This window comes from Antedon bifida, chromosome 10 (assembly GCF_963402885.1).
Source record: "Antedon bifida chromosome 10, ecAntBifi1.1, whole genome shotgun sequence".
In the NCBI taxonomy this organism is placed as follows: Eukaryota; Metazoa; Echinodermata; class Crinoidea; order Comatulida; family Antedonidae; genus Antedon; species Antedon bifida.
In genome coordinates, this window is record NC_136235.1 from 1,353,792 (window position 1) to 1,619,345 (window position 265,554).

General features: G+C 32.5%; 21 protein-coding genes and 1 non-coding gene across 45 annotated transcripts; 14 read left to right on the forward strand and 8 right to left on the reverse strand.

The window, feature by feature from the left end:
- Window positions 1–826: 826 nt before the first annotated feature.
- Window positions 827–7,258, forward strand: LOC144854541 (uncharacterized; the record flags this gene model as incomplete). The annotated part of the gene is made up of 3 exons (XM_078712488.1): window positions 827–871; window positions 1,508–1,643; window positions 2,103–7,258. Coding segments are annotated over exons 2-3 (5,292 nt in total), but the record flags the coding sequence as incomplete, so codon positions are not given.
- Window positions 7,237–8,936, forward strand: LOC144854418 (uncharacterized). The gene is made up of 2 exons (XM_078712374.1): window positions 7,237–7,676; window positions 8,098–8,936. The coding sequence occupies exons 1-2, from the start codon at window positions 7,265–7,267 to the stop codon at window positions 8,121–8,123; spliced, it is 438 nt and encodes a 145-aa protein (XP_078568500.1). The 5' UTR covers window positions 7,237–7,264; the 3' UTR covers window positions 8,124–8,936.
- Window positions 8,937–9,818: 882 nt separating this feature from the next.
- On the forward strand, window positions 9,819–32,731 carry LOC144854417 (nuclear receptor-binding protein-like). 2 transcript variants are annotated; one of them, XM_078712372.1, is made up of 15 exons: window positions 9,819–10,051; window positions 12,506–12,628; window positions 13,812–13,913; window positions 18,456–18,586; window positions 19,370–19,464; window positions 20,062–20,145; window positions 22,199–22,234; window positions 24,896–25,053; window positions 25,520–25,652; window positions 26,577–26,676; window positions 27,159–27,209; window positions 27,631–27,820; window positions 28,361–28,424; window positions 28,685–28,740; window positions 29,088–32,731. In XM_078712372.1, the coding sequence occupies exons 1-15, from the start codon at window positions 9,914–9,916 to the stop codon at window positions 29,169–29,171; spliced, it is 1,545 nt and encodes a 514-aa protein (XP_078568498.1). In that variant the 5' UTR covers window positions 9,819–9,913; the 3' UTR covers window positions 29,172–32,731. The 2 variants fall into 2 exon arrangements, with proteins under 2 accessions (XP_078568498.1, XP_078568499.1); XM_078712373.1 differs by lacking the exon at window positions 22,199–22,234.
- A 565-nt stretch (window positions 32,732–33,296) lies between these two features.
- On the reverse strand, window positions 33,297–33,368 carry Trnag-ucc (transfer RNA glycine (anticodon UCC)). Its single transcript has one exon. It is a non-coding gene; the product is annotated as a tRNA-Gly (tRNA).
- Window positions 33,369–33,654: 286 nt separating this feature from the next.
- LOC144854414 (uncharacterized) lies at window positions 33,655–45,140 on the forward strand. Of its 13 annotated transcripts, none has more exons than XM_078712359.1 (25): window positions 33,655–33,770; window positions 34,287–34,383; window positions 34,861–35,166; window positions 35,519–35,590; window positions 35,893–35,941; window positions 36,269–36,334; window positions 36,835–36,948; window positions 37,430–39,075; window positions 39,241–39,372; window positions 39,515–39,607; window positions 39,711–39,803; window positions 39,907–39,990; window positions 40,095–40,181; window positions 40,275–40,361; window positions 40,468–40,575; window positions 40,684–40,767; window positions 40,878–40,967; window positions 41,078–41,167; window positions 41,279–41,371; window positions 41,547–41,732; window positions 41,969–42,037; window positions 42,680–42,779; window positions 43,081–43,262; window positions 43,618–43,778; window positions 44,153–45,140. In XM_078712359.1, the coding sequence occupies exons 2-25, from the start codon at window positions 34,300–34,302 to the stop codon at window positions 44,211–44,213; spliced, it is 4,137 nt and encodes a 1,378-aa protein (XP_078568485.1). In that variant the 5' UTR covers window positions 33,655–33,770; window positions 34,287–34,299; the 3' UTR covers window positions 44,214–45,140. The 13 variants fall into 13 exon arrangements, with proteins under 13 accessions (XP_078568485.1, XP_078568486.1, XP_078568488.1 ...); XM_078712360.1 differs by having other exon boundaries at window positions 40,684–40,744; window positions 40,942–40,967; XM_078712362.1 differs by having other exon boundaries at window positions 40,468–40,510; window positions 40,724–40,767.
- Window positions 45,141–49,844: 4,704 nt separating this feature from the next.
- On the reverse strand, window positions 49,845–60,069 carry LOC144854542 (gamma-aminobutyric acid type B receptor subunit 1-like). The gene is made up of 18 exons (XM_078712489.1): window positions 59,880–60,069; window positions 58,316–58,453; window positions 57,392–57,562; window positions 57,177–57,278; window positions 57,007–57,072; window positions 56,379–56,573; window positions 55,881–56,025; window positions 55,503–55,603; window positions 55,063–55,126; window positions 54,609–54,692; window positions 53,792–53,942; window positions 53,304–53,436; window positions 52,731–52,841; window positions 52,152–52,274; window positions 51,740–51,854; window positions 51,083–51,300; window positions 50,589–50,705; window positions 49,845–50,319 (listed from the first exon to the last, which is right to left on the reverse strand). Exons 1-18 carry the CDS (start codon window positions 60,021–60,023, stop codon window positions 49,918–49,920), a joined length of 2,580 nt encoding a protein of 859 aa, XP_078568615.1. The 5' UTR covers window positions 60,024–60,069; the 3' UTR covers window positions 49,845–49,917.
- Window positions 60,070–63,773: 3,704 nt separating this feature from the next.
- Window positions 63,774–70,821, reverse strand: LOC144854004 (nuclear transcription factor Y subunit gamma-like). 4 transcript variants are annotated; one of them, XM_078711887.1, is made up of 11 exons: window positions 70,450–70,724; window positions 69,747–69,867; window positions 69,384–69,455; window positions 69,096–69,209; window positions 68,520–68,615; window positions 67,933–68,109; window positions 67,721–67,798; window positions 66,846–67,031; window positions 66,104–66,181; window positions 65,601–65,760; window positions 63,774–65,101 (listed from the first exon to the last, which is right to left on the reverse strand). In XM_078711887.1, the coding sequence occupies exons 1-10, from the start codon at window positions 70,629–70,631 to the stop codon at window positions 65,644–65,646; spliced, it is 1,221 nt and encodes a 406-aa protein (XP_078568013.1). In that variant the 5' UTR covers window positions 70,632–70,724; the 3' UTR covers window positions 63,774–65,101; window positions 65,601–65,643. The 4 variants fall into 4 exon arrangements, with proteins under 4 accessions (XP_078568013.1, XP_078568015.1, XP_078568014.1 ...); XM_078711889.1 differs by lacking the exon at window positions 70,450–70,724 and adding an exon at window positions 70,761–70,821 and having other exon boundaries at window positions 63,774–65,760; XM_078711888.1 differs by having other exon boundaries at window positions 63,774–65,760; window positions 66,870–67,031.
- Window positions 70,822–71,787: 966 nt separating this feature from the next.
- On the reverse strand, window positions 71,788–79,587 carry LOC144853639 (lysosomal-associated transmembrane protein 4B-like). 3 transcript variants are annotated; one of them, XR_013614403.1, is made up of 8 exons: window positions 79,328–79,587; window positions 78,783–78,888; window positions 77,672–77,748; window positions 74,933–75,049; window positions 74,255–74,383; window positions 73,474–73,566; window positions 72,545–73,103; window positions 71,788–72,494 (listed from the first exon to the last, which is right to left on the reverse strand). XR_013614403.1 is itself a non-coding variant. In XM_078711380.1 (7 exons), exons 1-7 carry the CDS (start codon window positions 79,409–79,411, stop codon window positions 73,023–73,025), a joined length of 687 nt encoding a protein of 228 aa, XP_078567506.1. In that variant the 5' UTR covers window positions 79,412–79,587; the 3' UTR covers window positions 71,788–73,022. The 3 variants fall into 3 exon arrangements, 2 of the variants coding, with proteins under 2 accessions (XP_078567506.1, XP_078567505.1); XM_078711380.1 differs by lacking the exon at window positions 77,672–77,748 and adding an exon at window positions 76,055–76,131 and having other exon boundaries at window positions 71,788–73,103; XM_078711379.1 differs by having other exon boundaries at window positions 71,788–73,103.
- Window positions 79,588–79,850: 263 nt separating this feature from the next.
- LOC144854696 (nucleoside diphosphate kinase 6-like) lies at window positions 79,851–81,407 on the forward strand. Its single transcript, XM_078712640.1, has 5 exons — window positions 79,851–80,009; window positions 80,292–80,394; window positions 80,559–80,682; window positions 80,828–80,904; window positions 81,076–81,407. The coding sequence occupies exons 1-5, from the start codon at window positions 79,917–79,919 to the stop codon at window positions 81,264–81,266; spliced, it is 588 nt and encodes a 195-aa protein (XP_078568766.1). The 5' UTR covers window positions 79,851–79,916; the 3' UTR covers window positions 81,267–81,407.
- A 194-nt stretch (window positions 81,408–81,601) lies between these two features.
- Window positions 81,602–112,698, reverse strand: LOC144854695 (nucleoprotein TPR-like). 2 transcript variants are annotated; one of them, XM_078712639.1, is made up of 57 exons: window positions 112,537–112,698; window positions 112,104–112,208; window positions 111,578–111,748; window positions 110,920–111,023; window positions 110,051–110,164; window positions 109,233–109,376; window positions 108,701–108,781; window positions 107,882–108,038; window positions 107,395–107,466; window positions 106,769–106,863; window positions 106,536–106,628; window positions 105,979–106,083; window positions 105,669–105,776; window positions 105,238–105,365; window positions 104,923–105,024; window positions 104,430–104,583; window positions 103,751–103,935; window positions 103,213–103,291; window positions 102,223–102,366; window positions 101,256–101,429; window positions 100,845–100,985; window positions 100,561–100,671; window positions 100,374–100,449; window positions 99,922–99,972; window positions 99,246–99,395; window positions 98,228–98,535; window positions 97,758–97,835; window positions 97,053–97,163; window positions 96,316–96,567; window positions 95,676–95,813; window positions 95,145–95,329; window positions 94,495–94,557; window positions 94,285–94,326; window positions 93,739–93,780; window positions 93,426–93,458; window positions 92,921–92,999; window positions 92,087–92,263; window positions 91,671–91,709; window positions 91,331–91,415; window positions 91,074–91,240; window positions 90,375–90,446; window positions 90,185–90,279; window positions 89,313–89,716; window positions 89,051–89,207; window positions 88,842–88,908; window positions 88,272–88,721; window positions 88,053–88,130; window positions 87,601–87,721; window positions 86,957–87,087; window positions 86,809–86,853; window positions 86,142–86,248; window positions 85,501–85,595; window positions 85,010–85,105; window positions 83,161–83,344; window positions 82,629–82,807; window positions 82,246–82,413; window positions 81,602–82,092 (listed from the first exon to the last, which is right to left on the reverse strand). In XM_078712639.1, the coding sequence occupies exons 1-57, from the start codon at window positions 112,676–112,678 to the stop codon at window positions 82,037–82,039; spliced, it is 7,290 nt and encodes a 2,429-aa protein (XP_078568765.1). In that variant the 5' UTR covers window positions 112,679–112,698; the 3' UTR covers window positions 81,602–82,036. The 2 variants fall into 2 exon arrangements, with proteins under 2 accessions (XP_078568765.1, XP_078568764.1); XM_078712638.1 differs by having other exon boundaries at window positions 88,050–88,130.
- A 5,221-nt stretch (window positions 112,699–117,919) lies between these two features.
- Window positions 117,920–119,914, forward strand: LOC144854267 (eukaryotic translation elongation factor 1 epsilon-1-like). The gene is made up of 5 exons (XM_078712194.1): window positions 117,920–118,022; window positions 118,247–118,432; window positions 118,716–118,811; window positions 118,908–118,967; window positions 119,472–119,914. Exons 1-5 carry the CDS (start codon window positions 117,936–117,938, stop codon window positions 119,547–119,549), a joined length of 507 nt encoding a protein of 168 aa, XP_078568320.1. The 5' UTR covers window positions 117,920–117,935; the 3' UTR covers window positions 119,550–119,914.
- A 1,246-nt stretch (window positions 119,915–121,160) lies between these two features.
- On the reverse strand, window positions 121,161–128,112 carry LOC144854120 (uncharacterized). The gene is made up of 4 exons (XM_078712009.1): window positions 127,955–128,112; window positions 123,984–124,124; window positions 123,676–123,760; window positions 121,161–123,254 (listed from the first exon to the last, which is right to left on the reverse strand). Exons 1-4 carry the CDS (start codon window positions 128,028–128,030, stop codon window positions 122,291–122,293), a joined length of 1,266 nt encoding a protein of 421 aa, XP_078568135.1. The 5' UTR covers window positions 128,031–128,112; the 3' UTR covers window positions 121,161–122,290.
- A 5,433-nt stretch (window positions 128,113–133,545) lies between these two features.
- LOC144854086 (uncharacterized) lies at window positions 133,546–144,213 on the forward strand. The gene is made up of 21 exons (XM_078711969.1): window positions 133,546–133,891; window positions 134,355–134,756; window positions 135,039–135,215; window positions 135,532–135,638; window positions 136,076–136,240; window positions 136,559–136,609; window positions 137,184–137,349; window positions 137,754–137,861; window positions 138,452–138,603; window positions 138,924–139,040; window positions 139,304–139,424; window positions 139,552–139,648; window positions 139,955–140,039; window positions 140,603–140,759; window positions 141,376–141,486; window positions 141,699–141,865; window positions 142,161–142,277; window positions 142,476–142,596; window positions 142,744–142,840; window positions 143,096–143,195; window positions 143,820–144,213. The coding sequence occupies exons 1-21, from the start codon at window positions 133,681–133,683 to the stop codon at window positions 143,886–143,888; spliced, it is 2,898 nt and encodes a 965-aa protein (XP_078568095.1). The 5' UTR covers window positions 133,546–133,680; the 3' UTR covers window positions 143,889–144,213.
- A 1,704-nt stretch (window positions 144,214–145,917) lies between these two features.
- Window positions 145,918–148,231, forward strand: LOC144854543 (uncharacterized). Its single transcript, XM_078712490.1, has 8 exons — window positions 145,918–145,990; window positions 146,389–146,532; window positions 146,643–146,727; window positions 147,119–147,205; window positions 147,346–147,453; window positions 147,553–147,660; window positions 147,768–147,869; window positions 147,990–148,231. Exons 1-8 carry the CDS (start codon window positions 145,918–145,920, stop codon window positions 148,096–148,098), a joined length of 816 nt encoding a protein of 271 aa, XP_078568616.1. The 3' UTR covers window positions 148,099–148,231.
- Window positions 148,232–148,302: 71 nt separating this feature from the next.
- LOC144854405 (uncharacterized) lies at window positions 148,303–158,656 on the reverse strand. 3 transcript variants are annotated; one of them, XM_078712352.1, is made up of 13 exons: window positions 158,466–158,656; window positions 156,908–157,042; window positions 155,848–156,030; window positions 155,259–155,540; window positions 154,605–154,934; window positions 153,876–154,208; window positions 152,779–153,258; window positions 151,842–152,060; window positions 151,547–151,579; window positions 150,940–151,024; window positions 149,956–150,101; window positions 149,717–149,919; window positions 148,303–149,005 (listed from the first exon to the last, which is right to left on the reverse strand). In XM_078712352.1, exons 1-13 carry the CDS (start codon window positions 158,641–158,643, stop codon window positions 148,988–148,990), a joined length of 2,625 nt encoding a protein of 874 aa, XP_078568478.1. In that variant the 5' UTR covers window positions 158,644–158,656; the 3' UTR covers window positions 148,303–148,987. The 3 variants fall into 3 exon arrangements, with proteins under 3 accessions (XP_078568478.1, XP_078568477.1, XP_078568479.1); XM_078712351.1 differs by having other exon boundaries at window positions 149,717–150,101; XM_078712353.1 differs by lacking the exon at window positions 152,779–153,258 and having other exon boundaries at window positions 149,717–150,101.
- Window positions 158,657–160,202: 1,546 nt separating this feature from the next.
- On the reverse strand, window positions 160,203–161,382 carry LOC144854419 (centromere protein W-like). The gene is made up of 3 exons (XM_078712375.1): window positions 161,168–161,382; window positions 160,466–160,579; window positions 160,203–160,266 (listed from the first exon to the last, which is right to left on the reverse strand). The coding sequence occupies exons 1-3, from the start codon at window positions 161,255–161,257 to the stop codon at window positions 160,240–160,242; spliced, it is 231 nt and encodes a 76-aa protein (XP_078568501.1). The 5' UTR covers window positions 161,258–161,382; the 3' UTR covers window positions 160,203–160,239.
- Window positions 161,383–161,558: 176 nt separating this feature from the next.
- Window positions 161,559–171,499, forward strand: LOC144853972 (sister chromatid cohesion protein DCC1-like). Its single transcript, XM_078711852.1, has 11 exons — window positions 161,559–161,656; window positions 162,408–162,572; window positions 162,808–162,970; window positions 163,617–163,842; window positions 164,127–164,265; window positions 165,082–165,146; window positions 166,180–166,256; window positions 167,188–167,265; window positions 169,257–169,342; window positions 169,752–169,814; window positions 171,350–171,499. Exons 1-11 carry the CDS (start codon window positions 161,640–161,642, stop codon window positions 171,462–171,464), a joined length of 1,194 nt encoding a protein of 397 aa, XP_078567978.1. The 5' UTR covers window positions 161,559–161,639; the 3' UTR covers window positions 171,465–171,499.
- A 1,046-nt stretch (window positions 171,500–172,545) lies between these two features.
- LOC144854123 (CMP-N-acetylneuraminate-poly-alpha-2,8-sialyltransferase-like) lies at window positions 172,546–179,254 on the forward strand. The gene is made up of 6 exons (XM_078712012.1): window positions 172,546–172,848; window positions 173,512–173,564; window positions 174,154–174,437; window positions 177,105–177,176; window positions 177,322–177,834; window positions 178,498–179,254. The coding sequence occupies exons 3-6, from the start codon at window positions 174,193–174,195 to the stop codon at window positions 178,757–178,759; spliced, it is 1,092 nt and encodes a 363-aa protein (XP_078568138.1). The 5' UTR covers window positions 172,546–172,848; window positions 173,512–173,564; window positions 174,154–174,192; the 3' UTR covers window positions 178,760–179,254.
- Window positions 179,255–180,070: 816 nt separating this feature from the next.
- On the forward strand, window positions 180,071–190,614 carry LOC144854121 (CMP-N-acetylneuraminate-poly-alpha-2,8-sialyltransferase-like). Of its 2 annotated transcripts, none has more exons than XM_078712010.1 (5): window positions 180,071–180,155; window positions 185,576–185,858; window positions 188,157–188,228; window positions 188,338–188,850; window positions 189,436–190,614. In XM_078712010.1, the coding sequence occupies exons 2-5, from the start codon at window positions 185,608–185,610 to the stop codon at window positions 189,695–189,697; spliced, it is 1,098 nt and encodes a 365-aa protein (XP_078568136.1). In that variant the 5' UTR covers window positions 180,071–180,155; window positions 185,576–185,607; the 3' UTR covers window positions 189,698–190,614. The 2 variants fall into 2 exon arrangements, with proteins under 2 accessions (XP_078568136.1, XP_078568137.1); XM_078712011.1 differs by lacking the exon at window positions 180,071–180,155 and adding an exon at window positions 183,029–183,381.
- An 853-nt stretch (window positions 190,615–191,467) lies between these two features.
- On the forward strand, window positions 191,468–195,599 carry LOC144854395 (CMP-N-acetylneuraminate-poly-alpha-2,8-sialyltransferase-like). Its single transcript, XM_078712342.1, has 5 exons — window positions 191,468–191,662; window positions 193,296–193,530; window positions 193,714–193,785; window positions 193,905–194,417; window positions 195,161–195,599. The coding sequence occupies exons 2-5, from the start codon at window positions 193,337–193,339 to the stop codon at window positions 195,420–195,422; spliced, it is 1,041 nt and encodes a 346-aa protein (XP_078568468.1). The 5' UTR covers window positions 191,468–191,662; window positions 193,296–193,336; the 3' UTR covers window positions 195,423–195,599.
- A 248-nt stretch (window positions 195,600–195,847) lies between these two features.
- Window positions 195,848–203,290, forward strand: LOC144854874 (adenosine 3'-phospho 5'-phosphosulfate transporter 2-like). Its single transcript, XM_078712875.1, has 9 exons — window positions 195,848–195,895; window positions 196,732–197,062; window positions 197,186–197,307; window positions 197,803–197,957; window positions 198,686–198,793; window positions 199,366–199,463; window positions 199,989–200,193; window positions 200,914–200,983; window positions 202,101–203,290. The coding sequence occupies exons 2-9, from the start codon at window positions 196,733–196,735 to the stop codon at window positions 202,258–202,260; spliced, it is 1,248 nt and encodes a 415-aa protein (XP_078569001.1). The 5' UTR covers window positions 195,848–195,895; window position 196,732; the 3' UTR covers window positions 202,261–203,290.
- An 11,376-nt stretch (window positions 203,291–214,666) lies between these two features.
- On the forward strand, window positions 214,667–264,898 carry LOC144854126 (paired mesoderm homeobox protein 2-like). Of its 2 annotated transcripts, none has more exons than XM_078712017.1 (6): window positions 214,667–214,915; window positions 228,884–229,001; window positions 260,659–260,780; window positions 262,044–262,178; window positions 262,607–262,845; window positions 264,015–264,898. In XM_078712017.1, the coding sequence occupies exons 3-6, from the start codon at window positions 260,676–260,678 to the stop codon at window positions 264,220–264,222; spliced, it is 687 nt and encodes a 228-aa protein (XP_078568143.1). In that variant the 5' UTR covers window positions 214,667–214,915; window positions 228,884–229,001; window positions 260,659–260,675; the 3' UTR covers window positions 264,223–264,898. The 2 variants fall into 2 exon arrangements, with proteins under 2 accessions (XP_078568143.1, XP_078568144.1); XM_078712018.1 differs by having other exon boundaries at window positions 260,659–260,762.
- The last annotated feature ends 656 nt before the right edge of the window (window positions 264,899–265,554 follow it).

The window sequence follows — 265,554 nt, forward strand, 5'->3', positions numbered from 1 at the left end:
GATGAACTATGTTCAAAAAATATAAAAATATATAATATATATGTACTTAAATACAAAAATGTAGCCTACAATACTATACAAAACGTTGAGTTTTTTCTTTTGGGATTAAATTTTTTTTTAGAGCAGACTTAAAAATATTTATTGTTACCACATTTCTTAGTTTGGTGGGTAGCAAATTCAGGTATGTTGGTGCTCTATAGATGAAGCTGTTCTTAAAAGTTTCAGTTTTAGGGAAAGGGACGACACATTTCCTCTCACTGACACTACTTCGGGTACATCGATGATTTGGAATTCTGGCAAGACGCAGGGCAAGGTATTCCGGAGAAGACCATTTGCAAACCTGTAGGCAAGGCAGCCCAATTGTAGATGCATGCGATCTTGGACTGTATGAAGATTTAAGGTGTTGTAAATGTTAGTTCGTGGTGTGAGAGGATGAGCTTTAAGGATAATGCGAAGTGCTCTATTTTGAATGGTCTGTATTCGGTCAATATTCGATCTGATTATTAATTAATGAAATGACCGAGCAGGCGATAAGATGGAGATGGAAAAGAAAAAGATAAATTTGAATCAATGTGAATGCCAAGATGTTTCTGTTTGTCAGTTTGTGATATGGGTATATACGAAACGATATTAAAAGTAGTGACTTTTATTTCTAGCTAGTTTATATCACTGCGGCTACCTGGTGCTAAATTGGGTCCACTTGAGCAGTTACCGTAGTACTATTTCTATTATTGAAGTTAATAAAGGCATAAATGGCGCTCCGTAGAGAATGCTCCAGTCGTCAGAATGACGCTCTGAATATACCTCCTTTTTTCATAAAAAATTATTCTCGTCGAAAGTCTATATTTCTGGTCTTGATGGCACAAAAGACGTAGTAGATTACTTTTAACTACCATCTTTCTTACGCAGGGTAAATATTACTAAAATAAAATGTGCATTATTACTCTACCTAGCTAAGCTAGTTAGTCCAGGCCCGCCGTAATTAACTAGCCTAGGCCTAGCTAGTAGTAGGCTAGAGGAGGGCCTATTAGTATAGGCTATAGGCTGGGCCTAGCTAGGACCTCTCTAGAGAGGCCCGGTTAGCTAGGCCTAGATTTTTTAGCTAGATAGTAGAGAGGCCTTGACCCGCCGCATAATATAATAAGAAGGTCTAGAATAGGGCTAAATCTAGTTAGACCTATCAATCAGGTTCAGGGGGTATAAAAATAAATTATTTATTAGTTTAGGTCAGGAGGATTTTTTAACAAACATCATGCATGGTCATGTGGTCTACTACAGAAAACGTTATGTTTTTTTTGTTGGCTACGTTTCACTGCACAGCATTGTTTGTCATTGATTGAAGATGTATGTGAGATGTCTTCCATCATGAAAAAGGCATATGCCTTTTTAATATTATTAATAATTAATAAATAATATATATTATTAAGCCTTATAAAAGCTAGATTACAGACTGTAGCTCACCAGACAAATTTATTTTTGTTTTAATATTTATAATCTGTTTTTATAGATGGCATTAGCTCCTGACACCAATGGAACTGAGTCATCTAGTCTTGTTATAACTTGTAAAGGCAATATCAATGACAGCGATTTGACAGAAAAACTCCAGAAAATTAGACTTCAACTGACTGAGCTCTCAGAAAGTGGTAAAGGTTTTTTTTATTTTATGATTTTGTATGCTCATGTCATCTATATTGAATTCCTTTCTATTTACACTTACTTACACTAAACATGTTATATAATAATGAATTGATTCACAACCTACCAAGTAGATATTTAAACAATTACTTAAACTAACTGAGTGATCAATGCCACAAAATGATCATAAAAAATGTACTGGAGCTGTAGCTTGGTGGTTAACATGTTTGCCTTCCAATCCTAAGGTCCAGGTTTTAAATGAGATTTAGTTTATAAGCACAATAAATTATAAAATAGTGTATCCCATCCTGTAATTGGCGAGTTATTCGCTGTTGGATGCGTATAAAAATTTAAAATCAGTTTACATATCATGTGAAAGACAGTGGCTGATGTTAAGTTTGATTGCTTAAAAATAAACATTATTTTGGAAAAATGTTTATATAACTGTCTGCATTTTTTTTTTCCAGATGATGATTCACTTTCTATTTCAAAGATAGAACCATGGAATAGTGTCAGAGTGACCTTTAACATCCCACCAGAATCAGCACAACGCCTTCAACAATTAGCACAGACTGACAGCCAAGTACTACAGAATTTAGGCATTTTATCAGTAAAAATTGAGAACAATGATCAGGTTAATATTCCACCACCTCAATTGCCGTCATCCATTTCTCATGCTCAACCTTTGACCTCAGTGGGACTGGGAAAATCTGTGATGTCATCAGCACCATCTACTTCATCTCAAATTAGAATGACAGTAGCCAATCAACAGCAACAGCAGATGAACACAATGAATTTTGGTGCCATGCGTCCTAATTTCCCATGGGGGCAAGTCCAGGTGCCAAGGATGCAAGGAAATCTTCCGGTTGGAATGCAAGGAAACATAACACAAGGAAATGTCCCTGCAGGAATGCAACCGGGCATCCAACCAGGTGTGCAGTTCAATGTACAACAAGGCATTCAACAGAACATGCAAGGACAAGGGATGCATGGTAACATACAGGCAGGTGGTAACATTCAACCGGGAATGTCATCGCCAAACATGCAAGGTGGGATTCCATCCAGCATTCAAACTACCATGCAGTCTGGCAGACAATCAGCAATGCAAACAAACATACAAACTAGTGTTCAACAGGGTATGCATCCTAATATGCAGGGAGGGCCTATGCCCCTGGGATTACAAGCAGCCATGCAGCCAGGAATGCAAGGAAACATGCCACCTGGATTACAAGGGAACATGCCACCTGGGATGCAAATGAACATGCAACCAGGAATGCAGCAAGGGATTCAAGGAGGGATTCCACCAGGAATGCAAGGAAACATGCCTCCAGGGTTGCAGGGTAATATGCAGCCGGGTATCCAGGGAGGTATGCAGCCAGGTATCCAGGGAGGTATGCAGCCAGGAATCCAAGGAGGTATGCAGCCAGGTATCCAGGGAGGTATGCAGCCAGGAATCCAGGGTGGCATGCAGCCAGGAATACAGGGAGGTATGCAGCCAGGTATCCAGGGTGGTATGCAGCCAGGAATCCAGGGAGGTATGCAGCCTAATATCCATGCAATGCAACAAGGAATGAATCCAAACGTACCACCTTTCAATCAAATGCCTCAGTTCTTTTATCCAGGTGAAATTCAAAGATTTGGCCTAAATATGAGCCCACCATCAGATATCAGACCAAAGAAAAAGAGAAGATCAAGACCAAAAGCTAAAAAGAAAGGTAGTGAGAAAGATAAGGATGAAACAGAAACTACTGATGTTCAGCCTAAAGATACAGACATTTCAAAAAGTGATATGAAATCTATTGCAACTCCACCAATCAATCAAATGATTCCTGCAACTAACTCCGGTCACTCAGTCGCAAACCAGAATCAGCCGGTAGCGACGTCTACGCAATTTGCTGACCCAACACAACCTACCACAACATCTAATCTGGCAGTTAAAAAGCCAGATGTGTCTATCACAAGCCCTTTGTTAGTAAATCTGTTACAACGTGAAATACCTGGTACTCAGTTTCCATTCTCAAATCGTGGTGGGATTCCTACATCATTAGCCAGTACACTCCAGCATGCTGCTATATTAAATTCTAAGAAGATGAATAATATGCCTCAATCTACATTATCTCAAGGCCTTCCACCAATGCCTCCAGCTAGTGAAATTACCAGAATGCTACCCGAGTCTATTGGTCTCCCTCCTCTACCTACAAGTCAAGTCGTTTCTTCTATCCCATCTCATATGTCATCACCCCAATCTAACGTATTAATGACTCCAGCTGTTCGTAGTCAAACACCAAACAGACAGCAAAACGTAAGCCAACCTGTTGCGACTCAACATTTTCAACAACCCTCTGATGAAAATCGAATTAATCAACCAGCTGGAGACGGAACTCATAATGTGTTCAGTGCACAACAGAATATCCCTGCTAGTAATGCTGCTGGGGTCATGTCATTGCAACAGCCCAGTTCAGTCTTGCAGCCTGGTTTAGGTGCATCATATGGACAAATAGAGCAATGCCGTCGTATGCCAACTCCTTTGAGTAACAACATGTCACCACCAGTAAGACTTTCAGGTATGCAATCTCCTGGACCAAATAAGTTACAGTTTTCAGCTCCTGGTATGACTAATGCAAACATACCTCATGGATTACCAACGTCATTACAACAAAGTCAGGTTCCGACATCAGCAGGTCCAACGGCTGTATATCAACAAGGATTAAATCCGATGATGCAACAAGGCCAAAGACAGTTCCTTACTCCAGCAACTCAAATTAGGAATCAACTACCATTTCCGCTTCAACTACAACAACAGCAGCAGCAGACACAACTTAATCAGTACTTTCCATCAAATATTACTCCAAGCCAAACACCTTCAAATCAAGGCATTGATTTTGCACATGGTGCAAATTTCAATCCAGGAAATATGTTTCCTCAAAGACAACAAGCTCCTGGAAACTTGCCATTTAACATGGTAAATATTCCAACCTCAAATCTTGCACAATTTAGAATGCCGTTACCAGCAGATGTATCTCATCCAGGTAATAAGGGAATGATGCCAGGAACCAGTGGAAATATGATGCAAAATCCACCAGTTGGTATGATGCCTGGAAAGTCACCGGTTCGTTACAGGGGAAATCAACAAATACCACATGCTACTCACTTGCCGCCAACAAATATTATGTTTCCTTCCATTCCAAGGTTTCCAGCAAAGCCACAAAACAATATGGTTATGCCATTTGATGAGACAACTTTAGATGGCATAAGTGATGCAGAAAAAGACTTGCTTGCAATGGCGGAGAAGGTGGCAAATGAAGCAGGAATGGAAACAAGCAACAGAATGGCAAATCTCTTCTCCAAAGACAACAAACAAACTGAAGTTGTGTCTAATGAAATGCTATTGAAGAAAGATCCAACCCAATTAAAAGAAATGGATTCTATTAAAGTTCCTCTTGGTGAAAGTGTTAAATCTGGTGATGTTAAACAGCAGAAATCACCAGTTATTCAGCTTACTAAACATGATATGTTTATGGCTGGAGATACTCAGAATATTGCATCATGGAGCTCAACCATTCTTCCAATACATGGTAAAGACCGATATTCGATACACACTCCCACCACTACAGGAAACGGAGATAAAAAGTTGAACTTAAAAGGGGATAAAAATAGCCAATTTAAAACTCAAGTGTTACCTGAAGGTGGTCCTTCAAGCAACTCATTGAACTCGCATCAACCATCTTCATTCTCTCTTCCTGTTGAAGCAGCTTCAAAAGCAGGCAGTTCTCAAGGTACAGTTGGATCGGATATGCCACCTTTTGAGACTGGAGCTCATTATGTATCGATGCCAAGTACAGAAGGACCATGTCAAAACACAAATTTTATATCACAATATAATACTGCAGGTGCTGTTACTGATAAGAAACTTAATAACCCACCTGTATCAGTTGATGAGTTGCATAGAAAGAATATATTTGGTATGAATGTCAATACACCAACTCAAATTAATCAAGGTGTTGTACAAGAACAAAAAGTTTCTGATAAATCTAGTATTTTAATGCAAATGATTCATATGGATTCGATGCGGAATAACTCTGGTATGATTAACCTAACAAGAAGTGTAAGCGAACCAGTTGGATCTCATGGAGTTCCGTTAGAGAACATAAGTGCTGATTCAATAAAGATGCCGACTCTTGAGAGAATGACGCATGATAACGAAAATAGTTCTTTACCTCAACAGCAGGAAATTAGCAAAGATGTTGCTGAATTAAATGCTGAGTACGTTCCCAAGACAACTGTTTCCAGTGCTTCTCAGCCTCTGATGCCACAGTTAGTTCCAAAACAGCCCCCTCAACAGCAAAAGATGTATTCACCAAAATCGTTATTATTACCTAGCTGCATGCCTCCTCCGGGTCACGGCTCAACTGGAAATTTAACAAATTCTGAAACTCAAAAATCGAGTAAGTTTGATAAGAGAGCAAGGTCTGTATCACCCGTAACACAGCAAGGAAGCGAGTTTCCAAGATTACCTTTAACTAGTGCGTCATTTATCAAGCAGACTCCATCTCCTACTACATCCAGTCCATCAGGCATGGGTATGAGTGCTAGTGCACTGTTAAGCTCAATTGCAAAGTCAGCATACAATGCAGGTATGACACCAAGAATGCAGAGCCCATCCGAAAACAGACCTCCAACATCACAGCCGATCGTAATACCTGCAGCAGCTACAACAGGTACACCCTCTCCAACTAATCTCCCTCTGTATGCAAACCCTTTAGGACCAGACGCTCATACCAAACCTATCACTGTTAAGGTTTCACCAGTTACTGCTCCAGAAGTTGTAAAATCAACACCTTTATTACCTTCAGTTTTACCAAATGTTAGTCTAGCCTCAACAGAATCTAATGTATCACCAACAGGTGATGAGAAGCCGAATTTAACAGAACCATCGGAAGTTGAACAGACACCTCAAACTCCTCAAACCACAGAAGTACCATCAGTACCGATGGAAGAAACAACACCTGAACAAATTGACCCACCTAAGTTAAGTGTTCTTGTAGAACAGCCAACACAAAATAAAGAGAGTGAGAGATCTACGTCGACTGTTGAGCATAGTATCGGTGAGGATGCAGTGAGAGAACAATTGACTGTAAAAGAAGAAATGTCTGAGCCTGATTTAACACAAAATTTGTCATCTTCTGTGCAATTAAAAAGAAAGTATGATGATAATCCTCTTTGCGATCCGCCTCCTAAGGTGTTGAAAATAGACAGCGAAACGAAACAAGAAGACTTAAAGAAATCTGCAAATGCTGATCTAACAGACTCTGATGATCACAGGCCTTTACCACTTCTTGTTAGAGAATCAACTATTGAAGTAGGAAAGATTTTATCTGAAAAAGGCCAGACTGCTGGAGACATGTCTTTGGAGTCTGAAGAAAGTTCAGTTGCAACTATGCCAACACTACTGCCATCAAAGGTAGAGCTCATGGACATTGCTAAATGCAAAGACACTCATCAATTTCCTTTTAAACTTGAAAGTGAAGCTCAGACTGCTGGTGAGGGTGCGAGTATATCTGAACCAATAACAAATCCTGCCCCTCCAAAAGATTTAACGCCACAAAACAGTGAAGTAAAACCTACAAATATGAAAGAAACAACAGAGGCAAAACAAGAAAGCGCACATATAGTTAAAAAAATTGAGATTCCAACGGTGAATACATCAAAAAGTCCTCCTGACACATCTCCTGCAAGTTCTAAAGACAGCACAAAATCATCACCGGTTGAAAGAAGAACTACACCTAAAAGAAGAGCTGCAGAAGAAGCCAGCCGTCCACTGTCTGAGAGATCAACACCAAGTCGCCAGTGTACCCTTCAAGTGGATGAACCACCGGCCACTCGAGCTAGAAGGGCAACACGAAACAAATCACCAGCTGATCACCCAGCACGACTCAGAGAAAGAGAGGATTCCGGGAGCAGTCGCGACCAGCATGTTGAACAAGGAGCAGATACTGATGGACGGATGACTAGGAAGAGAAGTACAAGAATAATAGGAAAAGGTCTGTTAAACCTATTTATTTAATGACATTTTTTTTATATATATATTTATCCAATCACTCTTAAGTGAGATATTTCCCTTAAATTGTGTATTCACTTAGAAAGGAGATTTTTTTTTTAATTGTAAGGGTAAGTGTTTCCCTGTGTGAATGGTGAATACAGCCCCTGGATATCAGCGGGCCTCACAGTTCAGCTGGAAAGGTTACTCTCTCTAAATTTACTTAAAAAACAGGACCATATGTAAAACAGGTGCAATATCTATACCTGATATGTTTTTGTCCTGTCTAAATATGTTTTAAATAAAATAAATAAATATTTCTCTATAAAAAAAAAATTGGATATTATTTATTATCCACAATATTTAAGATGATGTACCAATACAGGTTGTTCCTTATTTTAATGTTTTCTTATCTATTCTTACAGGATCAAAGGATACCAAGGACAAGTAGGGCCAGTACACCAATTCATCTGATGTAGTAGCAGTGATATTTATCCAGGGTTGTTTTAAGCCCTAACACATAATAAATAAATATCTATCCCATGCATATTTTTATGTTTAATAAGCTTACTTATATTTACTGCATATCAGTCTCCTTATTACTTTCTTTTTTACAAACTAATAAGGATTGTCATTTCATTATCAATGCTGCCAAATAAATGCACAAGCCCGTAGCCAGAGTTCAAACCCCCCCCCCCCCCCCCCCCACTTTTTTTTTTGTTCTGCCTGAAGAAATAGATACCAGTCGCGGAAGTAATGGTAAATAGGCATCCTTACTAGCCCAGCTTTTGATGATTTTTGCCCTTGTATACTGTTTTATGTATTGTCCCTAATATTTAATAACACACAACGTTATGTACACTAATGTTTCTTAATTACATTAATGTTGCTTAATCAACTACCATTTTTAGGATCTGTATAATTTCAAATACATATTTTTTTTTTACAATCTGCTGTCAGGATTATCACCTTAGTTATGTTCTCACCAAAAGATAATAACTATAATTAGTAATAGTTCTAACAGTTAACACTTTCCATTTCAATTGTATATATAAAAGTATTACATACAGAACTATGATATCACTTTTTACGTTTATCAAAATGGAGAAACTGTAACATTTTAATCTACTGTGTTTTAGGCATATTTTGTAAATAACTTTTGTACACAATGTGTAACCTCTGTAAATATTATTTTTAAAGAAATGTGAGTACTGTATAGTGATTGTTGTAAACCGCATGCAAACAATTAAATGAGGCAACTGTGTTTCTATCTAACTTGTTGGTTTGTTGTGTTAAAGCAAGGCAATTTAACAACAGAACACTGAGCTCTCCTTGCCAAGATAGGAACAAAGTCCTTTGATCCTATGTCTGGCTGCGACAAATATACCAACAGTGTACTGTGTACATATTTCCCGCAGTGTATGTTGGGCGTGGAACCGATCACAGCCACAGATAAACCCTTTGATCTCCGGCGCGTGCTGTTGTTAGATTGCCTTGGTTTAAGGACTGTGTTGTGTTTTCATATCATTTTCCTGAATTTATTGATTTATTTATTTCATAATCTCATTCAACAGCGGGAAACCCGCCCCTTACAGAATGGAATAAAATATATATATATCTTATTAAGACCTATACAATACAAAGTTATACAATCTTACTATACAGTCTATTTATACTGCTTCATATTACGTAATTCATCATTATGTCATATGCATATTAAACTTGTTAAAAACAAGATGACCGGTTAGCTCAAGGCCACTCAGACAGCGACTGAGCGTCACGCTGGTCGGTGGAATAGAGTTAAAACTATGCGAGCAACTGTGTTTTGGGGTTCATTTGGGGTTTTATACGTCCCCCTTTCTACCACACATCATGAGGCATCAACATCTGGTGATGTGGTGGAAACTACCTCAAAGGCTGTGGCAGGGCCTTAGTGCTGAGGCAGAGAGAGCACACTTTAAACCAAGGAGGTATACCTCCCTGCTTTAACATCTTTTTTTCTCTCTGTCCACCAGCTACTGCATGTTGTATTCGATCTCATAAATTTTATGTTTAGCGCCCTCAATTTATCATCACCGCGCTCGAGTAGTGTGTTGGTCTCGATATTGTCGTGTACGTGTATGTTACCAGCACACACACACGGCGGACGGGTTGGGCAAGTTCTCAATATTCAATGAATGAGTCCATGACGAGATGTATTGAAACTTGTATCTTAGCTAAAATACAATTTCTTGTTTAGAAATGGCCCAAACAAAACCTCCAACGGGCGGTAGTGAAGAAAAGAACCAGTCTCCTCATGATAGTGGGGATGATAGTGAAGATGAAAGTAAGGTTTTAGAAGAAAGTCCATGTGGAAGGTGGCAGAAGCTGCGAGTAGTGGTGAGTAATTGTGATTGTCTAACCTGGCTCGGTTCGGTTCGGAAGGTCACTCATTAGGCTTAGCTGTTTTTGGATAGGCCTACTACTACTAGGCCTAGGTTAGTGTAACCAGTCCCATATGATATGATCAGTAGATAGGCATAGATAGGCCTTAGTATATCAGTAACACCAATTGAGTGGTGGACATATTTTTAACAATATTATATTAAACAAAAAATTAGCCCTGCTGGCCTGGGTGGGTTGGGCGCGAATTTATTTTTTGTACATAAGTTGGGGATCCCTTATGTTATGTGAAAGATAGCCGAACTATTTCCTAAATATAACTAAACCTAACCCCCTAAATAATCTCTATCTCACTATAAAGTAAAAAGAAGTTGCTCATCATGGGATTCGAACCCCACACATCGGCATGTAAAGTCCAAGTCTAATCCACTCGACTACACAGATGGCTCGACAGAAAGCGTTTGCATTAGCGAATTGTAGTTAGCTCAATTCTTACGTCACACCTTTGGATATTACAAAATTGAAATAAATAATCATGTTTATTTTGTGACGTCTTATATTATGAGGGGTCCCCCAACAGCTTGAGTACAGCATCATACTAAATTGTTCCTGTACTTTAACTGTACAATCAATTAATTTAACGTTTCTCATAATTGACAGTAAGTATATGAACTCACTGTAGTTATGACTCATCTAAGTTTGCAAGTACTTATTAGGCACTTGCTTGTTGTAGTAACTAGTATGTCATACCTGTAATAGTACAGATTGATTGGAAACAACAATTAGTGAAATTTTTGCTATCAACATGGTGGTGGAATTGAGTAGTACCAACCTTTCGTTTTCAAAATGTGCCATGCAACTCTTCTGAGCATAATGAGCAGAATTACCTTTTTTCAAATTCAAATATAAATTCATCATCGATAAAATATAAAGAAAAAAATTAGAAAAACTTGATCGCTATGTGCGTACTGTAGTTTAGTGAAGTGGTGCATCATGAAAATAAAATGTGAACTAGGTATCTCAAAATAAAGTGTCACAAAACTGAACAATCATGTGGTTAGTACACTACAGTGTTAATAATAGATTAACATTAGGTTATTATAATTTATCCACTGATCATCAAACTTGATGAAACTTTAAAGTAATTTTTCTTTGATGTTAAAAAGTGAAGTGAAACGTTTTATATCACTGATCAAACAATGAGCAGAACTTTCCATAAAGTAACTAATTAACTCGGATATTATGATTGGGTCACCTTGGATAAGAGCATTAACTCTACTCTACCCTAGTGTGTGTAAACACTTGCTGTTTAAAATCATATTTAGAAATATGATATCAAAACTAGATTATCAAGGTCACATTCCATAGCAACAGGTATTTCAATTGAGGTCAAAATGTCAAACTCAAAACCTTATAAATTAATAGTATAGTTACATACTTTATATTAATTTTTGAGGGAATACCAGAAGAAATAAGAGATTCATTTATTTTAAATACAACTTCAAGTATTAAAAACTTTAATAAATAAGCTTAAAATTAATTTTTAATTAAAAAGTTATTTATTGGTGAACGTCTACTTTTAATGCTACTGTAATACTATTATTATATTTTAATTTTATTTTAAATGTATATAGAATTATATTCTAAATGTTTTTTTATCTCCTATCATTGCAATATGAGATCTTTTAGATAGTGTGGTGATTAAGTTCATATTTTAGGAATCCTGTTCTGTGTGTGTTGTTTTTTCTTGTCCACGTTTTGTATTATATTTTTATGGATAAATAAAATTTTATATTTAAACATTTTTTTAAAATAAGTGTTTGTAATATGGATGGCTCATGGTTTAGAAAACATGTATTTTTTTGTAAGTAATATCAATAATGAAATTTAACAGTTGTAGGCTGATAAAATTGTCTGATTCACTTTCTCATGAGACTATCCAATAAAAAAATTGTGCAAAAAAATGTTTGGAAAAGAATATTAAATTAAATATAGATATGAGTTATTGAAATGTCTAGACTATACAAGTACAATATTAAAATGCTATATATTGAAGGAACCATGACATTTTGAGACGAAAGGTAACCAACCATCAATATTTAATTATACTTTTAATTTAATTTAATTTTTTCATCTAACAAAAACAAATGCGATCATAATAGAAAACAGATTGAAAAGAACAAGTCGAGACAAGACACCCCAAATGTGATTTTAAAATAAACAGATTAAAAAAATTAGTGGGCATTGTTTCTATGAAACAAATGTTTGTTTTATGAATCTGTTTGAACAAATAACAGTTTCTGACATACCACCCTTTTGTTAATGTTAAACATAAAGTTTTAAACTAAAGTTTGTTATTTTGAATGTCCATTTAATTTTCGCAATTCTTTTTACGTCTGAATAATATTTGTGTTAACAACATTAAAATTTTTTTTTTTTATATTTTGAAAGGTAACGCAACGAGATGTGCCAGGCATTGATATTGCATACCTAGCAATGGACACAGAAGAGGGAAGGGAGGTTGTCTGGAATGAGGTAGAATTTTCTGAAAGGAAAAACTTCAAATCACAAGAGGTAAGTTTGTACTGTAAAGAAAAGTTTCCATATAAATATGAAAGATTTTGATACTAATATAGTAATCAGTTGAGGTGAGGTTCCCACCTGGACGCATCAAAAGTAATTTGACCAATCATGACATGACGACGTGTTTATACTATACTGTACAGTGACTGTACAGTACATTTTTCTGCATGATCAACATTTGCTGTGTTTAAATTCCCTGTATACATTCTAATCAGTTGGCTACCCATCATTTATTTGCCCACATTTACCCAATATTTTGGCAAGTTTAAGTACATTATGACTAGCATAACTGGACCACATTCAAACGCAATCGTCTGTAAATTAATTCTTAATATAACAGTTGCTTGGCCCTGTTCATTCATTTGCCCATTTCTACCCAATTTTATGCCAAGTTAAATGTAGCATTATGTTGTAATTTATCAATTGTAATTTATGGCAAAGCATGATAAACCTCGACCAAATCCAATCCACAGTAAATCAATCGTAATATCACGTTATAGCTGACTTGGCTTATAATACTTTATTCCATCCTTCAAACTCTTACTTAGATCAATTAAGTTTTCTCTCAAGCAATTCTAAGGTGATATTATAATCTGTGAGTCTTGGTCACATGATCTGATATGTATGCTGCACCGTGAGGCGTTCTGGTTTTGTGCATAGCATACAATATCAAAATACACTTCACACACAAATCTCTCCTAAAAACTCACCTATTTCAATAGTTATTCTTTACATGTTGCGTTGTGAGACTCCAGTAAAGGGTGCTTTATAAATGTTCGATATATTTATTATTATACAACACAACAACCTAGCTATCTATAATTTATCCACGGTAAGCAAATTCTGTGATACAAATGTGTTATGTCATGTAACACATGTGACGCTTGTAACATGGCAAAGCCAAATGATGCTGTACAGAATTTGCCTACATTATCATACTGCAAAATCTGCTATATGGAAGTAGAGAATAACTACTTCATTGAACTCTGACCGATGTGGTCAGGAGTGCAATTTCTTTATATGTCCGTTGAATTTCTTTATATTTCGGGTTCACCCTTGTTTACATGATAAGCCCACACAACACAAGGCTAGTCCGGTGACTGATTGAATTGGGAAATCTTTCATTTCATGAAATTATTTGCATTCATTATTTCTATAATATTTTGATTTCCAGGACCAAATTAAGCAAGTTTTTGATAACTTGACTCAGTTGGAACACTCAAACATTGTCAAATTTTATAAATACTGGATTGATTTGAAGACGGACAAACCTAGGGTAAGTACTGTATGTTATATTCCAACGTGTGGGTGGTGTTGGCATTAAACTCTCTATCAAAGTATAGAATGTATGCAACCTGTACACTACACATATATCAAAGCCTATGTGTGAATATATTCTGTAGATCAGAACATCATCATGATTTTATCCTACTGACTTTCAGCTACGACAACATTACAGATAGCTGTTTTTAGATCATAACAATGTTTCAATTACCTATATTTTTTATGAGACTTTATTTTTATTCTGGCAATTTCAAGACAAAACTCAAATCAAAACATATTTAAAAAAAACATATGATTCATGAAACACCTATTCACTAGTCACTAACACTTTTAAATAAATGGAAAGGCATAGTAGGATATTCTGTATAATTGATAGATTGAAATGGCAATATAATGCTTAGTGCTAGTGCCAAGCTATATAGCATAAAAGAGAATGATCTCAGCTAGCACTCAGTACAGTTGGATTTGAGCCAAAACACTACTCAAAATTGTATTGTAATGGAAAATATTTCACAGTTTAAATTTAAATAATTTTTAATTATACTGAATTATAATTATGTGTCCAGTTCTTTATAATGTACCTGTATGCTAGTGTGTATTATATTTATGCAATGAAATAAACTACAGCGCCTATTAATTAGGTTATATGCATGATATGCATATAACCTCTTGATTCTGTCAGGATCTTTATTTATTTATTTATTCTTTCCTTAGCACTATTTTGTCCGTGAATTATCTTGGCATCAGTTTCATCTAGCTAAGTCAATTTTTCAGAGTATATTCCTTATAGCCAGGAATCGATGTGGTTATGTTTTCACGGTGCGCAATCATAAATTACGCGGTTTACGCGCGATTTAATGAAATCACGTTTGTAATCATATCTTCACAAGCATGAATCACTTTTAAACAAAATTTGGTACTCATAAATTTCAGGTCATATTTCATCATATGGCAATATAATTACGTGCGTAGCGCATATAACGCATGCGTACGCGCGCTTAAAAGTTTTAAAATTGTCAAAATTTATTTTCGATGAAATTAGAGTACGTTTCAGGCAATTTTAAGCGTTTAAAAAATTGCCACGAATGCGCAGAATTTTGCACGCGCACTGCGCGTTAAACGTTAATGCGCACTCTTTTTGCCCGATTTCTGTTTTACAACCTTTCTTTAATAATATCATCATATTTGATTCACTTTTCAACTCGAAATTGCGTTATACAAGCACGTCAAAAGTGACAGGCTACGCACGTATAAGTTAACAAAATAGTGAAAATATGCTAATTTTTAAAATTAATATATATCGTCAGAATGCTGGGGAACACCTATTTTTTATTTCATTTTCTTGAAGTGTATGTATCATATGTATGATTTATTATCAAATTAAGAGAACAAAAGTTGATTAAGTCATCATTAATTGCATATTGAATTAAAAAAAATTAATTTCGACAATCAAACAAATTTTGACATTTTCTTAGGCCGAAATAACAAACTTAACATTAACTTTCTTTCTTAAGAAGTTCATATATTAAAGTTAAAAGTATATAGTTTGACAGTGCATCATTTTTTTAAATTTTTAAAGATGTCATCATAGTAAAAAATTATAATTCATTGCGGTATGTAATAATCTATCTGCACCAAAGTGGTTACTGCATAGTAAATACACGGGGGAATCTTTCTACATCTTTTAGTCAGTTGTGTATAGCTCGGTGGTCTGTGCTCGTGTCTATGTCTGTCAAGGTACCGAGTTCGAGTCTCACCTTGGGAAACGAAACGATATAAGATTTTTTTTATTATCCGTATTGTTTGTTCAATTTTATTTCTTAGTGTATAGATTATACACATGATTTATAATGAAATCAAGATAGAAAGTAACTTATGTCTTTATTATGTAACAAATGTGATTTATGGCATTATACGCAGAGGGATCTTTGATCTTATTGTGATACCGGCTATTGTATTTACATTAGCTAGATCCTATCATATATTATAAATAACTAAAGATTCTGAGAAAATCAATCAGTCAATATATCTTTTAAAAATCAATTATCTTTTAAATCAATGCATATAACCTATAATTCGTCATAGTGACGAATTAAATCTAGTTATGTATTAGTTTGTTGCTGATGTAGATAACATTCTGAAATCTAAAAATAGCAATAATTATTGATTATGCATTCATTTCACAGCCTTTGGGTGACCTGGTCAAGGTCAATTTTGTTTGGTTTCGTTCAGCCAGTGGTTTCCACACCTAAAGAGCTGTTAATCTGCCATAACCAAATAAACACACACATTGAGGTTGTGATATTAATATTAATAAACACACACATACAGTAGAGGTTATGATATTAATAAACACACATAGAGGTTGTGATAACTGATATTAATAAGGATTTCTGTGAAAATTACGCCATGTCTCTGGGGCATAGTATTATTTTTGTCAACCTATATGGTAAAGTGTTTTAAATGGGATATGCAAGGGTTCCAAATATCACTGAGTATACAGACGTTATTTACTTATTTGTAGTTGAAGTTATTTAAACATTCGTTAAAATCGATATGAAAGGGTTCCGGTGACTATATTGTTACTATATCACCATGTACAGTAGCTGGGTTTGTTTACGTTCTAAAATGGATTTGAAAGGTTTCCAAAAAAAAAGTAGATTAGTTTTGTCAATCAAGTTTATGACCTTTGCCCTAAATATCATGAATAACAGGTCGCCCCCCCCCCCCCCCCCCAGTAAACAGTAAAAATCCACACTTACTCAGACTGTATTTGGACTGACTGTACAATTAGCACACTGTGCTTTGCCAAACATACAGTAGCATTTCTTAAAAAGTCATTTTTGCAATTTTTTTTATTGACATTGAACACAACTTGCATACAATGATACAATACAAATTAGGTTCTTGGAGGACATGTCTGTATGGCTTGTGAGGAACTAAATAGTATACTATGCTAATAGTAATACCCTAGTTCCTTCCTTCCTATACATCTGACCTATCCTTTCCTTTTTTTTCTGCAACTCCCATCCATAAAATCTTTAGTCATTGAATTCCTTTTTATTCAATGTCATTCAATTATTAAAGTGCTATCTCTCCACTCAGGTGTATAAATGTGTACCCAGTTAGATCAAGACACAACTTTGCGCTGATTACTAGCTGCATTATGGGAGTATGTTTCCATACATGTTTAATAAAGATGTGAAGCACTTTGCATTGTGCAAAAGCGCTATATAAATAAACGAATAATATTATTATTAAACTAATATTGGGTTTCAATATATTTTGTGTTGAATACATTTCAATTGAGAGTCTGTTGGTCACATGACTGCAAATACTCGTCTTTGATTGGTTATTCTTATAACATCATGATAGCTGCAAATTGGTTGTTATGGTAATTCAAATCTAAACATAAGTCTAAACCAAAATTGACTTGTATGTAGAAATGAAAATAATATTTTCCCATTTACATTTTATATGATTACCCAGAAATGGTTGCTAAATAATTGCACAAACTTGTTTTTAAGAGTAAACAGAAAGTTACTGCAGTTTTTAATTTTGACATGGTCCCTAAAGCTCTGTCTACACTATCAAACTAGTTTGACAAGATGTGCCCAAATATGGTAGTGATATGCCCAAATATGGTAATGATATGACATCATCATTTCCATATATGGGCACATCACATTTGTTTGTCACATAAAGTGTGATAGTGTAGACAGAGCTTACATACATAACAGAATACAGTTAATAATAATATGTAAAAGAAAATTCAAAAGATTTTAACACTAACACTAACAGAAGTCTAGGTGTGACTTTCAATTGCAAATATGAATGCTTTCATGTCATTTAAGTACATGCCGCACATGCTCAGTAACATTCTGTTCATTGCGAACATTTTTAATGTTATTGAATGATTATCATTTCATGTGCAGAACATTGAGATACATTCTATACATTGAGGAGTCTCATTTGGTTTAATGTACTAAAGATATCCATGACATTTGGCCATATGAATGATCAATAAATGCTATACAGTTTGCCTGTAGGTACGTTCCCCTAATGAAAAAATCAATTTGTTATCATACAATTTAAAATTGAATGTCAAAATGTATCTATTACATTAAATAATATTTTTAAATATGTAATTCTTGATAATGTATTTTCATGAATTTTAAACTACGATGGAAAATTAATGAACTTTGTACATATTACAGAATGACACACATCTTTGTTTTAATGTTACTGTACATTAAATAACCGTCACACATAGAATATTCCAGTATCACATTTTATCTTTCTCTGTGTTTTAGGATATTTATTTTCGAGTACCGGAATTCAATTTATTTTTGCATACATTTATCTTTTAGAATTACAGCAAGTATCAAGGCCTGGCTATGAAATTTATAAAAATCGACAGTATTTATTTCCCAGTACTGTACTGGTACAGTGTTTAACTTCGCTTTTATTACTGCATGAATGTCATAACTTTTTTGTATTTGTTACTGCAACATGTTTATCTTTGTTTTTTTAGGTTATATTCATTACTGAGTATATCACATCAGGGTCTCTTAAACAGTTTTTAAAGAAGAGCAAAAAGAATAGGAAGGTAATCCAGTCCAAGTCTTGGAAAAGATGGTGCACACAAATATTATCAGCATTAAGGTAGGCATACTAAAATAATTGAAAGAGATACTAAAAAGATCTTTCATTTTGATTTAAAGGTTTTCTAATCAGTGGATTAGTTTGGTGTTAGAGCTTGTGGACTTTTTGATTTTTGTAAGGGCGTGTGGCGCAGTGTATTAGGTGTCGGGATCAGGATCAGGATTTCGAGATGCTTGTCACATTGCTTATGTCCTTAAACAAAGCACTTGACCTTTCCACCCAGGTGTAAATGGTTACCTGGATTACTAGTTGCATAATTATGACATCTTCCCATACATGTGTGATCCAATGACGGGCAATAATGTGAAGTGCTTACAAGTTTCAGGCATTAAGCGCTATATAAGATCGATTTTCAGTTTCATAATTAATTTAATTATATTTTTCCTGTCAATAATTTATTAAATTACAAAAAATAGATCTATATTTTAGAACTTAGAACACTATAGTACACACTTAAGATAAAACCATATGGAATTATAATTAATTGTTGGAGCTTATTATATTTCAATTGAAGCTATTGGCTATCTACCAACACACAATATGTTCATAAATGATTTTAATTGTCAAAAAATAATGGCTAAAAAATTCCACTTAAACACAATCATGAGCCCAACCAAATCTGAATCCCATATAAACATATTTTTTTAACTTTGGTTCTGAAATCTGAGAGTTTTCTAATATAGTACTGTTGTATTGCTTGTTGTTCATCTGACATTTATAGATTACTTTAATTTTGTAAGACATTAAGTAGTTTGAAATAATTATTTTGCTTTTTTCTTGTAGCTATCTGCACTCTTGTGAGCCTCCAATAACCCACGCAAACCTCACATGTGACGCCATCTTCATTCAGCATAATGGACTTATTAAATTTGGTTCAGGTATTACAGTGCAGAAGATAAATCAGATTGTCTTCTTCATTATTCTTATTTTCTTTGAAAAAAAAACCATTATGTTGAAAAAAAATTGTCATGTAGACCTTATTAAATCTTTGTTTGTTTTCCTGTGTCTTGTCATGATTTTATTTCGTAGAAAATGAAACATAACTAAAAATTCCAATAATTTTAATCTGATTATATCTTGGAAAATATTATATAATAATTTTATGTGTCAACAACTCATATCTATCTTGGAAAATATTATATAATAATTTTATGTGTCAACAACTCAAATGTCATCTATATGTCAGTTAAAAAAGTTTATTTTTTCTTATCCAGTTAAAATATATATTTAAAATGAAGCTGAAATTATTAAGAAAATGTAAATAGTTTATTCTTTATCTTGTGCAGTCTATTTCGTGCCTAACTTACCTGGATAAACCAACAATAGCCTTTCTCCTCGAAGAGCGAGATATAACTCGAAAAGTACAAGTTTTCATTGAATGCCCCTCTTCACAAATGGTATAGTCCATGAACTATTTTGATATGCAAAGCCATTGTACAACATTGTAGAACTTGTTATTTCATTGTTTGTTACAGTCGCTCCATATACAATACAAAAGCATGTGAAGACGTATAGAGAAGAACAAAAAAACATCTACTACATTGCCCCAGAATACGGAGGTTAGTGCCATAAACTATTGTTCTATTTTTATGTGATTAACTAACGTTATTTCATGTTAAAGTTCGTTTGTATTCCTTTATTTATTATCTATTTAATAGAAGTTGACATTTTCATTGATTTCTATGATCAATTTAACCTTTTTATGGCTTCTTTTATTGATCATTTTATTTCCTGTCCTGATATTGTATTTTATTGGTTTATTTTCAACATAGTGTCAGGTTTCAGAAGGTATAGAATGAAAAGGTTTATTGAAAGCTGAAAGGGAGAAGATTGTTTCTGCTGGATATTGCAAAATATGGCAGAATAATCTGTTGGTCCGTTACTATTGAAATTGCTTTGGATGTTAAGCCATCTGGTCCTGTGTTCATACATTGTACACATGCACAATAAAGAACTTACTCCATGGTAAAACCTTTAGTCCATGGTAAAACCTTTACTCCATGGTAAAACATTTACTCCATGGAAAAACCTTTAGTCCATGGTGTAAAACCTTTACTCCATAGTAAAACCTTTACTCCATGGTATAAAACTACTCGAAAAGATTGCCTACTGTGATGTTGTGTGTACTGTTTGTATTAAAAGTTCATTAACTTTTGTGGGTCATAAATGTGAATTTGACATGTTTTGTGAAAATGATAGGTTTCCTTGATAAACATTATAATATTATTTTACATAGTATTAGTTTCAGTTCTATTTCTATTGAATCAAACGTTACAACACAGTGTGCAGTATACCTCATTTAAGGAATGATTTATATGGCCTTTACAAGATTTCATTTTCATCATTTTCATATATATATTTAAAGGCAGCAGAAATGAGGTGAAATATATATCGTAGGTATATTGCAAAAAGTTAGTAACACAACTGAGACAGAGAGAAATATACAGTTATATATATTTATATGAATTTTGTCCAAGTACTCTCACTTGCTCTGCTGTTTTACTTTATCATTTTGATTTTCATAGCATTTTGCTTATTTTATTTTGTATCTCTATTGAGATCCAGCCACTGATACCCACAGCATTGTCATTTTTTCAGTGCTTATTTGATTTTGTATCTCCATTGAGATCCAGCCACTGATACCCACAGCATTGTCATTTTTTCATTGCTTATTCTATTTTGTATCTCCATTGAGATCCAGCCACTATAATACCCACAGCGTTGTCATTTTTTAAAGTAATTTTCCTTTGAATTTTTCTATAAATATATTTATAAATATAAAATATTTATTATGAGACCCACTTCTGTCAAAATATTGTACCATATAAAATAGCACTGTAAGTGTAAGGTATATAATTGATAGCAGAAAAATAAATTTAATGCCATGCTGGAAATAGTTTTGTGAAATAGTGGTACATAGCATTGTGTAATTACACTTCTCACTGACAATCCATCCTTGAAAACATGTTTTATTATCTAATTTGATATTTAATTGCAGAAAAGTTATCGTTGCATAGATTAGTTGACAATTAACAAACAGGTAGTTAGAATCTAGATCTGGAAAGGTTATAGGTTAAAGGTTATCTGCAAAGGTTAAAGTTTATAATGCCAATGCAGTATTGCTTATTAAATGATGATAGATCGTTTAGTTGAGATTGCAAATATTAATTACTGTATTCTAATGTGAACCTTGTAGTTTTGATTTTGTTAAATTCTGAAATGTAATGTTGATAAATGCGAAAGACAATAGTTGCATTAATGCTTCATTAGTGATTCACAGCGAAATTGATTACTTTGGGTTCATAGTATTATCCTCTGCCTATGCCATGGAGTTATATATAGCAGCATCCCTATACACACCACTATATACAATTTGTTACATCATTATTGTAACACTTTGTTTGTGATCTAAATAGTGTTATTTAAATTATCTCCCCCCCCCCCCCCCCCCAAAAAAAAAAATAAGCTTCACCAGATCTTGGGACAATTTGATTTCATAGTCTATATTAGTCAATTATAAGCATATTTCATCATGTTATTGCTGTTAAACTTTGATTTTAAGATAGGAATGCTTGCAAAATGATGAAATGTTGTTATTTTTTTGTTTATAAGAAACATGGGATAGTCACTGTGGCCTATGCTGCAACTGTAAGTAAACTTGGTAGTAGTAGTACATGATTGATTAACTTCTGTTTTTGATGATATCTTGTCTTTAAATCTGTTTTAATTTGTGAGGAACACATGGGGCAAACAAATTTAACAAAAGATTATCTTTTTACATTCACATTAAACAGATCTGGACATTGTAGCAAACTAAGCACTGTCTACACTATCAAACTTTATGTGGCAAAATAATGTTATGTGCCCATATATGGGCAAGATGATGTCATATCACTACCATATTTAAGCATATCACTACCATATTTGGGCACATTACACATTTTTTTGTCAAACTAGACAGAGCCTAAACAGACCAAGCAGTGGTTTTATGGCTTTAAGTTTGAGGTAGTTTTGGGAGCTATCACAATTCACATTCACTCCAATGATTATATTATTTGGTAATGTTCCTAAAACTCTGTCTACACCACATTTTTTTGTCACATAAAGTTTGATAGTGTAGACAGAGCTTAATAATTGTGACAGTAGACAGATATCTCTACACATTTACATGCGCTAGATTTGTTTGCTCCATCTGTGTATACCACCAGCCAATCCTCCTGTTGTGATGTCACAGTACAATTTGATGATTTGCATTTTTAACTAACTGCATGATCACAACTTACAATAACATTAATATTGATTTTACTTTACCAATATACAGTATATTGATATACATTTTGTTATGTGAATTTGACAATACCTTTGTTTATTAATGTATACATAACTTTCAAGATTATTTTATAAGTATTGTAGTATTGTTTCTACTTGTATTCACATCGTCTATTATGTGCTGGACAAGGTGTACAGTAACTAATAACTCCATCGTAGTCATTTTACGAGTGTTATTATTATTAATTTAAATGATTATCATTTAAAATTAGTAGCATTAATCGTTAGTTAATATTCAAAACACTGTCTACATTGGCCGATCCAAAATTGTGAAAGTTTAGGATTGTATAGTAAAAAATGAAGAATGATGATGAAAGTGATTTTGTTTTTCATGAGCTCTTTACAATTTAGTTTATCATGTACTTAGATATCCAAGGAGGATCTAGCTGCCCCACACCCCCCCCCCCCCCTCTTCCCCCTAAATTGTGAAAATTGCATTGTACAATATTCATACCATATTTCCTTGTGTTATATAATATTCTCTATGCATTTATTACTGTGTAACACACTTGGATATACCTTAGCTTTATACTGTTGAGATGAGATTTTTAACTGCTTGTGTATCATGTTATGTCTTGTTGTAAGCATGTTATTGATACTATACTCTTGAAATGTATATGTAATGATCTGAAATTATTCGAATGTTATTTGAATGTTAAAAAGCACATACAGTATAACAGTTTTGTAAAAATTTTCCCGGAAAATGTGACGTACCAAATCCTAGTTGATATAAAGATGTATGAAATCTAAATACCAATAGATATATCTTTTGATTTCTATTACTACTACTGGGAAAGTGTTATATTTATTGCGACAATTTTAATTCTGTATGCACATACAACAGACAGGATGTGATAGAATGTTGTATGTGTTTCTGTATAGTCAATGTGTGTATAAAAATAATAGTTATTGAATTTCTAAATTTGTAAAAGCATTTCTAAATCTTCTTCCTTGCATCGTTTTTATTAGCATGTTTTTTGTTTCTGTCATCTTTCTTTCAGTCCAATTTCAATATTAGAAACAATCTCAATATTTCCCTTGATCTTATGTTGACCTTTCAACTGACTAGTAGAGCAATAATTACTTTTCCAGATTTGTTTTTTTTAAAATAATATACAATAAAGTATTTATTAATGTTAAAGTTAGTTTCCTAAACTATTGTAAAAAAACATGATACTAGGTATTGACAATGAGTATGTTTGATTTGATGAAAAGAATTACCAAACGGCGGCGACTGGAAGAATGTTGCAGCGGCACCAACTAGTCTCCGCGATGACATCTGAATTTATCTTCAGTTTAATAGAAAGATTTTAGATGTATTATAACATCGCGGTTACAATGTGTTGAATTAATTGATGTTAGGAAAAGATTAAATAATTTGCTTGGTACAATACACTAGAGTTCATTAAAGAGGATTGCAATTACTGTATATATGTGTAATTAAACATAAAATTTTTCTTTTATGTAATAATATATTCATAATACTTAATTTAAAACATTTCTTTCCCAACTAGTTTATGGAACATAAATCGATGTACAGCGCTTTTGATAATGGTTTAATTCTAAGACCACTATATCAAATTTGTAATGTAATAATACTAGCCATGCAAATCAAAATGAACTAACTACCAAATACCACCCGGACCCAGGTTGGCTGTAATAATAAAATGTATATTTGTTCGTTTCATGGGAAAATGTCTCCTGAATAATGGTGTATCAGAGTTACAGATTAAAGATATTTATTTATTATAGAGTGGTTCTATTCTATATTTTTCATAGCTTTTTTAGTCTTTGTGATTAACAACTTATGCAAATGATTTTTGTTATTTTATCTAAATTGTAATTTTATCTAATGTATGATGATTGTGATGTTTTGTTTGTTTTATCATATTTCTTTCGAGGAAAACAATTTTTCCATGTACACATTTTTATATATGGAACAAATAAAGATTTGATTTGATTCTAATTTTATGATTTCAGATCCAACGCAGGTCACCACTGCTGTGGACATATATTCATTCGGTATTTGTGCTCTTGAAATGGCCGTGCTTGAGATCCAAGGCAATGGTGACTCTAATAGAATCTCAAAAGAAGCTATTGCAGCTGCACTTAATTCAATAGAAGATCCTTTACAAAAGGTACTTCAACACAAAACACTTTATTATCATGCTGAAGTATTTGATATGCTTTGTCCTTTTTATGATTTTTTTTACAAATTTTTATTGAATGTTGTGATGACCTTTAGGCTAGTTTATTGTATCTTATGGAATAAACAATTTAATTACAATAAATTTAATTATTATTATTATTTATTATTATACAGTAATTATATTTATTGTGTATTCTTGCCATTTAATTGGCTGATTTTGTATAACATATCATGCATTCTTCTATTTTAACCATTAATTTTAAGGAGTATTGCATGGTCAGCTTTTTGTAAATATAGAATTGCAATAATACTGTATGTATTTGCATGTAAATTGTTTGTATTCATTTTGTCTTGTAATCTTATGTTGAAACCGAATAAAATAAAATCAATATCATACTATTTATTTGAAAACTAAAAAAAAACTAAATTAATTCATTGAATTTGTTTATTTTAAGGATTTCATTGAGAAATGTCTAGAAGAAGATCCAAAGAAGAGGATAACAGCTAGAGAACTGTTACTGCATAAAGTGCTATTTGAAGTACACTCACTTAAACTATTGGCAGCTCATAGTGTTGTGCAATGTGAACGTAAGATATAGGTTTTATTGAATAATCGTGATGGACAAAGGTCCAGACATCCACCTGGACAAAGGTGGCTGCAGACATCCACCTGGACAAAGGTGGCTGCAGACAGAGACTTGGAGATCAAGCCATAATGATAGTATTATGTTGATACCTAACAGTAACAGTCTTGATGGCGTGGCATTATGATTTATACAAAGTCTAGCCAGAGCTCAAGATAATCATGTCATTATTATTCATGCATTCATTTCATCTTTACACACTTTATATACAATATTGATTATTGATTTTAACATTTATAAAAGAACAGTTCAATTCATTCAAAAGCCTTTCCTTTGATCACGCAAACTTTAAATGGCGACAAGTTGCGTCAAATCTAATTACAAAATGTGTATAAATCATATTTATCTTTTACCAGAATGACATCAACATGATTGCATGTCTGCGGCCATGTCATTACTTAGTTTAGTAGGATTTTAAGAATATTATTTCAAGTATCCTGTTTAATCATCTATTTATGACTTATCTACCACCAGTGGAAAAAAACACCAGTAAATTTAAACATTATTTGACGTACATAATTCTCTTTATCACTAAAGTTTAAATGGAGCTGTAGCTTGGTGGTTAACATGCTTGCCTTCCAATCCCAAGGTCCAAGGTTCAATCCTGACCTGGTGCTAGGGTTGTATACTCACGACTCTTTCAACTCCACTCCCTTGAAGTTAATTAGTCTCAAAAGAGACTTAGTTTAACAAGCATGATAAATTATTAAATAGTTTATCCATCCTGTAATTTGCGAATCTCTGCTCGCAGTTGGATGTGTATGAAATAAAAAAATAAATAAATTTTTATGCTTCTTCTTAATATTTGAATTTTCTACATGTACTGTACTTAATGCAGTATTTTAATTTTCTTGTTTTTTTTTTGTAGAAATACCAGAAAATTTGGAAGAACTAAATGCAAACCAGGACCCAGAAGCGGTGTTAGCGACGATATCCCATGCTGATGGCAGGGAACCTGTACATATAAGGTAAGCAATGATATCCCACACTGATGGCACGAAACCTGTACATATAAGGTAAGCAATGATATCCCATGCTGATGGCAGGGAACCTGTACATATAAGGTAAGCAATGATATCCCACGCTGATGGCAGGGATCCTGTACATATAAGGTAAGCAATGATATCCCACGCTGATGGCAGGGAACCTGTACATATAAGGTATCACTTGATTTTTCCCCAAAACATATTGTTAAAAATTAAAGAACTATTCAACAGCTCAATCAGCTTATTGCTCTTAAATTCTGTTCTAATAAGAACTGTGTTTTGTAGAGTTTGATATGCAAAGAAAACTACATTACAGTCGAAACTCTTTTATTTTTAAAACCTCATCTTTCTTTCAAAGTGAACTGTACTTTATCTTATACCTTAGAATATTGCAATAGTTATAAAACATGAGCAATGGTTGAAAGAAATTCTAGACTTATTGTCATAATTATTTTATTTTACAGAATATCTAATGTTCCATCTCTAGAATTGGAAAAGTTTCTTGAAGATGTCAAGTGAGTGTGTGTTTTGACATGATAATGTTTACTTATAAATAGAGACTTTTTTAAGCAAAGCTTATTTAACATTATTTTACGAGGGTGGTCCATCCAGCCTAAACTGATCATAATTAGAGACCCTCACAAAAATACAATATGACCAGATAAACATGCAACAATTAAAAATCAAGTTCAAATAAATATAATTTATAAAGATTAACAAAATCAAATAATGCACGAAATAACTACAATCAAAAGTGAAATCAATTAAATAAATTAAATTAAATTGGCCATCTCGGAGAGAACAGTCAAGAGATAGGAAGCATGAGCCCTTATATGGCCTTCATAGACTAACAGAAATCCAATTGTTTACCAATTTTCTTTTATCATCTTCTGTTTTTCAAAGTGTCTAACAAAATACTTTATGCTTGTATCTCAGAAATGGTATTTACCCATTGACGTCATTCAGAATGTCACACACGCAATTATCGCAACCTCGTCCCCAATCACCAGAGATGGCCGAGTCTGTGAAAAGCACGACCCCAGAACCTGTAGATATAGAAAGTCGACTCATTAGTTCCATGATTTGTACACTTAAACTGACAGAGACAGGAACTGGCAATTATCATGTAAGTTGTCCGAGACATTTTAAGAATTAAAAAATATCTTTTGTCCTTTCAAATTGCTTGTACATTGTCTGATGAAACAATTATAATTTTTTTTTTCTCCCAAATTGTCTTTCAAATCATCTCCTTTCACATAATTCAAAGGATTCCATTGGATAGAGTTAAAGAGGCATTTTTATCAAGGCATGCTTCAATAAAAAATATCTTAATAATGTGCGTCTTGTTCCCTGTAAAAAGTGATAAATCTTAAAACAGTACAGTAAATTCTCCAAACACCGGACTCCCTTAAAACCGGAAACTCTTTAGGTTCAAAAGGTCTCAAATTTGTTTTTGCCATTAAAAAAACACATTCTGAATACCAGACATATCGGGCTAGCCCAAAGGTGTCCGGTATTGGGAAAGTTGACTGTATTATCAATAAGAAGATAGATATATATTTTAGAAAACGAAATAGAAATATTTTTAAAATCTTTGTGATAGTCCAATTATAAATGACCTTATTGTTTGTATTTTTAAATAAAAAATAAATTTATATTGTTACAGATGGAGTTAGCTTTGAAGATGGATGATAAAATGAATAGAGAATTGAGTTGTGAGGTTCAAAGTGGTATGTAGTATTATTTCATCAATTTCTCTAAGATTATACTGATTAACTTGGTTGCTATGAAACCAATGGATAAAATTGTTCAATTTCTCTCATCTTAAAGTGCAGACCATTTACTGGCATTAAACACATTTCTAAGAGAATTCTAAACTACTCAGCTCTTTAAATTTTGATAAAACAGTAAAATGAAACGGTAAATTGATAGAGTGAAAAAATAATTTGCTTGACCTAGTAATTGAAAATGCTGTGCTTCTTTATTTCAGATGAAAGTCCTATTACTCTAGCAACAGAATTAGTGGACTTCGGCTTCATCAGTGTGGTAAGTTTAGATTTTTACAAATAATTATTAAAAATATTAGTATTGAAAATAGTTTAAATGTGAAGTAAAAAATTATAAAATATTCATTTATGTTGCGGGAAGGGATCGCAAAAGCTGAGACAAAAAAAAAAATTCAAACGAAACGAAATTAATTGTGTAATTTAATGTAAGGACAAAACGATTATAAATTTAACCAAATGGGGCAACCGTACTTATGACAATAAATTTAATAACATTTAATAACATTTTAAGCTTTACATGGAAGTGAGCATTAGACATCTAAACACTTGCACAAAAAAAATAAAAAAATAAGTAAATAAATAAAAAAAATTCTCTTTCATTTTCAGGATGACAAGGAAAAGGTAGCTAACAAAATTGAGATTGAAATCAACAAAATATCTACAAATTCTGCAGTCATGGTAACCACATAACAGAGGCTGTTACGATTCGCGGATGAAAACACAATGCACTCCAAATGTAACCAATCACCAAAGGCCAGCTAGCTAACTATAGATATACGAGCTGGAATCGTCTTCGTTAGGTGTTAAGCAACGCATTTTGAAGGGCGTTTTTTTAAATATTTAATACTGTAATTACCGTCTTAATGTTGGTATAAGCACACTCCAAAATATGTTGTTTTGTGAGTATAGGCCTCTTTACTACATTTTCGCTTTTGAGCCTCCATAACTTCAGTCCCAAAATTTGACCCACCTTCAGTTTGGTCCTAGGATGTAAGGTTTTCGGCTTAATATTCTACTATAGCCAATATAGTAAAAGTGAACTGTGATAAGAAAATGGAAATTTAATGTAGTAAATTAATTCAAGTGTTACGTTAATTAAGCACTTTTTTTGAAAACCAAACGAAAAGTGTGTATTCTTTAAAATGGCAGAAGTACAAGTATGTAAGGAACCATGTCAGGATTCTACTGTAGTTACTGCAGTAACTGCATATACTTTTACAAACTAGTTTGTGCAATTATTTATAAACATTTTCTAAGTTATCGCACACACTGATGCAGCATCTGCCTCATAAACTTTACAAACAAACAAATTAAAATCATATGTTACTGCAGTAAAACATGTAGTTACTGCAGTAACTGCTGTAGAACAATTTTGACATGATCCCTAAGTTTTCCAATATAACAAACGTTAATCAGTCGGTATATTTTTTTATTTGCGTAAAATATGTTTTTTTATATAAAACAAGGACCATAATTGAAATGTATTTCAATGCAATAGCTTATCACCAATGCATAATATTTGAAATCCGAAAATTTACTGCACGTTTATAACAATATATTATGATCTAGGCTTATAGTACATAAATCATTTTCAACAAGTAAACCCGGCCTGCATCAATGAGGCTAAAACTTTAAAATACAGTGATACTGGAACTGACGATACTGAAAACGTTGAGCCTAGCCAAACTAGGCCTGCCAAGTCCACCTCTTCATCATTTTATTCTTAAGTCGTGTCATAAGCCAGTATCGGAGCAACATCATTATCTTCTCGAGTTGTGTCATAAGCCAAGGTGGGATTATCTTCTCGGTCTGCTTATTCATCAGTTTCATCCGCATACCTCTGAGTGGCTGCTTCAGCCGCATGTTGAAGAGACTGATGAAGAGGGAGCAGTTCATCACAAATATAACCACCTCACTCTAACAATGGTAGAGTCCAAGTTTTTTAGGCAATCATTTTTCCCTGGTACTCTATACATTCATTCTGTAGTTTATTATTATGTATGTAATATGGAGAATGTATAATGGTGAATATTTTGAAGACAGCAACTTCAGCTAAGGTTGTATATAAAAATAAAATGGTTATTAAAGAAAGTGCTGCAGTAGTAGATAATGATTGACCTTATTAATTTTTGTCAATAATATTATTTTTTTAAGCCTTGTACAAAATTGGTTATGTTAACAAATTTAATGTTTGTCTAATAATATTAAAGATGTATTGTCCCCCTGAAAAAATATTTCTTAACAGTTGAATATTCCATTTTAATGCAACATAATAGTTATCCACTTTCACTAAAAATTGGATTGGAAAAAAAATGTATTTACCTGAATAAACTACAATTTAAAGCAAAAAAAATTGTCAAATTGGCTGCCAACCAATGGGTTTTTGGTTGAATTTAACCATTTAGTTTGTCATTTTATATGTGAAAACTTTATTAAAACTACAAAATAACATATTTAAAGTCTCATTTAATTAATCTTCATTTTTCATGTTTTTGGGGGACAATACATCTTTAACATAATGGTCACTATTGTCATATCAATATAGATATGTTTGATTTTGTATTATTGTATTTGAAGGCCACTATATCGACAATCTCACGATTAAGATACTTTATGTCACAATTTGTGGACATTCTAGATCGGTGCAAGTATGAGGTACTATCTAGATTATTGCATGGAGAATCAGACAAGTATATTGTCACTATTCTTGTAGATATTTGTTATGGTAGAGATACAAATGTGATACCGGTTGTTTTAAAACTGTGATACCTGTTATGCTTGGTTCCCACTAGAGACGTAATGCAAGGACGTAACGCAACATAAGTAACTTGACCAATCACAAGCGATGGATTATTCAAATCAAGCTTACGTTGCGTTCTAGTTGGAACCAAGCTGTGGTGTCAAATACAAACTACATATTACTTTATGTCTAAGTATGTCCAAATACAATTCACTATAAAGCTTACTTAAGAAAAAGGTTACACTGTGATTGGCTTAATGTTTGACTAACCTATTAATACACATTTAAATTTCTATATTAAAAGTTTTGTTGGAAAATTCAATTCACTTTAATCGTACAGACAATTTATCGTGTGTCTCTAGTACATAATTCCCCAGTTTCAATATGTTGAATGCACTTTACACTGATTGTTGAATATATTTTAGGTAATTCAAAGCTTCGTTGAAACTATGGAACTTAATGTCTGTACAATTTTGAACACTGACTGTATGTCTGTATGTCCCAAATTGTTGTACTGTGCGTTCTTTCTCCAAATAGAAATTGGTGTATTCAATTAGGTAAACTTTAGTGGTCAGCTACCTATTCCAGAGTCCTGGGCTCGAATCCTGTCATGTGATTTTTTTTCTCATGAAAAATTGTTTTTTCTGTAAAGATCTTGTATTTGTTTGTTGAAAAGGATAGTGAGAATTAACTTATGTTATCCTTTGGTAATTTGCCTAAAGGAAAATTCTTTGTTTAAATGGTAACTTTAGTTATACATAAAAACCTGTAAATTCAATGTAAATTTATTAATCTTTCAAACCAAATGACAAACTTTGTTTGTCCATTACTGATACATAAAATGATGAAATAAATAAATAATTCTTAAAATGATGAATGTTTTAATTTCACAAGAAGCCTACTTTGCTTTGGAACACCCCTATTAAGGGACATTTTCATATTTAACGAAGGAGGGAAAATAATATAGTAGTTTTGTAACACTATGGCCAACCAATATTCCTGGAGGCACACCCATTAAGGGGACACTTTGCTTGGTCCTAATGGTTTTCCTTATTGGGGTTACAGTAGTGTGTATGAGAATGGGTTAAATCATTATTATCCTCTTTTCACACTTCTTAAGTTCTGTCTACACTATCACTCTAGTTTGACAAAAAAAGTGTGCTGTGCACAAATATGGTAGTGATGCCCATATATGGTAGTGATATGACATCATCATGTCCATTTATGGGCACGTACAATGTATCGCATGTCGCATAAAGTTTGATAGTGTAGACAGGGCTTTATCACATTATTTAAAATGTTTACCAGCAACCTGTTCAGTTTGATAACACACTTTCTAAACACTTTCCAATAGTTTGTATGTAAAGAACTATTATTAGCAATATATCTGACAGCATACTACCGTATTAGTGTAAGTGATTATTATTTTATATTTCAATCTTCCATTCATTATTATGTTACCTCAATAAAATTAATAAACTAAAATCAGTTGGAATGCTGAAATATTTGATTAATTAGTATTTAGCAATTTTTGTAAATAGTTCATAAGAAATGAAAATAAGAAACAGTTTTGGAATGTCATCGTAAACGCAATATGTTTAGTATGATCATTTGGTGACCTACACTACTAGCCAGCTCAGCTCCTGACAAAGTAGTCACTTAACGGTATCCCATGATCTATGCTAATATCGGAGTAATATCACAGATTATCCCAGGTTCGGTCATGTCTTTTATAAGCAGATTTTATGAGAGAAATGATATATTGTTCTTTTATAATGTTATAATTAAGATTTGTTTAATTTCAAACCAAATTTCATTTAAAATAAAGTCTGTCCTGCAAATAACACAACGTTGCTTCTTTTTTTTTACTGCCTGAAATTCTACATAAAAGTGTCTATTAATAATATTAATTGATTGGAAACAGTGGCACACTTTGATGATACAGTTGCGTCCAAATAATAACTTATTAAAGGAAACAAAATAAATCTCTATTAAAATATTACAATGATATGAAAAACCTGTTCATTTGTAATTTCATTGACTAAAAAAAAATGTTATATAAAAAAAAAAATTGGTGCGTCGGCCGGGAATCGAACCCGGGACAATTGCTTGGAAGGCAACTATGTTAACCACTACACCACCGACGCCCTTGTTGAATCTGGTAAAAATAATCGTATTTAAAAGATATACCAAAGTTATGCATTTTAACATAATATTTTTAATAAATCTGTGGCATTTTAATTATTTTATTTCATTTATTTAGATCTTTTATGTTGTTTGCATTACATTTTAATGTTTTATTAGATTAACATTATTATGTGTGCCGCTGTTCAAAAATCGTTTTCCGAATAAATTCTTATTGTCATGCTGAGCTGTTGGTGGCGGGCTCCATTTGTACCTTTCTACCAAAAAATTAAGTCTACGCGCGAGTGACTAATCAAACATGTAGCATGTGTGGACTTGTTGTTTTTCAGCCGTGCTGGGGATGTATGGGATGTACTTGTCATTTTATTATTAATTAACCACTACTCTAGGCCTGTCGGTATACCGTAAGTTCAACATTTTTAGTAGGCATAGGCCTACACTAGCTTGCTGAGTGGGCCTCCTACATTTTATGATATTAATTATTATTGACTATGCTAGGCCTCCTACCTACTAGTTAGGGGCTAGTTAGTAGTAGGCCGGCCCTAGCCAGGCCTACTAGCCTAGTACTAAAGTAGGCTAGCCTACTAGGCCTACCACCATCTGGCTAGCGGGTGGGGTAAGCCTAGGCCTCGGCCCCTACCTAGTAGGTCCTAGTCTTGAAAGACAGGGTCTACCTAGGCTTAACCTAGGCAGGATCCAGTCAAGTCACGCCATATCGCAAAGAAGTCGCCCTATCACAAGTCGCCCCACCATCCTATCACAAAACCAAATAATTGATCGAATATAGGCCTATTAAATATTACGTAGGCCTAAGTCATATGTCCTTATTTTTAATGACATGGATGGAATATGAATTCCATCATTCATATTAATTATATATGTTGTATAAATATGGATGGCTAATAATGGTTATTTTTCAGATATGCAATCGGAATGGATTTTGACTTGACACAAGCAATTCCCCTGTCTGATGTTGAAAGTGACGGCACTGATGATCTTGAAGAAAGTAAACATCCAGTGAGTTTAAGCCCACGTGTAACCATGCCTATGTGTAGCCATGTCTGTAGCCATGCCTACGCGTGTAGCCATGCCTATGTGTAGCCATGTCTGTAGCCATGCCTACGTGTAGCCATGTCTGTAGCCATCCCTATTCTACTACATTCACCATCTCACTCACACATTCTCCTTGCTGTTACAATCCTGGCTAATTTTATTAGTTACTTAGTTAATTACTAGTATATAATACTGTACTATTAATATGTGTAATCATGAATTAACTCAGTATTGTATCACATTTAAATTTCAAGTTCTAAGTGACATTTTACATTTATACTGTACATATAAGGGACAAATTTGGTGGGTGTGTCACATAATTGTTTCCTACACATTTCTTAAAAACATCTATTATGTTTCAAATTAAATATATGTACTATTTCTTGGTAATCCAGACATGTGGATTCTCATGTCATTTACACTGTATCTTGTATTTTGCAGGTGGCATTTATTAAAGCTCTGAAGCAAAACGGCATTCCAGAAACATCATACCCAATTTATAACGGTGTAAATTTGATTGGAAGAGGTGAGACAGCAAACGTTTGTATCCCACTCAAGGCATTGTCTAAAGAGCATGCGTGTATTGAGGCTGATGGTGACAGTATAATGATATATGACAAAGCAAGTCGCAATAAAACAAGGAGAGGAAAGAAGTTTCTGAAACCTAATGTTCGATATGAATTAAAAGATAAGGACCAGTTAACATTTGGAGATGTCAAGTGTGAATTCCTCATAAACAACCAAAAGGTATTTGACATTCAGAAAACTCATGACCAAAGCCAAACACTGATCTTATAAAACGACCAGGTACAGTACAGGCAACAAGTTAGGGAGTCATGAGATCTGGAAACATCTGTATCAACTACCTAACTACTTAAAAAAAGTATCACTGGTTTTTATAGCAGTCACTGCAATTAACAGTGTTTATCATCATGATTTCTGTTGCACATTTCTAATTTATGTATATTTTTCCAAATGTTATATCTAAAAATCATGCTTGTACCTGAGCTTTAATATCAACTCATTTTTGGATGACACCTACCCCCACAACATATTGATTTACTTGTGTAGAATTGACTTTGATTTTATTTCTCTGTAGGATGGTGCTATTGAATCGGATTCAGACTCAGAACACTCTGAATGTCTTCTTCAGAACGCTAACTTAATACTAGTGAGAAATTCTTAAATATTACAATAAATGCATATCTATTATAAAAAAAACCCACTTTTCAAATACAGAACAACATGACCTTTGGCACAACAACTCATTTTAAATGTATATAAGGGAGAGGTTTGTCGTCAAATTTCAGCTACGACACAATAACTGATTTGGATCTCAGTTTTTGAAACATTTTTTAAACATTACACATTTCAACAATCTTGACTGCTTTTAGCCGAGTAATTTTTGGTAAAATTCTCAAAATCAACATTTACAAGCATGTAACTTATACTTATGAAAATTTAAATTTTTAGAATACTGGCCAACAATCGGATGTTGATGGCTCTGCCTCTAAAAAGAAAGGTTTGTACATTTATATTACCAACAAATTAGTCTCAACCCTAACGATTAAAGCTCTGTCTACACTATCAAACTTTATATGACAAAAAAATGTGATTTGCCCATAATATATGGACATGATAATGTCATATCACTACCATATTTAAGCATATCACTACCTTATTTGAGCAAATCACACTTTTTTTGTCAAACTAGTTTGATAGTGTAGACAAAGTTCAGGGTCAGTTGCAAGAGTATTTAGTGCATGTGTCTTCAGTGCAAGTGTACTCAGTTTGTCGTAAAATTTAATTGACTACATTGTTTCATCATCCTCGCTTTTTCTAAATTTAGTTACAGCTACGCTCGTTGAAGCTTCTGGTTCCGATACAGATGACGAAGCAGCCATGCCAATATTGGGTAAACATTTAGTTTTTAATAAAGTTTAGTTTCTGTTTAGTTTTATTTCACACAACATATTATATATACATTTGTAATGTAATAATACATTTGATTGTGTGTGGAGATAATATGGTGATGACTGAAATAAAAAGTATACGAATATAAGTTTATCTCTAAACATAAATTAAAGAATGTGTTATTCTGAGTATTTCGTGCCTAGCTTACCTTGATAAACCGTCAATGGCTCTTTCTCCTCAAAGAGCGAGATATAACTCGAAAAGTAGAAATTTTCATTAAACACCCCACTCGACAATGAACTATGCCCTCAGGTGGGAGCCTCCCCACAAACCACATCATTTCTTTTCGAGACATGAGAGAGTAAACATGTCTTCAAGAGAGCTTGTACAGTGGTTTGCTGTTGCTTTACTTTTTCTTGGTTACTATACTAGAGATTCATTGAACTTTGACATGGCAATAAAATGTGTATTCAGTAGTATTAAAGCTATGTTTGTGTTTAGACAACAGCAAGTGTGTTCCTGACAGCCAGCCGACATTCAATATCAGCTCTATTCACAATTCACCATTTTGCTCATTACATTTGAGTAAAATCGATGAAACAATAAATTCAGAAGGTACGTTGATTTGAACTCATTCTGTACAATAAGTACAAGCCAAATGAAAACTGAACTCTAATTGGATCATCCTTAATCTAGGGTTTATTGTATTTATGTTTATAGATTTATAAAACAACCATCGTATTACAAATACTGTATATTAAGATTCGTCTTGGCAACTTTATTTAACTTTAGGTTTAACTTTTATTTTTATTCAACCTTATAAATAGAGGGTGACCCTAAACAGCGTATGCTGACAATCAAGGGGCCCTCTTGATGAGTTATGCTAACTGATTGTGTGTGACAGTGGCTCATAGTATACTAGTACACCGGTGGTAACCCCCTACTCATCTCGAAAATGTACTAGTTTGGTTCTTTAAAGTGTACATGGGCTAGAAGTGTAGACTGGACCTACGGTTTATAGTCCTTATCCGAGAAGATGATGTTATGGCTACGTATTATAAGAATTAAAAGAAATGAAATGTTTTTCTTTTCCCAGCTGATGATACAGAAACACAGATGTTTGATGATCACAATAAAAATGAGGCCTGTATCAATGAGGCTAAAACTTTAAAATACAGTGATACTGGAACTGACGATACTGAAAATGTTGAGCCTAGCCAAACTTACACAATAACTGAAGCAGGCACTCAAAAAGAAACAGATAAAGACATAGCTACTGTACCAGATGAAGCAGCCACTCAACGGTATGGTGATGTTGAAGAGACTGATGAAGAGGTGGACTTGGCAGGCCTAGCTACAGCACCCACCCAGGCTTATGCGGCTGAAGCAGCCACTCAGAGGTATGGTGATGTTGAAGAGACTGATGAAGAGGTGGACTCGGCAGGCCTAGCTACAGCAGCCACCCAGGCTTATGCGGCTGAAGCAGCCACTCAGAGGTATGGTGATGTTGAAGAGACTGATGAAGAGGGAGACGTGGAAGGCCTAGCTACAGCAGCCACCCAGGCGTATGCGGCTGAAGCAGCCACTCAGAGGTATGGTGATGTTGAAGAGACTGATGAAGAGGGAGACGTGGAAGGCCTAGCTACAGCACCCACCCAGGCTTATGCGGCTGAAGCAGCCACTCAGAGGTATGGTGATGTTGAAGAGACTGATGAAGAGGTGGACTTGGCAGGCCTAGCTACAGCACCCACCCAGGCTTATGCAGATGAAGCAGCCACTCAGAGGTATGGTGATGTTGAAGAGACTGATGAAGAGGGAGATGTGGAAGGCCTAGCTACAGCACCCACCCAGGCTTATGCAGATGAAGCAGCCACTCAGAGGTATGCGGATGAAACTGATGAAAAAGCAGACAGAGAAGATAATCCCACCTTGGCTTATGACACAACTCAGGAAGAAAATGATGTTGCTCCGACACTGGCTTATGACACAACTCAAGAAGAAAATGATGTTGCTCCGACACTGGCTTATGACACAACTCAAGAAGAAAATGATGTTGCTCCGACACTGGCTTATGACACAACTCAAGAAGAAAATGATGTTGCTCCGACACTGGCTTATGACACAACTCAAGAAGATTATGATGTTGCTCCGACCTTTGCTCATGATGATGATGATGCTGCAAGTTATGGCGATAAAATACCAGTGCCGGAAACACAAGGTTTTTGTAAAGATGATGAAGTGGTAGAAACACAGGTTTTTGGAAAAGATGATGAAGTGGCGGAAACACAGGTTTTTGGTAAAGATGATGAAGTGGCAGAAACACAGGTTTTTGGTAAAGATGACAAAATGGCGGAAATACATGTTTTTGGTAAAGATGATGAAGTGGCAGAAACACAGGTTTTTGGTAAAGATGATGAAGTGGCAGAAACACAGGTTTTTGGTAAAGATGATGAAGTGGCGGCAACGCAGGTTTTTGGTAAAGATAATGAAGTGGCAGAAACACATGTTTTTGGTAAAGATGATGAAGTGGCGGCAACACAGGTTTTTGGTAAAGATGATGAAGTGGCAGAAACACATGTTTTTGGTAAAGATGATGAAGTGGCAGAAACACAGGTTTTTGGTAAAGATGATGAAGTGGCAGAAACACAGGTTTTTGGTAAAGATGATGAAGTGGCAGAAACACAGGTTTTTAGTAAAGATGAAAGCACTAATAGTACAGAAGTCATTGCAACTGGAGAGACGGTATGTACTAGTATTATACTAAATCCTTAAGACAATTCTGAAGATAGATATAGATTCTATACTAGCTCTCGTTTAGTTTACAGTCTCTATTTCTGTTAACATACACAGTTAATTATAGTTGTTGTTACTGTCTACTTTACCAATTATTTAATGATACAATTTCAGCAAGTTCCTGACAGCCAAGAAACTACTTTGGAAGCAGAGATGGAATCTCTACTTTTTAAAATTCCTGGTAAATCATCACTAGCAAGTCCACACAAGAAGGACGACCAACATAGAAAGAGTGTAGCATTTGCTGTAAGCCGCCATATTGTATCAATTACTATCTATTTATTTTAAGAATATTTTAGATTGGTCCATCTATCCAAAGCTGATCATTATTTTTGAGTCAATATCTTATTGTTATAATTTTTCATTGCTTGTTTGCTTTATTTTCCAGGTTCCTCAAAAGTCCTCTGTCAGGAGGAAATCCAAAAGAAAAGTACAGATTGAAGAGGAGGAATGTGGAACAACAGAAAACAAACAAATAACGGTACTTTTTTTTCTCTTTACTAATTGTTTTGAATGTTAGTGAATACAAAATAAAAAATATTTCAATATTTTGTGTGTATAATATTTTCATTTATCTTTTTCAGGTTCCAGCAAAGTCCTCTGCCAAGAGTAAAAAACAAAAAGTTGCACAGATTGCAGAAGAACAAAGTGAAACAACAGAAAACAAACAAGTAATGGTACTTACTTTGTTTGTTTAACTTAAACATGATACTTTCTGTTTAAGACTTGACATCTTATTCTGAATAATGGTATTTCATGTGTTTTTTTAATATTTTCCAGGTTCCTCCAAAGTCCTCTGCCAGGAAATCCAAAAGAAACGCACAGATTGCAGAAGAACAAAGTGAAACAACAGAAAACAAACAAGTAATGATACTTTGTTTGTTTAATTTAAACATGATACTTTGTGTTCAAGACTCGACATCTTATTCTGAATAATAGTATTTCATGTGTTTTTTTATATTTTCCAGGTTCCTCCAAAGTCCTCTGCCAGAAAATCCAAAAGAGAAGTTCCACAGATTGCAGAAGAACAAAGTGAAACAACAGAAAACAAACAAGTAATGATACTTACTTTGTTTGTTTAACTTAAACATGATACTTTGTGTTATTCTGAATAATGGTATTTCATGTGTTTTTTTATATTTTCCCAGGTTCCTCCAAGGTCCTCTGCCAGGAAGTCAAAACGAAAAACACAGATTGAAGAAGAAGAAGAAAGTGAAACAACAGAAAACAAACAAGTAATGATACTTACTTTGTTTTTAACTTAAATATGATACTTTGTGTTCAAGACTCAACATCTTATTCTGAATAATGGTATTTAATGTGTTTTTTTATATTTTCCAGGTTCCTCCAAGGTCCTCTGCTAGGAAATCCAAAAGAAAAGTTCCACAGATTGAAGAAGAAGAAGAAGAAGAAGAAGAAGAACAAAGTAAAACACCAGAAAACAAACAAGTAAAGATACTTACTTTGTTTGTTTAACTTAAACATGATACTTTCTGTTTAAGACTCGACATCTTATTCTGAATAATAGTATTTCATGTGTTTTTTTATATTTCCCAGGTTCCTCCAAGGTCCTCTGCCAGGAAGTCAAAACGAAAAGCACAGATTGAAGAAGAAGAAAGTGAAACAACAGAAAACAAACAAGTAATGATACTTACTTTGTTTGTTTAACTTAAACATGATACTTTGTGATCAAGACTCGACATCTTATTCTGAATAATGGTATTTCATGTGTTTTTTTTATATTTTTCCAGGTTCCTCCAAAGTCCTCTGCCAGGAAGTCAAAACGAAAAGCACAGATTGAAGAAGAAGAAGAAGAAAGTGAAACACCAGAAAACAAACAGGTAATGATACTTACTTTGTTTGTTTAACTTAAACATGATACTTTGTGTTCAAGACTCAACATCTTATTCTGGATAATGGTATTTCATGTGTTTTTTCAATATTTTCCCAGGTTCCTCCAAGGTCCTCTGCCAGGAAGTCAAAACGAAAAGCACAGATTGAAGAAGAAGAAGAAGAAAGTGAAACAACAGAAAACAAACAAGTAACGATACTTACTTTGTTTGTTTAACTTAAACATGATACTTTGTGTTTGAGACTCAACATCTTTTTCTGAATAATGGTATTTCATGTGTTTTTTTTTATATTTTCCCAGGTTCCTCCAAGGTCCTCTTCCAGGAAGTCAAAACGAAAAGCACAGATTGAAGAAGAAGAAGAAAGTGAAACAACAGAAAATAAACAAATAACGGTATTTACTTTTTTGTATATATAGAGTTTTGTATACAGAGTTTGAAAAAAAAGTACAGTTCACTGAAAATGACCAAGAGAATGTTGAAGCTAAATTATCATACTTTTTTTGTTATTAATGATTACATGTACATATTGTTGATATTAATACAGGTTTCTTTTTTTATATTTTAAAGACCCCAAAGAAATCTAGAAGTACAGTACCTGATGAGATGCCCTACACTCCATCATTACGCCACAACAGAATCAGCGTTTGTCCGCCTGCTGAGATGCCCTACTCTCCATCATCACGCCGCAACAGAACCAGTGTTTGTCCACCAAAGATCATGTTTACAGGTGTGGTTGATGAGGCCTGGGAAAAAGTAAATTGCTATTCATTTCTTAGTTTTCTTTTTCAGCTTTGTTGGTTTTACCGGATAAGAAACACTGTACATGTATAGAGTAATCTACATTTGTACTTCATCTATACTATGATGCCCAGTTATCAAAAAGTAGTAACAATGCATATATTGTTCTCCTATTGTACCCTGCTTCATTTTAGCAACTATTTGTTTATTTATACCAACATTTTAAAATGAGTATGACATTTGTTTTTTAGATTGTAAAGGATTTAGGTGGTATTAGTGCCACCTCAATTGAAGACTGTACACACCTCATTACAGACAAGGTAATTAATAAAGTATAAACTTGCATTTATAATTAATTAACAAGTTAATTATAAAAATTGATTTGGTAAAAACTGATTTAAAAAAAACCATTTTAACTGGAAACATGATGCAAATTCTGCTTATCAGTTAACAGTTTGTATGTGTTGAACCTTATTGTAAAGCTCTGTCTACACTATCACTATCACCATATATGGACATGATGATGTCATATCACTACCATATTTGGGCACATCACTACCATAATTGGGCACATAACAACTAGTTTGATGGTGTAGATAGAGCTTTAGATGTGTATTATTAACTGTGATGTGCCTATATCTGGACACAATGATGTCATATCACTACCATATTTGGGTATGTCACTACCATATTTGGGTATGTCACTACCATATTTGGGTATGTCACTACCATATTTGGGCAGTTTGATAGTGTAGACACAGCTTAATACAGCATTAAGAATACACACATTATAGAATGAAAACATACAGCCTGGTCAATCCGGTTGTTATCATACTGAATCATTACATTGACAGTAACATGGTCTGTGGGCTTTCTAGCACAATTCTCGTAGTCTGTATATCTGATATTGACATTTTTAAAATGTTGGTGTAATTTTTAAATATTATTTTGAATATCTCTAGATGCGTCGTACTGTTAAGTTTTTGTGTGGCCTTGCCAAGGGTGCGTACATCCTTGATCCAAACTGGCTTGAGGAGTCGAAACGAATGAAAATCTTTGTCAGTAAGTACCTATATATTTTTGTATTTCAACAATAATGATTGGCTTGGTGGTTATGATGCTTGGCTATCAATTCAAGGGTCCTGGGTTCAACTCCTGTCAGTGTCAGGATTTTTTCTAATGACAAATTACAACTCCACTCCTAAAGACTTGTAATAAGTCTTTGTTTATGTAGAGCATCTTGTGTGTTTGTTTGTCTTGCAACGGGATTGCCACCTTTAAGAAGGATAGTGAATGAATTATGGTTTTCCTTGGCAATTTGCCAAAATATACTAAAAAAAAAAATGATCATAATTAAATTTAGACCCTGACAGTTTCATAGTAAAAGATGATACATCTGAAAAAAGATACGGTTTTACCTTGAAAGAATCCATGAAAAAGGCATTAAATAAAAGGCTGTTTGATGAGTTGAAGATCTACGTAACGCCAAACGTTAAACCTGACAAGATGCAGATGAAGGACATCATTAAATGTGCTGGTGGCCAGGTACGATTACGATCTTATTACCTTATCATTAAAGCAAGTGTAGTATTCATATGGGAGTTTTACCGTTGAGTATGTAGTTTTTCTGTTGAGTACTTATTCAACAGTTCAGCGTCGGAATTGTTCTTAACGAAAAAGCTTGCGTTGTCAATGCTTTCTAATCGAATGACTTTCTCCTGAGCACAATCTGTTTAAAATTTACCATTTGGATATAAAAAAGATAAAATATTCAACGAAACTTTGAAAGTTCCCTATCGAATACGACAAATATAGTTATTTATTTGGCAATTGCATGGATCTTGCCCCAAAAACAGTAACTCCTATTTGTCGGTTGACATCCTTTGCCATTTTCATAAAGTTTGCATCAAGAATGCCAGCGAAATATGATGAAAAAGTAGTTGTTGTAGCCTGCGAGGAAGACGAAACAAAGTGCAGTAGCGCCCTCAAGGCTGGAATTCCTGTCGTTGAGGCAGAATTCATACTCACTGGCGTTTTACGGCAGGAAGTTGACATTGAACAGTATCCTTTTATATTATTTGAAACCGATTTCTTTAGATTTGTCTACACTATCAAACTTCATGTGACAAAAAAATGTGATGTGCCCATATATGGACATGATGACGTCATATCACTACCATATTTGGGCACATCACTAGTTTGATAGTGTAGAAAGAGCTTTAAGTTTATAGTTTATAATAATAAGACTTATACAGCGCACATATCCACAAAAGTGCTCAAGGCGCTTGTGAAAACCATGAAACATATTAACCTTAAACCTAAATACTACTGATAATAATAAATAATACAAAAATGATATAAAAATAAAAACAATTAGTGTAAATATCTAGCGATTAAGTGTAAATGAGTTGAACCTTCTTTAACTTATCAATCAGATATCGCTTATTTACAAGTACTTCACATCATAAGCCAACGACTAGTAAGAAAAGGAAATAGTTAAGATAAGATATTAAAAGAACCAATGCACAAAACACTGATGAAACATACAGTATTTGTATAGAAATGTATAGAAAGGTGTAAGATATATGTATAATATATGTGCCTGTGGTGTTTATATATATATATACTGTACCATGAAAGCCCCAGTGGTCTAATGGTTAGGACATTTGCATATCAAGCCGAAGGTTCCGGGTTCGAATCTCGTTTGGGGCAACTTTTTCTCATTCTCACAGATTTCCTCATCTTATCTTATTAATTAATTAAATTTCAGTATATCACCGGGCGGTTTAGAATTAATGTTCTGTACCTAATATGTTTATATATATATATATATAAATATGAGTTTTTAAAACTAATAGAAAATGCTAGAACACTTTCTATACTGGCTGTTTTAAAAGTAAAGTAACGTCTCTAGAAGGAATCTTTGTAAAACGTTTGTACCTCTAGCAGAAGAACTCGATGAAAATATGGAAAAATATGATCAAAATTGAAAGAGGGGTTTGAATACAGTTGGACAAGTTAGTGAAAACGGAGCGAATCCAGGATTTTTAAACACTAACATTATACTGTAATGTGAAATTCTGTCAAAAAGTTGTTCATAATTTCATTTTTGCTGTCAACTGGGGCCTGGAGCATGCCCCCAAATGCTCCCCTATAGATTCCCTAGATCTTCCCCTGCTGAAATTAAGTTGGTTTGCAAAGAACATTATAAAGCTGCTTTTTCAAATTATTTGCAACTGGTTGTATGGTAGGCAGTCCTTTATAACAAGTCAGACCGCTAATGACAATCATACCTATTGTTTTAGATTTTTATAGTATTTAAAATCCATCTAACAATGTGCATTACACGACGGCAACATTATTACCTTTTAAACTGATTCACAATGTTTTGTAAAGTGATTTTATATTAAATATAAATATACAATAACGTTTATTACTTGTCTTGTTACAATATTTTTATGTTTTTTCCAACCTTGACTCTGTTCATGGAACCCAACTCAACCGAGACCATTGTTGTCATTTTAATTGTCCTTTATTTACTTCATTTTAAAGAGGGACTTTTATGTGATAGATCGATTTATTTAACAATTGGTGATAAGTCACTTTGTCAATAGATCCGGGTTATCAGTATGTCAACGAAATCGTCTGAGACTATATCCATTTTGTCTGGTGGTATGTGCTAAAATGCGAAACGTTTGAACCTTATAAAGCATACATTATTTTTACACCGTTTCGTTTAAATAGGCCTAGTCGAAGTTGTATTGGTTTTGACGAATACGTTGATTGTAATTTAAAAATCTTTAGTCAGAATTTTGTTTACTTTAAACAACGATTCGTTTAAGATCGGGTTTTTTTAGATCAGCCAAAGAAATTTACGTATCAAAAATACTTTTATTTTTGTCGATAGAACATAATAGGATTTGTTTTTCTTGTGTTGTACAACACACAAATATGCATTCTAAAAACTATCTTTCAAATTGAACCGTAATAATTTCACCGTATCGACTTTTAGTCAATGCTGTATGTAAACACTCAGCAATTAATCTTTGTATACTTTAACATATTACCATCACAATAGAATGGAACCTGAATGATGGATACGGTATACAGATAGCTTGACAATTGAAAGCATGTAGCGAACAAAAGAACTACCTAGTGTGGGGGATGTGCACTGGACCATTTTCAAACCACATCATCGAAATAGTCTAGTCTGTGAATTAACGTATCTGTGGATCTTGGAATAAGTTGAGAAACATGCCATTTAGTAGTAATATAGTTGATTGTTACCATGGATGGTTTGGAAGATCTGGAGTCTTTACCAGCTGGGGTTAACCAGACTCGAAAAGCATCCAATTTTGAACATCCGAAAGTAAGGAAGAAGAAGGTTTCGTTTGATTTGGATATCCAAGTTCGGACAATACCTAATAGAATACCCGTTTATGAACGTCAACCGGCCGTGTATGTGACGAGAACCGGCCACCATCCGCTAGCGTTCGTGCCAAGACCGCTGCAGTTCCACAGTAAACACAGACAATTCTTAGGAAATGCTACGTCGAAACATATCGTAGGCTTATTTACGAATAGTTCGTTCTCTACGCCAGTGTTCCAATCTGGCACTGGAGCTAGAGGTGATTTTATTCGGCCACAGAACAAATCCATGCCGCAATATTTTAACTATGCTGCAAAGAATATGTACTCGTTGTCCAGCTTACGACAGTCGGGGAAGATGAGTCGTGCTGCTGCTAATTTGAAACAGATTACTGCAGCTTTGGGAGACAAGATTGATGAAAATGCTGAAAAACAACATAAAGATGGCCGAGCTCGTCGGATACGCAGTGCGGATTCACTTCCAAAAGTTCCGACAACCCATACTAATGGCGATTCTAGTGCTGATGTGTCAAAAAGTCATGCAAGAAGCAGCACGAGGCTGTCTCATTCTGCTCCGACTTCACAGTACCAGCGACGGTCACCCAGTAGTCAAATGATGTCATCAAACACACAGAGGAATCCAACATCTGATGCAAAAGGAACATGTCATACAAAAGAACACAATCAATGCGTACTTAAGATGAGAACGATTAGTTTAAATGATTCAAATAATTTCAATCAACATGCTGAACTTGTTCCTAACCCTCCTAAGCCAAGACTGGATTATACACGTAAAGTATTTCGACAACAAACGAACCCACCTGTGTCATATCGTGTAAGTCGGTCTGTTTTAAAAGAACATGCCGAACAGTTGTCATCATCGCAAGGCGCGCCAATTGAAACGTACGTTATACCGGACACTGTATATAAGAATAATATTAACACTAAAAACAGATTACTTCTTAACCCCAATGAACGACCTGCCGTAGCCTGGGCTTCTTCACCTGATATTCAGGTGCAAGAACCTGTTTTAGATGTAACGGTGTTGCATTCGAGTCCTGTTGGACCTTCTGGCGTAAACTATCTACACATGCGTAACCGACCACCTACGTTCTCTTCTAAAACATAACAATCATGTGCCATGTGGACATAACGCAAAATATTTAAGCAATAACACTCAAAGCAATACGTTTTTATCGATCTTAATCTTGTCATTATTGCTTACTTTGGCCTAAGTTAACTGTGTTTATTTATGAATGATTAATTCTTTCCTAATTTAATAAATACCGTGCAATTTTGTATGAATTGTAAGAAACGTGTTCACTCCAGGTTTAGAAAACACGGTTGCAAAAGTATTTGTATAAATTTGAATCCGTGTTCATCTGATGCATACAATGCGCAATATGTATTTTAGCAACATTAACGTTGACTTAAAAAAGGAATTACGTATTATTATTATGTAGGACAGTTAGCCTACGCTTATTCAAATTTTCCTCCACGAGGTCTACTCTCACTAAGCAGTGACGTAACGTAACTTGAGGCCCCTGGAACCTAAGTGGCCCTTCAACGCTGGGGGACTCGGGCGCTCATCATAGCCCTTACGCCACTGGGGCATAGACGACATAGGGTTTGAGAAATCGTCTGCCAAATAAGCTTAAATCTCTCACTCAGTAAGTCAACTGCGTATTACGGTAACTAATTAAAGTGTAGATAATACATAGCAACACTCATACAATCCGAATTCCAATGACAACCAAACAGTGATTGGTTTGCTTATTTCTTTAATATGCCTAATATCGCTATGGCATAATTAAGCATAATACTTATTACAGAATTGATAATTATAATTACTTTGAAAGTAGGCATAATATATATCTCACTATTCATCATTCGAATTTTACTTTATTTTTTGTAAATAACTTTTTATACAAATAGTATATAAATTGTATTTAAAATTACCTGTGTATTTTCTGTTTTTCTGCCGTAAGTGATCACCGCGGCGGCGGCGCGTCGATGCGATTATTTTAACGCGTTCAGAATTCGAACATAGTACCGTAGAGGAAAAAAGTTATTTTTCCTCCATGTAATGGACCGGTGATCGGGTGGCATTATTGCGAGTTTGAAATAGAAATGTTCTTAACTGAAAAAAGGCAATTTATATTTTATATATTATTTATTCCAGTGGCTTTAGCTCATGTTCTAAACACAATTGTACAGGTTAGGTTAGTTTTCACTAAAAATGATCCCATAATGCGTCTATTTACATATGTTACTTACACAAAATGACGCTTTAATTACTTGGATCTAAACAAAACATCCCAGCAGTGTTTAAGGTAAATAACAAGAACATTATTGATTAGCAGTTCACAATGACATTGTGTTGACTGAAGGTCGTTTAGTCCAAGACATGACATTACAATTTAGCAGATACTTGGCATTGGTCTAACATTTACAGTATCAACCATGGTCTACGAAAACACTATTTCCGAATATTAAATATATGCCGTAATGTACACAGATGAGCGGTAACGGTAAAAAAAACAGGCCTAATCTATGTTATTCCTTATGATCATTTCCGCGGAGTAGACGGTCTGTTTCCGCCGCTCAGAATGGATACAGATTCTACGTGGGACAAGCTACGCGGTTTTCCGCTTACCGTTACAATTGGCCTTAATATAATTACGGTATTATGTTCCATAAAATAAGATAATAACTATTTGTAATCAATCTTATAATCTATACAGAGTGGATTGTAGAAGGTAGAATTCGTTTATAATTTCGAATTATATTAACCACTATTTCTAATCAGAGTTAAAGTTCAAAGAATTAACACTTAAAAACAAAACATCGTACAAAAACAAAAATGGCGCTGACGCACTAATAGTTTAAATTATGCGCAACACATTATTAAAGGATCAGCAGAGAAAGAACACACATTACTGTGCCTCGAAAACAGAATGCCTCTTTAAGAAAACATTCAAAGTTGTTATATTTCTATTATCAATTAGGTGTACAATATTGGGATATTGGATTGTCAATGAGCAAAGTGCAATATAAAGTATACAGTAATCGATGTGGTAATGGTTCTGGAAGCAAACTGACATCACACAATATACACAATAGTATGTATAGCAAATTCAAACGAATCTTTATTGATCGATAGGCCTACAAAGTACAAAAATAGAAACTACACAACTTGACTACAATGACATGTGACTACGATGTAATGGAACGGGAGACATACCAGATAATATTTAACTTCTAAAGCTCTGTCCATGTCTACACTATCAAACTTTATGTGACAAAAAAATGTGATGTGACCATTGACATGATGATATCATATCACTACCATATTTGGTCATATCACTACCATATTTAGGCACATATTTTTTGTCAAACTAGTTTGATAGTGTAGACAGGGCCTTAGACCTACTTTAATCTTCAGAATCTTGTACACAAATGCAAACATTGTATTGGTTAACACACAAATAATTCAGTGACAACGAGCACAAGGTGGTACTCGTATCCACAGGACTCAAAGTTGAAGCACGCATTTCCAAAGAGGTATCCTATTTTATCAACAGCCAAATTTAAACATTTTTAAAAAATGGAATCAACTTTATTGTAGTAAAGTATCCATTAATTATTTAAGAGTTGATAGTAAATCTCTGTCTACACTATCAAACTTTATGTGAAAACAAAATATGATGTGCCCATATATGGACATGATGATGTCATATCACTATCATATTTGGGCATATCACTACCATATTTTGTTGTCAAACTAGTTTGATAGTGTAGACAGAGCGAAATACATTATTTTGGTTAATTTCTACAGTCGTGTTGTATTATTGTGTTCGTTGATATTATTGCCAATGTCATGCTCTGTTTCGCAAATACTAACAGACGTAGTCGTAGTTTCCACGGTTGAAATACTCGCCAGCCCTTCGTGTTGTACATGATGCACGCAGCCATTCATTTGTCCATTCAATGTTACTCTTTGTTCAATACTTGAATGTTCGTCATGTACATACGCGTCGTTCGCTTGTCCAATAGAATCGTGTCTGGCTGTGACGCTTTCGGTTCCCGTATGTCGTCCACAAGTTGGAATTAACGTACATCCGACATGATGTCCACAACACCACACACTACACGCACCGGGCATCGTTGCGTATTTCTTGAATTCGACGTTTCTTGAAATTTGCTTTCTCACTTTCTCGATTGCCGTGTCCACCTTTGGAGAAAAAAACCAAGAAATTGAATTTACTAGGAATATGGATGAATATGTGATACCGTTTAGTGCTCTTTTTCGAGGTTCGCGTAACTTCTCTTTATTTTCTTCTCTTTTTATGATGATAATATAGAGATGATGGAAGCTAACACAGCTTGGAGGTGATATCACTATTCGTGGTGATAGTGGGTTTTCTACTTTTTACCACTCCACTTCTTGTTGTTTATATGTTATGCTAAGTAAAGTGCTTTGAAAGGAATACAAATGATTACGTCAGCAATTCTGTATCGCAGTTTTGTCTCCGTGTCAGCCTCTTCTTCAAACACCTCTTCGTCCGATTTCGTTTGAATTAAAAATCGTATATTAAATGTACCACGTAAAGACAGGACCTGGTAAAAGACAAATATTATTTAAAGCCTTGTCTACACTATCAAACGTTATATGACAAAAAATGTGATGTGCCCATATATGGACATGATGATGCCATAGCACTACCATATTTGTGCATATCACTTTACCCATCACATTTTGTTGTCACATAAAGTTTTGATAGTGTAGACAAGGCTTAAGAATTGAGTTTGAGGTAACATGAATTCAGAAATTGTTTTTTCATGCAATGTTTAAATCAATACATATTAATCAATCTATTTTTTATTCATTTTTTTTTTATATATAGCTTTAGTAATGGATAAATAACACATTTGTTTAGTATATGTAAGTATATTTTTTATTTTTGCTGATTAGTAATTAGAAAATATTTATCTACCTTAGGAACAAATATGACAAGTATTGTTGCTGTGGTTGCTAACCATGTAAGTGACGCAATGATGACGTATGCAAGCTCTGGTTCCTGTTCCAGTATGAACGATAGTGGTGCACAGACGATACTCAGGGTTAATATGATGTATATTGAGATTCCATTCATAAAAGTATCATTCAAATTCCGAATTTTCAAATGGCGTGTTTCGTAGGATAAAAATGCACCTTGAAAATAATATGTACACGTTTGTTAGTCAAGTCAAGTCAAGTATCATTTATTGTCATTTGTTTAAAGAAAAAAACATAGAAATTCTGTTAGGCGTACATTAATGTGAAGAACAGTGAGAAATACGAAATATGCCTCCAGTGCCATGGCCACTCATGAACAGTGTCGCAACCACTCACGACCCCGCTTGCGACCACACACAACCACTGCAACCAACCAATTACGAACCGTACCACAACCATTCGCGGCCATCACCACTTACGATCAATGTCCAGTGATCACAACCACTCACGAACAGGGTCACATCACCATCACCACTTACGACCAATGTCCAGTGGTCACAACAATCACGAACAGGGTCACATCACCATCGCCAATTACGACCACTCTCACCACCACTCACATTGATTTATACCAACTAATACATTGTAAACATACCCAATAGAAGTAATAGACCGTTAAACACGTAGAAGATGGCTACAAAATAAGACGAGGTTCCCTTTGCACAGAATGCCACCTCACTTATCGTTCGCGTATTCGTCTGTGTGTCCAGCTAATTATTTCAAAAAAAGTATTGTCAATTGTAATAATTTACAGTATAATGCGATCAGAAAGTTAGCTTTGTTTTAATTGGCTATTGATTAAAATGCCTACGTTGATTACGTTGTACCACTTTGGACGCCGTTCCCAATAGGACGCAACGCCGCAGGACCAATCACTTCGAATAATCCATCGCGTTTGATTGCGTTGCGGCTTAGCCCTTGTGTTGCGGCTTAAGCCCTTGCGTTGCGCAGTGGGAACCAAGCTTTAAATGTGTTATTCATAAAGATAAATCATATGTTAAACTCACGTAAGAATCCGTCTCTTCAATTACGACTTCTAGCGGAAATTGAACCATCCAGATTATCAACACGATGACGTCAAACGCTAAGCAAAACAACACTGTTTTAATCATGTGACCACAATGTGAACCCTGGATATTAACAACAAATATAAATCAATATTAATTAACTTATCGTTTTCAAAAGCTTTAGCTAATGAATATATTAAAGGAGTTAAAAAAGTTCAAATACAGCAACAAAGATCACTAAACCAAGTGGGATGCCAACATTTGACATTTGATTTTATTATAGTATAAAAAGAATAGGCCTAGTTGGTATTGTAGTTTGTCATACCAAGGCAATCTAACTTACAGCTCGCCTTGCCAAGATAGGAACTCGTAACATTCCTTTGATCTATGTCTGACTGCGACAAATACCAACAGAACTGTACTATGTACATATTCTCCTCGGCGTGTGGTGTCTGTCAAAGGCATGGAGGAATTCCTCCATGGTTAAGGGGCGTGGAACAGTCTTGTCGCAGTCACAGATAAACCCTTTGATTTCCGGAACTCGGCATCCTGTTGTTAGATTGCATTGGTCATACTTACAGGTATCCATGGATTCAGTTTTGAAGTGTAAACTGAATGAGCTCTATATATTTTACTAAACAACACTCCATATGCGCACGAGAAGCCTATAACAAATACCCACGCTCGTATCTACAAAGAAAATACAACAACGTTCAAATATTGAACAAACAGACATAAAACTGGTTATAGTGTTTTTATTTATGTATTTTCGTATGAATCAATAAATATTGTTTTCCATTTGTACGCACGCACGGACGGATCCTCCGAATTGTCGTTTGTCCACTAGGACGCAATAATATTAAAGACGAATTTAAGCCTGGTTCTTATAGGACGCAACGCGCGCACAATGACGTAAGCGCAACGCAAACGCTTACCTCTTGGTTCCCACAAGGTTGCAAAGCAAGGACTTAAGCGCGACGTAAATAATTTGACCAATCACAGGCCATGGATTATTCGACCTGTCGCTTGTGATTGGTCAAATTATTTACGTCGCGCTTAATTCCTTGGTTTACAAACTTGTGGGAACCAAGAGGTAAAACGCCCAATTATTTACGTTTGTCGGCCATGTACGTACATCAGTTAAAAACTTACCGTACACCAAGTTGCGAGTGAGTCATCATCAACGTGTCCTTTATCAATACTTAATGTTACAATAGTTATGTAAATGAAGGTGCATCCAAGTAGAAAGAGAAACTGGAACACTGGTGTACTCTTCTGTATCAATCTGTGGATTTTTAAAGAATTTAAAAAAAATTCATTTAAGGTTAATCAGCATGTTTAATCGCGTGTTTTATTTTTGTTTTAAAGTCTTCTGTATTTTAAAGCTACTTACATAAACTTAAATTAATTCGTTTTTTTAAATTAGTTATTTCTTTTTTCTTCTTCTTTATTTTCTATAATCTAACTCCAGGGAACAACTGGACAGAAGATCACTGCGAGGTGTGCGAGTGACCATGCGTCGACTTTGAATATTAGTGTCTTATACTCTAGGGCTTCATTATTTCTTCTAGAAACAGTTGTTTAACTTTCCATTTTGTTGTTTTTAAATGATAAAATTGAACAATAATTGTATTTCTTACTCTCGTTTCCAATAGTAGGCAACGAACCCTGCAAAGACGGCAACCATCACAAGACCACAGCATGACAGAGCACCGAAGAGGTAATGGAACGTTAGAGATATATGCTTCGGTGAGTACACGTTTAATGTGCTGTCTTTTGGTGGCCCATCTCCTGTAGACACAACAACGTATTTAAATACAATTCACGTAATGTTCTAGTAGCTCCATATATGGCATAATATTGTGTCCAGAGTACACAATACTGAGACTAAACTAATTGAGTATGTTCCTACGTTTTTATTAGCTCTAGATTCATCATGAATAATTCAGAAAAATAATAATTTTGATCGTGGATGGATGAAATCAATGAGTGGACTGGACTGGGACGCTGACGTCAGAAGAATAACAGAGGACAGGGACGATTGGAAGGTCATGATTGCCAACCTTCGGACCGAAGATGGCACATGAATGAATGAATGCAAAATGTGAAAAGTAAGAAGACCAATTAGGGATAGATAATGAGCATGAAATAAGTAACGACGATGTTAATTAGGCTGATCATTAAAAAATGACAGTTGATAGCATTATGTAAATTATTCTTTGCTGTTGAAAACTGCTAAAATAAATGTGTCTGACGAGGTTGATAATACAGGTTTAGTAGACGGCAGCATTAGCACTGCAATTAGTTCATAGAACTAATGGCGAAATTACTGAGTTTAGTGAAGTCTCTGATTTGAAATTGAAAACGTTAATTGAAAACTATGTTTGCCTTCAAATGTCAAACATTAAGAAATGTTATGGTAGTTAGGCCTAAGCACTAGAAACATGCTTACGGTACCTTTCCATATAATAGGGGCGTAATCTTCTAAAGTGAGTTTTCCAGATTGTGGCTCGAATCTTCCAATTGCGACATTCTCACCTCCTAATGATTAAAACATAATACGATGCAAATAATAATATAATACAAAAATGTATAAGTTAGTATCAAAGAACAGTAGTATCTTGAGGGGCGTGGAACTGATCGTGGTCGCAGCCAAAGATAAACCCTTTGAGCTCCGGAGCTCAGCATCCTGTTGTTAGATTGCCTTGGTAAAACACCAAGCCTGGTACAAACTCTGGTAATTATGCGTGCTGATCTCAATTGGTTTAATGACACTTAGTACAGACAGCTGCTCGATTATCTGGTCTCTTATTTCTGTGGTGACTTCTTCTTACTTCGATCCACATTAATTTCATCCATAATTTATACAGAAATATAATATTCAAAAATAAATATAGTAAAGTAACCATACCTTGCATCTGACGTAACCCAATCAAACCTTCTCTATCCCCAGAGCTTGTGAAGCTTACAGGACCCTACATTTCAAACGGACAAAAGTTTAAATTATATTATTTATAATATTACAGTCATTACCTCTCAACACATGTTTGTAGGCGTTAAGCTCTGTCTACACTTATCAAACTTTATGTGACAAAAAAAATTGTTTTGGGCACTTGTTTGTCAAACTAGTTTGATAGTGTAGACAGAATACCTTGTGTATTTTATAGTGTGATGAATAACTGGGGGTATTTTAAAAGAACGAAGATAAAGCTCTGTCGACACTATCAATCTGCCCATATATGGACATGGTGATGTCATATTAGATATTTGGGCATATCACTACCATATTTGGGAACATCACACTTTTTTTGTCAAACTAGTGTAGACAGAGCTTTAGATGTATTAACTTACTGATATTCCATCAAACTCGACACTTTCCATCGTTGTCATAAACACATTCCTCATGTCGGTACTTGAGTACGTGAAATCACTCAACTTTATGTGAGGCGATTCTAATCAAAATGTGAAAGTAATAAAATCAAATGAGTGTTATTTAATAAATTCATAATAAATGATAATTAAATTAGTATAGCTTTATTACATTTGTGGCATTTAGGTGATTTAAAATGTATGATAGAGTAGGCCTATTAATAATAATTGTCTTTTGTATAGCGCCTAACCAAAATGAATTTTCTCTAAACTGCTACGATCACAGGGCTCGAACTAGGTAGACATTACGTCATTTCATATGCTATGCCAAAGAGATGGGTTACTATTACTTGTATTTACCTTTTTGAAGAACTTGTATGCTTTCATTAAGTACAAGCGCAATACTCCATATTGCGTCGTACGCGTAAGACGCCAGGTCATTGATGTCATCAGAACCTTCTTGTGCCGAGTAAGTCATGTACGATTCTTCAAATTCGTTAGGTGTCTACCAAAAAATGGGGAGAAAAAATCCAAAATATCGAATCGATACTTAATTATTTGTAAAAGCTTGGGTGAAACCTCTTGACGTAATAATATAATTACGGAGGGTCGATTACAGTCTGTCCGAGTAGGCCTTAAGCTTGGTTCCCACTAGCGACGCAACACAAGGACCTAACGCAACGTAAGTGATTTGACCAATCACACACGATGGATTACTCGCTCAATCACACCAGCCCTACTGAATACGGAATACAAACAGCACATCGCACACATAGTACGCTTACTAATGCGCTAAAATCTTCTTTCCAGATTTAAACATCTACATATCTACTTATAGATTTGGTGTTTGACACTCACCAGTCCAGAGATGGTGACTTGATCCGTATCTATACTCAACGGCAGATCCTCTGTTGAAAAGTATCCTTCGACAGCTTGGTACAGCTGTTCAGGAGTGCAGTCTATTGCATCATCTGGCTCCTCCCACCAACCAGGTTTGTACCAGCCTAGTAAAAACCAGGCGTAGTTTCTTCCGTAAAGGCCTTCTTTGTAAACCTAATCAAGAAACCACGTTAGTTTCACAAAATGTTTTTAATTGTTTGTAACTATACTGTGGAGTAGCTTTGCGTCAGGGTGTAATTGGTCAGATGTTTTGCCCTACTCTGACGTAATTTGTACTTTATACTATACAAATTGAGAATACTTGCGAAAAAAAATCTCTTAAGGCTAACTCAGACAGTGGCACGACGAGTCGTCTCGTCGGCGGGAGAAAATTAAATGTTTAAAGTTCTCCCGACGACCTAAAAACTACGCCCGACGCTATCTCAAGACGACCCGTCTCGTTGGGATTCAACTCGGACAGCACTGACGAATCAATACGTTTCGTCGGGCCTCGTCGTACGACGCTGTCTGAGTTGGTCTTTTCTACTAAAATATAATAATATATTATTATTAATAACGTATCTAAACGGAAGTATCGTTCATTTACCTCACAGAATACTCTTCTTGCCATATTTTCATAAAAGTTTCCAAAAATAATCCATGCTTCTTTTTCCTAAAAGACATTAAATGTTATATGAGGCAGGTGTTTTGCTGTGGTGGGTTTACGCCACATTAAGAGATTTAAAAAAAAGATTTCTCATTCGAATATCAAAATACCTTCAGATTACGTATTTGTTCGGCCGGATCGATTGCGAAACTTTCTGACGTAATCAGTGTTACGTTCTCTTCTGCGAGTAGCGACCCAAATCGGTTGATCGACTTTGGAAAAAAACAAAGAGAGAAAATATTAATAAAATGGACTATTAAACAAGTACTAGTAGTAGATTGAAACATCTATACTATCAATAAGAAGACAATAAGCTACAACATACAGTTGAAAATAGTTCTTGGTTTTCATGTATCGTTGCCACTCTAGTCCATTTAAACAACTTGATCATAGCGAGACGTGCGTAGTTGAAGATGGTATCAGACGCGCATGTCCGGTAAAAAGATTTGTATTTGTTGCGATCACTCAAAGCCGGGTTTGATGCCGCGTATGACATCTATAAAAATAAAATGTTATAGTTCAAGTTTAGAAACTGTGCGGACCTACGTTAATGATTTGAATGTTCAAGGCGATACGACTCGCCAGCCTCTTACGCCACTTCATTCATTTCCCACTATGACGCAACGCATGGACGTAAAGCTTGGTTCCCACCTAGAACGTAACGCAAGAACGTAAACGCAACGTAAGCGTATTGACCAATGGCAAGCAACAGTTCGAATAAGCCATCGCTTGTGATTGGCCAATTCACTTACGTTGCGTTACGTCATTGTGTTGCGTTTCTAGTGGGAACCAAGCATTAGCGCAACGGTAAGCGTTGACCAATGACAAGCAATAGTTTGAATAAGCCATAGCTTTGTGATTAATTGAAGTGCGGTGAGTAACGGTGACTTTTAGTTCCAAAGCAAAGTCTCTCCGTAACATATTCTAACTCTGCAGGCTACCATTCGTACCTATTTGGGATGCAGAGAGGCGTGTATATCGCATTATTAGAGCAAATTAATTGAATATTCAATAAGGAGAATTTTAGTTCCTAAGCAAAAGTCCCTCCGTCATTTAACTCTGGCAGCGCATAGGTTCACACCATTAAACCTATTTTGGGATGCAGAAAATGGTATGTGTTGTTGTATGGTTGTCTCCTGATTATTAAAAACAATATACGCGCGCATTATACGGCAGATTGAATGTTGATCAGAAAGATATATGAACTGATCCACTTTAATTTTAATTAAATTAATTTCATTATTATTACCTGTACAATATTCCATAGATCCGCTGCCATGGAAACTGGTTCAGCAACAACAGAGCAGCCTGTACCCAGGAGCATAATGTACGTTCTGGTTGAGTTGATGAATGTAAAAAGTGATTTGGTACCAAGACCAGCAGTGCACTATGACGTAAGAACAAGTTGACATTATCATCACTACCATCATCTTAGTTAAATTATTTATTATTTGATGACGGTAGAGACCAATTTACACAGACGAGAGGTAACGGTAAGCGGAAAATCGCGTAGCTTGTCCCACGTACGTAGAATCTGTATCTATCCGCACAATTTCTAACATTTTATATGTGATTTTTGATTATGTCTTTCACATTTCCATATGCTTTTCTTATGATCCTTGTTCACTTTCACATCTCCGATTTCTCTTGCAATGGACCCCATTGGAAATAAATTGACATGTCGATTTTATGGGTCGTCCTTGCATCCATTCAATTTGGTTTTAATCAATTCCAATTGTTTGTTTTTTTCTTTGTTAAGAATTTGAAATGTATTGTTGAATGGATGCTAAATGAATAAATGAAAAAAAAAATGAAAAAAACTATCCTGAGCGGAAACCGCCCGTCCGCTCCGCTTTGTGTAAATGGTAATAATGAATAACATTGATTCTATATTTTCATTACCGTTACCACTCGTCTGTGTAAATTGGCCTTAATTCATTCTTTTCAACACATTACAGGCGTTGTGAAAATAGTTGAACATTATCATATATATATAAATTATTATCTCAATTATGATCATTTAATTGTCATCAACATTTTCATCATCGGTAATGACGTCATCACTAATAGTGCCACCATTTCACAACAATAGGCTACCTACCATAGGCCTAATAATTGAACACTAATTGGGGACTAACTGCCATTATGATATTTATTGTCATTATCTATATGTACGTACAATATTTGTAAGACAAATGTTACGAATGGTCATTTACGAATGGTCATTTACGAATCCATTTGTTAATTTAAATAATAGTCTTGATTCTTAATCAATAATAAGATTGTTAAACTCAAATTAGGTGCTCATCATAATTAGCCAAAATTGCAATCATAATCCATGACGCTTTGAGTAATTGAAATAATTTGATGAGTCAGGGAGACATAATTGTCTAGATTTATAATGCACTAAGGGAGTAATAATGAAGAAAAAATCGAAATTATTCAAATTCAGTGTTCAAGTAAATTAAGAAGTTTTCTTTTATAATGTTTTACTTAATGGGAATTTGGTCAGTGTGCGTGTTATACTCGGGTTCATGAATGGTTTTACTAGCTGCATTATGGGAGTATGTTTTCATACGTGTTTGATCCAAAAAAAATGACTGGGGTAATAATGTTCAGCGCTTACAGGTGTCACAACATTAAGCGCTATATAAATCCAGGATATTATTATTACTTATGTTAAGAAGAAGTGTTCGCTAGTTTGTTTTTTGTTGTTGTTTTGTTTTTGTTTTTTTAGGAATGGTTCGTTGAGGAAAAGAATATATAGAATTGGAGGCCTACAACAAAATAAAATAATAGTTACGTAGGCCTACCTGTGTATCGCGCCAGTCAAGTGTAAGCCTGTATCCATCAAGCACGTCTGTACGCGCATTGACGTCACGTAGCGCCATATCGGCCGCAATGTAATAACTCTTTCCTCTCGAAAAGCTCTCACCAGTTACCGGAAAGAAGCCCATGATGTTCAAATCAACAACTTCTTCATCCGTTATATTATGTTCTACAGATAGGTCTACATCTGTTGGGGATTCTGTGCTTATATTGACTGGTAGCGTAGCTGGGGATACCATGTACGTGATTTCTTCTATAGTGACGTTTTCGCCGCAGAAAATTGGTGAAATTCGTAATAAAATTGATAACAACACAAAGTTACGTAATGCATTCAATTCCATCTGTAATAAATATAGTCAATTGAAGAGTAAAAGTACGTTTAAATGCGAATACTAAAAATAAGAAAAATCTGAGAAAGAAAATCTGTAGGCCTAACTATTATTGTTTTTCAGAGACGAATAAGGCGTGTAATTCAGTTGTGATTCCACAGCCAAACGTTAATCCGTTGATACTACGTGCACTGGTTACCAATTTACTAATTACAATTGTAATACTTATTTTATAATAACAAGCCGTTACACGTAGTTCTTTCAATCTTAAAATGTTTACGGTTTTTACAGATGTATTTTTTCAGGTTAACGTGAATAACTATGACAATAAAATGACACATTCAAAAACAAATTTGGAAAAAAACTGTTACGTCAACAAGCGAGCGGCGTTTTTTGTAAGAAATATTTCTTGTTTTATTTTTAAAAGTGTTGAAGTATAATGAATAGGAATGAAACGTTGGTAAATTTAAGATACTGTAACCTGATTTTAAAAACGTCGTTGTATCATCACGGTACGGATATGTTTTAGAAGAAAAATATAATATGCATATTTGTGATAGAAAAACAGTTACAATAGATCAATAGATTATTTAATTAAAATATTACTATAATAATCAAATAATGCGAGATCTCATTTATGTCTCAATATTATATTCATTACCATTATTTGATATTTTTCGTATCTATCAAGGCAATCTATTGTTAGATACCTTAATCATCAAAACTGTAATTTGCATCACATAGGGCAACCATATACATCTATGATATGATAACTGTACACTGTAGATATGATAATTATTATCAGCTTTCCACAGAAATAACTAATTTCATATCTCTATTATTATTAGGCCTATTCTTTACGTATTATATCGTAAAAACATATATAAAAACAAATGTTCACGAAGTAAACTCTAAAATAAATAAAAGTGTTTGCCAGAACGTATGGAGATAAATAGAATAACTTACCTTTATAAAAGTATTAGTCTAATATGAACATGTTTATTCAGCAATCAGTAACTCTATGATTTGGATCAGAGTGAAGCGTGCAACAACACAACAAATGTGTAGTCAGCATACGTCATCGAGCTGCGTATATACTGTCACCATGGTGACCAAATAATTGGGACTACATCTTAACATTCTCATTTGTCTTAAAAGCAAAATTACATTATATTTTTCAATTCCTGAAAGAATCAAACCAGCGTGAAAGCTCCGCTCATTAACAGACCTCATAATACAATTCGTTTCACAGCTTTTTTTTACCAATTTAGAAATTTATTGGAAATGCTTCTAATGATCATAGTAGTTGGTTGTTAAAAAGTTTCTATTAGTATACGTCATAATTATAATTCATTATGTCCAGAAAAATAATTGTGCTGATTCATGGCCATGCTGATTGAACCTATATTTATATTTACAAAAATTATTAATTTTTGGAAAAAAATCCCTGCACTAATAGTACAGGGATTTTTTCAAAAATTTCCAAAATATCGACTTTTTAAAATTCAATTATTATGCAATAATATTGCTATTATATGCGCATATATTGTGTTATCATCATCTTATAGAGTGTTTGTAACCAGTTATGTCGAAAAAGAAAAGGGTCGAAATTTGGCCAATTTTTGAAAATGTACTATAGTACAGGGATTTTTTCAAAAATTGCCAAATTATCGACTTTTTAAAATTCAATTATTATGCAAAAATATTGCTGTATATGCGCATATATTGTGTTATAATCATCTTATAGAGTGTTTGTAACCAGTTATGTCGAAAAGAAAAAGGGTTGAAATTTGGCCATTTTTTGAAAATGTACTATAGTACAGGGATTTTTTCAAAAAATTGCCAAAATATCCACTTTTTAAAATTCAATTATTATGCGATAATATGGCTGTATATTGCTTTGTATCATCTTATAGAGCCATAATGACCAGTTTTGTCGAAAAATAAAAGGGTCGAAGTTTTGCCATTTTTGGAAAAAATCCATGTACTATAGTACAGGAATTTTTTCTAAAAATTGCCAAAATATCCACTTTTTAAAATTCAATTATTATGCGATAATATGGCTGTATATTGCTTTGTATCATCTTATAGAGCCATAATGACCAGTTTTGTCGAAAAATAAAAGGGTCGAAGTTTTGCCATTTTTGGAAAAAATCCTTGTACTATAGTACAGGAATTTTTTCTAAAAATTGCCAAAATATCCACTTTTTAAAATTCAATTATTATGCGATAATATGGCTGTATATTGCTTTGTATCATCTTATAGAGCCATAATGACCAGTTTTGTCGAAAAATAAAAGGGTCGAAGTTTTGCCATTTTTGGAAAAAATCCTTGTACTATAGTACAGGAATTTTTTCTAAAAATTGCCAAAATATCCACTTTTTAAAATTCAATTATTATGCGATAATATGGCTGTATATTGCTTTGTATCATCTTATAGAGCCATAATGACCAGTTTTGTCGAAAAATAAAAGGGTCGAAGTTTTGCCATTTTTGGAAAAAATCCTTGTACTATAGCCTAGTACAGGGATTTTTTCTAAAAATTGCCAAAATATCCACTTTTTAAAATTCAATTATTATGCGATAATATGGCTGTATATTGCTTTGTATCATCTTATAGAGCCATTATGATGACCAGTTTAGTCGAAAAATAAAAGGGTCGAAGTTTTTCCATTTTTGGAAAAAATCCCTGTACTATAGTACAGGGATTTTTTTCTAAAAATTGCCAAAATATCCACTTTTTAAAATTCAATTATTATGTATCATCTTATAGAGCCATAATGATGACCAGTTTAGTCGAAAAATAAAAGGGTAAACATTTTGCAATTGGAAAAAAGGGATTTTTTTCGAAAAATGCACAAAATATCGCCATTTTAAAATTCAATTATTATGCGATAATATTGCTATATATGCGCATATATTGTGTTATCATTATATTATAGAGTGTTTGTAACTAGTTATGTCGAAAAAGAAAAGGGTCTAAATTTGGTGATTTTTCGAAAATGTCCATGTACTATAGTTCGAAAAATGGCCAAAATATATATTTTTTAAAAAGAATGTTGAGATAGCCTGCAAAAGTGTAACAGTTGGTTGTTTTTGATGCCCGAATAAAACAATAAAACGTCGTGAGAAGTGACAGTTATCACATACTTTCAATTTCTTAACGTCGTCGTCATTATAGTAATTGAAAGCCTTGAAGTCATGAAAACATATTGGCTTAATAATCACTCTAGCGATACTTAAATCATAATTGGTATCGTGTTGTCATGGTAACAGTTACTTACAACATAGATTATTGGTAATTATTAAATACTATTATCATGAAGTAGAGAATTTTTTTTCAAGAACATTTATTAGTTTCAATAATGGCTATACATAGGTAGGTATAGAATAGGTAAACTCAGTGTCCTGAAGTTGTTATATTGCCTTAATTGGCTCAACTAAATTTTTTCCTTAAAACATTAAAAACAAAAATTTAAAAAACCAACTCAAACTATTCACCCAAGTCTTCATAAATCAACCAAATAATATTAATACAACTACAAAAATAAGTAAGATTTTACATTTTTATTGAAAACTATAAATTTACACAATAGGTGAAAGCAAGCATAATTTTACAAAGCTATACATTAGCCTTAAGCTCTGTCTACACTATCAAACTAGTTTGACAAAAAAAGTGGGATGTTCCCAAATATGGTAGAGATAAACCCAAATATGGTAGTGATATGACATCATCGCGTCCATATATGGGCACATCACATACAGTTTCATAGTGTAGACAGAGCTTTACTTTTAATATAGATAGTGTTACATAGACACCATAGTGTGACGGCACCAATCAATGCAATTCACAATCTAAGATTCTATATAACATCTTGTCCAAAGTTTATAAAGCTCTGTCTACACTATCATACTTTAAGCGACAAAAAAATGTGATGTGCCAATATATGGACATGATGATGTCATATCACTACCATATCTGGGCATATCACTACCATATTTGTTTGATAGTGTAGACAGAACTTTAGAACAATACTAATGTATATTGATATAGTTTTCCCAAGAGAATCTATGCAACACACATTTCACATTTTAATATACAGTATACACAAAAACACACACGTACATCTTAAACTTGACATTCAGTTAATGGAAGTAAAAGTCACTCTTTTTCCTCAGGGGCAGAGCCAGGATTTTTTTAGTGGGGGAGCGCAAACGTAATAGTATTAATAGCTGGTCAAAATTAGATATCAGGTAGATAGATAGTTTTTTTAATAGTTCATAACTTCATTTTATATGAAAAAAGGGGAGTGTGTGACCCAAGCACTACCCCCCGGATCCGCCCCTGATCATCTTATCAACGCATTCCTTACTAATGAATCTTATCACATTTTCTTACTTTCCAAACAGGTTTTATGGGTAACAGTATTATGGACAATTGACATTATTAAGTTTTTTTTACTTTACTCATAGTAAAAAGCAGCAACAGATAATTTAGTATTCACAAATAAATAGCAGAAAATACTAAATACTTTTATAAAAGTAATTTCTTCACAAGCTATACTATGAGAATATTAATAAAGTTGATTTAAAGTAAACAGATACAGCATTCTTTATACATCTATTTCTTTAAAGAAAAGCATTGTTAGACTAAGAATCAAAACTTAGATCTGTAGTATAGTGTTGTTCACACCATTCAAAGAAACACATAGAGCAAGTAAGCACCTCCTGAAATCACCCCAGGCCTTTATTCATAGAAGTGAGGCACCATCTGGCCTGTATGTTGACTAGTGACTAGTTGATCACTGCATTCAGCTGATGGTGGCAGTATATAGCTTCTTGGTTGTGTCATTGTATTTGTACCAAGAGCATCAATCTTCAATCAATCAATCATGTATCAATCGATCAATCACCAATCAATCATCAATCGATCAATTAATCAATCAATCGATTGATTAATCACCTATCAATCATCAATCGATCAATTAATCAATCAATTGATCAATTAATCAATCATCAATCAATTATCAATCAATCGATCAATCATCAATCATGTACCAATCGATCAATTACCAATCATCAATCGATCAATTAATCAATCGATCATCAATCAATCAATTATCAATCAATCATCAATCAATCATCAATCGATCAACCAATCATCAAGTTACTCCATTTTTGGGGAATAATGAATTGGTTTGAAACCATTTTCACTGTTGAAGGCAATATAACGAGAGCTAATGCTGAGAACTGAGTGATAGTAAATATAATACAATTCTCTATTGTACATTTTCACTGTTAGTGTTAGGCAACATGTGGACTGATTGATTACAAATGTAGTACCAGTTGTCCACACCTTATGGTGATGACGTTACCTGGACAGTCTCTGCACTGAGTTGTCTGTACCTTATAAGGTGATCACTGCGTTACCTGGACAGTCTCAGCGCTGTTATCGGTCGTTGTAGGCTGCAGAAATACCTGCTGCGTTGTACCAGCTTGTGTTTGTATTGGTAGTTGTTGTATTTGAAATACAGGCTGCAAGACAAAAAACAAATATTATTATATATATATTTTATAGATTCATCTGAAATTGCCAACTGGAAACAATTAAATACAGCTATCATAAGCTGGGCCCAGTAGAATTTCTGAGAGTTTCTAGAGTTGTATAGACACCGATTGATATGGAATAATGGTAAGGGGTCTGACTAGTATGCGAGAATTATTGGTTCAACTTGTCTGTGCCACAAGAAGCTTCACTTTTCGTTTGGATGGGACTGGCTACCTTAGAGAGTCCAATCAGAATTTCCTCAGTTTCCAGTTATGCATGAGGACGACTATAATTTCATACAATACATGTTTATGAGACACACTTATATACCTGTGATCCTGATATCTCAGCTGTAACAAACTGTTGGCCTGCCTGTCTAAGGTACTGGATAGGCTGAGTCCCAAACACCTAAAGTTGTAACAAATAAAAAACCAAAATGTTAGCAAGTAATACAGAAGTAATGCTACTAGGATTAAAAATTAATGAATTTGATGTCAGTGAATGTGGTATAAATGATAGAAACACAATGACAATGATAATAATTAGAAATATGATAGATGAACATGATAATGGTATTATGTATGTTTTAAGCATGTGTGTGGTTGTACTGTGTAATCAGTGATGTAGATGATGGAATGTTTTCATTGTAACTATACAGTGACAATGTTGATGACAAAACTGAAACTATGAAAATGTGACAATAATGGTGATAATAAGTATGACAATATGTTTTAAATACAACCATTTACAAAAACAGTAAATTTACACTTGGAAGAACAGAATTACAAAGTAAATATCATAAACAATTCACAAATTTAACTCACACAAAAAAAATCTATTTAAAATGGTTAATTAAATAGGTTAAACAGGGAAAATATACCAGAATTTATATAACAAAGTTTACCAAAATAAGACACTACGACAACAAGAATATGAAGTGTTTATGAATGTGATTGTGCATACACAGCAAACAAAGATAAGTTACAGGTGGCAATACTATGTAAATGAGCACAAATGCTTCATTTACATGTCATCAGCCACCTGTCTTTACCAGTCATCTGTGAACCCACACCTGCACATCCCCGGAATTGCTTACAATCTGTGCGGCATTTTGCGAACCGTCCGGCTGTTGTAACTGGATGGTCTGACCAGCAGCTGTTTGTACTAGCTGTGCTGGCTGTCCGTCGGCTGTCTGTATTAATTGTGTTGTTGTACCATCTGCTTGTACTAGTTGAGTTGTCTGATTATCACCACCAGCCTAAAAATAAAATATACAGTTATATTACATAGCCTATCTAAATATGTAAACGTGATTGGTTGAAACTGCATCACATGACTACTGCTGCGAGGATCGTAAATCGTATATTTCGCGTGATTATCGTGTCCCTGTCACACTTCGGGAAATATATTCCCTCGAGCAAAATATCATTCCCTCTAGGATGTCAAATCTTATATTTCACCTCTAAGCAGTCAATATCTGTAGTTGCAGCACCCAAGTTGTTTTCTATCTGTGATTTACCCTCTGTTTGTATGTTTAAGAATTGCTAAGACCCATTTATTTTTTGTCATTTGTTTTCATTTATGCCTGTCAGTTTCTGTGACGGCGTGTGGCACAGCATGTTGGACATTGGATTGCTGATCGTGAGATCGTGGTCCGAATCCAACTCTCGCCGCATTGCTTGTATCCTTAGGCAAGACACTTACATTTGCCTCTCTCCACCCAGGTGTATAAAATGGGTACCGGTTAAATCAAGACACAACTTTGTGCTGATTACTAGCTACATTGTTATGGGAGTATGTTTCCATACGTGTTTGATCTAAAAAAAAAACCTGGGGCAATAATGTGCAGTGCATTGAGAGCTTGCTTATATGCGCTATATAAGAATGAACTATTATTATTGTTTATTTCTCTGTTAGAACAAAGTAAAATTATATTGAAATAAAAACCTGCTGCTGTTGTTGAGCCTGTGATTGGTTCACTATTTGCTGTAGTTGCTGGGCAGCACCTGACGGGATGCTAATGAACTGAAATTTAAATAAATGAATACATTATACAAATTAACCAAAGGAAAACAATGCATGAATATCACTGTAACAAGTTGTAACAATTTACGCAGATGTGAAAAGGGTATAAGAGAACAATACTTGGTATACTGTACCTGCTGGCCTTGTGTTACATTTGCAACCTGTATCGTCTGTGCCGTTGTTTGTTGTTGTTGCTGTGTCTGTTGCTGAGCACCCTGTCTAAGTTGTTGTTGAACAGCTTGGTTCTGAGCAAGTTGAAAGTAGTATTGCACCTGGTCCGGACACATACCCGTCTGTTGAACATGTGTTTCCTAAAACAACAAGTGTTTTATTTTATTTCAACTTATTTATAGAGGGTGACCCTAAACAGCTCATGCTGACAATCAAGGGGTTCTCTTGATGAGCTATGATAAGTGTATGTGTGTGACAGTGTATATTAGTACACCAGGGTAACCTCTTACTCATCTCAAAAGATGTACTAGGTTCTTTAAAGTGCACATGAGCCAGATGTGTACACTGGACCTACGATTTTTAGTCCTTGTTTTGTCAAACTAGTTTACACTAAATATCTGATGTAAGCCTTTTAAAACTATTTTATATTTCAGGTACAGTATTCATTTATTGTGCTTGCTTATTTTTTCATTTTTCTTTAATTAATGTCTTTTCTAGAAGAAATAAATGAAATGAATATAGTAGATGGTAGTTGTTACTGGCACCCTACCTGTCTCTTTGTTGGCTTTAGTTCATCTCTCGGCACTATGTCTATTAGAAAATCAAACTGGTCATATTTTGAGATCGCCATTGCGATATCATTCCTCTGAAAAAATAAAGTACCATATTTTATTTATTGCCATGTAAAAAAATAGTAACATTTTTTTTACCTCTGTGGATCCAACAACTATATGAACAAATTCTGAAAATTCTTAACATTCAATAAATTGGATGATACCATTTATTAAAAGTTACATAAGTAGCGTTCAGTGCATAGCCACACCAACATGAATTTCAGCATCTCTTTCCTTGGCGGGCGGGAAGTGGTATCATAAGGGCCATGTCCCATGATTCTTCCACATCTTTTAAATGTTGTATTTGCTTTTTGAATAATAAAAGCCTACAATTATAGTGAGTACTAATTGACTGAAAAATAGAGGTTTCATATTCTATCCACCAAAGAAAAGAGAAAGCACACATTTCTTAACTTAACAATATTGTGAACAAAAGCACTATTTGTGGTGCATTTGTCACTTTTGCCATTAGCAATTAAGTAGTTATACTTAAGTACTTATCCAAAACTTACTTGTAACGTCCTTCGTTTATTTTCCTCTGTGTGCAGCCATGCACGAAGTGACAGCTCACTTATAAATATCTCGGCCGCTTTTGAGAAGAGTACAGGAGCCTCAGCACTGATCATCTAGAGTAGTAAAGTAAATTATGATATTTGATGTACTTTTCCTTTTAAACTTGCCAATTACATAATGGGAAATCCAAGCGAGGTTTTGGTAGAGGGCGCTGTATTAGTGGCCGTGGCCGTTAGAAAAATTAGTGAGCACTAAACCAAATAACACCAAACGAAAATATCACAAACCTTCACATCCTCATCTAGTTTCATAATTTTCTTTATTCGTGCCAAGGGCAGTTCTTGCGTTTTGAAATGAGACTAAAGAAAAAAAAAACAAGAAAAACTGTCAATATTAAAATATACACATTTAGACATTAAATATGTACATAGAAATAATTATCAGGACGTACAAAACAACATACGAAACATAATGTGAATGATGTATTTATTTATCGCATTTAAAAGCAATGTGGTAGATGTTTGGAGGCTGCTCCAATACTACTTGCATGATAGATAGGGCTAAAGCTCTGTCTACACTATCAAACTGTCACTTAAAGTTTGATAGTGTAGACAGAGCTTAACAACATTTTATGAACTGTCAAATATTACCATTTCAATGTTATTGATACTAGCAGCTTTGTTTGTCCAGAAGTTAGTCAGTTTACCCTGCGATTCTGATGCGACATCTTCTGCAGACGTTGCCACCGCTTGTGAATTGTTTGCGTTCATTCTAGACAATATGAAAATAATCTATTAAAATAAAGATTGTAGTCACTGATCTTTAAACATTCATCAACTGAGATTGACTTCTTCATTAGTACTTCTATGAATTGATGATTAGTTGGAAATGTGTAACGCTTGTTGATCATACCCAGTACCGTTTTAATCGTACGATCATTCGGGAAAACACCTTGCGACAATTAATATGAAAATATAAATAAATTTAATATTTTAGTCACTCTATAAACATATACAACTGAGCCATAATTCCTGCAGCTTTGATGGGTATTTAGTTAGGAGTATTTAAATTGATTTTATTGTTATAAGAATACAATAAATAACTTAATTTGTCTAGGTCTAGCATCACTCCATCACCTGGTTGAGTGCGAGTACAATTTGTTCAATTTAGCTTGTCAGCAGACAGAATATATGAACCTTCGCTGAGCACGAACTTACTGTATGTAATAGGCTATAATTTATGTCAACTAACCAGCGCGCACGAGGCGAGGGCCTAGCGAAAGAGAGAGGGGTGAATTTAAAATCAAAATAGTATCAATTATTGATGAGAGAATCAGTCTAAATTTTGTATTACATGTCAGGATATCTGGTCCTGGAAAGCTTTGATAAATGATGGATCCGATTTGCTAGAAGTTCGACCAACCAAGCTTTGTACAAAGGTTTTTCCACAATACCGATGGACCAATGGCTAAGGAACATACACCGTCCAATCAGCACATAAAATGGCCGACCAATCGCGTCAGAGCGGGTAAACATTCATACGATATCCACCTCTTGTGTCATATGAGGACCTTTAAATTAACTGATTACAGTGTATACTTTTAAAGTGTTATTTCTAAACAACATTAGAATTAATTTGAATCTATAAAATCTACAAATACTTACTTAAATACCAAAATTGAAACCCTCTTTGTCTCCAAATCTGAGATGAAAGCGAGCGAAATGGCTGAATTGACAATCGTGAAGGACGAGTTTATTATTTAAGGGGGAAGTGATTGAAAAAAAAATTTTTTTTCACTGTTTTTTAGATGAAACACTAAAACAAATTCCAATGTGTAATCTGCAATATTTTCAAATGTACATATTCTATATAAGTATTAAATCTGTGCAATATAACTAGCGATAATCATATCACGCATTTACATGGGAGGGTGGACAGCTACTACTGTATCTTATTTGGAATGCAATATATTGGACGATACCATTATTTAAAAAGGAGTAGCGTGGAGTGATAACCAACCGGGAATTTCCACACCTCGTTTCCTTTGCGAGAAAAGAATTACGTGGAAAGGGAGTGTTCTTCCAGTTTTTACATTTTTGATTTGCTTTTTTTGAATGAAAAATTCTAGAAATATGGTGTTTGTTCTAGATTAATATTTCGCTAAAAAAATACATTTTCGATTTAAAATTAATTTCGAGTCATTTATTGTTTTATTGGTATAGGCCTAATTAAATTTACATATGCAATTTTCAAACTATATATTTATATTTTATCATTTTTATTAAAACAAAGAATAACATTTTGTTATATTGACTTATAAAATATAATAAATAGTGAAGTAGTAGTCCTAAATAGATAGTGATTATGTATGTATCGATAGCTTGCCCATTTCCTAAATATCTCTATTTAAAAAAAACAAAATGTATTTTCCTTTTGAAAATCCGTATAAATTCGAACCAAAGCTAGAGCTGAGAGTGCTCATAACAGAGCATTACCTGTTGCGCCACAAAGCAGCTACTCTATCTTTGAATAACACACTTTCCCATCAGTATACCGTCCCAACAACATTTCTGACATCAACATGCTCAGCGATAGACAACAATTTGACTCCGATAAAGAAAACAATGTAACAGACTTACTCTTATGTATGGTAAAACAATAGTCACAACAAAAAAACTATTAGAACATAAATTATTGTTATATATATTTATTAGGTCATTATTAATTATCATTAATGTTTATAAGCAAAGATGACAACATTTACATAAATTATATGCAGGATATGTTAAACCAAAGTCAAAATAAACATTATTTGTTTAATAAAATATTGTACAACAGTATCTGCTACAAAGGCAAATGAAAGCTAACATTCAACAATTAAATTATACTTAAAAGTGCATTATTACTATTGTACCTAATTACTAATATAATCTTTGTTCGACTTCAATTCATCACTAAAGATCAAGGAAAATAAATCTTAACCAAATTGTGTACGTGTGTTCGACACAACACGATGCATTATTCAAGAACGAGAGAGAGAGAGAGATTGAGAGATTACACTATCTTAGAGCAATCAATATCAATGCAAAATAAAGTTATATAGTTGAGTATGGGGACTTTTCAAAGATTTATTTATAAGACCATTTCTTACTGCTTTCACAAACACAACAGTTTACACACACCATGACGCACACCATACAATACGCCAGTGTTGACATCTTGGTGTGTGTAAACTCCGAAACTTTGCTAAGCGATGTAAAAGCAGTAATGACTAATTTCTTCTCATCAATGATCTAGTGTAGATAGGATTAGTATATGAATTAAAATAAAATTTAAAGATGAAAATCGAGATGGGAATGTAAAACAATATTATGCTATAAAGCACCTAAAATTACCACCTAACTCAGATACTAGTAAACAGCTTAATATTATGGCATAAAGTCACCACCCAACTCAGATACTAGTAAACAGCTTAATATTATGCCATAAAGCATTTAAATTCACCACCCAACTTAAATATAGTACTCAAGCTGATTTATGCTATTATGACATTTCTCAACCAATGTTTTAAAGTACATTCATTCATGTGTTCACATTGACATTGAGCAGTGGTTTACTATTGGCAATACTATTACTTATTAATGTTTAAAATCTGTTCCAATCCACTTTGCATGATTATTATATTTATAATATTAATCATCTTTAAAAAAACAGTATCCCAAGTTTAAACTATTACAATTTGATTTCCATTTTACTTTTAGCATTGTTTGTGCTTGTCGATATCTCCCACAATGCTAAGTTGACGTTCACATTGAACATAATGGGGGTGTATCAATTGCTAAATAAGATAATTTTTATCAATAAATGGATTTTATTTTCCACTAATCTATGTAGATATGATACTAATATTGAGTCTGCTGTTGAACCTATGGTTCATATGCTGGTGGCTTCTCCCATTTTTCCATTTCTACAACCTCTTCATAGGCAGGTGGCTTTGGAATCAGTGCCTAGAATAAGACAAAACACTTAAGTTAAAATGAGCCAAAATACTTACGTCAAAATACTTAAGTCAAAATGAGACAAAAAACTTAAGTCAAAATGAGAAAAAATACTTAAGTTACAGTAATATAACACAATATTCTTGATACATAAAAAACGCGAAAGCCAAACTCGGTTACCAAATATAATTACATAACGTAACCATTTTACACAATTAGAATTGCAATATACCATAAGTATGGAATACAAAAAATGTATAAATTTTCCTTAAATTAATTTATAAGTACACACCCTAAATGAATACATCATCAAACATAGCCCATTTATAGTTGCAAAATAAACCTAAGAACTTTTACTACAATTTGTTAAAACAATTACCTCCATGTCATCGGTAACATAACCTCCTGTAGGTGAGAATTCTACAGCTGCGATGTATTTATAACAAGCCCACACACAAGATATGCAGTATCCCTGTGAAAACAAAACAACTATTATAAGTAAAAAGAGAACACAAGAAAGTAGACTAGATGATATCCGTCCTAAACATTATGACCTTTGACCTCTCTGCGACCTGAATTTGTGACGTGTAAAAGAAATTATTACATTATATTGTAAAATAGAATTGTAGTTTTAACAGTAACATAGCCAAAACATGGGTAGTTACCTGTCCCTTTTAGGAGCATAAGGCTTTTAAGACAAGAAATGACATGGTTTAATGTTGTTAAAGTTATATATTTATATATGCATTATTTTTACAAAACGTCAACAATTGCAGGTCTAGTGGCTGTAAAATCTACAGTAAGGTAGAAATAAGAAGTCAACCATTCGATCTCTTAAATTCCATTACAACAGCCCTTTAACAGTTTATCAATGTGACAATGCACAAACTAGGCAATGTGTAACTATTAAGTCTAAAAATCGATGTGTTTTTTAGGGTGGGTAGCAAGACTGATAGCTGTATAGTGTAAAGCACTGTCTACACACAAAATAATGTGATGTGCCCATATATGGACATGATGATGTCATATCACCACCATATTTAAGCATATCACTACCACATTTGTGCACATCACACTTTTTTTGCCAAACTAGTTTGATAGTATAGACAGAGCCTAATGGCTTGTGAAAATTCCACAATAAATATCAACAAAACACAAACCTTAAAGACCATGATTATCATGAAGACAATAACAGCAATAGCCATGAATCCTGGACCATCTAGGTCATAGTTTGACACTGGTAACTGTTCCTTCCAGTGCATAAATTCCTGGTTGTATGGAAATTGTGCCTAGATTAACACACAAAAAAAAGTATAGAATTTATGCACGGTGATCTTAAAGATGTATTGTCCCCTGAAAAAATAATTCTTAAACATTTTTTTTGCTGAATATGCCATTTTAATGTCACCTAATAGTTATCCACTTCGCCCAAAAATTGGATCGAACAAAACATGTATTTACCTAAAAAACTGTAATTTAATAAAGCAAAAAATAGTCAAATTGGCTGACAGCCAATGGGTTTTTAGTTGAATTTAACCATTTATTTTGTCATTTATAAGTGAAAACATTAATTGTTTACGTTTTTTTTCTACAAAAGTTATTAACTTTATTAAAACTACAAAATAATATATTTAAAGTCTGATTTTATTAGTATTTATTTTTCATGTTTTAGGGGACAATACCTCTTGAACAGGAATTTCCAAGAGAATTTCATGGATATAATTGAGCTGAGTGGGGACTTTGAATTTGCAACAATAAAAGTTATTTAACTAAAAAAAAATTAAAATGAGTGTATCACTACACCACTGTACAAGTAAACGCCCTAATGTAGTACTTACACTGTCTTTATAATCAGTATCTGGATAGTAGGAAAGGACTCCAATCGCAGTTAAACACGAGACAAAGAAGTCAAATTGCATCAAACAGAAGAAAGGCAGCAGGTAACTGGAACGGTACTGAAAACAAAGTATAACAAGTAGAAATTATTGCATTATAATTATATTTCATTTTTGTTATTTATTTATGCTTATTCCATGTTTCATTTTAATTTCATAAATAATATTGATTTACTTTTGTCTACACTATCAAACTTTATGTGACCAAAAAATGTGATGGAAATGATGATGTCATATCACTACCATATTTGGGCAAATCACAATTTTTTGTCACATAAAGTTTGATAGTGTAGACAGAGCTTAAGACAATTCCTACTTTATTATTCAATGTAAATACTAGTCCAAAATAAATGTGTTCAGATGTAAGTTTATAAATAACATGATGCAGAAATGAAGACATTTTTAGCACAAATCAAAATGTGATGATGAATGACGACAATTAATTTAAGTAGCAAAAACCTTTTTAAGTACTTACTTATTCATGCATATTAGTATGTCTAAATATACAATTATTTATGATAAAAAATGCATGGAATAAAACATGCACAGATGTCACAAATGCATGGATAAACTATTACTACATCGGGTTACGTGGGGTCAGGGGTCGGAGGGAGTGCTAGAGGAGAGCAGGTCAAATGCGCAACTACAATTAATCATGCTTAACACTACCGTATCACTTTGTTATTTTTTACCGAGAGTCACAAAAATATGAATGAACCTTTTATATTCACACCGGTACTACCAAATACTACTATATTATTAACATAACAGTTTAAAATTCGATCTTTAATATCCAATTATGAAATTTCACATATGTACACTATACTGTAATTTTTTCTTCTATATTAATAATGGAATTTGTAAATGTGTACGCTATAGTACATTAATTATCACTTACTGAATGTCCTCTAACAAACAATAGGCATATTGTCACAATGCTTTATGTAGCAACAAAAACTCTTCTCCCATCCATGTTATTATTATAAACTATAGTTTATTGTTAGTTTGTGCTATAGAAGCTGTTCCAGTGTTAACGTGATGCAAATTAAACAAAGTATATAATACCTTGACAACACCCCAAATCATAAGCAATGACAGAGATGCTGCTGTAGTGACGATACACATGGCTACAACATACTCAGCTAAGATGATTGAACATAAAGATATTAAGCACACAATTTAGCAATGCAAGTAAACTTAGAGATCCTTCCAAATATGGAAACAGCATACCAAAATAGAAGAGAAGCAGGCTGTTCCATTGTTGTTTTTAGAGTATTTGTAGAGACCTTTTTAAGGATGACAGAGTTTTACCTAAGACAGATTTAGGGTTTTTTTTGTAGAAGAACCAAAGCTGGTGTACATATTTTTTTAAATAAACAAGAATGCAAGAACATTTCAAATTGATTGCATAAGCTTTTGAAAGTAAAACTGTTTAGTTTATATCACTATTATTTATAGTATGTCTCTCATTGTGAATTTTTTCAGGCAAAGTTTAAAATGTAAAAAGTACATTGTTCATAATGCAAAAGGATGTGAACAAACACAAAGCAATAACAAAAAGATATTGTATGTTAAATATCAATCAAGCAAAAACAAACTGAAGAAAACCAACAAAGAAACACTGTGTATTTAGTGACAATGATTAAGCTCCGTCAATGATAAAAAGAAGTTCTTATTTTAAGTTAGTTAACTTTCAGAAATCAAAAAACTATTTCCTTTATGGCCTCAAAGGTCTGTTTAACAAATTCTGTTAACTTTCCTATTTATAGCTGGCAATCCTTTCCAAAAAAAACATGTACACACATAATTATGCTACATAAACAAAGTCTTAAACATTTGAGTGCGTCTGTGTATCTTAAATAATCAAACAATATGAATTCTGAATTTAAATTAGAAATGCATGTAACTCTATATTTCAAACACTTATAATATAAAAGACTTTTGTATTTTTTTATTGATTTTAAAATGCAGTATTGATTTTATTTTCTATAATTACTAATTTCTATATTTTGCTATACAGTATAAAAATCATTTTAGAATAACAACCTTATTTGTAAAACTGTCTTTACATTTGAAATGGAAAAGATATCTGTACAGTAGTACTGGTATCAACTTATGAAACACAACACAATTATTATTTCACAAATGTCAATTTAAAAATAATAAGTCTGCAATATGTGATTATTTATTACAACACAAAAAGCGCAGGCAGGAAATAAAAATGAAATAAAATGTTTGTTGGGGCACATAAAACATTTGAGTGTGCAATGAACCGCAGCAGGAAAATATAAAAGGTGGTTGTTGTTTAATAAAATGCTTGTTCAGGGCCCATACAAACCTTAAGCTTTAATGTGTGCAATGAATTAAGCGCAGGAAAATAGTGGTTGTTGTGCAATAAAATGCTTGTTCAGGGCCCATACAAACCTTAAACTTTAATGTGTGCAATGAATTAAGCGCAGGAAAATAGTGGTTGTTGTTTAATAAAATGCTTGTTCAGGGCCCATACAAACCTTAAGCTTTAATGTGTGCAATGAATTAAGCGCAGGAAAATAGTGGTTGTTGTTTAATAAAATGCTTGTTCAGGGCCCATACAAACCTTAAACTTTAATGTGTGCAATGAATTAAGCGCAGGAAAATAGTGGTTGTTGTGCAATAATATGCTTGTTGAGGGCCCATACAAACCTTAAGTGTTCCATGTAACATCATAATTGTTATCATACAGTATACTACAAGGATGACCAAGCCAACACAATAATCAGCTAGTGAGTGTCAACACAAGAGAGAGAGAAAAAAAATAACATTACTTTCTATGATTAATCTAAGAAAGTTTTAAGAATTTGTTAAAATAAATAAGTACACTTTGTGTAAACATTGTACTGTTTTAAAAACAACTTGAGTAGTACTAGTTAGTCCTACAACTCTCAGGTAGGAACAATAATATTATGATTAAACTGCAACATAATTATACAGTAGACACCAGCCAGGACCCAACAAACTTACCCCTTAATGGGGGTCCTCACTCCCCCCCCCCCCCACACACCCAATTAATAAGGGTTGGCCGTAGTGTTAAAAAACTACTATATTTCCCCTAATTGGTTTCAGTGCCCCTTTATTAGGGGGTGTCCCTCCTAAAGGGGGTTTCTACTGTGTGCAGGGAGATATACCTCTGCTGTGTGTGTTTTTATACAAAAAAACATTGTTGAGCTTTAGGATGCAGTGTATAGTGTAAAATGTATTTATATATAAAACAATTCTGTATAAATGAAAAAAGATGCTAAACATGAAAAACACTGTAACACTGAATACAACAAAACACATTGTTAAATTTCAACACCAGCTTTGGTTTCTAGTGACGTGGGATGTTAAAGTGTATGGAAAGCACTACCAGCATGGATGTAAACATGATGCCATAATTAAGTATCAATTTAATATATTAAATATGATTATCTTGAAAACAAGATAATTATAGTCAGTCCCAAAATATAATAATTTTCAAATTTAAACATGGAATGACAATTATGGGGACGGTGTGTTATGAAAAAGACTTAAATGAATAATAATATATTCCCATTTAAATATTCATTGTTTTTGCATTTGAATCTGAAAAGAAACTACAATATAATGAATCAATTAAACAATGTACATATTTGGTTGGTCTTTACATAATAACATTTATTTTTAACAATTAAAATATTAAAGTGATTAAATTAAGAATCTGGTAAATCTATATTTAAAAATTGAATTGAAATAGCAATGGACTTAAAAATTAAAAAATTTTTGATAAATAACTTACATGAATCGTGGGCATTCTCAATTGATTTCAGCTCTGGTTGTCTATCTTCGTAGCTTCCAAATGTTATTATCACCAACAACAGACCAATTCCCACAATTTGACCAATCTGAAAATAAATAATAATAAATATTTATCTAGGCCTAGCCTATATTTTCAAAGCATGTGCATCACAAAACAATTTTATTTAGCTAGATATAGGGCCTAAGAGAAAGAAAGATACAAGAAGAGATTTACAATCTGGTGGTGGTAGAGCTATAAAAACAACCACCAAAATCCTAATAATTATTATTTATATAATATTAATAATAATAGGCCTAGGCCCCTAAGGTAGGCCTATTAAATATAATAAAGTATTGTCAATATTATTAATTATACAATACATTACAGATAGGCCTACAGTACAGCTAATAATACTTATTAGGCCTAAATAATTGTTATTGTTCGATTATTCGTGGTGTTGGTAGTCTCACAACCGTTTATCCTAGAATTTGACTTAGTTTAGTAGGCCTAGGCCACAACAAGGAATCGGAATTGTGTTTGCTTACCAAATTCCAGACACCAATCAGCCCCGTACCAACCCTCACCGATACTGTATCACAGCAACATTTTGGCTCGTTTGAGTAGGCCATGATTAACCTCTTTTACGACCGTTATGCTGCTAAAAAATTAACTACCACTAGAAGAAAAATCTAAATTTTATGTTAAGTGTATTTGACAACAAAACGTTTAACCAACAGAGAAAAGTTTCACACTTTTCCTGTTGTATTTTCCTAACTTGTTCGTTCGTCGTATTCTCTATTCTTCCTTCTCTCGATCCTCACCAAAAAAAAAAAACACTGAGCCTCTTTACATTGTTATTCTTCCGCGTAGTACTAAACAAACTGCAAAACATTTCTTCATTTTTAAACATTCGTAAAATGTAAGTTAAATTATTCAGTTACGATATGTAATTTGATGTCTAAAGACGTAATTTAGTAAAATAAATGGTATTCTACCATTATAAAAAAAATAAAGTAGAAAAATAGTCCCTTAAATGTTGGTGGCGCTCTTCAAATTGATAAAGGTGGCGCTATTATCAAAACAAAAATGGCAGCGCCCATGTGTTAACTTTTTCTTTTGCAGTCGGAACAAAAAATGAGGAGGTATTTCTCTTCAGTGAATAAAAAACTTGAATTGACTTTGGCTGTGATTAAGCCAGACATACTTTCTCATCCGCAAAGACATGCAGTAAGTAATTCAGTGTTAATATAGATTATTTATTAGCTAGGCCTAGGCCTAGGCCAACGTCTCGCTCAATTTCATTTGAGGTGTGATGAAAAGTACGTGGGGTTTAATAATAGGCCGAGAAAAGGGATAGGGAGCCACCTAACTGAAACGTGACAAGACTTTTTATAGTAGACAGAGGGTCGCTCTAAACATAGATGAAGTAACATAGGCAGGCTTATATATATATGTATTTACTATTTTAAACCATGTTTAAACTTTCTTAATATTTATTAAACTGTACAGGAAATAAAAAACATCATACTTTTAAACCAATTTTACATCATTCAAACTAAAGTATTAAAATGGGACAGAGGAAAGGCTGAAGAGTTTTATAAAGAACACAAAGGTATATTATTTACACTATTAAGTATTATGGTATGTTTTTATTAGTTCTACCATGGAGTGATCCATGGTGCTACTGTGTGTTGGTTTAAGTATTATTTATTACTGTATATAATTCTATGCTCATAACAAATAAGTGCCAATTAATAATGTATATTTTCTTTTTAGGAAAGTTTTTTTACAATCGACTTGTCGGCTTTATGTCGAGTGGACCAATGAGTGCACACATTCTAGCGAGGGAGTGTGCTATTAAACAATGGAGAACGTTGATGGGCCCGACCAAAACTTTTAAGTTCGTATTAGTTTTTGTTCTAATTCTTCAGTATAAACATTTTTGTCCATTGAAAATGTCCTCTTTTAAAACCAACCAAGGTGCAGGGTGCATTACATTAAAAACTACAAACAGCACTAAAATTAGTTTTTAAACATTTTGTCAGAGCCAGATATGAAAATGCAGATACGATACGAGGAAGGTATGGGCTTACAGATACTCGCAATGCTACACATGGATCAGGTAGGTTTCTAGTACTTAATTTTTTTAAAACTAGTTACATTTTCGACTCATATTTCCAAACTAAACAGGATTCATTGAATACAGCACTTTCAATTTATATATTCTGACATAATACATTAACATTTGGAACAGCCACAAAGTCAAAGTAATAATTTATTTGTTTTTTTTAAGATTCTACAGAATCAGCATGTAAGGAGATAGCATTCTTTTATCCAGATTTTGATGTTGATAACTGGTATAAAACACAAGAGCATTTATTTAGGACTGGTAAAGTGTTATACTGTGAAGAAACTGGAATACATAGGCCGGCAACAAATTTAGATTCCACTAATAATAATAAAAATAATAATATACATAATTAATTAATTACAAGTACAAATAAAAACATACGAGACATTTATTTGGAGCGAACTATTTAGTATACAAATTTTCTTTTTATGCAAATCATATTTTATATTTATATATTGTGAAAACAAATCAAAATAAATTAAAGTATAAATGTGTAGGCTTTTGTTTGTAATATGTACCTTGTTGACGCAGAATTCACAGAAACTTTATTCAAGAAATACATAGTGTAATACAATGTGCTTTTATTGAACAAAAAAAATGAACATTATTATGGGATAGTTCTTTTAATTTACCGTTTTAACATATGCCACTTGACTATATACAACAATCATAGAAAAACAATGCAAAGAAACAGAAGACACAAACATTTATTATTCTTTATAATTCTTATCTGCACTTTTTTTGTACACAAATTGTGAGAAAAACATATAAGTAACTCTGAATGTGTGCATTTGTGCCAGTAATGAACAAAGCAGTATCATTTGTAATGCAAATGAGATGGGTCACTTGTATTACTACAGTACAATCACATAGGTATCTTGTAGTTAACATATTAAGAAATGTTAAACACTTTGCAAGAAGTATTTGATTTAAACATGATTGGTTTAGTAACACTCATGCATGAATACACAACCATTAGTGTATCATCCCTTTTATCTTGATACAAATTCGTTTTAGACTTCTTCATTTTATCATTTTGCCATCAGTACACATAATTCCTATTGCACACTGCATTTACTTATGACGCAAGTTTAGCAGTGATAGCTTATTGGTGGAATTTGGATCACATGTTGTTGCCACCTCTTCCTCGGCCTTGGTGAAACCTTCCTCCTCGACCTCCTGTAAAGGATAATCAACAAAATAACAAATGAAAATGCTAGCAATTAACAGAGCTAAGGCTGCAGGCTTGTTACGGTAGTGCTAGGGGCTGCAGACTTTTTATTGTAGTGATAGGGGCTGCATGCTTTTTACTGTCTACTAATAGGGGCTTACCTCGTTGAGTTCTCTGTATTGGACGGCGGCCTCGTACTGCTGACTGTGGACGTTGTTGAGCTGGTCTAGAGGCTACTGATGCAGAGCTCTGTGTTGGATGCCGTGAGCTCTGTGCTGGGTTGCCAGTGTTCCATACAATTGGCTTCGGCTTGCTTTTGGCTTCACCTCCTTATCAAGACAAAAATATGTACAGTCAACTTTGTCAAAAAAGATTTTGGATTGGGGGAATTATATTAAAATATTTTGATCCAAAAGTGGCAGGATTCTAAAGTGGCAAAGTCTATATATTAATTCCACCATGATATATAATCACCATTAAGGGCATACGATCATATTTAGCAGAAAAAGGGCAAATGTAAAAAATCTGAAATTGATAATCTTACCATGTTCTGTAGAGCTTTCCGCAGCCTGACCACTAGTTGATGGTGCTTCCTTCGCCTCTTTCTCACTTCCATTACTTGTTGAGCTGCTAGGCCCAGTATCGTCTTGTCTTGAAGCAGCTGTGGCCTCTCCACTTCCACCAGATTCTACAATCTCTAAGTCTTGAGTGCTGGCTGGGCTTCTACAATAACAAAGATCATTATGTTTAACAAAATAGAAAACATAACAATGGGGTATGCTTATCATGGCATAGATTGATGCAATGTCCTATGTATTTTTCGCCTTTCAAACTATAGGGCCTACAGGTAGTAGTAGAGCCTAAATGATAAATGGATTTCATATCTAAACTCTGTCTACACTAGTTTGACAAAAAAGTGTGCCCAAATATGATAGTAATATGCCCAAATATGATAGTAATATGCCCAAATATGATAGTGATATGCCCAAATATGGTAGTGATATGACATCATCATGTTCATATATGGGTACTTCTTTGAAATAATAAGTACAGTACTGTATGTGAAAGAAACTTACTGGGAACTAGCTGCCTGTCGTGTCTCTACTGCCCCTTGTAAGACCTGTACTACCTCACTAGGCTCAGTATCTGGTTCATCACTACCTGCGGCCATTTGTGATGTTGAGACGACAGTAATAGGCACTGATATCGACGGTACAACATCTGATGATTCAGACACAGAGTTGCTTGCTGCTATTGATACTAAACCAAAAACGTAATTGTAATTAATTACTTTTAATTATAATTAATTACTTTTAATTGTAATTAATTACTTTTATAAATTTAACAACGTGAGTGAAACTTAAAGCCAATCAGTGATGTTATGTTGAAATAGATATGCGACAACATTTTAATTTTGAGAGTAATGTACCAACCACTCAACAGTTGTTATCCTTAATATCCTTAAAATAAATCGAAAAAAAAAATATAAAGCTCTGCACATTTTTCTGGCCGTTTACTTTATCGTTTTGATTTAGCTTTTCGCTTTGTTTTGTATCTCCATTGAGATCCAACCACTGATACCCACAGCATTGTCATTTTTTCAGTAATTTGCCTTGGGATTTATATATATATACTTCATATTCTTACCTGGAGCATGTGGCATTAAAGGTGTAGTAGGTACACTGCGACCTCCATCATCATCACCCAATAGTGGATTGATCCTAGTTTATCTACATATACTTTGTATTCTTACCTGGAGCATGTGGCATTAAAGGTGTAGTAGGTACACTGCGACCTCCATCATCATCACCCAATAGTGGATTGATCCTAGTTTATCTACATTATACTTGGTATTCTTACCTGGAGCATGTGGCATTAAAGGTGTAGTAGGTACACTGCGACCTCCATCATCATCACCCAATAGTGGATTGATCCTAGTTTATCTACATTATACTTGGTATTCTTACCTGGAGCATGTGGCATTAAAGGTGTAGTAGGTACACTGCGACCTCCATCATCATCACCCAATAGTGGATTGATCCTAGTTTATCTACATTATACTTTGTATTCTTACCTGGAGCATGTGGCATTAAAGGTGTAGTAGGTACACTGCGACCTCCATCATCATCACCCAATAGTGGATTGATCCTAGTTTATCTACATATACTTTGTATTCTTACCTGGAGCATGTGGCATTAAAGGTGTAGTAGGTACACTGCGACCTCCATCATCATCACCCAATAGTGGATTGATCCTAGTTTATCTACATATACTTTGTATTCTTACCTGGAGCATGTGGCATTAAAGGTGTAGTAGGTACACTGCGACCTCCATCATCATCACCCAATAGTGGATTGATCCTAGTTTATCTACATATACTTTGTATTCTTACCTGGAGCATGTGGCATTAAAGGTGTAGTAGGTACACTGCGACCTCCATCATCATCACCCAATAGTGGATTGATCCTAGTTTATCTACATATACTTTGTATTCTTACCTGGAGCATGTGGCATTAAAGGTGTAGTAGGTACACTGCGACCTCCATCATCATCACCCAATAGAGGATTGATCCTAGTTTATCTACATATACTTTGTATTCTTACCTGGAGCATGAGGCATTAAAGGTGTAGTAGGTACACTGCGACCTCCATCATCATCACCCAATAGAGGATTGATCCTAGTTTATCTACATAATATACTCTGTATTCTTACCTGGAGCATGTGGCATTAAAGGTGTAGTAGGTACACTGCGACCTCCATCATCATCACCCAATAGTGGATTGATCCTAGTTTATCTACATATACTCTGTATTCTTACCTGGAGCATGTGGCATTAAAGGTGTAGTAGGTACACTGCGACCTCCATCATCATCACCCAATAGAGGATTGATCCTAGTTTATCTACATATACTCTGTATTCTTACCTGGAGCATGTGGCATTAAAGGTGTAGTAGGTACACTGCGACCTCCATCATCATCACCCAATAGTGGATTGATCCTCGTTTCATCCATACCAAGACCTAGAAATTGTTTTTTTTTAATGACAACAAATTATTTTATAAAATATATCAAGATTTTGTAAGAATTCAGATAAAAATAACTTTAAATTGTAAGAAATGTTGGTATTTTAATTAAAGAACGGAGTATGAAACATGAAACAATTATGTAACACACCTATGTGTATCTGCCATTTGATTGGTTGATTTCATATCACATGACAAAAATTATTTTAAAATTATGATTTTTGTTAAAAAGGGTATTAAGTTTTTTATATTGTTGTTACCGCGAGTGTTACTACAAGACTTGTGATAACTATAACTGATCTAATTTAATATTCACTCCATTCTACGAATAAACTTTTAGTATTGTATATTGTACAATACACAGAAAACGCGTTCAAACCAATTCAACTTACGTTCTTGTGTTTCAAGCTGCGCTAATCCTGGTCTAGTAGTCTCAGCTTCACCAGGAGGTCCAAAGTGGAACCGGGAAGACTGTAACAGTGGTGAACTGAAATAATGTGGTAAAATAAATTAAGCATGGAGGTATACTTTGTATCATAAGCAAGGTCACATTATAATAATAATGCGGAAAAATAAATTAACCATGGATGTATACTTTGTATCATAAGCAAGGTCACATTATAATAATAATGCGGAAAAATAAATTAACCATGGATGTATACTTTGTATCATAAGCAAGGTCACATTATAATAAGTATTGTCGTAATAATAATAATAATAATAATAATAATAATAATATAACAATTTATATAGCACACATATCCACTAAAAGTGCTCAAGTCGTAACTAATGCCTTTGTTATAAACTGTGTCAGAAAGTGTCACAGATCGGGCGAACATCCAGTATCCGAGAGTCAAAATGGTCACGTCACTTTTTGAAAGGTCGGTGTGGTAAAAAGTGGCTTCCACAAATTCTTGTTCAGACCTACAGAATCATGTATGATGTGAAAGCATCACTCTGTAGGTGTGAACAAGTCCGTAAACTATGAATATCTTATTTTACAGCAGAGTAACAAAAACACAGCTGAACTTACTTAATAACTTCAGCAAAGCCTCCATCCGCTCTTGGGACAAAGAGTGTAGGTGTACTAGGAACCAGGCGGTCATCTCCAACATCCTCAAACGGAACAGCTCCAGTAGCCTAAAGGTAGTACAAGTTCTTGCTCAATCATTCATAAAATAAAATCTTTATTGAGTTTTGAAAAAAAATGCAAAAAAGACAAACTCCCTGAATGACTCAGACAAGTGATTCACTATTGCATGCATTTTCATTCTTAATTTTAAAGATGTATTGTCCCCCTGAAAAAATATTTTGTTGTTGAATATGCCATTTTAATGTCACATAATAGTTATTCACTTTTACCAAAAATTGAACTGTAAAAACAACTGTAATTTAGAGAAAAAAATATTCAAATTGGCTGCCAGCCAATGATTTTTGGTTCAATTTGACCATTTAATACATTGAACCAAAAAGCATTGGCTGGCAGCCAATTTGACTATTTTTTTCTCTAAATTACAGTTTTTTTCAGGTAAATAATTTTATAAGTAACAACAATTTTTTCTTTCTACAGAAGTGATTAATTGTATTAAAACTACAAAATAACCTATTCAATGTTTGATTTTATTAATCTTAATTTTTCATGATTTTTGGGGAAAATACATCTTTAAACATAGTGATATTTATATGTACACTATACTCACATAAAATAGTGAAGGTCTACCAATTGATGGCAATCTTTCAGTTCTCTGTAAAAATCAAAAATTCTTTTGATAATATAAATGATTTAAGACTTCAGAATCAATGCTTTAGTATAAATTATAGTGAGTAAAAAAATGTTATGGTACTTACACGATGCATAGGTGGAGCATGCTGCTGGCTATGTTCTGGTGGTACTACACCTAACAGAGGGGGCGAGACACTTTGCTGGGAAGAGCTTCCAGACGCTTGCTGCGTCTCCATGACATCATCGTCATCATCATCTAAAATTAAAAATGTTACGTTTGTATGCGACATAAGTCAAATTTCAATCAACTCTACAGCACCATATTACTCGTTTCAGACTTCACTGTGAAATCGCCACGCAACAAATAACAAATAAAGTTTGATATCCCCATTGTATTTCATGTGTAGTTACTCTCATTGTTATTTTGTATGTGTATTGTTATTTTATATTGTGTATTTATTATTCCAATCCATGTTTATTAATATTCCATCTAACTTAAGTATCATTATTCATATACTAATTGTGATCTTTGGTACAATAGTATTAGTAAGAGGGGGCACACTGTTTGGTAGTGAATAATAATTACAGTAGTAATAAGGGTTATACTATATCCCCACTGTATGTTATTTCATATGTATATTGCTTATATTGTGTATTAAAATTCCATCTTAGATATCATTATTTGTATCCTAGCTGTGTATATCATGTTTGTATCATCTTTGGTACAATATAGTCTCTTTGAAAACAATGATGTTATAAAATATATTACCAATGATCTCAACCACTTCATTGGAGTCATCTTCCATGGCATCATCATCTTCTTCATCATCCTCTTTGTCTCCTTCCATTTGGTCTTCATCCTCTGCATCAATTCCTTCAATATCTCCTTCCTGTAAAATTAGTAAAGAAATATAAAAAACATACAAAAATACAATTGAACCTCCCTGTGGAAACTCATCCAAGACTGCCATCTGATAATCACCTTTTTTTAAAAAACAGAGATGAGAAGGGGAATGTAACCCTATTCATCTTCCTTCGCTTTTTTTCTGATACTTAAGTCAAGTCTGAAATATTTTAATGTAAGTAACATATTTATGGTGATGATCATGGTTGGGGGTATGTAGTTTGGTAAACATTAGGGAGTTCCTACCTCATTACCGTAAATTATTTGTTTTTTTAAGCATATTGTTCACCTATATTGTGAATCTTCTAACTTACCACTAACGTGTCATAATCATCATAGTCTTCTTCTTCATCTTCATCATCATCACCTTGTTCTCTCTGGAAAACCTCTTCATCCTAATAACAGAATACATGTGTTACTACATTAAGCATAGTACATTTATGGATACAAATAATGAACACATCTGGCAATATTTTTGTGTTTAATATTAGTTTAATTTAATGTAAAAGCAGAAACAAAAAAGTTAATCAAATTACATCATCACTTTCCAGAACGACAATGACATCATTATCGTCTGTTTCTTCATCACCAAGAGCAATGCCGACACCGCCATCACCAAGCGCTTCAATTCCAACAAACTGGATGTCATCATCATCATCGTCGTCCGCAATAATTTGCTCTTGTTGTTGATGACTTGACCCTTGTTGAGGTACTTGGCGTTGTTGATGACTTGACCCTTGTTGCCGTTGTTGATGGCTCGAACCCTGTTGCGGTACTTGGCGTTGTTGATGGCTGGACACTTGCTGTGGTACTTGGCGTTGTTGTGGTTCTGCTTGTTGTATAACACGTAGTTTCTTGTCTGTCCGCGACTCTGCACGAAGTTGAACGACCTCTTGTGGCAACGCCTGTGCCTCTTTGCTGTCTTCTTGGATAGGTTCTTCCTTTGGTTGGTCACTTTGCTTGCTTGGTTCAGGTGATGCCTCTCCCTAATAATGAAAAATATTTAATAAATCCAAGGTAACTTCTCAAGAATTACCTTCCATGACCATTCTAGGTCAAATTGTTTTCTATGACCTTTGACTTCTACATGATAACATTTAAAATACCTGTTTTTGAACTTTCTGCTTCTTCTCAAGTGGGGGCGTGCTTTCTCGTTCGGTGGGCACCGCTTCACTGCAAGATAAATATAATAGTAGTATTATTATTACGTAACATTTCAAAATCATTATAATTATGTATTTCATATAAAAATAATATTCTATAAAACATGATATAAGGAACAAAAAAGTTTTATTTTATACTAAGTAAATATTACCTCTCATTTTCATCATCCTCTCTCTGCCTCTTCATTGTCGTAGCAGAGGGAGTAGGTTCAGTTGATGGTCTGACAGCGTTGGTACTGGTAGATGGTTCAATGGTAGCTACACTTGTACTCTCTGCTTGAATATGTGGTTCACGCCCACCAGATGTTTCTAGATATAATTAAATAAGAGGATAAATTTACTATAAATACAATGATACTCGATTATGATATATCATTTTACTTAGTTTTTTATAGTAAAATAAAGTTTTTTTACCAGGTTCATAACCTTGTGACGTTGATGGCTCCTCCACCAGAGACTGACTTTCCATCACAGGCTCCGCAATTGCAACAGGGGGAGCAAGTTGTGTTGGTGGCACTGCCCAAACAGGTGTAGCTGTCACAACATTTGTGACAGTAGGGGGCTCACTTTCTGAAGATTCAGGTTGTGGAAGCATTTGAGAAGGAGTGGAAGATGGTTCCTGTGTCTGGGGCATGACAGTCGCCATGGGGGTCGGGGTGACTGATGGTGAGGAAACAGATGAAGCTGTCTTGGCAATTGGTCTAATACTAGCAGTAGCTCTCAAGGTACTCGATGTCGGAGATGGCTTAGCTGCCGTGGGTGATGGAGTTGCCATGGGTTTAATGTTGGCTGTTGGTGGTGGTTCTTCTCTTGTGGTGCTGTAGGAGGAATATTAATACATGTTGTACTGTACCTTTAGTTATATATACAGTATCTTCAATAATACTGTCAAATTATAGAAACAATGCTCGGAACATGATCTCATTATCGCGTCGTGCATAGCTCAGGTTATTTTCTACTTATTTAAAAGTGTGTATGCTATGCATACCAATATTTTGGTAGTAGATAGCTTTGCTTGTCATAACAAGAGTTTGTGTCCGTTATGAGTAAAGATGTTTCTAATTTTTCAACATTAGAAGAATCTTGTTCTCTTCCTTTATTGTTAGAAAGAAGAATTGGCAAATACATTTATTCAGACTAGGTTACTACTACACATTTCACAACGTATAACTAAACTCAGGTGTTTACACAAACTGGGACGTTAACACCATGTTTTGTACGGTGCATGCACAAGAGTGTAAACTCTAGGGTATATAAGAAGGTTAAAGGTTATAACTGCTCTGTACCTTGGTCTTTCTGATATTGCCATAACTTGTTGCTGCTGCTGTTGGCTTTGTAGTTGTTTCTGCTGCTCACTGATAACACGCTGTTGTTCCTGGCACTATTTAATCAAATATAAAATTATTATTATCAAAATTCTAAAATTCTTTACAATCATACACATACTTTTTTTTAAACATAAACATTCAACAGTACCTTTTGTTGAAATTCTTCCAATTCCTTTTGCAACCTCTGTCTCTGCTGAACTAGCTCGCTTTTAAATTTAATCTGTAAATGAACAAAATAAGCAATATAATAAATAATAATATGTAGGGGTTACCGCCGATGTACTTAGTACATCACAGCCACTGATCATAACTGGGCCCTCTGGGAGACCAGTCTCTGACTGAACAGATCGCCCAGTATAAATAAAATATTTCAATTGAAAAAGCAGAAAAAAATAAATATATAATTTGGCTCCGCATCGTTAAAATAGAACAGTCAGTATTTCAATCCCCATATTCACCTATAAACAGTTATTCATTGTATACTAGTAACATGCCAGATGTCATTACCACCACTATATCACTACCTACATTAAGCTTTGTCTACACTATCAAACTAGTTTGACAAAAAAAGGTATGATGTGCCCAAATATGGTAGCGATATACCCAAATATGGTGGTGATATGACATCATCATGTCCATATATGGGCACATCACATTTTTTTTGTCACACAAAGTTTTGATAGTGATAGACAGAGCTTTATAAAACAAGAGTTTGCATTGTGTTTTTTCTATTACACACATCCATATACATGGTGTATCAAAAGGACCATAAATGTAGTGGAAAGGTTTTGATTTGAAAACCACAACAGAGTGCTAAGAACAGGGGTGGCCTAGCCTATTAGCTTACATGTTGTTCATTGGCATCTTTGAGCTGCTGTTCTAACTTCCTCTTCTGCATTTGATAGTCTTCCCTCACCCTGTTCGAATGTTTCTCCTGTTCTTTTGAAATGCCTTCAGATGCTTGTACTTGACCTTTCAACTCATCAATCTCATTCTTTAATTTCTCTTTCTCATCTAAAAAATATTCAATAATAAGAAATTAAACAACAGTGAGTTTGAAACTTTCTTAGCATTTCTATATTATAGCACATTAATTATACTTACTGTTTAAATTTGTAATTCGCTTCTTAGAACTTGTCAATGCGCCCTTGTACTTCTCTTCCTTCTCGTCCTTTTCAGTCAACTGAGTCTGAAAATATGTTGATTAAAATGTAAACAGCAGCAAATATTAGAGATGAAATAATAGTAAAGATAGTACAGAACTCCAGTAACAACAATATAAATATTTCTTATTTTTGACCAGTTATCTTTTATGTAGTTAAAATTATATATATAATTTTTAAGAGACTTTTACCAGGTTCAAATTTAAAATTAATATTTAACATTTTTATTTTATCTAAATTATTTCTGTTTTTTTGTTTCATATTTTATACAATTTTCTTACCTTCATTTTCTGACTTTCTTGCTGAACTTGGGACATTTCCTGTTTATTACATAATAAAAACAAATTATTAAAAAATATTATGACTGCATTATATGAAACACTGTAATTCACAATTGAGACATAATTATTTAAGTGAAAACATAGATAGTTCTAACTAAAGTGTTCATTCATTCATCCAAATAAAGGTTAATCTTAACTCTGTCTACACTATCAAACTGTATGTGACAAAACAATGTGATATGCCCATATATGGACATGATGATGCCATATGTGGGCATATCACTACCATATTTGGGCACATCACACTTTTTTGTCAAACTAGTTTGATAGTGTAGACAGAGCTTTACTTTTTATTCCCATAAATAATACTGTTTATATTTGTTTCTGTAGAATTTTCAAAACAAGTTAATGTATACCTCTGTCAGTGTTTTGACCTGTTCCTCTGCCTTCTTTAATTTCTCCTCTATTTCTGGGTCAAATTGCGGCTTAGCTGCTGCATTCTGCTTCTCATTATCAACCTGTGCTTGTAACGCATCAAACTGCGCCTTCAGTTCATCAAATTGCGACTTGTATTTGCGCCCAATCTTCCTCACCTAAAAATCAAATTTATTAAAATGAGTATGCTTGTAGCTAATTACAAAGAGTAAAGCTCTGTCTACACTATCAAACTAGTTTGACAAAAAAAGTGTGATGTGCCCAAATAGGGTAGTGATATGCCCAAATATGGTACACACACATACACCACATTTTTTGTCACATAAAGTTTGTTAGTGTAGACAGAGCTTTACATCAGACAACATTTTTCCTCCTTTTCTTATTTCACTGGACAATATTTTGTTTTTATTTTCTTCTTTAGAAGCCTGCTTAGATATTTTTTCAAATTTTGTTTTGTTTGGTGTCTACAACTACCATTTTTATTCGTTTGTATTATAGATATTCGTTAATATTTCTCTTTCTATAATTACCCTCTTTTTAAAAAAAATTATTTTCTTGAATTTACCCAAAACAACTTAATTACAATCTACAATTACAATATTCACAAGAAAGTGACCAACGCCAAAATAAAAAAAATAAGTATTAAAACAATTATGCAGCTTCCCTTCAAGGAACTAATTTAAATTTAAATCAGCTGGGAGATTGTTCCAAATGAGAGTAGCATGTGGAATATACAACTGAAATGATGAATCATTCTTGCAACGAGAACATTTTAACCAAAGAAATTAATGGTATTTAACAAAAAAATTATTTACCTGATTAATAGTCTTCTTTTGTTCTTCTACTTCTTTTACTTTTTCTTCTGTCGCTTTGTTTGCTGCACTAACTGCCTCACTACATTCACCAAGAAAATATGTTAATACTTTTATTATCAACACAAATACAAACAATAATTTAATATTCACACATGTTTTTACTAATACATAATTAAATCATACACAAAAATAAAACAACACTAACAACTGACCATTGTGTTAAGCTGTCTACTAAACTAGTTTGACAAAAAAAGTGTGATGTGCCCAAATATGGTAGTGATATGCTTAAATATGGTAGTGATATGACATCATCATGTCCATATATAGGCACATCACATTTTTTTATCAAATAAAGTTTGATAGTGTAGACAGAGCTTTAGCATTTCATATTTCAATATTTAATCATAAATTCTTGTAAAGAGTTATTAACGCAGTGATTGGATTATTGTTTAGCAAAGAATTTATTAAATTTAAAGAAAACAATTATAAATTACAAAATACTTACTTTACTTTTGTGAGTTCCAGCTTGTGTTGTGATCTAAAAACAACACATCAAATTTTGTTGTTTATTCTAATAGTTATTTTTAACGAACGAATAAACAGTGCCATATCGATGTGTCAAAATACTAGCTCCAAGCAAAAATTTAATAATACTCACAACATTCTATACAGTCATAAAACAAATGTTCAAATACACAAACAAAGAAAAAACCACACAGCAATAATGCTAAGAAATAAAAACAGCTTACAATGTATACTTTTATAAATGAACACACAGCAACATCAGTTAAAAAGAAATTATCATAAAAATTACTTACTGAGACACATTAATGTTTAGGTTAAGTTTTGAATTATCAGATCTGAAATTAAAAATATTTTAAACAAAATTAAAAGAGTTTCATGCTGTCCTAAAGCACTGTCTACACTATCAAACTGATGTGCCCAAATATGGTAGTGATGTGCCCAAATATGGTAGTGATGTGCCCAAATATAGTAGTGATATGGCATCATCATGTCCATACACAGGCACACCACATTTTGTTTTCGACAAAAGAACTAATTATAATATCATGTTAATAAATTATCAATTGAAGTTCTAGACAAAGACACAACACAATATGTAAAAACTGTAACTTAATCAGTGTATTTAATGTTATATATATATGGATTTGCAATACAAGGAAGACCAGCTCTCACATACATTGATGTACTGGATACGGAGACGGATACTGGTATACAGAGAGGAGCTGGCTGTCACAATGGCAGATAGGAAGTTATGAAGGAATCTAGTCATATAAGTTCGAGTATGTCCCGGACTAAGTAAGTAAGTATATATAAAAGGAAGGTATTTTGTACAAACTTACCGAGATGATGCCAACTGTGAATTTAAACGTGACATTTCAGCCCTAAAATTAAAAGAAAAAACAAATGATAATTATAAAACAAATAAATCAAAGTTTTTGCAAACAAAAATCATTTCAAATTAGTTATAGATAAGTTCTTTTTATGGACGTCCATTTCCGAAATAAAAGTAAACCGAAAAGAATGAAATGATATACATAATATCTACTTACTTATTGCGATGACTTTCTTCTGTTAAGTTTTTAATTGTCTTCCGATTGTTATCTCTTTCTTCTCTGGAAATTAATTGGATACATTGAATAGTGTGATGTAAAATAAACTAAGTTCCCAACTTAATTTATTTAGATTTTGTGTAGTTTGTTGTAAAGATTAAAAAAATGTGTTAAGCTCTGTCACCACTAAAACTTTGTGATGTGCCCATATATGGACATGATGATGTCATATCACTACTTTATAAATCTTATTATCTTATCTTACTATATTTGGGCATATCACTAACATATTTGGACACATCACACTTTTAGATAGTGTAGACAGAGTTTTAGGTCCCTTATTTGTAGTTAAAAAACGGCTCAATACGCATCTATTGTTGTCAGTTTAGAAACATTTTTTGCATGTTTCTATAGCTTTACTAGGATAGTGTAAAATTGATGGTTCTATTTTTTTTGATTCGCTTGCTTGTTTCCGTCATAAGGTTTGGTCTAATGTCAGTAATATCTAAATGTTTTTTTGTTATTTCTTGATTTTTGCTTGTACATTATATTATATTTTATGTTTATTACTGGCTGTCTTCTGGTTTCATCCTGTATGACATAGTACAGTAATTCCTAATTAAAGGGTACAATAGGTTCAGATTACTTACATAAGTTTTTTCTGTTCCTCAGGATCAGTCATGTTAGTCTTTTCAATAAGGTCATTTGTTCGTTGCTTCCATCGCTTCACTTCAGTGGTGAGGGCAGTCTTCTCCGCCAACAAAGTTTCCTTTTGTACACTCAGGTCTCGGTTTGCTTCTTGTATCGGAGCAATATCAGACTCTAACTTTTCAACCTACAAACAAATTGAAATATTTTATTTATACTGGTCTCCCAGAAGGTCCAGTTATGATCAGTGGCTGTGTGTGAACTAGTACACCGAGGTAACCTGCTACTAGTCTCGAAAGATGTACTAGGTTTTTTAAAGTGCACATGAGCTAGATGTGTACACTGGACCTACAGTTTATAGTATTTATCTGAGAAGACTTGTTCTACCACCAGAATCATGCAGCAAGTGAGGCTCGAACCCTTGCCGATGTGATGTATCAAGAAAAATAGACTCATTCTCTAGTGGACCAACCTCCTAATAAATGCTACCCACAACTGTTGAATGTATTTACTACAAATAATAACACAATTACCTTTGCTTGCATCTGTTGAAGTTGTTGTTCCAATTGGTCTTTCTCCGTTCTCATTAATTTGTTACTGTCTGATAAAACATTTAATGTTTCAACTTTGCTTACAAGGTCTTCATGCTGTGCTCGGGTGTGAGCTGTCACCTAAATAAACACAAACAATTGATAATATTTGTAACAATCAAGATGTTGAAAGGGTGAGCCACTGGGAAAGCAGAATAATAAGTAACATTGACAACCGTGAGTGTCAATCAATGATTTCATGAAGATCATCAGGTCAGTACAAACATTCTAAAGCTCTGTCTACACTATCAAACTAGTTTGACAAAAAAAGTGTGATGTGCCCAAATATGGTTGTGAAATGTTTAAATATGGTAGTGATACGACATCATCATGTCCATATATGGGCACATCACATTTTGTTGTCACATTCTAAAGCTCTGTCTACACTATCAAACAAGAAAGTTTGATGTGCCCAAATATGGCAGTGATATGCACAAATATGGTAGTGATATTACATCATCATGTCCATACATGGGCACATCACATATTTTTGTTACATAAAGTTTGATAGTGTAGACAAGGCTTTAGTAGAAAAAATATCAATAATAATTTTGGAAAAATGTTAACGTATAAATGTGCATACCTGCGATCGTTCTCTCTCCTCCGACAATGCTTTCTGAGTCTCCTCCAACCTGTGTTCTAGCAAGCTGCAGCGTTGTTTGAAACGAACCGTCTCTGCTTGTACAAGCTCGTATCGCGTCTCGGCTATTTCCTTTTCTCGTCGCAAGAATCGTACAACCTCTAACAGCTGTTCTACAGATTTATCTTCACTAAAGGACATGTTCACCGAATCTGTTAAATCCTTAGACTGCTCATTAACAAATTTATTTGACAACTAAAAAAATTGAAAGATAAAATATTTTAACTTTTTATATTATAAATTAGTATTATTTCATAACTTGTTTCGTTATTTCTTGTTATGGAATTGAATGAAGTATACGCATCATACATAAGATAATAATATAAAATATACATACATAGAATTACATAAAAAGACAGTATCTCACAATTAAAACATTACAACATTTATATAAAACCGAAAAAACAAAAATTGAAAATCCTGGATCCGCCACTAAACAGTGTTATGGTTTCATAGTGTACTCGGTCCATTTAATGGATTTAATTCTCCAGGTTGTGGATCAAGTCTTCTAAAGCTGTCTACACTATCAAACAAGTTTGACAAAAAAAAGTGTGATGTACCCAAATATGGTAGTGATATGACATCATCATGTCCATATATGGGCACATCACATTTTTGTTGTCACATCAAGTTTGATAGTGTAGACAGAGCTTAACTGACAATTCTATCGTACTACTTACAGCTTCAACTTGTTCATGTAACAAAACATTCTGTTTTTCTACATCCTGACATCTAGTTTGAAAGCCTGTCACTTCATCCTTCTGTATTCGTAGCTGTTCTTCCCATGATGCCTGTGGAGAAACAACAATTATTACTACACTGTTTTTCTAGTGGCTTAAAACTATTAATTATTATTTTGTAAAGGTTTTACCATACTATTGCTTGGGGTGACAAAAAGAAGAAAAATGCTAACACATAATCCTTGGAAAATGGCTGACAGGAAATGTTAAAATGGCACCTACAAGGTGTCAAGGTGTAGAAAAAAACACCTCTAACTGATGACACAAAGATGGAAGAGTTTACAGGAGCAGTACATATCCAACAGTGACTGATACGCCATAAATAATAATGCATCAGAAAATACTATTTTACAGTATTTAGGACACCTTGACGAAAACTTATTTTTACCAAAATGTGCTTATAATAATAATAATAATAATAATAATAATAAATACTTCATTTAAACACTGAGAACCTGATCACTCAAAAGTCAAGGCCATGGAAGGCCATACATTATTCTTATATATAGTGTGATAAAACAACCATTAGAGAAAATTTCTCTATGATATAACATAAATTATAGTTGGTAGATAAGTGAAACAGTTACCAAGGAGTTAGATAATTTTAGAGTGGTCATACAGAGTGAGTGGTAACCCATTCATTACCTTGGACACATTTAATGTCTCCTCAGCCTGTTTACGGATCTCCAGGGCGTCTGCTAGTTTTGTGTTAAAACCTTCCAACTGAAACAAATTATAGTTCGTTAAAAATACATGATAGATAATGAATAGAATATAGCATAAAATCTCAGCAGATTCTGGATGGCTTAATTACAAAATCATTTTATATTGTCATCTTACTAAAGATTAGAGCGAGTGATGGTAATTTGTGAGTCTTAAGCTCTGTCTACACTATCAAACTAGTGTAATGTGCTCAAATACGGTAGTGATATGCTTAAATATGGTAGTGATATGACATCATCATGTCCATATATGGGCACATCACATTTTTTTGTCACATAAAATTTGATAGAGTAGACAGAGCTTTAGATGTGATAATAGGCATGAGCAATGATCGTTGGAATGGTGCTTTAAAAATGATTGATTGATTGAATGAAAGTCTGACAGTGGCTTACTTGTTCCTTAACAGTATCTAGTTGCTGTACAACACTGGCATGCAGTAGAAACTCTCGTTTATATTTATCTTGACTTTCTTTAGCCAGTTGAGCTTGTGTCTGGCAATCCTGTCTAGCGGCTTGCTCCATAGATTGTGCAACCATACTTTTCTCTACAGCCTCTTGCAGCTCGCCCTGAGCCGTCGACAACTTCTTTCGCAGCTCAGCAGTCTGTTGGTTCATTAGTTCTTGTAGTTGGTTACTTTGTTCGCTCATTTCGCACTTCTCTTTCTCGTATTGAAGAATTTTTTCTTCTAGTTTTTGTTGAACTGTTAGGAAATATATTGATTTTGAATGTTAGTGTATAATAAATACATAGTATAAAACAATTATACACCTATAATAGGGGACAACTTTTTGGGTGCCGAAGGTGTCCAGTGGCTGGATCTAAAAGGAGATACAAAATAAAATAAGCAAAAAGCTAAATCAAAATGATAAAGCAAAACGGTCAGAAATATTTGCAATTGAATAATTAATATATACCATCTTATTTACACCTCCACATTTGCACTATTTATTTTAAAATCACATACAAACTTTTCCCCTTAACAGATGAAATATAATGATTGTTGACATGCAGTATTATAATGTAGTTTGAGACACTGCATTGTTAATGTAGTTTACAGATGTATTTGTCCCCCAAAACATGAAAAATGAAGATTAATAAAATAAATAATAATAAAATAGATTATTTTGTAGCTTCAATAAAATCACTCACTTAAAAAACTGAAAAAAATTAATGTTTTCACTTATAAAATGACAAAATAAATTGTCAAATTCAACCAAAAACCCATTGACGCAGCCAATTTGACTGTTTTTTACTTTAAATTACTGTTTTTTACTTTAAATTACTGTTTTTTAGGTAAATACAAAAATTTTTGGTCAAAGTGGATAACTATTATGTGACATTAAAATGACATATTCCAAAAAAAAATGTTTAAGTAGTAATAACATAATAACAAAAATGTTGTTTGAATACCTTCAACCGATTCCTGTACTCTTTTTTCCATTGTTTCTTTGAATGTGTTGGAAGCATCGTTCTGTTCCTTCAGACTCATGTCAAAGGCTGCACTCATGCCCTGGAACTTCTCTGCTACTGTTTTTGTTTTCTGCAGTTGCTCTTTGACACCTAAACAAATGTGATAATATAAGTTACATTAAACATATAATTAAGACCAAGTAGGATAACCGACATTTCTTTGGTGTAAAAACATAAGCTTCAAATCTTGTATTGAATGACAAAATAATTACCATGGACCTTACTTACCTAGTATTACTCCAGAAGTTGGTTGTAGTATATTATAATTGAGAAAAATTGGATAGCCAACATTTTTTGTCTGGTATAATAACATAATCATAACTTTTATTTGGTGGATATCCTGAAAGTGTATTGAGTGACCAAATAATCACAATCAGCATGGCCCTTACTTGCCTAGCATTACTCAATAAGTTGCTTTTAGTACAACCAAAACGTTGTTAACATTTTAGGAATTACATTTAGTGTCTCTTCACCATACAGATCTTTAAACAATAATTGTAGACATACACAAATGCCATTTATAATGTGCCATTCTCAGAACGTGGAAGATATCGCTTGTTTCAAACCAATTTTGTAGAATATGATGAAAAAAAGCAACAAAAAATATTTCACATACCTTTTAGTTGCATTTTCAATTCTTTAACTTCATTTGTTTGGTCTTGTACATCTGAGAATAGTAAGAAAAAATAAAGTTGGTAGATGTAAATGGTACTAATCAAATATAGTTTTTAAGTTTTTCGTCTCGGATCTATCTAATTGCCATATAGACACCAATCGGATACTACACTATCTTCACTCACAACAAATCTAGGGGCTTCTAAAGTTCCAGTGGCCGTATTCAGAAATCACACTTAAGTGAGATATTTCCCCTAAATATTAAGTATTTCACTTAACTCAATAAATATTTAAGTATTTCCCTTAAATTGTATTCACTTAGATAGGAGATTTTTTTAAATTTTAAGTGTTTCTCCCTTAGCATAAGTGTGAATGGTGAATACGGCCACAGTCTACTGGTTTTGAAAAGTTGAATGACTGCTTCATAAAATAAACAAAATAAAAATGTTTTACCGGTCGTAGAACCAGTTGTGAGAGCTTGGTCTAATTTGATCTGGGCTGCTGCAAGTTGGGCCTCTGCTGTTGAACACTACAATGAAACAAAATAAACATGTATATTACAGTCAAAGATACACCTGTAAAGTGTATAAACTAAATAAGCAATATGAAAGAAAGGTGATTGTGCGACTTGTCAACTTACTTGTTCCTTAACACCATTCAGGTCTGCTGTCGCATTCACTAGTTTCTGTCTTGTTTGTTGGTGATTTTCCATTTCATTCCTCCACTGCTGATGAGCCTCTTCAAGTTTTTGCTGAAAATAAGAAAATACAATAAAGCACTGCACTGTATGGTGTACTGTTGTATGTTACTTACAGTAAGCAAACAAATCAGACATCCTTCCTTTTACAACATCTATGTTTTAAGAGTATAATTCATATTTAAGTTAATTACTACCCATTCTTATATTTGTTAATCTCATTTTACCTCCCATGACTTGTTAGATTCCTTTTGATTCTTAGCCTCCGCTTCCAGCTTTCTCTTAAGAGTGCTAATCTCCCTATCCAGACTCTCAATTCTGTTTGTCATTCTTGCTTTGTCTTCAAATTCTGACTTCTCTAAATTGTTCTGTATTGTAAAGTGTATATTAAATAAAAACTATACAAAAATACAGTAGTTTGTTTGTACATCTGGTAATATACTGCAATAATATATTTTTATGGGTATTAATTAAATTATTAGACTGAAAATAAAAAAAAAAATTAAAACTGACTTAACATGCTTTAATAAACTTTACGAAATAAGTTACTTATTTCACTCCTACTTTAAACATATTGGCACATAGTTAACAAGCGACAAAAGCCGATAAAAAAAACCAAAAAACAAAATGAATATTACTTTAATAGTTTCAAGGTTGACAAGCAGTAGATTTTGTCCTCTGTGCTCTCTCATTAAAGCATCTTTCTCTTGACTTAGTCTTGCCTCTACACCTTTCAACATATCCCTTTCTGCACGAAGGTTCTCACAGGATACCTCTGCTCTTGACAATCTCTCTTGCACAGCTAGTTGATCCTGAAAAAACAAACATCGAATTATTAAGACCTCATATTAAAGATGTATTGTCTTCCAAAAAAATGAAAAATGAAGATTAATAAAATCACACTTTGAATAGGCCATTTTGCAGTTTTAATAAAGTTGGAAGAATTTCATCTGGTTGTGGAATAGGTATTGAATAAAATTTCTTTTGAACAACCAAAAATAGTATAAGCGAACTTACAGTACGTTTCGAAACCTATCAGGTTTCATTCTCAACTGGCGTTTCATCGTCTAGCGTTGTTAATTCCATGACAACGATGAGTTGGTATAGCGCCACCAATAGATGAAGGAGCCCACGAATTATCACACATTTATGATCAACTATTGAAGAAGGAGAAGGGGGCACGTCCTTTTGGACCTATTGGTGGCTCTATACCAACTCATCGTCGTCATGGAATTAACAACGCTAGACGATGAAACGCCAGTTGAGAATAAACCCGGTAGGTTTCGAAACGTACTGTAAGTTCGCTTATACTATTTTTGGTTGTTCAAAAGAAATTTTATTTAATAAAGTTATTCACTTAATTATTTCACTTATAAAAAGTACAAAAGAAACTTTTAATTTTTACCATTGAGAGACATTTTAAGTATTTTTTGATTTAAATCACACTTTTTTCTGGTAAATAATTTTTTTTTTGATCCAGTTTTTGGTCAAAGTGGCATATTAAAAAAAATTTTTTTAGGGCGACAATATATCTTTTTTGATTTTGTGGGGAGTTTCAATGAAGCCAGTTTTGTGAGAGTTTACTGTATAAAAAATATAAATTACTTGGGTTTGGTGATTAATTAGTTGTTGTAACTTGATAGCTTCCCCGCTTTGTTTCTGACTCTTATCTCGTAAACCTGCAATCTCTTTCTTGTAGCCGTCAATGTTACTTTGCACAATCTTGTACCTTTCACTAGCGAAGTCAAGCTGTAAAACACATTCCAACCAACTGTTTTAATTGAAGCATCAACACTGCCATTTATCAATTTTTTTTTTTCTCAAAAGTTAAAAAAAAACACTTATGCAGTACCTTTTTGCAGTTTAAACATGAAAGTTATATTTATTTTAAAGGCCAGGTGCGGGAAAAAAATTTCTATTGATCATACATTCCAATAATTATCAATCTATAGTTTCCCCTATATTTCATATTTTTTGGGATTTTATTTGTGTTACACAAGCTTGTTGAAAATAAGCACTTTCTTATCAGTGGGGGGATAGTTCAAATTACACAGTAAAATCTCTATTCTTTTGTACACAAATTTTGTAAATAGAGAGGTATTTTAAAAAGCTATGAAAAATAAACAGTGTGGTAAAAAATGTTATCAGATGACTAAATATAGGTAATATAACTTGAATATTACATTTCTGGTATTTTTATTCAACTTCAGATTTTTATTTTCATGCTATAGCTAAAATTATCCACCGTATATCCACCATCTTTTTTCACCTTCTAGGGAGTCACCAGACATGTTATTACATTAGGTTAACTACCTAACTACTGAATAAAAGTCTTCCTGGTTTTTATGGAAGAATTTTGCCAAATTTTGTATTTGACCATATTAAGGGAAATTCATGTTATTTCGTCTTGATTTCTGTTACAAATATTTGATTTATGTACAATTAACCAAATATTATATTTAAAATTCATGCCTGTACCTTAGCTTTAAATCGTAATATATGTTAATCTGTACATAATCAGTTTTATCGTTTGAAATGAAAAAGTAACTTTAATATTCATAAAATGGAAATAAAATTTAGAATAAAAAAAAATACCTGTGAAGCAAGTTTAGCATTTTGCACCCTAAAATCTGACACTTGATTTCGCAATGTATCTAGTTGTTCGGTCAATAACCTGCAAGAAAATAAAAGAATTAGAATAATATGACAATAATAAACAATACAATTCCTTTCATTATTCTTTCATAAGATACTTAGTGTAATACAATATTTAAATGATTTTTATATTTTCCATGATAAAATAACCATTAAAGATGTATTGTCCCCCAAAAAACATGAAAAATGAAGATTAATAAAATCAGACTTTGAATATGTTATTTTGTAGTTTTAATCAAGTTAATCACTTCCGTAGAAAAACACAAAAAACATAATGTTTTCATTTATAAAATAACAAAATAAATAAAATCCATTGGCTAGCAGCCAATCTGACTATTTTTGCTTTAAATTATATTTTTTTCAGGTAAATACATTTTTTTCGTGATCCAACTATTATGTTACATTAAAATGGCATATTCAGCAAAAATTTTTAAGAATTATACAATACATCTTTAAGACATGGCAATATTATACTTACTTTTCGTTCTCTTTCTTTTCAATTCTATATGTATCAAATTCCTTCTTTAGCTGCTGGAGAGCAGCTCCTGTATCTTCAGAGGCTTCATTTCTAGTAAGTGTCGCACCTGGACTTTTAAGATTGCTGGCTGGTGCTGATGGCGATGAACTAGGTGGCACATGTGCGGACGCAGAACTCAAACTTAGCTGTCAATCAGATGAAAAAACATGTAGATTATTATGTTACAACTGTCATGCATATTTGATAATGTATCATTTCTTTTAAGTAAATTTTCAAATATAAAACATAAATCCTATTACATGTAATTATCAAAATAATCAAATTATTTATTAAAGATATATTGTCAACAAAAACATGAAAAATTAAATTAGGTTATTTTGTAGTTTTATTAAAGTTATTCACTTCTGTAGAAAAAAACAAAACAAAAATAATGTTTTCACTTATAAAATGACAAAATAAATGGTTAAATTCAACTAAAAATCCATTGGCTGGCAGCCAATTAGACTATTTTTTTGCATTAAATTGTTTAAGGTCAATAAGTTTTGTTCCGATCTAATTTTCTGTCGCTATTATGCGACATTAAAATAGCATATTCAACAAAAAATGTTTCAATAATTATATTTTCAGGGGGACCATACATCTTTAAGATATAAAAAGTAAATAAAAAAGTAAAATTTACCACTGGCTGGGCACCCGTCTGCGCAAGCAACACACGGTACATATCACGTTGACTCACGATTGATTCTACCATTCGTGTCTGATGGGTACGCGTTTCTCTCATCTCCGACAAATCTTGCAAAGCCGCTTCTAGTTGTTTCTTTAACTCAAGTGTCCTGTAAAAATATGAAAAGAGTAATAAAAACCAAATAAAATACAACATACAACTTTAATATAAACAACATTTACAACAATTTTGAACAAATTATAGTAAAAAAGCTTAAGCTCTGTCTACACTATCAAACTAGTTTGACAAAAAAAAGTGTGCTTCAACAGTGAAAGCATAAAGCTCTGTTTACACTATCAAATTTGATGTGACAAAAAAATATGATGTGCCCATATATGGACATGTCATATCACTACCATATTTAAGCATATCAATAACATATTTGGGCAGCTTTAGAAACAACAAACAACTTTTGTTTCACCAGTATCAACAAGAAGTTGGAACTCACTTTGATTCTACTGTTTGCAGTTCTTCCTCCTCTTTTTTCTCAGAAATCTCACGGATAACAACTAGAAGCCTCTCATTCTGTTGCTGTAATTCTGTGATTCCTCTGAAATACAATAATTTAATATCACATCACTAATCAATCTTGGGTTCAAGGATGTAGCCAATCAGACACTCTGAAATGAGTCTTGTGTGCATTATATCACCACTAATCAATCGTCTCAATAATAAATTCTCCTAACTTTAAATTTATTTTTTCATAAATCAGAGAGTGAAATGATGTAATAGTGTTATAATAATAATAGTAATAAGTACATACTTAAATGAGACCAGATGCTCTGAGATTACTTGAGATGAATTTGACACATCACTAGATGTAACAGTGTTCTCCACATCAATGACACGAGTTCCTCTGGCTTCTGCTAACTCCTTTAGCAAAACACGGACCTATATAAGATAACGTAACAACAAATAAATGGAAAAAAAAGAATAACACCATAATACTGAACATCCCTCGACTGGGCTATGCCTGGCATTCCAGACATGTTGATGCCATGCGGAACTAAACACATTGGGATTAGAAGGCAGATATGTTATTTATAATGCAAGGGATTTGACCAATCACAAGCGATGGATTATTCGAACTGTAGTTTGTCATTGGTCAACTCACTTGTGTTGCATCTAAGTCCTTGTGTTGCATCCTAGTGGGAGCCAAGCTTCAATAGTAAAATAGTAGGAATAATTGCTAACCTGAATAGATAAATCACCAGCCTGCTGCTGTAGACGATGGTTTTCACGAGTCATCTGTGATGCTTTTCTTTCGGAATCATCCATAGCAATTCTCAATTGTTCGCATTCCTAAAATATATTATTACAGATTAGTGTTTTCAGTTGGCACAGCCATGTGCTTGGAACTAGGCATAATTTCTCAATATAAAAATTGGAAGGCAACAGATTTTACAAGACTGTGTATATAAGGCTAGTATTACTAAAGCAAGGAACTAAAGCACTATTTAGAAATTTTATTAATTTAAAACACTGTTTCTAAGATTGTACTTACCAAAAGAGCCTTGTCTAACTTAACAGATAGCAATTCAGTAGTCTGTAGTGATTTCTCATAGTCTTCACGTTGTTTCTGTAAAACTGGTGCTTTCTCTTCAATTTCCTAAAAATAGATTTGTTGTTTGTATGTTTATTGTTTGTTTTACATTCATTTGTATATTATATATTTAGTTATTCATTAACACTGGAACCAATCAATTTTCCATATGTATGTATTTCATGTATATTGAACAGAATAAAGTATTGTATTGTCATTTGCATGTTTAGTCAACGAACAAAGTAGCACAAATAAATCTAATCTACAAAAGTTTGTTTGCTCATTAAATGCCTTACGATTTTGATTTTAAATAGAAAACATAAATTTAAATATAGCAGCTCTTATGTAGCATTCTGATTGGATACAACCACCTTATTTTTTATTTATTTTATGTTTTATATCAATAAAAAAATAATAGATTAGTAGGCTCAAGCACACTCATGGGTTGTGTGGTTACATATCAGCTTTGACCAAGGTAGTGGTTCATTTGGTTTCACTGCGGTATAAGTAACACATACCTCAAGAATTTGATCAAGATAGTGATTCAGCCTCCGGTTCTCCTCTGTCACTCTTTGGAGATTTTCTGTAGTTTTCACACATTCACTGTAAATCTAGTCATACAAAACAGCATAGGAAGTTGATATAAAAAAGGATATTTTTAAGAATTAAGGATGATGAAGTTTGAAAACATTGCACTTTTTATTCGATAAAACAAAAAATAAGAATACTTCTAGATTGACATGAACCTCACCTCAGTTAAAGTCATTCCAGGTTTAAGGAACTTGCTAGCAGCTGCAGCAGTGGGTGACAAATTGCTAAGCTCCTCCTCATTTAAAGGAGGTAGGCCTGAAAAAATGCAGAGGTTAGTTTACATGTGGTAAAATATTAAAGATGTATCATCCTCAAAGAGCAAAAAAAAAGCATAAATTACACAAATAACAGCTGTAGCATAGTAATACTTAATACTTGTATTTACTGGAAACAAACCTATTAATAATAATAATAATATACTTGATTTATATAGCGCCTAATGTTGTGAAACCTCTAAGCGCTAACATTATTACCACAGTCATTTTTTTGATCAAACATCTATGGAAGCATACTCCCATAATGCAGCTAGTAATCAGCGCAAAGTTGTGTCTTGATCTAACCGGATACCCATTTATACACATGGGTGGAGAGAGGCAAACATAAGTAAAGTATCTTGCCTAAGGATACAAGTAATGCGGCAAGAGTAGTAGTGGAACGTCCAACACACTGCGCCACACACCCTTACTAGTACTTACTCAGACTACAATTATTTGCAAATTTGTCTCTGGAGAGTGTACTTTACTTAGAGCTATTAGTGGTATGATTAATAAGGACAAATGACATTACCTTTCTTCTTAGCAGCAGTTAAAAGATCATTTGCATCCTCCAACTCTCTAGTCAATGTGCTCAGCTTGGTTGCTATAAAAAACAATTTCAAAAGAATCACTGAATGTTAATTATACATTGCACACACTTGGAAAAAAAAAAAATGTTGGTAGAATTTATGAAAGCGTGACACAACAAAGAGATATACAAATACATTTATTCATCAAACCACAATAAAATAATAGTATGTACAATGATTCTGAATAGAAGAAAATGATGAATGATGGTCTCAAGAAATCAGGTTTGAAGAGGTTTGTGTGATAGAGACCACAGATTACATTAACAAAATGATTTAAAAATTGGTTTAAATTTAATAATTCAAGTTTAACAGTAAAAAGATAATGAGGGGAGAAGACCAAAAAATACAAGGTGATATACAAGGTTTAGAACAAACCAAATTGTAGAGGGCGGTATTTAAATAAAATCTTTAGCATCAGTCATTACTTACTAAGTTCGTACTCTTGTTCTTCTTTAGCTTTTTCAACTTCAGATAATTTATTCTCAAAGTTTGTATGTGAATCACTAGCCTGTTTCAACAGCTTCTGTAGCTCTTCCACTGCCCTGATCAACTCTTTCACTTTGGCTTCAGATTCTTCTGATGAGGCCTAGAAGCGTGGTAAGGTTAAATAAAATATCACTTGAATTTTACATTGAACACTCAATCACCATTGGTTTTTAAATAATATTAGATCAGTCTGGCAATCTTATGTAAGAGTGGGTGCTCAGTTAAGTTAGGCTGGAACAACCTCCGAAATGTGAATACCCAGTTAAGTTAGGCTGGAACAACCTCCAAGTGTGAATGCCCAGTTAAGTTAGGCTGGAACAACCTCCAAGTGTGAATGCCCAGTTAAGTTAGGCTGGAACAACCTCCAAGTGTGAATGCCCAGTTAAGTTAGGCTGGAACAACCTCCAAGTGTGAATGCCCAGTTAAGTTAGGCTGGAACAACCTCCAAGTGTGAATGCCCAGTTAAGTTAGGCTGGAACAACCTCCAAGTGTGAATGCCCAGTTAAGTTAGGCTGGAACAACCTCCAAGTGTGAATGCCCAGTTAAGTTAGGCTGGAACAACCTCCAAGTGTGAATTCCAAGTTAAGTTAGGCTGGAACAACCTCCAAGTGTGAATGCCCAGTTAAGTTAGGCTGGAACAACCTCCAAGTGTGAATGCCCAGTTAAGTTAGGCTGGAACAACCTCCAAGTATGAATGCCCAGTTAAGTTATTATATTACTCATTAAGAAAATAGTTTGTCTATAAGTTCAGAGAGTACATACCTTATAAAGGTTTGCCAATTTACTTTGTGATTGAATCTCATTATGAAACAACACTTCAGACTGAGCCTCGGCATCAGAGTTCTAAACAAATAAAGATAAACAAATATTTATTGCAGACTATAACAGTAGACCACACCCACCCCTTTCCCGCCCTTTTTGTGACATCCGTTCCCCACCAAATTACAATCTTAGTGTTACATTTTGAATAAAAGCATTGTCAAATGTAAGGGCGTGTGGCGCAGTGTGTTGGACGTTGGACTACTGATCGCGAGATCGTGGTTCGAATCGCACTCTCGCCGTATTGCTTGTATCCTATAGGCAAGATACTTTACTTAAATTTGCCTCTCTCCAACAGCTGTATAAAATGGGTACCCGGTTAGATCAAGACACAACTTTGTGCTGATTACTAGCTGCATTATGAGAGTATGTTTCCATCGTGTTTGGTCCAAAACAAAATGACTGGGGAATGTGAAGAGCTTAGAAGCATTGTGCAATAAGAGCTATATAAAAAATGAATATTTTTAAATGTTACCTCTTTTATTTTCTGTATCAAAGTCTCAATTTTCTTTGTCTGATCTGAGTTTGTCTTCTTCAATGATTCATTGAGATCATTTAAATGCTGCACTTGGTCAGTTGTACTGCTCAATTGAGCTTTCAGATCTAATACTATTTCTGACTACAATAGGAGAAGAAACGAAAGTCAATACAATTAAATATTACCTAAAATATGTTTTATTATTATTCTGTTCTATAAATTTATCTTTTAAACTAAATCTTAATTTATCTTAAAGAATTAACGTAACTACTACAAATTGCGAGTGCTGCGAGCAGATCTACGGCCAATAACATGCCTAGCATAACATAGTTTTCATTACACATGGTCCTACTAAAGACACACACCGATATATATATATATTATAACGCTTCTCATTGGACAACAAAAGACCTCCCACACAATGTACATCATTGCCTGCAATAATCTGTCACCCGCAAGGAGCGAAAACTTAGCCTACTAGTTCGTCTTAGGCCAATGTTTTGTAGTTAAACAATGACCTTTTGGATCCGACAAGAAATGAAGCATTACGGGAGGTAAAAATATACTTCATATCATATCACTGTGTCTCTATGGCAGACTGAAGTCAAAATATGTAAATTGATGATTCTCTATTTTGCACGTCCAGTATCATAGTCAACTTCTGTAATACAGTGTCAAGTGTGATGTGGCAACTGCATTTAGGTTAAGGGTTACTGTAGGTCCAGTCATACAGATGTCACATGTGAAACACATGCGACGCTGTATCACAGAATTTGGCTATGATACTTTCCAAATTGTAGAACCAAGAATCTTACCTTCTCTTTCCTGATAGACAGTAAATCATCTGTTTTTGTTTTCAGTTCCGTGTTGAGCCATTCATTTTGAGACATCAACAGCTGCTTCTCCTGTTCAAGGCGCTTCTCACGATACTAAATTTACCAACATTAACAATTACTTATACTTTTATTACTACTGTACTCAAGTGTGACTATAAATTAATAAAGGATAGACACATAATTTGAAACAGACAAGATGCTTTAAATATGATTATTAATATAAAATATGATGATCTGTGCTGGGGAATTAGTGTGGTAATGGCTACGGCCCTGCAGTTGAGTTAATTATTTATCCTTTCTTTATTCTGCAGGTACTTTCAGTACTAGAGCAGTGATTTTCAAAGAGGTACAGTAATTGGAAATATCATAACAAACATAATAAATATAGACGAGTAATCAAAATTATAAATAGAGAAAATATACATTAAAAATAGAAATCAATTTTAGAAAAGAAAACTTAGTTTAAATGTTGCGTATCAATTGTATTTTAGAATGAAGTTATTGACATATTTTTAAAGTTAATTTTTTTTAATTCATTCGGAAGTTCATTCCAGCTTGATGAATAATAAGTAAGAGTTTTTTGCCTTGACAAATATTCCAGGTGGGGACAATTAAATCGATTCATGTGCCTTTAGAATGGGTAGAATAGCTGACACTGTCAAATGCTGGTTTACCAATATCATTAGCATATTGTGTTTTAAATTGTATCTATGTTTCTCAGGAAAACAAATTTCATGTATGTAATATTATGTGACAATAAATTGAATCTTGGTTAAATGTAATAAATAAAATACTTCATTAAAGTAAAAAAAATAAAACTGTACATTTATATATTAAATTGATTTTACCTTTCCTGAAATATCCTGACTTTGAATTTCATCAAGTTTAATTTGCGCTTGAACCTTCTGTTGGTTGGCATTTGCCAATTTCTCTGTAAGGCTTTTCCAATCATCTAAAACAAATTAGTATTTTGCAAATTATGAAAATATGAATGTTAGTTAGGTCAAGTAAAACTCAATTTATTGATTTGTGCAGAGGATGCTTTGTTAAAAAAACATTTTGTGCCACTTGTAACAACCTTTTTCTATCTGTGAAACAGGAGTATGAACACAGTAAAAATGTAAGCCTAAACTCTGCATAATTATGAGATAAGCCTGATAAAACAAATTTATGTAAAACAAAACTGTCTCTTTACAATATTTCTTTTAGTGTATAGCTTTTAGAATCAATTTTTACAGTCATTTTGCAAAAGTATCAGATGTATGAATTGGGCCTACATTATCAACTCGTACTTATCAACTTTAATATTTTACTTTAAAGCTGTCTACCCTATAAGACACATTTTTTAAAGTGTGATGTGCCCAAATATTGTGGTGATATGCCCAAATAAGGTAGAGATGTGACATCATCATGTCCATATATGGGCACATCACATTTTTTTGTCACATAAAGTTTGATAGTGTAGACAGAGCTTTAGTATAAGTAGAAACTTGTAGTGTTGCTCACCATTCAACTGTTCAAGTTCTGAATTCTTTCTTTCAAGCGTGTCTAACAAATCGTTCTTCTCTGTTTCTAGATGTTGATTGGTGCGTGAAACTTGCTGGTGTTTCAATTCAACCTCATCTCTAGACGTTGTCGCATCTTTTAGTTTCTCTGTCAAATCTTTTATTTGTGTTTCTAAAATAAACATATGATCATCATAGGGCTTTCGGTTTTAGTAAGACAACTGGTTGTAACAACACTAACGGATTAAACTCAAAGTCATTATTAGTATGGCTGACATTTGTCTTACATTCATCTGATGAAACTAAGGACTGTTTATTAAAGCACCTGGCTGGTCCTATCTTTAACCAAGGCTTCTCTCGTCCATTTTGTATAGGTATTTTATTTGTAATGAGTTCAGATACTGCGCTGCTAAATATATATATTTTTTTCTTTTTACAAATATAAAGGTCAGTTTGATTTATGTTTGTTTTGCTGACAAATATAATTCAATGATTAAATACAGAAATATTTAAAACATTATACAAACCAAACTCAGAGTTTTCTTTTCTTAAATGAGCAGCTTGAGAGGCCTCAGACTGGAAACGTCCCTTCGCTGCAATCACCCTTTTTTCTAGTTCAAAGTAGCGTTGTTCTAAATTTTAAAATAATTAGTTATAAAGTTGTATTAAAATTACAAAATTAACATTACATTAATATCATAACCAAATTTTACTCATAATATTAAAACCTTTTATTGTGAAATCAATTTTAAAAAAAATTGTCATTCAAAAAACTATATAATAATGTAGGCCTAGGCCTATTCCTCTACTCTAGCCTGCTAGCTAGACCTCTATCTAGCCTTTATGTTCTAGCTAGGCCTAGTCTTGGCCTCCTCTCTCTCTCTCACATCACACACACGGCGGGGAGGTACGGCATTCTGTACTGATCTGAGACTGAGTGACACATCGCTGCTTGCTTACCTGAATTAATACGTAGTTTTTGATTTTCAGTTTTCAATCCATCTGAAATAGCTTCTTTTGAACGAAGAGTAGATTCTAATTTATTTTTTGCATCTTCACTTAAGTTATCAATTTCATTAGCCTCTAAAATTGAGGCTAACATGCACACAGCAGCATCGGAAACCGCCATGTTTCTGAAATGGATGGGAGGTATATTCAGAGCGTCACATTCTGACGACTGTAGCAGTCTCTACTTCTCTACGGAGCGCCATTTATGCCTTTCTTTACTTCAATAATAGAAATAGTACTGTACAGAAACTGCTCAAGTGGACCCAATTTAGCACCAGGGTAGCAGCACGTTCCAGTGATATATTAAATAAAAATAAGTCACTACTTTTGATATCGTTTCGTATGATAATACACTGTGCTCAAGACTTTTAAGAGCAAAACAAGGTATTTTTGTCAACTAAACCAATTTTGCAAAACCTTTAAATATTATATCATAAACTTCGAAACTGGGCTTCTTTTCGAAAATAAGCCCACCTTGAATTGAAAAATCTTGAAAAGGCGGCCCCCCTTGTTAGTTTGAAAAGAAGATCATTTTGAAAAGAAGATCATTTTGAAAAGAAGATCATTTTGAAAAGAAGATCATTTTGAAAAGAAGCTCATTTCGAAAAGAAGAGTTATAAAAAATAGGCTTCTTTTCGAGGTTTTACAATATAGGCCTATAAGTTAAATAGGGCATTTTTTTTTTTAATAGATGACTACATGATGACATGTTATGTCAAATTTCTCGACATGGTGCTTAATTTCGTAAGTAATTCTACTGTAGTGTAAACCTACTCTTCCAGACCTTCCAGAATTAAAATGTCGATATGGGGATGGGCCTGGACTAAAATATTTTCAGATAAACTTAAACTACTGATGTAACCATTTTAAAGAATATTGACTCTGCTAAAGGGCTTTCCTTAATTTTTTTAATTTAGTGACTTTATTTTTATGCTCCACTAGCGACAAATTGGGTTCACTTGAGCACAGAGTGTATTAACATACGAAAACATATTAAAATGCAGTGACTTATTTTTATTTTATATCACTGTGCTCCACTAGCACCAAATTGGGTCCACTTGCCGCACAGTTTATTAACATACGAAAATATATTAACATTTGGGGACTTTATTTTTATGCTCCACTAGCGACAAATTGGGTTCACTTGAGCACAGAGTGTATTAACAAACGAAAACATATTAAAATGCAGTGACTTATTTTTATTTTATATCACTGTGCTCCACTAGCACCAAATTGGGTTCACTTGCCGCACAGTTTATTAACATACGAAAATATATTAACATTTAGGGACTTTATTTTTGTTATATCGCTGTGCGCCACTGGCGTCAAATTGGGTCCACTTGAGCACAGTGTATTAACATACGAATGAGATATAACATTTTAGTCATTTTTTTTCTATTTTATATTCCTGTGCTCCGCTCGTGCCAAATTGGGTCCATTGAGCTCAGCAGTCAGTGTATTAGATACGAATGAGATACTGTATTAAAATTTAGTGACTTTATATCTATTTTATATCACTGTGCTCCCCTTGTGCCAAATTGGATCCACTGGACCAGTTACCGTAGTACTATTTCTATTTCTGAAGTAAATAAAGGCATAAATGACGCTTCGTAGAGAAGTAGAGAATGCTCCATCGTCAGGAGGTATATTCAGAGCGTCATTTCGACGATCGAGCATTCTCTACTTCTACGGAGCGCCATTTATGCCTTTATTTACTTCCGAAATAGAAATAGTACTACGGTAACTGGTTCAGTGGACCAAATTTAGCACCAGTGGAGCACAGTGATATAAAATAGAAATAAGTCACTAATTTTAATATCTTTTCGTATGTTAAAACACTGTGCTCAAGTGGACCCAATTTGGAGCCAGTGGAGCACAGTGATATATAAATAGAAACAAGTCATTGAATGTTAATATCTTTTCGTATGCTAATACACTGTGCTCAAGTGGACCCAACTTGGAGCCAGTGGAGCACAGTGATATAAAATAGAAATAAGTCACTGAAATTTAATATCTTTTCGTATTAAGCATATTTGAATACCTACCGGTATGGTACCATACATGTTCGACAATACAGTGTCACATATCTCTATTAAAAAAAAAAAACAATATTAAAAAAAAAAAAAAATATCTGTCGAGGTTCGAACCTCAGCCGATAGCACTCAAAACTGAGCATTACCCGTTACGCCACCAAGTACATGACTGAAAAGCTGATAATAGTCTATTTATACGTGTATTACGTAATTGATCATTACGTAATAAATATCCTATTAAACTTGCTAAAACCAAAATGATCAGTTAGCTCAGTCGTCTGAGCGTCGTGTTAACAACACGTATGTCGTGGGTTCGATTCCCACGCTGGTCGGTGGAATAGAGTTAAAGGCATGCGGCCACTGTGTTTGGGGTTCACAGATCATACGTCCCCCTTTCCACCACACATCATGAGGCGACAACATCAATGCATCTGGTGATGTGGTGGAAACGACCCCAAAAGGCTGTGGCAGGGCCTTAGTGCTGAGGCAGGGAGAGCACATTTACCATCTTTTTTTTTTTTTTTGGTTCTCGCAAACTGCTTTGGTGGTTTTAAATTTATGTTTAGCCCCCTCAATTTATTTTAATGTAAAAAAAAGGGAATTAATTCTCTTTGTTACGTGTTTAGAAGAGAATTAATTTTATCTCATCGTAGTTTGGTATGCCGTGCGTTTGTTATGCAAATGAGTGTGCACATGTGCTGTGGGAAAGATGGTATTGTTAGTCATTCGCGATCAACACACAACTGTTCAATTTTTATTTTGTTAATCTTTTACATTAGAATTGTAATTCTACCGTTACACATTATAGTGTACTTTTAAATATCCGTTTCATGCAAGATATTGTATTGTAGGCCTACTAATATGTTGTGAATAAAAGTTTATGGTAGAATAAATAAATAAATATGTTTTAAGCAGATCTTCGAAATTGAAGCATAATAAATTATGAAGTCGAGTTTTTTAAAACCCAACCTAAAATTTGCATCTGGATAGTTGAAATTTAACATTATAATTATCAAAGGTGATATGATAATTCTAATTGTTTTCTAAATTATAGAAATATTAAAATTAGCAAGTAGCCTTTTGGTCCTGAAGACTTTTATATTTCATTTCATAATTTCCGAGGACTAAGCTTTCATTCTTAGCTCTGCCCCAACCATGGTGAGCTTAACTGGAGACTTAATATTTTAATTTCATATTTCAATAAATGTTTTTTCAAAATTGTCTTTGCTCAGCCCCAATCATGGTGGGGTAGTGAAGACCCTTATATCATGTTTCAAAATACTATAGGTGTCATTTCTGGGGACCTTGTAGCTATTTTAAACAGTTTGGTAAGCCCTGCGTTGTTATGCAAATGAGTTTTTACTCTTTTTTTTTGGCTTTCGCTACATGTATTTGATCTCGTAAATTTTATGTTTAGCGGCTTCAATTTTAATGTAAAAAAGGAATTAATTATCTTCGTTACGCGTTACGTGTTGAGAAGAAAATGTATCTCTCATCATAGTTTGGTATGCCGTTCGTTTTTATACAAATGAGTTTGTGCAGGTGTAGTAGGAAAGATGGTATTGTTAGTCATTCGCGGTCAACGCGCCCCACCGTTAAATGTTGATTTTGTTAATCAATGTTGCAACATTGGTAGCGAAATGTAGTTGGTGTGTATGGCTGCGCCGTCCCAGAATAAACATGTTTTAAACAGATAGTCTCCGATGGTTTTTATATGAGGTTAATGGAGAGTGAAATAAGATCAAATATAGAACATTTGCAAAGATGCCTATTTCCAGACCAATTTCGAAGCTTAGACTAATTCCGCCGCCGGGCTAGGCCATAGAAGTAGAAAACCCCACCTAAAATGCTAAAGTCGCATCTGGATATTGAAATTTTAACATTATCATAATTATCATAGGTGACTATGTATAGTAATAAGTATAAGTAAGTGCATTTCTGGTCTCTATTTTCATTGCTCTGCCTCAACTATGGATGGGCTAGTACTGGAGACTTAATATTTAATTTTATATTTCAATGAATAGGTGCACTTTACGGGGACAAGCTCATATATTGTCCTGGTGAGTCTTATATAGTTTGTTTCATTCAAATCATGTAACGCCATTTTTTCGGGCGGGAACCTACTGTATACAGCTCTTTTTTTTCAAAATTGTCTTTGCTCAGCCCCAAGCATGGTGGGGTACTGAAGATTCTTATGCTTGTTGTTTGAAAACATAATAGATGTCATTTTCGGGTATTTTAAACAGTTTGGTATGTGCGTGCGTTGTTATGCAAATGAGTCTGTGCAGGTGTATTATGGTAAAGATGGTATTTTTAGTCATTCGCGGTCAACACGCCACACTGTTAAATTTTGATGCTGTTAATTATTTACATTAGAAGATGTTTCAAATCATGTAAATAAAATATTTTCCGGGCGGGAAGCTAGCAATAATCTCGAAAAGAACTCCATGTGGAAAAGAAGCCCACTCAAGAGTACTAAAAATGAAGGAGCACATGGGCTTCTTTTCGAGGTTTTATGGCAGTTTGGAAAATGGAAAATAATGCCATGCAACTTTGTTTCTGATTTAAAAAAAGTTCCACTTGACATTTACAATCCTCAAAATATCTCTCTTTCAAAATAAAAGAAAAACAATATTCATTATTTTCCATTAATGGTGCCAAATTGGGTCCACTTGAGCACAGTGTATTAACATACGAAAAGATTGAAACTTTATTTCTATTTTATATCACTGCTCCCCTGGTACCAAATTGTCTTTAAAGATAATGCGAAGTGCTCTCTCTGGAACGGAGTTTATTTACAAGAAAAGAAAAAGATAAATTTGAATCAATGTGAATGCCAAGATGTTTCTGTTGATCAGTTTGTAATATGGGTATATACGAAACGTTATTAAAAGTAGTGACTTTTATTTCTATTTATATCATTGTGCTACCCTGGTGCTAAATTGGGTCCACTTGAGCAGTTACCGTAGTACTATTTCTATTATTGAAGTTAATAAAGGCATAAATGGCGCTCCGTAGAGAAGTAGAGAATGCTCCAGTCGTCAGAATGACGCTCTGAATATACCTCTCGTCAGATCAGAATGACGCTCTGAATATACAAATTGTCATCCTCTTTCATCATGAGTTTTATTGTTACTATTTTCAATTTGTATAAAGTTACTATTGTTATATAAATTAAAAGAAGTTAATTCATTTATTGTTGTGATCCTTTATTATTTAAATTTATCTTAATTAAAATATCGTCGTAATTAAGCCCATTATTATTTATAAATATTAATTATGTTTAACCTTTGCCCTATTAACGAACCAAGAATAACAATGGCTGACATGAAACAAGAGATACGAGCAATCGCGAAATATTTCAATTTCGGGAATGTCAAAGTGAATATAAATAGTGAAACAAAGGTAACACCCATTACATTTATTAGATATATTAATTACATGCTTATCCATACACTATGATTGACCTAGGCCTAGCTCTAGGCTAGTTTATCCGGTAGGCCTAGTAGTAGCGTCGTCGGGCGGGCTAGGCAGTGAGTGACAGGTCTACTGTACTACCACTAGGCCTAGCCTAGGCCCACTCGGCTGCGCAAAACAAAATAATTATGTTTTATTTATTATGTACCTAGGCACCTATTCTACATGAAGATGGTAAAATTCTGACAGGAATGAGCACTATATTACAATATTTAGCTCAACGTGACATGTCAGGACAAACTGCAGAGAATGTAGCTGGAATAAGACAGTGGTTGGAATACAGAGCAACTGATGTTGATAGGTGTGATAATGAAAAAGATAGTTATCTTGTTTTAAAGGTTTGGTCATCTTTGCATTTTTGGCCAATTTATACAGTATATTATGTATTTTATTTATTTTTATTTGAACCATATTTAATGAGGGTGATCCATCATTTGGGACCCTCAGAACAGATACAATACGCAAAATACAACAATAACAGTAAAGTATGCATGTTTTAAACCATTTTTTTACTTTTCTCCGTGGTAAATATTGTAAGTGAAAGATAACATTCATTGGTCTAAAATTCTAAATTTTCTTTATTTTTTTTCTTTATTCTTTATTTCAATTTCTATTTTATAGGAATTAAATCTTTACTTATCTAATAAAACATATTTTGTTGGGAACTGTCTTACAATTGCTGATCTCTGTATTTACCATGGACTACACTCAGTATTGGTAAGATCCACAATTTCTACTTTTACTTCTAATTATTTCTTCTTCCAACTTCTCTGTTACTTTCATTCATCTTCTATTGTTTCTTTTTTTCCTTAGAGTCATCTTACATATCAAGAAAAAGAGAAATATAACCATGTATCTAGGTGGTTTCAGTTTGTGAGTAGAATCATGATTTATATCATAACTAGCAATGTACTCATCATTGCTGCAAATGTGTGTTGATAACCTGTATATGCCTTCTTCCAGTTATTTAATAATTTGTGAAAACTGTTTTCAAAGCATTCACACTTATTTCATGTTCCATTTTCCAAGGTTTATTTTATTTTTATTTTGTTAAATGAAAACAAAAAATAATATTTTAAAGTGCTTTATAGTGTGTAGGTATTATACTAAAGAAGCTAAGCTTAATGTCTGTGACTGTCTACTGTATCTATAGAATGGAAACATTAAAATGTGGAATATATTTTTGGACTCAAAACAATTTATATTCTTACTTTTTCATTATGTTGTGTATGTTTTTCATTATGTTGTGTATGTTTTTTTATATGTGTAATGTGTTATATGATATGTAGTGTACAGAATGCAAAATTCTTATTATATTGGACAAATAAATGCTGTGGAAAGCATTCATTTATGAAGTTAATCTTTTTTTTTTAACAGATTCAATGTCAGCCGCAATACACTTCCAACTTGCCAAGTATTCCATTCCAGTCACAAGCTCTATATTCAGTTGCATGAAAAACAAATTTAAAAAAAATTATATTTAATTGAAATTCGATTGAAGTGAAAATATAAACAAAAAGAGTAGTGGATTGTCTCCGGATGTTCTGGTCTGGGTAGCAGCTGCTGCACTGTCGTGGTTCCGTAGATGGCCTAATCCGAATTACCAGTAAAGATTGAGGATAATAATAATAAATACCTTTACCTTTAATCACAAGCACAATCTAAGTATACATTTTCAATATTGTATACAGTATCTGTCTAGTGTAATATGTAGTGCTGTAGTTAAGGTACATGAATGTTGTCAAATATTACAAGATAATTTAAATTGAAATACAGTAATAAGAAATAAAAGTATCGTCAACGTTATTGTAGTAAAAGAAGTGCTGTGTCTCTGTGCCTACTTGTGTTTGGTCTTACTCTGCGAGTAAACATTAAAATGAATTGTTCGTGTCATTCTCCAATAAAATCTTTATAATGTTCTTCAACCTTTTCAACGTGAACAGACATTAAAGCATGAGCAATCAGAGACTTGCGAGTCTCCGCCATGTGAACAGATATTAAAGCATGAGCAATCAGAGACTTGCGAGTCTCCGCCATGTGAACAGAGATTAAAGCATGAGCAATCAGAGACTTGCGAGTCTCCGCCATGTGAACAGACATTAAAGCATGAGCAATCAGAGACTTGCGAGTCTCCGCCATGTGAACAGAGATTAAAGCATGAGCAATCAGAGACTTGCGTGTCTCCGCCATGTGTGGGTATATAACCAATAGCGTGATTTTAGAAAATCGCGCGTAGTGTCATATGTGTCACATAAACTAACTATTTTGTGCGTACTTCTTTTAACGGAGTCTTTTGTTTACCTATGGCGAACATCTGTTCAGTTTAGTTACGTTACGTATTAGTGACGTAATTGCTAACAAACACGACAGACAGGTTGCATAAACTCCTTGGCTGAATAATATAAGTTATTTTGGCAATGATACACTCATGATCATTAGGGTTGGTAACAAATATTGATCCTTTTATTATAATACTTTATAATATAGAAAAAAGAAAACAGTTTACGGTAATGCAGTAATAATTCTTTATTCGTATTTCAACACAATATTATAAATCTACGGTACGTAAAATAAATATTATTTATACCATTTCATTCAAAATTAGTGTTTAATTGGATGTTTCCATTCGAATGATTTGTATTTTAATCATTTTAACTGTAATTCGACTTTTAGGGGTACATTTTAGCCTGTTAACAATTTTGATTATCAAATCAATTCCCTATAAATCTATATGATAAATTCGAATATTTTAAGAACACCTAGTAGGTCTACATTTTATTCTGTCATTCTGAATAATACATTCAATATCACGTGAGCTGGACAACATACAATGCATTTACTTCATTGCATAGTTAAACATAACCTTCTGTATGTTGATGAACAAAACCATTAGGTCTTTTAGGAAAATATAAAAGTATTACAGTCACTGTCACCATGTCAAAATATAATAGCAATACACTCGGTGGATAATGAGATACAAAAACGCAATGCGAGTATCTGTTGGAATTTTGGATATGGCTATCCGGTGGAATGTTTATTTCTGTCTGAATATTGGAATGTTATAAAAAACTAGAAAAGCAAATTCGAAATATAAAAGAAGCAATTTATAAACCGTATACGACTAACAAACGCCGCTAAAGTGAAGAAATAATATATGGTACGGCATTCTGATGCGCGCTCTCTCTATAGCTGAAAACGTGTGACAAAAACTAATTTATAAAACCAAATCGAACATACCTAAATGCTAATAGACTTAACCTTTTTTAATCGTTATCATGGTTTCTTTACCATATTGTGGGAGCAATCGAATAACCATAAATGAGCACCGTTTGCCTATGCTTTTTGATCGTTACATGTTGATTATTACCAAACAAGTTGTGGCAACATCATGTGTGTTCAATTTATGACGCGTCATGTGTGTTCAATTTATGACGTGTCATGTGTGTTCAATTTATGACATGTCATGTGTGTTCAATTTATGACGCGTCATGTGTGTTCAATTTATGACGCGTCATGTGTGTTCAATTTATGACGCGTCGACTTTGTTCTTTTTTCGCGCATGAATAACGAATTGTTTCTGACCTACTTCTTATATAAAAATATAATATCAAACTAATCGATATAGTTCTATTATTTACATATAATATATTTAAAAAAAAGTGTATTTACAATATTAAAATCTGGTTTATATCAAGGCATTGTGTGTTTATAGAGACCAGTGGTCTATAGAACTTAAAACCAGATCCATCAAATTATTTTACGATTGATTTGATTTCATTTGGCATGCAGTGTATAACTGTAATACTACTTCAAATATAAACGATTATAAAACTTCAATCAAAATTTAGTATTACTCCATTAATATAAGTAAAAGCTTAATGAAACTTTGACAATTAAGATTGTAATGATAACGAAATGGAAAAATCTGAAGTTAGTTTACAAAAGAACAGAGAAACACATTTGGATATTGAGGAAGAGTATAAGCATGCTCTGTCACCGATTTGTAAAATAGGCCTACTGATAGATAAAAAAGTTTCAGAGTTTTTAATATTTCAAGGATAAGTTGTTTTCTTTCGAACATGTTTTAATTGAAAGCTAATTTCTATACATTTCAAGCTAGGAAGACACAGTGGTGGATCTTTAAAAACACTTTGTTCAGGCGAGACGTACGCCACCGTAGAGGGGCCTAATACAATTTATACGGCTTCAATTTCTTCACCATAACCCTCGTCCGAACCCGTAGTATGAGATCCAAAAGGTGAAATATTATTTACGGTTTTTGGAGAATTATTCGGCGCAGGACGATCTTGTTTAAAGCTATCTAGTTGTCTTTTTAGTTTCTTCATTTCAAGATGTTTTCTGTCTACCTGAGCGTACACTGCGTCGTTATCTGCAACTTCCGTGTTCTTGGCTACGTCTGCATCAGTACTGCTGAGTTTATTGCCAGGATCTTTTCTTGTTTCTGCAACTACGTCATCACCACTGCCAAGTTTGTTGTCGTTGTCTTTTGTTGCAGCTACGTCACCGTTAAGCTCTTCCATAGATTGGTACAACCCATCCGCTGAAATGTTATCCCCGATAGCTATTTTCTTTAACTTTTCATTTACATCATCATCTTGACGCTCTTTTACGACTTCCAGTTCGATGTCCTTTGGTTCTTCAACTTCCTTTTTCTTCTTCAGTTTGCTGGAGCTTTTCTGCTTAGACTTATCTGCAGATTTCTTCACCTTTGAGTTTTTCTTAGATCCTTTATTCTTCTTGCCTTTACTTGATTTCTGGTTAAATCCAATCTCTACGTCATCATCATTATCATGAAGCACCTCTATTGAAACCATTCGATTGTTGCCTGAGGTCTCGTCAATGTCGTAGCCCCCAACAGCCCCTACATTCTCATCACCATCTATAAACATCCCGTCATTACTATACCCACCGCTAACAGCGTTGATCATTTCGATTTCGTCTTTTTGTTCATGATATTTGAAATCATTAGATGTTGATGTGCCGTCTGCTGCTGTGATCTCAATCACTCTGCCGTCATTTTCTCGTTCCTTTCGTCTGTAACCATCCTGATCTGTACCAGGCGTGCCAAAATCATGCGTGACGTAATCATTTGAATCCATATACATTGCACCCTGTGAGCTACTTCTACGTTTCTTATATCTGTAATTGAAAAACAATTGTTTTGTCTCAAAATTGAAGTAGGTTCTTTTATTACCAGAGACTAATTTCATATTATTGCTTGCATTAAAACACTTCATTATAAATTAATTAAGAAGTGTTACTTCTACCTTAATACTAATAATTGATATGTTGGCAAATATACCATTATAATAAATAAAATGTACTACATGTACACTAATTGTTCCTCTTCCTTTGTATGGACCTGACACACGTAAGTTACCAGTGTGTTTTGTGGTGTAAGAAAAATGGTACAGAAAGAATGAATGTTTATATTTGGAGAGGTTATTTTCAAATGAACACAATTTTGGAGAATTAATTTAGTTTAAAAATGTGTTTTTCTTCAAATGTTATCAATGAATTGTTTCATATGGGGGAAATTATGTGACAGAATATTATTTACCTTCTTATGATAATGGAGAAGAGAATAATGGAAACAATCACCAGGAAGACCATCAAAGCAACAGCGATAGCAAGAGAAACTACATCTGAAAAAAAAGATATGGTTTGATGAAAAATTGCACATTAAGATAAAATAGTATAGCTAATCGTTATCATCGAGGTTACAAACCTTCCCACTTCCTTTCACCCCTATCCCCTCTTCCTTCACCACCTACAAAACACTCACCACACACACATCACTGATTCTATCTTGTCAGTTACAGTAATTACAAAATAATGTTGAAATTCCAAGCAGTTTTCTTTTCTTACCAAGTTCACATTTCGCCGCATCATATCCTGGTGCAGCAGTTGGTGTACCCTGTGCACACTCTACCCTGTTGTAGCCCGTGTTACATGTCACTTTACCCTCACTGTTCCTTTCTCCATGTTTGACTTCTTCTGGACAATCATCTGAAGTAGAAAGAGGAAAATGCCAGTTTTTGTAAACATATAGTTGCATGTATTATAATAATGACGTCATCATCATAATGTGTATAAAGTAAACAATCTGTAGGCCTACTCTATGGAAATAAAAGTGGGACAGACCCACGTAAGAAAAAAAAAGACAAAACAATCTAATAAACCTATCATATATTTTGTTGATAGTTGTTTACAGAATCAAATGCATTTTCTTTGTTTGTATTATATGGAAAGTTTGTGTAAAATAAAAGTGTGTTTTTTGTGACCATATTTAATGAGGGTGATCCATCCAGCAATTGCTGGATTGCTGGACCCTCAGAGGTTCACAAGACAAACATATACACAAGATGCTCTACATAAACAAAGTCTTATTACAGGTCTTTGAGAGTGGAGTTGTAATTTTGTAATGTTGCCAAGCATCATAACCACCAGGGAGTAACAACTCCCTGATAACCACCAAGCCACAACTCCACGAATTGAATTTTGTACTGTATATAAGCAAATATAAATGCAAATGAAACGTTTTCCACATTTTCTAATTACAAAAAAAGAGGCAAAAAATTGGTTGGGATATCAAAGCAACTATATGTTATATTATAAGGAAGTTAACATATAAGCTAATCACTTGACATTCTGACAGTAATAAAGGTGCGCCTTTAACAACAGAAATACATCGCATGACTGGGCTATAGTGACAAACCAGCCGTACACAATAGCCTACACATAACATATTCTTCTGTAGTGTTTTGTGTAAAAGGCTTTCAACTTCTATAACATCCATAAATAGCACAATAATAAAATATGCATATTGTTGGAACGAGTCATGGTACAAACTTCAAACTACATGTCGTCGAATAATAAAAGAGTGTCAGGCGTGGAGAAATTAATAAAAAATAATACTGAAATCGTGAAACCTATGAAACTTTGAAAGGACCAATTTGTAACAAGCATGTGATGCGTCATCATTTTGTTGGCTGAGACGTCCCATCGAAAGCGATTGCGTTCGCTGTTGGAGTCCTCCGGGTCTAGTATGTGTTATTGTTTGTATTGTAAAATCCGGAATAAATTGAATTGAAATATTTAGGCCTACAGTTACTAAAATAGGAATTTAATCAACTATTTTGTCTATGGCATGATGAACAGAAGGTAATATTTCATGACGGATTTGGCGTGCGAATTTTGATAAAACAAGTACAGTATTAACAATTTAAAAAAATCAAATAAATGAAGAATAAAATCGCGTTAAAATAATGAATATAGAAATGAATATAAGAAATGGTAAATAACATGTACTGACGTAGGCCTACTGTAAAATGTATTTTACTGAGAAATATGTACATCATCATTTCACACGCCGTTTGTTTTCAGTATGATAATATAACATTTAAATATTATGCCTACAACTAAGCCTTGAGTTAAACCGAAACGGTTGAATTTGGTGGAGCAGGTGGAAATGAGATAACTTGCGATTTTATTAGCAGAACTCAAGCGAACATTTCACATTATAGATATTAACTTCGAAAACTTGAATTCGTCTTGTAGATAATAACATTCAGAGCAAATAAATTAATGTGTGATTCATTCATAATGTAACTAGGTCAATATATAAAATTAATCAATCGCCATTGTAAAAACTACAAAGACTATGAATGACTAATAAGAACATAATAATACTGATGACAATACACAACCAAGGAGAATGAATATCTGGAGATACAATTGCAGTATCTTCAATAACGGAGTGGAGTTGTGGCTTGGTGGTTATGATGCTTGGCTACCACTCCAAGGGTCCTGGGTTCAAGTCCCGTCACATGTCAGGATTTTTTCTGAGGACAAAATTACAAATCCACTCCCAAAGACTTGTAATAAGACTTTGTTTATGTAGAGCATCTTGTATGTTTGTCTTGTGAACCTCTGAGGGTCCCTAATGATCAGCAATTGCTGGATGGATCACCCTCATTAAATATGGTTAAAAAAAAAAAAAAAAAAAAAAAAAAAAAATAACCACTGACGATGTAGGCCTACACATCATGTTCCGATTATTTACAAACCTCGTCCTATTCAAACCGTTTGGTATTGATATTATATTTTTGTTTTTTAATATGTATGTTTTAATGTATTGTATTTTCAAGTTCTGCTTCTTGAATGTGCCTCCTTCATGTTGTACTGTATATTGTAAGAAATTGTATTTATGTTTGTTTATGAATGAAGGAAATAAATGTTATTTGGATTTATTGATTGAATCAGTATTTGGATATTTTGTGTATGAATGATCAACGTAAAATCATATAATTTCAATTTCTATATTAATAGGCCTATCTGAGGACTGAATATCAGATCATGAGACGACGACAGACGAATAGCAATAGATAGTATCAATAGAAATATTTATAATTAGTATTATTTTTTTTTATTCTGAGGATATGGCCTCCAAGTTAAAACGTAGGCCTTCAAGTTAAAACGTAGGCCTACAAAAGAGGGAACCAACGAAAGGCATTCATGAGCACATCAATTGTACATATACTTGTTTCATTATTCATATTACTAATACTAGATAGAGCTTCACTGCTTGCCATTTGATTGGTACGTTTATAGAACTATTCAAATTTACAAATCCGTAGGTTTCTAAACAGTTCGATATTGAAATAATTTATTATTTCCTGGTCACACAACAAAGGCTATTTTCCAACACTTGAATTATGTTGTGAATCGAAAATAGTGAGTGTTGGTAGGCATAAAATGCAAATATGCATATATTTTATGGCTTGTCACTCTAATTTTTAATTACTCTTTTTATTTTATTTATTTTATGGATTACTTTTATTTTTATGTGAAGCACACAGTCCAAATGTATTATTATTAAATAAAGAACACTAACCATATTGATTGGAGCCTTCTGTATTTCATTCTTTCAGAATTTTAATTTATGTTGGCATATTAGGCAATCGTAGGCTTGTTGGGCACGCAAGTATAATTCCGATATTTTCTCCCCAATTGATGAATAATTAATATAAGGTTTGTTTTTCCCCAACATTACTGTCTATATTGATATACACAGTATGGGGTGTACAGTACGATCGCATGCAGAGAGTAGGCGGACAATGAAATAGGTGATTCTAAAGTAATCCTCCAGATCCCAATGGAGTTCAAGCTTGGTTACTAGGGGTTGAATAGATAAAATCATAGAGATTTTATAGTATAATATCCAATATATAAATCCGAAGGTAATTCAGGCCTACTGAAAATAAAAGGAATCTCTATACAGGTACTGTATATTAACTAATCACAATTAAGCGACGTACAATCCGTCCTACTTGCATCGCGTTGTGCGTGCACATCGTCGTAGGCCTTTGTCGTGGGAGAATCTGTAAATCCGAATCTATATCCGAGAAAATTCGAATCCGAGAATCTGTAAGTGGTCTAATTATTCAGGAAACTGTTTTAGATGTTTATTTCATAATATTATAGTACTTATAATATAATAATACTTATTTTATAGTATCATCAAGTAAGTGTCAACTGATTGATATTATTAGTAGTACTTTTTCAAAATCCATTCAACTATATACAGTAAAGGCCCCTTTGTGGATGAGACCTTCAATCATAATATTTTCCATCATACACCTTATGTGAAATGAAACAGAACGTTCAAATCACTTGAAATCAAATCAAAATATACCGTATTAACCTGTTCATGGTTGTACCAATGGAGCGCTTTAACACCGGTTGGCCGTCATGGATCATGTACGATGAAATTCCAAATATAAAATCTCCATTAAAAAAATACAAATTTCAATATAATATTAATGTATTATCCTTACCGTTTGCAAATACTACCGCTACATTTAGTATGGAAATCGTCAGAAACCCCCAGACTACTGGGTTTCGGGTGTTCATAATTAAATACGTTGATCGTACATTCACATGAAGGAAATTGGTCTTATGGGCTGTAGTCGTAAAGTATTAGACAACAGACGACGTTTGCCGCTTTCTCATTGGATTTGCATATGAATTAATCATTCTTTTTTAGCCTGGCCGCCGTTCAAAAGGCACAAAAAGAATAGTGTTTGCTTAACTGGTGAGACGAAACGATTGTCTAATGACGCGGTTGATGACGCATTACGGTCTAATTCTATACCCATTGCTCAGTTTCAAGCTTTGGGTAATAAGCCTAAAGGCTTATATAACATATAAAACTAGAGTAGGGGATCCGTGGGCGTCACCACCAAGACGGGTTGAAATTACAATTAATTGGGACCTTTCGCATTTACAATCCCAATGTTAAGGGAAACACAGGCTGGAGGAGCCATAGGGAATCGGTCCCTTTTAGGTTTGATCCTGTCAACTACTTTGTGGTTTTTTGTTTGTTTTGTATGTTTTTGTTAATGAAGATACAAATTAAATAAGATTAAAACATTCGTACCCAATTGCTCTGGTAGATAATATTCCGATATTAATTGTACAGTGGTCTTCTTTTGTTTAAGTTATTGATAAATTACATTTGAACATATTGTTCTTCTTAAGATATTTATTTTGAATTGGATTTAAACGTAATTACATATTAAAGGATGGGGACCTTAGAAAGCGATATGAGATTACAATAATAATGTTAGGACTGTACTTGTTTTTACTATATTAATTTGGTAGAATAACCTGTGCCTAAAAATTGGATAAATGGAATTGAGAATAAGAATTATTTCAGATATGAATTAACCTACCAAAGACCACAACGCAAAGTGACATTCATTGTATTGTAGTCTATGTAGGTCAAAATAATGTGTTTAAATTGTTTTGTAAAACAGAGGATAAATGAAAGTTTGTTCTGTTGCACTGAGGGCGATCGTCAATGCTGTGCAAAAGTACGAATGATGTGACCATAAATTGAGGGCAGTATAATGTACTCTATATGGGGAAAGGGGAGGAGCTATCTTATTTCAGTTATTAACATTTAAGATTAAATTGAGGAAAATAAGTTATACAATTATTTCATTACTTATTTGTGTTCTTTATCCGATTCACCCCGATAAGCGCCTAATGGTATATTGTAATCATCCTGTTTATTCTTTTTATTTGTTCTACAATCGAAGGGAAAGCAATTTTTTTTTCAACGATCCAACGTTTTAAAAACCCCTAAAAAATTGAGTATGAAGTAAAAATCAACAAATAAAGAAAATTCCATAACATGTAGGCGTGTCCTACAAAAGTACAAAAGCAAAAACAATTAGGTCTATTAGAGAAACTCCAAACTAAAAGATCATTTTGTAGGCCTAACGTGCGGGAGGAAATATGGGAAACTGGTCATTTTCTACCAAGCAGAAGCATTCTTGAAATCTTGTCGCCACGTAGTTACCAATAAATACGATTGGAATTATGCAATGATATGCAATTTTTAAATAACTTCTGCTGTATTTAATGGGGTGTAACTATTTCCTTGTAGAGATCATTTGTTACTATGTACTGTTTACTGTTAACTGATCGTTGTCAAAGCGGACACGTAGGCATAAAGTAATGGCGATATATTATATCAAATCTTTGATTCTAGTATTACTTTTTTCTGGTCAAAGTATTGGTAAGTGTAAAACTGATTATCTACTAATAATTGTTGTACTATTGTCAATAAATTTAATATATTCATTTGACTTATAAAGAAATACTTCCACGTGTTTGACTTTACAAATAATGTAAAACAAACAAAAAGAGAATTGATCAGACTGCTAAAGTAAACAAGATTACTAAACCTTATAGTCAGTGTAGTCTTATGATTGTAACTAAAATAAATATTTAGGCACATAATCTATAAACTATTATATACTAAATGTAAAAAATAAAAAACAGAAAGCAAAAAACGATTTATAGATTATTACCAAGAAGGGAAGAATCAATATATATGATAAAGAAGATTAGGGAAAGATCCAGTATGTCCGTAATTGATGTAACTGAGATCATAGCTTTTATCAATAAGTTCCATAGCATTGCCATTAGTTAATTGAAAACCAATACAAACAGTGAACACAGTTTTGCTTAAAAAACTGAACTTATTTGAGCAGTAGAAAAAGTTTACGGTATCGTTTGCGTTAAAGAATAGGAAAATGAGAGGTAAATACTGGAGCATGGGTCTTTAAAGTTCGGGTCAAGCAAGATAGATGGTTAGGCGTATTCTGGAAGATAATACTTTTGTTAACGGAGTAACGTCTAGTTATTCTTATTATTTTTCCAAACATACGAACTAAACATTGACAAGGGTGTTGCCAATGACGTAAACGCAATGACGTATAATATGTACAGCCAATCACAGGCGAATGTTCGGATAATCAATCACTTGTAATTGGTCATATTACTTGTGTTGCGTTTGCACCACGTCATGTAACAACCAAAGATACATCCTAGAAATGAAATGTTTATTTCAATTTGACTTGTAAAACACAAAGTCAGTAAATATCCTAACCAAACTTGGTTGATCTTAACCTGACGTTATAAAAGAAGTTCGAGATGAATCTATTGAAAAATCATCTTCACTCCATAATCATACATTAAAAATATAAAATAGATAGCTTTAAAATTGTTATAAAAATGTTTGTTTTTTTCAAAACCAATAACTATTATGCTGGTAGAATAATCGAACGCTATTCAAATTCGTATTTTAGAATAGTTTGTCGAGATTTTAGACTTCGTTTACTGTTTCATAAATATATGAAGATAACATATTTAAATACCGTGAGATAAGGTCACACACATAAAATTCTACTGAGTTGGGAGAAAACACTAAGGTACCTTGACTGAAATTATTACTATACCGGTATAGGCTTATATAAACATAAAGTAGATTGATTTTTTCTTCAAGAAAATTGTACCACAAAAGTTTTCAAAATAGAATTGTGTTAAACTTTGTTTTCACACAATTCTTGCTTATCATTAATATCCTTACGGCGGGGCAAAAACGGTTAGAAATATTACATTTTTTGAAAAAAATTAATAAATTAATTAAATCTGCAGTCAAATATTATAAACTCTGTTTAATGGCTACATTATGAATGTATATAGCAGCTTGCTTTGAATGGCAGCAGGTATTTGAACACGGCGACTGCCTTGAGGAACTTCAAATTCACTATTCAACCTTTTCTAAAACTTGTCTGATAAGCAATGGGGCTTCGGGTCAAACCTTTTCTTAAAACAATGTTATGAGGACATTATAATAGTGTATGATTGTTTCTGACTAAAAAAGCGAACTGTAATTTGCGAAGTTTATAATTATTATCATGTGTTTACCCGAGTGCAATACAACTGGGTATGTTCTTGAAGGCAACCCGATAAGACATTGTCAATCGGACAAAACTTGGTCCGGACAAGTTCCATTATGCGTTGGTAAGTATAAGATTGTTAGAATTAGCAGGAAAATAAGAGAGGTGAGAACTACACCAATTTAAATATATACAGTGGTATCACACTTGAGGTCACAGGTCACTTAGAGATACAAAGTTTATTATTATCATGTGTTGAAGGCTGAGAAAATTGTAAAAAAATATGCATCGTCATGAGATACTTGGTGATCCTGTAACCATTACCTGAGTCTTCTTTTAAAAAGACAATAAAATATTCGATGAAAGTGCAGCTTTACGTAAATAGTATTATTATTAGTATTGTTATTTGCGTATTAATAAGGCACAGCAAAAGTACTTTTGTTTTGTTATCGCAATGCTTGAACGATAATTATTTGGTTTAACAATTATGTTCATCAAGTGTAAACGAAATATGCTTGTGGTGTAGGCGTTTATTGTTCGAAAAAATGAATTTAAATGCAAAAGTACTTTATAAGTATTTTTAAATGTATGAATTCACTTTTAATAAATACAAGTAACTATCCAAGTAAAATGCATCAACTTGTCTATAGACTAAGACAAACAATAGATCTAATGCACTAAACTCATATGAACTTTTAATGTGTAATTAAATTCCTTAAACTATTATTTTAAATAGCAGCCATCCATGACTTCTTTTAAAATAAAAAATGATCATGTAAGGTCTGCGGCAGAGAATTTAAAAAGAAGTAAATTTGTACTAGGGCGTGTGGCGCTGTGTGTTGGACGTTCGACTACTGATCGTCAGACCGAGGTTGGAATCCAACTCTCGCCGCATTGCTTGTATCCTTAGGCAAGATACTTTACTTACGTTTGCCTCTCTCCACCCAGGTGTATAATTGGGAACCCGGTTAGATCAAGACACAACTTTGCGCTGATTACTAGCTGCATATATGGAAGTATGTTTCCATAGGTGTTTGATCAGGAAATGAATGGGGTAATAATGTTCAGCGCGCTGAGAGCTTGCTTATATGCGCTATATAAGAATGAACTATTATTATTATTATTATTATTACTACAACCATTTTCTGGAATTAAGCGATGCATTCTCAACTTTTTACTTTACTTACTGGACTTTTATTAAATATGTATTGTCCCCCTGAAAAAATAATTTCAAAAAAAATGTTGTTGAATATTCCATTTTAATGTAACATAATAGTTATCCACTTTGACCAAAAATTGGATAAAAAAAATGTAGGCTATTTATCTGAAAAAAGTTGTTCTTGTTCTTCTTGAATTTGTTCCTGAAATAATGGAATGCTCATATTTAGGCTTTTGTATTTATGTATCTGAATATTTTAAAATAAACGGTTGTCACTTCCGTATATTTAATTTGAATATTAGGCTTAATCATTAATAGTTCAGTATTGTCAATATTAAATAAATAGACCTACTAGAATAACCAACATGAACGCGGCGAAAGTCAAATTTGACAAATTGATCTGTGTGCATGCGTAGATGTCAAAAACACTTAGTTACGTCAATCGAAAACCTTATTTACATAAAATAGATCACACCAAAAAGTTAACCGAAGGGTATCGAAACATGAAGAATTCAATCAATGTTGAGCAGAATAATAACCAGATAATCATCTCTGGTCTATTAACAGCAGTGTTATCTTCATTTTATTGTTCTGATATTATACTTTTAGGAGGGGAGACAGGAAGGGAGATAAAAGGAAAGAAAAGGTGGGGAGTGGGGAGGGTTTGTTCTTGAATTTGTTTCTGAAATAATGGAATGCTCATATTTAGGCTTTTGTATTTATGTATGTGAATATTTTAAAATAAACGGTTGTCACTTTTGTGTTTATATATATCACAAATACTTGTACTACTGTAATAATGCATAAAAAAGGGAGCTTTGGGTTGTTTTAGGACGACTCAGGAACTATAAACTATGTCATGTTCAAATTTATCAAGCGCGCCATACAGGGAAATTTGGACGTTTCTTCACTTGATCCCTCGACACATTTTTGGACTTCCAGGTGACGAACAACGTAACCCTATGCGTAGGCCTAGGAACTAACTCAACAACCAAACCTTTTTTTTTCAGAATTCGAAAATCTAGGATGCTTTTATGATTACGCAGAATCGCGTACACTGCCAGGACTCACCTCATGCGATGTACCAGAGCCAGAGGAGCTATGTAATAGCTGTACTAGGACACACAATTATTGTGAAAACCGTCAACTAATGACGGTGGACTTATGTCTTGATCTGTGTCTCAGACGAGGTTTTCTCTACTCTGGGTTAGAAGCAAGACAACAGTGCTTCTGTGGAAATGATTTCAACTCAACACATCCACCAAACGGCAAACCAAAGTCTGAGGATGAATGTAACGGGCCTTGTAGAGGTAACCCTAGTCAATTCTGTGGTGCAGAATTCAGAATTATGGTTTACAGGAGTAAGTTTTAAGTCAATATATACATAAATAGTTTCAATCTAGCTATTCAATTCCAAATTAAACGAGCCTTACCTGTATAAGATGAAGTTTGATGACAATTCTACCATATCAGCAGTTCTGGGTTAACATGCCCTTCTTTTAATAGTACTGTACCTGCATTAATTTAGACTGCGTCGGATCGTGAATACAAATATTTGAAATCTGATTTGAGCGGACACTGGTCGTGCCTATATGATAGGCCAGGTTTTACTTGACTCTACAGCTCACTATGTCGGACGGTTGGTCGGTCGGTAAACACTAACTCAAATTTGCGCAGGCGACTGGGCCAGCCATGTATATGGCCTTGTTTTTATATAAGGCATTTCAATTTTGTTACAGTAAAACAGTATGAACTAGTAATTGGGCACTTAGGTAAATGTGTTAATACTTTCAATACGTTATTATGCATATCTTATTATTTCAGACGGTCAATTTACGAATTGTTCCGGTGGAATCTACCTACAGAATGGTATTGTGAGACCAAGTCAACTAATGTATGCACCAGCAACAACCATTACATTTTCTTGCAATCCAGGATTCTACCAAGCTGGGCCGACGGACTCATACTGTTGGTATTCTGGCGTGTTTAGCCACGTCAGAAAACAAACGCAACCAAGTTGTACAAGACAATGTGAAGATATACAAACAAACATACATAACATTACGTTACTTAGTCCAAGTAGATATCCTGATGCTTATGTTTTCGGAGACTCGTTACTATACACATGTACAGAAGGCTATGAACCAACACAAGATGATGATTCAATTTGGCAGATAGAATGTACAGCAGACGGTACTTGGTCTACGGAATTTCAGTCATGCTCTGGTAATTAATTAAATCAAACTTGTTTGTTTATATCAAGAGTTACGCAAAAAAATATAATTAACAAAGAACATTTTTATCGGTGCGCAATAATTACTATCTTACAACAAAAACATTAATTTCATTTCTGATGATGATATAATTAGCTTCGAAATGATGTAATCCTGACAAGCTGGCGCGTTGAGGTATGCCTATGCGTTTTACATGTACCCTTTTATACTGGAGTTGATTATACTGGATCTTCCGGTTGCTATACAGTATATGAAAACTTTATTTTAATTACAGGTGTATCATGCGGTTACCCTACAGTACCAGCTAATGGAATTCTCCTGGGAACTAAATTTAATTATCCAAACAACATTTCTTACGAGTGCAATACAACTGGGTATGTTCTTGAAGGTAATCCGACAAGACATTGTCAATCAGACAAGACTTGGTCCGGACAAGTTCCATTATGCGTTGGTAAGTATTAGGAGGAAAATAAGACAGGTGAACTACACCATATATACAGTGGTATCACATTTGTTAGGTCACAGGTCACCAAGAGATACAAAGCTTTTAGTTCCAGGTCTGGATTCAGGTAAATAAAGGTAAATTAAGGTTCAAAACCCATCAGAAGCATTGTATCCTATGGGCCTTATAATGTATCATCCGTCGTTGATTAAACACCGTTATATTTAATAATGTTTGGATATATTTTGTATCATTAATTTCAAAGTGTAGGGCCTAAAGGTAAGCTTATTTGTTTTGTTAAAATGATTATGATTTTTATTCGTAGAAGATACAACGTCACCATGGATCACCATTGTTGGAATCGTTGTATCAATCCCGGCAATAATTCTCATCGTCGGAATTGTCATCCTTTGCTTCCGTGCAAACCGACGAGTAAGTATCGTATAGTCTCTTTTGATATTTCTTTGTTCCAACTGTAATTCCCATTGCTTTAAATCATTAGGCCTATTTGACCTATGTTTGCGATGGCAGGTGCCCTACTACCAGCGGACAATGGCGTAGACCTAGTGGTATCTAGTTTCTTTATAACGTGCAACTACTGGTCATAATGTATAATTTTAAAAATAAATTCTATCAATAAACTAATTTTCACGAAATCTGGCACACGAAATGACTCGCAGAAATAACATTAAACCTAACCTATGTTTTTAAAAATTTTGTATTATAGGGGTTGGGGATAGCTTTATTATTATTTGTTATGTCTTATGTACGTTATCCGGACAGATACAATATTATTGTGATCCATAATACATACATATTTTTTTTAACCACCTATTTACAAATATATTTTTCAGCAACCGGTGGCTCAGCAACCGATGGCTCTGCAACCGGCGGGTCAGCAACCGGTGGCTCTGCAACCGGTGGCTCAGCAACCGGCGGCTCAGCAACCGGCGGCTCAGCAACCGGCGGCTCAGCAACCGGCGGCTCAGCAACCGGCGGCTCAGCAACCGGCGGCTCAGCAAGAAGTGGTACCGGTAAGGCTTTCTGTTGTAATTGTGATAATTATAATAATGTTTAAAATATTATTTGAATTATGTTTTTTATTTCTTACAGGATGCAATATCAATTGATAAAAGTGAATTTTGTTCGTTTGTTTTTTTTTTATTCTGATTGTTTGAAAACCTTACTATGATTTTGATTATTTTGATTATAGCGTGTGCCGATACCTGAACCACTAACTAATGAAGCAATTTACAATTATCAGAAACAATAGTGAAAACAGGTGTTCAATTAACTTAAATATGCAGAAAATATGTATTACTGTTTAAACCAACTATATTTTGTCATTACAGCATGAACGTGGACAACTTCCGTTACCGGTTTACGACGTTCCTAACGATCCAGTAATGTTATTTTTTACAACTAATCAATCAATTTAAAAGCTAGTTTTAGATTTGTTTTAAATAGTTTAAAGCTTTTTGTTAAAAATGCCATTTTAACATCACATAGAAGGTTTTCGCTTCAATTAGATGGAAGAAAGTTACCTGAAAAAATGAAATTTAAAGCAAAAAATAGTCAAATATCAGTGTATTTTTTTGTGTTGAATTTAATCTTTGATTTTGTCTTCATAGAAGTGAAATTATTATTATTATTATTTGTATTCCTTCTTTATAAACTTTATATTAAAACTGCAAAATTCTGATTTTATTAAGGGGGGAGTTATTTCCGTTTAAGCAGAAATTCTCCCAGTAACGAGTAATTTCCTATTATAGTGTAATTATTAATACATTATCGATTGTCATTTAAACTTGTACGTCTGTTTACACGTTGACACTTCCATCGTTATGATTTTATTCCTTTCAATTATACATTAATCATTGATTTCAATTAGAAGTATGCTCTTGTATATCTATTGTTTTATTTATGTTATTTTAAATTTAATTACTCAATGTACTACATAAATGCTTTCTCATATAGGATGATGATGATGATGGTTATGATAACATTCAGCCCCATAGAAAAGTGAAGAGTAAACATCTTAAATTTCCCCAAACTTTCAGGATGGAGAAATTGGCTTCCTATGTTACAATAATTGAACATGACGGGAATTTTCAACAGGACGCAATTGTTCATTTTATCTCTGGTATGTTGCTACTGATAATAGGCTTACGTTATTACAAAAAAAGAAAAGAAAGAAAAAGAACCATTATCATGTCATGTAAAAGACAACTACTAGATAGTTTTCTTTGTTATCATAGTCTAAATTCATATTAATTTTTCAATATCATTAATTATTGAAATAATTATTATAATATTAAATATAGTAAAATGAATAGTTATTATAAAATGTAATTAATTTCATAATCCTGTGCCGATTGACTGAAAACTGGAAACAGAATTACTAATTCTTTCTTAAAGCTGTTAAGGTGTAATATTTTAGTTAAATGCATCCAAGTTTAATAATAGTTTCACAACATAGAACACAGAGTGTCAACTATAGTATCTTTCTGAAAAAATTGTTCTTTTTTAAAAAAATTTGTTATGCAGGTAATTATTCAGAAGAAGAAGAAAAAGCAATGAAACGTGAAATAAAAACAGTGTTTCAACTACCACCACACCCTGGTGTAATTCGACCAATTGCTGAGATCAATGATGTTGGTAAATAAGTGTTAGGTATTATTTTTCTACAGACATTTGACACGCACTACATTGTGACTAAATACCAAGAATCATAAAGTTTAGAAGTGCAAGAAAATTTAGTAGATCTGGGATTTAAAAATTAAGTCGATTCTGTGTACTTAAATGTGTACAGAACACTGGCAAATTCTATGCAGACTTGACGCCTGTATTATAAACCGTCACCTAACCTTTAACCTAACATTTCATGATATTTATCACAAAATGTGAAACACATTGGATGCTGTATTACGTATTTTGATACTGGACATATTATGAAGATTATTATACCTGCAGCATAGACAATCGGGTTATGTATGCCTACATAAAATTGGAGAAATTTCTAAATATTCTATGCTCTGTTTTCTGTTTATGTAATAATAGACATTGACGTATCCGAAAAAAAACATGTACAATTACTACCCGGACAATTACCACCCTAAAAAACACTACCCTGTTATGATCTAGGACACACGTAAACAAATAATAGGACAAATAACACCATATGATTGATCAAATAATTTGTAACAATAAATGGCTTGTTCTCAATTAAATTTATCATTCTTATATTGACCAAGATATGTTTGGTATCTGCACTGAAAATCCAAAAAGGAATTTATTGAACTATCTGCGTTCTGTTAGGCATAAGCCAAAAGACAAGAAGTTGATAAATTATGCTCTACAGATAGCCGAGGCAATGAAATTTCTACACGAACAAAAGGTAAATCATCAAGTACAAACAATAATTTGTTTTTCGGAACACAATGTTGATATAAATAATAAGTAAATAATAATAAAATAATACAAATAATGAACTTAAGAAACATTTTAGAATTGTGTCTTGAAAAACTATTTGTTGACATTAATATATTTTTAATTATTCAATGTTTAAAGATGTATTATCGCATAAAAACAGTTTTGCAAGTAAAAAGCCGTTTATTTTATTCCAAATGAAACTTGTTTACCCCCACCCTGGTACATCCCCAACAATTTAGTTTCTGATCTGTATGTAGCGTTCAATTCAGATGTATTTCATTACAGAAAGTTTGTCCAATGCTCCGATGCGAGTTGATTATGTTATTTCCTGATGATATTGTTAAAATTCCCATAATTGGCCTAAAGCATATCAATGGTCAGATAACCGAAATCTATCGATTTGTAAGTTGATTTATTTTATGTACAGTTAGATAAATTCACTTACTAGACTGTTGAACTTACATCATTGACTCTTTAGTCTTTGTGAGTGTACACATAACTATTTCCACTTTAGGTATAGGTTTCTGTACGATGCTTTCCTCCTAGATTCTTTTTTTGGTTATGTTATGATCGTTTTTAAATAAAAAGGTGAATGATGAATGAATTGAATACCGCATAATCAGCGTAATAAGTTTGAATTAATATAATGTAATGATTTTTTTTAGGGGGAAGCCACACAACTTCCAGTAAGATGGATGTCACCTGAAGCAATTACCCAACACATTGCAACAAAGGAGAGTGACGTATGGACGTTTGGAATCGTCCTCTATGAAATTCTATCATTTGGTAAGGACAACGGACTTAAAAAAACGTTACCAAAACATCTTCTATTGTTATTGTACAAATCATTAATCACTATTTTATTAAAATACAAAAAACATAAATTAAAAATAATATGAAAATTTGTTTTCAGGTGATAAACCATATAGTGACATTAATGATAACAGGGTGAACAAATATATAAAAGATGGTAACCGTCCAGAGAAACCAAAATATTGTAGCAATAAACTGTAAGTCGTTGTTGTTTGTAGAAGATTAACATCTTTCTGGTTATTTCTTATGGTTTTACCTTTAAATCTGAAAGTTTTTTTAATAGAATTTAAATAAGTGGCATTGGTGGTTGTAATTGTGTTTATATTCTGCAGAAAATGATTATGAAAGTTTTTGCAGAAACGTTGTCAATATTTTTTTATTTCTTAAACTAAATTATACCACACAAACACGTGCCTTCTCACGGCTCTCTGAATACCAGACTCTTAAGCAAAACCATTTTTTCATGAGGTCTAAAATGATTATTACATTTATTTGTAAAACAGGTATGCTATCATGAAAGAATGTTGGCAGACACAAACAACAAAACGCCCAACTTTTGATTATCTTGTTGCAGAATTGCAGAAACTTGTATGTATTATTATATTATATTGATAAAGTTTGCATGGCAAACGGAAACTAGTAAATTAAGGGTTGCGGTTCGCCGTGACAGTCGATACTTTACTATAGGTAAACGTAAATATTTTATTTCCATTTCTATTTGGATAAAATCAAACGGGCTTAATCTCTATTGGGCTTTTTAAAATGATTATATATATATATTATAGCTTATTTATTTTATATTTATGTTTTTTACCCATTGATTATGGTTATTTGTTGGTTACATCAACTCTTTCCCTTTCAACCCTCTCTCCAGCTTCATAGACTATATATATCTATATCTATAGTATTATTGTATTGTACTTATTTGTCTATATTCACATATTTAAAGATATTTTTTTGGATAATAGGCTACGTGTTTGTGTTTAGTTCAAATTATTGATGATGCTTCGATAGTTGTATTAATATTCATCTAAGTCAAGTACATCTGATTTAATGGTTTATTTGTATGAACAAAAATATAAAAGATTGGGCCCTTCATGTTTTTATTGTTTAATCATTGTTTTAAATAATGTTATTATTTATTTCTATAGTTGGAAGAACTTAACATTCTACCTCATAGAATATTGAAGAGTGCATTTATCAAATCTTACGATCCTCCTTTAAAGAATGGACGTTTTAACTACAATGTTGTTATACGTCGACATGAAGGGAATCGTGAACAAGATGCAGTCGCTTGCCTTCTTAGCGGTATTGTGTCGTTACTTTAAAAACAAACTCATTATAGACATTACCACACAACAAGCATTAAAGTACTTACGGTGATAATAGACCTAAGTATTTTCTATTTCTCTAACATTCAATTTATTTCAGGTAAAATCAAATTGTATATGTACTGAGTATTGTGGATTTCAGTATAAAATATTAATTATTTTATGCTACTGAAGTACTGTTTAATAACAAGAAATTTAGAGCGATATCACACACGTGTCACTTTTACAAGTCCAACTCCTAAATATTTAACTTAACCTAATCTAATTATTTTCTCACACAATATAACACATCCAAACGATATCAATGGTTGAAGTCTTCCGATATGGAATCTTATAAATGCATATTAATGCACTAGTGCATAAATGCACTAACAACGTGCAGAAAATGAATGTGTAACTGTCAGGAGTCATAAACCTTAACACATGTGAGAAGAGTTCTTAGTTAGCCGACAATAAATTGTCTATGTCGATATGATACCGTATCATGGATCTCATAGTTGTATTGTTAGTGTGCTTGTTTCAATGCTTTCACAACGTCAAAGTTCTACTGTGTAGTATTCAAATAAACATTAATTATGAAATTTTGCATCCAGGTGATTATTCAGAAGAAAAAAAAGAAGCAATGAAACGTGAAATAAATACAGTGTTTCAACTACCACCACACCCTGGTGTAATTCGACCAATTGCTGAGATCGATGGCGGTGGTAAATAAGTGTTTATTTATTAATTTTATACAACATTTCTCATACTAATACAAGTTGTAATTGTGACTCAATGATAACAACCTTGAAGTAAACGCAATAATGAAACCCAAGAAATATTATTTTTAAACATGAACAGAATTCAAAGCCCGATAAATCGATTTATTACGACAGAGTTGTCAGTGATTTTGATTTTATTCTCATGTAATGTCTAGACGGACAGGAGATAATTGGCATCTGCACTGAAAAACCACCAAATAGATCTTTATGGGACTGTTTGAATTTATCTACAAAACCTAATTCTGTTAAGCCAAAAGCAAAGGAATTGATAAATTATGCTGTACAGATAGCCGAAGCAATGCAATTTCTACACAAACACAAGGTAATAATAATATTATTATTTAATTTTTTTTAAATATGATATATTTGCTATTCAGGATACATTGTCACTACACTCTGAATTAAATGTTTTTCTCCCGATACCTAATTCTGAGTATGAAAAACGCAGTTTTAGTTGGTTCAAAATTGTAGAACAATTTTTGATCTAAAAACTAAGATTCCTCTCAACAAATGCTCAAGACATTTTTTATTATTTTCGGTGCCTAGTAAATTGTCAACGATATACGTGCAGATATGCGTGGTCCTGTAGTGTTCAATTCAGATGTATTTCATTACAGAAAGTTTGTCCAATGCTCCGTTGTGAGTTGATTATGCTATTCCGTAACAATATTGTTAAAGTTCCAGTTATTGGTTTGAAGAATATCAATGGTAAGATCACCGAAATCTATAGACATGTAAGTTTATTTATTTATTTATATTTACATGTAACTACTGTACAGTCCTGACTAAAATTAATCAACTCGAATCTGTATAGAAAATTCGTCTACGAACGAACCACTAGACTCATGGCTCCTCTAAGTTCTATTTATAACAATGTGCTGATATCAACGTAAGTTTGGTTTGTTTTATTTAATGAATGCTTTATTTTTTAGGGGGAGGACACACAACTTCCAATAAGATGGATGTCACCTGAAGCAATTACCCAGCACATTGCAACAAAGAAAAGTGACGTATGGGCTTTTGGAATCGTCCTCTATGAAATCGTAACATTGGGTAAGACGTCATTATTTAAAATTACTTACTATATTGTTTATTCTTATCAAAGTATATAACCAGTGTGAATACTGTGAGCGTTTTATCGAAGGGAAACGAGTAAATCAGTACGAAAATCATATAAAGAATATGAATATTTGTTTCCAGGTGCTACTCCATATGGTGACATGAATGGTGATGAAGTGTACAAATTTATATCCGATGGTAACCACCTTCCGAAACCACAATCGTGTAACAATACACTGTAAGTCGTTTTAGAATATTAATCACTCTATTTGAGGCCTATAGCTAGATGATTACTTTGTATGGTATGGTTATGTCATATGTTTTACCTTTGAAATTTAAATTTTTAGACGGAAACTTATTGTGGTGGTGGCTGGAAATCATAAATGGGGTTCCATAATTTAGTATGAAAGTGTTTCAGTAGAAACAAACATCTACCACAAGCGTGTAATTGCCTCTTTTGTTTAATTCTTGTAATATTAATTCATTTTTACAGGTATGCCCTTATGAAAAATTGTTGGCACAGAGTAACAGAGAATCGTCCAACTTTTGATAATATTGTTGCAGCATTGGGACATTTACAAGATGATAACAATGTGCGTAGCTGTAATAAAACTGTTAATCCTCTAAAGCCCTGTCTGCACTATCAAACTTAATGTGATATGCCCATATATAGACATGATGATGTCATATCACTACCATATTTGGGCATATCACTCTTTTTTGTCAAACTAGTTTGATAGTGTAGACAGAGCTTAAGTCAAACCATGGATGTTTAAAATAAAATATTTCATATAGGCCTTTTTATTGTAAAACATATTGAAGACCGGTGTAAGTCATCGGGCATACCAACACAATCATGAATCAATTAAATCGTTTCAGTTGATAAACAAACTATAAATTCAAATTAATATTTTCTAGAAAAAAAACTGTAGTTATCTGAAAAATTATAAACATACAGTACAATGATAATGGCCACCATTGGACTTGAAGTTGCTGTAATGAACAAGTGACTAAGTAAATACTTACCCACTATGGTGTGAGCGTGTGCTGGTGCTAATCAAATCTACTAGGTTGGCTAATTATAAATAATTATGATGATGATGATGATGTCGGATGATGATGATGATGATGACGACGACGATGATGACCGATCCGCTGCATGACACTATAGGCCTAGTTATCAAATCTAACTTTTTCTAATAATTTTTATTTTTTAGGCTATTTGGTTTAAATCAGACAATTCTGAGTACCCTATGTCTCTCACAACAGGAAACCCATTCACTTAAGGTTGAGAGAGGAAAGCCGTTAGCATCAAACTAACAATGTTGTACATCATTTTAGCACATGATCTTGCTACGATTAGAATCTATAAATATTACAAATCAATTACTAGTACTTTAGTTATTTTAACTTTTTAATTACAATTCAAGGATACTTCAATCATGGAATATATTCTTAATAGATAAAGATGTTCACGTATTGCAACGATGGTCGGTACATTGGATGTACATGACATACTTTTGTTGGACCTTTTAACTTTCTTTAGATTCTTGCAGATGTGGTATAAGCTCATTATGAATCTGTAACTTGTTACATTTCTATTATTAAAAAATACACTGCTGCAGTACAGCTGTTAGAGCTATCCTTGTAAAACAAAGTTCAATAAATAAAAAAAAAACAATTAAGGGATCCTTATTGATGTTTGTTTAAATCAGCGTTTCGCAACCTTTTTTGACCGCGACCCTATGATACTATTTTGGAAATTTTCGCGACCCAACATTGCGTATTTGATCTTACAGAAACACATCCCCCTAAACCCCCCCCCCCCCCCCAATGGTGGGGCCTGTGGCATAGCGAATTTTGTTAAATGACACCCCTGGCTGGAAATGGTACTCTAATAATATAGCGCGCTCGCAATTGGCAAAACGATCGTCAAGCTACTTTTACCGCCGGTGAACACATTTGCGTTCAATGCTAATGTCAAGGGGTTCTCCCGAAAAACTGTAGATGTATATATAATCATTGTTGTAGATTCTACAAAACTGAGAACATTTCACATATAGATCAGTGTATAATTGATAAAAAGTTTCAGTATCGAAAACAATTTCGCGACCCATCAATTTATTTTCGCGACCCAAACATTGGGTCGCAACCCATAGGTTGCGAAACGGCGGTTTAAATGACAATAATCTCATCCTCTCACTCAACAATGTATACAAAAACAATGATTCCTCTTATAGTATATATAGTTTAGTTTGATAAACGTTTGCTCGATATTAACTATTCAGAACTTTGTAACTCTATATGAGGCTAAGCTTAAGCATGAATTCTAGGTATAACGTTGGTTAAATGTGCATACATTAAGCATGTAGTTATAAATTAGATTAGTTGTATACCACCATACATTAAGTTAAGTAAATAGGTCTAACTCTATATTTTGTTTGTTCGTTTCATAATAAATATAGAATGCAAAAATTATATTTATAAATATATTTGTATTTTTTTATAATCTAAAAATTCAGTTATTATGCTGCAGTGGCCAGTTGTATCAAACTGTATTATTTTCACGTGTATTTTTTTGTAAATAAGATCCAGAATATAGAAAAATACACAAACTCAATGATGATTGCAAGACACCTAATTTGTCAACATGTCTCAATATCTCAACAGTCAATTAAACAGTACAATAAAAACGTATATTCTTACTTTCTGGTTCTTTCATCATTACAGGTAATGCTGTATATGGAAGTTCTATAAATAATTTTATTTCATTTTCATTTAATATTTTTTATTTCACTTTAATGTCGTAAGTGTAGCTTAAAAGAAAGCATGGTATTTGAACCACTTTTTATAATATGTTGCGTGTAGAAAGTCTGTCGTACTGCATAAACAAATTATCACCATCCTCAACATAGGCCTACAATGCAAACAATAGCAGCTTCATTGAAGAATCATGGGGGTTGTGTATGGGGGTGGGGACGTCGAAGAGAAACCACATGCTATTGTTCGAATTGTTTTGTGATTAACCGGGTGGCAGTACGGTATGCAATTCTAGTTATCAAAAAAATCAAAAATTAGTTTATATTTCCGTACAGTTTCTATTATCCCTCAAATTTCATATACCTCAGCAGACATAACATCATTCTAAATTTATAGTTTGAGCAGCCAGGTAAAGATAATAAACATTAATTCATATGCAAATCGAGCGAGCGTCAACCATCGTGATCATAATAGGAAGCATATCAGTACTCTGCAACTATACAGTCATAATACCAATTCTTCCTCCTTGTAAACGTACGATAAACGCAATTAGTTATGAACAGCCGACACTCAGTAGCCTGGAGGTTTCTGACGGTTTCTATACTAAACTATGTAGTATTTGCAAACGGTAAGGGTAATATATTTAGTGTTATTTTAAAATATGTTTTATATTTTGAAAAACTTGGCAAAATTGCTAAATTTGACAATTTATATATATGAATTGATTTTTTTCTGATTATCAATGCAAACTACATGCATGAATCTATTAATATAATAATGATATAACGTACATTTTTGAAAGGTTTTTGTTTTACATGCTTTAGATTATCCAACAAAACAAACACAAAAACATTATGTTTTCTTTTGTTGCGAATAAATGGAACATAGTTTGCAATGCAGTGTTCTAATCTCATCGTATTTTGTTGTCTGTCTCTGTCCCTTCCATCATTTTAATTTAGGCCTACGTTATAAATGCAACTTTACAAACATACTGTAGGCTACATTGTACATTTCCTTCTACTTCAGATGATTGTCCAGAGGTTGTCACACATGGAGAAAGAGACAGTGAGGGTAAAGTAACATGCAACACGGGCTACAACAAAGAAGAATGTACACAGGGTTACCAACCAACGCTTGCACCAGGATATGAGGCGGCGAAATGTGAACTTGGTAAGCGTTATCAAATTACATACCCAAAAGCCCTTCTAACTTAAAGCGGGTAATTTTGTATAAACGATTTTAATCATGTCAGCATTTAATCAACAATCATATTTTTTCAGATGTAGCTTCTCTTGTTATCGCAGTTGCTTTGATGGTCTTCCTGGTTTTTGTTTCCATTTTTATTTTGTCCATTATTATGCGAAGGTAACGTTACAATAGTTTGCAATTATACTTTTAACATGTGTATTCTGTTTCGATGAAAGAAAGAGGTAATTAAACGATGTCGCTATTTATATACTTGCATTGTTATTTGTCAAATTTATTTGTTTTAGATAACACAATCAAATAAAAATAATGTATATATAATAATCATCTTCATCATTTGTTCCATATTCTTCTAAATAATGTTATAAATATTTTGCATATTATTTTTCTCACAAATCTTTTTTTAATATTCTAATCAGGTGTACATTTGGTAGCACGAATAATGTTACATAAATCTTGCAATTACTGAAAAAAAATGATAAAATGCATATTTGCTAGTCAATGCACTGAATCAAATGAATTAACTATATATTCATGATTTTTGTAACAGATTTTGTAATAGAGGAATACGTTCACGTCGGAGAGGTTTGACAACAAACTCGGCTATAGTAGAAGGTGGTTTGGCATTAGAATCAGGGTATCGTTACTATATTAGTTGTTATTTAGGTGAACAATATTGAGAACATTAAACACAGTTTATATTTACAAGTCATTTTTTCAAATGTTGTATTTTCCTGAAATACTTTATTACTTAGGCCTACTATTGTAATTCTTTAGGATTGAAGTAACTGTAGCCAACGATGAACTTTATAGAATTCAAGAACCACGACATGTGTATGGACAACCACGACATGTGTATGAACAACAACTTATATCCACACAAGAGTAAGTTATATTGAGATTTGCTAAAAGTGTATTGTATCTTTCTCTGTTTTTTATCTTATGTGAATGCTTATTCTCTTTTTATAATGGTTTTATTGTTAGAAATTGTCAACAAGAAGCAGATAATGAAGCCACCGATGGACGTGATGTTGAAGTAACTGACGGAATCCAACTACACCATGAGTACGAACAAATAATATCGACTCAAACGTAAGTTAATGAATAACTTCCTGGTTTTAACATACGTATATATATTTCTCTCTTTTCTGTATTATTATTCTTAATGCTTTATCTATTTTCAACATTTTATTGTTTAGGAATTGTCAACAAGAAACGTCTATTACTGGACGTGACATGGAAGAACCTTACAGAACACAAGAACCATGTAATGGGGAACAACAACTTATATCAAATAAAACGTAAAGTTATTAACTTTTTACTTAACATTTTTTGTTTGTATTAATTTTGTTTCTCTCATTATTCGATGTTTACCTCTACTATTTTTTTGGAATATTTTATATAATTGTTTTGTTTTTTAGGAATATGGAAAAAGATAATAACGTCACTGATGGAACTGACATAGTACATTGCATAACTCAAGAACCACGTCATGTGTACGAACAACAAATTGTATCGACACAAAAGTAAATCAAAACTTATAGAAGTTAGGAATCGTCAATCAATCAATGGAAGTGAAGTGTCCATAACACAAATAATAATTCAAATACTATGGAAGTAAAATACTAGAACAATTACATTTTAGCTGTATATACATTTCAATTGGCTTAAAATGACGTATATAGGGTTTTTGCGAACATTCGAAAATGACACCAAGTAAAACACATATACTACTGTAACATTAGATTTGTGTTTAAACTAATAGCTTTTATTAAAAAAATAATGCACGAATACCTATAGAAACAACATTATATTGCGTAGCTATAATATGCTGGAAGGTACAGTTACACCCATTTATACACAGACATGAAAACTACTGAATAGATACAATAAATAGTGTTTATTATAATTCTGTATAATACGACAAATTTAAAATGTAAAAACTACCATCGAACTATAAAAAGCCCAGAGTGTCCCGTTATTATTTCACATACATAGCGGCATGTATATGTGTTTATGTATGTATTGATGTATATATTTACATATTTTTATACATTTTTTTAAGTGTTGACATTGATATACCGGTAGTGTACACAAACCAAATCCCTAATTATGTAACATTTACATTGGACAATAAAGTATAATTCTTGGACTCGGAGGAGGCGGTTTTAATTCATTCAAGCAATCTTCAGTGTTATTATGTTTTATCAAAACTTTTAAATTTCGAATCTATTTACTTCTTGTATTAGCTGGTATTGTCTTCAGTAGGCAATTCTACTAATATATTCAACTGCGGCGCTTATTCGCTTAATCTAACTACCTAATTTTGATATGAGATACCTAGGCTATAATTTTATGTTTCATATGATACGGTACTTAAAATGGTGGATGAATACAAATGGTCTATTGCAGAATTGAATTAGTCGTCTGGTCCTGCCTGTAAAAGATGAAATAAAAAATAGTTTATTTAAGGGAAAAAACCAGGAAAATGTATAATAGAAATAGAATAGAATATCGATCTTCTATGATTTATATGTTCACTTTTTTGTTCGTTAAGTCACTGTGTTTACAGGTTTAGAAAGAAGCATTGCAATGACGAATTGTAGATTATGCCTACATGTTGTCAGAGAACTTTTGTGTAAATGTTCGCTATATAATTTGCTAATATCAAAATAGTGTGTGATTTATAGATAAATGTGTATACAAGTGCATTGTGTGTTAATGTGGTTGTATTTACTAAAATGTGACTGGTGCATTTGTCTGTAAAGAAATAATGTAATCACCATTTCCTTTGTATAATTAATTGGAATCCATCAGCAAAACCCATCACTTATTACAACCATCGATGATCTGCCACAATCACCACATACCAACAATTCACCATCACCATCCTCGGTCGCTACCAATCATCACTCCTGAACTCTACCATACCAACCAGCGACTCACCAATCACCGACTTAACCATGACCCCCGATCGCTATCATCACCTTAGACCCCGATCGCAGCCATACTCATCACCCTCGACCGCTAACATTAGACCGCCTTGGAATAACATCACCCTTAGCTACTACTATAATCACCATCACCCGAATCGCCACAACAATCACCAAACATTGTCAACACATCATGCACCGACTCACGATCCTACCTCTTCTGGTTCCCATTGTCTGGTATTCATAGCTTCATTACTCTGATAAAGAGGATTATCGACGTCACCAACCTCTCCAGCTGATGATGCATGATTTGATTGATTACCGTCTTCTTGAGTTCCTGTTTCCTCTGGTTCGTTAGTGCTCTCTGCAGGTTCCTCATAATCGTGTGCCTCGTCATCGCCCTCTGCCTCGCCATTACCTTCAGCCTCGTTATCGCCCTCTGCCTCGTTATCACCTTCTTGGGCGTTATCAGCCTCGTTATCATCTTGATTGACATTATCTTCACCCTCGTAAGCATCTGCGTAATCAATGTCATCTTCTGGGTCGTCCATTGGCAACAAAATATTTTCATCTGATGGCGACTTTTCGACGTCTTCACTTCTACGAAGGTGCATTAAATTTAGTTATTTACAAGTGATTTTAGAATGCATTATAAAACATTATAGTTAGTTTGTGTTTGTGTAATACAAAATACCATTTGAGAAGGAAGGGAAACCAAATGCCATTGACAATTATACACGTAAAAAGATACATTCACTTGATGGTGCCGGTTAGGCCTACTTCTTTAAACGATGTTATATTGTCTACATTATGTATGAGAGACACAGTTTGTATTTTGTTCGCTGTACTGTAGGCCTATGTTGAAGAAGAACTGTTGAGTTTCTGAAACTCAACAGTTCTTTTCAGAGCTAACAAACGTGGTGTACCGCAAACTTATATCAACATTTGATTTCGCCATGCAAACCTTCAAACAATACTGTACTGTGGGCCTACTCATATTTTTACTCCACGCACTCAGGTGTATCAAACTGACCGAAATTGGGACGGGCGGTTATCTTCGCTAGCTTAACAATAACTTTTCGTAGGTAAGCAATGCAGAAAACACGAAATATTCAGATCATTAGTCATATTCTGCGACCTTAGTGAATATCATTAGTGAAACAGGGTGGTGTGAATGCAACTTGTGCTAAATTATGTTACTATTAGTACAATGTCATCATACACACTACCGCCAGTTTTAACCTTTCCAATCAATTGCTAATATTTTCCAAAATAAATGAAAATATAACAATATCATAACGAAACGTACATTAACGCCAGGTTCATACTACAATCTGATTTGCTTCGTATGAGAAAGGTAGACACGAGAGTGCAGTCATGACCGTGCTCAAATTAATACATTGTAAAACACACAGTACTAAAAAAGCGAACGTCTTACCCTGAAAATCGATCCGGTTTTGAACACATAATTGCGAAGTAGATGATGATTAAGCAGAATCCGAGACAGGCAACGATTGTTGTAACTGAGGGTTTTTAAAAGTAAATTATTCAATTCAATTTTATTTTCATAAGATACATCATTGTGTAATAACATGTGAGTTTTTTTAGAATGTACTTTTTGCTGGAGAAACTTAAATAAGCACAGAGGCTAGTTCCACCAGAAAAAGATAGTTCAAAAGTATATATAATAAATATTTCAAAAGTAGTCAATAAATAAATAAATAAATAATAAGTAAAAATATAAAAAAATATAAAAATATGATATCAAAATAAAATAAGCAGTAAAGAAGCAGTACAAACAATGCGTAGTTTTGTCTTACACAAATGGATCGAGATCTTGTAAGGTAGGACTATATAGGATAAAACATTATGTTGATGGGAAAGCGGCGAACAAACTATCAAATACTGCAATTGCTTAAAGTAGTCTTGGCAAGTATTTACTGAAAGAATCCTAGTACTGGTAGGCCTACAGTGTTATTAAATTAACAACTGTGATATAATAATATGTAATCATACAAAGTAAAACTGAAAAATGACATACTTACAGATTATAATGTAAGTCGTGTTGTGAGACTCTTCTAGAAAATCAAAACAAACCAAATATTGTTAGAAATGTAATATTTCTATATTCAGTGATTATATTTTTGCTGAATAAAAGTAACCGGAAAGTAAGTAGTTACATTATAAAAGATCTAAAATAATATTGTCCATACTTTAAAACAAAATTGTGGTAAGAGGTCCCCTTACACACACACACTTAACAGTACGGTAACAATACTAGTACTAGTGACAAGTGACAAATCATGTGAAAACACCAAAACAATTAAGTTGTATAATTACCTTTACAGTATCCATTATGAACTAGATCTCCATCAACGCATGTGACGTTTACGTAATCATGATCATCGTCATTATCATCATCATCGTCATCATCATCGTCATATAATTTTGCTCGGAATCCATCATAGCAAACAAGTTTAGTGGACTGGCTCTCTAGTAGACTGGACTCAGAGTATGAGCCGCCTTTTGGATTATCTGGTAAAGTACAGATTCTGGCAGCTAAAACAGAAAAGGATTTTGTACGAAATAAGTAAATTTTTTAGTTTAGTTTAAAATTAAAATGGGTAGTAAAGTACATTTTGGAACTTATAGAAATAAAATTAGGTAAGGTATATTGAATTAGTACATTTGAAGCTTATTAAAACTAACTTTTGTATCTTAGAAAATTTCTACAAAAGTATAGACAAATTATAACACTGTTTCCAGAAGATTTAGAAACTCTAAAGTAACCTGTTATGCATGGCATATTGCAAATACGGACCGATTGACTAATGTTATTAGTGTTGAATTCAAAGATTGCAAACATAAAACATAAAAAGTATAAAATTTATAATGCATAATTTAAAAAGAAACTATTCAAAAAGGAGAGGTAGAGAAGTATGAAAGGTAAGAGGTAGAATTAATAAACATGCTTAAATCGAAATAGAAACATACCAAATAAGGTAGTGCCCAGTTAACTCCAAACAATCAAATACACGTCATCATGTTGTTTCTAACATAAACGTGTGTGTTTTATTGTTTCGAGTATGCATAGTGTTTTTGTGCTAAAGTATAGTTGGTTAGTGGACATTTCTGTTCATGTATTATGTAAACTTCTTTCAATTTATAAAGCATCAATTTTACATCAGGTGTTACATACAAATAAGGTAATGTTTAGGCCTAATGTGTATGTACATCTTTGTGTTAAATGTATAAATACTATAAATGTGATACTAACTTCGCATTGTCAATTTGAACGGATACTCTCTTTCAACATTCACAGAACTATCCGGTAAATCCAAGTAATCGCCGATTCGTAAATCATTGAAATTTGAGTAATCAATGTCATAGACAGTAAAATTCATAACCTGGTTGTGGCCGTCAAAATACGAAAATGAACCAGACGTAAAGGCAAAGGCTACCCAATTACCAGCGTAGGCTACTATTGATGGTGATTCAGCCGTTAAGCTCTTGTCGACTTCTTGGTTTGGTGAATCAGTGGTTATGTCCACTTTGCTGATAACTTTAAAGTCATTTTGTGACTGACTGATGACAAGCAAACCATACGTTGTCGCTTTACTTGCATAAAGTGAGATATCAGTAATAACTGTGTCGCATTCAAATGGTTTGTCATAGGCTAAAATCAATTGGTCTGTTATTTCTGTATTCAATTGGTTTGATATAGACCTGGAGCCAAATAATACGGGGCATTCCGGCTCTGAAAACAAGATCATTGTATATATGAATGCATTTACAGAAGTGTAACTGTACCATGAATACAATAATACATTTACACTGGGTAATTATACTGAATAGAAAGTTCGATTCAAATAGAAAGATCAAAGATTTACTGTAACAATTAGTTTACTATGAGTATACCGGAAACAGATGTGAAAAAGACGTATTAAACCAGAATTGACGAACGTTTTAATTTCATCCAATAAGGTGTCATATTTACCCGATTAAAGGTACGTTCACACTGAACCCGGAATCTGACCCGGATGCCGGATAGAAAATCATCAAAATGGCCGGTGTAGTGTTTAAAAAAGAACACTCCACACTAATGTATTCCGGTGTGCAAAATGTACGTGTGTGATCGAAATATATAACGTTGTCCGAAGTTTTCTCTGGCCACAGGACCGAATCCGGGCTAGTGTAAACTACCTTATATACACGAGCATAGTATTATGCCTGGTGCAGTAATTGTTTGAACAATATATAAAGTGATTTGGTATGCTAAATTATGCCTAAAGTCACCAAACATTCAAATAACAAGACACAACCACAGAAGATATTAAATACGACTAATACTGTTGTACCGATAGGACACGTTACCTGTAGTCATTAACGTTGCATCATCTGGTACTGGAGTCGTGTTCTCAGCCTCTGTCGTTCGATCAGTAGTGCTGGTGACTGCAGATGCTGTAGTGCTTCTGGTTAATCCATCATTTTCAAGTGTTGTTTTACCTTCTGGATCTTCTGTCATTGTTTTGGAAACATCTTGCGCAGTTGTGACGACACCTTGCGCAGTCGTGACGACACCTTGCGCAGTCGTGACGACATCTTGTGTAGTTGTGACGACATCGTTTGCAGTCGTCATTGATTTCACAGTAGTAATCTTCTTGGTTGTAATAGCTTCAATGGTTGTAGGAGGATCAGATGTTGTTGCTAGAAAAAAGATCAACTAAAGTCAGCCGCGTTTATATGTATAATACTGACATAATAGATCATACATTGTAACAGATACCTGCATAATACCAGCTTAAAATTGATAATAATAGTGTGTTCAATTCTCTCAGAAAGGTAATTCATGAAATTATATGAATGGTATTTCAATCGGGTCATAGCAAATCTACGTAGATAACTATTTATAATATTATCACTTAATAATTGGGAGATAAATTAAAAATATTGGGAAATTCCCGCAATTATCGATTATTGGGAGGTCTGAATATTATATTAGATATACTTTTGCTAAGAACTTATACGGTTGGCACCGTTTCTACGACGTAGAAAATAACATGTACTAAGCCACAATTGTCTTACAGCGAGGCACATACTTACCAGAATACTCGATAATAAATCCGAAGTCTCCAATAGAATCTTCGTCTGTGGTAAACCGTATCGTTACAGTTCGTGTTGTATCCGATGTCCACATGAAACTCGATCGTAAACTATCGTACTCGATCGGATCACCGATTCCATCCGAAACCGTCAGCAAATCGTTGTTCTTCACCAAAAACATTATCGCATTTAATGTCACTACGCTATTCTCTGTATACGATATTGTCCATGTGACGTCAAGGTTTGCTTCATATTTGCCAAAAAAGTTTGGCGAGTAGATAAAGCCATTGTTATCATTAGTGTATGTGGTGCCGGACTCACCTAAAGACACTGTAGTGATTAGAAAGAAATCGTCATTAGTATATCAAGCTAATATGTAATAAATAAGAATAGATAAGAAAGTCTATAATCTATTGTTATCTATAACTCAATTTCATGTTAAAAGGTATAGTATAAAACTTATGAATTTCTCCTAAAATTCTAAATATTATAGGAATGTTTACTTTTATGATAAACATCGCGTCTCTGTGCCTGCTAGGTTAAGTTTGCATGGTGAATATGCTTTTTTTTTAACTTGTCGAGTAAACAAATATTTATTATGTCTTTATTATCATTAGGCCTATAAATATGATTATTGCGTCATATTTTTCTTACCTGGATAAATACTAAAGTGATTGACACCACCGCATGCCGCTCTGTCATCGTCAATGCAAGCAGTATTACACAATCCGTTCGATGCTGCCGTCAATGATGTATATTCTCCAGAGAAACAAAAGCATCTATTTTCATCACCCTTAACTCCAAGCGCTGCGTATGTTGAATACGCCCTACAGACATCTACACACTCGTGGATACTAGCAGACGCAGTACTTGATCGTTTCAAGTCTGGTGGGTACTGGCTTTCTGGGATATCGTAGCAACCAAGATAGGCGGGAACTATGCAATGTGAAATTAATAGTGCAAGTTAAATGTACAGTGAATATATCGTGTAGAAAATGAATGCATCTCACAAATGAAAAATGCCAGATGTGTGGTGGGATGTGCATAAAGCTCTATATCTACACAATAAAACTTGATGTGACAAAGAATGGGATGTGCCCATATATGGACATGATGATGTCATATCACTACCATATATGGACATGATGATACATCTCATTGTGCACCTAGTTTATAAACATTGACATGTAAGATATATACAAACATATTGTGAGATAAGTTAAGTAAGTAAATTAAAACATACCATTACATATTATTGATACAATGTCAGTTTGTGTACATTCTGCTGAGCTGAGACCTCCAGATCCGCAAGATTGAAAATTCAACTCAGAGCCGGAGCATGCATAATTACTCCACAACATATTCCCAGTTCCTTGACCAAAATTAGGTGATGTCACAGTTGAAAACATTGCTCCATCAGGAAAGCCTACAGAATAAAGGGATTTTCAAATGTGAGTTTAAAAAAGCAGCAGGAGAAGGTGAAGTGATGATCCAGGAAATTGGGATTGACTCTCGATTCAGGACTTTTGCAAGATTTTGGTCATAATAAGTTCAATTTCAACGTAAACATTTATTTTCTTTCTTCCATCTTTTATAAACAATTATGAAATATAATTAATAAATAAGGTAGGTAGTATTGAATTTGATATATATATATATAAAAAAAACATATCATTTACTCTTTTATATTAAATTTCATTTTCTCTATTTCTTCTTTTTCCTTTTTTTTATATCGGGAAACTCGGGATTACCATAGAATACATTGTTTCTTGGAGTGTATATCATGGTATAAACTTGGATATTAAGTAAACACCAGCATTAAAAGTCAACGGATATTATTTATTCGTCAGTGACAGCCACTGTGTTTTCAGAAGAAGACACTACAAGACTAACAGCAACAGTGACCGGGCTATTCTCAATATTCTCAACATGGGTTCAATACATCGTTCAATAATTCTATGTTGATGAATTTCAATTTTAATGTCACATATATAATTATCCACTTTGACAAAAAATTGGATCGAAAAAAAAATGTATTTATCTGAAAAAACTGTAATTTAATGCAAAAAAATAATCAAATTGGCTGCCGGCCAATGGATTTTTGGTTGAATTTAACGATTTATCTTGTCATTTGATGAGTAAAAACATTTTTTTTTCGTTTTTTTTCTACGGAAGTGATTACCTTTATTAAAACTACAAAATAAAGTATTCAAATTCTGATTTAATTAATCTTTTTTCATGTTTTTGGGGACAATACATCCTTTTAAGGACATTTGGTTAAAATATTGTTTAGAAAAGTTTACCAAGCTGCCTGCAAACTACATCAGCCTCTTCTATACCCCATCCAACGTCACACACCGAATACCACGTTGAACCAACTTCAATTTCAACACGTCCCATGTAAGTCCTCGACGATCCGATCAACTGAACATCACCATCTGAAACAAATAGAAAGTACCAACATTGGAATTCTAACACTGATGTAGTAGTAATGTAATATTTCGCAATTAAAAAATAAATTAGTATGGGTAACCTACAGTCAGATACTATGTAAACTCTACCAAAACACGCTTGAACTAGCAGAAATTCCCATTCCATTAAATAATGCGCATTTGTGAACTTTTTAAGTTCAAGATTTTTTTTTTGGTGAAAAGTTGACTTCATTCAGTTCGGGACTATAACAATGGCATGCATGAAACCATCGCTCTAATGAATTCAGTCACTATAAACTCATGAAACTAATTTTTTTTACAAACTAAACATTTTTTATAATGTTGCTGCCTAATTTGTTTGTATTCAAGACAGGACCACAAGGCAAAACAGGTTTTCTTTTACCAGATTGTGTTAAATAATAAATGAACTAATATGGCTATAGGACTTTACATTAACGTCCATCTTGTATTTTACTGAGTGCTTATAATAAGTGAACTGTATTACAGAAAACCCACATTATTGTCAGCTCATTTTAAGAGAACACCGCGCCATATTAATAGATACTTTCAATGAAATGAATTATGTCAACATTTTAAAACTATTCAGAGGATAGTCTGTCAACCGGGAACTTTTACTGGGAAAGTGTCCTCTAATAAGAGATATATTGTTTGATCAATAACCTATTTGATTTGCCTACTTGATTCGATATAGAAAGTATAATGTGTTATTAGCCATGATTCAAAGGTATAGTATTCACAATGACATGCTTGGTTAGGTTTAGGGTTTGACAATAATTTCAATTCATTTTTGTAATGTATCGTTTATTTACTTGAACTATCTCTTCCGTCCTTATTTCGCTATAATATTTTAAGTTACCTTTACTTTATTTTATCTAGAGGTGGCTGGTGGGAAACTTTACAATTGGACGCGCGGGCAAGAATTTACAAAACTCTTGGGCCGTCTTTGACCGATCTTGTGATTATTTGCAATTTGCTATAACACAGGTTTAACATAATATTAGGCCTAAATAACTATTCTATAAATAGAAATGACCCACCAGTGGTTAATATTATATCCAAGCTATGTACATTGTTTGAATGGAATTTGAAATTCATCTGCGGATATTGCCTACACACTTTATACAGATAATAAGGCATTATGCTATCTGAATTATGATTCACACAAAATCATACTGCTCCTCCTTTAAATATCATTTCGTCATATGTATCTAGTAGTATCTACCAAGTCCACCAAGATATGCGTACACAAATATTTTATTCGGGAAATAATATAATCTAAGGCGGCGTTATATTTCTTATCCAAACAATACGTGTAAAATGTAATTCATTTGTATTATACGATCTCTAAAAGCAGTTCGAGTCGATCGACACCGAAACGAATTATATCGTGAAAAAAATATATAATTACCTGCCGCTTCAGTAACAGTAACAAACACTCCAATGATTAACAATAAAAAACACATCATCATGTTCAACTGTAGGCCTGGTAGAAATCGATTAAAACTATCATGTGTAGGCTTTTGTAACCCTTGTCCAGCTCCTTTTAACCCACAACTTACAGTACACCTAGTAGGCCTACTTAACATTGGATTATAGTTCAATAGCCCACCTATACCGTTAAGTTGTACTGAGGCGTGGCTATTGTACAAACCTGTCCAACCGATCTCTTCTAATATTTTACATCACAAAGCATCGTTTGTGTTTTGACGGATCATTGACGTTACAGATCATGCTATGGTTCATTCTTGTACCAGTTTGTGTTGTAGACATTTAACTAGTACGTTGAAATATTAATGGGAAATTGCAGAATGGCAGTTAATATATAGGCCAATATGAATAATTTACAGTGTGTCTATTTAAAACACGAATACAAGAAACTAAGCTCGAGTCCGCTTACGTTTTAAAATGGTAAATGTATATAAATATGTATTAGTTCGACCCATACAAACAGTTTTAAAAATGAAGTTATAAAGTATGTATAAACACAAAAAAAGATTCCATCACAATTACAATATTTTAAAACAATAAAATGATTAAGGTGTGTTTTTTTATGTTTCTTTATATGCGCCAAAGTTTCAATTACATACGATTTACTTTAATAGTACAAATGTGTTTGTGTTGGTATAATCGTATTAGCTGATCTAGAACGGTCCCGTATTGAAACTTATAATATAAAATTATCCCAATTCATTTCAATAGGACGGTCATGGTTTAATTAACGATGCGCTTATCATTACAATAACGTTATAAAAGCTTCTCAAATACCACTTTTATCTGTTTTCTATTTCATACGTATCCAAACGCGAGTAACTCGCCAATGGATAAAATATTTTATAATTTATCTTGCTTATAAACTAAGTCTCATTTGAGGCTTATGGAGTGGAGTTGAAAGAGTCGTGAGTTGCAACCCTGGCACTAGGTCAGGATTGAACCTTGGACTTTGGGATTGGAAGGCAAGCACGATAACCAGCAAACTTGTCCTTTACCATGTTGGACTGCGCCCCGTACTCTATCTACACAGCGCCCCGTACTCTGTCTACACAGCGCCCCGTACTCTATCTACAACCGTGAGATATCATGTGGACAATATAAAACACATCTCAGTCCGTTTTCTCCACTGTTTTAGCAAGAATCTATAAATCTGTATGTTGAATGGGGTTGTTGACAAACAGAAAGTCATAACCTTATAATCAAACACTATTACCATTTTTATTTACAATGTACAATTCCTTTTACAAAGAACTCATAAAAGGTGAGATATAGGTATAATAAACATTGTTAATTCTTGGTTCTACAACACAAGGAAATATTTAACACTGATACAATGACATTACTATACTATTCAAAATCATATTAAACACAATTTGTGTTGGCATTGGCTCATACACTGTACTTGTTACTACTGTGCATTCAAACATACTTCAGATATTTGAAGATTTGAAAACTTAAAAAATGTATATCTTCTTAGATATATTAGAAATTAAATTTACACAAAAAAGAACTCTAAATTAAATATTAGTGTATTTACATTGGTGAACTTTTGCTATAATGTTTAATCTCTATTCATTGTCATGATTTGTTGGTCACTTGTCTGGTAAATTTTGTCTGGTCAACTTTGTTGGTCATTTTGTCTGGTCACCTTGTCTTGTAGATCATGACACTTATAATATTCCCAGTCTGCATTATCCTCGAAATGATTTCAGAGTTTGCTAAAAAAAATATAACAAAGCTAATTACTTTTATGTTTTTTACCACACACTACGAATACAAAACCAATGGTGATACTACTGATAGAAACAGGATGACAAATTAACCCAAATTAATCCAAATAAAAGAAAGATAGTTTCTATTGGAAACAAGATGGTTAAAAGTGTGGACGACGATGTTCAAGTAATTCAATATTAGCACCTGTACAACTGCGTTGATGTGGTGTGATGTGATGGATCGATCTTTTATAGCAACCGCCTCTGTATTCGCATCCTTTGCTAGTCTTTTCAGGAACAACATATAATCCAAAAATATCTAAAAATAAAGCAGAAAACAATTCATGTTGGTCAGTAAATGTGAATGTCTGCCAACCAGGCAGGTCTATTCTATACTTGCTTACTATAATTAATACCCAACATGTTCAAAATAACAAGGCAAATTCAAAGCGAAGAGATATTACCTGTATAATTCACAGAGACAGGCCTAGCTAGAAACACTTTAAACTGGCCAATGTCAGTGATGTACTGATTAATTATATAAAGAATGAAAAAGATGAGGAAATTTATCTGTGTCGTGAGAGAATGAGATTCGAACCATACCACTCACTTTAAGAGCCTTTCATCTGACCCGGTGGTGCGGTAATACCTACTAGTAACTAGGCCTAGTACTACTATAGGCCTAGTTTGGTGGGTAGGAGGTAGGCCAATAATAAGTAGGCTAAACATAAACACACAAATAGGCCTAGGTTTAGTTTTAATACTAGGCATATAGTAGTACAGTAGACCTAGCAGCTAGACTCTAGGCCTAGTGCCTACTAACTACTAGGCCTATGCCTATCCTCTAGCCTAGAGAAGAGAGTAAATCATAAATGTCAAAAAGAGAACATCAAAATGCTAAACTAACCAGTAATTCTGTGCTTTTACCAATTCGCAATTTGCTATCATATTTTTTAACAACTTTCTTTATACGTGTACGGGGACAGAATCGCTTCATTTTGTAAAATAAATTAATTAGGCCCAGGCGTTTTCTTCTTTGCTAGCCTAGCTAGGCTAGATGCTCCTTCCAGCAGGCCAACAACAGTTCGTTTTCAAATTAACCGGGGTTCCGTGGTCGCTGGCATCGCGCGCGAAATGAAGTAGTCACAAACAGTATTCTAAGGCTACGTACAGCCTAATAATTTTCGTTCAACATATTTTAATTACAATAAAAAATAAACTATAAAATAATATATTTTACTCGCATTATATTATCTATTTGTAATAATTCTTGTATTCTTTGTAATAATATTATTCATTTTATGTTTGTTTTGTTAAAAACTAATTATTGAAGAGGGTCAATGTGTGTTCACTGAACCGTGAAATAAAAACAAAAGGGTATGGCGCGAAATCTTAGGTAGGAATCTGTCTTTAGGCTAGGCTATTATCAAAGCATTTTATATGATATTTCAGCAACAATACTATATTTTAAATTAATATTCCTGGCTCCCGCATAGCCTATATCATTGTTTTTGTTAGTTAGGCCTACTAGCTGCCTGCTGCTAGCAAAAAAAGCCTCTACCTAGCTAGGCTCTAGGTAGTAGCTGGCTACTAACTAGCTAGGCCTACTACTACTAACTAACTGGCCTAGGTAGGGCCTTATAATATTAGCTAGGCCTCCTGTAGAGGAGGCTAGGCCTAGCCTAGTTACAGTTCAGTATGCCTAACTATATATATATATATATATATTTAATGGGTATTATAGTATTATATACAACATTTCTTATCTACAATCTTGTCTTGATTTTAAAAAGATTTGTTTGAGTCAACATTCACAAAACAACTTCAAATGGCAGTAGCTGTCTCTGCTGGTCCACACCCCTGGCCTAAACTAAGAGAAGTTCTTTAATCTTATGGCAACATTTTTTATATGTTCTTGAACTTCTTGTAAAAAATGTTTTCCTAGTAAAAGCTATACATAAAAATATAAATACTGTACCACCACAAGTCAACACTTCATCACATCTTGACAAATACTATCAGAGGCTGAGCGGTTATTACTTGTCATCTTAATATTAATAAAGTTTTGGTTGTTAAATTTAAAAGTCTAAATGAATTTTCAATAGTTACATATTAACCCCACAACGTGTTTGTACTATTTTTTTAAGGACACTGGAAGAAGTGCAGGAGATTGCCACATTTGCTAAGCTAGATAGCTCTGACACAGTAGGCCTTTCACAATGCCTTTATTTCTCCGAAGATTTAAACCCCTCTGGGATGAAGCTTATGGAAGTTGACAATAATCTTTTAGATGTTTTAAAAGAAGGACAGAGGTAATATATTAAGTTCTTTTCCTCTGGTCAAGGTGGGTACTGGACAAGAGCAGCCCTTGATCAATGTTAGTCCAATCAAGTCTTGGCTTTGTTTGTATCAAACCTGTTAGTGGCGGTAATTATCGCTGTTGGTTTCGATTGAATAAAATAAAACAAAATAAAAAATCAATTATTCAATTTTTGTTAAATTAAAGTATGTGAAAGGATCATTAATGACATTGTGTCAATATTTTAGGCTTATCATCCGAGGCGAGAAGACAGATCATGCTGTTCTATGTACAGATAATAAAACATATGATCTGAAATTAGCAGAAACAACAAATGCTTTACTACTAGTTCCAGATGGCGTAACACCAAGTAAATCTCTGGATGACACCAGAAGTCTTAAACATCAGCAAGTAAGTCACAGGACAGGTTATTTCTTAGACATGAGGTATTGGAAACAGCCCATTTTTGTCCTAATCAAAAAGGTATTATTGCGGTATAAAAACATTAACAATTACAAGGCAACAACAGCTAAACATGCTATGTTTTTATTACTGTATTATCATGATCATCATCATCATCATCATGAACATCATCATCATCATCAAGATCATCATCTAGATCATCATCATCATCATCATGATTGTCAACATCATCATTATCATGATTGTCATCATCATCAACATGAACATCATCATCAACATGAACATCATCATCATCATCATGATCGTCAACATCATCATGATTGTCAACATCATCATGAACATCATCATCATCATCATTATTATCATCAACATCATCATCATCATGAACATCATCATTATCAGATTATTATCATCATGATCGTTAACGTCATGAACATCATGAACATCATCATGAACATCATCATTATCAGATTATCATCATCATAATCATCATCATGATTATCCATCATCATCATCATCATGTGAGGAAGGGGAAGCTATAAAATCTGTACACACAAGGTACATACAATAATCTAATATGTACCTGTTGCCATGTGTTACTTACAACCTTTGTAAATGTTAAATGTCTATGTAGGTTTCTGGTCTAGTCCATACTTATTTTGAACTTAAACCAGCTCGACCAAAACTTAAGAAAATCTACGAACTGTTGGAAGATTTTGAATATGAAGGATCAGTAGAAGAGAATGCGAAAGAGTTGACAGGACGCTTATATAGCATATCAGACCTACTAGATATAGTGCAAGCCAGTGAGCAAGAGATTATCAGGCAGTTAAACAAAATACAAGCATGTAATGTAAAAGGTTGGTATGGACATGCTACAAACTAACTTATACGTCCAGCCCTTCAATTGTATGGGTGTTCAGGGCTATAGCGAGACGGTCACCTCATCTAAAATGAAACAATTTTCACCTCCGCCCATCCCACAGCTCAAATAATTTATAATTATATTATTCATTTATCTGTTTTTAACCTTGTGTTACAGTTCTGGCCTTTACACATGTAATACTACCCAGTACTAAAATAAAGTAGTATCTTTGATGTGTCTGATTGGCTTGACTAAGAATTTGTTTGTCGTTGGTTAAAGGTTATTGGAGATTGTTGAGTTTTGAGTACAAGTCACGTGTTCTTACTTGCATACTTAACTTGGTGGAAGAAAATTCATGGCATTTATCAGCTGTTCCTCTACAAGATGTTTTAAATACGCTGGACTACTTAGAACCAAGGTGTAGTATTATTATTACTAATCCAGCACTTTCAGTCAGAGGAAGAGTGGCAAAGGGTTTCCTACTTTCTAGGATGTTTATCAGATAATCTATATTGGTTTGACAACTCTTGTAACTTGACCACAGTGCTGATTTTGCCATTTTCCTCTAACTGCTGGGGGGGGGGGGGGGGGGGGGGGGGGCAGAATGGCTGATATTATAAAAATGCATTATAAATAGGACCTATGAGCACATTCATACTTTTACCGCCTGTAAACCCATGTGACTATAGAATGATAAATTTGTTTTTGCATATACTAAAGCTCTGTCAAACAAAAAATGTGATGTGCCCAAATATGGTAGTGATATGCACAAATATGGTAGTGCTATGACATCATTATGTCCATACATGGGCACATCACATAGTTTGATAGTGTAGACAGGGCTTTAAATGTGCATGTTCTGTGGAACTGTTGATTATTTGATCATTCACACAGCTTGGTATTTTGTTTTGATTTGCGTTCAACGATGCAATGTCTAGAAAAACACATTAGTGCGCCCTCGTAAGCCTTCACTTGAATTATAACATCCAAGATTGCAGCTCCCATGAATATGTCCATGTGAGAGCAGGCAAATCTCTTTGTGACCAAAGGAGTGCATTATTTGACTTATCTTTTTTAAATTTCTTCATTTCTGTAATATTTTTGTAATTATTCTTGCCCTGCTTGCATTTGTATTACCAGGCAAGAGTTAAATTACATGTAATTTAACTCTTCCCTGGTAATACCCACCATACCTGAGGTATTATTATCTAATATACTATTTGCTGCCCTCTAGGTGTATTCTGAAACATGTTCTTGAGTGCTACAGTGAAAAATCAAAGCAGTTAACAGACTCTGCAGGTATTTACAGAATCTGATTATATTTAGTTATGTCATTTCACAATATTTATTAAATATATTGTAACAATCAAACTGCATAATTAAAATTTATTGATATTGAAAAATAATATCTTATGAAAAGATGCAGATATTTACAGAATTTCATTATATTATAGTTATATTGTCATTTTAGCACAATAGGCATTTTTTATTAAATTTAACTGCATAATTAAAATTTATTGATATTGAAAAATATGAAAATATAATAATAGTGTCGTTTTTATTGTAATTATTAATATAAACTGTTTTTAATTTTAAACAAATCTTACTAAAGCTGAAATAAAACTAAATAAATTAATATTAAATATAATAAAGCGATAAATAATTTTTTAAAATCTAAATTTAAAATGTTTAAAATTTCTTTGGATCACACAATGATGCACAATATGTAATACACAACTACACATTATTTGTTATCCAATACAGGTAATGGTTTGCTTCACAGTCATCATGGCAAAATAAGTTGCGTTAAAGATGTATTGTCCCCCTGAAAAAATAATTGTTTACATTTTTTGTTGTTGAAGATGTTGAACAAAAATTGAATCGAAAAAAAAAACATCATTTATTTTGTCATTTTATGTGAGCAAACATTTTTTTTACAGAAGGGATTAACTTTATTAAAACTACAAAATAACCTATTCAAAATCTGATTTAATTAATCTCCATTTTTCATGTTTTTGGAGGACAATACATCTTTAAATAAAATTTTCAAGACACAAATCATAAATATTTGCTGCATTGTTTCTCTAATAAGGAATGTTACAAGGAATACTCATTAGATTGACTTATGTATGACAATAAATATTGATACCATTTGTCTCTGGTTGAACTCACTTGTACCTCCAGGGCTTATTCAGTTGATTTCACTTTTTATATTTAAACAACTGCTGTGGAATTTAAACAAATACTTTAAATGGAAGTAAGTATCTTATGAACAAACACTTGATAAAATGAAAGACCAGCTGCAATTAAGTGTTTTACACATGTTTTTCAGAATCGTATGTATACGCTATAAATGAAGATAAAGTGTGTCAGCATTATGCAGAGGAGCTGTTGAGGAACGCAGGCAAGGTATGGATAAAAGTAGTATTGCTTGCTTACCAATCCCAGAGTCATTGATTCAAATCCTGTTAGAATTTCAGAATTGTTCTGATGAAAATGAAAGCCCTGAATACCTAAGCCTCATATGCGATGTGGTTTAAACAGCTAGGTTTCATGATTTGAAAATAAAATAATAAAAAAAATTGTTTAATTTAATAATGTTTAATTGAAATTTGTATTATTTACTTTAATGATTGAAAAAAGTATCCTGACCCTCGTAACTGTTGCCCACATCTGTTGAGTTAATGTCTTTTATTCCATAGTGTGTTTTTTGTGTATATGTCATGCAAATACACAAGTGCATACTGTTCATCTTTCAAAGAGAAAACAAGTTGTGTTTTTCTCTTTTTGTGTGAACACACCTCTTGAGTTCTGTCAGCGTTGATGAAGGCAGTTGCCAGAAATCTCATTAGTAACCATATTCTACCTTATCTCACTCATATCACAGTACAGCCATGTGCTGCCATATATGTACTTTTTATGTGAATTTTGAATAAATATACCGAGATATATATATAAGATTTAACATCATCTATCGTTAGCAACATGGTTCCATACCCGGTAGATTGTGCGAAACAAATCTTGTGGTGCGTCTCTCTAAATTAAGCTTCTATCTATCAAGATTTTCTTTTTACACAGCTGTTAAATCGTGAAAGTGCACATACAGTAACATACTACATGTAATAAATAATACAACAATAAATAAATATTTGTAAATTCTACATTTTTTCCAATATATCCTACGTTTTCATCACTTTCTTTTATTTTTCTCCTTTTCTAATAATTTAATAAACATTTATTCCATAATGATAAAAAAAAGACTATAAAAATAACAATAATCAACATTTTCTATGAGATGTAACTACCATGTGATTAAATTATTATTTTTATTTTTTAATAGTTTAATCTAGAGGAGTTCTTGGCAGCGTGGCAACAGTGTGTGCCTGCAGGCATGAAAACTGACCCAGGTCAACTTAAGGTAACCGTATTTACTATGTTAGAATTTGTTTTTATTTCGACTTGAAGGTACAAAGTAACATATTAAGTATTAATAAAACAGAATTGTATTACTTTAATATTTTAATAAGTATTTTAAAATTTAACCCTTGATTTGTGTATATAATTTGTTGCATTTTAGAATCTTTTTTAAAAATATATTCCAACATTGTTACATTGTATTAACTATTCTTGTAACATTGTTACACTGTGTTAACTATTCGTGTAACATTGTTACACTGTGTTAACTATTCTTGTAACATTGTTACACTGTGTTAACTATTCTCGTAACATTGTTACACTGTATTAACTATTCTTGTAACATTGTTACACTGTGTTAACTATTCTTGTAACATTGTTACACTGTATTAACTATTCTCGTAACATTGTTACACTGTGTTAACTATTCTCGTAACATTGTTACACTGTATTAACTATTCTTGTAACATTGTTACACTGTATTAACTATTCTTGTAACATTGTTACACTGTATTAACTATTCTTGTAACATTGTTACACTGTATTAACTATTCTTGTAACATTGTTACACTGTATTAACTATTCTTGTAACATTGTTACACTGTATTAACTATTCTTGTAACATTGTTACACTGTATTAACTATTCTTGTAACATTGTTACACTGTGTTAACTATTCTTGTAACATTGTTACACTGTGTTAACTATTCGTGTAACATTGTTACACTGTGTTAACTATTTTTGTAACATTGTTACACTGTATTAACTATTCTTGTAACATTGTTACACTGTATTAACTATTCTTGTAACATTGTTACATTGTATTAACTATACATGTAACATTGTTACACTGTGTTAACTATTCTTGTAACATTGTTACACTGTGTTAACTATTCTTGTAACATTGTTACACTGTGTTAACTATTTGTGTAACAATAGAGAGGTTTCGCAACGCTACGAATACGATAACGAAAACGAATACGTCACGCACATGTATTCGTTTTCGTAAGCCTGCAAAAATCGAGGGCGCCGTCGATCCAAAAAAAAAAATGTGACTGCGGTAAATTCGAAGCGCAGCAGGTACGTGTTGCTTGGCTGCCTAGGCCTAGCGTAACATCAAAGCGAGTGAGCACTTTAAAAACTGCTATTTATCAAAATCGACTTGTTATTTTAGTAAATTACTTTTAGTAAATTACTTTCAATAAATCTATAATTATATTATAATCGGGAATCATTTCTGATTCAAATGCAAAATGTGGAAAATAATCAAACACTATACTCGTTTTGTAGTTACGAATATGACTGATGATATTCGTCAACACAAATACGCTTTACGAATATGAAATGGGGATCAGCTCAAAAGTTTCATAAATGTATGACGTATCCGTTTTCGTTATCGTATTCGTAGCGTTGCGAAACCTCCCTATTGTTACACTGTATTAACTATTCGTGTAACATTGTTACACTGTGTTAACTATTCTTGTAACATTGTTACACTGTGTTAACTATTCGTGTAACATTGTTACACTGTGTTAACTATTCGTGTAACATTGTTACACTGTGTTAACTATTCGTGTAACATTGTTACACTGTGTTAACTATTTGTGTAACATTGTTACACTGTATTAACTATTCGTGTAACATTGTTACACTGTATTAACTATTCTTGTAACATTGTTACACTGTATTAACTATTCTTGTAACATTGTTACATTGTATTAACTATACATGTAACATTGTTACACTGTGTTAACTATTTGTGTAACATTGTTACACTGTATTAACTATTTGTGTAACATTGTTACACTGTGTTAACTATTCTTGTAACATTGTGACACTGTATTAACTATTTTTGTAACATTGTTACACTGTATTAACTATATTTGTAACATTGTTACACTGTGTTAACTATCTTGTAACATTGTTACATTGTATTAACTATACTTGTAACATTGTTACACTGTGTTAACTATTCTTGTAACATTTTGATTTTCAGGGTATTGCATTGATAGATCGTACAAGTTTCCCTGAGGTGATTTATCGATACCATGTTGATGATTTGCCTGAAGATGAAAAAGAAAGGTACATTTAAATTATAATTTGCTTTGATTATACATTATTATTAAAGCTCAGTCAACCAAGATTCCAATATGTGAGGGCACTCGGAGAGTGAACAACTCATCGACCAGATTTATAATAACTTTAGAAACATTTAAAATTGTGCTGCCTGCAATAATATAATGATATGCTAGCCTCAAAGCAAAAAGTTTGTTGTTTTTCTCTGAAAACTGGAACCTTTCTCAAAAACCAAACTTTTTTTGTGTCCAAAAGGTTCCAAATTCTTGTGTTTTTTTATATTTAAAACACATTCAGAATACAAGACTTTGCAGGTAACCAGACATATTAGGCCAGCCCAAGATGTTCGGTATTAGGAAAGGTGACTGTACTATTATATAAATATTTGTTTTAAACCTATCAATATTTGTTATAGATTCAATGAACTTTTCAAGACAAAAGAAAAATGGACACTAGAAGAAATTAAACCATATATTGAGTAAGTATTGAAGGTTTGAATGTTTACAAGATGGGAATTAAATACAAATTCACTCGCTTGTTTGTGCCATTTTGACAGGTGCGTCCATTATACTATAGGGAACAGTCTCCACCCCTTTAACTTTTTCTTACAATTTTCACAGTTGATAATTGTTCTATTATTAGTCAACTTAAACTATTGTTAGTTGATACAATTACTGTTATTCTGTTCAGCATTTGTTTTAGTTTTTAGTACCAGAATGGTATGTGTCATTGTTTATTTCATTCTGTAAAACTTACATCTCAGTAAAGTGGTACGGTCCTGCATGGTTAATTAAGCTTAGGTAGATGATAAAAATCAGAATAACACAATGCACTAATATTAATTATTTTTCAAAATGATAATAATTATGAAATTTTATTTCTTGTAGCATAAACTACAAAACAAACGCATAATATGCGCATATATTAAATTTACTCACATACACTATAATTGTGCTACCTGTTGTTAAATTCCCTTGTTGTTGAATTCCCTTATACTATAGCTTTAAGTCAAAATGAATTCCTAAATATCTTGGTTTTAATATTAACAGACCTGAATGGTTAATTATTAAATACTCATGTAGTGGGTTTATTATATCAGACATTAATAGCACATTTGTATACATGAGTTCATTGTACAAGGGGTCAACATTAACCAATTTGCACTAGCAAGTATACCAGAAGTTTTTATTATCATATCATTCCTAGTGACGCTATTTCGTGACGCTAGATTGTCTGACAGATGGTGGAATAGTAATAGTAGTACAGACATGAAACTTTTCATTTTCACAGATTTGATTTAATTATTTGTTTAATTTATATTTATACATGTTTAATGTGGTTGACTCAAAATAGCAAAATAGAAAAAGTATTTTAGCGGTTAATTTAACCATGGACCAATAAATTAGTTTATATCAATAAAATAGATTTCACATGATAATGCAACATGTACAGATTGTCATTTTCACAGATTTTGATTTAATTATTATTTCTTTATATTATACTGTACTTTGTTTACTGATGGTCACTCAAAATAGCAAAAGCTGTTTGAGTCTCATTGTATTATAGTGGTTCATTTAACCATGGACTCACTTTTCAACAGCAAAATCATTAAATTGTTGAAATAAAATAGAAAGTAAGACTTCTATGACACGCATGACGACGTATTGTATATAATTTTCTCTTGCCATTTTTGTTTTTGTTACTTTTTGTCTTTTGGACGTTAATAAATGTTCTTTTATCTTGATTGTATTTTTCTGGGCGGCTCAGAAATCGATTGAAATGACTCAATGAGCCGGGCTTCCAGGGGGCTTCGCTCGCAAAGTATTTCATTTTTATATGCACCCATCTTTATAAGTCTACTCTCAGTCAAATTTCAACACAGCACCCACAAAACCTTAGGTACCCCAAAGTATGGTACTGTTCATTTCTCACTTACCATTTTTGCCGTTTTTCACCACCCATTCCCCAGACTTCACAGCCTCATCCCACTTGGAAACATTCTTTTTCTTGCAGAGTGTTGTCTTCAGATAAAGTGTCAATTGGAGCTTTACTACAGAAGAATGCTAGGGCCTCTACTGGATCTAATGGTGTTAAATTATTCAATTCTAAACATTCTGTTAAAAAATAAAAGGCAAAAAGAAAATAAATTATACAATGATGTTATTTATATTGTTAATTTGTTACAGTTGTGTTGATCCGTCATTGTGATTGGTTGAATCTCTTGCGGTGTGTTATTGTTTCTTAAAGATGTATTGTCCCCCAAAAACATGAAAAATGAAGATTAATTAAATCAGACTTTGAATAGGTTATTTTGTAGTTTTAATCAAGTTAATCACTTCCGTAGAAAAAAAACCGGAAAACAAATAAAATAAATGGACAAATTCAATCAAAAACCCATTGGCTGGCAGCCAATTTGACTATTTTTTGCTTTCAATTACAGTTTTTTCAGGTAAATACATTTTTTTTAAACCAATTTTTGGCCAAAGTGGATAACTATTATGGGACATTAAAATAGCATATTCAACAAAAAAAAATTTTTTCAGGGGGACAATACATCTTTAATACGGTTAACAGTGTTGTTTTAAGAGAGTCGCGAGGGTTCCTAGCTAGATTTTACAATTCGGTTCATTGTGTACACTCGCATTTTATACTAATTAGTGCTAGATGGAAGAAAATAATTTACAGTCATTATTAAGAACAATACTATAATTTTGTCCCACTTATTGATTTTTCACTAATCGTTTAGAGAGAAATAGACATGTAGTCGTATCGGATTTCAATCGCATAATTCGACTGCAGTCCAAGTAACATTTCTTTTTCTTTCAATCCGTCTAAATTCAGAAAATGTTTGATAAGAGAGCCTAGAGCAGGTAAACAAAGTTGTTTGTTACTGATTAATATTAAAGCCTACTATTTAGTGCAGCTGTTTTCCAACCCACCCACTCGACAGATTAAAAAAAAAAAGACATATATTTTTAGTAACTCAATATTTAACGAAAGACATAATACTGTAGTCCGAATAGGCTTATACCACTGTGAGTCCATTATTAATCTACACACGTGTATGATGTACACGTGGTACGTGACGTATATACGCAACGATGTTTTCTATGGAATGCATGATTTGTATTGGCTGAATACTTTAAGATTGACAATGTACACTGGTTTGATTTGATTTTTAGCTATAATTTATTAGCAGCAGCAACAGCAGTGGTACGTGACGTATATACGCAACGATGTTTGCAATGGAATGCATGATTTGTATTGGCTGGATACTTTAAGATTGAGAATGTACAATTGTTTGATGTTCTACATCTTTCTGTGTGAAATCAAGTGCTTATTCAAATATAGAAAATATCAAGATTTGTGCTTATCTAACTGCAGCAAATATATGTGAATGTGATGCTTTTTTAACTAGCATATATCAAATCAACACATTCTCAAGACAGAACACATCTTTCGGAGCACAGCAAAGTAAGATGTTTACAACAGGCAGGAGAGCTGAGTAAGAGGTATTGTTTTGTATTATTATCGCCAACATGTTTAGTTAGTCGTCTTGTGCTGCTAAAATTACATTCGTAGGTGAATAAGCCTCCAGAGTAACATAGGCTGTAGCTAAGAACAATTGATACAGTTTGCCTGAGTGCAGTTTTCCTAGTTAGATTAGCTAATCTGTTATTATTATTACAGTATTATCATTTTGTTGAATTTTGAAAGAAGCCGACTTAATTGCATGGTATGGTTTGTAATTTAAAACCCGATGACATTCATGCCTAATAATTATGATTATTTCCATCCAGCATTAAAGATGTATTGTCCCCCAAACACATGAAAAATGAAGATTAATTAAATCAGACTTTGAATATGCTATTTTGTAGTTTTAATCAAGTTAATCACTTCAATAGAAAAAAAAAACGAAAACAATCATGTTTTCACTTATAAAAGTGAGTCTAGTTTACATAATAAACAATGGTAAAGGCGGGGATTAACCTCACTATCTTGTAAAGCAAAAAGCGTTGGAGTTTCATATCCTGAAGCCATTATTACATTTCCACAATAAAACATTGTTGACGTATTAACTAGGTCGGTCTAGCTACCAGGATATCATCATTATATGTAAAGCCAGCATTATAAACTGTTCTTTGCAACCATTTTGCTTTTGTTTTTTAATTTAGGCAGTTTTTACAATTAACCTCAAACAAGCATCAAGTTAAGATTGTGGATGAAGGTAGTTCCTATATTTTTAATTTGAGTGTCTAGAATGGAGTGATAGTTATATTATGCGCAAAGATTTGTAATCATTTTGGATTCGTTTATGTTCCATAAACATTTATATTTGTTTAACTGTTGGATAATGTTCATGGGTTCGGTGCTTACATTTCCTGGTATAGGATTTCAATCACTTCTATGAGTTGGCCTACGACATAAACTACCACGAATTGATGTTCTATATTGGCTTATTGAATTCATCAAACCACTAGAGGGGTAAGGTGTTCATTTGCGTATTTCTACACACGTCTCTTTTACCCAAAAGTGGTGGATTGGTCATAGCAAGCAAACTATAGCCATCAAATAGCATAACCATAGAAAATAGCATCATTGTGTTCTGTAAAACAAACTGTAATTGGTTTGGCCGGACGGACGTTCTCAAACCATTGAAGAATATATTGTTTACGTGAAGGCCTACTTTTTTTACGGTCGAGTACCAATAGTCTACTATCTCGATTACAGAATAGAAAGCATTACAATGATTTTAGAATGCTATATGTTTGTTATTGGATCTACTCCAATAAAACATTTTATTTAATTTTCTTTAGATTTTACATCGATTTGTTGAGCAACGTTCATAACTGAAGATGAATAAGATTTGGCTTAAGCAATTTGGTTTAATTTTCGTGTACGGATTGGGTATTCTATCGATCAATGTTTTTTATTTTAATCACGACATAAACCTGTATATACATTATTTAACAAGATCAACCTTAACAAATGGCAGTAATCGTTCTAGTCAAGGAACTCACGGAAAAGACCAAAAGACAAATTATTTGACCAATTCGTTGACAAATAATGTATATCATCCTAGTCAACCAAAACATTATTTGTAAGTATTAGCTTCAATTCAATTATTTGCATATGTTACGACTATACGGCACAATGTGGACCGATCGACCGATTGACTGCTGACGTTCAACTGGCCCAACATGCGATTGAATGGGATGAGATGAAAACAAGTACAAGAGATGACTGGAAATTGTCCATAATAAGAAGTAGTAAATATTTTGTACGAACTGTTGAGAACTGCTGTTGGCCTTATAATTAACAAATACCAACGAAAAGCAGTGTGTCTATACACAGCGAGGCATGCAATTCGTGCATTTCACGCAATCCATGATGAGGGTTTCAACAGAACAAAAAATGCAAAGAGCCACACTCAAATGCCTAATTTTTATATTTGTTCAATTCACAAAACAAATACAACGATGAATCAATCGACTGAGCTAACCGGTCATCTTGCTAGATTAATACTAGTTTCGTTCCCTCATGATGTATATTATGACGTAACGATTAGAATGACGTAATATGAAGCTTTTTTCAATAAAATTTGTTAAAAGGATGTTTTGAAATGAACCCAAACCCGAAAATCTAGGCTTGACATTTTCAGCCCTCTGAATATCTCTCTTTCAAAAAAAAAGAAAAACAATATTCAAAAATATCCGTAGAGGTTCGAACACTCTAAACTGAGCTACATGAGTACATGACTGAACAGCCGATAATAGTATATTTATACGTGTATTACGTAATTCATCACCACATCATAAAAATGGAAAAGAAGCCCACCTAAAGAGTTCTAAAATTAGGTTTTATGGCAGTCTATTTAGTGGAAAATAATGCCATGAAACTTTGTTTTCTGGTGAAAAAGGTCCACTTGTTTAAGCCTTACATTTACAACCCTCAAAATATCTTTCTTTTAAAATGAAAAAAAAACAATATTCATTATTTTCTATTAAAAAAAATGTATCCGTAGATGTTCGAACCTACTACTACTAGAGCTGAGAGTACCCAAACCTGAGCATTACCCGTTACGCCACAAAGTAGTACATGACTGAACAGCTGATAATAGTCTATTTGTACGTGTATTACGTAATTCATCATTACATCATAAATACCATATTAACCTTGTTAAAACCAAAATGATCAGTTAGCTCAGTCGCCTGACATTTACAACCCTCAAAATATCTTTCTTTCAAAATAAAAAAAAAAATCAGTATTCATTATTTTCCATTAAAAAAAATGTATCCGTAGATGTTCGAACCTACTACTACTAGAGCTGAGAGTACCCAAACCTGAGCATTACCCGTTACGCCACCAAGTAGTACATGACTGAACAGCTGATAATAGTCTATTTATACGTGTATTACGTAATTCATCATTACATCATAAATACCATATTAACCTTGTTAAAACCAAAACGATCAGTTAGCTCAGTCGCCTGAGCGTCGTGTTGACAACACGTATGTCGTGGGTTCGATTCCCACGCTGGTCGGTGGAATAGAGTTAAAGGTATGCGACCACTGTGTTTGGGGTTCACAGAATTATACGTCCCCCTTTCCACCACACATCATGAGGCGACAACATCAATGCATCTGGTGATGTGCTGGAAACGACCCCAAAAGGCTGTGGCAGGGCCTTAGTGCTGAGGCAGGGAGAGCACAATTAACATCTTTTTTTTTATTTAATTTTTTTTTTCAACCTGTATTCGATCTCGTAAATTTTATGTTTGCCGCCCTCAATTTTAAATAAAATTGAATTTATTATTTTATTTATTTAACATCTTTTATTTTTTGTCCACCTGCTGCTGCTGTATTTCGATCTCATACATTTTATATTTAGCGCCCTCAATTTATCTCGATATCATCGCGTTTACAGCACACGGCGGACGAGTTGGACAAGTACTCAATATTCAATGAATGAGTCCATGACGAGATGTATTGAAACTTGTATCTCTGAGCTAAAATACAATTTTTTTTGTTAGACATGGCCCAAACAAAACATCCACCTGTCTTCGATCTCGTAAAATTTATATTTAATGCCCCTATTTTAAGAACAGAAAAAGCCGCCTAAAACTTTTAAGTTGCATCTGGATAGTTGAATTTTAACATTACCATACATATCGTAGGTGATTTAATTATTATAATATTTTTATGAATTGTACCAAATAGTAAATTTGTAATTATGATTTTGTGTGTGGCTGTTTGTATTGTGTCCCCCGCTTGAATCGCATGTATTGTTTATCTCGCTGGCTCGCACTTTGGCAGCACTCCCCATTGTGGTAGGGCTATTCTGATCCTGGAAACCTTTATACTTCGTTTCATATTTCAAAGTATAAGTTTAATTTCCGGGGACAAGCAGCTCCATTTTCCACAATCGTCTTGGCTCCGCCCAAACCACTTGTACTGGACACTTATAATATTTCTTTTCATATTTTAATGGATAAGTGCAATTTCAAAATTGTCTTTTGGCTCAGCAGCCCAAACTATGGTGGGGCTGTTGTCATGTTGAATCTATTTAATTTTTTTATAATTTCAAATGCCATTTTCCTGAGACCTAGCCGCTGTATTTACAATTGTTGCACACTCCAGGAAGCAAACCGCACGCCTCTAAACACGCTCAGACATTTTAACATAACTAAAACTATATAATTCGGCCCAGTACATTTAAACATTGTTCACAAATATAACATAAAGTATTTGATTGTTTTATATCCTAGTTTGCCATTCAAAGAGAGGGTTTACAAATTACTTAAAGACCATATTGATGTCAGAAAAGCGACAGAATTAAGGTACTTTTACCAAACGCATTTTTAAAAAATGTGGTTTTTTTTTGTATTTTTCTTTTGTATTTTGTATTGCACGTTTGTACATAATATCCACCGTTTGTTTAATTTTTTATGAAACTTTTAGCTATAGTAATTTTATATTTTCTAGTGTATCGTTACAGAAATTTTCTCCAAACAACACTGTTCTATTTTATGACAAACCAGTTGATTATAACAACGAAACGAAGATAGTCTTGCCAAAAAAGAATCCGAGCCGAAAGAAAACGATCGGTTTCTACGAAACATGCGCAATTTTAGGAAATTCTGGGATACTAATAGATAGCCATTGTGGAAAAGAAATTGATGCTCATGACTTTGTATTGAGATCCAATTTGGCACCGACTGTAGGTTATACAAATGACGTCGGAAATAAAACTAATCTGACTTCGCTAAATAGTGAGATGTGTAATTACATAGCCAATTGTTTAAAACATGACAAACTGGGATGTAAAGATAAAGTTTACAAACTAATGAAATCTTTTGATGGTACTTTTGTGTGGTTTTCCAAATTTGGTGTGGTACCATCTTCCAACTACGTTGCCTTCACACAGGCAATTATGGACTACAAATTGAAGACTGAAATTACGTATCCAGGATTTGGTTTGCCAACACACATATCAAAGTAGGTTTTGTTTCAATCATATTTAAAATACTGTAGTTTAAATTAATGTAAATTTAGCATAAGAATTGTTCTTTTGAGCTATCGTACTTTATGATTAATATAGGGGTGGTGTGAGGTAAATAGATGATGTAAAAGTTTGTTATTGTGAGTAATTCAAATATATGGCTGCTTCTTTCCTTGTACTTCTTTCTGAGCTTTGCTTCTTTTTTTAGGAGTCTTGATTCTTTCTGAGGAGTTTTCTTTCTGAGCTTTGCTTCTTTTATAGGAGTCGTGCTGCTTTCTGAGGAGTTTTCTTTGTGAGCTTTGCTTCTTCTTTTATAGGAGTCTTGTTTTTTTCTGAGGAGTTTTCTTTCTGAGCTTTGCTTCTTTTTTTAGGAGTCTTGCTTTTTTTCTGATGTGTTTTCTTTTTGAGCTTTGCTTCTTTTTTAGGAGTCGTGTTTTTTTTCTGAACTTTGCTTTTTCCGAAAAGTCGCGTGCTTCATTCACATGAGTTTTCTGGTGAGAAGTTGTTCCATATCTAATCTATCACTATAATTATAATAATAATATTGATGTTTTTTAAATACTTTATTAGAATACTGTTCCTAAACTGTGGATTATAGTGATGTGATGCGTTTTCTATATCTCACTAACGCAATGTTAATTTTTATCGATATATTTCAGGTATTGGAAAGTTGATAGTCCATCAAGCGGTCTTGTCTTGTACACAATAGCGAGTACTTTCTGTAGAAAAATTTCGATGTATGGCTTTTATCCATTCTATACAAAAGACGACGGAACTCCTCTATTTCATCATTACTACGATAACAAAACAACATTGAATTATACTCAAAATAGGCACAATATGCCTAATGAATTTAAGTTGTTTTTAGAACTCAATCGGACTGGTCATTTAAGACTAGTAACAGATCATTGTATCCAATAATTTTACCATTATGAGTATAATTACGTTATATTCTTTTTGGTATTAGATTGCTTTTGTTCATTCATTCGTTCAAAATCCATAACATACAAGTATATTTAATATTTATTATATTGAATATTTATGTCACTCATTTCGATAAGTTGTAAAATCAAACCAAATACATTTTATATTTAAAAAACATATGAAATTGTGTAACATAATTTTGTATTTATTTTGTAGAAATTTCATACCATAATTTTAAATCCATTTTGGAGGTCATTCCATATTTTAGTTGCCCGGTATAAAAAAAAACTTCTTTCTCTCCTGTGCTCTATTCTATTTTGTTCTTGTTGTTACTAGGTTTTTTTCTTAGTACATTTGTGGTGGTAGATGATCATTAGAACTAATAGAATACTGACGGATTATTGTTTCATTGATTTTATTTCATTTCCAACAAGAAAATGCTAATAATTACACAATAATATCCATAACTACCAAAACGTATTGATGAAATCAAGAAAACGAGAAGCATCATATCATATAATAATAATAATAATAATGTATTATTAATTTATTATTATTATTATGAAGATGAAGTTTGATGGCGTTACGGAGACAAGGTAGTACAAACAATAATGGCACTGTTTACATGCTTGCCTTCAAATCCCAGGCTCTTTAGTTCAAATCCTGTTATGTTCTATACGATGGCCAATACAGGGATTTGTTAAAACTGTAAAATTGAAGTTTTTTCTCTCTCAATATTGTTTGTATGCGTTTTCTTGTTTAATGGGGAATAATATAAAAATGTATTATATAAGTTGTAATATAATACGGCATAAAGTTCTGTCCACACTATACAACTTTATGTGACAACAAAATGTGATGTGCCAATAATAATATGGACATGATGTCATATCACTACTATATTTAGGCATATCACTACCATATTTGGCCAAATCATACTGTTGTTGTCAAACTAGTTTGATAGTGTAGACAGAGCTTTAAATATTCATGATTTGATAGGACTTTGCATTGATGACGATTTCTCTATAAGTATTAGTGACCATTTTAAGAGAAAAACTTGTTTGGAAGTTTGATATGCATTTATAGTTTCTGTGAGATTTTAGGAATATAAAGAAAAGACGAACGCTTAACCACATTGTTACTTGTTCACGTATACGACTGCTTTTAACAAAGGAATCATTGAAGTAAATGCATGTCATTGTATTCAGACACAGACTGAAATAACCTCGGTTTAGCGTTTTGAGGTAATGGTAAGTTTTATTTATAGCTCCATGGTTTTATCGAACATTTGTAACTTTGAGACAGATTGGGGCAGCCATTTTAACTGCAGACGAGTATCCAGATTGCGGAAGAGAGAGATAGAGCTGGAATCTATCACATGCCTCGTCATAAAGTTAGTATAGTTTTATTTTTTTGCTACTCGGAGACCGCGGCAATTAACTAATAGACAGGCAGCCCAGAGACATTTGGTTAGATGAGCTAGGTACCAATATCTGACTATTTAAGTGTGTTGGGGGCCACTTGAAGTCAATGAAAATGGGAGTCTGCCGGGTACTCCCTGCTGCGTCTAGACCGGGGGGACTCCGAAAGGTACTAAAAAATCGGCACCGTTTAGATGAGAGAGATACCACCTAATTTTACCACCATGGGATGCTCATTGGCATCCTTATACCAGTATCACAAACGACAGACTTTTTGTCTGCTGCAATAGGCCCGCCAGACCCCCCGAGGGAGGGCCCAAAATTGGGCTAGCATAGATGAGTGAGGTACCACTCAAAATTAATGCCAAATGAACAAGTTGTGTTCATACAATACTAAATGGATAACAACAGACTAATTGTCTGCTGCACCGCAAGTACCAGACACCCTAAAGTTAGACTAGAGACCCCCCGCAAATGGTACTCTCGCACGTAAAATTCATGATAAATTTGTTTTCGTTCAATGCGAACGTCACATGGAAGTCCCCGATGAAGGTACTTTTGGTACGGTAATACATTCTAATAACTGTACTCAATTAATGTAAATTAATTATCAATTAATAATTTTAAAAAGTTATACAAAAATTATGAAGCTGTTGCTATAAATATATTGAGCAAAAGGTTAAATTGTATAATTTGGAATTCAGATGTTAAAACCACAATTTCCAAAAATTCATTTTTATTTATCCACTATAAACTTTACAAAAGTGTTGTTTTAAACCACACTCCAAATAAAACAAAGAAAATAATGATAGGACATTTGCAGAAAGAAGCAAACTTTGCTCTGCTACCGGTATAACACGGTTCAAATTTCGGAACGTCTATAAATTACTACGGAAATTCGGCCTAATATTTACGAACGTACAGAAATGAAGATAAATAGGGTACTACACGCATCGGAAATACAAAACTATACGCACAATTATGATTTGGCCTAAAAATTGGCCTTAGATTATGAAAAAACCCCGGCAAAACGCAATAATTATGGACAAATCGATTATTGGCCTTGGCAATATGCCTAACATTTAAAAGGAATGAATATAGGCTATATTTCGTTTGTCGATGAATTTTTGAATTCATGTGTGAATGATTGATCCATTAGAGGTAATCTGTGATGGCTCTAGTAACACTGCTATGCGTGGGTAATTTGTGAATAGCGTAGTATGCTACATACACAAGCCTAGATAGGGAAGATCTGTACTGTAGTTCATTGCGAGAGGAGGGGGAAGTCTGGTAATGTGTCATGAAAAATGTAACAAGCCAGAGATGAAATAAAATCACTAACATTTAGCTGATTGTCGTTGTTTTAGTTGTCGTCAGAAGTTTATCGACCGACATCTATTTCTCATGTGTAGTAGAGCGTTTCTTTGATTGAATAATATTGTTTGTATTATAACACAAGTTCATTTTGGATTTTCAGTAAATTACCAATGGTTTATTCAATGTCAAACTGTAACTAATCCCTCACTATTAAATCAAAATGTTATTGTTATACTACTATATTGTTGAAAAATGGATTGCGTGATATGAAAATGGATTGATAGTAAAACGTAATAAAGATACGTTCTTGTCTGGTTATTAGGTATTCATGCTCTGATGAAGCAGAGGATTATTTTTATAGCGTTCCATTTAAAATAAATTTTATTACAAAGAAATATTTTGGTTGTGAAGGTCGTTTTAACAATTAGGCTAATATCAAAACATTCAACAATGATAAAAAGTACGATCGTTTTGTTCAATGGTAGCATGCTGCATGAGAGTGTTTTTTCCGGCCAATTAGAGGTGACATTTATCATGAATGTTATGTGCCCTGGCCTTGGCCCTGGCAGACCCCTCTAAAGTTTGACTAGAGACCCCATTTACCCCAAGTATAGCCTACCTTAGATAGTGTAGATACCACCAGCAGCAAAAAAAACCCACAAAACAACATGTTTAATCGAACTAACACCAAACAATTGAAAATATATCCCATCAATGACGATAAAATTACCATTACCATTCTAAAGGGAAAATAGTTTAAGAGTTTCACTTAAAACTTATATAAGCCAAATAATAAATACTTTTCAATGCATGAGATTGTTGAAAAAAATAATAGGTTATACCTTAACCGACTATTATAATACGGTATATTCTACAGAGGTTTATATAACGCTGTACAATGACAATAGGTGGTTAAATCTTTATATAGAATTATTTTAAAAAAAATGAAAATAAATGAAATAAATATTAAAAACAAAACGAAACGTAACATATAAGTAAGCAACAATTATAACCATGAGACATAAAACTAAAACACAAGAGTAAGGAAAGAATTTTTAAAGCTTACTATAATTATTTGAATTTTATATTTTTATTTATGTTCTTATTGTAAAAAAAAAGAAAAAAAAAAAATTAAGAATAATAATTGTATTGCATTTTATATATTGTAAATATTTATTCATTTATATACCTTTGTCGTGGGTATGCATGTGTGCAATCATGTACTCGAATATATGCACTTGTGTGTTTTGTACAGAGACATAGACCTATTGTAGAAAGGAATAGTTAAAATAAAAGAAAATAATGAAAAAAGTGGATAATACATATAAAAGTATAAAGTATATATATATATATATTTGACCGAATTGTTTCGATCAAATCGTACTAAAGATAAAAGAAAGTACAAGAAAATAACAGAACAGAATAACAAGGGAATATATATTTGGATGAAGTGTAAAATCATTGTATTGATCATTTGAGAATGGAATGAAATGAATAAAATAGTGGTTAACGCCACAAAAGAGAAAAAAAAATAATATAATAGTTATACAATCATGCGCTGTACTTGGATTTGTAAATTTCATTTAAAAAGTGTTATTGTGTACCGGGCCGTTAAGCACCGTATTACTTTTTGTTTAAATTCCGGCCACGACACCTAATTTAAATAAGAATATTAGCTTTGTTGAGCACCCGTCCTCTGGACATAGCGATCGTGTTTTGTTAAGCTGGTAAAGTCAACTGTAATGATGCAGTTTTGCAGTCAATATAAATAAACTTGACGGACGGTCAATGTTCGTGTCATTTGGATTTAAAAAAAACTATTTAAACATCAGCATTGAAATTTGAAAAAACAGTTAACATTATATGGAATATCTGTTGTTAGTAAGTACTCAACATTATATTATGAAGCTTTCAAATAATTCGATTAAAATTGTACCGAGGATTTAAATTATAGAGTAAATATTGTATTGCAGGATAGGCCTGCTGAGAGGATAGGGTCAAAAGGGGAAAAATTATATATTGTTGAAAGGGTATACGCAAATTTAAAATCACTTGTCTTGTTTAGTTGAGGGTAGTTTAAATAATGTATTTCGATACCACCAGACACACGCTGACTTCGGGGAAGATAATTCATGGAGGACCCCGAAAGATTATGTTTATGCAAACCATTTAACGGCCACTGTATCGTGTTTTTTACTCGTAATTTTCTTCCAAATGTTCTTGGTCAGATAATAATCATTTTCATGTTTAATTTTGATGACATCATCATTTCAAAAAATATAGTTGGCCCCTTCATCTCCTATCTCTGTATATAGTATACAGCATACTAAATATTCTATGACACATTTGGGACACTAATTCAGCACTATCAATGCACAATGCTTCATGTAGTATGGACTCACACCACCTGTACTGTACGTGCATGTTGCGTTTTTCGGATCATTAAATGTATTGAATTATCAAAGATCACCATAATTACAAACTCATGAATCAAATCTAATTATTATTATTTATAGGCTATATTTGTTCGTTATTATTCATACCCACTTCCGTATGTGAATTGTCTGAACGGTAGTATTCATGATGATGAAGATAATTTCGTTAATAATGCATTGAAATTGTCGAAGAACAATTAATTTGTATTGTGTTTTTACTCAATAGTACGGTAATATTGTTAATATTAATTAATTTGATCACTTTATTTCAGAATAAATATTCCATATATAGGCCTACTGTACAACAAAAAATAATACAAAACCGGAAAATCAAACTAAAATAGGATTTTTCCCACTTTGTGTAGAGTGTAGCGATTTGAATATCGTAATAAATAGTTCGTGGTGCACCTAACCAGATCATTTTCACTATTCACAACTCTTAATCTAAAACCATAGGCCTAATAATAGTATAATTGTTACATGTTATTAATTCATTCAGATTTATATAGTCATTAGTTTATACGGTAATTCTAACTTCGGAACTCCATTGTTCATTGAACCGATACGAGCGGATACTGTACTCTTGTGTGGTGTATTGATCGTTAATGCTTTGTTAGTGTTAAGAAATTGAAAGGGCTGGCAACAAAACAAATTGTATTTGCATAACAGACAATTTTTTTCAATTCATGGTCGTGTTTTATAAAGCTAAACTAGTCAACTGTTTAAAGTGAATTATAATTCAGGACGATTTTGAGGCGGTGGTGAGCCTTCAGTCTTGGAACCCAACCTGGAGTCATTTAGGCCGTTTCGTTTTACGTGCACATAAATCATGGTACATTAAAAAAAAATGCTGTCTGTAAGTTTCGGTACAAAGTTCAAATTTCATTCGTCTATGTTACAAAAATACCATATAATATTCGAGAACCAGACATACATGTTACTGATACTGATATTATTATTAGCCTGTTGATCTATCATTATGTTAAGCTGGAACTTCCGTCTTCTATGTTATAATACCATAATCAATTAATTTGTTACAACCACACATTATACATGTTAAATTTTGGAAAATATTGTTTGGATTGAAAGTCTTAGCACACCAAGATATCATGATGTTATAATTTGTTAATATATGGCAAGTATTTAAGCAGTATAGTACATGAATGAAAACAAGCACTTGGTTCTTATTCAACCATGTTTATTTTGGCTTAACACACACACATGTTTCTGTAGAAAAATAAAAACTGTATGAATGAACATGGAATTAGTCTGCGTCGTTGGGCAAATGAGATTCGTACGTTAAAGATTGGTTCCCACTCATTTCATTTCATAAGCATTTATTTCTATTAATGGTGCATAGAAAATAACAATAACAAATTAAATAAAGAAACATACCATTAATAGAGGATTTTACAAGAAGTAAAAAAATGAAGACAAAACAATTGTTGTAATAATTTCTACTCGAGCTCCGACGTCTTCCACCGCTAGACTACAAATTCAAACGATATAGTGTGTTTATGTGGTTTTTTTTAAATTATTTCCAATTAAGGATTGTGTAGAATCTTGCATACATTAAAGGCTTACGCATGGTTAGCTGAAATTTCCATAGAAACCGTAATAACAACAACTTATTTTTTCAGATTCTAAACTGATATTGTGCATACTACCAAAGATGAACATCGTTTGTCTTAAGTATGTTAGTGTTCTAACTTGCGTGTACGGATTGGGTATCCTCTCGATGTATGCGTTTTATTTTACCTACAAAATAAACCTGAACGTCAATTATATACCCAGATCAACCTTAACAAATGTCAGTAATCGTATATATCGTACGAGTCAAGCAACACATTCGTCGAACATAACTCACGGAATAGACAGGGATGTTATACATCGTAGACCTACTAGTCAACCAATGCATTATTTGTAAGTACAGTATTTAAAACGAAATATTAACTCTTAAATAAGAATCCAGTCATGAATTGACAGCCATGTGACGTCTACACGACCAACATTCACCTGAACCTGTAATAATGTGATTAATTATTTGAGGCAAATCTTTCGAATTGTGATAACATTCTAAAACTTGGCACAATTATTTATTATGATATTAAAAACATAAAATGGAAGGGTTGCCCAAAATTTGGTCAGGAGAAAGCGGCCGTTTTGGATTTCAAAATGAAGGTTATTGAAGCTGAGATGAATGTAAGTGGGGAAATGACACGGTTTCTTTAATAATAATAATATAAAACTAATTTCTTTACAATTAACTTGTACCGTTGTCAACGGTAACTGTTAACGGAGCCAACGCTACGTTAATAGGACAGGAGACCACACTCCTTTGGGTTAAAAACAAGGATTATGAATTACGCAGAAAAATAAGTTGCAAGTTGTATTTTATTTCTCACAATATTATACTGAACAACATTTATCCAGCAAGCTGCCTGGTAATTCTAAGTAGTCCTTCTACAATTGTACATGTTAACACGCTAAAGAACATAGGTAAACTAAAAACGCCTTCACGGCAAACAATAGGCTATATACCGTTGTCCACCTGTGCGTGCAATAGTTATTTAAATTAGGAGATCGTTCAGAATACAGTTACGGTTACGTAAATACATACGAATCATTATAGGGATTCTTACAGTAACGATAACACTAGTTCCAATTATTAATAACAATGTAAACAAATGAGAATTCATATATATTATTAAATTAAATTGAAAAGTAAAACAAATTGTAGTCCGATACAAATTATAGTCCGATACAAATTGTAGTCCGATACAAATTGTAGTCCGATACAAATTATAGTCCGATACAAATTATAGTCCGATACAAATTTTAGTCCGATACAAATTGTAGTCCGATACAAATTGTAGTCCGATACAAATTGTAGTCCGATACAAATTGTAGTCCGATACAAATTATAGTCCGATACAAATTGTAGTCCGATACAAATAGTAGATAGTAACGTAACAAAGATACGTTCTAGTCTGATTATTAGGTATCCATGCAGTGATAAAGCGGAGGATTATTTTTGTAGCGTTCCATTTAAAATTGTTTTTTTACAAGGAAATATGTGAAATTTGAAAATTTGTGAAAGTCGTTAAATTCGTTGCCGCCAGCATTATTTCTATTACCAATTTTAACAAGTAAGCTAACAACAAAACAGTCAACAATGATAAAATACCCTGCAACTCTCTCTCCCTGTACTTTATGACTAAGTCTATCAAGATCCGTGTTAGAGAACACACGCGACTAAAAGAAGGATAACATTTTTTTTGCGTTCAATGCGAATGCCAGCGAGAATTCCCGATGAAGGTAATTCTGGTATGGTTATACATTCTAAGAACTTTAATTAATTAATGTAACTTAATTATTATTATTAACAATTAATGATTTTAAAAAATTATACAACAAAACTATGAAGCTACTGCTATAAATATTGAGGAAAACTTTAAATTGTATTATTTTGAATTAGGCCTAAATGCTAAGTAAGTCAGCAGTTAATTAAAACCACAATTTCCAAAATTCATTTTCATTTATCCACTATAAACTATACAAAATAATAATAAAACAAAGAAAACAATGATAGGAAATTTGCAGAAAGAAGCAACATTTGCTTTGCTACTGGTATAATTCTCTGTTACTACGGAAATTCGGCCTAATATTACGGACGTATATGGAAATGAAGATAAATAGGGTACTACACGGACAAATAAAACTATACGCAAGATTATGATTTGGCCTTAAATTATGGAAAATCGGCAATTCAAAACGCAATAATTATGAACGAATCGACAACCCATATATACCCTTTCGTACCTCTCATCAGAGGAGAGTACATCTCCCTGCTCTCATCATGACGCGCGCACCACAAGCAACTAGTCATTCTGCGAATGCTCAGATACTTATCTACAAAAAAACGTCGATCGATCGAGATTTAGAAGATCAGCGCTGCGCAAGTGTATGTTGAGACAAAGGTTTCAGCCTTTGCCTAGTCGTGTATTGTTATGGATTTTAAAAAAGTATTATAACTGAATATGACAGTATACAAACATCACAGGAACAGAATAAATTCCAACCTACCTTGTGATATTACTGAAAATTAATTAATTAATTTTAAACGATAAAGATTATGAGAATGAAAATAATATAAAGTAAGAATTTGGGTTGTCTATGTCAAATCCTCAACTTAACGTATTGAATGTTTTATACCTCTAGCATGACGTTCAAAGAGAGGGTTTACAAATTACTGAAAGACCATATTGATGTCAGAAATGCGACCACGTTAAGGTAATTGGAAACAATCATCATTATCTTTTATTGCCTACTGTTTATTTGTTGATAATATTCCTGATTGCTACCTGTAGCTATAGTAATTTGCAAATGTTATATTTTCTAGTGCAACATTACAGAGATTTTCTCCAAACAACACTGTTCTATTTTATGAAAAACCAGTTGATTATAACAACGAAACGAAGATAGTCTTTCCAAAAAAGAACCCGAGCCGAAAGAAAACGATCAGTTTCTACGAAACATGCGCAATTTTGGGAAACGCTGGGATACTAACAGATAGCCATTGTGGAAAAGAAATTGATGCTCATGACTTTGTATTGAGATCCAATTTGGCACCGACTATAGGTTATACGAATGACGTCGGAAATAAAACTAATCTGACTACAATAAATGGTGCAACGTGCGGTTACATAGCCAAGTGTTTAAAACATGACAAACTGGGATGTAAAGATAAAGTTTACAAACTAATGAAATCTTTTGATGGTACCTTTGTGTGGTTTTCCAAATTTGGTGTGGTATCATCTTCCAACTATGTTGCCTTCACACAGGCAATTATGGACTACAAATTGAAGACTGAAGTTACCTATCCAGGATTTGGTTTGCCAAGACGCGTATCAAAGTAGGTTTTGTTTCATGGTAACGCTAATAAGTTAAGTTTTTTATAGTGTATTGTGTGCTTCTTTGTTATTATAAGTTTAGGTTAATGAAGTTATTTTTAAAAGCCGTGCTTTGTTATGATGAGCCATGCAGGCCTAATCCATATTATTTGTGGACTGTTGTCTTTCTGAACACTTTATTTGGATTTATGTTTTTTCTGAGGAGTTTTGCTACTTTATGAGGAGGATAGTTGTGCTTCTTTCTGAGGAGTTGAGCCTTTTTTGTGAGGAATTTGCTTCTTTCTGAGGAGTTTGCTTCTTTCTGAGGAGTTTTGTTTCTTTCTGAGCAGTTTTTCTACTTTCTGAGGAGTGCTTCTTTCTGAGGTTTTCTTACTGATCTTTACTTTTTGTTTGCTTATGCTAGTTTCAAAATCAATAAACAAGTTTAAATAAAAAGCCTAACACACAGACACAAAAAGACACCGGTATTAACTCATCTCATGATCTCCATCATTTTGTATTATAAGTGATAATTTTTTCAAGACCAATAAAAGTGTTCTGTATGCTATATCCACTACTTAACGTTAATTTTTATCGATATTTTTCAGGTATTGGAAAGTTAATAGTCCATCAAGTGGTCTTGTCTTGTACACAATAGCGAGTACTTTCTGTAGAAAAATTTCGATGTATGGTTTCTATCCATTCTATACAAAAGACGATGGAACTCCTCTATTTCATCATTACTACGATAACAAAACAACATTGAATTATACTCAAAATAGGCACAATATGCCTAATGAATTTAAGTTGTTTTTAGAACTCAATCGGACTGGTCATTTAAGATTAGTAACAGATCATTGTATCCAATAATTTTACCTTCATGATTTAGTGTAAATTATGTTTTATATTTATGGGAATATTGATCGCGTTGTTTCAAGGCTTAAATTTTATATTAATTATGGGACTTATTTTAATATACATTTTATATATTTATTTAAAAACGTATGCAGAATGGTAGGCAAGACGACAATTAACTTAGATCAAGAGCAATAGAGTGCGTAATTATTCTGCAACGTCAACAGTTTTGCTGGATAAAGAAGGTACATTAATAATTGTTATTATTACCATTACAATGATATTAGGCATATACTGTCATTTGTTAGGGGCGCTAATGTAGTTTCGTAACCTCTTATTTAAATTTCTCAAAACTGTTTCAATACAACATCCAACATACTAACAACAACCTACAAGCATAAAATGGTAAAAAAAACGATATTTGTTATGGCTATTTTTAATCAATTAATAATTGAGCACCATTCAGAAATCCATAGATAGTGTAGACTACCTTAGAAAGTACAGAAGCGTCATAGGACATAGTCATAGATTACACTATATTGTTTTAACTAAATAATAAGGAATGGTTGTGGAGGTACAGACTGTTTTCATAGATGGGTTTTAGTGGGTTTGTAGTTTTAAAAACCAGACCATTGACAGTGTGTATTTGGACTATATTAAAACCCAACATTAGATATCCCAATTAAACATTATTAAAGGTCATTAGTGGTCCTAATTAAACATAATTAAAGGTCAGGTACAGGAACATATTGATCATTAATGCAATAACGTTTGATCTTTATTTGTCCCGATGTTGGCATCATTTGTGGGATTGTTACACAATATTTTCTTTAAATAAGTACTTTTTGTCAATGGAGAGATAGTTTAATTTAACTAGTAAAATGTATAAATAAATATTCATTTGTACAGAAATGTTGTAAATAAAGAGGAAAAAATGTTATCAGATGGCTAATGTTATGTAATTATAGTATTAACGTGTACTTTATCTTTTACTAGCGCGTCATATTTATGATAATATCAGGTTGAACTAAACATAACTACTGATTTTTACATACACATGGGTTTTTTTCCAAATTCTCTGATTTAATCAGGCTAACAATGTGGATTGAAGTAGGCCTATCCAGAGAAGAGCACTCTTCCCAGCCTAACATTGTGTTCACATACATACTGAAATAATATCATGGTTGGTTTTTAAAGTTCTGTCAAACTGGTTTGAAAAAAAGGTGTGATTTGCCCAAATATGGTAGTAATATGCCCAAATATGGTAGTAATATGCCACATATAGTAGTAATATGACATCATCATGTCCATATATGGGCACATCACATTTTTTTGGTCACATAAAGTTTTCAAAAATGTTCAGGAAGCCCTGGTGTTAACCATTTCAACTGCATGCGGCTCGGATGAACAAACTCATAACAAAAACGCACCAATAAGTTTCTGGCTTAAATAGTTTAATAATAATAAATAGAAAAAGTATTATGCGTAAAAGAAGTAGACTCTGGATGTACTAAGTTAAAGGCATATCTTGATCAAACACATATATATATTTTTAAATATAGCATTATAAATATCACAATAGTAGGTAATAATGATATCGGTGATAATAAATAATATAGTAGATACTTATGTATATAGTGTGTTTAAGCAGGCTCTCGTGCTTTTAATTGAATCAAAAGTGTGTTATTGTCCGTACTGTTATACAGTTTTGAATTACTTTTGAATTATAACCTGACAATACACACTTAATGCCGAATGTAAATTAGCTTTTGTGGAAAGCACCAGTCATAGGCGAGCCGGACATAGCGACCGTGTTGTCATTAAGCTTAGTCAACCTGTAGAATGCCGTTTAGCATTCAGAAGAAAATCACAGTCAATAATGAACGTAACAGACATATTATATTCGTGTCATTTGGATTCACAAAACTGGTTAAACTTCAGCAACTTGAAAAAAGCTTTGATATGGAAGATTTGTTGTTAGTAAGTACTCAAAATGACATTATGAATCTCGGTCATATATAACAAAATATAGAGTAAAGTTGTTTAAAGGGGTGATAGGATCAAGCAAAGCCATTTTTTGTTTGCTGGAATGTACGTTTGTGAACTTCTGAATTTAAAAAGTTCAGGTTCAATCCGTTTTCTCCTTCTTTTTTTCTTTTTCTCTCTCTCTCTCCCTCTAATTTTAATCATAGACTTATTTAGCTAATACAAGCAAGTTCTTAATGCCTTACAGTCATAAATGAGGTAACAGAACGCTTTCTTGGGGAACGCCAATTTAAAATCACTTTTCGGGGAGAGGTCGAGCAAGAGATATTATGTTTGTGTACAAACCATTTGACGGAGACTGTATCGGAGACTGACAAGGAGTATGAAATCATCACACAGACACTATTATTATACAGGTTACATATTTTCTTTTATTGCATACCCTCTCCCTCACCTTCAACCCGTCTCCTAATTCGCATCTGTATTTATGATTAGAGTCTTAAAAAGATGAGAGAAAAATATGTCATTTATTGATACCTAATAGCCTATGAGAACTCAAAATGATCGATGTGCTTATAATCAAATCATGTTATCATAATCTATGTTATAACATTTGTCTATGTTAGAATAGGCCTACCGTAGAATTATCCGAGGACCACACATACATGTTAGACTGGAACTTTCGTCTATGTTATAGGCCTAGCATAGAATTATCCGAGGAGCACACATATATGTTAGGCTGGAACTTTCGTCTATGTTATAATAGGCCTACCATAGAATTATCCGAGGAGGACACATACATGTTAGGCTGGAACTTTCGTCTATGTTATACCATAGTTAATTAATGTGTTAGCACCACACAGTACATGTAAAGTTTGGAATATAAATGGTTAGATTGAAAGTCTTAGCGCGCAAATCAAGACTAGCATGTTATAATAATGGTAAGTATTTAAGTAGCATAAAGAATATGGTTGATGTGTGAATACCCTCCAATGTTGAGGCATAAGTCCAGTTGGGTATGAATTAAGGCGACCGCACGATGTAAGTGTGAACACGCCTATAATTTGTCCATTCCATTTTGGTTTGGAAATCAAACAATAGCTATTGTTATGTTAGTGATACAACATTCGTTGTCACCTGTTCACGACTCGACATAATGTACGAAACCTTGACGTAATCATATCTTGAGCGTAGCTTTATATTACAGGTATGAATTGCAGCTTCCACGTAGATACTGTGTATACTGTAGGTGTTTTGTTATAATTATAGTAATTATGCTACGGAATACCAGGGAGTTGTTATTAGTTACTAATAACAACTCCCGGGTATTCCGTAGCATAATTACTGTAGCGTTGTGTAGAGTCTTGCATAATATTAAAGACTATATGCACGGTTAGTCGAGCTTACAATAGATTTAATTTATTTAATTTTGGATTCTATATTGTTTGTGCTGTATTTTATCTTTATACATTATATTTATTTTATTTTTATTGTTACATGTTTATGTCTTGTCATGAGATGTATTTCTGTGAGGATCCCTGATCACCTTCAGCTGGATGGACCACCTCGTAAAATATTGTTGAAATAAATAAATAAAACCGTTACCAAGTATAACTTCCTTTTTCAGATTGAACTATTGGACTTTCAGTGCAGCATTCATAACTAAAGATGAACATCGTTTGGCTGAAGTACGTTAGTGTTCTAACTTGTGTGTACGGATTGGGTATCCTCTCGATGTATGCGTTTTATTTTACTCACGGAATAAACCTGAACGTAAATAATTTACCCAGATCAACCTTAAAAAATGTCAGTAATCGTATATATCGTACGAGTCAAGCAACACATTCTTCGAATGAACATTTGTAAGTATTTTAAACAAAATAATAAGTCTATGAATACAGACATAGCTAGCCATGTGACGTCTAGACGACTGACGACCGATTCACCTAACACAATTATGAAGCTGGAGAGAGTGCAAATGGGGAAATGCTATATAGCTATATTCCTGTATTTATTTATGTATTTATTTTATTATATTGATATAGCGTTACGTTCAAAGAAAGGGTTTACAAATTACTGAAAGATCATATTGATGTCAGAAATGCGACCAAGTTAAGGTAATTGGAAAAAATCATCATTATCTTGTATTGCCTTTGTTTAATTTTGTAGATATAATATTCATTTTTTCTGACACTTGCCTTTAGCTATAGTAATTTGCAAATTTTATATTTTCTAGTGTATCGTTACAGAAATTTTCTCCAAAAAACACTGTTCTATTTTATGACAAACCAGTTGATTATAACAACAAAACGAAGATAGTGTTGCCAAGAAAGAATCCGAGCCGAAAGAAAACGATCGGTTTCTACGAAACATGCGCAATTTTGGGAAACGCTGGGATATTAATAGATAGCCATTGTGGAAAAGAAATTGATGCTCACGACTTTGTATTGAGATCCAATTTGGCGCCGACTGTAGGTTATACCAGTGACGTCGGAAATAAAACTAATATGACTACAATAAATGGTGAGATGTGCGGTTACATAGCCAAGTGTTTAAAACGTGACAAACTGGGATGTAAAGATAAAGTTTACAAACTAATGAAATCTTTTGATGGTACCTTTGTGTGGTTTTCCAAATTTGGTGTGGTATCATCTTCCAACTATGTTGCCTTCACACAGGCAATTATGGACTACAAATTGAAGACTGAAGTTACCTATCCAGGATTTGGTTTGCCAAGACGCGTATCAAAGTAGGTTTTGTTTCATGTTAATACTAATAATCAGGCCTATAGCCTGTTTTGTGTGCTTCAACCGTGTATCCGATCGTTATGATGAGCCATGCTGTGTTAAATTATTCCTTAACAATTGCTTCATTCAAAGCTAAATATCGATCTCTTCTTTTTTTTTCACAAAACTAAACATTTTTTCTTTTTGTTTTAATTCAAGACAGGACCACAAAGCAAAACAGGTTCTTTTCACTGATTGTGTAATCCTGTATAAAGATGTTGTTAAATAAATATATAAATAAAAAATTATTAAGAGTAATCCATGCTATGTGTGGACTGCTGTCTTTCTGAACACTATTTGGATTTATGATTTTTTTTCTGAGAAATCTTGCTACTTTTTTAGGGTAGTGATTCTTTCTGAGGAGTTGAGCTTTTTTCTGAGGAGTTTTGCTACTTTAAGTGGAGTTGTGCTGTTTTTCTGAGGAGTTTTGCTACTTTATGAGGAGTTGTGCTTCTTTCCGAGAAGTTGAGCTTTTTTTCTGCCGTTTTCTTACTGTTATTTAAATTTTTGCTTTTTGTTTGCTTAAGTTGACTTAAAGACACTATTATAATATAATTATTATATAATTATAATTATGTTTTTTTAAATACTGTATTTTGGATTATAAGTGATGATGTGATTTTCGAACATTTTCAAGATCTATAAATGGTTCCGTTTTCTACATATTCTCACTAACTTAATGTTTATTTTTATCGATATTTTTCAGGTATTGGAAAGTTAATAGTCCATCAAGTGGTCTTGTCTTGTACACAATAGCGAGTACTTTCTGTAGACAAATTTCGATGTATGGTTTCTATCCATTCTATACAAAAGACGATGGAACTCCTGTATTTCATCATTACTACGATAAAAAAACAACATTAAATTATACACAAAATAGGCACAATATGCCTAATGAATTTAAGTTGTTTTTAGAACTCAATCGGACTGGTCATTTAAGACTAGTAACAGATCATTGTATCCAATAATGTGACCTTCATAATTTGGTGTAAATTATGTTTTATATTTTGCGTTATTTGAATTATTACATTTTATATTACTTATGTCATTTGTTTTATTATGTTAAAAGTCAAATACATTAGGTCATTTCTTAAGTTTTCTATAGGCATGTCATTAAATTTGAAAATAAAAATAAAATAACTCGTTTCAAAAGTATGTCATTATTAACGATGATGGTCGTACATATGAATTTAAAAAGAACTAGATAAAAAGTCAAACAAGATGTGTAGACCTAAATGTTTATTCAATAAATCAATTATTAGCATGGCATAAAAAATGTTAATAATCCAATGAAAAGTGCAGCAGAAAACAGTTTACCAGACACCGCCGCCGTTTCCAAAGAGTCGAGTAGATACTTCTTGGAGAAAAATAGAGGGCGTACTTACTTTTGCAACGTCAACAATGACAGTGTTGTTGGTGGTGGCATGGATGGATAAAGAAGGTAGGCCTAGCTAGGCCTAGGCTAGGCCTATAAAACATTATTAATATTCCTAATAAATAATTATATTATTACTAATACAGTGATATTAGGCCTATACTGTAATTGGGTGGGAAACTGTATATGATAGGATTTCCTAGGCTATACTTAGCAAGCTAGGCCTAGCTAGGCCTACTAGTAGCTAGGCTAGGCCTAGGCCTACCTAGTAGGCTAGCTAGGCAGGCCTAGTAACTATAGTAGTTAGGTCTAGCCAGGCTAGAGAGGAGGTAGGGCCCTGTCTGTATCAAACCCCGCGCCCCTGTCAGGGGCCCTGGCTCGGCTGGCCTCTAGGTAGTTAGGCCCGAACCGAGCCCAGCAGAGGCATATGCGCCATTCATTGGCCTTGCTTTATTGGCCTCTATTCTAAGCTGCTACCCTAGAGTAGTAAGCCTACTAGCTAGCTTAGCCTTGTACTAACTAAGTAGGACATTGAATGAGTAATTTCTTAGTCAACATATGCCGACGGACTGCGAGGAGCACATTCACTGTACTGGACTGGAGGAAGGTGACTGGTCACTTGTTTGTTGCCTTTCCACTAACATGCACTTCCACTTCTCAAAATAAATACTGCGCATACTAATAATTAGTAGTGTAGTAGATGTCAAAAAGGGGTTCAAATTAGATTAATTTGAACCCCTTTTTGACATCTACTAATTTGAACCCCTTTTTGACATCTACTACACTACTTCTAAACTTGTAAATATTTAAAAAATGTTTACATAGTATTTTCTTCTAAACAACAACTCCATAATGAATCAAGGTATTAATTATTGATGTTTTTTGTATGACTTTTATTACAGAATGTCCAGTCACTCTGTCCAGTCAAATAGACGCTACAATAATATTGAAAGTGGTTCCTTGCAAGTGCCATCAAATCGACAATTTATACAAGCCGCTAATTACCTAATGTCTTCTGGTGACCCACAAGCTTTGGACTTGACAAATCCAGCCACATATAACCAGCAATTTGCTGTGAAAATACCAAAAGAGACTGCTCAAAGTTCAAACTTATCAGACAATGAAAAATGGACAGTCATAGGCTTGCCAGTATATAAATGGCCTGTATGGTTGCAATTGTTATTTTTAATTGGTGGAGTTTTTCTGTTTTATCTATTTTATGGATACTTGCAGGTGATTATTATGACATATTAAACCATGATACTCTCAGGTGCTAAAGATTTTTGCTTTTGCTTGTTTTGATAATTTGCTTGGGTTGATTTCATTTACAATTTAAACCTATTCTTATTTTTTTAGGAGCTTATATTTCAATTGGATGGAATTAAGCCGTATGGCTGGTTTCTCACTTTAGTTCAATTTGTATGTTACTCTTTGTTTGGGATGACTGACCTTAGTTTTAAACTAGATCGAAAACGAAAGTAAGTTATTTTTTTAAATATTATTCGAGTCAAGTGGTCAAATTTACCGTACCTAAAGATCCAACAACATCGGCAAGGGTTCGAGGCCGACTCGCTCCTAGTTCTCGGAAAGGACTATAAACCATAGGTCCAGTGTACACAGTTATAACCTGTGTGCACTTTAAAGAACCCAGTTCATTATTCGAAAAGAGTAGGGGGTTACCCCGGTGAACTGGTTCACAAAATAGCCCCTGTATCCGGGGGATTACCACCTTTCTGATAGGACAGTGATTAATTCACTATTGGTAATCCTTGGCCACATTGCCTAAAGACATAAAATTAAAAAAATTAATTAAAAGAATCACTTCAAAATTATCTAATCTTCATTGTTTTTTCAATTTTCAAATGTGCCTGCAAAGAATAAATGAAACCAAATTAGCTAAAGTTTCCTATTCAAAGTAAACACTGTAACTGTTGTAACTAACATTTGGTAACAAATCTAATTTATCTTTTCAGAATACCTCTAAAAACATACTTACTTTTAGCATTTCTAACTGTATCTACAATGGGTCTATCAAATGCCTCTCTAGGATTTCTCAACTACCCAACACAAGTTATTTTTAAATGCTGTAAATTAATACCAGTTATGTTTGTAGGAGTCTTAATACAACGTAAGTGGCTTTTGTTTTAAAGATATTTAAAAAACTAGATTGTCAACTAGGACAGAGGACTACTCAAAATGGGAACTGTATCCATAATTTAATATACAATAGCCAAAAACTTGAACGACACAATATTTCAGAAAATCTAGTTTTACAGAATGTATTTGTAGTACTCTGTACATCATAGCAAAATAACAATACTAAATTTCACTGCCGCATATGGACTTGTGGTGGTGGGCTTGTTCCTCAAAATCAACAAGCCCACCACCACCACAATAATATTCCCTCTCACTTTTTCATGACAAACTCATAACATTTTTCAAAGCGACAACTGTCAGAAACCCTGTTAAATTTTTTGCTTCTTGTATAGCCATTCCCACTCCCCAACATTCAAAATGTTGTATAGTCTGTATTCTTGGATAAGGACTATAAACCATATATGTCCAGTATACACATCTACCTCGTGTGCACTTTAAAGAACCTAGTAAATCTTTCGAGACGAGTAGGAGGTTACCCCGATGTACTAGTTGTCACTCACAGCCACTAATCGTAACTGGGCCCTCTGGGAGACCAGTCTTTGACTGAAGAGGTCACCCAGTATAAATAAATAAATAAAAAAATAACAATAATTTAATAAACTAATTACAGTACCAATGGTGTTATGGCAATACATTTCCTCACCATTTAACTAAATTGAATCGCAAAAATAATACTTTATTTTCTCTTCAATACTGCAGGTAAGCGGTACGGGGTATTAGACGTCACTGCTCTACTATGTATGTCGTTGGGACTTGTTTTCTTTACATTAGCAGATAGTAAAGTGTCTCCTTCTTTTGATCAAACTGGTAGGTAGTATCATTACACACAATTATGTATCGTTTTCTATTTTATTATTAAAAATGAATCTGTAAAGTTTGCAAATGTAACAAGGTTGAAAATGAATATCACTTTGTTTTAGTATGTCCATACTACAACGAAATTAGACACTCCTTATTTAAACTTTATTACTTTAATCAACCAAAAAATAAAAGTTTATTTTACTAATGAAAAACAAAAAGAAAAAAGGTAATCAATAACCTGGTAAGATTTGCCTTTTTCGCATATAAAAATAAAACTAATTATTTTGCTGTTACTAAACTACTACTTAAATTTAACTATATGTATTATTATCTATTATTGTACTTGGGCCAGAGGCCTACATACTATTGAATAAATGAATGAATTACAAAATTACAACTTATATGCAGTACATCAAATGGGTAATAAGAACTAGAAATAGCATTGTTAGGGCTGTTTAATCCCTAAACACAATATAAACTTAAACAATAAAATATAGTACAGTAGTATAGTTTCTTTAAAATCTGAAACCAAAGGATGTCCAGTTTTCTAAAATTTACCTTAAATTTGTTTTTGTTAGGAGTAATAATGATTTCTTTGGCATTGGGTGCTGATGCGGTGATTGGAAACGTTCAGGAGAAAACAATGAAAGCCTACAAAGCAACAAACACTGAAGTGGTACAGTCATTTTTTGTTTACACTGATACTTGTGAAATGCTAAAAATTAAACAATCTGTTAAAACCGGTATTTAGATGGCCCTCATGCCACTGGTATTTAGATGGCCCTCATGCCACTGGTATTTAGATGGCCTCATGCCACTGGTATTTAGATGGCCTCATGCCACTGGTATTTAGATGTCCTCATGCCACTGGTATTTAGATGGCCCTCATGCCACTGGTATTTAGATGGCCTCATGCCACTGGTATTTAAGCATTTGCAAAGATATCTTGCTTTCAATAAATTTAGTTATAGTGTCAATTTAAATTAATCAAATAGATCTTGAATGTATGTCTCTAGTTACTGTCAATTTATATTTTTAGTATTCTTTACGAGCACCGTCAGTCTACGTTTTTATTTTTGTCTTTAAACTGCTCAAGTATTATACGTATGAAATGACATTTTTGCCAAAATATATATATTTTTACCAATATTAAGAGGAATCTACAAACTAGAGTTACCAATATTTTATCTCTTTCTTACAGGTTCTATATTCATATGGCATAGGATGCGTGTACATATTTCTTGGCCTGTTGATACATGGTAGTTTCTTTAAAGCTTTTGCTTTCTTCTCTCAGCATCCATATGAGACGTTTGGTTATACCGTTGCATTTTCGCTCACTGGATATTTTGGCATCATGTTTGTACTTCAACTTGTACGTCAGTTTGGCGCCCTCACAGCTGTAACCAGTAAGTAAAAGATATGTGTGGTAAATGTTTAGAATTACAAACAAATGCAATAATGGTCTTTTTTGTCGGTTATTCAACTAAAAATGATCTTGTTTTGATTTTTATTTTCTAAGGAGGATAGATTTGAAACCAGATCAGTTTTCAAATGTACTTTAAAACTCTCAGTCATTTTGATACTCCATTATAACTTGCTTGTATGGACATTTTAAGTGCTTTGATTAAGGAAGAATAATTCAACCAAGTTAAGCACACACATACATGATGTTTAACAAGTTTTATAGGTTAATTAAGAGTTAGTAAAGCCAGTATCATGTAATACAAACTTGTTTTAGTATCAACATTTCAGTTAATGTTCATTAACCCATAGAGATATTATAGAACCAAGAATAGCAGAAATAATTAACTTAACTAAGATATGCTTCACTGCACAATGTTGCGCTTTTTGGATATTGATAATTTGAGACACTCTGTAAACAATAGGTTCATTGTATTAGCCTGGTAGATTATTCCAAGATTTAATTTCTTACATTTTCATTTCAACATTTGGTAGAATTTCATTTTTCAACTAATACTTGATATTTTAAAATACATTAAAGTTTTAAGGTCTTTTTTAAAACTCCCATAATTGTGAATTTTTGATTGTGCGGAATGAATTTGAAACAATACTTTTCGTAAATGTTTATTAATAATTTATAAAATATATCTTTTCTCTTATTTCAGTTACAACTTGCCGTAAGGCTGTTACTATGGCCATGTCATTTTTATTCTTCGCAAAGCCATTCACAATTCAGTAAGTTATGCTTATATTTTCATATACACTGTCTATAATTTCATTTTTAGAAAATCTAAAATTATTTTTTTAAAGTTGCACAATGTTCAAATCAAGTATGGAAAAGGAAAATTATGAAGAAATACCATGTGCCATATTTGTCAAGGGAAAAACAATGAAAGTAACAATTGATTATCACCAGTCTTTGGTGGTCACAACCATACTATTCACAAAATCAGACTTTTGTCACAACCAGATGTTTGTAAAACAAATAACTTTTCTCAAAACCAGACTTTTCTCAAAACCAGACTGTTGTCACATCCAGACTTTAAAACTTAGACTGTTGTTACAACCAGACTTTTGTTAAAACTTAGAATGTTTTCACAACCAGACTTTTGTTAAAACTAAGACTGTTGTCACAACCAGACTTTTGTTAAAACTTGGACTGTTGTCACAACCAGACCTTTGTCAAAACATGACTTTTGTCACAACCAGACTTTTGTTAAAACTTAGACTGTTGTCACAACCAGACTTTTGTCACAACCAGACTTTTGTTAAAACCAGACTTTTGTCAAAACTAGACTTTTGTCAAAACCAGACTTTTGTCAAAACTAGACTTTTGTCAACTCTAGACTTTTGACAAAACTAGACTTTTGTTAAAACTTAAACTGTTGTTACAACCAGAATTTTGTCGAAACAACAACTTTTTTCAAAATAAAACTTTTGTCATAATCAGACTTTCGTCACAACCACACTTTCACTAATCAAAACCTAAACAAAAAATCTCTTCTCAAAACTAGATTGTTCACACAACCAGAAGTTTTTAAAAACCCAGACTTTAGTAAAAACCTGACTTCTAGTAAAAATCAAAATTTAACTTTTTCCAATATTCTATGTTCGGAACAGAATATAGTTGTATTGTAAATGCAAGATAATTTTTCCACGCTTATATCATTACCACATTGCGTTTTGATTGATAACAGCATGACAAGTAGGAGAGTTAAATGGTTTTTGTAACCAAATCTGTTTTAGCCAACAAGGATCATAAACTAATAATATACAGCTTTTATAGCTAAGATATTTTAGAAATCTTTAATATAACTTAATTTTAATATTAATGATTGTCTTTTTTACTTAGGTATGTTTGGTCTGGTTTGATAGTTCTCTTTGGTATTTTTTTAAATGTATACAGCAAAAATAAACGGTCAATGGATCAATGGTTTGCCAATCATATAAGAGAGTTTATGATATCACATCAGAAAGGAAAAATAAGTAGAGGCCCGGAACTACAGGTGTAATTCACAAATAAGTAATTTGTATACAGGAGTTTGTAGGGATTGGTTTACCATCATATAAGAGAGTTTATGATATCACATCAGAAAGGACAAATAACTAGAGGCCTGGAAATACAGGTGTAACTCATAAATAGGTAATTTGTATACAGGTGTTGCTAGGGATGGCTTGCAAATTAACAGAGTTCATGATATCGAATCAGAAAGGAGGCCGGTAAATACAAGTGTAACGCACAAATATGTAATATGTATAAATGAGTTTAGTTTTGGTTTAAAAAACCGTATTTTAAAAGCATATTTTAAAAGCATATCTGCCTTCCATGTTATCCAGGTTTGAAAACAAAGACCGCCCTCTATATTTCCAAAGCCACAGATAGTAGGCCCTCTACAGTCCCACAGCCAAGCAATCCACTTGCTCTTAAATAGTGTAATTTACTCTTCCTTGGTAAATCCTACTATTTTTCCAGCTCCTTGTTATGTACATGGCACAAACAGCCAAAATGATCTAATACTCCAATATCAGACACTCAGTGCCTTATTGCTTTCTGTATAAATCCCTTTATCAGCCGCCAGTATTCCAATAGATTGCCTACTTTTTTACTCTGTCTATATCTGTCTACTTTTTATTCTATTTTCTCCATAATGGAAATAACTCATTTATCAACAATTATGTTAAGGCTTTACAGAATTCAGTGTTTTCTATTGCCATCTAACCATGTAGTATTTAGAAACTTTTTCTATCTATGTATTTTCATTGTGTGTATTCATTTATTGATTAAATGGAATACTACACAGTATTTATATTTTCAATAAAATTAGGTATTTTATGACTCTTTTTTTTTACTATTTTGAATAAATTATAATTGAGATTAAAGATAATTTTTAAGTAAACATATTCTTTCAAGTCAATAATTGTGTTACAGTTCAACTAGCATGTGTTTCACGTTTTAATAGTCATTAAAGAACGCGGAATTAATGAAAATAAAATGAAATATTATATAGTGTTTTTATATAAATTATAAATGCAGTATTGGTGGTCGAGTTTTATACTTATGATATCAAATCATTACTTATGTCCTTTCATTGTTTGTTCCCATCATTTGTAAATAAACAAAACAAAATCAATTTATATTTTAGCTAAACAAAACATTTCCTTTGACTTACATTTGAGGGAGCTAGTTAGTATCGTGTTAAAGGGTAGCTTTAAAGTTTTATATGATACTGGACATAGGCCTAATGCCATTTTGTGGAGATACAGTACAGAGAATAGTGTGAGTTATTCAAATTAGGCAAATAACGTTCCCGTTGCGGCTATTTAAATGACGAAATAATATGTAGTAGTTGAGCTTAGTTCAAACCTCTATAATTGCATTAGTTACATTTAGCCATACCACGCATATAAACACGTATCAGAAGAACTGTGCACAAATTCCGATAGTACGTGGTTACACGAGTCGAGAAAACGTACAGCATCGTAAAAAACATGGAGTAATCTGCGTCAACTCACGCGCAATAATCACAATTTCGTGTACACACACTTCTTGTAATACCCACTAGGTGATAATAAAATGTTCAGATTTTATGTAAATTATCTAATGATTATTCGACTTCAACCAGAGCAAGATAATTCAAATGCATATCAAGAAAATGTGCACCTTTAAGCATACATTATTTTATTGAATGAATCAAGGAACAATTTTTAATGCCAAGCAAAAATAATTTAATGATACTCCAAAGAAACTCTAACCACCATTTTGATTATACGTCACATCATCTGGACGATATGTGTAAGGTTACAAAAAATAAGCCAATGTAAACATCTCGCATCATAACATGTTTAAATTCAAATGGATTTGGACAAAATAGCATTGTCCACTAAGATCAATCTGCGCATGTGTGAATTTTTCGCAAAACATTTTGTCATAATAAGTGTCAACTGAATCTTAAGAGAAAACTGCTTTTAAACGTTTCATTAATTCAAATGCTGCATAAAGATTTCGAAAAGATTACTATTAAAATCAGATTTAATGAGAAATTTTATTAAAACTTGATAGTCATAAATAAAACAAGTTAATTCGTGGTTTTATTTTATTCATCGATTTTGTATTCATTAATTTTGACTACTTTACAGTTTTAATGGTGTATAAAATCAGTTTAAGATTGATAGGTTCATAATCTTATATAAATCGTTAACCTTCTTGCCATCACCTTTCAAAAAATCTGAATAAAAAACACCTTGTTTATACAACATCACAAAATAGTTCTATGTTAGGTTGTCTTTAAACTTTAGAGTCAAATTTATTAAACATTTTAGCAACAAAATCATCTTAACTTTGTTCAATGATTTTGCTTATGTTAGTTCATCAGTTCAGAAAATAATAATATTTCGTTTTATATCTTAGAAAATTCCTAAAATAAACAGATGGTTTGAAAAAGCCCTGGTTTTAAACTTCGTTTCTATTTTACATCTTGGAACAGGTGTATTATAATCCCTATCAACAGTATGGCGTGCTATCTTCGCATTAATAACCTAAATAGCATAAACGATGATTTTGTTCATACTAAGATAATATTATTTATTTTGTTAGGAATTAATTTTAGTAGCATTTTGGTTTTTTTTGTTCACAAGTTGTTGTTTTGTTTTGTTCATTAGGCGCTATATAAATCCAGGATATTATTATTATTATTATTATTATTTATCCCAGTCAACTTTTGTTTTGTCCCTCTGAAAAAAAATTTTTTGTTGTTGAATATGCCATTTGATGTCACATAATAGTTATCCACTTTGAACAAAAATTGAATCGAACACAAATTTATTTACCTTTACCTTTTTATGGAAGGGATTAGGCCTAACTTTATTAAAACTACAAAATAACCTATTCAAAGTCTGATCAAATTAATCTTCATTTTTCATGTTTTTAGGGACAATACATCTTTAAGAGATTGTTCGTAGTATGTGCGTTATTTAAGATCATGGTTCGCTTCCTTTGCGATGTTGGCCTACAGAGATAATTGCTATTAATGAATGTAGTTGAAGTAGAGCTCAAAGGAACTGAATAATCGATTGGAAATCAGAAAACTACAAAAGAAATAGTTTAATTATGATTTTCCGCTTTTCTGAGTATTGATCTTGTTAACAACTGCGTCGATAGAACCAAGCGATGACGAAAGTCTTATAGCGTTTGATCCCGACTCGTATTTCTCTTAATTAATCCTGTAAGCAACTTGATTGAATATGAATTAAATCGCAAATAATTCTGTTTGTTTTGGACAGCTCGTTGTCTTGTTGTCAGTGCGTGCCGAATAATAATAGTGCAATTTCACAGCTGTAGTTGACAGTTGTCCACTGTGGGTTTAATACTTCTACTACAGTGCTACGCCGATGTGTATTGGATTGCAAGCTATGGTGATTTTGTAATAATAAAAGAAAAGACTATACTTATAATTAACACACCCCGCCCCCCACCCCCTTCTTTTTCTCCTCACCAAAGCATATTTACTACGAATATTAAAAAAGAATTGAAATGTCCACTGTGGGTTTAATACTACCATGTGTATTGGATTGCAGGCTATGATGATTTTGTAATGATAAAAGAAAAGACCATAGCAATAATGAATCTATCCCCTTTTTTCACAGCTGTAGTTGAAACGTCCACTGTATATTTAAAAAGAAAAGGTGAATAAAAAAGATGGCGTACGGTAGGCCTACACTTGGGGTTTAGCATGGTTATAGATCGGTAATGATACGCCCTCATTAGTACAGTACAGTTTCAATGCACTTCTAAAGCTCTTTCTACACTATCAAACTTTATGTGACAAAACAATGTGATGTGCGGATATATGGACATGAAGATGTAATATCACTACCATGTTTGGGCATATCTGTACCATATTTGGCACATCACACTATTTTTGTCAAACTAGTTTGATAGTGTAGACAGAGCTTTACTTAATACAGTATAACGATATTAAATACAGTGATTCATTAGATGACAAACTACAATCAATACTAATCAAGTTACTGGCTATTTCATAATTAAATAAAAACGAACAAATGAAGGAAAACAAGCTATATTTACGGTGTTAACGCTAACTGCCTAATGTCGACATTCCATCTATTATAATAACCTAGGCCTGCTGCTGTTGTTTTGATCGAAATATAGTAGACCTACTAATTCAAATCATTTATTTATTCATTCTTTTAATTTTTATTTCAAAATGTATGTATCTGTGATTTACGGTAATACAAATATAATAGTAATAATAACAGTTGTGGAGCTGTAGCTTGGTGTGGTTAACGTGCTTGCCTTCCAATCCAAAGGTCCAGGGTTAAATCCTGACTTAATGCATTGTTGTAACTCACGACTCTTTCAACTCCACTCCCTAAGCCTCAAATGAGACTTAGTTTATAAGCACGATGAATTAAATTATAAAATAGTTTATCCATCCTCTAATTGGCGAGTTACTCGCTGTTGGATGCGTATGAAATAAAATAAAAAAACACTAATCGTTCGTTGTTCGTTCTCCTAAAACAAATAATATTCCACAACAAAATAATTAATTGGAAGCACGCAATCCCCAACGCGCTAGTGACATTCAACGCAAAATTCGCGCTGGTCGAAGAAAGTGTAATGCACTGTCAACTAAATAATGGAAACTTGCCTTATTCCAAATGTCATTCAGTGTGCAGTTGATCTAAATTCGTTAGGCCTTAGGGTCTACAATGCAGTGTAATAACATAAAAATATTACGTCACGAACAAAAAAATCAGGATTACAACTTATTACAAATTGCAATTAACATGACAAATGACAAGATATTAGAAAAAAGAATATTTTTTTATTTCTATAATTAAACATGTTTTTTAAATCATGATCTCCTCCGGTTACTTAATCAGTGCAACAAACTGCAATCAGTTTATCTGGAATCATATGTTTAAGAATCATTATTTTTCCCTCATCATTCCTTTTCCCTCTTCATTCCTTTTAACGATAAAATGAAATGAAAAATGAAGATTAATTATAACAGACCTGTGTTGTTTATTTGTTATTTTGTAGTTTTAATAAAGTTACTACCGTAAAAAAACCACCACTTATAAAATAACATAATAAATGGTTAAATTCAACCAAAAATCCATTGTATGGCAGCCAATTCGACATTTTTTTGCTTAAAATTACAGTTTTTTCAGGTAAATACATTTTTTAGATCCAATTTTATCCAAAAGTGAATAAATATTATGTGACAATAAAATGGCATATTCAACAACAAAAGCTTAAAAATTATTCAGGGGGGACAATACATATTTAAATAGTTTAGATTTTGTATTAGGTCTATTCATTACAGCATGGTTTTCATTATCACAGCAGCAGCAAAGTAATTTATAAAGTAATTGTTATAACTTCTTCTTCAGCGCTTTTGACACGCGCTCGTAGATTTTGTTGAAAATGGTAGGCTTTTGTACGCGTGCGTTCAACTGCGGATATGGTATGGGAAAGAACCTCTACCAAATCCAGCACTAGGTTTAATGATTAAATTCAGTAGAAACTATTTTCAATAGTAAGAAAATGGAATGTTAAAAATATGTAATATAAATCCCATTGTAACCTCAGTTTTTTCTATTGTAATTTGTAAAAGTAATATTTGTTCATGCCCAGTGAGACTATTAACTATTAAACCGGTAGTATCAATAGTAAGTGTGTACGAGATTGATAATATGAAAGATTATCTATTCCGAGGCCTTCGTACTTGACAGATAAAAATGTGAATGCATTATTTATACGAAATGATGAAGATTAAATATTAAAATATAAGTCAATTTATTCCGTCGAACATTTCAACTATGAACGCATTAAAAAGAAATCATATTATTAGAAACAGCAAATTATGACACATTGTGCTCTGCGTTTCTTTTACATTTATTATTGTTAGAGGATTGGTTAAAAGTAACTGAAAATGTTTTAAAACAACACAATTAACATACATAATTATATATATTGTCGTGCAAGTACTTTAAGACTCAACCTTCCATTCCAAGAACCTACGTTATTTACATTGAATGTAGGAAGATGTTGAAAGATTCTAATATTCCCTCAAAAGAAATAATTTAATTTTTTTGTTGAGTATCATTGTTTATAGTTATTCATTTTGACAAATAAAAATGGATCTGAAAAAAAAAATTTATCTACTCAATCAGAAGTGTTTTTAGTTAAATTTAACCTTTATTTTGTTTGTCTTTTTATAAGTGTAATTATTATTTTTGTCCGCTTTTTGCGGAACTTCATAACTTTCTAAAAAACTACAAAATGGTCTATAAAGTGAGTATGTTAACACAGGAAGGATGGGCTTCAATAAAACTTAGGTAGCCTATATCTTTTATAAAGTTCTAACCATTTTGTTAGAGGTCAATAAGTTCGACCTACGCCAACTTTTTTGACAGGGTGCCCCCCTTAGTATGGATCTATAGTATCTAATTTATCTAAATTGCTCTAAGCCTCAATTAATTCTGAATTTCTCGATGTTGGCCGATCTCAGCCTGGGCGATTTTATGACACGATTTCAGGTCTTTACACGTATGCGCCAAATTATGCAATGTAAACCATCAGAATATTATAATTCTTTTCCAATGTTTGCACTAACTATGACTCCATCATGTGTTGGATGCAATAAAAGGGAAATATACAGTACATGGTGAGATTAGGAATATTTGTCTTTAAATCTGTAAATGTACTATGTTTACCTATTATCAGCTATGTTATTAGCAAAGTCAAGTAGAACTTAGCTAGCAATCAAGTTGTGGATTTAGATAGAAATCGTTTTGTAAATTGTTCCTGTATTGAAAAAGACCTAGAACAAGCGATGACGTCGGTTTGTGTTGTAATATAGTCTGGCCCTTGGCATTCACCGCGTGCCTTAATTGCAAATCAACATCAAGGAATGCAGTGAACACTAAGAAATGACTAGAGGGCGCCTTTTGTTATTCGTTTCCATTAGTCCGCTCGAGCAGTCATAGCTTGAATCCATACATTCAAGATAACGTTGTGCTCCAGAAAAAGATATACACTTCATTTTCTGAAATTGGCATTTACGACGCAGCGTCTCATGAATTTTAAATGTTGACGAATGGCTGTAGGAAAAAAAACACGAGTCCGTATAGAATAAATTCGACACTATGGTTGTAGTGTAATTCAGCTTTTCTATCAATTAATATGTAAAATAATTCATGAAGTTGAGAAAAAAATTCCATTCCTCTTAAGACTCTGTGATTCGTATTATTGCATTGACACAACTTTTGTTGACCTTTGACATTAAAATGGTAGTAAAGTAGAGTATGTATTCTACACATTTATACATGTCAGAGTTCAGTTTATCTAAACTAACCACCAGGACCTTTAAAGATGTATTGTCCCGTGAAAAAATAATTCTTAAAAAAATTGTTGTTGAATATTCCATTTTAATGTAACATAATAGTTATCCACTTTGAACAAAAATTGGATCGAAAAAAAATGTATTTACCTGAAAAAATGTAATTTAAAGCAAAAAATGGTCAAATTGACTGCCAGCCAATGGATTTTTGGTTGAATTTAACCATTTATTTTGTCATTTTATAAGTGAAACATGTTTTTTTTCTATGGAAGTGATTAACTTTATTAAAACTGCTGTTTTGGGGGGACAATACATCTTTAAATAACGTTTTAAACGTCATCTTTCTACTATTATAAACCCCCGGTTATTATCATATAACAACAAATATGAGTTATATATTCTTGTATTTTATAGTTCAGTAATAAACGTTTCAACTATATGATTTTATAGTTACCCTTTGGCTGATTATAGATTGAACAAATTTTAGTTTAAGTTTAGTATTTTGTAAATAAATTAAAGAATTGTGGAGATCCTAATGTAATATGGCGGAAGACGGCACCGTTCAATTCGTTTTCTTAGTATTACCATGTAGCCTACTCCGGTCTTGTAAGATCTTCATCAGGCGAGGTTTAAGATCTTCATCAGGCGAGGTTTAAGATCTTCATCAGGCAAGGTTTAAGATCTTCATCAGGCGAGGTTTTAAACTATGATAAATCTAAAATGATTACGTATATGCCTATATAATAGGCCTACTATTTAAATTAGTGAAATAGAGTGCCAAGAACCACATGGTGGATAACAACTAGTCGATGGTTCATGACAATTTCTCAGATATCTATTAATAACGTGTAATATGACCCAGAAAGACAAAAATTAATACAAAAAATGATCATCTTGATAATTATTTTATGATATCTGGAATATTTTTCTATAAAATTATTATATGGGCTAATAATTATTTCTGGCAAAAATAATTAAATTCATAGATTAGGAAGGTAGAATATCACCATATTCATCAATATTTAGCGGTGCCCTGGCAACTGTCTATAGACCTATCGTACCTCTGGGAACCAGTAAGTATTGATTCAACTGATGCTTGCTTGCGTACGCTATTTGAAATAAGAGGGTGTATGTTTTAATAAGTACACTGCAGACGTAGACAAAGGCAATTCTTTCCTTCTGTAACGGATTTTGTCATAAAATATTTGTTCTTCGAAACATTACACCTGTCTCCTTTGCGTTATATCGTTAAAACAACACACATTATATCAGCAGTATCAATACACTTCCATATAGTTCTTTGTCTAACGTATAAAGTTAAAACACAAAGGTAAATCATCAAATGGATCCACATGGTCATCTTAACATGAAACACAATAGTTAAAGTTATTATCTCAGAAACAAATACATTTTTCAACTTCTTAGTGGATCAAATAAAATATAATGTTTTCAACATTTCAAACTGCTACTGCAGGAAATTTGATAAATCATTAAAATGCATAGCGTCTATGGAATTTAACATATATGTGCTGCCTTCATTGGTTGTTTAAAGAATGCGACATATTTTGTTTAATTATCATATTTCTCCCTTTAACCATATCATTTGTATGAATGGACATTCGATCGAGAACATCAATTTCTAGAATATCGGTTCAAATTGAACCGTCCTATCTTTTTTCTGCTTTCCTAATAACCTCTGATAATGTGATAATTACGAACAATTATTTTTTGATGCATTTGAGATACTGTTTTGTAGAATGTGCAACATGTAATACTTTAAAATAATGCTTAGTATATTTCTAGAAAGAAATTATTATATTTTTTTTTAATTTATGATACAAAAGCTTTTAATTCTGAGTGCAGTGCAATGTACACATTTTTTATTTCTTTTTTATTTTGTGAAACTTAGTAGACTTTTTCCTACTATTATGTTGTATCATGGTGGTGTAGCATGATGGGTTGACCTTCCTCATTATCTCAGGTCAAGTTTAAATTCATTCATAATAATAAATATCGAAGAAAGATCACAGAAATGTTTATGCTGACCGAAACATGTTTTTTCTTTATATAGTATGTTCATCAATACATTCTGATATGATCAGCATAAAAATTGTTGCAATGCGATGTGCCCATATATGGACATGATGATGTCATATCACTACCATATTTGGGCATATCACACTTTTTTGTCAAACTAGTTTGATAGTGTAGACAGAGCTTTAGATGCATTGTAATTTTTCTGTCAAATTGGCTCTTTGGTAAAATGTGTATGTATGAGTCCAGGTTACGAAGGTGTATTCTGATAGTATGCGTCATGGTGGTGTTGCTGTTTGCCTTGCTTATCATCCTTAGGGTCTGTGTTCAAGTTTAAGTTCATTGACAATAAATGTATTAATAACTATTAATGCAATATATGAAATTGCTATAGGCCTTGGCGACTTCGTTACGAATGTCGAATCAAAAAGTAGGACGAGAGGTCAATGATTTTTCCATATCAGAACTAGGATGCAGAGGTATTAGAACAAAAATTAGGACAACATTTTCTAAGTTTGAATTTCCAATTATGATCTAATTTTCTACTGAGTAAATAATTCTAACGAAATAGAATTATTACACTAAAGTAATGGAATACACAATCATTTGTTTAGAATTAAAATAACATTTTCATTTGTTATGGAATTCATCAAAGTCTTACAAACGTTAACAATGTTGTTTTCAATATCTCTTAAACAATAAGTATTAATCATAATGCTTTAATAGGCCTAATATCATTCGATCATTGCAGCGACCTATTCAAATTTCCATTTACCAATATCAATCATGATGTTTTATTGTAATATATTTTAAAATATGTATTCATTCGATTTAAAATTGTATCTTGAGATGCTGAGAACGATAATAGCATTTTTGACTTTATCACGTATATTCTTACTTTGATTGATGAGAAAATAAGAAATTCAAAACATGTATCATATCATTACTGACAATGATAATTTCCAACACAATTAAAGTATAAAAAAGCTTTTGATTAAAGAGAAGTCCATTAGAAATTTAACTCGCATACTCGACATACCGGACTATGTGAGTTCGAACAATATGTTTTTGTTTTCTCTTGTTTGTAACTTGTTATCACTTGCCACTAATCTCAGAGACATTTTGTTTCTAAATTTGTGCTGTTATTCACTATTATTGTATCAAGTTTGTGTTTATCATTATTTTCTGCAATTAATACTTTGGAAAGACTACCTTTGTTTACATCGACCACTTAAAACTCATCCTAAACCGTCACAATGTGGTTAGCTGTAATTTCTTCCCACTTTTATTTCTTGTATAAAAATGCACATTTATAATAAATATAAATTATATGGTCATATTTATATCCTGCATAAGTAACGTGTTCATAAATTTGTTTTTCTACTCTATTATATTAAAACAGATGTATATAACTTTTCTTATACATATATCAATAATAACAATTATAACATAACTACAGTACAGCATTTATATTTTCATAAATCATTATAATATATATTTTTAAATAATGATAATTCTGGTCTTCTGGTCAATATCCCATGAACTGTTGTTATCAATAACACGTCATAGACGTTAGTGACATCTATAATAGTTTTATCGAATGAACTTCATTAAGCTAGGCCTTATGTATAACGTGTTTAAAAAAAGACAGATATATGCCAGGTAAAACAACTTATTCTGTTTATCTTATCGTATGATAGTTTTTCATTTAAATGACTCATTTATACTAGACGTACCATTAAGTGAGTTATCAATTTTAAATGTGACTTGAAGTCCTGATGTGACTTCAAGTTTTGTTTTGTAAGTTAAGCATTTTACAGAAATCACGACAGATGGCATTCGTCTTTAGGCGATCGACAATTACTCCCCTTATTCAAGTGACAGTGGTGTTGTAGCGATGTTTCTTCTCTGGATCCTGTCGAGAGCATTAAGTTAAAGTCTTAATGTAATGTACGACGATCCATTTTAATTCCAGTTTATCAGGAAAGACAGGGGCAATATTACTTTAATGTATTTTTATGTGTATTGTTTAGGTGACAATTACTAAACTCTCCTGAATTTGGGCGACAGTCTGTTATGCTGGACAACTGTTTCTTTTCTGGATCCTGTCGAGATTATTTAATTAAAATTCTTTTCATTTTAAATTCAGTGCATGTTAAAGTTTTTTTTAATATTATCAAGATAGATAGTCAAGACAGTATAATCAATAACATGAATGCCATTGTTTGGATACTTTGGAGTTTTCTAAAAAATAATCCCTGTTTTTGATATTTATCCGTAGGCGTACCTTATCTTATCTGATGTGAATAAAGTTGACTATTTTGAATTTTAATTTAACTAGTAATATCAATCTGATATATTCTTCATATGCCAAATACTCTACTCTAAGTTTTAATATAGCTGTTTTTCTAAAATACATTATTTGTCATGAATGAATGAAAAAAAAAGATAATATTTATAGATTAAAATGAATGCGCTACTTGACTTTTTCGTAACTCTAATAACAACGGGCATTGAACTTATTAAAAGTAATCACAAACATAAATTGATTTTGAATTAAATATAAATATAAATTTGACAATTATTATTTTACAGTCAGTATGGCATCATAAATGATATACTGTTAAGATTCTCTTCTAATTTGATATTTATTTGCCATCTGTTTGAAGAGCTTTTCGTTTGATTCCCTCATATAGACGAGTTTCTTATAGTATACGTATGAATGTAATGTCATTTGATGATCGTGTACTAACCCAAGTTTCTGTAAATATCACTGACATTTAAAGAGTAGTTGATGGCAAGACTGAGTGCTTGTCAATACAGTTAAACAAGATTCCAAGTTACTTATACATTTTGTATAATAAAAGCTATGTTGTAATTTTTTCATTTATCTGTATTTTTATTTAATTTTTATTTGTATTTTAAAAGCCGTATTTTAAAAAAAGGGGGGTAAGCTTCTGTAATTAACAAAACTTTTATTTCCAAGGATTTTCTCTCAGTATTTCCGGTCGTTGGTACACATACCTTGTGAAAAGGCATTTAGGGCCAGCCAGGGAGTAATTCCTTACTACAGCTGTATTTAAATATTGACACCATTGTACTTTACATGTACCGTACATGTTTTACTCCTGTGAGCCAAGATAGGTACAATTAAGAACACAACCTTATTTGAATACCACTGAGTAAAGACGTGGACTTTTTAAAGATCCCATGTTTAGTTTAATAACGACTGTGTACTAGCTCTCCCGAGTGCTGGCATTGATAGGTAAGTGCTTTCGAGCAGTTGTTTAGTTATATTTACGTGAATGTGCACATGAGTGCAAGATCGTACAGACTAATCTATGTTATCTAAGTTATTTTTATATGTGATAATGAAAGTATTTAAAGCTAGAATTACATACAGTATTGAAAAATTACTCTTTGATCAGGCCTAAGAGCTTGTTCAAAGATACAATTCCAACTGATACGGTATAAATATGAAAATAAAACTATTGACCTTTTATATTTGAATTCTTTCTACTCTTATCCCTATTTTTCCTGCATATTGGAAATTTGGTAAAATATATTTTAGATGAAAAATACTCTCCTGTGATTGGTTAGAGAATGTATCGAAGCATTTGTTATTACTGAAACAATAGTTATAAATCAAGTGAGTCAGTCTAATTGAATAATTTCGACGTGTCGAACTTCTTTAAGCAATCTCGTTCGAGTCAACGTAGTGGATAAAGACAATAAAGCATGGCTAATGGCTACTTAAATGACAAATTATGACTGATATCTTTGCAAATTTTAAACAAACAGAATGATAATAGAAAGAGTAGAAGTTCCAATAACAAAATAAACAATATTCATTTTCCGTAAATGCAAATTTCATTCGTTTTGAATTTCTCCCGCAAGACCACGCGCAACGCAGGCAATTTGACCAATCACAAGAGGCAGTTTAAGAATTGTTCAAATTACTTGTATTGCATTGCATTCCCCTTGGGTATTGTGTACATAACTGAATAATATTATTTTAATCATAAGTTAATTTAAGAAGAAATTAAAAGTTACGTACCTACACATAAGGAATTGGGAAACGTTCTAGAATGTTATCTGATAACATTCTGTGGCTGCTTGTCGACTCTTTAACAGTATGGATTCGTCACATTATACATTCTGGAAAAAAATATCAGGTTTAGTTGCATTGATATGAACAACATGTTGAGATGTAATGATTTATCCAACTATATGATAAAACAACTGGTAAGATGTATATTGACTTTATGTTCACGTTGATTGATTTATGTGCACATTTACAATGGTCATCGAATCGTTTATTGGAATGACTTGATGATCTTCTTCCACTCTCACTAACATTATATCCGGGTTTTCTTTAGTTTGCACAGACTACATGTTTCGTACTATACAGCTTGATTCTCACTAGGGGCGCAACGCAACGAAAACCTTAGTGAGTTGACCAATCACAACCGTTAGGATGATTCATCGCGATTGGTTAAATCACTTGCGGCGAGCTTACGTCTTTGGGCTACTTCAAATTAAATCAAATTTAACTTTATCTGACCAAAAACCCTTCCGATTAACTATTATTTTTCTTTAATTTGTTTTAGGTAAATAATTGGGTTTTTTAAGATCTTTTTGGTCAAAACTATAATGGGCAATGATACTCAACAACAAAAAAATTAGTATTTTCAGAGAATAATATATCTTTTAATAATATATCTTTTTAATGAAGTTTTGTAAAACAATGTAGCCAAATTTCAGATTGAGATGATGCAATAACCTCTTGTTGAGTAAGAATTGTATAATAGAGAAATTAATATCGACTATTATATTAACGCAACAAATATGTCATTATGCCTACGTAAACTTTGTTATTCTTATACATGATGACGTAATAAAGTGACGTAACGTATTTAGGTCCCTTTGGTATAGTATACATCACAGCAATGTATTTTCCAATACTTTTTTGTACAACGTAGTACACATTACCGATGCATGGATTTCTGAGAAGGTATTCAATGTATAATAATGTATAGTTTATTCAGAATAATCTAGTGTTTTGAGGAGGCCTGAACAACCATGTAGACGTAAACCTAAAGAGCCTCTCTAATGAATTAGCTAAGGTGGATATTCGCTGCTTAATCAAACGACAAAAAAAATGGGTTTAGCCGCGTGCGTTCAAACGCTTGCGTTCAAACGCTTGCGTTCAAACGCTTGCGTTCAAACGCTTGCGTTCAAACGCTTGCGTTCAAAAGCTTGCGTTCAAAAGCTTGCGTTCAGACACTTGCGTTCAACCACTTTGCGTTCAAACACGTGCGTTCAAACGCTTGCCTTCAACCACTTGCGTTCAAACACGTGCGTTCAACCACTTGCGTTCAACTAATTGCGTTCAAACACGTGCTTTCAAACGTTATGCATGCACAAATTTGCGTCAGTTTTGTTTTTCCGATTTTGGAAATGCAAATTTACTCTATCGGAATTTTTTTCAGGTGGTATCTCCTGTATGCAAATTACTGAATTTCGTACTCTTTGTAATCAAGAATTACAGAAGTCGGTGCATAATAATCATTATTAAACACATGTTATCACGTAAATTGAACCAGCGACTAACTACACACGTACATAACATGTAAATACATTATTCTTAGAATGCATAGTTTAAATAAAAGTATACCACAGCCAATAAGCAAAGTAAAAGATTCGCGACAGATGACATGAGGTAGGTCGGTGATGATGATATCGTATTGGCTCAATCCAATGACGTCATTATACATATAAAGATTATACTTATATATACACAAGAAAAATTATGTAACCAACTGTTAAAGATGTATTTTAATAATTCTTTAAAATTTGTTTGTTGAATATGCCATTTTAATGCAACATAATAAATAATGCAATAAAAAAAATGTATTTACCTGAAAAACTGTAATTTAAAGCAAAAAATGGTCAAATTGACTGCCAATAAAATAACGTATTTAAAGTCTGATTTAATTAATCTTCATTTTTCATGTTTTTGGGGGACAATACATCTTTAATATTAGGTTTATTGTGTGTTTTTTCCCATCATTATAATTTATTATTTAATTTAATAATTATTCTGGATATGAAAAAAACATTTACTATACGTTCTGTGTTCTTTCCATGTGTATAACCACGAAAATTGAAAATTGTATTAAAATAAATTATTTCTGTACTAACACTGAATATTCAGGATTAACAATAACATGTTAATTACTAATAATAATTGTGTGAGTGTGGAGAACGCTAGAAGCAATGTGCTTTATTAAATGCTGTAATTGCGGCCTTGTAAAAAAACAATAATCGTAGACTTGATTAAACTTCTCTCTCTTCGGAATAGAGTTAAAGCAATTTCATTAAGAAAGTCTTGAAATTAGTAGTTTGAAATGCTAGCCCATGATGCCAAACGCATTCATTAAGAAGTGTAGATAAACTATGGGTTAATTGAACATTTTATGTCCATGTTTTGACAGCTAGATAACAAGTTTTCTCAATAAAAAAAAAATGAGATAACAATAGTTATGAATCATAATGTTACGAAAGAGTACAAACAGCATAATGGTTTGCATAAAGTTATACAGTGAACGTGTTCGTCACATGTTACAGTGTATCGTAGGACTTAATTAGGATAACTATTGTATGTTGAATACGATGATTGAATGGATAAATTAATCATTAAATCTTTAAGAAGAATTTCTATTGTTATGTTTTATGATAATGGACAAATAAAGCTTTTCAATATTTCAGTAGTATTAAATAATGAATGGAGACGGTTAAAAGCGACATACAATTATATATGCCTACATTTGAACAATGAACTCTCGTGCAATAAGTCAATACACTTTAACAACATTTAAATATTACAATGCTCTATAATTAGAAATTGTTTGAAGTACAATTATGTGTTGATAAATAATATCAAGGCTGCTAATGAAGAATACCATAGTTATGACGTCATTTAAATAATATTTTCTATTGCAGGCCTACATTATAGGTGAGATATTATTATAAATATATTTTATGATTTGACGTTTTAACATTTTAATACTAATACATAATATCAGCGACAGGCTTGTTTCCTGTGCATACGGTAACATTAAACATAACAGGCGCACAACAAGCATTCGTCGTAAGACGTAAAATTATGCTTGCCATATAAAATGCAATCTTTATACGGAGCAATGCTTTCAACGAACATCCAGCGTAGGGTAATTAAGAATTGCAAGGATATCCATACGCTTGCTCCGTAGCGTTAAACATAATCGAATCTTTTGCTTAATCTTAAAGTAAATCGTGCGCAGATGGTATGTAATTAATTCAACCATTTCGATATGCAATTTTGCGTAAACTGTGAACCGTTTTAACGTCTTTGTTGTGTGTATAAGATTCTACAGTATTCTAACAAAATTCTTATGTTATTATGAATTTTTCATTACATTAACTACGTTGCTTTTCTATAAAAAGTTGTGTTTTCGAGTGAACAATTTTATTTTAAGTTCAACATAATCTTACATAGTAAGATTCCATCATTTTTTCTGACTTAAAAATTATGTTGTATGAGCAGACAATTGTATAGAGTTCAAAAGTTCATTGTTGTAAAAACACATTTAATTTCGAGTTAAACTAAAGATGTCGCATTGACGTTTAATATGAGATGGTAGATGAGATTGTGAGCTAGGATTTTATATTAATTAAAATCACATAATAATAGGCAAAGGTTGTACAATGAATTTCAGTGTGTTTGTGTGTGTGTTTTTTTTTATTATGGTAGGCCTAAATTTTTGCAGCCCGACCATTGATTTGAAATCGAAGCCTCATCAAAAAATCCAAATATAATTTCGAATAATACGAATAGGCCTAATATAAATAGTTGGATTTGGATGCGTATTAAAAAATGAAAAAAATATAATTACGACTCCTTCTGAAACACACTAGAATACAATTTATTCCCCTTAAAATTACACCATTTCAATTCTGCTCAATTCTATCTTTGTTTTATTAAAATAATCCATTATTTCATTTATTACTTTGCATTGACGCAATCAAATCTCTTTCAATTCCTCGCACTATAATATATTTATAAGTGTAGGCTATAGGAGATGGAAAAAGAAGCCGCTGGGCAACCTGTTAGTATTCGGAATTAACCCGATTTTATATACTTAATAATCGGCTAATGTACCAACTGAATTTTTTCTGAATATTTACATTTTTGAGTTTGATAATAACACTCTAATATTCTAATAGTTTTAACTGACATATAATTTGTTTCCTTGCTTTTAGAAGAGTAGCCATAATTGCAATTTTTTGTCATTTAATTATTGTTCCCTCCTCTTAGTGGTAAACCTTGATTTCACTGTTAGATGGGAAATAGATAAATAAAATAATGTGACATTATGACATTTGTATATTAACAATGATGACGGCAAAATACCTTAAAAGGAATTAGTTATGTCCAAGTTATTTTTGCCATTATTTTGCCAAATTATGTTTAGCGTAATATTGTATCCTATATACGAGATGCTGTTGGCATATAAAGATAAATAGGAAAGACATCACATTTATGTACTAAAGGTCTATCCCTAAAATGTTATCTTGAAGGCTCAATAATAGTCACATTGTTTTGGGATCAATGCATGTGTTATTCAAAATTAAATATAAAGAAACCTTCAATATTGAAATTGTTAATCGTTAATACAGTAAATTAAAAAATAAAAACAAAATTCAAATATGTATTATAAATGTCGGGTACTCAAATAGAAGTTTGACGCTTCGTCAATAATGATGTCGATTACAGTCAGCCTTATTATTTACAATATTTTCTAGCAAAGCTTACCTTAAAGAATCTTCACAGTTTCTTCGTTAATCGTCTGATTAAAACAGATTGTCAAAAATATGAACAATAACTCATGCTTATAAGTCCTTAACAAGGAGTACGCGTACGCTGGATGAGAGAGCCAATAGTTGGTGTATACGGTGGGGGCACCTTGCCTCCTTCATATATCTCGAACGACTGATGACCAGAAACTCTCCACGTCTTAATATAGCAAAGACAATCAGTGCAGCACGCCAGAAAATGACATGAACTTAGTCAATTACGACTACTGCGCACACAAACAAAGACTCGTATTAAGACGATTGTCCCAGCTCACCATCCATGAAATAAGATGAACTGCGCCATCCCTGATTTAATTGTTTAAATTAATTACTAATAAGGCAAGACCATGAGAAAAAATCACTTGATTGATAAAACAATAGCCAGCTATAGTTTCAAGTAGAAGACTTATAACAGATCGAATTCTCACGCCGTATATCACAAAAATATTAAGAAAGTAAATAGTAGTACACGTTATTGTCAACCAAAAGCAACACAAATACAACATCAGCTGGGCAGGTGGTTTAAGTGTGGAAATTATCAATTGCGTAAGATGTATACATGCATTGCTGTTTTCAATAGTAATGTGAATTATAACGTGATGTTGATCACGTGATCTTTAAGGCGTTTAAGTCCATTCGTATGTAAAAACTAGTGAAGCATTCTAGAATTGAAAAACAAGCGACCGAATGCGGAGTGATAAAATTAGCAGATTTTGTTATTATCCTTGGTTAATTTTGTTGTCTGACTTCATTCATTGAGAGATGAAAAGGATTGTATTTTAGTGTTGTTATTGAGTTGACTATCAACACAATTAATCACAGACTCATATCCAAGTCTCAAAAGAAGGAATAATTATGACTTTGTTGAGAGAATACGTGTTAATGTTCTATTTTAAATAGACAGGCTTATTGAGAATTTATATCATTCGAAAAATTCATGTTTACTGTTGTTTGAAGTCTATTAATCTTACACAGATTATTTATACAAAGTAAATTAAAATCAGTACGGTATTGAGTAAGTTAACAAGACAATACTGTGAGTTTATGATGCTCATTTCTTCCACAAAGATAGGTCTACATAGCTGTAGTGATGAGACACAAATGAAGTATTGAGGAATACCGTAGGCCTACTCAACATTAGTTTTTCAGGATCTGAGTAAAAGAAAAATTTTCCATTTTTGTCATGGAAAGTGTCGAACATAGAACATTTTCTTAGAAACATATTTCTACTTGTAACCATTAAACTGTTAAGCTCTGTCTACACTATCAAACTAGTTTGACAACAAAGTGTGATTTACCCAAATTTAGTAGTGATATGCCCAAATATGGTAGTGATGTGACATCCATGGGCACATCACATTTCTTTTGCCATAGAAAGTTTTATAGTGTAGACAGTGCTTTAAACAAATAAAAGTGACAGTCTTTGTGATTGTTTTATTTTTAATTGTAGGTCCTTTTTACAATTGCCTCGTATTAATAAAGATATATTGAATTAAAATTGGTATAGGCTACTATACATAACTTTTCAGGTCAATCAAATCTCACCAGATTTTTATTACGATATGGGCTTAAAAAATCATTGTGCACGCTCAAAACTACGAGCATGCTCAGAAACGACGAAAAGTAGCTATCAGAACAGAGCACTTTTTTCGAAAACTGTGTTTCAGTCATATAATATTACTAGTATTTATTTCATACAAAATGATAGAATAAGGCCTACTTCTCTTAGTTTTTACTCTTCCTATTTCAAATTCCAGTAAGCCTAACAGATGTACGTAACTATATCATTGTCCTAATTATTCTATTAAATTTGTTTGATTAATAATTACATTATTTCGAAGGTATTATGTTAGGGTTTAGGAATGGTTAATTAATTTGCATGTCCACGTCTTTGTTCTTTACCAACCTACTCTGTATCGTAACTCAATCTTCTAAGCCAATTAAGTACGGAGGTACTTAGATTTTCGACTTACAACGTATGCAGCAAGAAGGTCGAAACATTCGAATGCGTACTTAGTTATGAAACTTGAATACGGGTCAAAAGTCGTGAATAATTATTATTGTTTAATAGGTAGACTAAATCTTGTAGTAGACCTGTTCAAGAGGAGAGTTAGGTCGGTGAACTGAGGCATATATCTGGTGGTATTTAACATTAGTGTTTAATTTTATAGCCAATAGCCTATGCATCCTCGGAGCATCATTTAATACACTTCTTCAAACGCATGGCTCTATAAGTATTACTTTTATCCACGTTAAAGAGGCACTTTCCTTATATAAATCCGAAATATATTGGGAAATGAAAAAAAAATCAATAATTTGAAAAACCTAGTCAAGTAACTGAAGTTATGAAATAGGGACAAAATCTGTATCGTTCGATTTTCAGATTCTCAAAACCGAATTTCTCAATTTATATAGTAAATTAGAAATCTAATCTATCCATATGTCTATTTCTCTGCAACTTATTTTATTGACTGTTGAGAAAATCTTTGAATGATCTTTCCCTTCTACCATAAATGAATATCAATTCACGCCAAAACATTTGTAGATCATAAACAACAAATAAATAAAAACATTACAAATTTAAAAAGTCCAAATAGTTATGGTTTGTGACTAAGAATGAATATTTGCTAATGTTAAGATGGGCAGTTTTCTGAATGATTAATACCACTTTACTGTGTTGACACAGCCAGGACTATCTAATCGACCATACAAAAATCTATAATGCAATGTGTATCATGTTTTCGTTTTAGATTCATCTTTCCCCATGAGTATCAAAAAATAACATAAACCGAAGACACCTTCACAACGTCAATGATTACAAAATCGATTTTTCAAAGAGTTACGAAATTCCATAATGTTGTTTTTTCAAAATATCCCGTGTGAATTCTTTATACTTTAATAACTTTTTGTATACAAGTAACAACTATAACCTACCTCTCTGCTCCTGCACTAAATTAGGCAAACAATTGAATAAATTACACAAAATAATAACTACAAATGCATTGATACCAAGATTGCAATTTTTTTCATATTATTTATATTCTCAAATTTATATTGAATAGATAAATACCCAAAACAGTAGAAGGTATATTTCTCATATCAAACAGTGTGCTTTATTATATAAAGTGCAAAAAAACAATTTCTTTCTAAAACTAGTAAGAAAAAGAGTTGTTTCTACGCGCATCCCTATCAATGCGTATGTGGTTTTTTTTTCATAATTAGTGTGCTATGCTTTTGCTGGAGAGATACTAAGATTATTGTAATGCTGCGTGACCTTTTGTGACCTACCTTCTAGTTAGTGTCGTTTGTCGGGTGCCCATTTAATCTCATTTCTATACGTATAAGCTTATTGGAAACATTTACAATACTTTCAACGGATTCACTTTGGACGAAGAAATCAATTTCAAACTTTAATGGCTCCTTGCACTCTAGAAAGCGCAATGCATTATGGATAATTGCGATCTGTGGCGTAAAGTGTTAATTTGCAATGGCGTTAGGGAAATGCTGAGAACAGCAAGCAAACACTCCATTTCTTAAAATCTCTTTCCCTCGGAAAAATAATTTTTAATTTTTTTTTTGTAATATTCCATTATAATGTCACATAATAGTTATCCACTTTGAATAAAAATTGAATCGAAAAAAAAAACATTATTTACCTAAAAAAATTATAATTTAAAGCAAAAAATAGTCAAAATGGCTGCCAGCCAATGGGTTTTTGGTTGAATTTGCACCATTTATTTTGTCATTTTATATGAGAAAACAATATTTTTTCCCGTTTTTTTTCCAACAGAAATGATTAACTTTAGTAACACTACAAAATAACCTATTCAAAGTTTGATTTAATTAATCTTCATTTTTCATGTTTTTGGGGGACAATACATCTTCAAACAAAATAGTATCACATTCTAAACTAGCTTTACTCTATAATAAACCATCTGGGCCGAACAATTTGTGTTCACAACATTCCTTGCCTTTAATATCACTAAATTATCACACTGAATCCACATCTCTTGGATCAAGATTATTGTACAATTAATTAAACTATGCATGCGTCTTTTTCCTTCACAAGAGAATCACAAATGTGCTGAGAATTTCAAGAATGTATAATCTCTTGAGAAATATTCATGTAAAAATGCTAATAAATGGAGAATCTGGTTTCAAAATATCAAATGCAACTTTACACATAAATTTGAATATATCAGGCCTTATACGAATTCACAGGTTTTAAATCATTTTTAACTGAATATTGAAGTTATAACCCGAAAAAATGAAATTATTCTAAATTATTAATTTGCATTAGTTACTTTTTCCTTTAAAAAATCAACATTGTGATTTTAAAGAATGTCTCCTTGAAATAATTTAGGCTAAAAGAGTAATTTTTGCTAAATGTAAATTTTATTTGTCTTCTGTTTAATACAATAATTTAAAATGTGTTCATTTTTCTTAATGAAGTGATTAAAGGTATTAAAACTACACATTGGCCTATATTAAAATGTTTTATTCATGTTTCCGGTAAAATACATCTTCATCTATATAATTTTTGTCTGTATAGACAAATAAAGTTGGTCTTTACTTCAACACCACAGTCCTACTACCTGATTATATTTTAGTAAAAAGACAATCATTTTAGCTAGCGAAGTGTAAAGCTCTGTCTACACGACCAAACTTTACTGAACAAAAAAATGTGATGTGACCATATATGAACACGATGACGTAATATCACGATCATTCTATTATTTGAGCACATAGTTTTATATTATATACAGAGCTTAACAATATTTCTTATTAGTATAGGTGTTTGACGTTTTATACCGTATGTCGTGCAACCTTTTCAATATTGTGAACTCAGTCGATTTAAACCTCTTCCACATTAAAGTAATTGTTTAAGTCTCCTGGGAGATATCTTGGACTTTTTCTATTCATCTTAATTTTATGCATGATATACAGACCCACTGTTTATTATTATCCATGGAAGGTTGGGCCTAATGAAGCCTAAAGTAATTTCTTAATACAATTTTTTAACCAAAGTCAATCAAAGAGCAATCCACAGGGATATCGCATCGGAAACAATTCGCTTTCAATCGTATTTTCAACAACAGCATATTCATCAATTGAATATGATAATCGTATCCTTTTAAATTTTGATATACATATTACCGTACGCGATAACAATGTAAAAGTGGAAAATGTCCAAATAGAATCACCAAATGTAATTTTCAAATGAAAAAACCAATTAATATAATAATATTATATATTACTTATATATTCATTATACTTCGTAGGTTTGTGAATATGCGTCAAGGTAATTTTCTGTTTACAATAGCATATCAAAAGTCATTCTGCAGACGCTCAGAATCATATGACCATGCGCACGACGTGCCATCTGACTACAAAGCTGTCAAGTATCAAAAGTCATTCTGCGCATGCTCATAATGATATGAGCATGTGCACACAAGGCAACGCGAATACGCATATCTACCGCGAATATTAAAAATTCATTCTGCGCACGCTCAGACTAATATGAATAAGAATAACTACGTAGTCGCGTAGCTCGACCTGAATATGAAAGGTGAAGCTTGGAATTAGCTTTCATCTTCTCATGTCAGTTTTGGTGTGTTTTATATGAAATAAATAACTTAAATAATTAATTCCGTAACGTGTAGTACCTTTAAGCAAGCTAAACACAATTGCAATCTGAATGTGATTAGTAGAATAACCCAAAAAACATAATATAGATTATTAGTGCTATCAACCTCTACATTGACCTCTCAACACTCTGCATTGTGTTCTGAGCATTTTGAAGTTGATTTGAGTTATAATTTGTACAATCTTCATCAAATATTAATTCATTTCCTAAGTGATAGCATACATAATTAGTATTGATATATTTACTGTGGTATGAGTTATGAATGTTATATAAGGCGGTTATGAATTAATTCTGTAATAATTTTGTATTTTGTAAAATATTTAAGCGATGAGTCAGTCAAATTCCTACAAGATTGTTTTTTATTAGTCGACTTCTCAACGCCATTAGGTCCGTTCATAATGTGTATTAACATTACCATGAAAACGCGTGCGCGTACACGAGTAAACAAGCTTCACGTATCATTTCAAACAGAGTTGCTTAATGTATCACACGGAGGAGGGGGAACGTTACATTTTAAGTAAAGTCATGTGTGTGGAAAATACTGGGGAACCGACTGTACCATTAATCATCAAGCAATATCAGCAGTCTCGGCTCATTTTAATCAAAGAATATAAAAAAATTAGAGGTTTTAAAAATATTTTCTTATAACGTTAATGATTAGGCCTATAGTTTAATTTACTTTGTTGGTGGCCTAATATGAACTAAATTTGTCTGTAAAAGAGACAAATTGGGCTAGTAAACAGAATTAGCTAAAATGTCAGAAAACAAATGTAGGCCTAAGAAAATGTAATGGATATATTTAGAGGCCAAATGTGAAATCATTTTTAATCGTATAAAGTTTACGTCATTGTTACGTGTTACTTTACGCGCTACCTATCGATTCGTACCTGTCCATTTGAAAGAATTTCCAAAGAAATGTATCATTTCAAAATATATTTATAGGATAAAATAACAATATTTCTAATACTAGTTTCAACATTTCTGAAAAACTATAAAATTAGACGTTTGTTCTCTTCACTCAGTTTAAGCTTTTTTTTAAATATATGACGTCATCATTCTATATAATGCACAACGTGTTGACTTGTAACTGACTCTTAAAGACATCCGCTGCTTAAATTGGTAGATCGCAATATCAACCATTTGCTTCTATTACCGTCAAATGCATTACATCTTAGTACGGTAATGTATGAATATATTTAGCGTTGATGTAATGAGTTTCGCCCATTTGTCTCGCCGCATTTACCTTTCAATACATTGTGTATATCATGTATTCATTCATTATGAACACAAAGCCAGAAATAAAGATTGAAAATAGCTTTTATATATTTTAACGTGTTCTCATACAAATTAATATAGTAAAATATTATTTTGTCAAATAGTACCGCAATAAGAGATTCGTTTAAAAAAATAAGCTCATTTATATAATTATATTTATTTATTTGTGTATCTTATATATTTTAGACCACTGAACTAAGTCATCATAGGTTGCCTTTGCATTCATATATGTAATATAGAAGAGATCCCATTACCCTAAACATTATTGTTATTTTAAAACTTAAATCACGACCACCCTCGTAAAATATTGTTGAAATAAAATAAAATAAATAATAAATCACAAAACGAATTTATTTATCCAAATTATAAACAAACACATTGAAAAAGGCAAGGAAAAACCAAACAAATACTAAATACCTAAAATGGCAGTTGGTCAACCGAAAACAGGCAAATAAAATAACAACAAAAAAACATTGTCAATTTGTTAAAACAATTGATTTAGAATAGTAGGATATTATATGTGTTATTGACTCTGAAATCCTTAATTCTAGGCCTAAATACATAGATTTATTGTTAAATAATACTGTAAATTATGAAACACATTACATTATACATACATTTATTATGATAAATACATTCACTTGCATTTACTTCGTTAAGTCTCACGTGAGAAATTATCACGTCTTAAATAGTTTGCATACATACAGAGCCATATGCTACCATAAAACCAACGAAATTCTATACTCAATAATATTCTATTCGAGTGTCTCATTGACTGCGAAGACTTTTAGAATAATATAAATCAGTCTGAATAACCTTTTATTAAATTATTACTGTTGTAATTACACTTTATACAAATATTGATCAATCGAAGACAAAAGAATCAAGTCTACTTCAAGATAATGACAACGACAAAAGAAGAGAGATCATGCTATTTGGATATCATTAGCAAATACGCATGCGCAATGATTTAATTCATATCTTTCTCCAGCGTAAGCAACAAAAATAATAAGAATTATATTGTTTATTTTTAATTAAATGGTATAATAAAAGAAGGGAAATGTATGCGCACACAGTTGATTGAAGGTGATATTGCTCAGGGCTAAATGTGAATAATACTGTATTTACAGTATCTGTATGATACAAACGTTATGTAATTTGTCCTGTTCTAACTACACTGTCGCAGCTGTATAGTGTCTTATTACAAAATTAAATATACACAAATATTGATATCAATAATAAACACATTCATATACAATCTAGGATACTGTGATTTAACTTTATTTTCATTTATGATTAATAAAATTAATAATCAAGAAATATCAGCAGTCATTTGCTAATTTCAATCAGTGGATATAAATAAATTAGATTTTTAAAGCATTACTATAATAATATTTACTATTTCTTTCATAGCAAATCAGAGAAATTACACGATGGGTAGTGAGGCCATGTTGGCTTACTGTAGGCAATGCTGTCAGTGCGATATCATCCCCTTTACCATGAGAGTCAGGCCTTCAATTATATGAGAAGGGTAAGTGTACTGTTTACCATGTTGATTTGTTTTTTAAATATTCATCAAAACCACATTCATTCCTCGATATATTTAATTACTGACTTACATCGATGTCTGTGAATCTATCTTTAATTTTTATTATTATTTGAAATGTATAAATTATCCCAATATACATTTATATTGGCCTACCTATTACTACAGCACATATTCTAAAATATAAGGTATTGTGTATACCACCCACAACACCCCCTCCCCCCCCCCCCCTTGACTTGCGTTAACATACGTTGATATTAACAGATGTTCAACGTTTGTATACAATTTTTTTTTGGAATACAAACGAATATTATCGATTCATCTAATCGGATTTTTTTTCGTCCAATTTCCGTTGCTTGTGTAATGAGGCAATTCCAACCGCGCCTTGTCGATATGTGATTCATTTTTGTTAACTATCACAATACCTTTCCACACAGAATCATTCATTCAATATAAATATAACAAATATGAAAATATACAATTATATTTTAAAATACTTACGGGAATCGTTGTGTTTCTGTTGTTAAGAAATAGATGATTGTTTGTCTATTAGCCCAATATCAGCAGTATTACAAACACAGGTCTGGGAAATCTTAAGACAAATGTTTTCACTTGTGATCATGCGCAGTATCACAATCTTCACTGTAGTATAACTTTACGCATGCGCAGTTCAATTGATCGGTTTTCTACTCGGACAGATACGAAAATACATATGAGATTATTCATAGAAAATTTAAATATCTCAACGGCATAGAATAAAATAATAGTTATGTGATTCTGTTACTTCGAGGTCCCCTGACAACTTGCAGTGAATAATTCATGTATTATTTCAGTATAAATCATTATATTTAGATATATTTCATATAAAATGCAATTAAATTTGTCCTAGGTTTTAATTATTTATAATAATTTTTTAAAGATTAAATATGTTATTGAATAATTCCGTTGGTTTAGTTGCAACAATAATTTTCCAAATCGTATACATTTTTAAAAAGATGTTTGTATATCTTTCATTCAATTTATTTCACTTCGAAAAGAAAACAATACAATGACGTAATACATTAAAAACAAATTACAGGAACAGAAATAATGAAGACATAATAAAGTATTTTTTCCTCTATTATCTTTCTTCATTAACTTCATTAATTAATACATCAGGGAATTTCTTTTTCTTTCGACATTTCTTTTTTCTACAGTTTGTTTCTATTTTATGTCTGTTCAGAGTTAGGCTAGTTTGTTTATTACTGTGTAATAGTATCCCTATGTTACACTTTCTCTGGGAAAAAAAATTAGAAACAAGTGTTTCTCAACTGATTTGTGTCATATGGGGTCTATATATCCACCAAAAAAAAGTTCCAGCTCATCTGGCCTGGGGAAAGCTGCCATTTTCGATTTTTAAAATGGCCGCCATATAATACAGGTTTTAGCTTATATCTCCTCTTCTACATCAGGTATGGAAGTGATTTTGGTGGCAAAGTGTATGTTTTGAGGGTCAAGGAATCAAAATACAGCATTTTGAATTTCACCCAATGGCCGCCTTAATACAGATTTGTGCTCATATCTCAGCTTCTACGGCATGTATGTAATGAGAGAATCTTTCAATGCTTCTTTGCAAGCTACTATACTCTTTAACTTAGATTCTCTATAGTTCTACAGTTCTGTTAACCTTATACCCATTGAGATCCAGACACTGTTTCAAAATTGTGCTTCTACTGTTTGTTTTTTCAAATGATAACATTTATATGTTGTTTTAAAGAAACCTATTGTTAACATTAATGTAAATATTCGTTGGAAATGCTAATTATTTATTTTGGAGAAGTTTCATTGGCGACACCACTCAACAACAATAAATTATCTCCCTTCAGAGCATGCGTAAACGGTTTCAATTGAAAAGCATTTAAATTCTAATACTTGGTTTTATAATACATTTTTGCGTTGAAACACATACGTTACACTAATAAACGACGCTGGTGGATAAATGCTAGCTGTAACGCACCATTAGGCAGGACTTCTCTTAGCGCTTTGGTGTTAGTTAATCGATATTCGACTAAAAGTGACAATCAATATAAGATGTATAAACAAATCTAACGCCATCAACATCTATTCTCGATTACCGATTCAATCACCTTTTGCTATACGACAGGATGGCGTCATTTTAAAGATTATATCATTTTTAATGAGGAACAGTTCAAAATGTGTAAAGTTTCGTGAAGCAACTGAAGGCGCAATAAGCAAGACAAATGCTTCTAGAAGTGGAGCATATAGACGAATACTAAACATTCAGTGAATTAATGATATGTTCAAGATTTTGCAATTGCTCTCACACGTTTTGAATAAGTAGTTTGTGACAGCACGCTTGTATATGAATAACACTTGTAAACTTTAATTAGAGTGCTAACACAGTATGCAAGAATTTGTATTTCAACATTTGAAAAAGCACAGACCGATAAAAAAGAAGAGAAGGGGCGGGGGTAAACACAGATGATCATGGCACAGTGCTTGTTCGCGCGTTTTAATTTATTTTCGTGGTGCATATTACACAGACGACTGTTTTGCAAATTTATTTATTAATTTTATTCTAAAAAACAATACTGTAACAGTAGGCCTATGTAGAGAGAATTTGAATAATTGGCAAAAGAACATCACTGTTTCATTTCATTTCATTATTTATTCAGTCTATTTCAATATATACATAACAACAAAAACTGAAATTAGGGAGACCAGGGTCAACCTAAGTGAACTTAAACACTGCATATACTTTAAATAAATTAGAATAATTTTTATGATTAAAATAAAAATAGCAATTTATCTTGTCCTGAAACAATAATTTGTAAGTTCCTTATGATGAACTACACTTATAAAGAGTAATTTGAAGAAGTTTGAAATGATGTATTGAGGGATCGTCTGAGCCACGTGACAATCACTATTCGCCCAATATTTAATCAACAAAAATCAATGAGCAATTGAAATTATAGTCACAAGCCTAAGTCTAAACCTAGGGCCTTTTAGGAATAATAAGATTGTTCTAGAACACGAAAGGATTGATAATATTCCTAATACCAACTGTGCCAAATGACTATTTAATTGTGAGGTCCACGACTTTGGAGAAAGTTTCCAGCTTGCATTTGGCCTATACAAAATACAAGATTAATTGAAACATGTACTCCACAACAATATGTGTCACCATATTAAACTAAATTCTTTCATCTCATCTCTTACAAAGCTAAATTGCTTGTGATGTAGTATCGTATAGAACATCTTTAGGCTTGATCAAGTTCATTAAGGCACTTTTTTGTCTTGTCCCACCTTTATTATGATGTTATATATATATATATGTGTGTATTTATATACTTTTTAAACAATACTTTTTTTTCACTCATTTATATGTTACAATGTTAAAGTAGTTGCAGTAAATTGCAATTTGCTTTAACTGTATATACCACTTTGCATTCTTGATTTTACATTTGTTTTTTAATTAAAATACATAATTAACAAAATGGAAATAAAAAGACGATACAAATTGATTATAAACGTACTTATGACAGTGGTCATTAATCCTATTATTCTATATATTATATATGTTTATACATTTTCCGTCTGATTGCTCAATATTATGATATTATGAGAGTTTTAAATGGGTGGGCCACCTTTATTAGCCGAGTGTTGATAAAGCTATCCAGTTAACCAATTCCCTTGTCTTAGCACTTTTCGAGATGGTTATCGTATGCTATAAATTGCGTGACGTCAGCAATGATTTGTACGTGCCTGGGCGACAATATAGATTTAAGCATTGGTTGCATAATAAATGTCTTAGGATTTCACGAAATGACATCACAAACCAAGATGAATCATTCGATTACATCAGCAATGGAATTTATAATATGTTTATATGATTTAATTTTAAATCAGAAATTCAGTTGATATAAAACAATATCTCATAACCATTTTATCCATTTTTGTGAATTTAAAGAGTTGTTATTTAAATTAAGGCAATGTTCTGTCCCCATCGCTATGCCTAAGAATAGGTTAATTCTCATAAAAAATACGATAGTAACAGTTAAGCGATGTCGTACTGTAGAAAATACGATATTTTCATACTCATTACATAGCCTATACGATGTCCTGTTAATACTTGGTTAAAATCCTTTGTGGAAATTGTTTTAAATGTTCACCATACAATTGATTTAAAATGTCTTATATTAAAAATACTGCCCTTGGAGCTCACCTGCTGTGGTAAAGGCATTATTCTGGCTATTTGTTTCAACGATGATTCTACGAATCATCAACATCATTATTAAAGTAGACTTGGTCGATTAATTTGCAAGAAAAAAAATTCAGGTGATCTGATATGAAGTCGAGTAGCAAAGGTGAGGAAAATAGAAAGGTGAATCAAGCGAAGTGTGTATTCCAGAGTTGAATGACTCTGTTGATAGGACTCTCAGCTAGATTTAAATTATAAGTTTCGGTTTATGCCTTTAAAGTTGTTAAATAATAAATCCTAACGAATCCTTTAAATGAATTAAATATGTCTCTGGGTTTATTGTGCCTTACATATCAAATATTAAATTACCCATAAGCCGTAAAAAATTAATTAAACAATTGGCGTAATATATCAGTGATGAAAATACGACTTACAAATCTTAGAATTAAAGAGATCTGTACAGATTAAACGATGTTTTATGATTCATAGTTATGAATGAAATTATAATTGTTTATAATAATAAGTTGATTCTTCTCAACATTTTTTATACTAACAAACATTACTATTAATATGCCTAGTGTGTAAACATTATTGACATAATTTCATTAAATATCCACACAGTACAACTCTTCTTAACAATTTTTTTTTTCAATCTTCTATCAACTAAAAGTCGTAGTTAGTCATGTCTCGGGTCACATTCTATGGTCACCGTACAGATAGGCTACTACATCAGTACTTCTATGAATAGATGACTAGTTGGTGACAAGAACGCTAGTTGGTCATACCCAGTACCGTTTTGATTTTACGATCATTCGGGAAACCACCTCGCAACGTTTTTAAAATTTACTAAACAATTTTGAGAAAAAGTAATAATAAATGTCAAGATAAGTCACTATTCCCTTGTTTAATATAGAGGGCGTTATTAATAGGAATGGTTCAGAAGGACCAGGTTACTCATGTATAGTTTACGATAATCAGAAAAGCAATTGCAGGATTGGAAATGATACTTTGGGACACTTCCATTAATAGGACAAATTATCATGAAACGAACAATAGGTAATATATGTTTCTACGGCCAACACCGTATGGAAAATACCTATTATTTATTAAGAGAACAATCTGTTAGGTCCCCATGGTGTCCCCTTAAAAGAGGTTCTACTGTCGACACAAACAATGAAGTAACTTTGCTTATATATATATTGCTTTGTATACTAAAAATAGAGATGTAATCTACCATAAGAAACTGCCTGGTCTCTTTAAGTTATCCCGTAGAAATACGCGTAAAGAAGTAAGTAACTATCGTGTTGTAGAAATGAGTCGTCTACAGGCGATACAGCTGCACAGGTGCAGCACACTATATAGTCAGTATTCTCATTACTGCATTCGGTTTACGATTGCAATCGATAATCCACCAGCCCTACGGTATATTCACTACTCAGATTTTGCCATTAGAGCACCAAGTTTTCTGCTAAAATATGTTATTGTAGATATCGGAGACATTCCCAGTATGCCATTTAGGTATCAAAAATATTGGGAACGATTTAAATTAAACCATCCAAATTGGCAACTTTTCAGAAAACATTATTTTTATAATTTCATATTAATACGTTACACAAACAATACAAGTTTTATTGTTTCTGTGATATATCTTATTTCTGATAATATAACTTTTATGATTGTAATATTCATAAAACTGTGCATATAATATCTATACTTATTGAATATCCAATTAGCTTACAGCATGAATGACGTAACTAGCCTACTCAAACATTCATGTTTCGAATATTGATGGTCGTCAATATGTAAAATGTTTGTCACATTTTGTTGGACGCTGTGAAAGACAGTGTGTTTAGTTCGTTTCGTCATTTAGTAATATTTCCATCCATATCGGAACAATCTTGGAAAAGAGAAAGAGAGCTAAACTAGTTAGGCTGTAAATATAAAAAAAATCACATAATAGTGAATGTAACATTATATTCCAAGTAACATTCTGAGTTACATATCTCCATACACGCAACTTAATCTATACTAGAATATTTCATAACTGTATGCATTATAGGCCTAGAGGAGAAAAAAAATAAATAATAGAAAGAAAGAAAAAGATATTCGTTTAAATGATGATAGCATTGTCAGGTTATTGGTCAACATGGTGAGATTATACACGTTATTGAAAATGTAATATTGGAGAGAACTGAAACATTACTAATTGAATTACTGCGAAATGTCAAAATAATTAAAATATGAAGACAATAAATGGAGAGAACGTGACGTTAAAACAAAAACGTGTTTTGGAGTTATTAGGGAGAATACAACGATGAACTAAAGTTACAAAATTGATCATGTTTATCCTATAATATCATCAAAGAAAATAATTGAATATCATGGTTAAATCAATTCGAATTCATACATCCAAAGATGTATGTATCTTAAATGAAATGCGATTGAATGGACAGAAAAAATGGTAGAGCGTATACTCGCACAATCGGCTCTCATCCCTTATTTTAAGAATACGAATTTCTCCCATCATTAGTCCGTATTAGATCTCTTTAAACTCGAACAGGTAGATATAGAAAGTCATTTATTCCGAACTCCATAACTCTATATAACAGCAAAACATCTAGATAAGATTGTATAACTATAAACTGTGTCTCATTGTGACAATTTGTTGTTATTGGAATTTCTATTTTGCCTGTATGCTCTTTGTATCTTTTGATGTATTTTTTCATTATCGTGTTTTTTGATGTTTTTTGAATTTGAAGAGCTTTGTCTGTGTACTACAAAGTTTAAATATTTTATATATTTGATACTAAATGCTGTGCAAGCAGTGCATTCATTCAGAATCAAGGACTGATTCCAATAGTAACTGCCTATCATTGTACTTAATAATCAAACAATGTTATTAGAATTGCTCCGGACTCTAATTACACGCATCTTATTAATTGAACAGCATGTGTAATTTGCCTCTTTAAATACCTTTAACTGTAAATAGAACATTATTGATGGATTGATTGACGGGTCATCCCAAGCTATTTCACTCGCAGTGACGTTGCGAATCTTGTCACGACAGTGACGTCATTAATTGTGGATTATGCCTCATGCAGCAGATATTTAATTAAATTATTTATTAAGACTGATTATGCAGAGGTATAGGATTTTTCTGATTCAACTTAATTAAATGATTTTAAGTATGAACCCAATTATACAATTCCTTCCATCTATTACTTTAACGATTTAGTTAGTCAAATAGGCCTACGTATACAACTATTTTCTTAATATCTTTCGTAAAAATTAATGTGTGTCAGAGTTTTTCATGTAACCCTTATTAACTTATATCTGTAGGAGGACTATCCAGTGTATCTTATATCAGTTGCATTTAAGCCTTACCAGAATAATATTAGACCCTACCTATTTTTTTTCTCGTGCAATGTTTTTTGTATTTTTGTAGGACATTTTTTAACGATACCTTCAATTAACGTAAAAAAGACAGCGCCACCAGTGGTCACATATATAATTTGGCCGCTTGCGGCGCTACACATTTGTCAAATTCCCTAAATCCAGGTATGCAAATTTTTATAGAAAACGGTTGATTTTAATCAGTAAAAGATAGATTATAATGCATTATCTACTAAGCATTCGATAGTGACAAATGGATGAGCTAAAATGAATCGTCTCACTCTAACCTGACATGTAATACAACGCTTATGGGACGCGTTAGTGTGCAATATTACATTGTATATAACGATGCTTGAATGAAATGATTGATTTATTACTTTATATCATTCTGTACGTTGTCTATAGGTCCTTTTATCTGGTCCCTACTGTCTATATGTTGTCGTTATATGCTACGTTTGTAAACAAGTAAGGTCATCAATTAAGATATGCATCAACATGATACATTGTTAATTTAGATAAGTTGAGCCTTTGTTGTGATGAAATCTCTTTAAGTTTGTTATACCTAATTCATTCTGACATAAACATTCATGCAATTAAAATGCTCATTAATTACAGGCATACGACGAATTGTAATTAAAAAGCGTAATTGTGGGGTTCATTAACATATATAATACAATTAAGATAAGAACAGTATTGATGAATATAAAGAGAATGCTTAACAAATGCTAACAAATAATAAAATATAATAATTTTAAAATTAACTAGTAATAATGATAGACGTGTATTTATGAAATTTGAACTTAAAACTTCTAAAGTAAAAATTAGTTTTTAGTTTTTTTTTTGTGCGGTAGTAACGTCCATATTCTGGACCTCAAATCACAACAAACTCGTGATGATAATGATGGTACTGTAGTTTTATTAAACTACCATCATTACGGTACTATAATTGTATTTCTTCTAGACGTACTTTTAACTAGAATAACAAAACTTTAACATCATTTGTTATCTCTCCCGATTCGTAATCCTAATTAAAAATTAAACGTTTAATTGTGCACAAATCAATGACGTAATTGCATTTAGTGCAATTAGTATTCTTCTAAAACAATAAAAACAAAATAACTTAATGGCCTTTCATACTTTAAAGACATTACTGGAAGGTCATATGTACTCTCTTAATCGACCAGCTCCTACTAATTAAGCAACGATCGATTTCTTATGAATATTCATGAGCTCTTTGAAGTGGTGGTGATTTTTTTGATAGATCGTAAAGCTCTTAGATTCTTAGATGAAATAGTGGAAAATGTATTAATGCAGAAAATTATTAAAATAAGAGTGACAAATATCGATAATATAGTTGTAAAGATAATACGGTAGATTTAGTTTTAATTTTCACCTCTTCTTCTCCATCCATTATCGATTGGTTTACTTCTAGTCAGTGATAGGTACCAAGCTATTAATTATCTCATGTGCCTGTATTCTAAGTTCAGCAGTCTTCTATTCTAACAAAAACACAAATTATTGTTTTGTTGGTAATCATTTGTTTCTTAAAATCATTTGGATTAGGCTTGATTTGCAAGTTCTATCAATGTTTACTATTGTTGTAAAGTAATAGGTTAAAGATATATTGTCCCCCTAAATTTATATTTTTGTTGAATATGCCATTTTCATGTCACGTAATAGTTATTCACTTTGTCTATCAGATAATGATTTTTAGTTAAAATTAACCGTTTCGATCGTTTGTCTTTTTATAAGTAAAATATTTTTTGTTGTGTTTTTTACAGAAGTAAATAACTTATTTAAATCTGCGAAATGGCCAATTTGAAGTTTATTAATCTTCATTGTTCATGTTTTTGGGGGACAATACATTAAAGGAAGAGTTTTCGTTCCGACACTGTCATCATTAGACAATAGGGTGATGAGACATCAAATTCGGGGTGGGGTGGGTTAATGACAGATAGTTACAATGATCCTGACACGTTGACGATTTAGACAGACTACGATGTCAAATTCCAGAATGAGTAGAACATTCAAAACATGCATAGTACATTTATTACTTTATGAATATAATTTATATGTCTTAATAATACTTATGGATATGATAAAGAGCGTTAATTCAATATGATTAAAAGGCCAGTCTCGCGTTATTGATTATCATTCCTCATACCACATCGATTCAGGATTCCGTTAGGCCTACTCACAAGATTTCCATATCGATTAACTTTGATCTACCTTTAAATCCACCTTTTTCATTTTCAATCCGTTTTCAATTATCCGTTTTCAAACTATATCTGGTAATATTGTATAGATGTATATGTAAATTAGTTGTTATGAGAATCTTTGCTAAAATCAAACTCGGAAATGTTATAGGCCTAGGCTGCATTTTATTGGTAAAATAAACATTTCATTGATTTGATGGTGATCGCGTAAAGGTAGAATGGGATATGCTGTACTATAAGTTATTTGTAGGCACTGGTATGTTTTAAACTTGTGTCACCTTAGATCGCATACATGCACATGAAACAGAAACCTAATAAAATAATACTGGGCTATGAAACAAAACACTAACTAATAGCTAAAAGCAAGAAATAAATATAATAAAGAAACACAAAGAAAACAAAACGCAATGACTAATGCCTATTACGGTAAGTGGATAATGCGATGCCAAGTGTCTTTCGCTTGAGGGCGACATATATTGACAGTTCTGGGCAAACGAGCAACAGAACTCTACTGGAACTCCACTTGGGGGAAAATATATTTAATTTAACTCAGATAATCGCTTGAAGTTAAACTGGATGGTTGTGAACTATAATTAATGTATTCATTCAACGACCCATGCACTTGTGATGGTAAGAATTGAAACGATGTTTAGGAAGAGAGAGAGAGAGCATAATACCCACAGTTCGGCCTAGTATAGACAAAGGTGTCCGATTATTTCCATTTTTTTACATGTGAGATGACCTGTGTTTTTAATCAAATAGGGTGAAATGGCGAACACACAAATTGGGTATAAAATCATAATAAACTGTTAAGGGCGCCAGTTCAAACACAAGAATTTTCTTTTTTTTTTAAATATTTCTAAATTTACTTCATTTCCTATGGCATAAATGATGTTTTTACCTGGTAAGAAAGTAACCTAGCTACCTCCAATTACAATGTGTTCATTAAAATAGGAATAACTAACCCTTTGGGCCATTTAATTGACCAAATGCAATGATTTAGAGTAAAAGACAATTTCACTTGAATACACTATATTGTTGCAGCTAGTGTTTTTATACCCTTGACATCAATCTAATTATTGTAAAAAAACGTAATTCAAAGCATTATGTTGCAGTCTATGTAGATCGGGTCGTTAGAGTTCAAATTATTTTCATCGTAGACGATTTGGAACTTATTGTAATTATGGCCATTAGAGGGCGGTATTATTATTTCAACAATGTTCTTGTAGTCTAACTTCAATTTTATTTCATCATTGTTATACCTCCATGGCCTAATTATGGGACTTTAAATTTGAAATTATAATGTATAGGTTCATGGTCTAATTCAAAAAGTACAACAATGTCGAGTACTTTCTAGCTTTATTTAAACTTTGAGTTGTTAAATTTCAAGATATGAGTAAGAGTCGTAAGATGTCATTCTTTCACATAATAGTCTATTTCCTAGATCATACGGCAAAGAAACCTAATTCTCCCAACCTACTACCAACAACCTAATTATGTACTGGTAGCTAGATATTATGCTAGTGAATGTTCCGGGTTTGTTGGTTGAAATGATTTCATGAGATGTGCCTAAAATGTCTGAAATTGATTTCCATTCTATTGACATCCAAATTTGACAATACCGCCCTCTAGCAAGTGTATCAATAACGCTTCATTTTGCGATTTGTAACAATAAATACAAGTATGAATTAATCAATTATAAAAGCAAGAAAAATTTAATCTAAAAGTACTTCTTCAGCGGACTTTTATCCTTAAAGAGTAATATTATTGTATTCTTTGACATAAGTGAAAAATGGAAATAATAAAAGTTTGATTTTATTTGATATTCAATTGGTTAATTATTTTTAATTTTGTTTTATTAAAATAAAATACAAAATCGTTGTTTTTTTATTCAGTTTGTTATAACCCGTAATTCTAATATTGTACTTAGTCTAGGATAAGTATGCAAACAAATTATGAGATTCCATTCATTCCAACAATTACAGATTTTTAGGAAATAAAACAAAAAATTTAGACAAAGTGCAAGGACACTGTTTGCCGTTGGCTAATAAGACGGCAGCCGTTGTTATTAGACATATTATTGTTTACAAATATGAATTTCATTAATTAGTTTGTCAAGGTACGTGTATTTGCAAGGTAGCAATGACAATTGTTAAAGATGATAAACAATGGCAATTGTTAAAGATGATAAACAATGGAAATTGTTAAAGATGAGAAACAATGATAATTATTAAAGATGATAAACAATGATAATTGTTAAAGATGATGAACAATGGAAATTGTTAAAGATGATAAACAATGATAATTTGTTAAAGATGATAAAAAATGATAATTGTTAAAGATGATGAACAATAATAATTGTTAAAGATGATGAACAACAATGATAATTGTTTAAACACAAGACGATCATTGCTTTTTATCATCAATAAACTTGTTACATCTACCCTAACCTTGCTCTTGAAATCAAAGGTAATTATGAGTTAAATGATGAACTGGCTAGTACCTAAAATTAAAATATAAAAAAAGGTTGATGTTATTATATATATTATAACACACGGCAAATTCATTTTTCCTTTCGGATTCATTTTCGTTCGTTTAATTAGTCTGATTGCTAGTTTATTCAGAAGAGTTTGATCTATTGTATAATAATATTTGATGAATTAAAATGTTATACATCTGAAAATGGAATCGTTTTTAATACTTTTTACATTCACATTTGCTAGTAATTGCCAGAGGTCTTTCCTGAAGGTACAAAAAATACTATAAAAAGATAGCGTCATATTCAAATTAGTATAAACTCATAAAAAAACTTTCATTCTTGATTAAACCTCGTAGGAATATGACGAGGAATTTGTGGAGCAGAAGTTGATAGTTCGTCCTAGTGACCGATGAGCAGGTCGTGCAGTAATCTAGGACTTAGGTCATTGTCGTCAGGTGGCGCCCCAATACACAAAATTAAACGTATAGTGGCCAGATGCAAGTCACGTGTTGATAAGCGCAAGTACGCGCTCTGTTGTCATTTAAAAAACAAATGATTTTATTTTTTGTAAATTAGAACGTGTCTATTATTTTGTGCTACTTAAATACCTAACTGTAATTATTATTTAATTGGTATAATTATATGTTGACATTGGTTAAACAAGTAATGACTAGGTCAACAAATGATTTTATTTTTTTGGTAAATTAGAACGGTCTATTATGTTTGTGCTACTTAAATACCTAACTATAATTAATATTTAATTGGTATAATTATATATTGAATTGGTTAAACAAGTTATGACTATAGGTCAAATATTATATGAAATGTCAATAATCTTATTTAAACTGTTTTATTACGCACGTTTGTTGTCCTAATTTCTGGCAAATGTATCTAGTGTATAAGTTAATTTAACACAGAACCTGCACTACATATGTGAAACGGAAACACGCTACCCCCTCGGGCCGCCTTCTAATGCTAATATATCATTATGAATATTTGTACTTTTCAAGTTTTTCGTGATTAGAACATCACACAAATATGTTTAGACAAAATTATTATTTTGCTAAAACTAGTTCTTATTATTATGCCTATATCATCAAACTGTTTTATTGACTTAAGTCTCCTTCTTATCAACAACTATAGTAATCTACATGTTTTAACCAATGCAATAATTGTGTGTTAATTTTTTTTTTAATAATGACGTCATCGAAATTATTATAATCCTAATTTTTGTAAACCGGTACTTGACCTTGACCTGATATAGAGGTTATATCCATAAAAAGTATGCATATCAAAAGTGTATATAAATATTTTGTACGTGGTTTTGACATGGATGTAGTCTATAGTCTCGTTAGCGAGGCATGCGTTTATTAAACCGTATGTCCGTTATCATTAAGAGGTCTTTAATTTCCCATTAAATACAATCACTATTGTATAATCCATGTACGTACCCTGAAGGCTGCGATGCCTTCACTTTGCCACTAGTACCATAGACAGCACACTTATTATTCACAATACAGCAAATCCCCCAGTGGCTTATTCCGGACCCTGGACTTGAATGTCCAACACAAGGCAAGGCAAGAAACAATTAAACCTGCCAACTAAACTTCTGTCCGAAGTGTGACCACTTGCAAATAACTGGACAATACTATTGGATTCCTTTTTTAAATAGCCAAATGGCACTTTACTGCGATAGTCGGGTGTTGTCTATTAGAATTATGCAAGTGTTAGCAAAATTGCTTTTATCATTATTATCAAATAACGCGTGCATTGATAGACGTCTTTACGCGTGTCGCGGAGAGTCCCATGGGAGTTAGTTGGTTTGACGTGATTAAAAGGTTGTTGGATCTAGGTGATCATACTAATCTGTTTGATCCCGATCATGCCACTTATCCAATTCATTGTTTCCCCTTTTAATTAGTCAATACATTATTTATACCATTGATGATGATGTTGTAGTTTAATCGTATTTGTTTAGATTGTTTGTGTTGGGGCTCCCAAGAGGTTATGAAAATGATTATGAAATTATAAGAAAGTTTCAAATTTAATAAAATAAGTAAAGATGATGATACATGGAGACGATTGTAAGATTATAATGAATGAATGTTTTAATTAAAGATGTATTGCCCCCCTGAAAAAATAATTTTTACAATTTTTGTTGTTGAATACGCAATTTTAATGTCACGTAGTTATCCAAAAAAATTATTTACCTGAAAAAATTGCAATTTAAAGCAAAAAAATAGTCAAATTGGCTGCCAGCCAATGAGGTTTTGCTTGAATTTGACCATTTATTTTGTCATTTTATATGAGAAAACATTTTTTTTTTTTAAGAATGGATTAACTTTATAAAAACTACAAAATAACCTATTCAAAGTCTAATTTAATTAATCTTCATTTTTCATGTTTTGCGGGGACAATACATCTTTGAGTATTAAACATCCAATTTTAATAATATTTAGAAAATGTATTTTAAAATATTTGAATGTCTAAATCAGTTGAATGCAAACAAAAGTAATTGCAAGACTTAAGCGGGTATCATATCTAATTATGTAATAGGTAACCACAAAACATTAGAAACCACTTACCTTAATGGACGATAGAAATTGGTTTGTTTATGTTGGAACTAATAATACATGTCTGAAACAAGGCGTGTAGTTGTTACATTTATTTAAATTATTTGTTTACATTTCTGTCAAATGCAAAAACAAAAAAAGGTAAGCATAGACAAAAACACCCGTGCTAGATGGTCTATTGTGAATGTCCTGATATCTATAACATTAATGATCTAGATGAGGTTAGATGAGATTAACGATAAAGATGAGGTATATTATAATGCTGATGATAATGGTGGTGAAATCAACGAATAATAATAATAATGATAATAAAAAAAAATGATAATAATCTATAGAACTTGAATGTTATTGTCATGCGTAATGTTTGATGTTGTTGTGTACCTTTAGTCATAGAGCTAGCTGATAATGAATTATTTCATGTAATATAGTAATAATACATTTTTAATTTATCAAAATGGATGATTGGAGATTATATTCACGTTGAAAAGAAAGAACATGAATTACCAAAATAGCATCTATCTAAAAGGTTTATAACTAGACTAATAAGTTAGTTTATTAAAAGTTGAAAATATGTGTATTATGAGTTTATTCGTTTTAGTCCATATAAACCTGTTTAGCCTAATACGACGAATTCTACCTTTCACTTTCAATATTACAGTACTTTATCTATAACAAATTGTAATTAATGAAAAACATTTTCATTACGTTTGTACTTTAGGCGGCAAATTAATTTATTACAACTTCGTCAATGATACAATCTTCTTTAATGACACTGCTACTACTATATTAAATTGAAACAACATATATAACATGTAAACAATATATACAGAATAATATTTTCAATTCGAATAAACGATAATTAAAACAAACGCTTGTATAATGTAGTCGCCCATGGTTATTTTACACCGCTTGTTGGGTAGCTTATTATTTCAATGATATAACATGTTTCTCTCTGCCCGAATACTATAGATAGATCGTAATGTTATTTATTTCCGGTTTTTAAATTCAAGTTTGATAAAAATTTATTTTAAAATGGTCATTTTTTTCATTACCAACAATATTATAACAATAATCAACTCATAATGACATCACTTGAGTACAATAAACATGAATTAAAAGTCATAATAATAGTCCAAAAACAATAATTACAAAGCTTTGTATTTATTGTTTAAACGTTGTTGTGGATCCAAATACGAAAACTAGTCCACAGCAGCCGTGAAGGTGACGCTATGATTGGTCGCCAGATACACCTCAGAATTTCATCAATACTGGTATTCTACTTCCCTCTATACTACACTTTAATATAAGCCTAATTGTACAGGTATAGTAAAGTGTGCATACATGTTATGTTAACACATTTCTTCTGAGTGTCTAGTTGCTGTATTTCAAGTGATTTTTTTTCCACATAAAACGTGTCTTTTGTATTTTGTTCACGTGGCTTTTGTTAAAGAAATTGCGCATGGCGTTGATGAAATTGAAATAAGCGCCAACTTCATTGACCTGATTTGTTAAAGAAGTTATTGTTTTCACAATTCATAACAATCTCTAACAATTAATTAGTACGCTTATTAATGGCAATATCACTGTACATACCCTTGAATTATAGAAGAGGCTTTATATTTATTGTAGTAGGCCTATGTGTATTTATATGATAAAACGCCACGAAGCTAGCGTTGACTTTTCTTGTTCTTTTTTTCAACGTTTTATTCGATATAATTGCTAGCGTTATTAGTTTGAATGGCGGTATTACCGTTATCATGTATCAAGCTATTGACTATTTATTCGTATTTGGCGCATGTTTCTGAACGTGCACCGAACGTCTTTAGACTTGATATCTGGAGCTAATTGATTGTCGAATAATTGATTATCTGTAAGAATTTGTGTCTTCTCTCTTAAGCTACACAACAAAAATATGTCTATACAGTTGGGCAAAACAATGTAATGAACTTCTTGAAGCTGATGATAAACCTTTTAAATTCTAAAATATAGAGGAAATGATAATACAGTTATCAAATAAATAAATTTATTATTTTGTAATCAAATAATTATGATTATTGTAATTTTTCATAATTTTAATTATAATTCGCTCTCGGCTGTTTGTAATTTCCTTTTAGCTTTATAACCTTAGACGCAAATTAATTAAGATAAAAATAACATTCATTTAATATATTAATCCTGTTTTTTAGATATAATTGAAAACTAACTTTAACCTTGCTAGTATTATTATTGGAGGATTTCCAAGTTACACAAAAGTAGGCTTTAATCAAGAGAAAAGGGAATAGTTTTCTTTGCGTACACACACTACAAAATTAATCAAAGGAAATTCATTAACTGAACAGTTTTGTAGAATGAGTTTAGTAGTTATTCGAAATGATTTATTTTCCATAATTAATATTAGTTTCAGAAGCCTCCTGTTATCATTAGTGTTTATTGGTTATAAAATCTCTGCTAATTTGTCATTTCGTCAGAATCTGTCAGCCTAATTAGAATAAAAACCACAGCGTGTGCTGTAAACAAAAAGAAACAAAAGTATGACTATCTTATTGAGATAGTTCAGAATCAAAGACAAAACCATCCGATTAAATGGACAATTACCTTGGAATTTAAAACTCGTAAAATAACCAGTAGGCCTACAAATTTAATCTTCGCAAGTTGTTTAAAAAACAATATTTTGATAATTGCAGTGAACCCCAAGGCCAGTAGTGAGTATTGTAGGTTGTCCACACATGAGTGTACTTAAGCAATTGTAAAGTTAAGTACGAACATCCATTAATTGTTTTTTTTAAAGTTTACTTATACATTCAATCTAAAATCACTACTTGGAAAGTAAGCAACACATTACGACTGCAAGTCAATTCAATTAATCTTTTATTGGTCTAATTTATATAAAAATAAAAATCAGAAAATCTGTTTAATACACTGTAGTTAAAATACATCAACAATGTCAAAAACAATATAAAAAAGTGTTAAAAACAATATAAAAAATTAAAAAAAATAATATACTGGTCTTGAAAAAAGGGTATATTGGAAGATTCAAGCTTTTACCGTTATATCATTTCACTCTTCTTCGATTATTATGAACACAATTAAGATAATTAAAATAACAATAATCGTAATGGGGCAATAGTTGAACTCGGAATAAATCATTTCTTTAATTATCTGAATGAATGTATCTCTACTTCAAAATAACCAAACTAAATAGCATATTAATATTGTCATGCTACTAGCTACGTCGATGGAATATTTTAGTATGTTCTGCTCACAATTAATAACACAATGATAAAACCGTCATAACCGAGAAGAATTGTTTTTTGAAATACTCTTGCTTTTCAATTTGTTAATTATTGTAAGTTTTTTTTTTGTGAAGTTTTCTCTGCGGCTCTATATTGCTTTCAAATTAGCAAAACGAATTGTTCTAAAGTATATGATAAATTTCTCTGTAATATCTTTTATAATGAATTAGTGGTATAAGTTGATTTCTATTAGGGATCATGTCATTCTGCAGTTACTGCAGTAAGTCTATTTCTTTCACTAAAATAACATATGATTTCGTTTATTAGACAGTCGCTGCAACATGTTTTTACCCATAGCTTGCTAAATATTGCATAGGCCTAAACAGGTTAAATGTGGCGTTACTGTTAGTATACAATAATTAATGATCCATTACAATTTCTGGAGATTTATTAACATTTTCTGTTTTGGTGTTCTAAACCATTATTCTTCTTTTGTAAAACATATTGATAACACTGAAGTCATTCGAATTATACAGTTATTCATCTTCTATAATGAAAATAACATATTTTCCAAGTATTTCTCATCGATGAGTCAAATAATTTAACATTTTCTAGGCACTCACTTCGCTGCCTTACTAAAATTGTTTAGACTAATGTTATTCGTTGACATTGCATTAAAATGGGGTTCATGTATTTTCTAAATAAATGAAAATAATAATGTAAATAACAAAATAAATTTAGCGGTGTTCGTTTAAATTTGTGTCTTTTTTTTTTACAGAATTTAATTTTTCTTCGGATTGCTAAAAAAACAAACAAAAAAAGGGTTAGGATTAGAGGTTAAAACAGATTGCTCAAGAATGGTTTTATACTTTTAGAAAAGAAAAAAAAAATAGTACTTAAATACAAAACAGGTGTTTCCTTTGAATCCATTGATCAAGTTACAGGTTGCTTTATAAAACTATAAACTAGAGACTTCGGATATTAATCAAGCTTAAAGCTTAATAAATTGAAAACCTGAATTATAAAGAAAATTACTTTTTATAACCATGTATTTATTATTATAATATTATTATTACCATGTATGTAATCTACAAGAATATTTTAATTAGTGACTTAAAGTATTTACGAATGCTTTTATTTTGTTTATATTCTCCCATTTGAGGAAATAAGACAGGTTTAAAATGATTTACATGAAGGTGGAAAGATGTAACTTTACCAATTGTAAGCATACACTTTATTAGTGCATACTATTTCTGGTTGATTCGTTGATGTTTTCTTTTTGAATTTTACACTAAATTATATTTCAGTTACTCTTTTTATCAATTATACCGTGTTCCCGTTTCAATATCTTTTTCTATCGATTCATCTAACTTGAATCACTATCTTTATGTCATTTAAACAAACCATTTATGTTTTTAAACATGTGACTATATTAAGTAACTAAAGTTCGATAGCGAACACCGACCTCGTCGTCACTGAATTTCATTTGCTGTACATCGGTACACTTATTATTCATTACGTCGAATAATAATTAAACTCTTTTAAAAGTTTGTTATAAATAATGTAACCTTCTGTTATATCTTAAGAAACCGTTGGATTAGTATTTTAAATCTTTTTGTTGCTTTTAATGTGTTAATATCAACATTGCACACACGTGGAATGAGCCCATTGATTGGCATTTTTTGTTTGATTTTGTGGAGAAATCATTGTTGTTTTAAAATTTAGCTGGTAGCTAAATTGATTTTAAATTTTCATTTAAGTGTTACATGTATTAGTAATGAATTTGCTACATTATCCACACGAGCCTGTTGACAATAGAGGTCATAGACGAGTCAGTCAAACACCAGTAAGCCATTCTTGTTTGGTCAAACTGCAGCTTTGCAGGCCAACATTTCGAGACCTTGCTTCGTTTTTACTGATTTTCTTCTAATTTTCGACATATGGGGGATAATTAAAGTAGTTTTTGCACGTGTATCATCTTTTGTGGTTTTATAATCGTTTATTAAACACCGTTAAACATCTAAATGATAGCCTGTTTTAGCCCAAGTTCATGTTCGCCTAAGACCTACTATAGCAGACTTGTTCAGCCTGCGCATCACAACGTTTGGCCAATCAGATGCCGTCTTTCACCCAAGTTCGGTATTATTCATTACGTTTCAATCAGGTTCGTAATTCAAAGTAAATCAAAATACAATCAAGATGATATGAACCGGTTTTAGCCAATGAGAATCGACAAATTCGGTTAGCGTCGTTCTTCGGAACTACACGACAAACCAAAGTGTTTTTATACGTTTAAAAACTGTCAGCAATTTTGTTCCATCTGTTAGCATCGTGTTCAGATCACTTTTATTCAATTCCAAGCATATATAAAAGATCGAATCTAACCAGTCGGCATTGTAACTAGATCCTCTTGGATTCAACAACTGGTTTGTCCTGGAATTCCTTATCATCATTCTTCACCAGGCCAGTTCGTTCCATTTGTGAGTAATCGTCTCATAAATTCAGTTAGTGTAAACTGCGCGTGATGTCTCAAAGCGCGAAAGCAGACGATACCTCGTCAAATCGTTCTTCTCTCTCATCATCATCCGTAGTGTCTCCGTTAGTACTTCCAACTGCACCCTCAGCTTTTCTTCATTATTCACCCACGGGTAAGTTTATAACCCTCTGTGTTGTGGTTAGAACTGTACGGTTTATTTACTGTTTGTTATTACTATCAGTATAGTTATGTGTTGTCTTAGTGTTCTGTATAGAGTTAAAGCATATTCTTTCAAACTAATAATCGTGTTCTGTTACTTTTATTATTTTTAATTGAATGTTTTTCATAATATTTAATTTCATATTTTTACATTCGTTAATATAGGCCTACCATAATGATATGATTATCTTAAAAATCCATATCATTTGTTTTTACCGAGATGTAGTTAGGTTAATAGTTAGTCTTGAATCTAAAATTATCGTTAGTTCACAAAAGATAATAACTTATAATAATGCTATGTTATTATAACTGGGCCTAAGATCTAAAATAACATTACGGATGTTGTTAATGATATATATGTATGAACAGTTTCAGAATTTTGCCATATTATTAGAAAAGAAATAGGTCTAATATTTTTATGCTGCTACATAGAGTAATCTGTATAAACATTAAAATGGAAAACTAAAAAAAATTAAGTAAAGTTCTTACAGTTTATATAAGGGTTATTACAATCCTAAAATACGTTCCATAGTGGAAAGATACATGTGTATTCGAGTTATTATTTAGCGTAACGGATCGACGGACACGGTTCTAGCCGTCGCTGTCAGTGCATACCACAAGGACACGATGCCTCAAGTATTCCGTTTCTCTTGGTACCTAGTTCATTTCATAAAATAATTTCCTGATTTCAACCAATAAAACCATTAGTTTTAACTCTTAATGAATTCATTTACTATCAAAATTTAAACGTTTCTTAATAATTTTATAAATACAATTATTCGTTATCAGCGTTCGTGATCAACGCGGGACGAGCGTTAACCCACCACAGATACTGCTAGGATAGGCAGGCACAGTGAAACCGTTAAGCAATAAGTTAGCCTAGCAAAGAAAGAAACAACAGGGGCAATTATTTTAGGTTAACCTGTTTATAATTAATATCTAAAGAGATAATTGCTAATTAACTCAGAAGTAATTCCAGAATTATTAGCGCAGTTATTAAAGAAATGCAACATGTTGTAAATCGCTCTCTTATGTTAACAAGCCAAAGTAATTAATAATAATGTTATTGTTGTTGCAAATGTGTTTGCTGTTTGTTTTGTTTTTTCAAATTTGTCAAATATGAATTGTTTATTCATTAAACTATTTTCCAATTAGTCTAAATATATCTAATATTTAAAAATTAAATACATAGGCCTATGATGCACCTATGTTGCTGGTCTTTGTCACGCTAAGGCAATGCACATTTCAACTTTTGTTTTCTATTTATTTATTTATTTAATTATTGTACAGTAATCTCATTGTAATGTTTTTTCTATTTTGTTAATGGTGGTCTATGCTTAAAGTGTATTTCTAGACTTATTTTAACCACCATCCACATTTATAAATATTTAATGATTTAGGCCTATAAATAAAATATAGGCCTATGTATTATTTGTGGAAAATTAATAAACAACAACTTCAGTAAATGAAGGTACGGTGTTCTTAATCGAGAACGGCTCCAAACAAGAACAAGAAGAACCCAGAATTCCAGTAGGTCCTGACAAATTAACAACAATGTTATACAATACTTATCTAAATTCGAGTTGCTATGTATTACTCCGTTTAGTACATTTTTTCTTTATTTTCTTTCAAAAACCAATAATTAAATATTCTCATCTTCTGATATGAGCATAATACATAAGAAAACTTTACTATCTATAAAAATCTGAAGAAATTACAGATAAATTATGCGCATTCGTTATTTTGCTTTGATTTTTATATTAAATTAACAAAACAGTTGCTGCTAAATAATCTCTACATTATACAATGTCATATTTCTATGTTAAGTTAATTCTATCAAGCCACTAGTTCATTAAATTCAGCTACCTGTTCGACAACGTTGCTTAACCCTTATTAAGCCTTCTCTACAATGTCTTAACATTTTTAAGAACTGTATCTTGTTCTTTTTGTATTGTCCTTTTTATTTTTTTTTTCATAGGGTCTTTCCAGATACCACTGGAAATGATTCCTTTTTTAAACAGTAAAACGTCCTTGTTGTAGGCCAATATTATTTAGTATCCAAAAAAAATGAAATAAATACAACCCTTCTGCGCATGTTCATATGTTTATGACCTTGCGCAGAATGTCTTTTAGAATTAGAGTTCCCGACGTAAAATTAGAATGTAACTATTGTCTTATTATCAGACCACAGTAGGCCTCCTTATTAAACGTGTGTCCTAATTGTGATACAAACGCGTGTGTTATTTGTTAGACGAACATTGTAAAAAGAAATACCAATATTATTTGGTTTAATATACGATAATTTGTAAAATATTAGAAAATTAGTCATAGGATAATGTTTTGTTGTTTTGTAATAACCCCACATCTAATTCCTTATAACTATCGTTTTAGATTAATTAAAACATATGTTTTATTCATCTCATTTGTGCATTAAAACGATTTCTCAAATAATGAAATGAACTGATTGCAGCATACAACACATTACATTAGATTGAATCTATTTTTTTCTGCCACCACAATTTATGATTTTCTTTCTTTTAAACATTTATTCGTTTCAGTGTTTTTTTTAATTCCACAATAATTTGGAAATTAGGATTTTAAAATTTTACACAAATTAGCTACAGTGAAGTATAGCTAATTTGTGTAAAATGTTCGATTTATTTATGAATTGTCCTTATCTAATAAAAAAAACACCGGCTATGCACTATCAAAATATTTTTTTTTATAAAACAAGTTCTTTTTAATCATTATTATTGAATATTATATAAAATAACATAAATTCAACTGGTTTTTTATCTAATAAATTTAGTTTTGCTATATTTTATACACAATCAATGAGACAATTAATTAATAAACAATTATATAACACAAAACATAACAATACAAACAATCATTCTGCGCATGCGCATGTTACCGGCGTAAAATTTAAAAGTTACTATACTCAGTACAGTACCTTTAATTATCTTTAAAGGCCTATTTACACAGACGAGCGGTAACGGTAAAAGAAATATAAAATCTATGTTATTCCTTATGAACATTTACATATTACGTGGAGCGGACAGGTGGTTTCCGCTCAGGATAGATACAGATTTTACGTGGGACAAGCTACGCGGTTTTCCGCTTACCGTTACCGCTGGTCTGTGTAAATTGCCTTTAATGCGTTTTATAATTGTGACGCGAACCTTTTCAAAACACGTGTGCTTTTGTTATGCAAACACATTCAACAGATTATTATAACAAAACATTTGGTTCGATGCATTCATTTTTGGCCTATTAAAAATGAAAAGAGAAGAAAATACAATGAATAATCCTTAAACTGTCAACAATTATTTCCATCGGTGGTCAAAATTCAAAACTATTACTAAATGTTTTTAGTTATATTCATCTGTGAAATAAATCATTTGCTACACATTTGGCCTGGCGCATAATAATCATGATTGAGTAATTACATAAACAAGTGTATCACTATTACAAGAACATCCGATTTAATCACAAAAAAAAGCTGGAATGAATAACATAAGAGATACTAATTTATTCCAAAAACATAAGAAAAAAGAAGATAAATAACAAGTCAAAAAAGAAAAGCATTATCGCATAAAATATGTATAAAAGTCTCAACAACATATAGCCTAAAATGTCAAAAAAAAAACAAGAAGGAAAATCGTTATTAGAAATGTATTTTCTTTAAAAATCGTCAAAAGAAAAAAACAAAAAAAACTGTAAATTATATTTATTTAAAAATACATATGAATAAAATATAAATTATTAGAAATAATAATGATCAAATTAATTACATTTAGTTCTGAAAAGAACTGTTGAGTTTATTTAAAACTGAAATCGGCAAAAAATAATGATCAAAACGACTTTTTTTCTTTATATACAGAAACAGTAGGGTATATAGAACTGGGGCATGCACATAGTTACTCCTCGGCCAGGTCGAGTGGGCTTAAAAAAATCAGTTTAATAACTTGTATACAGGTTAAGCTAGCACATTCTTTCTACTATTTTGGAGGTAAATATTCGGGTTTAGGATTGATTGATTTATTGACTAGTAATGGTATAACAATCAATACGCAATTGTTTGGTATTTTAACTTATCCCAACTAGATTCAAGATCATTTTTACAATAATTACAATTTAATAGAGTAAAGCAAAAGAACATTTTTATACCGTGCAACTAAGACATGAAATAATCTTCCAAACAATATAAAAAAAGAATTGGCTTTACAAAATAAAGTTATTAATATGTTTTAGTATAATATACCTTTTTTTAAATTTGTTCTATATAATTATGTATATCCGTGATCCATTTTATTTAAAATCAGAACCGTGATACTCAAAGTATTAAAACATTAAAATAAATAAATAAAATAAGTTTAGTTTATTGTTCTTGTTTTTAATATACTATCAGATCCTTATTAATTATGTAATGTAAATTATATTAAATATTGATTTTAATATGTATTATTTAGTTGCATGACCTTAACTCATAAGAAATGTCTAACATTTAATAACAACATCTTAATATCAAATCGAAGCAGTCAACTAGCATGATTTTCTATTTATTTTTTATTTTCTATTTTATTTTTGTGCCATCTGCCGACTTGGGCCATCAAGTTAAACTTCCGCCACTAAGTTCAGTTATTGATTAGCATTTCTAATTCATTTCTCTATCGACTTATATGAATATGATGAAATGAAAATATTCAAATTAAAACATCAGTTATTTCTTCACTATTTTAATTTCTTATATCATTTCACCACGTACGATTTTGCATCCATAAGACCGACTAGAAATAATACGCTTGAATTCTGTAAGTAAATTCGACTGTAATGGGAGTCGGTACAAAGTGTCTAATCATACTAATATGTCTCTTATGTTTGCCATCATCAGTTGCTACAGCCTAAGGCAGACACGATATTCGAAATATATGAATGTGCCTCTCCTCGCAACATGTCTTCTTTCCAAATTACCAATTTCTAATCTTCTTAAAAACGGAGAAAGTTGATTGATGTGATTCTAAGATGACGTTGGTTAGTTTAAAGGAAATCATTTACGATGTTACATCTCAGCTACCTATAATAAATTATACAAAATAATAAAATCTAAGTACTGTTTAATAAGCTTAAAAGCAGTCAAATTGACATATCCACAAGGATCCATTGTTTGGTTAATGCGGGCTTATCGAAATAGTAGCTAAAGGCTTTTGTAAGGCTAATGACAATTACTAACAAGTTATCAATATACGTGAAATCAATTGAAAACCTTCGTTTTAGTTGCATTAACAAATTCATTATAATACCGCAACTATAGAATTAAAAGTCATCCTTCATATAACAAGAGGAATACATAAGTACGCAATGTAATAGATTATGTTTAAATTAGCTTCATTAATGTCACTGTTTTTTTTTCTCACAGTGTTTAAGTAAAACGTCAAGGAGCCTCTTAACACGACGAGTAGTGTTTAAGTGTTTAAACTATTACTATTCTTAAACACTATGAAACACCATAATGACTTAATTTCAAACATGTTTATGTAATAACACTTAACATTTTCTAAACTAAGTGTTTCTTTTTTCTTGTCTATTAGCTAAATTAAATAATAGAACTCTGTAAATAAAAATAATAATAATAACAAAATAAAAACATGTATAACATGTGTATCTTAACTATTGGTTGTAAGGCACATTCAACACAAGCTTTGCTTTAGAAAACGATGCCAAATAATTTTATTTTTATCTAAAGCCTTGTCTACACTATCAAACTTTATGTGACAACAACTGTCATGTGCCCATATATGGACATGATGATGTCATATCACTACCATATTTGGGAATTTCACTGCCATATTTTGGCACATCACACTTTTTTTTTTGTAAAAATAGTTTGATAGTGTAGACAGAGCTTAAGAAATTGAATTTATTGTTATTGTTGATGAAGGATATAAATGTTATTTTGAATAAATGAATCATTAATTGAAAAGCATGTATATAATGTGTCAATTAAAAAAAATCACTATCGACCAAATATGGTTAAATTATTTAATTGAAATAATTATTATAACATTTTCAGCAAAACTTCGTTCACTTTGAATGTTATTTATGATTGGTTGAATGATCGGAAAGAATAAATACAACTCATCGAACAATCATCTTTAGATTATAGTTTATATTTAAAGCACATTTTAAAGTTTACTCACTTTTGATGCGTTCATAACATTCGGAAATCTCACTTAAGAGTGTTTAAATTACGTGTAAACTTCTTCGTAAAATGCATTAGGAGAGTATACTGAACTAGGTTGTACATTATTCTTAAAATTGTATCTAGACAAATTCAACTACTAATTGCAAAAACAGAAACGTTTATATAATGATAATACATTACGAACAAATTTGTAAGCCTCGCATAAGTCGCCACACTATTTGATAAATCCGAACGAATCCCCTCGCTTCATTTTTAATCAATTACTCTAAACTTGAGTTGATTAAAACAACGACATGAACAAATACGAAGCGATGATAAATATGATAGAGCAGTGTTTCCAGCCTTGAATATAGTTAGCGGACACTCCTGATTTACTAACTCAAACGAACAATCTACTTTAAAAAAATAGATTTGCTATATGCTTACACTTCTGCTAATCAATCGTTGCAAACATCATAGAACGACCCCACCCGGGGACGGTCTACAAGGCGACTTATTTCAACAACAAACTACCTTCAATTTTTTTTCTTAGATTGCTTCTCGCAAGAACATCGTCGCAAATTGCATTCTTAATTATTGCACATTTGCTACGTGTTTCTTCATTCGATCAACTTGACATGTATTTTTGGAAAAGTTGATTATTTTATTCTTTCAATTAATTAATTGAAAACTTAACGTTCAATTGAAAAGAACGAGTAATGAGATCACTCTGTACTTGCAACTTATAAGCTACAAAATATATCACAAGATATTTTTTTTTAAATTGTAAATTGGATTAAAAAGAGTGTTTATTTATCGAACCAAAAGTATTTTTTAGTGTTTTTTTTTATATTATTTATTTTGTATTTAATTTTAAAACAAGGTACATTTAAACATATCCAGGTTTGTTTTCATGCTGATGAAATTGATACTCAATTTACTTTAATTAGAGAAAATTATATTAAATGTTAGTTTTCTACAACATTTTTTACTTTAATAGATAAAAGGTGTTATTTATTCTAAGAAACGATTTATAGTGTTTGTTGAGTGTTTTGTTTGTTTGTATTTATCCAATTTCAACAAAAAGTAAATAATTGTAGGCCTACACAGTTTAAAAATACTATTAATTCAAATAAATATTATTAAATTGTAGAACACAATGGTTGTCAATTGTATAGTTTGTTTCAGAAAGACAATAATATGAAAATGCAATATGCTCTTTAAATGTTTAAGCAATTGAATTTAAATATAAAGTAAAATAAATTATTAATGATATAGATATAAAAATCAACATATAATTAATATTTAACAATTTTAATAGATTATTGTTATTGCTTTATTTTGTAACTAAATAAATATTTTAGTATGCTAATCAATCCTAGAACAACACTGGTATAGAATACAAAAAAAATGAAGACGACGATGTGTTTCCCATTCAACGCATTTGTTTACCTTATCTTCTTTAAACGAATATCGTTATAAAATATATTATAAATTTATCTATTTTTTGTTTATTTAAATTTGTCGACCATTTCCTATCGTATTTTCTACTTTTGTGTCCTAATTTGTGGATAATTAATAATGACGCGATAGTCTTAATTGTCAGCAGAGGCGCACCATACGATACCGTAGGCCTATAGATACTGTTAGGCTTTAACATTTAAGTAATTTATAACATTCGGCTTTATTAGTTTGAATAACTATTTTAATATTAAAAGCAATGACAGAAAAGAGGACTAATAGTGACATTTCTGACGTATTAATTTACTTGAAAGAAAAATGAGACGGCCCTTGCGCAGTAAGTACTTTTAAAATAACTTGTCATCGTAAGGGTACTTTAGTTGTCAACAAAAAACGTTAACAAATTAGGCGTCAAATATAAAGTGTTCTTTTATTGATGACGGAACGACAATTTTAAGATTTAGGATAAAATTGGACTTTATAAGCATTTATAAAAAAAAATCGTGAAGTTGTATATTGTGTCAAGCCGATAGATGATATCCGATAGATCGGTGTTCATTCAAGAAAAAGAAAATGGTTTCAACAAAGTCAAATAAATAAAATAAATGCATGAATACACTTTGTTATTTCTAAAATTAAAGTGATGGTTTAATTCAGAATAGTAAATTAATATTATAAATAAAATAGTAATATGTGACACTTTGTGAACAATTTGTGCACTTATTCTTTCATTTTAACAATAACCTAAATATTGTTGATATTATGTTTGAAAAGTGATCGTTGGAAAATCTTTCTTGCTGGAATTATTGAACATTCGGCTGACTGTCTCCAGATGGATTGATTTTTTCAGCCTCGAATATTGAATCACAATTTCCAAAAACTAAAAACAACTCTGTTTATGTAACCTTGTTAATAAAGATATATCATTTAAGCAATTCTGTTTAAGCACCCTAATTCTATAACAAATCTAAATAATTACTTTTTTACTTACGAAATTTAGATATTTAAAAAAAAAAGAAATACATTTATTTTTATTGGAAATACTTTCAATCCAATTCAATTCTAGCCGTTGGACGGCCAGTAATGATTTCATTAATTAATAAATTAAATTATTATTTCTGTTGTTGTTTATTTGAATGCTCAGATTTATACCCGTATTTGTTTATTTAAACTTTTTTTAATTACAGTATATTTTCTCTCTTTTGTAGAGACTTATATTAATAAATATTATGTTTTCATCTTAAATGTTATCATTTTTACATCATAATTATTCTTTATCTTATAATTATTTATATAATAATGCTTAAACATTTTTTCCTACACTAAATTATATAAAGGTAGTAAATTCACCCACGATTATGTCCTTTAAAGCTAGATACAGATCTCATTTCTTTTCAAAACATTTAACTTCCAGTTTATATTTTTTGTTGCTGTTACTATTAATTGTAATTGTATAAGATCTAAATTTGTATCCGTTTTTGTCGACAGGACCACAATGCAAAACAAATTCATTTCTACTTGATTGTGTATAATCCTGTATAAATATGTTGTTAAATAAATAAATAAAATGTAATCGTCATGTTCTGAGAATACAGCTATTAATAATTATTGTCTAGTATTTAACTATTATTAATCTATTATTACATAGTATAAAAGTATTTTCAATTTCTATTAATTCCCTGGATTTCGGTTTACTTTCTTATATTGTTAAACGGACATTTTATTTCAACATCGGATTAAATACATGTCACAGTCGTTAGCAAAATGGAAAGTAACATAAAATTCATATTATTTTTAGTTGGTTGTTTTTCGTTTTTTGATATCCTTTCTTATGATGGATTGCTGAACTTTAACAAAATAAACGAGAGAAATTTACAAAAGATGGTATTACAATATTTTAAAACATTCTTTTTTGATAATTAGGACTGTTGTTTATATGTTGTTAAAAGTAATGATACTCTCAGATATTAGTATTTTGTTATAAATTGAGTCATAAAATAAAATATTTCCAAGTTTGAGCGCTAAAGCAAATCATTTAGTACTACAAGAGGTAATTTGCTATTAATCTTAATGCCTAAATGACATCTTTTATGCAATGTATTTTAAACAAATTGACTCTTAATTTTGTCCGTAAGTTTTTCTTTAATTTTCAAACTATTCGTTTGATAGTAATGTTGATAAATTTCGCGGGTTTTTTTTTAATGCATATATATATTTTTTTAATATCGAATTTTTGTCCTAAATCTGAACAATTGGTTAAATATTAGACAGTGGCAATATTTCGATTACGGTAGCGCGTAAATGATTAATGATTATGATAGCTGTTTCATAAGAAAATACCACAACACAGGATCACATGTGTTTCACATGTAACCTAATTTGTAATGTGATACACATGAGATGCTGTATTACGGAATATGTGGAGATACAGAGTGAAAATCGGTTTTTATGTTATACTGTACTAAAATCACCGTTGTCGCTACGTGAAACTCGCGATTGATTGACTTAAGTTATCTAGATAGTGAATTATTCTTAGAATTAATATAAATTATGAATATTATTTATAATGTAAGTTGATCATAAACGTGTTTGTCTAATTTCCGTTTGTGGAAAGTAAACAGAATTACGATATTTAGTTTTCTTAAAATTATTTTTATCTTCAACTAATTTGTAATTGGATCTTGAGAACATTAACTCTTTGCTGATTTACAGTACACTATATTTTGCCCTTACCATGTTGACTAAAGTTTGTTCGCAAGCGTTCTCATGCGTACTTACTAACATTTGTCACGTCAGTTTGAGAAAAACTCACTAAAAATACTTTAATTCTCCTGGTTCTATTACTATTACATCATTCAAGTTATTACGTACAATAGCATTGTAACAAGTATATATTCGGATGTTCTTTCTTTTCTAATTAAACGAAACTGCTTTTCAATTTCAAAACACATTTCACATATTTGCTGTCCGGTTTTCAAATTATCGTTTTCAAAATTAGTGACAGGTTTTCTCTTTTTTCCTTCGTATGTCATCGAACGCACATGATCTTTTTCTAAAGGTTTTTCTATAGAATGGACTTCTTTTATTTCAAGAGACATTGCAACAATTAGACAAATTCCACATTGGATAAGGACGACAAATGGAATATATGATTGATTGTGTTAGTAAGTATTATTGACGTGTCATACTGTATTCTATTTTTTGTAGGCGTCACAAGCGGCAGTATGCTTCCAAACACGTCTGCTGTACTGCAGACTTCAATCAGAGACGAACTACTCTTAGACCAACTTTCTTTTCATCGAAGACGACAGGTAAGCAGTGCTCTAAAGGTGAGGGCTTGACACTCAAAAGAAGTAGTTTTTTCTTAGATATTTTCTACCAGTAATATTCTTCAGAAAATAATTGTAGTACAATAATGTCTTTAAAACTCGCTAAAAAACATCCTTTCTTCTTAAATCTTTTCTACCATTTAGGCTGTCAACATACAGTACCAGTAATATTCTTCATATATAAATTGTAGTACAAAACTATAAAACTCGCTAAAAAATACTTTTAAACTTGAGCTTAGTTCCATGCAAGTAACAAAAACGATATTATCCCAATTTTAAAAATTATATTTTACTTTCCATACGTACTTCAATTGTTTTTTATTATAATTTCAAAAAATGCAATATATTGAACAAAGTTCAAGACCATTGTGATAATTCCTATTTTAATAAACATTTATGAAACAATATAAATTACAACAACAAATGACAGTTGTCTTAAATATACATTAAATAATTCATATAACTTAATACCACCAAATAAAAAGATTTATGTTAGAAATCTTACCAATAACAATTGGGCGATTTACCTTTTGATTTATGAATTTTAATTAAGAAAATAGATTGTTAGAACCTACTTAGAAAGTGGAATGTAAATCTACTAAATTGGCAAGAGCTTTGAAATTGAAAACTGCTATTTAATGATTATGTATTCTTATTAACAAAGTAAAGTTTGCATAACTGTACCATAGAAATAAATATAGTGTATTAACTAAAGATTTATGACTTAAGCGTAGGGTTTCTTTATTGTACTTAAACAATAATGCAAATTGGTTCGCTTTATTCATTTCAATAACTGTAATCAATTTGTGATTGATGTTACCATCACCAAGCAATCGTAAGTTACTTGGAATAATAACAAGAGTAATACAAGTGATTCATTTTAACAACGCAAATAATGATATTGAACTTAGATTTATTTAAACTCGATTCAAATGACAATCTGTAAAACAAAACTAAAGTTCATTGGTAAATTTTAAAGTACTTTTATTCTAAATAAATAAAGAAAATAAATAAATAATGACAAAATACTTCACCGTTATTTATGTGAAGTACCTGTCAGATACACAAGGAACAACCTTTATATGAAATATGCAGCAGTACTCGAATATTACTCGAAATACACTGGAAAACGCGAGTATATCGCATTTTATGAAAGAATTCATGATTGCCAATTTATCTGGTGGCTACTTTGTTTTTCTACATTAATTGGTTCTACTTTATTCTACTTTAATAACAGAAATGTATATTATTTATATCTTATAGCGGCGGAATCGTACGACGTTCACTCCACAACAATTGCAAGAACTCGAAGCTCTATTTAATCGAACACATTATCCAGATATATTCGTCAGAGAAGATCTTGCAATTCGAACACATTTAAGTGAAGCCAGGATCCAAGTGAGTTTATACTTTAATGATGTATAGGCGACACGCAGATTGCTTGAATAAACTGGATTTATTCTAGCTCAATTACAGACTTTATTGAAAATTAAAACCTGTTTTAATATACATCTAATAGTAAATAGTTTTTATGCATTTCAAAGAACATTTAAATACGATACAACGTGCCCTAAATAATATCAGTCTGTATTAGACAACCGATATTTGTATAAATATCAAAGTGCAACCAAGAAAAAACTCACACACATATCAAACGATCAATGACTTGCTTGGTCGAGATTGTTTTTTATAGCACTAGATATACTTCCCAATTAATACGATCCCCCTTCTTCTAATTAAAGATCCTTTGCTTTTGTCCACGTAAACACATCATAACAGATATATTATGTATACATTGTCAAGTAATTAAAATGAAATCGTTTTAGGTGTGGTTTCAAAATCGTCGAGCTAAATGGAGGAAAACGACACGAATGCACCTTGGTCACGATCCGTGGCGTCTTCGTCGACTTCCTTCGTACACCCCGAGTCCGATGCAACGCAATCCTTGGTTGGCTGCAGCGGCGGTAGGGCTGATGTGCCCTCCATCGGCCGCGACGCTTCCGTTGGACTTGCTTGCCCATGAGTCGCCAAATCACCACGCACCTTCACCTGCTGATGTCGAAAAGTGAGTTTCAGTTGTCTAAATTAAATTGTTTTTATTCTTATTGTTTTTTAAAAGAAATGTCTAAATTCATACTATAACATTACTGCATTATAATCGATGCTGTTTAATGATTCGCTCATGGTGAAGCGGATCTTGGTCACCTGTAAAACTTACAAGCGAAGTTTGTGTTTTCAAACGGGTTATAGGCCTAAAGAAACTAGAAAGTTGTACATTATGTATAAATACTAACTGAGATTACAAATGTTGATAATTCGTTGTAAAATTTAGAGAAATGTAGTTTTCATGATGTCAAACTAAGTCATTTACACTAAAAAGTGTTTAGTATATAGTATTTCTTTCTTTTTTTTTTGGTTTAAGTAATCTAAATAAAATAACCTGCTTTGAAAAATCCTCCTTTACTCCAACAAATCTTTAAATTACGAAAAACAAATATGTCAAGAGGAAAGCGTATAAAAATGTTGATAGAACGATTCCGTGGCAATCCGTTGACCTCTGCCACTGTGGATTGTCATCTAATCAGAAGTAGACGAACGAGCGTCTAACGCGTTTAACATCAAAACGCACTGGTTTACAGCTCTCAGATCCACATTGGACGTTTCAATCAAACTATCTATCTACATTGCATTATGGGACATTTCAATCACTATCAATCTGAAATGCATTTTCACGATTCCTATCAATCAGTCTATTTTTAAGCTTTAACAAAACTATTTTATGTGTAATTAAAACTATGAGTTTCTCAACGATTTGTCAAATTGATTTATTTCATGAATTTTTACCATTTCCCTTTATCAATCATACATAAACTTACATCTTAAGAAAAATAACACTATGTTATAGAGTTATGTCTTTCTATATTTATTTATCTCGAAACGGATAATAAGAAACACTTTTCAACTTTTTAAACAATCTAAACCTAAAATGTAATACAAAAAAATGATAGGATGTGTATTTTTTTTATTTCTATTAGGGCCTACAAGACTTCTCATTGGCTGTTTTTTCTTGGGGATACTTAAATACAAACTACCTAACCTATAAGAATGTGTTTTAGAAAATACAAGTTAATTGATATGCTCTAGATGCTTACACTATTACAAAACGATGCAAACAATCTTTTTGTTGAACCATATTTCATAAATGTATTTCTATATATTTTTGTTTTATACTAGATGTAACCTATCACTTGGTTCTGGTGCTGTGCCGAGCTGTTCGTGTTATTCAACACTCGTATCCACACCTAGTACGTATTCGAGTATGTTCGGGTTCGTCAGCGGCAGTAACACAACCAGTTCATCGAGTATTGCCGAACTCCGCCTAAAAGCAAAAGAGCATTCTGGGATTACTAAAGATCCAAGTCTAAAAGCGCAGACAACCTAAATGAACGAAATGCATTCATTCTTAAGAACTTTAAACAAAGAATTACTGTTAAACTTGGACTACAGTTAACTTGATCTGAAATCAATCTGATGTAAAAGTAGTTTTTGAAATATTATTAAGCCTATTTCATGTGATGTTGGCTGGCTGTCAATAGGAATGGAAGAAGAAAATAGAGCAGGCAATACCGTATCGTGAATTGCAAAGATGTAAAACGAATTATGACATACCATTTATTGTTATCCCGATGTTCTGGGTAGCCACTTGACTTGTTTACAGAGATCCTTTCAATTTTTATCCTCAAATACACACCTCTACAAATAAAACTTTTTTAATAGCAAAGCAAGAAGTTTCATTTTAATGTATAATTACATTGTAAATAGTCATGTTTTTGTATAAACTAATCGATTCATATCAAGGGGATCCCACAAGTGTTCCTAATAATGATATAAATGTGATATTAAATAAGATTTTGAATTCATTATTGAAATACAAAACTCGATTGTCGAGAGACACAATAGGAGATATGTATGTCTATTGGCACGGCCGCCGTGAAGTATAGATTGGAAACATACTGGTATATACAAGATGGCTGTGAATTTCAATATCCTTATTAGGCCTACTTTTGTTAAATAATAATGCTTTTTGTTTGGTAATAAAGCATATTGATGTATTTTAATACCATAATGTCTCTTTAACGTTATCATCATCTAAAGAGTCATAGTAGTCAATCAGGCCTATGTCGAAAAATAAAAGGGTCAAAATACGGTAATTTGTTTGTAATTTTAAAACAATATTATTGGACAATTATAGTACTGGTGCTGTGCAGTACTACAGGAATTTTTTTCAAAAAATGAAAAAATTTCGACCCTTTTATTTTCGACAAAACTGGTTATTATGGCTCTATAAGATGATACAAAGCAATATACAGCCATATTATCGCATAATAATTGAATTTTTAAAAGTCGATATTTTGGGCATTTTTCGAAAAAATCACTGTCTATAGTACAGGATTTTTTTTTTAAATCGCAAAAATTTCGACCCTTTTATTTTTCGACAAACTGGTTATTATGGCTCTATAAGATGATACAAAGCAATATACAGCCATATTATCGCATAATAATTGCATTTTAAATAGTCGATATTTTGGGCATTTTTCGAAAAAATCCCTGTACATGGATTTTTTCCAAAAATGACAAAATTTCGATCCTCTTATTTTTCGACAAAACTGGTTATTATGGCTCTATAAGATGATACAAAGCAATATACAGCCATATTATCGCATAATAATTGCATTTTAAATAGTCGATATTTTGGGCATTTTTCGAAAAGATT

Excerpts from the sequence above, each read along its gene's own strand:
- LOC144854542 (XM_078712489.1), bottom strand. The coding sequence starts at position 60,023 with ATGGGCTTCTTTCCGGTAACTGGTGAGAGCTTTTCGAGAGGAAAGAGT. Across the intron at positions 52,842-53,303 it reads CACTCGCAACTTGGTGTACG|ATACGAGCGTGGGTATTTGT; the intron begins GTAAGTTTTTAA and ends TTTTCTTTGTAG. Across the intron at positions 52,275-52,730 it reads AACTGAATCCATGGATACCT|GGTTCACATTGTGGTCACAT; the intron begins GTAAGTATGACC and ends GTTAATATCCAG.
- LOC144854267 (XM_078712194.1), top strand. The coding sequence starts at position 117,936 with ATGGCTGACATGAAACAAGAGATACGAGCAATCGCGAAATATTTCAAT. Across the intron at positions 118,433-118,715 it reads ATAGTTATCTTGTTTTAAAG|GAATTAAATCTTTACTTATC; the intron begins GTTTGGTCATCT and ends TCTATTTTATAG. Across the intron at positions 118,968-119,471 it reads TATCTAGGTGGTTTCAGTTT|ATTCAATGTCAGCCGCAATA; the intron begins GTGAGTAGAATC and ends TTTTTTTAACAG.
- LOC144853639 (XM_078711380.1), bottom strand. The coding sequence starts at position 79,411 with ATGGCCTACTCAAACGAGCCAAAATGTTGCTGTGATACAGTATCGGTG. Across the intron at positions 76,132-78,782 it reads TGAGAATGCCCACGATTCAT|CTGAGTATGTTGTAGCCATG; the intron begins GTAAGTTATTTA and ends CAATCATCTTAG. Across the intron at positions 73,104-73,473 it reads ATGTTACCGATGACATGGAG|GCACTGATTCCAAAGCCACC; the intron begins GTAATTGTTTTA and ends GTCTTATTCTAG.
- LOC144854405 (XM_078712351.1), bottom strand. The coding sequence starts at position 158,643 with ATGTTAAGTAGGCCTACTAGGTGTACTGTAAGTTGTGGGTTAAAAGGA. Across the intron at positions 156,031-156,907 it reads TGTAGTTTGCAGGCAGCTTG|GCTTTCCTGATGGAGCAATG; the intron begins GTAAACTTTTCT and ends TTTATTCTGTAG. Across the intron at positions 154,209-154,604 it reads ATTTATTATCGAGTATTCTG|CAACAACATCTGATCCTCCT; the intron begins GTAAGTATGTGC and ends TCTTTTTTCTAG.
- LOC144854874 (XM_078712875.1), top strand. The coding sequence starts at position 196,733 with ATGTCCAGTCACTCTGTCCAGTCAAATAGACGCTACAATAATATTGAA. Across the intron at positions 197,308-197,802 it reads AAACTAGATCGAAAACGAAA|AATACCTCTAAAAACATACT; the intron begins GTAAGTTATTTT and ends TTATCTTTTCAG. Across the intron at positions 200,194-200,913 it reads CGCCCTCACAGCTGTAACCA|TTACAACTTGCCGTAAGGCT; the intron begins GTAAGTAAAAGA and ends CTCTTATTTCAG.
- LOC144854418 (XM_078712374.1), top strand. The coding sequence starts at position 7,265 with ATGAAAGAAACAACAGAGGCAAAACAAGAAAGCGCACATATAGTTAAA. Across the intron at positions 7,677-8,097 it reads TACAAGAATAATAGGAAAAG|GATCAAAGGATACCAAGGAC; the intron begins GTCTGTTAAACC and ends CTATTCTTACAG.
- LOC144854419 (XM_078712375.1), bottom strand. The coding sequence starts at position 161,257 with ATGAAGCGATTCTGTCCCCGTACACGTATAAAGAAAGTTGTTAAAAAA. Across the intron at positions 160,580-161,167 it reads GTAAAAGCACAGAATTACTG|ATATTTTTGGATTATATGTT; the intron begins GTTAGTTTAGCA and ends CTTTATTTTTAG. Across the intron at positions 160,267-160,465 it reads ACATCAACGCAGTTGTACAG|CAAACTCTGAAATCATTTCG; the intron begins GTGCTAATATTG and ends TATTTTTTTTAG.
- LOC144854086 (XM_078711969.1), top strand. The coding sequence starts at position 133,681 with ATGACGGTGGACTTATGTCTTGATCTGTGTCTCAGACGAGGTTTTCTC. Across the intron at positions 135,216-135,531 it reads ACAAGTTCCATTATGCGTTG|AAGATACAACGTCACCATGG; the intron begins GTAAGTATTAGG and ends TTTTATTCGTAG. Across the intron at positions 140,040-140,602 it reads TTGCAGAATTGCAGAAACTT|TTGGAAGAACTTAACATTCT; the intron begins GTATGTATTATT and ends TTATTTCTATAG.
- LOC144853972 (XM_078711852.1), top strand. Across the intron at positions 167,266-169,256 it reads CTGACCCAGGTCAACTTAAG|GGTATTGCATTGATAGATCG; the intron begins GTAACCGTATTT and ends TTTGATTTTCAG. Across the intron at positions 169,343-169,751 it reads CCTGAAGATGAAAAAGAAAG|ATTCAATGAACTTTTCAAGA; the intron begins GTACATTTAAAT and ends TATTTGTTATAG.
- LOC144854004 (XM_078711887.1), bottom strand. The coding sequence starts at position 70,631 with ATGTTTACCCGCTCTGACGCGATTGGTCGGCCATTTTATGTGCTGATT. Across the intron at positions 69,456-69,746 it reads GTATCAATAACATTGAAATG|TCTCATTTCAAAACGCAAGA; the intron begins GTAATATTTGAC and ends TTTTTTCTTTAG. Across the intron at positions 68,616-69,095 it reads ATAAACGAAGGACGTTACAA|AGGAATGATATCGCAATGGC; the intron begins GTAAGTTTTGGA and ends TTATTTTTTCAG.
- LOC144854543 (XM_078712490.1), top strand. The coding sequence starts at position 145,918 with ATGAACAGCCGACACTCAGTAGCCTGGAGGTTTCTGACGGTTTCTATA. Across the intron at positions 145,991-146,388 it reads CTATGTAGTATTTGCAAACG|ATGATTGTCCAGAGGTTGTC; the intron begins GTAAGGGTAATA and ends CTTCTACTTCAG. Across the intron at positions 147,870-147,989 it reads CAACTTATATCAAATAAAAC|GAATATGGAAAAAGATAATA; the intron begins GTAAAGTTATTA and ends TTTGTTTTTTAG.
- LOC144854123 (XM_078712012.1), top strand. The coding sequence starts at position 174,193 with ATGAATAAGATTTGGCTTAAGCAATTTGGTTTAATTTTCGTGTACGGA. Across the intron at positions 174,438-177,104 it reads AGTCAACCAAAACATTATTT|TTTGCCATTCAAAGAGAGGG; the intron begins GTAAGTATTAGC and ends TTTATATCCTAG. Across the intron at positions 177,177-177,321 it reads AGAAAAGCGACAGAATTAAG|TGTATCGTTACAGAAATTTT; the intron begins GTACTTTTACCA and ends TATATTTTCTAG.
- LOC144854121 (XM_078712010.1), top strand. The coding sequence starts at position 185,608 with ATGAACATCGTTTGTCTTAAGTATGTTAGTGTTCTAACTTGCGTGTAC. Across the intron at positions 185,859-188,156 it reads AGTCAACCAATGCATTATTT|CATGACGTTCAAAGAGAGGG; the intron begins GTAAGTACAGTA and ends TTATACCTCTAG. Across the intron at positions 188,229-188,337 it reads AGAAATGCGACCACGTTAAG|TGCAACATTACAGAGATTTT; the intron begins GTAATTGGAAAC and ends TATATTTTCTAG.
- LOC144854120 (XM_078712009.1), bottom strand. The coding sequence starts at position 128,030 with ATGAACACCCGAAACCCAGTAGTCTGGGGGTTTCTGACGATTTCCATA. Across the intron at positions 123,761-123,983 it reads TGCGGCGAAATGTGAACTTG|ATGTAGTTTCTCTTGCTATC; the intron begins GTAAGAAAAGAA and ends CTTTTTTTTCAG. Across the intron at positions 123,255-123,675 it reads TTCTCCATTATCATAAGAAG|ATATAAGAAACGTAGAAGTA; the intron begins GTAAATAATATT and ends TTTCAATTACAG.
- LOC144854414 (XM_078712359.1), top strand. The coding sequence starts at position 34,300 with ATGGATTTTGACTTGACACAAGCAATTCCCCTGTCTGATGTTGAAAGT. Across the intron at positions 41,168-41,278 it reads AAACAACAGAAAACAAACAA|GTTCCTCCAAGGTCCTCTTC; the intron begins GTAACGATACTT and ends ATATTTTCCCAG. Across the intron at positions 41,372-41,546 it reads CAGAAAATAAACAAATAACG|ACCCCAAAGAAATCTAGAAG; the intron begins GTATTTACTTTT and ends TATATTTTAAAG.
- LOC144854395 (XM_078712342.1), top strand. The coding sequence starts at position 193,337 with ATGAACATCGTTTGGCTGAAGTACGTTAGTGTTCTAACTTGTGTGTAC. Across the intron at positions 193,786-193,904 it reads AGAAATGCGACCAAGTTAAG|TGTATCGTTACAGAAATTTT; the intron begins GTAATTGGAAAA and ends TATATTTTCTAG. Across the intron at positions 194,418-195,160 it reads TTGCCAAGACGCGTATCAAA|GTATTGGAAAGTTAATAGTC; the intron begins GTAGGTTTTGTT and ends GATATTTTTCAG.
- LOC144854126 (XM_078712017.1), top strand. The coding sequence starts at position 260,676 with ATGCTTCCAAACACGTCTGCTGTACTGCAGACTTCAATCAGAGACGAA. Across the intron at positions 260,781-262,043 it reads AGGTAAGCAGTGCTCTAAAG|CGGCGGAATCGTACGACGTT; the intron begins GTGAGGGCTTGA and ends TATATCTTATAG. Across the intron at positions 262,846-264,014 it reads TCACCTGCTGATGTCGAAAA|ATGTAACCTATCACTTGGTT; the intron begins GTGAGTTTCAGT and ends GTTTTATACTAG.
- LOC144854696 (XM_078712640.1), top strand. The coding sequence starts at position 79,917 with ATGAGGAGGTATTTCTCTTCAGTGAATAAAAAACTTGAATTGACTTTG. Across the intron at positions 80,395-80,558 it reads GTTTTATAAAGAACACAAAG|GAAAGTTTTTTTACAATCGA; the intron begins GTATATTATTTA and ends TTTTCTTTTTAG. Across the intron at positions 80,683-80,827 it reads GGCCCGACCAAAACTTTTAA|AGCCAGATATGAAAATGCAG; the intron begins GTTCGTATTAGT and ends ACATTTTGTCAG.
- LOC144854695 (XM_078712638.1), bottom strand. The coding sequence starts at position 112,678 with ATGTTAGCCTCAATTTTAGAGGCTAATGAAATTGATAACTTAAGTGAA. Across the intron at positions 104,584-104,922 it reads CTGCAAACAGTAGAATCAAA|GACACTTGAGTTAAAGAAAC; the intron begins GTGAGTTCCAAC and ends ATATTTTTACAG. Across the intron at positions 103,292-103,750 it reads GAAAAGAAAGAGAACGAAAA|GTTATTGACCGAACAACTAG; the intron begins GTAAGTATAATA and ends ATTTTCTTGCAG.
- LOC144854417 (XM_078712372.1), top strand. The coding sequence starts at position 9,914 with ATGGCCCAAACAAAACCTCCAACGGGCGGTAGTGAAGAAAAGAACCAG. Across the intron at positions 20,146-22,198 it reads CATTGCCCCAGAATACGGAG|AAACATGGGATAGTCACTGT; the intron begins GTTAGTGCCATA and ends TTTGTTTATAAG. Across the intron at positions 27,821-28,360 it reads CAGGAACTGGCAATTATCAT|ATGGAGTTAGCTTTGAAGAT; the intron begins GTAAGTTGTCCG and ends ATATTGTTACAG.